At 43.1% G+C, this 284,419-nt stretch overlaps 15 protein-coding genes across 19 annotated transcripts in view; 6 read left to right on the top strand and 9 right to left on the bottom strand.

Annotated features, from left to right (window-relative positions):
- Positions 1-7,533: 7,533 nt before the first annotated feature.
- On the bottom strand, positions 7,534-13,769 carry sqlea (squalene epoxidase a). The gene is made up of 11 exons (XM_036539749.1): positions 13,379-13,769; positions 12,581-12,842; positions 12,025-12,202; positions 11,141-11,237; positions 10,778-10,891; positions 10,115-10,286; positions 9,456-9,551; positions 8,858-9,000; positions 8,488-8,584; positions 8,086-8,173; positions 7,534-7,884 (listed from the first exon to the last, which is right to left on the bottom strand). The coding sequence occupies exons 1-11, from the start codon at positions 13,646-13,648 to the stop codon at positions 7,692-7,694; spliced, it is 1,710 nt and encodes a 569-aa protein (XP_036395642.1). The 5' UTR covers positions 13,649-13,769; the 3' UTR covers positions 7,534-7,691.
- A 3,454-nt stretch (positions 13,770-17,223) lies between these two features.
- On the bottom strand, positions 17,224-24,339 carry LOC118785190 (xylose isomerase-like). The gene is made up of 14 exons (XM_036539761.1): positions 24,275-24,339; positions 23,681-23,757; positions 23,410-23,482; positions 22,785-22,900; positions 22,570-22,595; positions 21,934-22,071; positions 21,521-21,630; positions 21,013-21,108; positions 20,828-20,911; positions 20,487-20,613; positions 20,286-20,391; positions 19,216-19,398; positions 17,686-17,760; positions 17,224-17,307 (listed from the first exon to the last, which is right to left on the bottom strand). The coding sequence occupies exons 1-14, from the start codon at positions 24,300-24,302 to the stop codon at positions 17,224-17,226; spliced, it is 1,323 nt and encodes a 440-aa protein (XP_036395654.1). The 5' UTR covers positions 24,303-24,339.
- Positions 24,340-24,857: 518 nt separating this feature from the next.
- On the bottom strand, positions 24,858-33,888 carry rnf144b (ring finger protein 144B). 4 transcript variants are annotated; one of them, XM_036539137.1, is made up of 9 exons: positions 33,638-33,888; positions 32,017-32,062; positions 30,451-30,660; positions 29,522-29,626; positions 28,861-28,921; positions 27,013-27,220; positions 26,256-26,400; positions 25,766-25,855; positions 24,858-25,419 (listed from the first exon to the last, which is right to left on the bottom strand). In XM_036539137.1, exons 3-9 carry the CDS (start codon positions 30,583-30,585, stop codon positions 25,243-25,245), a joined length of 921 nt encoding a protein of 306 aa, XP_036395030.1. In that variant the 5' UTR covers positions 30,586-30,660; positions 32,017-32,062; positions 33,638-33,888; the 3' UTR covers positions 24,858-25,242. The 4 variants fall into 4 exon arrangements, with proteins under 4 accessions (XP_036395030.1, XP_036395032.1, XP_036395031.1 ...); XM_036539139.1 differs by lacking the exon at positions 32,017-32,062 and having other exon boundaries at positions 33,752-33,888; XM_036539138.1 differs by lacking the exon at positions 32,017-32,062 and having other exon boundaries at positions 30,451-30,656.
- Positions 33,889-40,782: 6,894 nt separating this feature from the next.
- On the top strand, positions 40,783-43,715 carry zmp:0000000930 (telethonin). The gene is made up of 2 exons (XM_036539299.1): positions 40,783-40,994; positions 41,582-43,715. Exons 1-2 carry the CDS (start codon positions 40,858-40,860, stop codon positions 41,988-41,990), a joined length of 546 nt encoding a protein of 181 aa, XP_036395192.1. The 5' UTR covers positions 40,783-40,857; the 3' UTR covers positions 41,991-43,715.
- A 3,023-nt stretch (positions 43,716-46,738) lies between these two features.
- On the bottom strand, positions 46,739-49,192 carry ccdc127a (coiled-coil domain containing 127a). The gene is made up of 3 exons (XM_036539449.1): positions 49,139-49,192; positions 48,451-48,582; positions 46,739-48,293 (listed from the first exon to the last, which is right to left on the bottom strand). Exons 2-3 carry the CDS (start codon positions 48,566-48,568, stop codon positions 47,617-47,619), a joined length of 795 nt encoding a protein of 264 aa, XP_036395342.1. The 5' UTR covers positions 48,569-48,582; positions 49,139-49,192; the 3' UTR covers positions 46,739-47,616.
- A 515-nt stretch (positions 49,193-49,707) lies between these two features.
- On the top strand, positions 49,708-59,622 carry LOC118784521 (succinate dehydrogenase [ubiquinone] flavoprotein subunit, mitochondrial-like). The gene is made up of 15 exons (XM_036538788.1): positions 49,708-49,792; positions 50,322-50,405; positions 50,836-50,997; positions 51,592-51,735; positions 52,170-52,334; positions 52,773-52,921; positions 53,448-53,572; positions 53,693-53,861; positions 54,165-54,360; positions 54,627-54,798; positions 55,179-55,297; positions 55,617-55,728; positions 56,070-56,200; positions 57,944-58,054; positions 58,984-59,622. The coding sequence occupies exons 1-15, from the start codon at positions 49,733-49,735 to the stop codon at positions 59,068-59,070; spliced, it is 1,986 nt and encodes a 661-aa protein (XP_036394681.1). The 5' UTR covers positions 49,708-49,732; the 3' UTR covers positions 59,071-59,622.
- A 7,856-nt stretch (positions 59,623-67,478) lies between these two features.
- On the top strand, positions 67,479-78,881 carry LOC118784021 (collagen alpha-2(VI) chain-like). The gene is made up of 28 exons (XM_036537989.1): positions 67,479-67,631; positions 68,663-69,261; positions 69,747-69,767; positions 69,923-69,988; positions 70,074-70,127; positions 70,353-70,397; positions 70,496-70,522; positions 70,647-70,673; positions 71,054-71,098; positions 71,177-71,230; positions 71,690-71,752; positions 72,079-72,141; positions 72,233-72,286; positions 72,384-72,419; positions 73,295-73,357; positions 73,473-73,535; positions 73,770-73,832; positions 73,969-74,031; positions 74,361-74,411; positions 74,507-74,542; positions 75,376-75,438; positions 75,615-75,677; positions 75,896-75,931; positions 76,025-76,070; positions 76,238-76,390; positions 76,731-77,177; positions 77,275-77,313; positions 78,057-78,881. The coding sequence occupies exons 1-28, from the start codon at positions 67,532-67,534 to the stop codon at positions 78,662-78,664; spliced, it is 3,048 nt and encodes a 1,015-aa protein (XP_036393882.1). The 5' UTR covers positions 67,479-67,531; the 3' UTR covers positions 78,665-78,881.
- A 3,687-nt stretch (positions 78,882-82,568) lies between these two features.
- On the bottom strand, positions 82,569-84,915 carry mrpl32 (mitochondrial ribosomal protein L32). Its single transcript, XM_036537997.1, has 3 exons — positions 84,804-84,915; positions 84,199-84,377; positions 82,569-82,984 (listed from the first exon to the last, which is right to left on the bottom strand). Exons 1-3 carry the CDS (start codon positions 84,898-84,900, stop codon positions 82,730-82,732), a joined length of 531 nt encoding a protein of 176 aa, XP_036393890.1. The 5' UTR covers positions 84,901-84,915; the 3' UTR covers positions 82,569-82,729.
- A 353-nt stretch (positions 84,916-85,268) lies between these two features.
- On the top strand, positions 85,269-89,054 carry LOC118784027 (proteasome subunit alpha type-2-like). The gene is made up of 8 exons (XM_036537996.1): positions 85,269-85,340; positions 86,352-86,428; positions 86,781-86,913; positions 87,000-87,122; positions 87,841-87,922; positions 88,197-88,270; positions 88,607-88,664; positions 88,801-89,054. Exons 1-8 carry the CDS (start codon positions 85,300-85,302, stop codon positions 88,915-88,917), a joined length of 705 nt encoding a protein of 234 aa, XP_036393889.1. The 5' UTR covers positions 85,269-85,299; the 3' UTR covers positions 88,918-89,054.
- Positions 89,055-90,149: 1,095 nt separating this feature from the next.
- On the bottom strand, positions 90,150-104,265 carry LOC118784023 (ectonucleotide pyrophosphatase/phosphodiesterase family member 3-like). The gene is made up of 25 exons (XM_036537991.1): positions 104,123-104,265; positions 102,354-102,441; positions 101,742-101,873; positions 101,196-101,321; positions 100,980-101,040; positions 100,499-100,596; positions 99,716-99,795; positions 99,166-99,285; positions 98,839-98,948; positions 98,379-98,444; positions 97,836-97,908; positions 96,382-96,490; positions 96,106-96,228; positions 95,723-95,754; positions 94,650-94,777; positions 94,095-94,164; positions 93,358-93,445; positions 92,905-93,077; positions 92,438-92,483; positions 92,197-92,351; positions 91,690-91,825; positions 91,355-91,432; positions 90,880-91,012; positions 90,549-90,705; positions 90,150-90,424 (listed from the first exon to the last, which is right to left on the bottom strand). Exons 1-25 carry the CDS (start codon positions 104,165-104,167, stop codon positions 90,251-90,253), a joined length of 2,601 nt encoding a protein of 866 aa, XP_036393884.1. The 5' UTR covers positions 104,168-104,265; the 3' UTR covers positions 90,150-90,250.
- Positions 104,266-105,932: 1,667 nt separating this feature from the next.
- Positions 105,933-128,463, bottom strand: enpp2 (ectonucleotide pyrophosphatase/phosphodiesterase 2). The gene is made up of 25 exons (XM_036537990.1): positions 128,339-128,463; positions 127,932-128,040; positions 126,185-126,340; positions 125,662-125,787; positions 124,787-124,847; positions 124,038-124,135; positions 123,854-123,933; positions 123,389-123,508; positions 121,340-121,395; positions 120,035-120,100; positions 119,028-119,100; positions 118,407-118,515; positions 118,104-118,229; positions 117,509-117,540; positions 116,811-116,938; positions 113,829-113,913; positions 113,423-113,510; positions 113,049-113,218; positions 112,314-112,359; positions 111,872-112,011; positions 111,282-111,417; positions 111,092-111,169; positions 109,509-109,641; positions 108,451-108,604; positions 105,933-106,479 (listed from the first exon to the last, which is right to left on the bottom strand). Exons 1-25 carry the CDS (start codon positions 128,366-128,368, stop codon positions 106,309-106,311), a joined length of 2,571 nt encoding a protein of 856 aa, XP_036393883.1. The 5' UTR covers positions 128,369-128,463; the 3' UTR covers positions 105,933-106,308.
- A 3,442-nt stretch (positions 128,464-131,905) lies between these two features.
- On the bottom strand, positions 131,906-158,871 carry taf2 (TAF2 RNA polymerase II, TATA box binding protein (TBP)-associated factor). The gene is made up of 26 exons (XM_036537988.1): positions 158,311-158,871; positions 157,574-157,628; positions 157,249-157,409; positions 156,643-156,761; positions 155,959-156,100; positions 155,053-155,284; positions 154,419-154,603; positions 152,055-152,168; positions 148,972-149,071; positions 148,790-148,875; positions 147,680-147,815; positions 146,843-146,997; positions 146,440-146,554; positions 146,232-146,341; positions 145,788-145,853; positions 144,872-145,124; positions 142,424-142,564; positions 141,856-141,966; positions 141,375-141,568; positions 140,855-140,994; positions 138,744-138,813; positions 138,076-138,185; positions 136,353-136,585; positions 135,608-135,721; positions 133,972-134,074; positions 131,906-133,276 (listed from the first exon to the last, which is right to left on the bottom strand). The coding sequence occupies exons 1-26, from the start codon at positions 158,358-158,360 to the stop codon at positions 132,990-132,992; spliced, it is 3,582 nt and encodes a 1,193-aa protein (XP_036393881.1). The 5' UTR covers positions 158,361-158,871; the 3' UTR covers positions 131,906-132,989.
- Positions 158,872-159,443: 572 nt separating this feature from the next.
- On the bottom strand, positions 159,444-165,301 carry dscc1 (DNA replication and sister chromatid cohesion 1). The gene is made up of 9 exons (XM_036537994.1): positions 165,132-165,301; positions 164,669-164,837; positions 163,904-164,038; positions 163,153-163,243; positions 162,855-162,993; positions 160,870-160,922; positions 160,297-160,454; positions 159,936-160,084; positions 159,444-159,561 (listed from the first exon to the last, which is right to left on the bottom strand). The coding sequence occupies exons 1-9, from the start codon at positions 165,299-165,301 to the stop codon at positions 159,450-159,452; spliced, it is 1,176 nt and encodes a 391-aa protein (XP_036393887.1). The 3' UTR covers positions 159,444-159,449.
- A 1,840-nt stretch (positions 165,302-167,141) lies between these two features.
- Positions 167,142-211,165, top strand: deptor (DEP domain containing MTOR-interacting protein). Of its 2 annotated transcripts, none has more exons than XM_036537993.1 (10): positions 167,142-167,538; positions 167,680-167,814; positions 178,681-178,859; positions 179,447-179,570; positions 185,211-185,389; positions 192,879-193,061; positions 196,547-196,684; positions 204,948-205,018; positions 205,946-206,050; positions 209,959-211,165. In XM_036537993.1, the coding sequence occupies exons 2-10, from the start codon at positions 167,729-167,731 to the stop codon at positions 210,085-210,087; spliced, it is 1,194 nt and encodes a 397-aa protein (XP_036393886.1). In that variant the 5' UTR covers positions 167,142-167,538; positions 167,680-167,728; the 3' UTR covers positions 210,088-211,165. The 2 variants fall into 2 exon arrangements, with proteins under 2 accessions (XP_036393886.1, XP_036393885.1); XM_036537992.1 differs by having other exon boundaries at positions 167,719-167,814.
- An 8,349-nt stretch (positions 211,166-219,514) lies between these two features.
- Positions 219,515-284,419, top strand: part of col14a1a (collagen, type XIV, alpha 1a) — a 90,004-nt gene continuing 25,099 nt past the window's right edge. The window contains exons 1-35 of the mRNA XM_036537998.1: positions 219,515-219,734; positions 219,982-220,025; positions 221,754-221,866; positions 225,607-225,723; positions 228,892-229,035; positions 229,903-229,986; positions 245,850-246,005; positions 246,530-246,649; positions 247,300-247,464; positions 248,013-248,174; positions 248,541-248,698; positions 249,145-249,274; positions 249,883-250,028; positions 250,430-250,559; positions 251,139-251,278; positions 251,642-251,768; positions 253,507-253,646; positions 254,428-254,560; positions 255,309-255,344; positions 256,279-256,421; positions 259,632-259,761; positions 260,552-260,674; positions 261,288-261,437; positions 264,441-264,554; positions 267,794-267,940; positions 269,251-269,325; positions 270,418-270,557; positions 273,207-273,330; positions 275,552-275,695; positions 276,844-277,008; positions 277,535-277,573; positions 277,855-277,993; positions 278,821-278,963; positions 279,383-279,492; positions 284,262-284,419. The exon at positions 284,262-284,419 is cut by the window's right edge and continues 1 nt beyond it. Of these exons, the coding sequence (XP_036393891.1) occupies positions 221,788-221,866; positions 225,607-225,723; positions 228,892-229,035; positions 229,903-229,986; positions 245,850-246,005; positions 246,530-246,649; positions 247,300-247,464; positions 248,013-248,174; positions 248,541-248,698; positions 249,145-249,274; positions 249,883-250,028; positions 250,430-250,559; positions 251,139-251,278; positions 251,642-251,768; positions 253,507-253,646; positions 254,428-254,560; positions 255,309-255,344; positions 256,279-256,421; positions 259,632-259,761; positions 260,552-260,674; positions 261,288-261,437; positions 264,441-264,554; positions 267,794-267,940; positions 269,251-269,325; positions 270,418-270,557; positions 273,207-273,330; positions 275,552-275,695; positions 276,844-277,008; positions 277,535-277,573; positions 277,855-277,993; positions 278,821-278,963; positions 279,383-279,492; positions 284,262-284,419 (4,211 nt within the window). The 5' untranslated portion in view covers positions 219,515-219,734; positions 219,982-220,025; positions 221,754-221,787. The remainder of the gene's footprint in view (positions 219,735-219,981; positions 220,026-221,753; positions 221,867-225,606; positions 225,724-228,891; positions 229,036-229,902; positions 229,987-245,849; positions 246,006-246,529; positions 246,650-247,299; positions 247,465-248,012; positions 248,175-248,540; positions 248,699-249,144; positions 249,275-249,882; positions 250,029-250,429; positions 250,560-251,138; positions 251,279-251,641; positions 251,769-253,506; positions 253,647-254,427; positions 254,561-255,308; positions 255,345-256,278; positions 256,422-259,631; positions 259,762-260,551; positions 260,675-261,287; positions 261,438-264,440; positions 264,555-267,793; positions 267,941-269,250; positions 269,326-270,417; positions 270,558-273,206; positions 273,331-275,551; positions 275,696-276,843; positions 277,009-277,534; positions 277,574-277,854; positions 277,994-278,820; positions 278,964-279,382; positions 279,493-284,261) is intronic.

A 284,419-nucleotide genomic window follows, 5' to 3' on the forward strand; every position in this document is an offset into this window, starting at 1 on the left:
CTGACATACTCATGTAAAAGTTCCATATTTGTGTAACTCATATTTTATATGTTAATTATTGTATAAATATATAGGCCATTTCTGTCATGATGTTAGGGTCTATAAAGAAATTTCATGTTTTTAAACTGATTTATTTGAAACAACTTCCCTGTATGATGACCTGAGTTGCTGCCCTCTGGTGGTGAATGGGCATGAAGCATCATTTATCTCAATGGGAGACAATGGGGAATCAGACACTTGTGCTCACTGAAGATGTCAGACTGCTTATTTGCATTTTACAGTCTATCACATACTCATTCCTACATATATCCTAGTACATCATATCTGTGTTTAGGTCAGGGTCAGAATTGTGACCTAGGGGTGAGGAGATGAAATCAATACTGTACCAGACATGGTGCAGTGCAATTTGACTAACATCCATAGAGACAACTGACAAGTCACCTTTAATAATGGTGTATTTAAAGTTCTACACAGACAGTCCCTATGCACAGTGTGAAAAAGATATAGCTGTTGCAGTAGACTCAGATGTCAGGGACCAGACACTAATGAAGAAATACAACAGGGCAAGCAGTATTAATATTGGTTATTTGGCAGACACCTGTCTCCAGAGGGATTTACAGAGTAATGCAAAACATTGCAAGACACAAATTGTAAAAGAAGCGTGTAGCACCAACCATGCTGTATAACTGCCTGACAGGCAGCCCTGAGCCATTGCACCCATCTTACACAAATCCCTGAGTGTACCATTGTAAATCACTGCTGTAATAATTGCCCATCTGCAGAGTGTGGAGTGTCTGGGCTGGATGAACCTGTGTGGAGTCTGTAGAGGTGAGTTCTTAAAGGCTAATGGGAAGCAGAGGGGTTCTCCTTTCTGATTCGGGCATGTCTTGGCCTGCCACTGGGGAGCAAAGGCTGAAATGAGTGGGCTGCTGTCAGAACCTTAGAAAGGAGCATTGGATTGGATCAGTGGTGGTAGAATGCAAGGCAAGACCTGGCCTGTAAGGGGAGATGTGGTTGAGGGCCCAGAACACCAAAAGCTGGCTCCTCAAGTGAGTGCAGGTTTGCATTACTAACCAGCGAGGAGAGATTGCAGGATGTGGCCGAGATTGGGTAGAGACAGAGAAGAGCAGATAGGTCACTGAGTTCTAAATGACCTGGAGGAGTAGGGTGCCAGTGGCGGGGAGGTTGACCTGGAGCAGGTGGAAGTGGGTGGATCAGCAGTAATATGAAGCACTGTGTAAGGAGACACACAGGCACATCGCATCCAACAGGAGATGTGTATCCAGATCCAAAACAGTGGAGTTCATGAAGATAAAACGCATGCAGCTCAAACACCCAAAAAGCTATGAGGCAGCAGCAGTCTCCAATGTACCACCCTGCTGCTGTGTACAGTATATACGGCTGTGAGTGTGTCACCTTCACTAACTGACAGACTGAAATGAACATACTGGTATCACACACAGGTTTAAAAAAAGCTAGAAAACATGTAACTAGATCATGTGATTGATGCACATGTATGAGTTGTATGTTGAACATTATGCTTATGAACATAAAGTAATTCTCACTGCTGTGGTTGGTTCAAGCTGTGGAATGCTGGGGATTGCTCTTAACTGATAAGGAGTTACCTTTGTGAATCAGGTAAGGGAAGGCATAGGATGTTGCCATGGTCTGTCTCTCTCTCATCTGTTGTTTGTATTTTGAATATGGAAACAGCTTTTTCATAAAACCATTTTGTTACAATCTATATATTTTGCCTGGATATTATTTTTAAGTTCTTTCATACAAGGAAGTAGCTGGCAACTTTCGTAAAACAACTCTTCATATTCTTATACTAAAAGATACACTTCATAAAATAATTACATAGTTTATCAGAAATACACAACAGCATAATATTATGTAATGACTTCATTTTATATGGAGTTGCACACAAGCGGTTTTGTATTGACACCCCCAGGTCATGAGCCTGTGTGAGGTTGGTCATCACACAACATGCAGGGATGTGTAGCAATGTAATGCATATAAGACAAAGGTTATGCTGAAATGATCCAAATGCTGGATTTAGGGAGTAATGTGTATACTTTAGGTATTTTTGCCTTGTAGTGTATGTTTAGTGTGTAGGTCTAACTTCTGCAAGGCAAACCTTGTAAACATCCCTCTTGGTCTTTTCACTGACTCAGTTCCATTTGCTTTCAATTTGTGTGGTCCTATATTGAAATGTACAATTTTGGGCTGTGAAACATGTCACAGGCAATTAGCTGCTAAACTTCTCAGTGATTAGCACCCACTTAAAAATGCTAGCAGAGCTGCTTAGCAGATTTGGCTGTTCAGCAGAGACAGAATATCAAACGCAGTATTGGTTTACCAATATATTAGCTATATCCAGAGATTTAAAGTTATCACTTGATTGACTGAATTCACCTAATGTAGCCTACGATTTTAAAATCTCTTTTGCAAGCCGTATCTCTTTTTCATCTTTTAAGAACTGTGGGTTTCCTGGGAGCTTAGACTTACATTCTGTAATTGTTAGATTTTGTTCTGTTCCAAGCGTATTCAATTAGAAGAACTAGACAATCGCCTATTTTTTTCAGCTTTTTTCTATTGAAAGCTGAAAAACTACTAATTCAAACTGAAACTGACAAAACTACTTATTCAAAATGTGTTGCTTTGTAACAAATGTACTTCAATATCAGAGTTGGGAATATTTATGCAAATACCACCTAAGATATAATACTTCATTGTCGGTTATGAAGTATTTGACGATCGAAGTGCTACCAATTATTGTTTATACTTCTTATATACTTACGAGTAAATAAATGAATTGTAAGTATGACTCAGCGTGTTCAGGATAGTGAGATTACGTAACATGAAATGATGTATCCACATATGCATGTTCAGTGAAAGGAGGTATGAAAGTTATTCAGATCGACACGAATGTGACAGGCATCAGAATTCGTCGCCCTCCAGATTAAATGTGCGTCAGTGCCGCCACCTTGTGGCAAAAAAAGAAATAATCACGCTTGTTAAACAACTTTAACTCGTCGTCGTTAGATGTAGGCCTACATAAAAAGTAAAAACAATTACTTTGGTTAAAATGCTGATGTACATCTTAAATCTGTTTTTCTCTGGATCACCGCAGACATAAGAGGCGGAAGAGCTATTTGTGAAGTACAAAAATAAGTTCAACTAGCGAGTTCTGACATTGTGTGTATTGGTTTCCGAATCAAAAATCCAGACATGAGGGACCTCATTAGCAAAGAGTGAACAACGATCGTATTTCTGTTTGTTAGCGGAGATAGGAGTCTGTATTGTGCTTTGTTGCGTTGGTTTTGGATGAGCTGAATTTGGTGGGTTGACGTGTTAGTTTCACCTGTGTTGAAAGTGAACACACGTACAGCAAACTAACTGTTGCCAGTGAATATTCTGGAGTGGCTATTTCAGTCATTTCTGCAAGCAGTTAGAATTCCATCAGACTTGTTCAGCCAGTGAATATTAAACGGCTGCTGCTCACCTGATCAGCCTCACTGTTCTCTGTAGTCACTGTACTGTGACTCCGGGCCAGATGAGTCATTTGGACAGAAGCAGTTCTCTTACAAGCTTTGCTTTGTACCAAGACTTTTCAACATTCCATTGCAGAGGCTGGGGAGGGATATTACTCTGTGACTCATGATTTAACACACCATTTTCTGAAATGCTGAAATAAAGTTTACATTTACATTTATTCATTTGGCAGACGCTTTTATCCAAAGTGACTTACATAGGTTACAGTTCTTTACAATGTTATCCATTTATACAGCTGGATATTTACTGAGGCAATTGTGGGTTAAGTACCTTGCCCAAGGGTACAGCAGCATCGAACCGGCAACCTTTCGGTTACGAGTCCTGCTCCTTAACCACTATGCTACACTGCCTCCCTTTGCAGTGTAGCATAGTGCTCTAAGTCGTTTGTGTTGAGTTTATTTGTGCATAAAAAGGACTAATAAAAGTTGACGATTAAAATGACATAATCTCTTCACTTGTGAACCTGTGATTAACAATAAAACATACTGTTGTAAGATTCAAATGAGAATCATAATCAATGAATAGGTAAAGGGCACAAGTATAATTAATGAGAAAATATGTCACAATATAAACAACGTACAACACAACGCTACATCCTACCTGGCACTTAATTGGAGATTCATAAAAAACCATTACACATTTAAATTTATTGCATACTGAATGTGGGTTATTGTATTGTTCTTGTGAGGATTTCTGTGAATCTGTCTGCTCTGTTAAGTGCTGTATGATAAACTTCACAGATTATGGGTCGAGTCAGATGGATTAACAAAAATATTGATGTATTGTGATTAAAAATTAAATTAACCCAGGTTTTACTGAATGATTGCTGTCACAACCAGGATATTGCCATAGGTTGGTGACACAAGACTGTTTCTGTCTCTCAGCTAACAGGGAGTCAAGGAATGACAGTACAGAGGGGAAGATTACAGCATTAACATTCTAAAAAGACCAGCAACAGAATTGCTCCTGGATAGGAACTAATGTCAAAGATTTGGCACTGGGGGCCAGCCATATTGCTGTTTCTTTTGCAAATAGTTTCTTGTTTGATCATCATCATTAGAGTAGCCTAACTGTATTTTTTCCACAGCTCCATCTTAAAATGCTACAGTCCAGCCTGCCAGCATTGTTAACTTTTAAATGAGCACGCTGTATTCTGATTTAGAGGTGCAACGAATAATCGACGTTGTCGACTAAAATCGATGACCAAATTACTGTATTTGCCAACAAATGTAATTGTCGATTAGTTGGTGACGTCATCGCGTGTTTTTCGTGCTGACGCGGAATGCTCGGACATGTAGCCTAAGCTACATTGCTTTACTGGAGTGAACAACAGAGCTGGCAACACCTTCATGACCAAAGACCTCAAAAGTGTGGCAGCATTTCACTCTTAACCCTTTCACATGTAATTTATTTTTTATGCTATGTAGTGGTTTGTTATGTTTTCATTAGCGTTATTAAGCTTCTCATAGTTTTCAGTTAGCATTTGCTATATTTTAATGTTAAATCGCTGTTTCCTCAAAGCTAAAATTAGCTAGAATTTTTCCAATCTAGTTTTCTAGTGGCACCGGTTTTAGCATACGCGCTAAACGGTCACATTGGTGTGACTGTAGGCGCGAAAGGGTTAACTCTGCCAAGAAGGTTGTGAACTGCAACATTTGCAAACCTGACCTTGCCTGGCATGGGAGCACAATGCTTACATGCACAGTGACGTAAGGGGTCAAGGGGCATCACAGAGCGTGATTAATCTGCGTTAATTTTTTTGCCGCGTTACTTTTTGTATAATTAATTATAATCGAAATTAACGCGTTATTTTTGACAACCCTACAGTAATGCAATAAAATAAAATGTAAGAAATAAATCTGAATTCTCTTATGTTTGGTTTTGTAATAAATTCATTTTTGAGCCTTCACATTGAAGACTACATAACATCAAACTGTCCTATCACCTGAGAAGATAGTGGACATATACGCAGAACGCAAACAAGGCGTTTACTTCTACAGTAGGTAGGACACTGGTTATTTAATATGCATATATCATAGTTTTCAATTTAACACGAAATTAGTTCATGTGTACACTAAATGTTTTAAAAGGGTACATGGAAAATGAAAGCCTAACAGTATAATAAACAAATTGATATTTCACTTTTAACAGACTTTAACTTTATGGTTAGTGCGCTTCAGTTGTGTGCGCTCATGTGTGAAATACCCTACATAAGCCTATGTGTGATATAGTACAAAGGGGTCAGAAACTGATTTGATGCGCTGTGTTGTTTGGCTTTATGGCAAGCTTGGCGCTATTGTCTTCTGTTACTGTATGTATGCGTAACACGCCACGCAATAGTTGGACTGTGTACTGACGTCAGTTAAAAAATGTTTGTCCCCCCAGCACAAATGTCAAACTCCGCCTATGCATTCTAAGATCAAAACTGTGCTAAGAATGTTTTATAAATGAGGCGCCAGAAATTTGTCTGAAAAGAGAATCTATGTGATCCATGTCCATTTACAACAGGTGGTGCTCAATATTTGTTCACTCCATAGTTCCAGTGCTGTGAAATTCAAGGTGGTCCCTATTCTTTAATTACATCATAATGGTCTGGAGTAATTTCAGACACTATCTACCACACCAAATCATTTTGTTCAATGTAACCATTTATTGGGTGAAGGACAGCATTTACAAAAGACGTTCATCATGGTAAAATGATGTCACAGTGCCCCCCCCCCCCCCCCCCCCCCCCGCCGCCCCTCCCCACTCCCAACGTTGCATCAACAAACTCCCGTTCGTGAGAAAGCCAAGTAAAGGCCACAAACGACCACCCTGCTGATCAGACGCAGTTGCGTAGCTCCCCTGGGCTTGCCCACGTATGCACCACCAAGTCAGAAAAGTTCTGAGCAATGTGCGAGTTCATTCCCTATGCACCAGGCCATCCAGCTGCCATTACTACAACTCTAAATCCCTGACCCACTTCCTGGTGCGTTTACTGTGCCACGTTTCTGAGCACCCCAGTCCACAGATGGCCAGTCCGCGTCCTCATTTCAGCAGGGTGCTCTGAGCCCAGATCTAGTGGGCTATGCAGCCTTTAATAACTACATAAGGGCATGGGCCAATCAAATTTATCAACAACAGTTCACTCGTAGCTTTGCAGACAGCAGTTGAATGCTATTTAAGGAAGCTCCTAGCTCTGGCTTGCCTGCTAAATGTATCAAATAATCTCCTGATTTTCTAATTTTTTGATGCCTTATTTGACGACAACACATATATATATGCATTTTTCCTGGCATACTTCCTCCAAGATGAGGAGTGGGGATGGAAAATGCATAATATTGAAAGGTTGTTGTCATTTTTATTTTACAAAAATCGAAACCTGAAGAATAGTGGTCCCAGGTACAATGTACACCTAGTTTGGTCATAGAGTCTTCAAATTTAACTAGGACACTAATATTGGCTCCAGGTTCAATACAAAATATGTCTGTGGGCCTTGTGCACGAAAACCAGTAAGGTACATCAGTTTGCAATTCAAACAAATTAGTATTCATTCTCTCATTTTAAACTGCCTACTTTTCATACAAAGGTCCACCTCCATTCAATGAAGATCGTACCAATGAAGTAAGTGCATTAGTTTCAAATAAGACACAAGCACTGATACATCACAACCATACTGGCTAGTATTCTCTCCTTGTACTGTTTTAGTTTAAATCTGCCTCACTTAAAAATGAAATCATTTTTACAAGAATTACAAATTTAGCAGCGTAGTGGTTTGTCAAAAAACAATTTCACAGGTGAACATTTACTGTATTAATTCACAACGATCAGCAAACAAAACCCAAACAAAACAAAAACCAACGTGGAGAATGAATTATTTCAGATCAGATGGAAAAGGCAAAATTAATTAAGGAACTACAAGGCAAATGTACGTTTTTATATTTTAAAAGCATGTATTTCTGCCCAAGGCTTATGCAACTTAAATAGCATCGAGTATTCAAAGTTCAAAAACCCATTTGTCAGTTTCAAGGCGCATCTTTTTCAAATTAAGCCCCCCTCCCAACTATACAGGGAGTTACATAAAAAATCATCAAACTACTGTACAGTAAGACAATAAGGCTGATTTGTTATTTCCTGGCACTTCCCAGCATGCCTCAGTAGACCAGATATTTGATCTCAGAGTAGATTAGAGGGAACATGACAGTGCAGGCTCGGTACAGGATGGCTCCACTTTTGAAGAAAGCTCGCGGCTTCATCAGCCACGACTCTGACTTGAAGCTGAAGTAAATTGCATACAAGGCCACTGCGAAGAAATGCCCAATCAAGGTCATTGGTTTTGGTGTTAGTCTGTCAAAAGATGGGGAAAAAAAGAAATATTTAGCCAATCACATATGGCTATATCAGCGTGTGCAATATTGTCTGTTCAAATCAAAGATTTACTATTAAAAATGTTTTGAAAGGTAAATTGTGCCTATATTGTGAGTAAGAATAATATCTGATGTCTTCTCGTATAAGCTATGCATGTAAAAAAAAAGAAAATAAGCTTACACAGACAACAGTCCAATGGGACCAGCAATGCACTCCCCACCAAGCTTGAAGTAGTGGAAGCAAGCCTTCCTGAGCTCATGTAGTGAATCTGAAAGACACAAAACAGCCGATGGGGTGAGCAGGCCTGCTCTGTGGGTCGCACGTCCGTGAAATTCCCTGGCTTAATGTTAAAAAGGATTGCCACAATGATCTGGTATCCTGGAACCCAATACCCTGACTCCTCCCTCCCTCCACCACCCCCCTACAAACATGCACACATTCACAGTACAGTGCCATAAATTAATCAAGGTCATTGAATATCTCAACAAACAAAATGGGCCAGTATAGTTTTACAGGCACACAAGCAAAGGATATCCCACAGGACATCCAGCAGGACTCCCCTTACACGGAGGCACCACTTACTGTCAGTGGCGGCAAACAGTTCATACAGGGCCTGCGCCAACACATTCACTACAAAGGAGTGCGATGCCTTCCGCTCCCAGTGGAACTTCTTCTTCGCCTGTCAACAAAAACAAGTATAACACTCCTCTTTCTTGTACCTCAGCTTTAAGCCCACTCATAACTGAAAGAACTAACTTTGTGAACAGCACTGATTCATTTGTTTTAGGGACATATTTTTTTCCCAAATATCAGTAAATAGAACTCTTTGCATATGTCTACTAGAGACACAGCCAGATCTGGGTCTACTGGCTAACATTCTACAAGGAACAGGCACACTAGCACTCCAGCTGTTTTGGCAAGTTAGCCTTTATACCTGTGGGCCTGCATTTACCTGGAGCATGGCTTTGTCGTCATAGAGATCTGGGATGTTCTTCAGCAGGCCTCTCCATATCCGGACGTCATTGAGCACCACACTCATGCCTCCTCCTGTCAGGGGGTGCCTCATGTTGTAGGCGTCTCCAAGAAGAAGGACCCCTGGCCAAAATAAATCGACACCTCATTCACCCACTCAGGCCCCATGGGAAATGTAGTACCCGGGAAAATGCTAGAGCCCTCGGCGGCTGAGACAACAACGCCCTTTAAAATTGGATCACTGCAGACTGAATAATCTGGACGTTTCATATCTGATTACAAATATGGAAGAATCCGGAATTATTAGCTGTTTCCTGTTTTGGACGTGACTCCTCCCTCACTAGATTACACAGTGGATTTTTTCCAGGACACAGTTTTCTACAGGTCAGCAAATATTAAGGGCTAACCATAAACCCCTGAGTAATCTACGCATCGGTTCCATTTTAGTAGTCAGCGCAGATTGCAGAAAGATTAACGGCTTATTACTCCTATATTTTGCAGGGGATCATATTTAAGACAGCCGTGCACTTATTCTGACTGAGCGCTGTGGTTTTCATATGCACTCTGTAGCACCGCACCTGGTTTGTTCACAGGGGATGGAGGCAGGAAGCTGGCGGGCATGGACCTCAGGCGATCGTTCTGCAGTGCTACCATGAAGGGCTCTTTGATGTGTTCTGAAGACAGGAAACAGGGTCAGGTCAGTTAGTCCATGCAAAGAGCCTGAGATACATTAGAGTAATAATATAAGGTGGCGTATGTGTGGCCAGGATGGTCCAAATGAGAACTGAATCACCTCTGCAACCCCACAAACACGACTATCTGAATTTAAACATAGTTATCTAATGGGCAAAGAAGACGAAGGGTCCTCCCATGGGGAACTCAATCCCTGTATTGATTCCAGGAGCAGCACATTAACACACACTGAATTCCGCTACGTAGAGTATCGCAGGTGTAAAACATGCTCTCTTTGCATGTTCATCTGTAATATAAGCACCACGCTGCCAGGCAGCTAATTGCTAACATAGCGGGAGGTATGCAGGTTTCATACTATAGCCCTCACCATCCACGCACAATTAGCTCCATGGGCTAAAGACCAAGATCCCCAGTCAACAGAACTAAGAGTATCCTCACCTCACCTGTTGCAGATGTTCCTGTGTTCACTTGTGCCTCTGAGCTCCACTACACATGACTAAACATCAACAGTGCCACTGGTTCTACCTTTGCTCTCCTTCCTTACCTGGCAGCTGTGGGTAGATCATTTCTGACATGTACTCCGTGAGGTTCCTTGGCATCTCCCCTCGGATGTCCACCAGAACTCTGGTGTCTGAAGAGGAGATCTGGTAGATGAGGACAGGGCTGGGGTTGGCCAACACCAGTTCTGCATGGTTTGGCTTAAACTGGGGAGAATCCTGGAAGAAAAAATAAAATATCCCATATGTGTTACCAAATAATCAGTATCAACTGTACAAGACACCAAGAGCTACGCCACTGCCAATCATCCAGACAGACATTGTGATTTGCATGTTTTTCCACGGGACACATGGATGACAACCAATCTGCTTGGTTAAGACTGCAAAGCTGTAGAAACTGTTGCTAAAATCTTCCTTCCTGTTAGTGGAATCTGAAAACAACACTCAAACATACCCACAGTCACAATTTCAACGTCAGAGCCTAATGTGCAAGCACTCTGCCTAATCAAGCGTGTCATTTTTATGACTTCTGGAATTATCCAAGTAAGCGGCCACAGCCAATGGTGAGGGTGGTGATCAGGACCGCTGTACCTTTTTAACATACATGTTGTATCAGATTACATCTAACACTGCCCCACCTATAAAAGTCAGAGCTGCAGACAATCGCAATTTTAAAATAATTTTAAACATTGTAAACCAAAGTTCTTTACCTTCATTATGCATCCGACAAAGTGAGAGGAGATTTTGACTTTCCCAGACACCAGGCTTTTCCTAAACTTGGAGAAGCATCCATCTGCGACCACGGTCAGTGGCGCATGAACTTCCTGTGAGACATAAACTGATTTGTCAGTGTACCAGGAAGATGGAGCATGTAGAGATTACTAAAATAAGGCAAGTTTCACTGTCTGATCCAGGCACACATGCACATCTTGTTGGTGTCACAAGACAGACTTCACTTGAGTAGCACAAGGGCAATTCACATTATTGTCTGTATTGGTTTCCAAGAAAATGTCACATGTCTTACTGTATCACTGTGAGTGAGGTAGGCAGCAAACAATGTCCCAGGATCTCACCTTAGTGTCCCCAGTTTCCTTGTCCCTATACTGAATCCCTACAACACAGCCATCCTCCTCCTCCAGGCTGGTCACGGTCCCTTCTACAAAAGTGACACTGTGGAAACACAAAGTTCACACAAAGTCACATGAAGCAGCCTCCTCTGTTCAAAACCACTGTGATAACCCATTCCTACAGCTACAGAGATATCACATGTATGGGGAAGTGGGTAATTTTGTATTCCAAATTAGCAATATAATAGTAGTTTATATTTTTCCATTATAGTGGCTATTTCAGAATACAAAGCAGTGAGGCACACAAAAATGCTTTAAGATTATATATTGTGAAGGTGCACTCTCAGCTCACCACAACTATGTAGTGGGTCAGTAAATCATTACTTTGTTGTGTAATTAGTGCAATGGCTTCATCCATTTTATACTCCCATGTAGGCACCATCACTGAAGCAACACCTAATACAATGGCTGCTGCTTCACTTTAACCAACTGAGAGAGACACAGAGATATGATCTTAAACCAAAACAATGTGTCAGTGTGCCATCATCAGTTAAGACAATGCCCACTATGTGGGACTACTGTCATGAAAAATCTACAGTGTATTACAGTAGTTTACCCTATAGTTATCATTCCATGTTAAAATCTAACAGGAATATCTAGAGGATTTTTTATCTTTACTGGAAAAATCAATAAGCATAAGCATAATCAATAAGGAAAGTGAAAATTGTTTGGCAGGTCTATCCAATCACATTTCATGTCAATAGTCCTCAAATGGCTCATGTATCAATGCTTGGTATGATCAGCTAAACAGTTTCCCTGGGGTTCATCCCCATGGGGTGTGCTTTTTTAGAGCACCCATAATCCTCCTCGGCTGAGTGGGAGGGTCTTACTTGGGCTCGGCAAGGGCAGCGCGGCGCAGGCCCATGATGAAGCGGCCGTGGTGGAAGGCGCGTCCGCACTGGATGGTGTTGTCCTCACTGGGGTAGGGGATCTCCACCTCAGCGCTGCTCTCCAGGTCGTGGATCACATAGCCATTCACGATGTGGGCGTCCAGCCCCTCCACCGAATCTGAGGGAGGGAGAGTCAGTCACGGCTCGCTCACGGGCAGTCGGCTATTTACGCACATATTTGCATTTTAAGACATGCCATTCATGCACTGTACAAGATATCCCAGAATTTTATCTGTGCCAGGTTTTTGTCATAGTTATCAGAACTTTTGTAGAATTAAGTGTGTTTCATTAACTTTGTTTACCCTTGAACAAACAATGTGGTCACAAATGTTTTTCTTGCTGTGAAAACGTGACACATGACAGAGCCCTTTCCAAAAAGCAATCATATTAAGTTTAATCACTACAATGTACATACATCTAATCCTAAAATATAATTTGCACTTTCTGAAGTAAAGCAGAAGAGGGGTATGCCATTTGGCTATGCTGGCAAACTCACTTTCCAGTCCCAGGTCTTTGAGGGCACGGTATCCTCCTGGCTGGAGCAGCTCTCCTACGATCCTGTCGGGTTCCCGCAGGTCCCTCTCGACCACAGTGACCCTCCGTCCGTCTCGGGCCAGAACCGCGGCCATGGCGGAGCCCAGCACGCCGGCTCCTACGATGATGACGTCGGGTTCCGAGGCGACGGCAGAGCTGCACGCAGAAGCCTTCTCCACGCTGGCCGCGTTTTTCAGGTCCGCCCTCTTCCTCCGACATGATGCCTGGAAAAAGAGTGACAGAGAAACAAGTCAGGGCCACGAAGGTGTACGGGAAGAACTGGTTTATCTAAGATATATTTGCCAATACTGCAACACATTAATAATACAAATTAGTTTAATGCAAACAGAATACAAGTCAATACACATTCTGTTTCTACTCTGTTCTTGCATGATATTGATTTGCAACTATCTTAAACACTGTTAATTGGCCTGGATGGAGACGCAATCCAACTCATACAAATAACAACAATAATCGTAAAATGAAAAAGAAGACAATTGTATGATTTTTCCACCTGTCCATGCATTTCCAACAAAGAATACCATGCGTGTTTGAATCTTTTTTTTTACTGTTGATTGTAAATACTTGTATTTCACTTTCCAAAACGACACAATTTAGCTGTAAACGTTCTTACTTGAATACGACTATCCATGCCATTGATGTGATGTTACGTAGTCCTAAAAGGTGTATTGTTTTAAAATCACATTAAATAATAAATGTATGAATAGATCGCATGAGTATATATATATGGTTTACATACCTTTTTGGACGAGGTGTCTCTACTGCTGGAACAGTTTGGTTTGAAGAACCGTTTTGCGAGCGGCAGGGACGAAAGGAGTTCCAGTGGTACTCGCAGTATCTGCGGTACTTTGTGCGTCTGTCCATAGCGATACCTGGTGTAAGACAGCAACAAGCCGGCGGCGAAGAACACCAGCGCTGCAAGCACGATCTCTTTATGGGCGTAAGTCAAAACGGCATCGCATTTTTTGTAAACGTATGTGAAGCTCGCAATTCCCAGGAACGTCCACATGACTTTGTATTAAATGATATGATAGGGAAAGTACCAAATTAATAATAGAAGTAAAAGAATACAGAAAAGAAAACAATATTCTGTAGCTGTTTTGCTGTCTATCAATATAAAAAGAGATTTAAAAACGTTATAAATACAAGTTTGATTATAATATAAAGTGCATAAAAAGTAGGTTACAGCAAGGAGTTATCACAGTGGAAAAAGCTTGCTAGCTAGCTATAGTATATAGGCTATTTGGCGTTTTGGCACGATATTCTCGCTGCACAGACAAAAAATTCTTAGAAAAAGAAAATTGTTCTATTTTAATATTATAAAGGAAAAAACAAAGATGCGTCAATCCATTTCAAGAATATAACCCAGTTTCCAGACAGCAGTCTCCGAGCTGCATGCCTGCCGGTGCGCTTGTTTCAGATGATGCTGAATAATTTATGTTAATGAGGAGAAGTGGCAACCTAGCGTTTTCAGAGGCTCTATCCCGCCCTCTCTGTATCCGAATCCACCAATCCGACGCTGCTCATCGGTGAGCAGAGCTCACGCTATCTGGCCATTGGCCAATCCTGGACTGCTGAAAGGAGAACTGACTATCAAAACGGTAGTATGATGTGATGTCACTGGAAAGGTAGATCAGCTGGCGAACTTTGGCTCTGTGCCTGTCACGGTGCAACAGCTGTATCATTTCAAACATACGACACTCATCCACCGGACATCCTACAAGTATCGATCGACTTTGATGAACAATTTGTTATTCCAACTTTTACTGCAGTGATCTTGTGGAGGAGCCGGAGACATTCGTTTTTTAAAAAAACGCTGTTTTATTTCGCATTCCATTTTTGAAATAATTTTTCTAATTTTTCTAAGGCCATATTAATTTGGAATGCATTTTATTGAATGCGAGAGAACGCCACGTCATTAAAACTAAATTCTGAGATAATGCACACCGCGCGATGAAGGCCAGCTTACTTAATGATTATATTCACCCTAAAAGTAAAGTTAGCGTCTGTAGACGTAGTCGTTTTGCAGTGTGTAATTCGTTTTTGGACGTACGCGATATTATCACTGCCTGTATATTTGGGGGGGGGGGGGGGGGGGGTTGTTTTGGTTAAAAAAAACAGGTATGTTGGCGGGGCTAGCTGTTTTACCTACCGCAATACACGACAAGGTTCGGAGAACACCAAGGAGAGGATGAGTTTTATAGTGTATGGTATTTGGTTATATTTTGCGCTATGCCATGCCACGCTATACTGTTAGCGCGACGAACAATACGACGACAGACGCATATGTAATATAAAGATATCATTAAATGCTAAATCAATTGAAATAAATAGGTCTTTCACATGCATATGCCGTAGACATCGTAATTTAAGCATAAATCCAACAGGGACAATAAAGAACTGAAACTGAAACTACGCGTAATAAAAATAGAGTAATATCGTCCCGATTTGGACTGTAATCGACCCTGTGCATCAGACAAAGCAAGCCGGGCTGCGTCTCGTTTAGAGCAATTCACGAGTTGCGAAGTCACAGCGCATAGGAACGCATTTCCCTTTTGCGATTTAGTTTTTTAAATAGTAGACATTGTACCATTCGACGAAGTTAAGTTATGCTAGTTAATGCCGTAGACAAACAACAGAAAAGAAGTTGCTGCGTCCATGATTTAAAATTAAATTTGAAAAAAATATTCCAAAAAATAAGTCGTTTGTGGCATTGGCTCATTAAAATAAAGACTGCAAGCCCTTTATTGCACATTCAGCTGTATTTTTGCCAGTTTCCTCTACTGTGTGTGTGTTGGTCGTCAGATTTTCTCGCACCTTTGCTGTTGTCCGTTTCCACGCTCAGCGGTGTAGGTTCAGAGGTGACTGCTTCCACGCTGCCGACGGTGTTGATCCTCGAATTTACACTATTTTACGGTTGCTTTCACTCGGCATTCACAACAGGATCAATGTGTAAAACACGGTATGCAAAAAGCCACAATGACTTGCAAAATCCTTATCTTAGACACAAAATACTGTGCTTAGAAACAAGGAGTAAAACTCTTAAATCGCATCCGGAATTCTCAGAATACAGCCACCTCATATTAGTATATTACATATTAGTACATGTTCAAATGCTCATTACTAGACATGCAGATCACTAAATCATTTCAACACGTGTCGACGTTACTATCAACACCATTGCTCAGGGGAGTAGCACTGCAACACAACTGGTAATCACCACTACATAACTGGTTGTTGGAAAACCTGTATGGCAGTTTCTGACAACATGGAGTAGGCTAATGCAGTTCGTCTTGAAGCACCGGGTCATGGTCGTGGACTCCATTGCATTCATTTGGCTTTATACAATATACACGATTTCCATCCAAAGATCCAACTCTATATGTTATATATTTATAATATTCAATGATTAAATGCAGAATATCACAGGGAATGCTTACTGTACATCATTCCAAATATTTACAACAATTCTAAAGTGTAGAATAATTCAGTACAATTCAATTGAGAAATGAGTAAAATGTTCATTGCTATTTGGATACTTTAAATATGAGGAAAAAACCATTGCATAGTCTGTTTTGATGAATTATTTTTGATTATTTTACAGTGACCATTTTTAAATGCTGCAGTGATCAGTGTTTAAATTTCAGCAATGAAAATATCCAGTGCTCTGATGCCTTGATAAAATTTTTCATGATATAGTACCTCATTCAATACAATTGTTTTTATTTCACAGTCTATATGAGATTTTGAGCCCAAAATTAGAAGTATAGCATTTTACGTTGACTTTTGCAAATTGAAAATCTATTGTGAAAATTGTTTCAGAGCAATAACAAAATACTGTAATCACTTAGAAACATAAAAGCAGCTTTAAAACCTACAGGAACAATTTATGACCTTAAAAGTCCTCTTTTGAGATTAATGAAAAATACAATTTGCAAAGAATTACAAAATATAATTTGCCAACCGAGTATATAATGAACAAACATGGAGAGTTACATTTCATATTACAGTTTAATTGAATATAAATCTTTCAGCCTACAGATTTACACTCAGTTTTATGAAAACTCCCATAATAAGCAATTAGTCAAAAGTTCCTTAAAATATGAAAAATGGTCAGTTTTCAGGGTCATCCTGAAAATGTCTCCACCACTTACTTGATGACAATTGCAACATGAAAATTGCTGTCTACAACAACTGCATGTAGTCTTATGAAATTAATTACTCAAAATACAATGCATCAGACCTTCAAGCTAACACTATGTCAATTATGCTAATACAGGGCAAAACACATACAAGAAAAACATGCTGTGATAATCGGAAAGCACCCCATTGTTGATATAATAACAGCGGCTGCCCATAAAGATGTGGACGCTAATAAGTTCACCTTTTGAACAGTCTGAAATCATGGGACCAAAAGATCATTTTAAACTTCTGAGTAACTGAATGACCAAAAAGTTAACTTCATTAGGATAAAGTGGATGGAGGATATAAATGCAAATTACAAAAACTCAAGACACTTTCTACTTGACTGAAATCTAGACAGAAGGGTTTCCACACTTTTCGATCCTCTTTAAAAGACAAATTTTACAAGTAGTGGTTAAAGATGGTTTCATATTTTTCTTGCTTCCCTGATGTAACTTTCGGCTCTCCATTTTGTTTGATGAACTCCTTTATGTAAACATGAAAAGGAAACATTATTTTTAGCAGAATTTAGACGTTTCTATTGGACTAATGTTACCTGGTATTGAGTTGAGTAGTCGGAAACACTCATTTAAGTGTAAGAAACCTAAATGCACCTAGGTACATATTTTTACAGACAGGTTTAATACATGAAAGATGCTACTGACATAATTTCATTATTTTTAATGGTCCTCTTGCACTGCCAATGAATGAGGCAGTGAGCTAGTGCGCTGCAGTGATGTGAAGACATATTTTAAGCTTTGTAGCCGTACACATTCAGGAACTTTTAGTCAGTGTTTATGAACACACTGCTGAGTCAGCAGTGACACAGAGGTTTGAGTTCTAATTTGGGACATGTGACCTCACCTCCAGCTCTTCCAACGAGGCGCTTCCCTCATCCACTCTCCTGCCAATCCCACTGCTGTAACTCTGGTAACGCTCCTGTGAGACATGCACAGCACACTGAGAACTCAGAACTTTCCCACTGAATAAGACAACAAAACTGAAAGATCACAGACATCAGGCTTAATCTGATCTAATCTAGATCAATCTGTCAGTGTCATTGAGTACGATGTAACTGCAAGACTGGTAACTGTCAGCTGAGAGTCTCCTGAAGCCACAGGACCAGTCCTCTTCTCTGCATGTCTCAAATGTGTGTAGGTTCTGCAGAGAGACTCAAGACACTTAATCTTTTCAATCTAAAAAGGAGGAATCAGGGGAGATTTGAACTTCACACTGATACTAGCAAGTATTTTTTCCTCTCAGAGAGTTATAAATGCATGGAAGAGTATGCCAGGATTTGTAGTGAAGTGAGACACTTTTAAAGAGTTCAAGACAAGGCCTAACCAGTCTTTGACACTCTGTAGACAACTGACAGAATGATAAGCCTACCTTGGGTCAGTTGTGTGGAAATGGTTCGGTTTCTGGAGGGATGACACTCAACAGAGTGCAGTCTTGTGCAAATTATGCCGTAGAAACATCCCAACTAAAGGTAGTAGCACGACACATTTATTTCACCACCTCAAACATCACCACCCAGTGCAATTTGCTGAGTCAGTGAAATACCGGGAAGAGGGACAGACCTCTTCTGCTACGGGTAAAAGCTCTCCATCTATCAGAAAGCAAGTAACACTGGCAGCTTCGTTTTCAAGAGTTGTGCCATATCACAAAAATAGTAAAAGGTGGCAAGAAATAACAGCTGCAGTGGCATACCATTTGGCAAAAGAAATGGTCCCCATCAGCACAACGGAGAAGGAGGGGTTCAAGAGGTTACTTATCCCTTTCGCACATAACTTATTTTTATGCTATATAGCGCACGTTTTACATTACATGATTTGTTATGTTTTCATTAGCATTATTAAGCTTCTCGTAGTTTTCAGTTAGCATTTACTATATTTTTTTAACATTAAGTCGCTGTTTCCTCAAAGCTAAAATTTGCTAGAATTTTTCCACTGTAGTTCTAATCACACCGGTTTTAGCATATTCACTACACGGCTAATCACACCGGTGTGACCGTATGCGTGAAAGGGTTAAAACTATTGACCCCAATTACGAGCTTTTATTTATGTACGGAAACTATTTTTATTTAAGTACAGAATTGTTATGTTGGAAGCAACTGACCTTACTTTCATACTTTACAAGATGCATGCTGTGTGTGCAATTGTCTTAAGTTTTTTATTTTTTAAAACTACTTAGATATACAGTTAGATAATTACTATTTAGATATAAAGTATGCTGTGTATTTTCTGTGTACAAATAAATACTGATACTTTAACATTATACCTTCTTAAGGTTCATGCTTTCATCATATTATGTCATATTGTATATAGCCATTTGTCTTAAGCATATCGAGATATGAGTTTTTTTAGCCATATCGCCCATCCCTACTGTGAGTACCTTCACCATGTCACTGATCACGCCCTCCTCGATGATGCTGACAGCGTTTCTCAGGCCGCGCGCGAAGGCGTCCATGGCGCCGATGTGGGCGATGAACAGGTCCTCCGGGTCCGTGGACTCCCGCCGCACCTTGGCATCGAAGTTCAGGCCACCGGGCTGCAGTCCACCCTGCTCTATGACAGTCTGCAGGGGTGGGAAGGGTGGGGGGGGGAAGAACAAATAGCGAAAGCGCCTCTTCTCTTTCACCTTTCTCCAATATTTCAGTCGCTCACATTGACGATCAGGGCAGGTTTCATTATTCCCCATTTCATGGCAATCCACTTTAGAGCAAATTCTGTTTGCCACAGTTATAAAAATGCTGCCATTAACTGTTCTACAACACAAACCTGATTTACAGTGAGAGGTAGACTAGGGAGCAAAAACAGGAGGGAGAAAAAAAACACAAAGAAAAGGAAGTGAAATAAGGTAAGCTCTAAGAAAAAGTATTTCTTTTATCTTTCAATTGTGTGTGCACTGTCTTGCTCTCCCTGTAGATAAATGCCAATCTGACCATGATTTGTTTCGTTGCTCTGTGCCCTGTTGTTCCCCTAACTTTATTAGTCATGTTGAAAACACCAAGGCAAATTTCATGTGTTTTACATGACTAATAAACCCAACTCACTCTACAGTGCTTGTCACAATACTAACAAATAATACTATACTTCATGTATATTTAAATGTACAAATATTTACACTACATACTAGTATTATTATCTTATGAAGATTTTATATAACCCCATATTTATTTAGTCTTTTTAGGGAAAAAAATGTTCTAACCCACATTCAGGAATCCTGTCCTACTTATGTCTATTGAAAAACTGGATTCAGTCTCTGATAATCTCATATAGGACAGGGTTTCCAGAAACAAATTTAGTAATAAAAGTAGGGCCACCTGTACCCATTTCCATATACAACTAGAATTTTGGTGCATTTTAAAAAAATTTTTGGCAGGCACACTACCTACTAATGTGGTTCAACTGTCAAGGAATAAACAAAAGTCCTCAGACATGCAGGCATGCCTCCTCTCTCACCTTCATCACCATGGTGGTGTTCTTGATGTCCATGGGGAACTGGTCCGTGTCCCAACCGAGATCGGGTGAGCCCGTGTTGGAGTCCACTGAGCCCAGCATGCCAAACCTGCGGACACACATAGACAAAACAGGCTCAGCCGGAAAAGGCCAGCTCTGCAAAGGGGCAAGAAGAAAGAATGCGTGGATGCAAGCTGGGCTTACGCGGAGGCCATCACGATGTCGTGTTCGTAGGAGTGACCTGCCAGAGTTGTGTGGTTCGGCTCGATGTTCAGCTTGAAGTGGCTGTCCAGCCCAAAGTGCTTGAGAAATCCTATCACGCTCATGGCGTCTGACAGCCGCCAACAATAGAGATGACGAAAAGAAGCCACTCCTCAGGATAACTTCACACGCATTAAAAACAACACCACAATGTGCCATGCAAAAGGTAATTTGGTAATCCAAGTACTGTAGAAAGAAAGGAGTTCAGGGCTTCTGTGCTGTGTTTTCATTCGCCCCCGTCCTTGTAGGAAAACTGACTGGCTCTTACTGTAATTGACTCTTACCGTAATCGTACTGATGCTTGCACGGCTCTTTGGGCTTGGGCTCGATGAGGAATTGGCACTGGAGGCCAATCTTTTCTTTGTATGCTGGGATAGAAATGTAATAAAACTGTCAATCCAATGAACGTGACCGGAGGACAACTCTTCCAAAAGCTGGAGGTGAAGTACGGGACAGCTGTGCGACTCACCAACGGCCATTTTGAAAAAGCTGGCCATGTGCCTCAGCTCAGCAGCCACATCCGTGTTGTGCAAAGACATGAAGCCCTCTCTGCCACCCCAGAACACTGCAACAATGATAAATAAGCCTCATGAGGGCCTGCTGTGTGGTGTGAGACACGTGTATGTTTATCTCACCACACTGAAGCCTTGCAGATAGATGAGGGGTGGCCAGCTTGCAGCCCCTCAGAACAAGATGTATGACCCCAAAAGTGTGCACAGAGGAAAACAAGAGCATCCATTATGAGCTGGATTAACGCTACAATTAAAACAGTTATTACTCAGTCCCAGTCAAATTTGTACGGCATGACAGCACAGACAGACAAAGGGTGTTCTTAAGCAAGGAATGTTCATGTTATCCCTGTTGTTTCACCAGAAGCATAAAACCAGTGGAGCTACATTGTAAGATTGACCAAGAGGCCTCAAAGGTCAGGTTGGTGACCCCTTCTCTCAAGCCATCCCTTGAGGAAACATCCTTACCAAAGTTCTGTGCACCCAGCTTCTTGGCTATTTCCAATCCTTTCTTCACCTGGGCTCCAGCGTAGGCCAGCACGTGACAATCAGGGTTTGTGGAAGCCCCATTCATGTACCTGTTAGCAGACACCATGGCTGTTTATTTTCAACAGCTCACAAATCTCACAACAGCTTTCATATGGCAAGAGGCTGTGTCAAGCAGCTAGACCATGACTCATTAAAATGCACAGCAATTTACACAGTGATAGAAGCAGTGTTATGATTCCAGTACCGATTACTACAACTACAAATGATGATGCCTCTGTGAGTTTTCTCAGTAGACTGCAGCACTATCCCTAATACGTGTCCTTAATATAATCTAATGTAGATTTGTGGGGCTCAGCCCTGATATGGATTTATGGGAGATGTAACCGGCTTACCTTGGATGGGCAAAGAGGTTGCAGGTGACCCATAGCACTTTCACCCCAGTCTTGTTCTGGAGCTGTAGGGCCAGATCTGTGATTTTGTCCAGATTCCTGTTTGACTCCTCCAGAGTGGCGCCCTCTGGAGCCATGTCCCTGTCAGTGCAGAGACAAGAAAAACAGCACCTACAAACCCATGTTCATGTAACACCTTTCCCCTGGGCTGTTTATCAGCTGCAGTGGAGGTCAATGCTGCTCTAGGATAACAAACATGCCTCTTAGTTTGTTTCACCCAAACAATAGCTTGCCTAATACCATGATCCATCACAGCATTAAGTAATCCACATTATCATGTTTTAAAAATAGACCCAATGTAAAGGTACAGCAGGACTGTGGCTCTCAAGACATATAGTTCAGGGCTGGTCACTCTGTGACTCACTGTAATGAATAGAGCTGCCTCGGGTAAACAAGTATTAGCTATGCCAATGCTTTCTCATGGTGCACTGCTTCCATTAATCACCATTACCAATTCCACAAAACCCCCACCAGCATCTTATTAATAGTCCCTGCACTGACACAAGAGACAGCAACAGCAGGAAATGACCCAGAACTAACAACGCTACACATACAAGTTCACAAACCACTGGTCCATACCTGTCATGAAAGGTGTAGTATTTCACCTATCAGCGAAAAAGAAACACACAATTACACAAATAAAAAGGAAATTCAAAGCTCTCAATCATTTAATCATTTGATTTGTATGGATGCAGTGATTTCTCTTTTCAGTTATTTGGCAGGAACATATTAGGAATTGACAAAAATTTTTATGAATCAACCAAAAACGGATTCAAACTCATCAGCGTACATACACCTAATTTGGTGAAGAATTCAAAAGCGGCATGGAGTCTCCTCTTTGCTGTTTTCATAGCAGCCCCACCCTCATTCCATGCCCTCTGAAGGGTGGGAAATCCAAAGGGATCAGCACCTGAGAGGCACAGTCATATAAAACTCCAGGAAGCAGACATCAAGGAGCGTCATGTGTGCTCATATGAAATGAACGTGCTCACACTTCTCAAACTGTAACAAAAGAAAGCTTCTGTGTAAAATCTGACTGAATGCATTTCGCAGCAATACTACTGAATGGCTTTGTCACCCAGGAAAGTGCAGCAAATGGCTATTCTGAGCAGCTAGCCCATCTCTGGAAACACACTTCAAAATAATTACTGCCGACTCATAATCAGCCACATTCTCACATACCTGAAGGCATCTCAGAGATGCAAACTGCACACAGAATGCACAGCACTTTCAGCCACTCCAGGTTTCACTAGATGCAGGTTCAAACAGCAAGAAGCAGTCACCAACAGGCAGACTGCACTCAGTACATAGAACTGCTTTTACTAACACGTGGTAATGGATAAAGCTGCTACACATTAGGAGTGCTATTTCCATCTCTTCATCTGCAGTAGAAATGAGTGACAGGGGTCTATGTCTCACCAGTTCCACAGAAAGAATGCCAGTAACACACAGAGAACCTCAGCCAGTCCTCCATCTTCCTTCCCAGCAGCACCTGCAGTCAAAATTTCAACAATAGCTCTGAGTTCTTTCTGCCATTGACAGATACTCAGCATCAGTTTGTCAGCCCATAGTCCTGACCCCAGCCGATCAGATTTGAATTTTTAATATGATCCATTCTCCGTTTTTGCATAATGACTTACTTTAAAGACAGGCATATTGACATGCATGCATTACAGAGTGCCACACCTACTTCGTCAGCATTATAGTGCTTGAAGCACAACAAATCTCGCAGTCCAGCGTCTGGTGTATACGGAATTTTGGGAATCCCTGTGAAAGTATAATTTTCGAAACATTGTTTAGAAAAAGACATCTATACATTACCCCACAACCCTCTGCAACCGAACATTCTGTTGTGCAATAGGCTACTAGTTTGAAAAAGTGTTCCAACTTGCCTGGATTTGGGCCAGTAATGTTATTGTACGACTGACTTAAGTTTGGTAGTCGCTACTGGCAGCGACACAGGAATAACACAAAGACAAGCTAGCTAGTTAGCTTAAAAATCACGGTGGTTGGGACCAAATCTGAAGTATTGCGGTTTACCTTATCGAAACCATAACCTCTAACCGGCCATTTGCAGCCTTTTGCACTAGCACTCTTTTAAAATAAATGAATCTGCTGAACACATTTTGCGAAAGCGGTTTGATACACTTAGTAGTAGCAAGTAGTAGTAGCAAGTTAGTCAAGTTCATTTTCCATTTTGTTTACCACGCTGCCCACGTAAGCATTTCTCTATTGCAAGGAGTTGTGAGCTCGGTGCAATGTAGCAAGAACATCAACATTTTACCATGAAAAAATATCTCGTCTGTCGTCATTTCAGTGTTTTCAAAGGCTTCTCAAGTTTAGTCTTTCAACTACCGTCGGATCAAACTTGAAAGTGCACCCTGTCCACGACAATGGAACATTTCTCCACAAGGTGTCGCTTCACAACAGTTTTGCAAAGCATTTTCCTGCGTCTTTTAATTATGAAACCTTTTTGTCGTCGATTTGCTCCATTAAGTGCAGCCAATGTTAATCGGGATTGTCAGAATCGGTTAATGAATATTTAAGTCTAATTTATTTGATTTTTTTTTTGCTTTGCTGTAAATAGCCATAATTGAAACTAATAATTAATAATAAACACACACACACCACGTTTGCCAGCAGCCCCTGGCCAGGGCAAAATTTTGTTTACCAGCACTTTTGGCCTCATGCCTGTGCCCATTGTTCACCAAATTAAACACAGTTACCAAAATTAATGTTGAATTTCAGCTGTTTATTTGAATTGTGAGGAACTGTTAAAAAATAGTTGATGCATAAACATAAAACAGAATGCTATAAACAAGACACAGCACACATTCATCAATACATATTTACACGTTACAGTCCGCATGGCTCATCACAGCCTTTGGTATTAAATACCCAATGGGAAATCAGGAGAGGTTGCTGCAGGAATGCTTTTAATGTAGAACCGCTAACGTTTGCAGTCTTTCCCAGTATCCAGTACAGTACAGAATGCAAATTTCATAGCACATAACCATGTAAAATAATGTCTTGCATTTATCTAAGATTTTTTTCCTGTTATTGAGTTGTCTTTTTTATTCATATACAACATTTATTTTTGCATAATTGAATGGAAGGCAACATAACCCCTGACCACCGAATGCTAGGCACTGTGCAAATAGGCACCTCTGCACCCAGCGAGACTGGTTCAGTACAGATTACGAAAATTGGCACGTGGAGATGGGAGGTGGGCTGCAGGGAGCGGATATGTTTCTATACAGTAGAATCTGATTGGCCAGCCTCCCTCTTCTTCTTCTTCTTTTTCTTGTTCTTCGTCTTCTTGGCCCTGCAGGGCTTGCACACGCAGCACATGATGCAGGGCGAGGCCAACAGCAGGAGAGGGGATGTCACCAGCACGATGACGCTGACGCCAACCAGGATGCCCACCACCTGTGGGAGAGGGGGGAGAAAACACAGCACAACAGTGAGACCGCACCGGCCACATCATGCTCCAAAATTGTAGGAGGAAACAGGGAACAGCAAACTGAGATATTCTTCAGGGGAAGCATGAGGGAACAGTGAGGGAAAAATTCAAAACAGAGACAACAGCTGAGATGAATCGACTTTATTGCCAGAAAAAAAGTGCGACTGACTGAAAACCGAAAGAAACCAGAACCAAATCTTACAGACAACAGTATAAGTAAAGGTTAGGTGCACCTGTGTGTGTATGTGTGAATGAGTGATAGAGAGCAACAGAGAAAAAGAAAGAGAGAGAGAGCACTGTAGTTCTCCTCACCTGTGTTCTGTTCCACATGACAGATGCTCGGGAGTGACCCAGCTTGTTTCTGCATGGCCCCTTGTCATAGTGTCGTAGGAATATGTCACCCTGTTAGGTACAGGCAAACCAAACACTTACCACACCAGAAATGAATACATCAACATAAATTACAGTGAACTACAGGATAAATATGGTGCAGAGCATGCTGCAACCAAGTGCACTATGCAATAAAGTAACTACAGAGTAAATCACTATCTAGCACTTAAAGTTATGCTGTGGTTCTGTAAACCTGGGAGAATAACACCTGGAGAAACACTCATTATCACATCCCTTCATCCAGTTAAATTCTAGTCTATAAAAAGGTACAATCACAGTTCTTGTCTTTATTCAGTTCTTTTGTCTCTATTTAGTGCACATAAACACTGACTGATTGATTCAGAAACTGCAGCACAGACACGTGTCAGACATTTCATGTTCATGTGGAAGGGAAACGGCATGGCGGCCTTACATCGAGGTTCTGGAGGCAGTACCAGCAGAAAGTGTGCTTGCAGCTTTTGCACAGCATCTGGGCGCAGCCCTGGTTGCGCTCGATGTAGACGCCACACATGGGGCACTGCTTTATGGGGGCGTCCGCCTCGCAGCCAAGCCGAACACTAGTGGGGGATTGAGAGAGAGGGACAGAGGGGGAGAAAGAAAGAGAGACAGAGAGAGAGAAAGATAGAGAGAGAGGATGGGACGTCAGTCGTTAAACCGTGGGCTTTTCCCGGGCACTTTGTGCTTTCGCTCTGCGCATCAAATCGATCCAGTTGCGTAAGTGGAGAAAACAGAGAGGAATTTCCAGATAATGGACTGAGTTTACGGTATTGACTGCAAGCTGATTTGCAAGAGAGATAGATGCAGAATACTGGAATAGCAGAGGTTATCTTTGGCATGGAATCCAAGGAAGGGACCACAACATGGCAATGAGGACGATGAAGCTGACAACAACAACAACAATCATCATTATTATCAGTAGTAAAGCTACTAATGGGAGTAGTAGGAGGGGTAGAAATAACAACAGTACAACAGATCATACAGACTACAAACCGAGATAGTAAAATGATCTCTCTAAAAACATGTACTGTGTTCATCTCTCTAACCACTTCAGCCTCAGAGAACACCCCCAATGACATCAGAGGCTGAGCTAATGGCTGGAGCACAGACGGAAAAGCGACGTTAGGAGGGGAACAGCTGGAGCCCTTCTGGCGTGTTCCACCCAGACTGACCTGTCCTCCAGGGAGGGCGATGTCAGGGGCCGGCTTTCAGCACAGGCGTGCCCGTCCTCCCAGGACCTCCTGCAGAGGGAGCAGAAGATGGCGCGGCAGGCGGGGCAGGGCACAGATGTGGGGCGGCCCTCCGCGTCAGGCCTCACACTGCACACAGCCTGGCACTCCACCACTGGGCACCAGGCCTTGCTGGGGTCAAGCTGCACCCCTGGGAAACCACAATATTACACACACTTAATACACAGTTTACACACAATTTAGCTTACCTGAGTTACACATAGCTCACACACAGTTTATGCATACTTTACACACAGCCTACACCTGGGTTGCACATAGCTCACACACAGTTTGCCCATAGCTCACACACAGCCTACACCTGGGTTGCACATAGCTCACACACAGTTTACACATAGCTCACACACAGCCTACACCTGGGTTACACATAGCTCACAGACAGGTTACACATAGTTTACATACAGTGTGGTTACTAGTATTGTGCAAATGAGCATATTCCCTGCAGATTTCTCAACCTCTACTTTATGTCTCACCAGAGGAGGGTAAATCCAAGGTGTACAAATCAAGAGAACAAATGACGAAATAAGGACATGCCCATGAGGAATGCCCAGCAGTGGCTGCAGCTCAACACTCATCCACATTATTTGGTCCCAATGTATAATGGGACATGCTGTGTATGTTCTTTGTCACTTGGAAACCAAAAGGTGTGCCAAGCACAATTTATGGAAAGCGCCTTCAGCCAGGTGGCCAGATATGCATCAGCCGTAGCAATAGATCATAACCTGTCTTTGAGGTGCACGTTGGATTCCCACTTGAATAATTTCGGCAGATTCTGTGGTTCCTTATCTACTGAGATAGTGTTCCTCAGTGTTTAATCTTTAAAAACATTGATGGCAAATGCCTAAAGGAAGTAGACGTCATATGTTTTGTTTCGTGACAATGAGCATCAAGAACAATTGTAGACGTGAACCCAGACAGCTGGCATGCGTAGCTGGCTTTAACATTGCCTTATTCAATTAGGCAGACTTTAAGAGAGGGCATGCCATTGTTTTCTGTATTGGGTTGTTCTACATGTCTACTCCAGATCCACTGTCTCAAATATTTTTTTTTTTAATCTGACTGTTGAGGAAACTCATCTGTGCAATTTCCCTTCCTCCCTCCCTCTCCGATTCCTCCAACTTCTATTTTCAAGTGCACCAGTTGCCACGCAACATTGCAAAAAAACAAATCCATGAAATGTCACACCTGAAGGGCCATCTACCTCATCCACATTCAAGAACACGCTGCTGCTTAGAATTGATCTAAAAAGTACTTGGGGTGGTTCCGTGAGAAAATATTCAAACACAGAGAAAGTGTCTGATTTCAAGATCAGCCTGGCAGTGCGTTGGGGCAAGACCACTTAAAGGTTTTTACCACAGGGCTTGAATGCTTAACTTTTTATCTTCCTTCCCAGACAACTTTGAATTCCTTTCGCGTTGAGCCACACACACACACACACACACACACACACACGGACACATGCGTGCTAGACAGGATAAACAAACTGCTGTTAAACTGAGTGTGGCCCTGGGGTGTCCTCTAAGCTGACTGCAGACCTTCTGGTCGGAAAACGGGACCGAAAATAAACCGCAGTCAAGACCCAGAGTCAGGGGGTGTCAGTGACAATAGCGATCACACGTTATGTCAGGGCCACGCTGAGATCACCGCCCTCTGCGAGTTCCACGGGTAATGGCACCAGATGGCCAAGGTCCTGGTGAAATGCAATCCCCCTCCACACACACACATACACACTACACACTGTCACACACACATCATCATAGAAATGAAGCATACCTCTTTCAAATTTTAGTCGCTGGTAGAGCTGCACTTTGTCTGCTGGGGCGAAGCAGGCGATCTGTGAGAACAGCAAAAGGAACAGGATTGGAGCAGGGTGACAACCTGTTTGCGATGTCTCAGTGTGTCTGGAAAATTCCATTTCCTTATCATCTAATGTGCTTAGCACTAGGCACTGGAGATGACCTGGCAGAAATCCCTGGAAAAAGGCTTATAAATATAACAGAAAATAAGTTAGAAGGGTACAGCACTATATCATTTCACAAAAAAGCATATGCTTCTAAACTTGATTCGCAAATGAGATGATGCAGTCCTTTAGCACTGGAGGGCTCCAGTTTCCTCAAATGGTTGACAGTGGTTCAGTGAGCCATTGTTTTCATGGTTTTGCAACTCAGGACTTTAGCAATGATGGTTGCATAAGCTTAAGACAAGGATCCAGTGGTGTCATTTTATATGGACTTCTGCAAATAAGGGCATGTTTCTCAGAACACTAATCTTGGAGAAAACCTGCACGGGCTACAGCCACAGACTCATAACTTGCTGCTGCTGTGTTTTTTCTCGAGAAGCTAGGAGCTAAAGAAACATACTGAATGCAGGGAGATGTTCTTGGAGGTGGCAACTTTGCATCATGTGTGTGACCTGCATCACTGTGGAACCATACCTCAGAGTCCAGCAGCGATCCTTTGGTCGGACACCCCATGTCGGGACAAGTGATGGGGGCGCCCCCGCCCTCCCTAATAGCCAGCTGCACATACTGCCGCAAACACTGGACAGGGAGAGAGAGTGAGGCGACAGTCGCCCCACCAACTGTCAGTCTCCAATGACAACGTCACACAACAGACAGAGCATGGGGACTTTGCTGCTATGCAGACACGCCATCACTGCCTTAAAGAAGAGTTAAAAAGCAGTGCCTATCCTTACAAACCGCAAAATTGCATGGCACTGATTTCAATTTTTTTTTTAAAAGGACTTCATCTTTTAAAATGAGAATGTGAAAATAATCACACCCCTTGCACTATATAATAATGGTGCTGCCCACACTCCTGGTACACTGCAGCTAAGCAACCCAAGGGTGGTGTTATTCTGTTCAAAATCAAATCCTCCTTTGTTATGCAGGTGAGATAGCCAGATCTCACCTAGCTACCACAGTGCAACAAACAGGGTTTTTTTTTTGTTTTTTGTTTATTTTTTCCATGGGAGTTAACTGTCACCATTGTGCTTTGTTTGCAGGGTCCTGCTCAGGGCTGCATTTCCTTAGCTGCTGATCTGAGACCTAAGCCCTGAGCTGTCTCATCTCATGAGAGATTACATCTGATGGTTTCGGGAGAGGAAAGCGGTTGAGTCAAGACAAGGCTTCCTTTTTATGCTGTTACGCAACAGATGCTGAGTAAGCTTCAGCGAATCGCTTCAGGTTAGTAAGCCAGCTGTACCAAATCTTTTGCCAGGACTTTCCGACCAGCACATTCTCCTTAACACAGCTCCAGCCAGTGTAGTATCAACAGCACCAGTAAACAGAAACACGGTTCCTCTAACAACAGGGCGAGGAGATTCTGAATAGTGGGACATTATTTTGGAGGGGGTCGCGCTCACCGCAGTGCAGAAGACACAGTCGCAGGCGTGCAGCGAGCTCGCGCCGGCTGGAGGGCAGTCGCTAAGGCAAAGCTTGCAGAAAACGCTGGGCCCCGGGGCCTTGCCCTCCGCCTGCACCTGACCACCGGTCGCCATGGCGGCCCACCCTCTCGGCACTCGTCTCGTCCCGTTACTGCATCCGCTGAGTGATCCTGTCCTCCATTATCCTGCCTGGACGAGAAGAGTGTAAGTGCACCAAGCTCCGGCCAGCGTCCGCAGGGAACACAGAGAGCTCCCGCTAATCTTCTGTGTGTGCTGAAAACAAGAACATTACAGGGGATTAAAAACACCCGACATCAGTGTTTCAGCCAAGAAGGACATAACTGGATCTGTGACGGCCGCTATTTTTACATGCGCTTCCACAGCCACCACCGCCTATGCAAGTCGCCATTTTTTTCACATGCGGGGGGGTGGGGTGGGGGGTTTGCATGAAACACCCATTATGTGTTTTTGAGCAGTAAAGTCGGCAGCATAAGAGTGATTTCATGCTCTAAGTGAAGAGACCGGGTCACCAAGCAACAACACACAGTTTTTATTCAGTTGTCAATGGACAGCAAACAGATCGAGCTGTGCTGTGAGGAAGATATGGCCCTAACTTTTCAGTTGCCTTTTAGAACACAGCATTGCTTCTAAATTGTTTTAACAGCTGTTGAGAGGATGCATGTTTCATTACATTACATTATTATCATTTAGTCAACACTCTTATCCACCAGAGCAACTTACAATGTTATCTTTTATACAGCTGGATATTTATGAGGCAGTTCTGGGCTAAGTACCTTGCCCAAGGGTACAACAGCAATGCCCCAGCGAGGAATTGAACCAGTGACTGCTCCTTCCCAAGCCCTGCTCCTTCACAGCATACCACAATGCACACGTCTCAAGAAACATTTCCTTACAGAATGGGTAGATATTATTACAATGCCAGCAAAGAAACATTTAGATCTTCAGTTCTGACACTGGAGGGCCAAAGATTTAGGGGTTGTATACTGTCACAATGCAGTGCTCCTCAACACCTAATTTAATTAGTCAGTCAGCCTTTAAGAAGTGGACTTAAGGCCTCTTCTTTGGAGGCTAAGGCCACATTAATCAGTACTTATTTGGTGTTGGCAGCTCAATCATTTCTGCATCCTGCAATGCACTCTTACAGAAATTTTCATTCTGTACAAATACAAAATACACTTCCAGCTGACAGGAAGGCAGCACAAAAAGGGACTGATGTACTTCTGATCATCCTGATCGCTCCTGCTTGTAGCAAGCCTCCATAGATGCAGGGTTTGTGGGGGTGGGTCCACCAACAAACTCAGGTGAGAAGTGGACTGCTGCAGGTGATCAGAGGCGTGGCAACACAATGGGTGCGCTGTGTTCCACTCAAGGGAGGGGGGGGGATCCCTGGGCCAATTTCCCTGCAATCCAATCTGAGCCATCGCAAGCGACAAAGCCGTAATCTCGGATCAAGACGGATCAGATTAGAGGGCCACGAGTTTAATAGTAGGTCATGAGAAATCGTGAAAAGAAAAACACGCCCACCTGCTCCACAGCCCAGGACCCATCAGCCGTGCACGTCCACGTCATTCTGTGCCAAGCAAATTCACAGGGAAAATTGATATTCCTACAACACCCTAAATTTACATCCATTCCCCCAGCCTTGATTTATGGCATGTGTGCAGATCATGGATACCTACAAAAATATGTGTACTTTATTTCTATAGTGCCCTTTCAGAAGCAGGTATGAGCGTAGCTCTGCACTGCCTGGTAATATAGGTCATGGATGTCACAGTACCAATAGAGTGCCATTACTTTCTGCTGTGAATATAGGCACAAGAGGCTGTTTGACCAGTGCCGTCCCATTGCTGAACTGCTCACCCGAGACTCCCTTACTAATTCAACCGTTCAACGACATACCACGCTGTGGCACTTAACATCAAAAGAACTTTCCACTAGATTAAAGACACAGAGAAAAGAAAGTGAAACGTTCTGTGTTGAGCTGGGGAATTCCTCTTTTCTAGCAAGAGCAATGTGGACTGAGTCTGAACACTGTTCTCACAGACTGGAGAGGGCAGCAGGTTGGATTGGGTCCAGATTTTAGTCCCATCTGAAAACAGGAACCCATTATTGAAGTCACATTATGGCTGAAATGAGACCAACACCCTTTGTCAAAGTGCTGTGAGAGACTCTTTATTTTTTGCAAGACCTACACAAGCCAGTTTTGATTTAATTCTGGCCTAGACTGGAAGAGCTATTGTCTGGTGCACAACCAGAACCAGGCCATCTGGTTAATTCAAAGAATATTTGTCAAACAGTTGTTTAGCAGATGCTCCTGTCCAGAGCATCATATCTTAAGTAGCAATTTCTACATATTATCAAATTATACAGTTGGATATTTACTGAGGTGATTCAAGTTGAGCACCTTGCCCAAGGGTACAAGAGTCAGGGCACTGGACCAGCAACCTTTGGGTTATAAGTGCTGCTCCTTCCGACAACACAACACTGCTGCCGCAAACGTTGTTCTGTTCCATGAAGCCTGGTGTCTGTAAAACGTGATCAACTTGAGTAGGCGACCCCACAATTCAAGTGTATAACAGATATCTAAATTTCAAACATATTCTACTTATTTAATTCACTGACTCAAATCAAACAATAGAGACAAAAAGGTGTTCTTTTACCAGAAGCAACAGTATTTGTTCAGTGCTGATGGAAGAACACGTTCACATGCTGATTTCACACAAAAATATATTTTTATCCGATCTAACTTTGCACCCAAACAGATTTTACAAGGGCAGTGAGAACACTGAGTGCTAAAGACAGGATCCAGTCGGATCCAGATTAAATGAGTGGCGACTGCCGTTTGCTCTTTTTGTTAGAGCCAAAATCATCCGTCCCCACCCCCTTCCTCACGCCACAACAACATATAAAATAAGTAAATGAAATACTATGTAAGCTGCCTTATTTTTTCTAAACGTTGACTATTTCTTAAAATGTACGGTTCCGAACTGAAGGGATAAAGACACAAGATGCATTCTTCAAGGTTGTAGATAGTCGTGAAATGGTTCCACTCTTCAGAATTCAAACACACGCACACAGGCACAAACGGCATTAGAATAAATTACATAAAGTCGACACCAAAACGTTTACGTGCAGCTAGTATTACCTTTTCTGGGCGACCAGTTCGCGCACTACAGTATCTGCCGTCCCGCCGCAGTGCCTTTACGCTGACACATCGGGCTATCTGTTGATACCACACACGAAGTCACCTACAACGCACCTCAGTTCACCTCCGTATTTGCAAGCACCACCCAGTTGCCACAGGGATGCGCAGATTGTGCCTCCCCGACGTTAAATGAGCGCTGTCACAATTACAAAGGAGCGCCGGAGCTTTGCGGGTGAAACTGTGCAAAGGGCACTTCCTACTTCCTCTTACAGTCTGGCTGAGCGTTTTAACCCGTTGTGCAAGCATCAACTTCGAGTCTAATGTACCATGTAGCACCCTAATGTACGCTTTCACACCTACAGGCACCACGTCGATTTCGCTAATGCTGCGCTTCTTTGCGTTTGGCGATTGTGTGGTATTCAGGATTTCTGGCCTGCCTTTTGTATATTATTAGTTTCCTCAAATGTAAATGTCATTGGGTAGGTGAGGCAATATGTATGCCTAGTATATTAGGTAAATGTGAAAGTGACGCCTTATTGGAATAAGCAACCTAGACATGATAAGGGTATATTACCATTATCATTGTGGGGATTATACGTTTTAACAACTTTTAAATTAAACTTAAATCGAAAATAAAAAGTGAACACATCTGTCATGCCATAAACGGTGACGCAAGTGTTTTACTGAATTGTAAACTCATTGGTCTATTTTTGTAAAAGTGACGTATTTTAAAATCATCCACCATCTTGTTACAATAAAGTGCACGAAACACTTTATTGTTCATTTCTCTTCGTTTTTATGCAGAATAATACGCATGCACCAGATGGCACTTTATGTCCCTGCTTCCCCCTGCTAATCCACGTGTTTGGAAGGCATTAATACAAATTTGGCTATTAGGTGGCACCATTCAACAATGAACTATTATTTGCTTTTGTATAATTTTCGTATACTACTTACACTGGACTGCAAATTTACCTCTAAGAAACCCCCTCTATAAAATGTATTCAATTAACCTTTTTTACTCTTTGAAAAGTATCCAGACGGCATCAAATAGGCTCTAAGGATGCCAGCTCTACCTAAAATGGAGATGTCCTGGAAGTTTTCCAACTCTAATACAAATGCACTGTGGTACAGGTCAGTAACTAATGTACATTACACGATGTCTCCACTAGAGGGCTTCTGGTGTTTGATTCGGGTATACGGCGTGAAAACGAGGCTTGCAGGAGCTGGGTCCAGAGGGTAACATCTGTCGTTACAGCGATGGATCTGCGTTCACATAATAGTGGTTGCAATCCCAATGTGTTCAATATTGCCATTTGAAACCCTCTGAAAGCCTGACCTCTTCAAATAAACATAATCTTCTGCCACATCTCCCTTCTTGCATTGAAGTGTTTATGTGTCCCTTCTATTTTAATGTGTTTGTGTCCATTTTTGTCCTCAGATGTACATGTATATTCCTCCTTGTTCAAGAGCTGTGCTCTAACCCGCTAAAACATTTTAAAACTTCGGTATTCAAATTACATTGTTCTGTCAGATTCAGTATGTGATTCTGCTTAACAGGAATAACAGCAAAAGACCGTTACATTGTGACTGAGCAAATGCGAAACACACACACATTTTTAATTTTTAAATTTGATATCACAATCTAGACCAGAGGGCATTTTGCGTTTTGGTACCACAGTTTAATATTAGTTAATACCCCCGCAGAAAAATAAGCAGTGACTGCTTTTCAACTTCTTGCGGCTGTGGTAACATTTGACTTTTATATCCAGTATGTATCAACAACAGGATACCCCATAATGGTAACGTCGATGCTTGGGAATGCTATTGACATCCAAGCAAAGCTAGCCAGAGCCACATTACTATTGTATACCAAAATCATGACAGCCTCCAAAAGTCAAGGCATATTGATCATCTAAACTTTCTTGTTTCAATGAGAGCCATTTCTGAAGAATATTCATAACCTGTGGAGTCATCAATAAATCATTATCCAAGTTCCATTAAAAATCAGGACAGCAACAACTGACACTATGTGGGGAGTATGGTATGTACTTGGGAAAATGGAAGTTTACAGTTTAATGAACACCACCAGATCCATACAGTAAATGGCACTGATGCAGCGGAACCAGGCTCGGTGCCAGGAGAAAATACAGAGGGGTGCAATCCACGGGGGTGCACAAACAGTCATAAATACTATGTTGACATTGGGATATAAGGAGACAACTGGGGGTGCATTGAAGTCCGTCTGGGGGTGCAATGCATTCCTAAGCACCCCCTAGCACCGGGCCTGACTGTGGAACCATCTAGCTAACACTGAACAGGGTACAGTGGCACAGATCTGCTTAATTATATGCATGAGTAAATTACACACAAAAAATAAAAAAATCTTTTAAATGAGAAAATCTTCAGAGTCTGAAGGAACACATCCATGTTAAAGGACACAGAGATGCCAAATTACATTATGGAACTTAAAGCAGAGCAATCACAGCAAAGATAATCTTGCGATTGCGATTTCTGTACTAAAAAGTCTCCTATCAATTGAAAGTTTATAAAGGTGTAGCCATCAATTTGAGCGATTATTTACCTGCAACAGGTGTGAGCTATGCAGGCCATTTCAGAACTCCTGCACTGCCGTCCACCAGATACCTCCACCTAGTGGTGGCTTCAGAAATTACACATGTCCATTTAGAGTGTGTCCATTACTGTACTGTACTGACAGTACCTTCTAATCCCCTCCAGTTTGCATCAATCCAACAGAAAAAAAAAGAAAACAAGGCAAAGAATTAAAACCGGTTCTATTTCTGGCAGTGAAAACAGAATGGAGGTTTTAGAAGCTCAGCCTGCCAGAGAAAACTGTCCTACTTTCCCTGATCTCATTCCTGCTTTGAATGATTTAAATTTTCATGAATGAAACTGCACAGGACCAAAACAGTCATCCACATTCATTCTGGCCAGCTGCTGCTTTGCAGAAACAGGTACTTCAGACATTTTAGCCTGAGGTCTGGATCAAGTATCGTGATGATAGTCTGTCTGTCTTGGTCTGAACATGGAGTTCCCATGAGGTCCTGTCTTAGAGTAACCTCTCCTTTGCCCGGTCCATCCTCTAGGGCAGGCTGTTATTCTATCTGGGCTTAATTGAGATGTCTGTCCCAGAGACAGGAGATGTGTAGTCTGAGTCCTGATTGGCTGACTCGAGCTCAATACAGTTATTTCCATTTTAGATCTAAATAGCAATATCTAAGATGGTGCACAAAACGGTTCTTCATGAAAATGTTGCCTACATTTCAACCATTACTTTTTATGCCAAATCAAACAGGAGTGCAACTGAATTGTGTTTACAAACAGCAATAGCGCTTCTTTTATGAGAAGAGAGTTACCCATTTTCTTTTGGTTCACATTTTTGCATTGGTTCTGCATCCTTAATCCACTTCTCTGTGCTCTCTCACACATTCAAGTGTCCCACACAATACCACATATCTGGCCAGATACATGGCCGTAAGGACCATCATCAGTTGGATTTCATTTCAATCTGTTGACTAACAAAGGATATTTATGTGTTTGCATATTTGTTGCCTTTGAACATGATCATGATTCTCCATCAAAATAAATCAGACATGGCTGAAGGACCTTTTAAATTAAAGAAATCAGTGGGACAGGCTGTTATTCTGGACATAACTGGGCATATCTCCCATGCTGAATCCTGGCTTACTCAATTTCAGCCACGCTGCCCGAAAACCCCTGGCAAAGAAAGACTGTGGGTAGATGCGCCTTGGGCAAGAAATGAGACGTTCCAAAAATCCAAGAGCGTCAGTGGAGCAGCCTTGCAGGCTTCAGGAAGAGCGTAGGATTAATATCACCTTTCCCGCCATGATTAAAAGTGCCTGTAACTGCACACCAAGGATTTGTCTGCAATCTACACCAAAGGATTCCATGTGTTTCCACCCAAGTGATGGAAGTTCCCACTCTGTTCTTAAAAAAGACTCAATGTCAATGCAGGTGGCTTTATGCTGAACAGTGTGATGGAATCACAATTTTTTAATCTTAAATTTTAAATGCAAAAAGGAACAGGTACCAGCACAGAGTCTACTGTGAAAAAGTGACTTGTCAACATTCTTCTGACGCAATAAGTCAGCAGGTGAAATGTGTGTGTCATGGAATATGGCCTGTGTCACTGTACTTCATGACCTAAGAACCAGATTCCTAAGGCACTGCCCTTCGGACAGAGTAAGAGTCACAGTCAGAGATTAAGAATTTAGCTATATGGAAATGTGGCGAGAGGGGATACCTGGGTTAAATTCCCAAAAGGTGTGGTCTTTCCCCCTTTTCCTCCCCATTCACTTACACTGTTGTTAGGAGTGGGATGCCACCCAAAGGGAGCAATGTAGAAATACACCAGCAGCTACAGATGCTGTCACATGGAGTGATGTTATAGCTGGTTGGGTTATGCAGATCTCTTTAAAATATGATAAAACAGCTGCTTGGGCATGCTCACTGGCAGGCCTAGTCTGATTTGACCTTCCTCTGGTCCAATACAATATGTTCAACAATGTTCTGGAATATAATTCACCATATGGATGTCACTTAACCCAGTGCAATCATTGAGTGATGATTGGGCTTGGTCCTTTTTTGCAGTGATGCAGGTTTGTTTGTTCGTCCTGGCACAAATGTCTCTCTGGTTTAAAAATAGTCCTCTCACCACTTGGAGGTGCGGAGAGGTTTATGAAAGGCCACAGGCAGAGTTTCAGTTTGATGGGGTGTCCTCCGCTGCGCTGCGCTGTCACACTCATGACTCCCCCATCCCCTGTCACCCGTCACGGTGTCCTCTTCCATGGAGGGATGGTCGTTAGGACTCACAGCGGCTGACAGGGTGTCCGTTTCAGAGGCTCTGTTGACTTGGCGCTGATCCTGAAACCTGACCCTGTGGCGTGTGCTGAATGATCCAAAAGAATTCCTCTGATGCCCATCAGCATTCTCTGGCCCTAAAGGGGACATTTACATCATTATGATATCCTGCTCTTTGCACATATTACCTTACTGCCTGAGCAGCGGTACGTCATTACTAATCCTGAGTTTATTACTCCATTAAATAGGCTTCTTATATGTGCTACAGTATGTGTGTGTCTGTTTGTGTGTATGTATATATTCTCAGAGGTGTATGTAATCCGATTATATTTTAATCTTGAGTTGAGTCTCAAGTCCTCAGAGAGCAAAATTAATCATCACTTGGGAGTACAAAATTATATTAGCGATATTGTGGCAAGGTGACCACTATGCCAGGCATTGATTGGGTAAAAACACAACTCCACCTGCATTCTACATCACATGTGACAGAGTGGCAGGGTTGCCCACCACTAGGCCGGATAAACAAAGCTACTTACAGAAAATCAACTTTGGCAAGCAATCATTCTTCTGTCTGAGTCCAATGGCAAAGCTAAAAGAGAAAAAGGTGATCTGCCCCAGCTATGCATGCACATTTGGGTGAGGCTACTGCTGTCCCTGGTCCTGAAAGCATCCCAGGCTGTGGGGATACATTACATTACATTTGTTGTCCAGAGAGACGTACAGATTTTATGTTATCCATTTACACTTATATTTACTGAGGCAATTAGGATAAAGTGCTCTATGTAAAAGCATAACAACTGTGCTCCAAAGAGGAACTGAACCAGCAACCTTTGTGTTACAAGTCCTTTTCTTTACCACTATAGCACACAGCTCCCCCTCTGCTCCCTCCCCAGCCCCCCCCCCCGTGTCACAGACATTAGGGTTCCCTGTATCTGCTGGCCTGGAGTACAACAGTGAACATATCACAGTGTCACACTTTGGAATGACAGGAAGAATTGTGGAGTGGAGTTTGCTTAAATTGTTATGGATAAATTCATCTCATTCAGATAATATACAAAATACAGGCACTTTCAGAGATGAAGACCAATCACAAGGATAGCTCCCAGCGGATACATTCATCCTCTTTTTGATTCCCACGTGGGCCACTGCTGTTGTATTCTATGAGCAAAATACTTAACCTGAATTGTCACAGTAAATATCCATTTGCATGGATGGATAGGATGTAAAATGTGTTTCCTATGTAAGTCACTCTGGATAGGGGCATGCTCCAAGCAAACTCGGATAGCCAAAAGTTCTTTTAACCAATCACCCCCAGCCATACAGTGGGTACAGGCAGACCCTGTAATACAGGACTGTGTGGTTCAATACATTGTTTTACAGTAACGCTGTGGCAGGGGAAAGAGGACATGGGGACCTTCAGCAACCTTGTAAGTCACACTGGCTGAACGCAAGGACGTCCTGTTCCTGCTCGACAACTCAGGGTGGCACGCCTCTTTAAATTCTGGCTCCCCCAGCCAGCCGCCTCCATGCTTCCCGCCACACAGACCCCGAGTGACAGCAGCACTGCTGTGACATGATTTAAGGGACTTGAGCAGAATTTTAATCTCCTGACCCAAACGCTGACAGCTTAGACACTGTACAACTGCACAATGGCTCACGAACACCAGAGTGCAGGAGAAACTGCTCCTTTGCTCTATATTTACACAGACGTCTCTTCTCAGAAGTTCAGGGGCTGGAAATTGTGCTTTCAATACATTCAGATCAAGGTCATTTCTTTGCTGCGGTTATGTTAAGATCAGCTTTTAGAAATAGCATCTAATATTTCCAGTCCCAACCAAAAAAGAAAAAAAAAAACAAGATGAACAGCAGCATTGAGCAGTGCATAAACCAAATTACAAATAATGAACCTTAATCACCGGTGTTGTGGACATGTGTATATGAAATACTGCTTATCAATGCTACCCTCCTTCAAACATATTGACATAATGTCCATAATCAAACTCAAAGCATACTGTGATGTGGATGTGGAAGCATTTTAAGAACACCCTTTCCCAGCATACAGTCACGTGTAATCATAAAGCCTTTGAAGTGTAACGCTGTTACAGGAGCCACATTACATGTACTCTCTTGACGCCTCCTTGCGTCAGGCTGTGTAACGTATTAATCATTATGCCTCCCATCGCTGTTGTAAGCTAACCCGGCGCCCACCCTTATGAACACATTTGCCATGATGCAGTGGAACAAAAATAGAGGCGAGGCATTATTTAAAAGGCACGGGAGGGCCAGGCAGAGGCGAGTGCCATTCAACCGCAAGCCAGAGCTCGTTCTCGCGTAAAACCATTAGCGAATCCAGCTGGGAGCCTCCCGCTTATCTCAACATGCATTGCTTAAGCAGGCAGAGTACTTTTTATCTGGTGAACGCACACTGTGACGTAAAGGAGGACAATGACACAAGGAAGGAGCGCTATGATGCCACCTGGCTGGATCTGGTCATGGAAACAAGACCAGAGGAGAAGTATGTGGTCGTCTGACTGCGCGCCGAAACCTCGCAGCTGTAAAACCGTTACTAATTTTATTGCCTTTGAAGCCATTAACATGGAACATGGTCTCCTAAATTATACCGATTACCAAAGAAAGAGTGACAACGATTTAAAGACAATGGTCAGGAAAATAATTGTTTCGAAAATAGTTTCATTGCTTGAAGAGGTCATCCATAAATCCGCTATAGTTAGCCTACTTTTGGGGGAAAAACTAACCCAGGATGGGGAAACATTTAGAACATGCAATAATTTTATGAGTTACACGTAAATAATCGTCGTTTTCTATAACTATAATCTAAATTTAACTTAATCCGCGTTATATATAAAAAATGTTGGAGTTGCTATCATTCCTACAGTTTTTTTTTACGTCAAATACAAACTCTTTTGAAAACAAAGTAAGACTAAATAATCATACTGTGGTGTGTATGAAATGTTGTACTATCCGGTATTATGAGTAATCACATTTTGAGTTCAATGAATGCACATGGTTAGAAAAATATAGTTCGTTACTGATCGAGAACATATTATTGTGTCTCATACTGTGTCTCATACATATTCCCAGGATAACTCTGTTCGAGAAGGACACCTTGCGCAAGGAGAGCTACGAGAAGAAACAGGTGGCGCATTTTCTGGTGCAAAGATCCCCCAGCCAGAAGCTCCGGCTGGGCAGACATGGGGAGAAGATGACAGAGTATCAGCTGTCCTACAAGAACGTCCTACCCGTGCCCATCTTCGTGCCCAGCAAACCCGTGTCGTCCAAGGACTCAAACCGCGCCCTCACCCCAACGGAGCTCCAGTCTATCATGGAGTACGAGAGGGCACTGTCGAGTGGCATGTGTGCGGAAAAGAGAGAGGTCTCGCATATCACCAAAGACATACCAAAAGTCGTGCAGCCCGCCCGCGTGAGCTTCAGAGCATCTACTCTAATCTCTCCGCCTCGTGGGTCCTCTCAAAGCCCGCTGAGGCGCTAATGCGGATGTAAAATCGGAGATACATACCTAATTAGTGCAGTGACACCAGAATTTGCAGATAGGTTGGTGGATGCAATGCACGGAATGGTGCTACTTTGTTATCGAAATATGTTAAGGTGTATATTTTGTCCGAAGGCAAGGGTCACATTTTTGGATGGTTCTATGTACGTGGTTCAGTGTCTATGAATGAGTTTTAGAACTTGAGAAATTTATTTCTTCCAGGTCTTTGTGTGAGCTGCTAAGGGAAGCTTTGATCACAGAACATGATCCGCTGTCAACACAGTGGAACTCCTGATTAGTGGTGAAAGGAAGGAAGGTGGAATGTATGGAAATGTCAGTGTAACAGCAATGATTCCCAGTCCTGATCCCGGGGACGCATCGTGTATGCTGGTTTTCATTTCAACGCAGCTCTCAACTAATTAGGTTATATTTAGCTGCTAAATGAGTACTGATCTCTATTTGTCGTCCCTTGAATATCTGCTGACAGATCTCTGTTACAGATACACCTTATTGGAAATAGGTTTGCTCTAAAAATATACGTGTGAGATATTTCTATGTGTAAATTCTGAATTAATTCTTTAAACAAATTAGTGCCACAAGTACTACCTTAATTGATTAAGAATAATTAACTGTTTGATAGGGCCTAGAACAAGAAATTGAACAACTAATTATATTTCATTAGGACAGCTGTACTAAATTTGTTGGGCAGATACTCACAAAATAGGTTGAACAAATAACTTTCCTTTTTATATTGGTGCAAACACATCTTTAACAGCACATTTCGCTGACAAATAATTTATTGTACAAAGAAATATACTGATATAAAAACTGTATGTATTTATTGAAATAAAGAGAAATGTTAAGATAACTACTCAAGGGAAGGCTGAGCTGGAATGAACACCAGCAAACACAGGAACACAGTTGGGAAACATTGTTCTAGAGACAGATCAACTGCAAAAAAATCACATCGGTTATGAATGTTACATGCCTGTCTTTACACCCCTTTATGGTTTTAGAAATCAATGTCTTAACATGTGCTGCTAAAAACAGCAATAACAAAAAACATCATTTTGTCATGGTGAAAGGAAACGTACAGTTGATTTGTATACTTTTTAATGTAAACAAATGCTATGTCCCCATTGAAGCGTATTATTTTCCTTTCTTCAGAGTAATTGGTTTTGTAAGAAATAATCTTGAAACAACACAATTCTTGAGGCACTCAGGAATTTTATTTATAAATTTAATCTGTTCTTGTTAAAAAGATTTTTATTGCAGTATCGTAGTATTCTTTACAATTCCATTGCGGTTAATTGCAGTTGTTAATTCAGCAGAGAAAGTTACAGAAACACAAACTGAGCAAAAAGGTATGCAAAGGCAAGGTTTGGGCAGTAAGCTTGATTTACACTTTATCCAGTAAATGAAGCTTGTGAGTAATTATACTAATTAGCCTGTATATATTGGAAATAAAGCAATTTTCTCACTAATATTGATCATTCTTAACAATATATTCACATATCCAGTGAGTTCAAGTCACAAAAAAGTGCTTTTGGACAAACAGAGTATTATCACCTAAGCACTTCCTAATCAACTTATACTAAAATATCTTTTAAGTATTGTCCTCACCGTGAAGAATTTTCCTGCCTGATACCTGACCAGGACTACATTATAAGAAAGTAATGTGATAAGCTCGGTCACCCTTACAAATAAAAATTACACTGCTCCAAATGTGTGAGTCAGTTGCTGTCCTTCCCAGCTCCTCCCTCTGTCGGTTGATGGTGTTTCAATGTTCCTCCAGCTCCTCCTGTCGGTTGATGGTGTTTCAATGTTCCTCCAGCTCCTCCTCCTGATGGTTGATGGTGTTTCAATGTTCCTCCAGCTCCTCCTCCTGTTGGTTGATGGTGTTTCAATGTTCCTCCAGCTCCTCCTCCTGTTGGTTGATGGTGTTTCAATGTTCCTCCAGCTCCTCCTCCTGTTGGTTGATGGTGTTTCAGTGTTCCTCCAGTTCCTCCTTCTGTTGGTTGATGGTGTTTCAGTGTTCTCCTAGCCCTTCCTCCTGATGGTTGACACTCACCTAGTCCTTGCTCTCTCAACATCCGAGTTGTGTGTAGAGTTAACACAAAAATGAAATGTCCTAGCCTTCATATAATTTGGTTGGTGCACAACATCTTGCCCAGCAAAAGCAGGCAGGACTGGACCACAATCATGCTTGAAGAATGGCTAATGTCGTAGTCCACGTAATATAAATATCAAAGTACACTTACACAAATGCCATGGACTGTTACAGTTTTTGAAATAAGAATTAAAAATGATGGATATTATGTTATGTTATTCATAAGCGATATTTTTTCATTCCTGTGTTAGGTTTCAATTCAGCCTTACTGAGAAATCAATGATCGTATTGGTGCATTTGTATGCTGCCCTCTTGTGGGGGAAATTTGAACATTCCAAACATAAGCTCCTCGATTTGATCAGCTAGCCGGTTTCAAAGGGTTGCCCTGTTTGTGATGAGAAAATGTGTCATTGATGGTTGATGTAGTTTAACATTGACTGTACATTCAACATGCATACAGTTCGACATTCACTACATTCACTGTACAGCTGGTATGTCCACTTCTAAAGCTACACAGAACTATGTTCCCTTTCATCACTGCATTCCTCTTTCTGTTGATAATGTGCACACAAACACCTTGTTCCTGTTGTCTATTATCAAATATGATCACCTGTAGGACATCATAAACTGTCTGTTTCAATGAGGAACATACACATGGAATATAGAAATATTCTGAAATGACATCTGAAATAGTTCTGAAATAATATTAGAAATTCTGAAATATTAGAAATAATTCTAAAAATAATTCTGAAAATATTATAATCTGGTTCTGTTTCTTGACCATGGGGAGTACATTGAGCAAAATACATGATTTGAGATGACATAGCACATTATGGGTGTCAAAACAGTTGACAGTTTAACTTTCTTTGAAAAACACCCAAACCGAGGCTGTGACCTTGCTGAACTCCAAACCACAGCGCTAAGCACTATTGCACTAATTACTGCACTGTCTCAATACTTTTACTTTTATATTTGCATTGCTGTACATACAGCCATTTGAACATATCTGTCAATACTGTACATACAACCCTTATATATACACTCCTCTTTCCAACTCTGTCCACTTCACCCCCCATGTGTAACACATTAATATATTATATATATATATTTAATAATCTGTTAACATTGTACATACTGTAAAATATAACATTACTTACACGGGAGTAACTACTCTTACTCTTAATCGCACTTTCTGTAAATAATACTATTCTTTTGCACTTCTGGTTAGATACTAACTGCATTTCATTGGCTTTGTACCTGTACTCTGCACAATGACAATAAAGTTGAATCTAATCTAATCTAACCTGAAAATGTTTGTTTCAATTTGTCAATGATGATGATGATGATGATATCCTTCAATGTTGTCATTTCAGACTCAGGAGAAAACATGGCTTGTAAAAACAAATGTACAGATTTTATAGAACTGTTTGAATTTTTGAATTGCAAATGCCAAAGTGATTTGCCTAATTTAACACATCACCTCAGAAAGAGCAGTATTTAGAGAAAAGAATTCACCATCAGCTTTGTGTTTATGTTTTACATACTTATTTCCATTCTTGTGGGTTATCAGTGTAAGATGCAGTCATTCAGTGTACTGAAGACAGCACGTTTCTTCACAGACAGGTTGTAAATGTTTAAAATGGGTGCTGTTTCCTCGAGACTGACTCCCATTTGAAAATTACCAGTCAACTTTTGCTTTTTCCCCTGTTCCCTCATAACACTCAGTAGGGCAGTGGTCCCATGTACATGTTTGAACACTTTCAGTACATTTACAGTGGAATACTGAAAAATAGCAAATATCCATCCATGCCACCACAGATAAAGAGGACATGCATCACAAAGAGTCACATTAACATTTATTAGATCTTTTAACACACCTTTTTACACGTCTTTTACGTCACATTCCTGATTTCACCAAACAAGAATGAACACAGACACTGTATGTCAGTGATTGAGGGTATACGACATAAAACAATATGTGATAGAAAAAAGAACTATTCCCACTGTGGGATGTGAGGATATCCATTATGTAGCCTTGAAGGCTACAGCAAGCTGTTCCAAAGTTAAATCACCCATTTTTGACATCAACAATCTATTCAATATCTTCATCAGACAAATTCAATCATTTTTACTCAGACATCCATACCTGTAATATTTGATTTACTTGATGTCCGACTAGTTGATATAGTCATCATTTAGTTTAAGAAACTAAGTTGTTTTATTTCAAACTCATTACCATACAATCTGGGTATCATCTTATTATGATTGATATCAATTAAATCAGTACGTATGATATCAAGCCTATGTTACATGGTATTACTGACCATGTGTAAAAGGAGTGTAGGCCGCATGGCTTCAGTTTCAGACCCTCTGTCATATTCCTGATATTTCAGTAAAATGTAAATTATTACCATTCCCACTGTCACCCTCTTTTACTTGCTCATACATTTAACATCATATTCATAATGTTTCTGTAAAATGAAGTTAAACAGAGTCTGAGCATAAGTAACATCAGACAGATATGGACATGTGTCATGTTTTTGTTTTTAAACACAGTACAGTCAGAAACGCCACAACACAGAAGAGATACATTCATTTATGCTTTTATGCAAACAGGAAACACTGAATACACCACTCTTTCAAAAACATATTGTAAAAAACATTGCATAGTCCTCTTAATCAGTGGAAAAACATTTTCTAGACCGGAATCTGTGGCCGCAGGCATGCTTGCATGTGATTGTCAAGTTAAGAGAGACCTGAAACACAAGGTAAACTGATAATATTTGTAAGCCTCTCATAGTATCTTCATAAAGGTATCCTCTATGAAGTGGACTTAAAGAGTGGCAAACTTTCACAAAGCAGTGACATCTAGTGGTCACAATGGCACATGGGTATCCTGGTATCCAAACGCTAAACAATTTTAAAGGATAATGTCATCATAAATTTCAGTTTTTAATGTAATTATTACCCTTTACCATTGTAGGTACTCGTATTAAACTACTATGCTCTACATTTATAAGCACCTTCTAATTTAAACTCCTTCTGTAGGTTCATACCTGACATAAGGCTAACCCTCCTGCAAAGCCCAGAATGCAGTGCTCCACTCCAGTTGCCACAAATTGTATTGTTACTTATTCCCTCATTCCTAAAAAACATTCCTTGTTGACATAACCCTTTAGGGAAATTTTGATCTTCCATTTTGACTAACTGGGCTAACTACACAAAATAAACTACACAAAAAAGTTCATTGTGATGTAGGTTTGTGAGTTCCCCTACAGTCTTAGTGTATAAAGGTTTTAAACCACTACCATTCTCACCAGTGCAAATGACTTTTGTTATCATCAAGTACTGATAACACCAGCTGTTGATAAGAAAATGTAGGCTTATCATTTGTCAGCATCTCAAAAACAGAGTTACAGTTTAAGTTAGTAGGTTTTACCACGCCCACTGTCTCTTTTTCCCATGTACTTGCGCCTGAAGCAGCTTTACATTTTCCACACCGTCTGCCGGTTAAGGTCACTTAAGCTTCGGCTGCAGAGACTCCAGCGCCCTCTTGTGTTTCTGCAGCGCGACCTGCAGCTCCCAGTACCTGAGGTAGAGCCACATCAGGCTGCCGTTCTTGCGCTGGTCCGTGTTCAGAACATCTGCGCAGTGCCGGTCGTTTTTGAAGATGTCCTTGAGGCCGGACTCCATGTTTAGTTCGGCGGCCAGCGGCTCCTTAGCCGCCCGGACTAACAGGTTCTTCTCCATCTCCAGCCGCCGGTCCCGGGGAAGCAGGACACTGCAGAAGACCCTCTGCCTCTCGACGAGCCCCGTCTCGAACTCCCGCAGCACCGCCATGGCCTTCGACTGCCACTCAGTCTCCCTATCCAGCGCGCGACTGAAGAGCGCGCCGGCGGCGCCGTACCGCGCGAGCTCCCCCTTCTCCTCTTCCAGGGCCTCGCGCTCCCGCTGCATTTGCTTGCGCTCCTCCAGGAGCTGCTGGCTCTGCGACTGCAGGGCCTGCCGGTAGCCCTGCACGCGCTGACGCTCCTTTTCCAACTCCAGTTCCACGTGCGCGGCCGTCCTCCGGCTTTCGGCCAGGCTTTCTCGGTACTTCCTCTCCAGGTCTTTGGTGACGGCCTTCAGGTCTTCGTCATACTTGACTTTAGCCTCCCGGATCTCCCGCTGCGACTCTTTGGTCCAGATCGATCCTACGTCAAAAAACATTCAGAGTACATGCCAACATAAACAGGCACCCTGCCATTACAATAAGGATCTAAAATTGTTCTCAAGCAGGTTCGAGATCTTTGAGTCTCCTCTGCCACAATAAGTAAAGACTGAATACCCTGATCGTTATGCAAGACTTACGAAAGGCCGCCAGGAGAAGCATTGGCACGAGAAGGGCATAATTCCACTTGTTACCGTCCCCACCTCCCCTCTCGTCTGGTAGAATGTTCCATCTCGGTGGGTCGTTCAAGTTGTTCATGGGGACGAGACACTCTAGATAGGGGAATATCCCGTGCAATGCGTAAATCGGTTATTATTCAACCCTAAACAAATCTAATTAGCAAATTCGATATTTGCACAAGAGAATAAGTATACTGTTAGATTCACAAAACTGACGGTACAGACAGCCGATAGCAGAGTCTTTTGTCAGTGCTTACATTAACGTTAACGGCATATTTTCACTGGCTAAAAACATGTAAACAACTGCGTTTTGAGGCATTGACTTAAGCAGCGTCTAAACAATGTCATTAGTTGACCAGATTACGGCAAATGTCCGTTTACTTTCCATTGTCTATAACAGCAGCTCTACTGGTTATAAAAGAACTTTATTGTAATATGAAATTATACAGTAGGCTAACATTAAGTAGCAATGGTGCTAGCTGCACAGGGTCTCCCGCCATTTGAAATGGGCTGCAAATCCAAACATGCAGCTATCTGACCAGTTACATGAACGTGTTTAATTTAGCTGTATATGCTTTCGGGATTATATAACTATATCTCAGTGTGGTGAATATTGACACTTAAACATTACTGCAAAGTGCTCACTCACCTTGGATTATCACACTGTTCCTGTCACTCGACTGTCGGTACGTCTCACGTTGCGTGAAATTCATATTACACAACGTGCACGTTAACGAACTTCAGTTTGCCGCTCGTGTTGCGCATATCCACAAATATGTATATTTGTGAACGCTTCAGTGAAGTCATCGTCCTCTGCTGTTAACCTATCTGCATCATATAGGGATCTGCGTATCAGCGCAGCGCACGCTTTGAACTGCTGACGGTGAACAACTACGGTACTTTACGCAATTTTAGTAACGTAAGGAGGGCTACTCATGTAGAATTTTGTGAAGGGGGGCATTGATTAAGAATTCCTGTATTTATGAATCAAATAAACCAGCAGTGAGATAAAAAACAATCTAAATAGCACTTAAAATGAATTTATATTTAACTTTAATTATGTATATACTTATTTAATTGCTTTAATACTCACTGTAGTTTTACTAATTTAACAATGTCATATCATTCTCCCCTCACCCTACAGGCGTAGTAGATGGTACGTTCTCGAAGGAGCAATAATCGAAACCCGCTTCCATCCTCTCACAGTCAATTCGCCGAAGGCGACAGAGCTTGCGGAGTAGCAATGGCATCTTTGTGCAACGTGTCCCGGACTCTTACCAAAAGGGTTTTGTCTTCAAAAACAGTGAGCCCGTTTTTAAAGGTTCTTGTAAAAGGGAAAGATGAATGTTTACGATTTAATACCACGATCAGCCGTGTTGTTAGTATTATATAGCCTTGCTGTGTTAAGGTTGTGTAACCGGCTGTCTTCGCGTTTGCGTAACGCCTGTGCCTAGGTCGGCAACAATGACCAAGATGCTGGGTATTTGACCACCCAGCTATGACTTCTTAATGGTTAGATGACAAATTAGTAGCTTGTCAATTACATGTCTGGCTAGCTCGTTAGCTAATTACGTCTATTTGAGAATTTCCACGAACTTTTGGTGGTGGATTTCATGTCATGAAAATCAACGTGGAAAGTCGTTCCTATACTTTGCTAACGTTTGTCTAGAAGGGAATGGTATCGTAGATTATGTATACCAGGCGAGGTTATTGTATGTCGGAGGTAGGCTTTATCAGATGGTATCAAATGTTATTGGTAATGTTATGTTGGTATGTATGTTATTTGGGAAACGTGGGAAAGCACGAAAGCATGAATATTTCTCCTCCATCAGCTTCCAGCAGTATGCCCCGGGACCGCCAGGGGATTCCACTTTTCCATCTACGGGAATCAGGGCGATGCTAAGGTGTCAGATGCAGTGAGTACACGATCACATAGAAGCATATCACCCCAGTTGTTGTTTTTCCTGTTTTGTCATTTAGAGGGCCAGTGTAACCCTTCAGAAAAGATAGCCTACATCTTGTCAACCTGGCAACGATCCTGACGTTAAACAAAGTGTTCATATGAAGTTATTACGTGAAACATAGTTATTCCTTTGTTTTCTGGGAACAAATAAAGCATGCTTGCAGGTAAATACAATGTATTATATATGTAAACAACAGTAAATATTTCAGTTAGTGGTTATAGTCATTGGTTCTGTAATGTTCATGACTTGCCTGTTTGTTTGGTGTTGCGTTCTCATGTGAGGCCGCGGTTCCGTAACACCCGCAGACCGGTGGTTGCTGCAGCAGAGCATATCTTGTATGCAGGTTTGCTACGGAAAGTGATGGTTTGTCTGTGTGCTTCAGATCTCCACTCAATACCCGGTTGTGGACCACGATTTCGACGCGGTGGTGGTGGGCGCGGGTGGAGCCGGACTGCGCGCCGCTTTCGGTCTGTCCGAGGCCGGCTTCAACACAGCTTGCGTCACGAAGCTGTTCCCCACCAGATCTCACACAGTAGCGGCACAGGTACAGTGAGCAGGTGTCCCGTAGCTATACATGTGACCTCACCCCCTAGAAATCGCGATATTTGCCTTTAGTATGGTATCTCTTGTATATTTCAAACTGGAACGTCCTTTCTTCGCTTCAAAACCTTTAGGTAGCGGTAAGAGACTTCTGAATGCTGCCTCCTACAGATCATGTAGGTTTGAACCAGTAAAAAGAGAAATCATTGGGTGATGTTGACAGATTTGTTCATCCTTATTTTTATCCTTGGACAAAATGAAAGTCTTGGAGCCAGGTATTTATGTAAGCAGTAGAGGCATATTCCATGTTTGGTTTAACTTGAAGAGAATCACGAAAATGAGATGATGTCATTGTTAATAAACTACCATACCTTTATGTAGTAACAAGAGCGGTAAAACGGTAATGTATGATTAACTTTTTACATTGACAGTTAACAGTCACAGTCAATGCAGACAGACAGTTTGTGGAAATGCACCATTTTTAAGTTGCCAATAGTTCAACAAAATGACTCCTACATGCTTGATCAGAAAATGTAAGTAACAGAAGTGGCTTGAATGGTTGCGCTTGAAGGATTTTGACTCATTTTGTCCGGACCAGGGCGGGATCAACGCAGCCCTCGGGAACATGGAGAATGATGATTGGCGATGGCACTTCTATGACACGGTGAAGGGATCTGATTGGCTGGGAGACCAGGACGCCATCCATTACATGACAGAGCAAGCCCCTGCAGCAGTGGTGGAGGTCGGTCCTGACCAGGAGCCGTACGCTTTTAAATGTCTCTCTTTTGCCTATATCTGAAAAGAATCACTTACATCTAATGTTATAATTTTTGTCACCTATCAGATGCTCTGCTCCAGAGTAGCTTACGAAGATTGAGTACAAATAACTAATAAAGCTGGATGAAGGCCTGTACATACAGGATGTAGCTGCAGAATTCAAACATGACAGCTGCCTCTACAGTTAAACTGCTTTGTGCGGACATACAGACCCAGCTATAAATCATTTTCGTAGCAACCAAAGTGTGATGTACAAAGTAGTTACTGTCTGGCGACACAGTAATACCTACACAGATACAGGCTAATTACACATGCATTAGGACCACTTGAGAATATCAGTGTAAAGCTGCATGTGCATCTTGGGGTGCCATATTGTCTGATCCCGCGTATCCTCCCCAGCTGGAGAATTTCGGCATGCCTTTCAGTCGCACAGAGGACGGGAAGATCTACCAGCGTGCCTTTGGGGGTCAGAGCCTGAAGTTTGGGAAGGGAGGCCAGGCACACAGGTGCTGCTGCGTGGCAGACAGGACCGGACACTCCCTCCTTCACACGCTCTATGGCCGGGTACAGATTTTATTTTCCTTCTACAGCTCCCTGCATCACACCCAAGCGTGTACAGTATGCAAAATACAGAAGCTGATGAATGTGGTAGTATCAGCGTAAGCACATGTTGTAAAAATGATAAGGTTTACAAGTACGTATGGTTATTCCACAAGGACATCAAAACCCAGAATTTTTGATTTTGCCTTGTAAGGACCATTTAATTAGGGCACTATATGTGTTAAATAATAATTGTAAGGTATGGTTCTGGGCCCTAGACACTTTTCAGGAGAGGAAACACACTTGAAATCAGCAGTTGCAATGCCTCTCTGGGTTTATGAGAAGCCTCAAGCATTTCAGGAAGCAGCAGTGGCTGAATGTGGAAATACCACTGCACGTTACAGCAGTCTTCTCCTGCCCGAGAGCTTCTCCTGCTCTAAGACGTCACCCTCTCTCTTTCAGTCTTTGAGGTACGACACCAGCTACTTCGTGGAGTACTTTGCCCTGGACCTGCTGATGGAGGGTGGGGAGTGCAGGGGAGTGATAGCACTGTGCATGGAGGATGGCTCCATCCACCGCTTCAGGGCCAAGAACACAGTCATTGCCACGGGGTACGTACCTCATAGCCCGGCCAAAGCCTCATGCTCACTCAGCCATGCAGCAAAGGGAATCCAACGCTGGTAGAAAATATCATTTGCGGCTACACATTAATGTTGCTATTATGTCAAATGTCTGTTGTTCTGTTGTTCAGGTTGATAATGATGGCACTTTACGGTTTGTAAGTACATGGCTGATTCACCACTAACAACAGAGAAAAAAGAATTTTGGGACTCCTCTCTTGGGATTTTATAAAAATAAGTCTGAAAGCTTGAGTGTGAGCGGTCCAGCACAGAGAATTTTGGCCTCCCAGCGAATCCGCAGCTGTTACACTAAAAAAGAGGAGGGTCACCCTCCAGGCATAACATAGTACAGCATACCTAGTGTATGATGAGTGTTTTTTGTTACTGTTTTAGAGACAATGGGGAAAAACATAATACATGATATACGCACACCCTTCAGAGATAGACTGTGCCTGTTGGAACATTGGGCTTTATTTTGTCATTCTTCCTCTCATCACCACCTCCTTCTCTGTCATAGTGGCTATGGCCGCACCTACTTCAGCTGTACGTCGGCACACACCAGCACTGGAGACGGCAATGCCATGGTGACCCGTGCCGGGCTCCCCTGCCAGGACCTGGAGTTTGTGCAGTTCCATCCCACGGGTAAGATCCATCCAGCCCAGTTTGACCGCTGTGCCACAAATGCTGCAGCAGTTTCCGAGTTCACCCTACATACAAAGCAATGCAGGATTTTTGATGTGACCGCGTTGCGTCTTCCGGCAGGGATCTACGGGGCCGGCTGCCTAATCACTGAGGGTTGCCGTGGCGAGGGCGGGATCCTCATCAACAGTGAGGGTGAGAGGTTCATGGAGCGCTATGCCCCCAATGCCAAGGACCTGGCCTCCCGTGACGTGGTGTCCCGCTCCATGACCATCGAGATTCGGGAGGGGAGGTACGATATGCACCTTCCCCAGCACCGTCTCACCCCTCTGTGCTCCTGTTAGCACCTGCTTGCCGAGCATAACTGCACAGTGCAGTCTTTGGCTTGAACACATAGACAGGCCAGAGGTTTTCTGTAGGTGCATGCTGCTCATGTCTTCATCATGATCAGTGAAATCAATAGTACTAGATCAGTCTTAATGGCAGACAAAATGAGACTCTCTCAAGGTGGCAGTATCTTAATTGGACATGGTTTAGAGATGCAGACCAGCCAAGTTAAGACGCACTCTCAAAGCAACGCGCTGTCCATCCACAGGGGTGTCGGCCCAGAGAAGGACCACGTGTACCTGCAGCTGCACCACCTGCCCCCACAGCAGCTGGCCACGCGCCTGCCCGGCATCTCTGAGACTGCCATGATCTTCGCCGGGGTGGACGTCACAAAGGAGCCCATCCCTGTACTGCCAACCGTCCACTACAACATGGGCGGAATTCCCACCAACTTCAAGGGACAGGTAGCCATCTGTTGTTTGTGTAGCACACCAGCTATGTGCATTTGTTCCATTATTTTTGAAGTATCATGTACTGTTACAAGGCATTGTGGGGGATTCTATGGTAATATATTTGTATTTCAAATCACAGAAAAGTACTTTATGTCTCAAATTCAGTTCTTCAGCTTTCTGTGTTTTCCATACAGCCCCATATGGTTGCACAGTTCAGCTAAGATCAGTAGAGATGCAGCTGTGGCTCAGTATGAGTGGACCTTCATGGTTTCCCGCAGGTCATCACACACAAGGATGGTGAGGACAAAGTGGTTCCCGGGCTCTACGCTTGTGGCGAGGCTGCCTGTGCATCGGTCCACGGAGCCAACCGTCTGGGCGCCAACTCCCTGCTGGACCTGGTGGTGTTCGGCCGCGCCTGCGCCCTCACCATCGCTGAAATCTGCACCCCTGGTAAGACATCGTCTCACAGGCCGGTCTGTTAACGGATGGATTCAACACTGGAAGGTCACTTAAGTGTGTCTTATCTGTTCATAAACATTTGCATTTATACCACAAATGGTTCATATGTAGTCTACCCATTTAAAAAATGTTTGCTCAAAATATTAAAGTCAGTATAAATATATTAGAGTTGGTCTAGAAAACAACTTAAGTCCGATCACAACCTGTTTTGCTGGAGGTTAATACAGTGTAATGCCCCTGTAAAAGTCCAGTGAAAGCATTTGTGTTACCATATTTCAGTCATCACAGACTGAGAATAGATACTGTCCCTGTTTGTGATATTGTTTCTCTCCTCGTTTGTGACATTGTTGCTGTCTCCATTTGTGACAAAGGAGAGAAGCTTGCCCCCCTTAAGCCTAATGCTGGAGAGGAGTCTGTGGCTAACCTGGATAAAATAAGATATGCCAATGGGAGCACCCGCACTTCAGAGATCAGGCTGAACATGCAGAAGGTAATATGTCTTAATGTACTGATGATGCTGCCTTTGCTGTGGAAATAGTTCTGCACCATTACATTTATAAATGTGTTTATATTTGTGAGCTCTTAGTGCTTAACATAATTCAGACAGTGGTGAATCTGATGTAGCTCAGTGAAGCCTGCTGTTTGTACATGTTTTGTGAATGGGGAGTATGATGTAACACTGCACGCACAATGGCAAGGCTGCAGACTGAAAAGTTGTTCACATGGTGACCAGTTTGCAGCATGAAACGCTGCAGGTATGTTTCTGCTCTCTCTGACCATGTGATGGACTCCGCCCACTCTGTCCCCAGACCATGCAGAATCATGCTGCCGTGTTCCGCACCGGCTCTGTCCTGAAAGAGGGCTGTGACAAGATGGACGCCATCTACCAGACCCTGGGAGACATCAAGACCTTTGACAGAGGTCAGCATTTTTAACACTCTGCATTCTCGTTCCCCGTTGGTATTAATGTGTACACAGCTGAAACATCCAATAGTCAGTGTATTGTGTGCTTTATGCCTCGTGATATGTTACTCTGAATGGTGGGTGATGTCTGTAAAATGAATGAAGAAAGCCATATTTCGTAGGCCTTCAGCCTTGCTAGGGTGTGTCTAACTACCAGCCATGTGGAAAGTTCAGTGTTCAGGCCGTGTGACGGTTGCGCTGGTGTCCTTAGCCGCCACATGGCATTGAAAGCACTGCTAGGCAACAGGGCCACGGGGCTGAGCGTTCGGTCCATGTGACGGTTTCCCCGGCATCCTCAGGTATCGTGTGGAACACCGACCTGGTGGAGTCCCTGGAGCTGCAGAACTTGATGCTGAACGCAGTGCAGACCATACACTCAGCCGAGGCACGCAAGGAGAGCCGAGGTGCCCACGCCCGGGAGGACTACAAGGTCAGAGCACCCCCTCACAACACCCTCATAGGCCCCCTGTGGAATCTGGCACACAGCTCCCTTTATGTAATTATGTAGTTAATGTCTTGCTAATCTTGGACTGCTTTATCTTTCTCTGATGGGGTGGGCAGGCAAACATCCACATTTGAATCCCAAACATTGCCAGGATTAACTGAAGCTTTTTGATTTTTCCCCCTACCATCACTAAGTCTTCAGGATTTAGTAATCATTGATCCATACGTGACATAGTCTTGGCATTGTATTAGTACATAAGAAGAACATAAGAACATATGATGACGAGAACAGGCCATTCGGCCCAACTAAGCTCGCCATTTCTTAATTAAAGAGTATCCAAAACTGCATCAAGTCTAGACTTGAACACAGCAAGGGTCTCTGCCTCAACTACATGACCTGGCAACCTATTCCATGTATTGATAACTCTTTGTGTAAAATAATATTTCCTTACATCAGTGCGGAACTTACTCTTAACTAGTTTCCATTTATGTCCTCTTGTTTTACAGACTGAACTCACCCTAAAGAATCTATTATAGTTAACCTTATTGATTCCTTTTATAAATTTAAATACCTCAATTAAATCACCCCTAAGCCTCCTCTCGCTTAATCTAAATAGGTTAAGTGACTTGAGTCTTTCCTCATAGCATTTATATTTCATGCCAGGAACTAATTTAGTTGCCCTTCTTTGAACCTTTTCTAAAGCTTCAGTATCTTTTTTATAGTGCGGTGCCCAGAACTGCACACAGTATTCCAGGTGCGGTCTGACTAAGGCATTGTATAATTTCAATATAACCTCTTTAGATTTATACTCAATAGTTTTGGCTATATATCCCAGCATCCTGTTGGCCTTTTTTACTGCTACAGCACACTGCCTAGATCCTGTTAAGCTTGGGTCAACCATTACTCCCAAGTCCTTTTCAAATTGAGCACATTCTAGTTTTTTTCCACCCATGAAGTAGTCTTGTTTAAGGTTCTTATTTCCTACATGCAAGATTTTACATTTATCTAAATTGAAAGTCATCTGCCAGGTATCTGCCCACTTTTGGATGCTGTTTAGGTCTTCCTGTATTATTTTAGTTGATTCTATACTGTTGGCTAGACCCCCTAGTTTTGTGTCATCTGCAAATTTTACTATTTTACTTCTAACCTCTGCATCAAGATCATTTATGTATATAAGAAATAGCAAAGGCCCCAACACCGATCCCTGCGGGACTCCACTTCGTACAGGACCCTGCTCCGATACAGTTCCTCCCACAGTTACAGTCTGCTTTCTATTAGGCAGCCAACTTCGAACCCACTCGGTGATGGCTCCTGTAATTCCCGCAGATGTCATTTTCAATATGAGTCTCTCGTGCGGAACTTTGTCAAATGCCTTTTGAAAGTCCAAATAGATAATATCATAAGCCTGGTTTGAGTCCAGACATGCTGTAGCTTCCTCAAAGAAGTCCAGGAGGTTTGTTAAGCATGACCTCCCTCTGCGAAAACCGTGTTGGCTATCATTTAGAACACCATTTCGTTCCAGGGATATTAATATGCTTTGGAGAGAGGGTCATACCAAGCAGGCATCTGATTTCACACATTACCCCAAAGCTTGTAACAAAACTGAAGGCCAGTCATACAGCTGTTAGTTAAACCTTAACAGTTATGTAATGGCTGCTGTAGGGTCCATGGGGATTTGGGGAGAGTGGTCTTGCAAGGGCGTCGAGTGATATGTTTGTCATCCCTCAGGACCGTGTGGATGAGTACGACTACTCCAAGCCCATCCAGGGACAGCAGAGGAAGCCCTTCGACCAGCACTGGAGGAAGCACACGCTCTCATACGTGGATTCAAACGGAAAGGTACAGTATGAATCAAATTCATATAGTGCGTTGCATCAGATGCCCATCATTTGCTCTAAACATAGGGAGCAACTCACCTCCTGTACCATCAGTGAAGAGCATCTGCCTGGGTGATGCAAGGCAGCCATTTTGTCCCAGAATCCCCAGATGAGGCTAGGATTGTATCACCTAATCACACTGGGAGATAATTTAAGAGTCAGAGGACACAAGAGAGATTTGTGTAAGTAATCTGGCCGGGACACTGGGGTTAATTCCCATCCCCTTGTGATCATGTGATGTGTGCAGTTTAACCTTAGCTGACCCTACTCAGCTTGGACTCTGGTTACCATTTCTTCAGAAATAAGGATTGAAAAGGACGTTAGTTTCATTCTAATGGGGCATCAGGGGCATTCTGACTACACGCTATCTTACCACAGTGATAATGAAATTGGTATTAGACATGGAAGTGCAGAATCAGATGAATATCAGAGGTCTGGTGCAACAAACCCAGGGTCTTGCTTTGATTCGATTTGCCCCACCTGTGTCTTGATACAACAGATAACAGATAACAACAGATACAAGATATAACTATACAACAGTATAGTTGTGTCATTTAGGAGCACGCATCTAGGAATACCCTTTCGATCAGTTGACATTTGACCCACTGGGGTGTCAGGTCAGCGCTCTCCTTAGATCCAGGGATGTCAAGTGTTAATTCTACCTCTGTTCTTAACTGGAGCCACAGAGTGCAGGTGAACTTGAATCACCCATCATTTTATGCAACAGATAAGGAGGTGCTAGTTTAACGATATCTCTAAAACCTTTGGGCCCTTGGATCTCCTATAGGGACAGGGATGCAGGCCACCCTGCATCCACTCACCAAACTGTTTTTTCTCTTGGTTGAGGAACCCCAGGAGTGACCTTCAGTGCCTGGCATGTGTCTTTTGCAGGTGTCTCTGGAATACCGTCCTGTGATTGACAGCTCTCTGAATCAAGAGGACTGTTCAGCCATCCCTCCCGCCATCCGCTCTTATTAAGAGACCTGTTCTGTCTCCTAGTCATCTCTAAGTTATGAACAGAACATGTGCTTTTGCTGTTATCTCAGAAAACAGTCTGTATTTTTAGAGCAATATAAACAAGTACTGCACATGCAATATTTTGTACTGTTAGCATTCGGTGTTAGAGGGGACGTACCATTCTTTCAGCATTTGCTAGAGTTTGTGCAAGCAAACAAATTCTGTAATAAAATTAGTTTAGAATACTGTAGATGGAGCAGAGCAGCATCAGCTTAGATGTATCTCCTGGCAAAGCTTCCATTAGATGTTGATTGGATCCTCACATTCACTCTTGGTGGCCTTCACGATCAAACAAATTGCCACAACACCGAAGGTCCAGATGTCTTGTGTGTGTCATGTAAAATTTTATGTATTTAAGCAAAAAGGTAACTGTTTGAGCTCATCTGGGAATGTCTACAGGATGCTGTATCGACAAGTCCAGGTCTGATGATTACATTGCAGCTACAGGGGCCAGTGTGGTGTAGTGATAAAGAATCTGGGTTTGTAACCAAAAGGTTATTGATTCCACTCCCAGGTGGGGCACTGCTGTTGTACTCTTGAGCAAGGTACTTTGCCTGAATTGCTTCAGTGAATATCCAGCTGTATAAATGGATAATCTGTAAAAAATGTAAACAATGCAAATTGCCCTGGATGAGGGCAACTGCCAAGTAGATAATATTAGAGACAATGTTATTGAAGGCTTACTTGACATACCCGTGTGTATATACTGCTCTTAAACACAGTGCTTAAGTTTCATGACTCATTGCATTTGAGTGGTGGTGGATTTTGCACTTAATGCTGTATCCTGTATGTACTTACTGTACTATGAATCAATGGTATTTAACTTTATGATTTCTTGTGTTTTTATTTTTCATTAAGCAATTGATTGAAGAATTGTTTTAAATATATTGTGGAATTAGTGGCCTTGCATGCCATCACTTGGTTGTCACATTGTTTTTTCATATCTGTATTCATTTTTGATTTTAATAAATGGTTTCTTTCAACACAAGACAAAACTATTTTCTTTAAAATGGGTTTGTTTTGTTGAATCCATATAATTAGAAATGTATACTAAAAGACAAACCCAAGATGGATACTAAGATACAAACTCTAGCATACAAAAAATGCATCTCTACAGCTAAGCTAACCATTTGGAGTCAGTATTTCTGTATGTGAATGAATTCTAGACCATTGCTCTGAAAATGAGTAAGAACCCAGTTCGCACATTTTGTTTACGTAAATGGAGCTGGAACAGTTGATTCTGGGTTTTGTCTGAGGGTTACATATCTGTTTCCAGCTTTGGATACCTGCTGTGTCAGCTAAATCTTCACTGATTTCACATGGAATTTGACTTAAATCACACTAATGCAGGCGATTGTCATGGTGCATAGTGCATGGTTTCTGATTCCAAAAAACATGGTTGCATAAGGGTGGAAAAAGTTTAAATAAATGAAAATACAAACCAATTCTAATAAAATAACTGGAAGGCGTAGAAGCAAAAATGTGCACAGAAGTTCGCAATGGTCTATAGCATTTTTTCTATATCTGGCTGGTTCTGCCTTATTTCATTTTCCACACGGTGGCAAAAATTTTATTTCAAAAAAGCAGAGAAGATGTTCAGAACCAATCACCTATGATTTTGCTGACATCATATTTGGTTGAGTGAGGATTTAGGTGAAGAGCAGGCATGCTGGCTGATGGCACCAGGCACACTAATAATGTTGTTATGGGGGGGGGGGGGGGGTAGAGTAGAAGCCCATGCAGATCAAAAAGGGACTGTTTGAATGAGGGGATGGGACAAGTAGTCTGTAGTCTGTAGTCTGCCTGTGTGACAACAGGAGTCTTCTAGGGATAAGAAGGTGACTCAGGAGGGAAGACCGACTGAGGACTGCTTTGCATTGTGGGTGGTATGCTGTGCAGCCAGGGAGTTAAAGATATTGTGAATGTCATTAGGGGGTGGAGCAGGGAAGTCAAGCATGAATCAGTCACAGGAAATGAGGCCAGGGACACCATCCACTGGTTTCTTCCTGCAGATAAACTCCATTGTCTTTGTCTGATGAGGCTGCTGCTGCTGCAAAAAAAAAATATATGTGTCAATACTCCACACTCCACTGTTGCCTAATTTAGGGGACACAACTAGTGATATTAACTCAAACCATACTACGCAGGTGCTGGGTAGCTGATGTAGACCATACACCAAACAAAACTGCAGAGAAAAATGAATGAACTATCATTACATATCTATGTCAACATGTATCAGATTCAGACCACTTATTTCCAAAAAAACATACTTAGTTGCCTCAGGTATGAATACAGGTGTTCAGATGAACATGGATAATTACTGCCTCAGGCTAAATGTTGAATATCTGCATGGATAAATATCAGCTATTCATTCCTTGGGGCACACATGACTATTTCTGGTAACCCTTTCTGTGGAGGGCCCTACACAAAAACTTCATATCACCTCTGTAAGCAGCACACACGCATTCATGAATATGTATGCATACATGCCTGCAAACATAGACTGTCGCTCTGACTTTGTGTGTAACATGAAACAGATGTTGATGGCACACCCTATGACAGTCTCCATTGGTAGGTGTGTTAATGAAATTCAATTTCTAGAACCCCGTTTTTATTGACCTGTTTTCTTGCATTTACTTCTGACACCAAGAGGTACATACAACCTTTTTTCAAGAGTTATTTGATTGCACCTTCCCAATCATCTAAACTGTTGAATTAATTACCACTAATTAAAAACAAATGATACAAATGAAACAAATGATGTTTAGATCCGACACCGAAAAGTGTTGAATTCAGTCCAGCTAAACAGAGCCACGAGCACTGTGGACTTGCTGTGACGGAGAAAGAATTCTCCGCACAAACTTGCGCATCCGCCTCGCTATGATGAAGCGGGGGAGTGCGGCAATGGGAAAATTTCGCATAATGTTAAAATAATACATGGACTCAGTTTAAAATGCATCTGTTTGTTTCTAGAGGTGCTGTGTTCAGTTCGTTCATGGAAGTCTGTTCATTGTGTTCGGGAAAGAGGCTTGTTACAACAATGTATAGTATTGCTTGGATTGTTTGTGGTCGCTCAGGTTTAATAACGCTATAATAGCGAACGCGAACGCTTGCTTTCGGGTGCACACGAAAACAAGCAATCGCGTTTGCCAATTTAACAGCCAAGCAATTATGATTGTTACTTTAAGACAAAATGTGATAATTGCAATTAGGTTTAAATAACACCTGTGGGTTAGAGCTGCCGCCAGGAACAGGCAAAAGGAGTGCCTACACTGGTCATGGGAATTATATAGCCTTATGGGTAACGTAGTTTCCATCTGTTGGAACGTGGAAGGGGGATGTTGTACTACCAATGTAAATTTTATCTCATAACATGTTTATTTTGAAAGAAATATGTGGGATTGTTAATGGTATGTGTATATTTCATCATGGGATGAATTAGTGTCATAATTGGGTGCTCTATACTTGTTATTGATTTTAATATTTTGACCCAGGTAATGGGTTAGTCCAGGGCGGGACTCACCCTATTTAAGCACCCGAGTACCATCATTTGGGAAAAAAAAGAAAAAGAAAGGCTGCAGGAGAGTATAGACTCTGTGAGCCAGTAAAAGAAGGAGGCACCTGGGAACAATTTCCCGGTGTTATTTATTCACTGTTGTAAATAGTTATTTCTTTGTCTTGTTCGTTGTATAGCATTATTAAACGTCCTGTCCTCGTTCACCCCAATCTCTGTTGTCGTCACCTGTTTGCCGCTCGCCGTCCCGTCACACTTGTGTATGCAGGAACATGTTGGCAACAAGTCTTAGCGGATGACATTATATTCAATATGTACGTCGCATTGTCAGACAGAAAAGCAGTTACATTATTAAAATCGACCTTGAAATCTTTTACTAATTTCTTTATGTCTTTGGTTTCAGACAGATGCTTTGAGGAACCCCTAGCAGCTATTTCTGTTCTGTGACTGTAAATGGTTGCCATGACATAGAAGTTAGCGCTTTCGCGTATTAAGGAGCCGAACACAGATAGCGTTTTCTACACAACACATGTTTTGAGATTTTTGTCTATCAAAAAATGACAAATTGGATAAAAATTTTCCCATGAAAGCTTCTAAAATTCGGTGTATGAGTAGGCTAATAATTATCAGTTAAAGTAAACAGTTCGGAATGTTTGTATTCACGACCGCTGTCAAATAATGACAGCGTAAACTGTTGCACTCTTTCGCTCGAAGATATAATCTTTGTTTTGGACTTCCTTAATGTCCCTTCCATGACGCCTTTCTTTCCTCCTCCCTACAAGCCAAATGATTGTTTTTAAGAACACTATTAATGAGCTGTTTATTGGCCATTAATTGTTTAATTAGCAAGATTTTTATTATTTTAAATAATTGAGTGCCTACACAATTATGGAGGATATTGTAGAATAAATACAGGTTTAAATCCCCGCGGGTCACATAGTCGATAAAAACTGAAGACCGTACTTATGAAGGTGTTATGTACTTCTTACATAAGACCGTTAACAGAGAAGTGCTACCCTATTACTGACACAATGTGGCCCTAAGTGGGTTTATTATTGTAGACGGCTAGCCTATTTCATAACAGAACGACACAACACATCCAGGGGAGTACAAGAATACCAGTTTTGTAAGATTTAATATAACCTTCTGTTTGAGCCTTTAGTGTTATGTATGTTTTCAATAGAGTGAGTCTTAAATAACACACACACATTTACATCTAACCTACTATGTACAAGGTGCCAGGTAATAACCAACTGTAAAATAACATTTACCAAATTTGTATCTACTGTACTTAGAATACTGGAAAAGAATCCATAATGCATTTGAAATTAATATTGTAAGGGAGTGATTATTATTTTTCCATTTTTTAAAATTATTTTTGCTTTTATTCTTATCTGTCATTATACCATTATGCTTTATCTTCTTTATTGACAACCATAATACAAACAGAAATGCAAATAAAAATTCTGTCATGCTAATAAAACTGAATTGAGTACCTGGTTAACCTAATGCCTGCAGAGTACACTGTTTTTTTCTAGAATTCCTGGTGCATAAAAGCATAAATGTGCACTGGAGTGGTGACCAGGCATCCCTGCAGCATGCGCGGGTAGGATTAGCTTGCCAGGCTTGACAACAGTGGCCCATGCTTGTGGAGCTGCTCTTCACTTCTGTCCATGCAAATCTGCCCAGAAGCAGAATGGTTCTAGCCATTTTGGTGCCCTAGGCAAGATTAGGATTTGGTACCTACACCCCCCCCCCCCCCCCACCACCACCACCACATTACCCTACCAGTACTGCCTCATTACCACCCACTCATTCTGTAGTAAAAATATGGACAACAAACATCAGACACCACAATGGCATCAAGACAAAAATATATATTTTTATTTTTATAAATTAAAATTACTTCTCAAATAAATGAATCACGTATCAAAGAATGAACAAATTGTTAAATATTACCAACTACCTTTTCCTGTTAGTAACATCCAAGACACTGGCACTTGGTTATCGTTAGACTACACCCTTTCTCAAACCCAGGCCCTTGGCATATTGCTAATTGGTCCCTGAGATTGTTGGCTTACAAGTGTTTAGTCAGTTTTACTACAATTTACACTATTATTAAGAAATATGTAAACAAAAGTACTATTACAGCTGCACGACATAACTTTTGCGATAAACAAGGAGGATAAGAGAAAACAATAAGAAAAAAATCAATTTCTTCAAACAAGACAACTTTGTGCACTGTTTTTCATTTGTGTCATTCAGATTTATGTCCTAGAAATGATACTGTAACATAGTTCTAATACATAAATCAAAATATTTCCTGTGTGCATCTGGACAGTTATAGAGTAGATATTAGCCTATTACAAGCAAAAACATGTAGCTGTAGAGTAGGACAAACAACTGAAATCTATGTTTTTATAGATATAGTGGTAGCCATTATCACTGATACTGGTCAGCGAAATTTCAGCACAATGCCTTACGTTCTAGGAAGGAGCAGTTATCCAGATAGCTAGCTACACTATATGGACAAAAGTATGGCCACACCTGTTTTTCAGGGTTTGGGCTAGGCCCCTTATCTCCAGTGAAGGGCAATCTTAATGCTTCAGCATACCAAGACATTTTGGACAATGCTATGCTTCCAACTTTGTGGCAACAGTTTGGGGAAGGCCCTTTTCTATTCCAACATGACTGTGCCCCAGTGCACAAAGCAAGGACTATAAAGACATGGTTTGATTCAGTGTGGAAGAACTTGACTGGCCTGCACAGAGCCCTGACCTCAACCTCATCGAGCACCTTTGGGATGAACTGGAACGGAGATTGTGAGCCAGGCCTTCTCGTCCAACATCAGTGCCTGACCTCATAAATGCTCTATAGAATGAATGGGCACAAATTCCCACAGAAATGCTCCAAAATCTTGTGGAAAGCCTTCCAAGAAGAGTGGAAGCTGTTATAGCTGCAAAAGGGGGACCAACTCCATATTAAAGTATATGTATTTGAATACAATATCATTACAATGTAATGGTCAGGTGTCTGAATACTTTTGTCCATATAGTGTACTTGTTTGCCATTGCCATGCCATATTCATATCCTTCAATCTGTATCTGAGTCTAGCAGCTATCATAGCATCATTATCTAGCATTAACTTTATTGCTACATAGCTAGCTAGTGACTACAAATGAAACGTCTACACACAAAACGGCATTTCAATGTTAACAAAAGACGACATACCTCTATATTGGGCTTTCTTTTCCTCCTCCTCTTTTCTCCGTTTTCTTCCTTGCGCACCTGAAAGCTTGCATTGGAGGCTTGGACCTTTTCATTATGAAATAAAATGTGAAAATAGATATCTGCCTCTTGACATCTGTCTAGCAATCTCTGGCACTTCTTTTGTCCCAGCCTTGGGCTGTCTGTGATACGATATCAAACGGTAACCCATCCCCCACTTTCAGTGCGCACAGTACAAGTGTAGGTCAGGGCAGATGAAAAATTGTGAGGAACAGGGGTGCAATGTGTATTTCTTTCTTTCTTTCTTTATTTATTTGTTCGTTTGTCACCTCAAGGCAGAAAATGAGGAAGGGTGCCCACCAACAAATTTTTTATTTATTTATTTTTTATTTTTCCTTTGAGGAGGACCAGTGCCCACCAGAAGTTGGCACTCTAGGCGACTGCTTATATGGCCTATGCCTTTAGCGGGTCCTGTGCACAGTACAAGTGCAGGCCAGGGCAGATGAAAAATTGTGTAAAGTGTATTTCTTTCTTTCTTCCTTTACTTGTTAATTTGTTACCTCAAGGCAGAAAAGAAGAAAGGGTGCCCACCGGCGATTTATTTATTTATTTATTTTTCCTTTAAGGGTGATCAGCACCCACCAGGAGGTGGCGCTCTAGGCGACCGCCTATATTTAGCCGACCCTGCCCAGAAGGATCAAGATGCTTTGCGCTGCCTGGCAAGTCTTAACAGGCGCAGCTAATGTACCACCCCTCTGGAACGGAAAATCAGTAGACTGTCAGTAAATCACTGGTGATCTTCAGCTCCCCTGCAGTAGGTAGGTAAGGCTTTGCTTGCATGTTAACTGTTATCTCCTTGATTTCTCTAAAAATTTTGCCAGTACAAACATAGTGCCGCTGAAACTGTGTGCTTTATGGTGATGCTTTGCATCACTTTTGAGTCGAAAGGGTTGAGTCGAAAGGATGTGGATACAAAAAAATATTGCATGACAGTACTGTTCAACTGTAATACTTTAAAGACGGTTTATACTTGACCAATGATGAGATGAGATCATAGCACAATCCTTTCAAAAAGGTATAATTGGTGCAGGAGAATTTTGGGATCTGAGTTACAGCAGGAATGCTGTTTTCATTAGGGCATTTATAAACTCTGTACAGAGTGTGGATATCTCTGCCTGGGGATAAGAGTTTTTCAGAAAAATTGAGCTGTTGATAAAATGTTTGCTTATACTTGATATGTGATGAGACCCCACATGTATGCCATTTGGTTTTTATCTTCATAGTCTTACCCCACAGACATGACTATCGTGAATTAAACTGTATTAGATAATTCAGCATTGAGAAACAGCAGCCTCAGGTCAGAAATGCCACTGCATTTCACAGGGGTTCTCTTGTTCTCTCTCTCTTCCCTTTTTTCTGTCTCTCTTAGGGTGGCTTTTAAAAGCAAATTTGTTTGAATATATATAGAATATCTATATATCTCGATATATGGTACATGCATGTATGACCAATAATAACTTAATGACAGTTCATCAAAGCACAGGCTTCAGTAGGGACTTCTGCCATGGCTGAGTGTAAGAGTTTGTATGCTAAATGAAATAGTCTTATGTTCCTGTCTCCTTAGCACTGGGGCGCAGTGCAAGCGATTTGATCTCCATCTTTTTGCACCGCTGCATAATCATGGAAATCCTCCTGAGGACTGCTTTCCTGCTGTGGGTACTACAGGCCTCTGCTGAGGACCCAGATTACGAGAACCTCGTTACCCGGCCTGCGATTAACGGTGAGGGCTGTGTAATAACAGCAACAAACTAAAGGTAGTTAAAGGTATAGAAACAAAATAATGGGTATGGGACTCTACATATATGGCAAGGCTACAGCCTGCCCGATCCATGGGGAGGAAAGGGTTAATGCATCTTAAAGTTATTTTACAGCCTTTCAGTCAAGTCTTTCGATTTTTTTTTTGGTGTCTGTTGTGCAGCTGTTTAAGGAGCTGATAATGATGTCCCTGCCAAACTATTTAACTATTTATTTATGTGTTATATAAAGTTCTATATATTTATTTATACATTTTTGATGATAACGATCCTGATTACTGATTAATGATTAAGATCATTAAGATCTTAAAAACTCTTTTTTATTCAGCAGAAAATGCTACACAGAGAAATTCTGAATGATATATGAAAAAATATGTCCACAACATAAAAAAATACCGTGTTACATTTCTCAGCTGATTTCTACACTTGATGAATTCACAACATTTGTATTGTAAATTTTTATCGTAAACAGCACTGAAATTCCTAAGTCAGTGTTTTTTAATGCTTTGTCCCCTTTATGCAACCCCGTTTTTGGAATTGCCAATTGTATAGTAGGGTGGTCTCATAGCAACATCTTCTGCACTTGTACAGAAGCATTGAAGCAAAGTGAACGCAAGACTCCAGCCAGTTTTCGAATTGCCCCACAGGGCTCACCCTTTGTTCAGAGCAACTGCCTTGCTACCTGAGACACTCTGAACCTACAGTAATTGAATGTTCAGGACAAAAACAATCTGATTTAATCAGGGCTCCACATGAAAACCTCTGATAAGCAGCGGTCAATAATCCCCTTGATACATTTACATTTACATTTAGTTATTTAGCAGACTCCTATCCAGAGATAGTTAACAAAAGTGGCAACAAAAAGGTCAGGCTAAGGGCAGAGATGGTACTAAATTGTGCGCCACAGTCTAACAGTAAGAGTTATAACACGCCACATACTGCGGTGCCATAGAGGGTGTACACTGTAAAGGCAACTTGCAATGGATGTGTTACCCAGGAGACGACGATGAGTGCCCCATCAGTGTCTACTTCATGGTGGACACCTCAGAGAGCGTAGCCCTGCGAGAGTACCCCTGGGGCAGCTTGGTGGAGGAGCTCAAGGTCTTTCTCAGGATGTTCGTGCAGAAGCTGGAGGCCACCTCGCTGAGCGTCTCGAGGGTCCAGTGGTCCTACGGCGCCCTGCACTTCTCCGACCACGTGGAGGTTTTCAGCCAGGTCACCAGTGACGCCGCTGAGTTCCTGGCCAGGGCCAAAGCCATCCGCTACATTGGGCGGGGGACCTTCATCGACTGCGCCCTGAGGAACATGACGGTGCAGGTGCGGCAGGCGTCCCTGGCGGGAAGGCCACGGCTGCAGTTTGCCGTGGTCCTGACCGACGGGCACATCACGGGCAGCCCCTGCGGTGGGGTCCAGCAGGCTGCTGAGGCCGCAAAGGCGGCGGGCATGAAGATATTTGTGGTGGCCACCAACGAGGACACGATGGAGAACGAGCTGAAGCAGATAGCCAGCACCCCTGTGGAGCTCTACCGGAAGGACTACCTGGCATACCCGAGCGACAAACGAGATGCGGCTGTCAGGATGATAACTGACACCATGGTAGGTCCATGTGCAGGTGTGTAATGTTACCATTGCCAGGTTGCATTATGCAGTTTGTGGTTCATAGAGGGTTACAGAATTGAGTGTCAAAGACAAAGGTGGCTATGTGGAGTAAGCAGTTACTGATCTGGCTTTGAGACCAGAGGCTTGCAGGCTTGAATCTTGGCTCTGATAATATTGTTATACCTCTGAGCTAGCTGCTAAATTGGTATGCCAAATATTCAGCCTTGTACATGGCTAAACATGTAAGATTTAAGTCCCTCTGGATAATGGCATCTCTTAACAAAATATATGTACAATTATGTGGTGAAGAGAGAACTAGTGAAGTTAGTTCTCTTCACAATGAAATTGAAGAATTATCATTATGCGTGGAGGCTTAAGTCTAATTTCATTTGGTCAAGCTTTTAACATTTGGTACTTTAATTGTTTGATTGTAATTTGATTTGTTTTAATTGTAATCGATTATGACATTTTCTTTCTACCAGGTTAAGGAGGGTGAATTTGTGGTGAGTAAGACAATTTTTCAAAGGAGTCCACTGAAAGAGTGGAAAACAGCATGTCTTGCAAGATATATCACAATCCAGCCCCCTGAGACACAGTCTCATCAGTTAATATCTGTAGAACTCTGTAGAATGTCTCACATAAACATGTTTTCCCCCAGTGCAAAAAGCAACTGTGCGAACAGAGTCAAGGAATGCTAGGACCTAAGGGACACAGAGGAGCAAAGGTGGGAGAGATTGACATGTTATATTCAGGTGTGTACGTTGTCCCAGTGAGCTGTGGGTTTTTTAGGCAAGATTTGTGTTTTGTAGGGTGCCAAGGGGAGTGTTGGTGGCATTGGACAACCAGGAACCTCAGGGCAGACGGTAGGATGCCAGACCACTGAAAGATAAATCACTGGCCAACCCCCAACCGCTAACATAGCACTCAGCAAGTCACTCTGTGTGCATATGATGGGGAATGAGAATAATCCTCTTGATAGGTCTTTTCCTGCTGAATCCTAACTCACCTACCTTGCACAGAAATCTGTCACAATTACAGTCGTGTGGAGGTGAAACTGAAAACGCATTTGAATGTGTCCTTTTTCACAGGGAGATTCTGGGATTGAAGGCCCGATAGGTTTGCCTGGACCAAAGGTCAGTGTGTAAAGTCGGTGTACAGTCAGTACGATGATTTGTACCATCATATTTGCCATGTTGAATAATGTAGTCTCTGTGTCTGTATCTATTTGCAGGGGCAACCTGGACTAAAGGGGGAAAAGGTAGATTTTGTAGAATAACATTAATTTCTTCTGTTTCCACTTGTTATTGTGTTAAATATTTACTATTAATGCTTAATTAATGCTTACATATTAATACTATTACTTTTTGTATTGTATTTCATAGGGTGATATTGGAGCACTTGGCTTGAAGGTATAAACTTATTTTCATGAATTTGCTGCACTATAACCTGTTTTCAAGGAATTAATGTTAGATAGACATAACTGATGTTTACAGAAGATAAGTTTCAGTTGTATTTCATTACATTAATACATTAATTCAATATTAACAGTATTTTACTGTAAACATATAAATGAAGAACTACAGTGAAATTTAGAGAGATCTGGCTCTTTCTGTAGAAATGTGTTTTCAATGATTTCTCATTCAGCATTATCCTGTATGTTGCAATGAACTGACAAGTAAAATGTGCCCTGGGTTACAATCAGAAAAAAAATTTGGAAAATAAGCTTCAATAATGTCTTGATGTGTTATTACTTCCGCCGATGAGAAGCTATTTCATTTGATGTTTTCAGGGGCAAAGTGGAGCTCCCGGGTTCAATGGTATTGATGGTGAAAAGGTAAGTCTTTGCATGCCCATACATATTGAATGTTGCTTTCACTGAGTAATTATTACAGAATGCTGCTCTCTTCTCCAGGGCAAGGCTGGCACTATAGGAGCACCTGGATGCAAAGGAGATCCGGGCATGCCGGTAAGACCTGAGCACATTCATCACTGCCATATCCCTCCACCAACTCTGCCTCCTCCACCTACATTTGGTATAACACTGCGACCACCCAATGTGATAAAGGCCGAAAAGTGGTGAAGAAAGCGGTGTTCATCCTCCTTCTCACAAAAGAGGTTGTCCGTCAACAAAGTGTGCATGTAGATGCTATTTTGTGTCCATAGCCTCTGTTTTGATTGGCATTTGGTTGCTTTCTCTTAATTATGCTTGAAGGTGTATGCACTCCAGTTTCCAATCCTGCCTCCCCTCTGGGCTTTGAGTTTGCTTTACTGAAAATTGAAATACATGAACATCAATGCTTACTGCTTCCTTTCCCCTTCTGGCTTCAATACAGTCATTTCCTTCTGCTCTGTTCTGTTTGTGCTTAGGCTTTGATTTTTAAAGGAATTCAGGTGGGTGCGCAACAAACATTTTCTTTTCCCACAGGGGGAACGGGGCCCTCCAGGTGATTTTGGCATCAAGGGTGATGCAGGAGACCCAGGCGAAAAGGTGTGTGCACAGCATGCCCCCTCAGTGCACTATTAATGAGCCCAAGCCCAGCAAGGAAGTGGAAGTGATTATTCTTTATCACACATACACAGAATTCATTGTCAACTGCAAAGCGCAAGGACATCCTCCATATACTGAGACTGAATGTGTTGTTAATGACCTCATTTTCCTTTATATTTTCAGTCATGCACTTCCTTGATGAGAAAGCTAAGTGGGTGCACTGTTGGTGATCAGGGATGGAGAGCATACCATTTATACCTAATATTGAATACTTGCTCTTGCATACTGAGACTGATAATGCATTTAAATGAGTCTGTCTTTTACAGGGTGTTGCTGGGCAACGAGGCAGGCCTGGCCCCCAGGGGCTTAAGGGTGAACCTGGGGAGAGGGTGAGATGTCTGGACATTGGCCAGCTTTCTGTCAGTCACATGACCAGGGTTCATATGGTTCTCAGACAACAAATGCCTGTCTTCATTTCAGGGTCCTATTGGCTACGTGGGGAACCCGGGCCTTCCTGGACAAAAAGGAGCCAAGGTACGTTTCCTTTCCTAGAAGGCTCCTGTGATGTGTTGTTTCTATTACCGAACACACTTGCCATTTCTTTCCCTCAAATTGTTCCTGTGTGTATTAGGGGAGACCTGGACCCACCGGGGCACCAGGTGATCCTGTAAGTATGAAATGACATTGGGCTTCAGTCGCCTTTTCTTCCATAAAAATACTGTAAGCACAGTCGCACACTCCACGGCTCTCTGATTCATTTTCACTCAGAACCAACATTTAAGCTCAAGCAGTGCACTCATCAGGGCATAGTATTTATTTGTGTACCACTGTGTTCTGCTTTGCATTTTTTGGAGGAGATGTAAGTAATATTATACAAACAAATAAATATGAGAATCCAGTGGTTCAGGCACTCACTTTGGGTGCAAGCTCAGCTCTATAGCATGGGGTTGAACCCAGCTGTGTCATCTGCTGACAATAACCAGGAGCTGAACTGGCTTTGTCCCGCCAGACGTAGGGGTATGGGATAGGGTGAGTAAGATAGCCAGGATCCCCTTGTGTCACTGCTCTCAAGCACCCTGTGGCTCGTCATACTCCTGGGAGTTGTTGACATCAAGCGGAGCGCCTATCCTCCAATGAGTGCCCACTCCACTATAGCACACCCTGTGATACATATTGTGAAAAATACCTGTTGGCTGTGGTCAAGTGAATTGGAGGATTGCATGTATCTTGCCACCAGTGTGGAGGTTGTGGTCATATATAATACTGCCAGAACCAGTTGCCTCAACACTTCACTCACGTGGCTTTTATGATTTTTTCCCAAAGATGCAACAAAGTTATTCAATATTTTTTCTCAGCCATAGTATATTTTATATGATATATGCTATCATAAAAGTAATAGTTTTAGACAGATCATAAAATGTGACCCATGCAGCTTGTAGGATCTTTGATGTTTGTAGGACCCAGACTCATTCATTCTGTAATCTGTAATTCTGTATTAGTCTCTGTAATAGTGTCACTGGCTGTATGAACTTCAATTCCCAGGGTTCTAGAGGAGATGGTGGGATGGTTGGTCTGCGTGGCAAAACCGGGAGCAGAGGAGAAAAAGTAAGTCCTGCCCCCCTCTCTCCCTGGATACTGTTTCCTGAATTTGTCCTGCAAATTCGGATTCAGATCCCTGTGCCGATGGTCCCCGGGTCTTTTCCTATGTCTCGCCCATCAGGGAGAAGTAGGTCCAGAAGGCGAGAGAGGACCCCCTGGGAAAAGAGGTGACACTGGAGCCGCTGTGAGTTCAGTGAATCCTCATTTTGTTTTTTTGTTTTGAGGAAAGGATCATCACAGCCTCACTGTGGGCCATTTTATTTATTTATTTTAAATGCCAATGTTTACCTTTCTCTCCTCTGAAAATATTCTTGCCTTCAGTTGTACTGTAGCTGTTTAAGACATTTGATTGTTTCTTGTATGCATATTTTTGTTGCCCGACATTCTTCTTAATCCCTTAATGCCCCCCCCCCCCCAGGGGCCACCCGGTTTTCCAGGTGTCCGGGGGTCACCAGGTGACAGTGGACCCCCCGGACAGCAAGTGAGTATGTCCCTGCTTGAGGCAGGGTCTCATGACATTTGACCCCAGCTTGCGTTCCACGACAATGCCCCCTATGGTTTACATAAAAATGCCATGCCACCTACCATACCTGTGCCCACATCTGCTCCTGTCCTAGGGCTCTGCTGGCGAGGATGGGGACTTCGGCCCTCGGGGGGACACCGGGGAGTCAGGAGCCAAGGTGATCTGGGAGGGCCTCCAAAAGCGGCAGGGGATGCCGGGCCTACGTGCTGCAACAGGCCTCGCATTTACCACATTCCTGTCATTGTCTCACAGTGGAAGTACTGCAGGTCTCGCTGCTGGAAACTGTGCTCCTTTCACTCGAGGGACCCCATAACAACATCAGCAAGGAGTTTATAAAATCAGAGAAAGCCATGTTTCAAAAGTGGGGATAATTAGTGTAACTATAACTTTTAACAAAATGATAAATGTTTGAGATGTTTGAGATTATAGATTTATGAAACTATCCCAATTTTAATAAAAATGTATCTACTACTGATTATTTTTAAGGGGGATCCAGGGAAGGATGGCTACAACCATGCAGGTGCTAGAGGTGTGCAGGTACTATATATCACAGTACTAGAACAGCTTTGGAAGATCTTGCAATGTTGTTTTATTCAAATAAACCAGTGAATACCACAATTTCTTTTCCTCAGGGGGACAGAGGAGATCCAGGCTTGCCAGGACTGCAGGTGACACATTACATGTTGTGTGAGCCAGCCCAAACAGCACTCAAATGCATATGAATAACCACAAAGGGAATAGCTTCTGCCCCAACCAAGATGGCTGTTGAAACACACTGCTGTTAATGTAGATACAAAGCCATTTTGTTTTACATTCTGTCATTTGTCCTGGCCGCTGGTTCAGGCAAGCTCCTTTGGACCTAAGCCACCTTTGTTAAATGGAACTCCTCCCTTCAAAAGTTTTAGAACACCTTCATTTTTCCAATTTATTGAAATATAAGCAGTTCAAGTCCAGTGAATGACCTGAAATGGAACAAAAGGAAGTGGTAAACTGCCAGAGGCTAAAAAAAAACTGAAAAATAATGTAAATTTCAGAGTTATAAAAAATCCTTTTTCAGGGAACAAGTAATGGGTTAACAACTTACAGCTATTCTGCAGCAATCGAAGTTAATTAAGCTTTGAAAGTTGATGCAAACAATTCCTACAGGTGTCCCGACTTTTGTTGATTACTTACAAACCCTCTGTCTGTATAAAAGCAGTGTTAGAACAGACTGTGTTACTACACCCCCTGAAGCATTATTTGGACAATAGCGCACTGCAGGAAGTAGTATATTGCTTATCATAATGGCAAAAAAGGCAATTAACAAAGGAAGACAGACAGAACATTATAACCCTTAAAAGTGTAGGTCTTTCCTTTTCCTTTATTGGGGGTGTTGTAAAAGTTTTGACCGGTATATATATATATACTGTATATATGTATATTCTTTCAGACCCTCCGCTCCATGTTTTGTAACTGTTAAGTATTTAGTTCCTTGCCTTTTCATTCTGCCACAATGTTTCAGGGTCCAAGAGGTTACTACGGTGATAAAGGAGCAGAAGGACGTAAGGGCGCCATGGGAGAACCAGTGAGTGTTTAATTTTACTCTCACAGTAAACTTTAGCTAATTATCTGAGATAATTTAAATATTTAAGATGAACATGTCAAATTACAGTCATTAAAACAATTAAACTGAGCTGTTTTAACTGGTGGATTTACAGCAGTGTAGTTTCTGTATGTGTTGATGCATGGGTCTGCCTGCAGGGGGAGCCAGGCCCTGAGGGTGTACCAGGAGAAAGAGGGATGCGAGGTCAACCAGGACCACCAGTGAGCCTCAGAATATACATCACACAGCACCATAAGAAAATCCACACAACCAAAGAGTTAATGTAGTTAGGACAAAAATGTTCAAGTTCAGCACATGATATAAAGCGCTAAGATACACTTGCATATTCTTCATTCAAAATATTGTATGCATGTTTTACTTATTCATTCATACTTTCTGCGAATTGTAATGTCTGAATTTTAAATATGGTATCTTTCAGGGTGCACCTGGTTCTCGGGGGGCCTCTGGATTATCTGTGAGTAAAAGGTGGTTTTAATACAACTTCTGTTGTCATGTGAACTCCATTTTTTCCACATATTTGAAAATATGTTCTTCTTTATGCTTTCAGGAATGTGAAATCATGGAATTTGTGAGAGAAACGTGCGGTTGTTGTGGTAATACTTACTAACCATTTATGATATAGATTAGGGTGGCAGGTATGCCAGCCAGCAAAGTTACAAGATGGTGGTAGCATGCTGCTATATCTAGTTCAAAGAGTCAAGCCATTTTCAGGTAGATTTATGATATGCTGACACTAATGGTTTTGTTTTCTTCTATGCAGATTGTGAGAAGGTCTGTCCTCCTCTTGACCTGGTGTTTGTGATTGACAGCTCAGAAAGTATTGGGAAAACCAATTTCAGCCTTGCTAAAAATTTTGTCATCAGTCTTGCAAACAGACTTGGGAAAATGGCCAAGAACATTTCTGATGTCTCAGGTAAGTTCACAACACTACTCACACATCTGTGTACATTCTTGTTTTGTGTTCCCCTTAGCCCTCAGGCAAAATTATATTTGCATTTAAGATCTTTAAAAAAAAGTGACAAGGAGGGCAAACAGTGGCATGTCTTATGGGCACTTGTCCATTAGTAATTACCTATAATTATAAGTAATGTGATTTCCTGTCTGTCAGCTTCAATGAATTAGCCCTTTGATGGAATAAAACCGCTTCTCTGCGCCTCTGAGACAACTCAACTGCCCGTCCCTGATATGAATAGTGCATTTCCTCATGTTGTCATTGTGCATGTGCTCCTTGCCCATCTTCCACTGGTTTCCAGGCTCCCGATTGGGTGTGGTCCAGTACAGCCATCAGGATGAGGTGCAGGCCATCAGGATGGACGACGCCACCATCACCTCGGTGACCTCTTTCAAAGCCAAGGTCAAAGCCATGGAGTGGATTGCAGGGGGCACTTGGACGCCCTCGGCACTGAAGTTCACCTATGAGCAGCTGATTGCTCCAGGCAGGCGGATGGGGACGAAGGTGGTGGCCATCGTCATCACAGACGGACGCTACGACCCCAAAGACCTAGACAACCTGGAGGCCCTCTGCAGTGGCGTGGATGTCTATGCCATCGCCATTGGAGACATGTTCGACACTGGCGCTGAGAGGCAGTCACTGGAGAGGATCGCCTGCAACAATGGCGACCATGTGAAAACGCTCAGCGTGTACGCCGAGCTGACCGCAGAGGAGTTCTTGGAAGAGATCGAACAGATCCTCTGTCCAGGCAAGTTCACGCCTCCGCAACAGAGTTTGAGAATTTTCTGTGAAGGAATCCTGAGTGCCGACAGCTCCTAACACAGACTCTCTATGTCATATTTCAGAGCCAGAAGACATCTGTCCAGACCTGAAGTGTACCTCAGGTGAGAAGTGCATTTTGTTTCAAATAGGGACCAACAAGTGCAGACAGCAATTGTACTCTGATAAGTGAATATGTATGGTAAACATGAATTTGGCTCAGGTTATACCTCCAGATAACCAAGAGGTTTTTGATAAAAGCTATCAAAAACCTCTTGGTTATCTGGAGGTAAAATGCTCCTAAGTCTGTCAATTGTGAAATGATCAGTAGTTTTCCTTTGCTGAATGTGTGTGTTTAATTTGAGCTTGAAAGTAGCTTAACATATATATATTTTTTAATAAACTTTTGAAATTGAACCCAGGTAAAGCAAATCTGATAGTACTGTGTCCTCAAACAGACGTTGCTCTCAGCTGAGAACTGTCTCATTGTGGAACTGTACACATCCTGTCCCCATACTGTCACTATACTTACTGTATGCACTTTTGTACGTCGCTTTGGATAAAAGCCTCTGCTAAATAAATAAATGTAAATGTAAAGCGCACATCAAGGATGTGTTCCAAAACCCATAGTTCCTTCCATACTTCATCAGTCACATCATATATGGGAATGTGTTTTGGAACACAGCTCAAGTCAACGGCTGTTGAAAGCACATTAATAAATGTGCAATAGATCCAGGCCAGGGGTTAATTTCCCTTATAGAGATAAGGCAGGGCAAGCGTTAGTTTAATGTAAGAAATGAGGATTTACTTTTTGTCGAAACAGTGTCGGAGGTTGTGGTTGCTCATTGGCTCGTTCGTCTCGTCTCAGATCTCCATGTGGCTCCGCTGATGCAGCGACCCGTTGACATCCTCTTCTTTGTGGACGGCTCCGAGCGGACCGGGGCGCAAAACTTTGTGAGCGTCCTGCATTTCATCGAACAGCTATCCCGCGAAATCCCCCTGTCTAAGAAAGACAACGACTACAAAGGGGCACGCTTCGGCGTGTTGCAGTTCGGGGGAAAGCAGCAACCCGAAGTGCTTCTGGATTTCTCCAACAACCACAGCAGCATCGCTTCGCTCGTCTCCACGGCGGTGTACCGCGACTCCTCCTCCGCACTCGGGGACGCCATTGTCTTCGCGGCCGACAACCTCGTGGGCAACCGCGGCAGCCGGTACAGGGGGGTGCGCCAGAACGCCGAGCTGTCGTTCGTCTTTATCACGGACGGCGTGACCAGTGACAAGAACTTCGACGAAGGCATCGCAGCTATGAGGAAGGCTAACGTCGTGAGCGCGGCGATCGTGGTGGGCTCAGACATTGACCATGAGCGGTTGCTGAAACTCGTTTTTAAAGATAGAGCTCTCATCTTCCATTTGAAGCGTTACAGGGATCTTGCAGTCCCCCAGGTCATCAGACACATCGCTCACTGCTTGGGATAAACTCGTGTCTGAATATAGTTTAAGTAGAAATTGTTTCACCATTTCATGATTCTCAGATTTGATTCCAGTAGATAGTTTTCATAATGGTTTTGCTCATTCTGATGCATATATGCTCACAATTTCCAGTGCACTTTCTCTGTAGCACATTTTCAGAGTAACTTGTTAATAGTGAACATGAGTACAGGGCTTAAAGCAACAAATTTTTGTTGAGCCTGAAATGTCGGGGCGGGGGGGGGGGGGGGGGGGCGCACATACAGTTAGCGGTACCACAACAGCTTTAATTCAAAATTGTATATATATATACACACACAATTTTGTATTACCGTGCTCAAATTAAAAGTGCTTCATTTTTTCTTTAATGCAATTAAAAATGAAAAGTGCAACTTCAATAAAAGTTGGTCGAGTAGCAAGATGCTGTGTTACAACTTCGTCTAAGTCATCATCATAGAATCTGACCAAGACATTGAAAATTATGTCCATGATGCGGTTTGTGGACTCGTCAACGTTCAGTGAAAACATCTGTTTTAACAGCTTGTGCGCTAAACATTGGCTATTGTGACAGGCAATGTCGTGAGTGGATAAATAGCTGGCCTGTGTATTTGACACGCTAAGTTTGGAGAGTGCAGTTCTGTCCCGTGATGTTTTGCACAGGTCAAGTACTAGCGCTGGCGCTATCCTGAAAGACAGGTCATGTTCCGCAATAAATGCGGATTTTATGATTGCACATGCGGTCTTGGGTGGATGAAGCGGCAGCAGACACAGTGGCCACAGCTCCCGGCAACGTTGGCGTATAACAGCCTGAACAGCTGCTCTGTGTGAGGGATCTGTATCATGCCTGGCAATACCTATTGCCGCTTGTCCCCAGGGGCGGCTCCGGCTACCCCTGGAATCTGATTGGCCACCCTGCCTGGCCACCCCCACCAGAGCTGTCAATCAGTTTGTCCGATTAGAATTTCAAAAATATATTTTCTTACGTTTGTGCAACAAAATACCCAACCGAACGCCAAACAGTTTGTGAATTTTACAGCTAATCCAGACCAATTAGATGACTATATTTCGCTCAACCATTCAGTGAGTCACGCATTCCCATAAAATATGTAAAATACCGGCGAGCACCAGCTTGCTCCCGTCCCTAGGACAACTTCCTGGTTTTGAAAATGAATGTAAGTGAATGGGTGACGTCACAGACATGCTGGTCAAAGCATGGAGGTGGATAGAGAATTTTCAAACGGGATGCACTTGAACCCTCTTGGACTATTAGAAGACCTACTATTTGGGCTATAAAGGAGAAAACAAGGGTAAGTAGACAGTCGTTTGCAATGTGTAGTGTTTAATGTTTTACAAATGTTGAAATTAAGTTGATAAGTTGTATAGAGTTAAGGAGATCGCTAGTTGCTGATTGATTGTAGTTTGTTAGCAACAGCAAGACTGTTTTGCTAGTTGAGATTGAGAACTTTGTGCCGAGTAAAATCGTTCTTTAACTGAATGCAAACATGCCATGCCAGCGGTTCAGTACGTTCTGTGTTTTGTTGGTGTATGGTGTACTGTAACCATACCATTAGTGGATAATACAATTGCATGTAATATCTAGCCTATGTGTTTCAGTTTAAGGAGAATCATTTTCTGATTTGAAGTAGCCTAACCAAACAATATGCATGTCTCTCTCTTAGTATTGAGAGGAGGAGCTTAGATGACTTTGTTGAACGCTTCGCCCAACAACACCAAAACAGGCGTATACAGCTGTCATAATCCTTGATGTTTGTAAATAATTTTAGACCAATTTGCTTTAATGTAATTCTCACATAAAAGGCACAGGCACAGACAAGTTCTTTGATGGTGTACAGTGAGACTGTGATTTATTCAAATGCCTATTTGTGTTCAGGTTGGCTCAGGTTTTGTGTCCATACACATAGTTGTCATAAATGTATAAACACCTTACTTGGAAATGATGCCATCACTTGTCTTGCTTGTCATCTGTTGCTCATGTAGGAAACAAACAACAGCATTCTCTTAATATACAGCCTACTTTGTAGAAGATCATTTGCTTGTAAAAGTTGCAATAAAGTTATTCATATCCAAACTCAACTGGTTGTTTCTGTCTCTGCAAGTTAGCAAAGAGGTAGGCTTAGATACCTAAGAAACACAAGCCTTCATCTTGCTGAAACTACTACTAGGTTAGTACTAGATGCACCAGTATACACTTCCAGAGCACAGATCGACCCAAACAAACAAACAAAAAACATTTTACTCAGTCAAATTGGATGTCTAAACACTGTATGCTACACTGTTCAATGTGTATTATTTGTGTAAATAAATAGTTATGTTATTCATATCTTAGTCTACCATTTATTACAATCTAAAATCTAAGACTGTAGGACATTTAAAAGATTTTTACTGGTCATTTCAGTGTGCCACCCTTCTACAGTCTGTGCCCCTACCTGCACGCCCCTGCTTGTCCCATACTGTATTTTTTTCAAACACATGGTGCAAAGCAGATCCCGGGCTCGTTTAATTTGAGACAACATACCCCAAACGTTTGTCCGTCATTACCGTTTTCATCTAACCAAGCCTATCGCCATTTATTTTTCATCCCCCGTACTATTGTGCTTGTGTCTGTGCCAAGCTTTGCTTCCATGCTCCATCCATTTCAATGCATGCTAGCCTATTGTGCAGTAATCCCACAAATACTTCCTGGCCTCCTACGCCTCACAGAAGGTTGAAACTAGTTGTAGATTGGATAAGAACAGTGCTCTTGCGCCAGTACGTCGCCTAAACAGGCTACCATTGGTTTAAACCAGTGTTTCTCAACCCTCTTCTGGAGGCCCCCCTGCCCTGCATGTTTTAGATCTCTCCCTGCTCCAACACAGCTGATTCAAACGATCAGTTTGTTATTAAGCAGCTTCAGGAGTTCATAAGTTGATCATTTGAATCAGCTGTGTTGGAGCAGGGAGAGAGGGGAGGAACAGGAGAGGGTTGAGAAACACTGGTTTAAACTCATCTGAAAAAACATCAGGAGTGACATACCAGCATGCGTAGATGGCATCTTGACAACTGTAGCAACTGTAGCTGAATTAAGATGAAAATGTCAGGAGTACCCATTATTGATCAACGCATCAGACTGTACTTCAGTCAAGGTCTAACACAGACAGAAATTGCATTGTGTTTTTCTGTTAGAGATAACATTCAGATCCTCCCCAACAGTCATGACAGCGATCTTGAAGGCTGAAATCAGGTGTGATCAAATCAATCACACACTCATTTTCGAGTTCTCCATAATTATCTCGTGATCCCAAGAAAAAAAAAGTCGTTTTCTGGAGATAAATCATCTCGTTATCTCGAGATAATGAAATAATTAACTCGTGATCTTGAGATAACAGCATTAAAAAATAATTGCAAGCACGGGCGTTCCCGGCTTCTGTATATCAGAGCCCGTATACGCTAGTAATAATTCATTGCCTGATCTAAAATCTCAGCATGCCAGATTTCCAGCGTGGGACCGGAGATCTTTAACCCATGTGGAGTAATAAGGTTTGCTTAAACTAAAAGACGACTCCTTTCAAGCTGACCTGTACTCAACTATATACCATCTCTATTCATGAAGAAATATTTTTTTAATTCATGCTTCACATGTAATCCTACTCATGTATTTAGATTAAAGTCACTGTACACAGACTTTCACTTCTCACAAGTACTGTCTCCATTTTTGGTCAGGTAGGTGCAAAATGACTATATCTCTGTAATATCTCACAAGATACACTACTGTTGTTTTTTCAATTATGGTAGTAAATTGCAAAGGCTACAGTGGATGAAAGCTGACAAGCACTGCTGATTTGATTATTATTTGATTAATTTTTCTAACTTTAAATCTAAAGTTAAAATTGAAATTTTTGTTGCTCATTGAGAAACACTGATCCTGGGATACTGCCTGGGATCACAGTGTAAGGGTAAGTCTTCAGTGAGGTTTTCCTCACACAGAATAGACAACTGCACACACGGTTGTACTGACTGAATACACATTTACTTAGCTGTGATATAAAAGATAACAGAACACTTCATTTGACATGGTCAGTACAGCGTGAACCAGGAGGGACGTTTCCTGCCCGTCTCCACGATCCTCTTTCCCTTGTCAGCGTCTTTGGGCATCTCATTTGCGTACAGGACGACTGTCTCCACGGCGGGTGTTTTCAGAGGCCCCCCCTCCATGGCCCGTATCTGACCCCGGATCAGCGCCGTCTCCCGCCGGACCTTCTCATAGCAGAACCCGCACAGAACATGTTTCTGCCTCAGGTGTCCGCACTCTGGGCAGGGAACGATGTTCGTCTGGTGGAAAAATGGGAATTTTCAGCGCCTGTCACCTGACTGGGCATTCTGGGATGCTTCTCCACAATATCTGCAGTGGGTCACTTCATTTTCATTTACAGTGTTCCTGAACCCCCTTCCATCAAATCTCCAACACATACATGTTTTTAAGCTTTTCCCCTTCATACTTCAGTCCTCCTTTGGAACAGGCAGCTGGTTACACTAGGCTCATCTCAGCTTAAGAAACACTCTGCTAATGCAGAAGTGCTGGGGTATAGTAAATGCAATCCTCTAGTACACTCTCATGCCAATTGCAACTATTCACACTATAAGTCACCCAGCACACTACAATGAGCTAAGTGGAGGAAAGTGTGACTTCTCTGATGTCATACCCACACCTATCCCTGACAGACTACAGGACTTGGCTCGTGTCAAAGTTGAAAATCTTCATCACTGAGTCACTTGGGAGCCTTACATTTTAAAATATTAATACATGTGAATTAATACAATCAGCTCTGCTTTCTAACATATGCCACATTCCATTATAATCAAATTGGCATCCTTCTTATTCTAGTCCAGGGATGGCCCTAGGGCAGTGGGCCTCAATATTACACCACAAGCAAAAATTCCACCTCATCAGAATGCAGTGGTCAATAAGATACCAATGATCAAGTGACCTAGTTCCTCCTTTGTAAACTTGATTGATTTACATACAGTTTTAATTTAATTTCCTGTATGTGTAGTGTGTGTGTTTACAGCTGTTCCACTCACAAAATGTCAATGGTTAATACAGTAACTAAGTTGTTAGTCACTTTTCAATGGCCTAGTAGCTAAATTAGGATATACTTTGCAGGCACGATGGACATGCCAAGCGTGAAGTAGCTGTCAAAACATATATGAACACAGGAATGGAAAATAAGTAGGAGAAAAATCAGAATTTCTACTGAACAAATTTATAGCCGCGTTTTAAAGTGTGTCAGTTGCGCCGTTGGAAATGGATGCATGCATACCCTCATCAGATTACGTCATTTGTCCAAACTGCAGTATAAAAACTCGAAATTTCCCCGTAATGGGTCTTCCCTCGTATGCGTTGCAAACAAAATTAGAATGAAAACAGCACGTGCATGTCCAGACTGCTAGCTTCACATTAAATATGTCCTGAAGTACAACACACACAGCCAATGTACGACAGTAAACAGTTAAATCGCCAGCTCTCCTCTGAGGAAATGATATACCTTGACTGGAATGAGTTTGTTCACGTTTCGCCTTCGACAGCGGTTGACTTCTATCGTGCGTCTTTTCTTGGGGGCTGCCATCCAGAAGATGCTGTCCAGGAAACTGGGTTCTTCGATGTGTCCCTTTTCACTCTGGGGGACAGGAAGGAGACCGGGGCCCTGGACCGCCAGAGCCGGCCCTTCAAGATCAAGGAGAGATAGATGGCAGCAAAAATGAGAGGGGTTAGTACAGTAACACTGCACAAACACTATACATAGAACGAAGTGCACTAGAGGCCTCTCCCAGTTGGAGTGATAGTACTCTGCACACATTAATATGTCAAATCCAGTCGCACGATTTGAATAACAAACCAGCTATCTAGCTAGCTGGGTGGCAAATCAAGCTAGCCAGTACGTTTTCAACAAGGAGCAATCACTGGTCTTCACGTTAACCAACTGCCACATGCCCTTACCAATATAATTCTGTATTTTATTTTTAATGTGTAAGCAAAAACTGCGTTACGATTTGATGCGGGACATCAACGTCTCTTTGCTGGGAAGGCAGCTAGCTTGGCTACTTTATCTTAGTAGAACGAACACTGTGAGGGGATCATTGAAAAACTCACCCAAATGTCTGTCAAATCCTGTAATCTGCAAAACTGTAGATTCCAAGCGTAGCAAAGAACGCCTAAGAAAACACAGAAAACCTGACAGACTCGACATTGTGATACTGTTTAGCTAAACTAAAGACAAATTCAAGGTGCGCACGGTCATGCCGACAATGTCAGCGCAACGCGAGTGCGACTGTCCCTTTCACGGATGATGGGAAACCTTTTGGGGAATTGTGGGAAATGTAGTTTATAAAAACAGTTCATTTCTTGCTTCTTTGGCATTGTTGTCCTTATATTTGATTATGATCATAATATCCGTATATATTGATGCTATTTAGTTTGTACAATAAAACGATTTGGGTATATTCGCAGATTACAACTCACAACAATTTCTTTGTGGACGTTGAGGTCCAAGTTTTCTGTTCTGGCGCTCACTGATGATGTCACACGATCTATCCACCAATCATGGTTATCTGTCGTCCTCTTCGAGCTCCCCGGCAAGTAGGCAAACATGGCAGAAAGAGGGTACAGCTTCTCACTGACAACATTCAGGTGATTTGAGCTATTTCCATATGTGTAGTGGATAGACTTATGTGTATCATGTCTTAGGTTAATTTGTAAGTCACAAAGTGATTATGATTGAAATGATATTGTTTTGAGGCACTAAAACGTTGAAAGAAGAGAAGTGCGGAGTCACCAGTGGCCTGCTATTCCGCAACCTGCGCTAAATATATATTAAACATTAGTTAGCGTTAGCTTACCAATTAGCTACCTCAATATGAATGAATGAATGAATGAATGAACACATGTAGTTACTTCAGTTTAATATCGCGTAAAATACCTTGCTTGTTGCTTTTGAGTTGTTATGCTGGATTGCATGCCAGAGCTACCTAGCTAGCGAAGTCGGTTTCGGTTTCAGTTCATAATAACGTTACAGAGCAAGCTAACATAAAGTAACTAGCAAACAACCTGGCGTGCGAACTCCACTCTTTTCTAGTTAGCGAAATACCAAAAAATCCGCCAGTCATTTTTTTCCCGAAATGGACAGGTTACTAATATTTGGAGATCTGTATAAATGCTGGACCAAATTATTTAGCCACCGGTGGCTGGCGAGGTCTGTCATGAAAATGGCATAAGGCTAACTCGGCAGCTAGTATGTAGTGTAACAGTGCGACACGGTCAGTGATAGTGTCGGTTAGTTAGCGAGGTATTATGAGCCCCTACATGTTTATTAATGCCTTTACGACGTTAACTGACGTTAGTCATAGGTGGCTCGCAGGGACATCCAAAAGTTTGTGTTACACGTACCAAGCCACCCTCCCATTTGCACGGAATACGACATATCCTCTGTAATTTCATTTTTGGATGCAAAACATCCAAAAAGTGTATGATATCAACCATTTTTGAAAGATTTTGCAATACACTAGCAGTCATTTCTTGATTTGTGTGAAAATTCATAACCTGCCAGTGTGGTAAAATATGTCCTGTTCCTACAACTGAGAAAGACCCCCCACAGATGTGGTTTATCAAAAGCAGACAAACAAGCAGTATGTTTCTCTACAGCCCGTCTGGCAAGCTGGTCCAGATTGAATACGCCCTTGCAGCTGTAGCCGCAGGTGCCCCATCTGTTGGAATAAAAGGTAAGGAAATATCCCTAAAATGAACTGCTATATGAAATTTGCTGGCATCCTGATGTCATTTTGACATGTGTGTTTTAATTTCAAGCGCAGGTGTATGTGTTTTGCCACAGTAAATTTGTAATTTTGGCTGCCATTGTAATTCTTTTCTACTTTTTCATTTGTGTTAAGGTTTTTAGATCTTATTTAATCCTTATAGGGATTTTAGTTACAAAATCCTATACCCCAGCCTATCTGAAAGTTTGGCCAGCTAGCTGTACGGTTGTCTTTAGGAGGCTTGGCCTCTGTTTAAATTAGAACAACCATGATAATGGCCAAGCTTCATATAATTTCCACATCTGCCTTTGCCGCCCAGCTGCAAATGGAGTTGTGCTAGCAACAGAGAAGAAGCAGAAGTCCATACTTTATGATGAGCAGAGTGTGCACAAGGTGGAGCCCATAACCAAACACATAGGGATGGTCTACAGTGGAATGGGCCCCGACTACAGGTACCCGTCTCTGCTTCAGCATCGTTGCTGTCATGTGAGTGCAGACTCTGATGTTTCACTGAGGCAGCCTGTGTCTGTGTTGGCAGGGTGCTGGTTCGGAGGGCCCGGAAGCTGGCTCAGCAGTATTTCCTGGTGTACCAGGAGCCCATTCCTACAGCGCAGCTGGTGCAGAGGGTGGCCTCAGTCATGCAGGAGTACACACAGTCAGGGTGCGTCCACCCCGCCTCCTTGGTCCTATTTGGAATTAACTCTTACTTACAGTGACTGGTAGCGTAGCCAAAAATATTCTAGATATTGACCAGATAATCAGCTTTATGTGCTTCACATTGGGAGCTCTGACCCTGCTGCTGTTGAAGCTTTAAGCTTTCCAGTTGGTGTGTTGGGGACATTTTTGAAGGGCATGGTCTAAAACATGAGTCCCTAACCCTAACCTGGAAGTACGGAGAACAGAGAGAACACAGGAGTAGAATGTCTGGTCGTAATGTAGAATATCTGGTGCAACTGTTAAGTCAGTACAGTGTGTATTATATCTGAACTGTACCACCTTTATTTCCAAACATCATCTTTGTCATTTCAAATTGTCACTGGTTTGAATGTGTGTAGTGACTTTTGATACAACATGAGACCTAAGGAAAGCATATTGTTTATTTTTTGAGTTACTACCTATAATTTTGTTAAGGTGTTTTAAACAGCTTAAAGAGTTCAAGTAGTGAATTAACATTTGTACATTTTTAGGAGGCTTCATTTTTTCGTTTCTGCTCGAAATGACGCACGATGCAAAGTTGCATGTGGCTTTTACTGGAACATGAAGGGCATTTCAGTCAGGGGGCTGTTCTTGCTAAGCGTCTTTTTCAGTCATCTCAAGTCATAAATGAAATCTAATGTCGCTTTACCTTGAAATGTCATCCCTTTGTGTTGTCCTTGTAGAGGTGTGCGTCCTTTTGGAGTGTCGTTGCTTATCGCCGGCTGGGATGAAGACCGTCCCTACCTCTTCCAGTCAGACCCCTCAGTGAGTACCAGGGAGCCAGCCAATAACCTGGAGCATTGTGGAGGATCTTAGCAACCCTATTCCACACATATTGTGTCACTGCAGTTGTTTCATACTGTATACTAGCTAGATACTAAATAGCAGATATGTATGATTTACAAGTACAGTACTTGAGTTTCCATATGACCAAAAAAACTTGGTTTGTCCATGTTTGTGCTGTGTTTTTGTTGTGTGTCAAATGGATAAACTCGTCCAGTTTGTGCTGAGAAAAATAATTGTCATTGTTCTCACACAGGGTGCGTATTTTGCCTGGAAAGCAACAGCAATGGGAAAGAACTACGTGAATGGAAAGACATTCCTTGAGAAAAGGTAACGCAGTCACAACCCCGACAGTGAAGAACATTTTTGTGCACAGTAATGAGCAGTATTTAAGTGCAGATTGAGATGTCTAGATGTTCCTTTTCAATTTTATATATTTTTTATATACTTTTAGGAAAGGCTTACCATTTGGTATATTCAGTTTATATGCACATTATACACTGAATTTATTGATCATTATCTTTTCAAATCACACTTTTTCACATCCTTAAAGGTGTGAAAAGTATTGTTAACAGGCTTTCAAGTAAGAATGTCTGTCTGTTAGCAGGGTAACTGAAAACATTATGGATGGATTTGGGTAATACCCGTTGCCTTGTCTTTATACAGATACAATGAAGACCTGGAACTTGAGGATGCGATTCACACAGCGATCTTGACACTGAAGGTTAGCTAACCTTTTTTCTGAAAGAGCCGGAGACCCAACCACATTTCCACAACCACTGCCGTATTGTTACTGCCCAGGCCCATAGGTTACAATGAGGCTACCACACGTTTGACAAAGTGTGTTTGATGCGTTCCAGGAAAGCTTCGAGGGACAGATGACAGAGGACAACATCGAGGTGGGCATCTGCAACGAGGCCGGCTTCAGGAGGCTCTCTCCCGCGGAGGTCAAGGATTACCTGGCTGCCATTGCCTAGAAAACGTCCCGCCAGGAAAACAAGTCAGGCTTTTGTTCAGCTGTGGTTTCAGGTTTCTCCGTCTTAAATACTGTATTTTCAATTGAACATTTTTATTTTTTGCATTCTCACAGTCTTCGTAGGAAAAACTACCAATAAATGCCATGAATCAGAAGTACCCTGTGCTTTTGTCTTAATGTGGTTTGTGCCCCGGGTGGTTTTTACCCTTGGTTTTTACTCTTCTAGTCATGAATTTATAAAAGGATTTCTTCTGTGTATTTTTAATACTCCACAATACTTCTGGATCAGCAAAGCACATCTCACAAAGTCCTTACAGATGGAATAAGTTTATTCATCTTTAAAATGGATGTTTTTTTATCATTTGTTCTCATGTTGGTGTGTCCCATACTGTAATAGTGCACATTTACACAATTACATTTTCTGTACATTTTCACATAGTACAATACAAGAGCTGTGAATCAGCGATTCTTGTTGTGTACGGTACCCTTAAGGTTGCCAATAAGTATGAAACCAAAGTTTGCATAAGCAAAAAAAAAACTAAAAATTTAAAATATGCTCCTTATCCCAAAAAAGGAGTTTGAATACACTTTATTGCATAAATCTGTTGAAATTGGCGATGTTTCCATTACAGGATGAACATTAGGTATAGTAAGTATTGTAATTCTGAGTTGGCAGAATTATCAAGGATATTATAGAGAATTCCATTTAAATTACTTGGATTTACTTGCAGTGTTTTTGCTTTGCTATGAAGTCAGTGCAGCTCCTGTTGTGTAATGAGGTTTGAGATGTTGAAACTGAAAGTGCTCGTTGAAGGCAGCTGTAGTCAGCGTTCTCTTCTTGCTGATGCAAAGCAGGTACACAGTCAAAGTAAAACCCTCCTGTCACAGCTGGTAGAGCAACATCATATGCCTGCCCATTCCAAAGAACTGATGGCACATTATCTGGCCCATGTCCCAAAGAGAAAAGAATGAAAAGAAATGAAAATAATGTGAATACATTTAAAGAGTATTTTATTGTCTAATGTTTATAATTTAATGATTTAGCTAAGTAATCAAAAGTACATAATACCCTTAGATCAAATTTAAAAGATTTATTGAGCTTCTTCATGGCTCAGCGTTTATAGTGAGACCTCACTTGAAAAGCAGTGTAGATAAAAAGAAATCCAGCCCAACTTTGGATATAGAATGAGGTAGTGAAAATCCACTTAATTAACCTTAATTAAAATCCCTCTTTCAGTAAAATCTTATATTTACATTCATAAACATTAAGGGCCACGGATGAAATGAAAGAGGTGGTGTAGATGTCGGTGCATGATGACCCATGGCAGCGGGATTTAGGACTTCCTGCGGATGGCTGTCGTGGGCCGAGTCTTGAGCCGGAGGAGCTCCGGGATTGGCTGGCTGCTGTCCTGGTAGAAGTCCAATCCTGTGAGCCACTCTACGTCTCTCACTCTGGATTGGTGGAACCACATCAGATCCTCCACCCACTGGGACTCCCCCTCCTCACTCTGGTGCAGAAAAAGAAGCCGCATGCAAACTTCTGGTTGTACTTCAAGTAGAGCTCTCTTAACATTGCCACCTGTCAGATATACAGTTTAAGAGTGGAACAGAGAGGAAGGTCTGGTGCCTTACATTGCAGGCCTCAGTGTTACTCGGTCTGTGTGGCAACAGGAAGGAGACGGTCTGCAACTGCTCACTGCAGCCACTTAGTGGAAGAGACCCATTCCTGCAGCTGGTGAGGACCACAAAGTAATGGGTGGGCACTGGAATCCGTGTGCCTGGGACAAACCTTCAAGGGGAGTTAAAAAGGGGGGAAATCTGTAATATAAATATCATCTATTAAAATAAAAGATGTCTGTAAAATATCTCCTGCTGTTTCCATTGTGGTGGCCGAGTGGTATATGATTTTACACCACGCTGATTTTAAATACTCTTTTTTCCTAACTGTGCTGGATCGGCTTACTGCTGAATCTGATCAGGGGTGTCAAAGTGTCCATCGTAGTTGTAATCAAATGCAGGTCCCGACACCACATTGATGCCATTGTACTGCCAGGCGTACTTCTTCAGGAGCACTGTGTGGAAGTAGTTCCAGATCTCTGAAACAGATCACAGTGAGCTGTGCTGAGAGAACAATGGAGACAGAATGAATGCAGATAAAGACAAATCAGCACAGTGTGCATCCCTCTAAAAGTGCCTGATAGAGTGAAGCAGTGAATGTTGGAGAAAGTGTTAAAGAGTCAGAGTGACAGAGTGTGAGTGTTTGAGTAAGTGAGTGTGTGGATGAGTGAGAGTGAATGGGTGTTAGTAAGAATGAAGGAACGAGTGAGTGAGTAAACACTGAAGCAAATCTAAATCTAAGCAAGTGAGCAAGTTTTAGAGTGAGTAAAGGAATGGATGAATTCATTCATTAATTAATGAGCCATCCTCGCGGGGCTCACTCTTGAACTCGGGGTACATGGGGACCACATTGCTCATCAGCAGCCCATCATAGTGCTCATCAGCAGTCCTGTTGAGATCTGAAACAGAAACAAGAGCACAGCTTTCATTAGCTTCACCAGTTTACATCATTTCATTCAGTCTGTGTGATGTTGAATAGCCTTCATAAATTTAACCTTTATTTTACCCAGAAGGTCAGGTGAGAACTCGGCTCTCATTTACAGTGACTGGGGAATCAAGGTGGGTACAGGATACTATGGATTGCACAACCAAGTCAATTTAGGGGGAGATGATCAGGGGGCCAGATGAACAGAGCTAGTTTGGAGATTTGACATACTTGGGGGGTAGAGGAAGGCGAAGGTTATGTTTCTGGCCGCAGTGTACTGGTCACAACGGGGGCTGCTGTTGGCTGGGATACGGACGTCAGCTCGCAGGCAATCCTGGATGATGGCAGGCAGGGGGTCCATGTTATCCTGCAGGGGATCATGGGAGTTTTGATTGACAGAGCTGTGGAGTTTAACGTGATACAATTAAGGCATTCTGCTTGAAATCAAAAAGGCACACTAAATAATGAATGGTAGATTAGCACATTCATCTTTTCTAAAACATCTGTTGACGACAGTGATCAGTACTATGTCATTAACAAATACAAGGAAAAATATGAAGAGTAGTTCTATATCATAAAAGAAATGAAAGCATTCAACAATCCTTGCAGTAAGGATGGAACACGATGGCATTGACGTTTGAGATCGTACATTTCCTTCCATTTTACCACCAACAGCCACAAGGTGGTGAAAGTCTACAAAGTCTCCTGTTGAATTACTGAATACAACATGTTTCTCACAGGTTTATCCACAGTGAATGAATTCCATGCAGGCATCAGGTAGCTCTTGCTGTAGGCATTGACATAGCCATGCTGATGTAGTAGACAGTAGTTTTCACTGGAGCGCAGCATTCTGGGTCGTCCAAACAACATGTTCGTTTTCTCAGAAGCTGACACTGAAAGGAGACCACTTTAAATACTCATCTTTTCATTAGCACTTTTCAGACTAGGATTACTGTACCATAGCTTCATAAATATTTACCTTCATTGCTTGTCAGATTCAGCCTGTTATTGACACTAGATCCATTCTGGAAAAATAACATTTGTTGTGGGTTACCAAAGGTTATCTGAAACATGAACGGTAATTGCAAGTTCAACAGGGAGGGTGTATTTCTCTTCAAATGTATCATACAATACTGAATATCTTCTAATATGATAAATAACATGATAATAATCAATGCCATTTTACTTTAATTGGTTTTAATTTTAGCTTAGATTTACTTTGATACTGCACTGTAATAATTCCATGTATGTTGTCCCCTGAATAAGGAAATAAATGAAATGATGATGATGATGATGATAATGATATATAACTACTAATACTACTACTAATAAAATCATATTACTTACAATATATTTACTATTCCTAATACACCAACTTGTGATAGTATTACTTCTACCTATAATATTAGTAATGATAGTATTTTGGTGGGGAGAGGAACTGGTTACCAGGGCGGGGCAGGTGCAGCCCAGGGGGTCTGTGGGTGTGAGGGACAGAAGCGGGCAGCCCCCGGGGGCGGTCTGCTCAGTGGGGAAGGAGGGTGTGTGCCAGGGCTTTCGCAGAATGTGGTTCAGGCTTCCATGGCTGCCATTGTTTGGAGCTGGAGTGATCTCCAGTAAATCTGTGAGAGGAAGAACACATTGCCAGCACCCAGTACAGATTAATGCTGTGTTCCTTCAACAAAACATTGTCCTCATTTTTTCAGTTGAGTTCAGGAACAGATGCCATTTCTTCTTTCAAGCCATTCATGCTTATAGAGTGATAGCTAGCTTGGATGTTTGATTTGTTGTGACAGATCCAAGCGTTGCTACTATGTAGTTTTATAGTCGTAAGGTGCATTGCCTAATACTCAGTGCTGCACATCAATAGCCAAAGACTGAACGTTGATCTCTGCTGCTTACCACACATAAGATTGTAGAGCTCTATGTTTGAGAAGGGATCAACCTGAGTTTTGTGCAGAAACTTTGGTCCAAAGCCTAAAAAAATGGCCTGGAAAAACAGGACAAAACGAAAAATTACTATACTTATTTGCTGAAGATATGCCCCATATTTATCCATCTATTTTAAGGGGCAGGACTTGTGACCAAAAGGTTTCTGGTTCAATGCCCGGGTGGGTTACTGCTGTTGTACTCTTCGGCCAGATACTTAACCTGAAATTCCTCAGTAAATATCCAGCATTGACATGCATAGCTTACAATTTCCATATTGTAACTGATTGTTACAGCTTTCTCATGTAAAAATTGTCAGTTATGCAAGTTGCCCTCAATTAAGTGCCTGCTTTGAAGCATGTAATCCAACTGATGGATACAATTTAATCCATTCAGGTTGATTGCCTTGTTTAAGGATGCACAAGCAGTGTACCACTAAGGACTCAAACCTGCAGCAATCTGTGGTTACCAAAGTGGTTACCAAATCACTTCCCTCAACCTACTGCACATCAATGTACCCCTTCACTGGTCTGTAGCTGCAGTGTGACACTCCTATCCAGAGTAACTTACATAGCTCACACTTTTCACATTATCCATTTATGCAGCTGGATACTTACTGAGGCAATTCAGGTTCAGCATCTGGCCCTACTCCTTACCACTACCCTACACTGTTGTCCAGCACACCACTGTATGTCTGTATGCCAACCCACCTGCATGCTATCAGCATCGTTGTCATAACCATGGGTACCACCAGCACAATATCTGAGTGAACCTTGATCCCTGCAAACAAGGTGAGAACTCAGTATTTGCTGAGAACACAACACAAAAGTTCAATTTATCATTCAGCACAAAGACAGTCTGTCACAGTAGAGACTCCCTGGCCCAGAGACTTTAGTGTACAGGCTGTGAGAAGGGGGGGTGGGGTGGGGGGGGGGGGGGGGGGGTGCTGCTAGTGAGATGGGAAGGTTAAGTCCTGTGTGGATGTGACTGGGAGTCAGTGGGTATTATGGATTATTGTATGCATTTTTTGATAGTGTTAATGTATTACACAGTAATGTTGGAGGGATAAGGACACTCTGTTGAGATGCAGTAGTACACTGTTAATGTGTAATGTGATGGATGAACAGTCCTTCCCTATGATGTTTGTATTTGTAATGGTTTGTTAATACCCAAACAGATCGAGACATACACACACACTGCTGTGAAAAATAATAAAGCTTTTTCTAAACTGGAACAAATATTAGGCGTGAGAATAATTAGTGTACCTGGCGAACAGCCACTGTATGTTGACCAGCACGTTGACGTCCTCTATGCGCCTGTTGTTGGCATAGTGGAACCTCTTGGGAAGGTGGGGCTTGAGGTAGGGTTTAATTTGCTGGCCTGGTTTCCTGCACTAGCAGCCAATCAGAGGACATAGGTGATGCGGCAGATACCTGTCAGTGCTCCCGCCTCCTAGCCCTGCGCTTTTGGTTTTTTTTTCTTTTTTCCCTTGTGTTTCTGCCCGGCCCTTCTCTCCGCCCTGTCTCCGCCTGATTACCTGCGCACCTGCATCTCATCCCCTCGTCGGTCTGTCCCTTTATATGCCCTGCTCGCTGTGCAGTCTTTGCTAGTTCGTAGCAGTAGTTTACTACCTGTTTCGTCCCCGCGTTATCTTTGTTCGCTGTTTTTTGTGATTTGACCTGCCTGTTTTTGACTCCGTTTTTTGCCTGCCGCTTTGCTTTGTTCGCCTGATCGTGCCCTCCCGTTTTCCAACCCTGCCCGTTCTGACTTTCCCGTTTTTGGATTTGCCCTCGGACTGCCTCTCTGGTTTTGACCCTGCCTGTGTACTGGTTTTTGATTCTGCCGTGTGTTTCTCTGCCCTCGCGTTTTTGGGTCTGCGACTGAGTCCTAGCCTGTGCTGCCTGACAATACCAGCATCAGCCACACAAAATGAGAGCTCTCAGTCTTTAATGAGAGCTGATCAAGCTGTTACCCAGAAGAGCTCAAGATATTTCCACATATATAATAATATAATATATATTTATAATATTATGCACATATATTATATACATCATATACATTATATACTTACACAATATAATGTATATTTCCAGATATTGCATTATTCACATACAAAAGAGACATCCTTTTCTGGGCGTACATACCGAGCCTTGAAACAATGTGTCTTGCTAAACATTTAGTCATTTTACGAGTGCAACTTAACAAAAGTACCATGCTAAAATGTACAGAAGTTATGCTACTCCCTGGATTCAAACCCACAACTGCTGAACACAAATGAATCACTCAATCCTAAAAAATGATAAATGTATCATTACCACTCCTGCTCTGTTAAACTTACAGTCATGTTGGCCACAAGTTCAGCTGAGTCCACTGAAAAAGAACCAATAACCAAGATCATTAATGGTTAAACAAGGATGAACAAAATACAATAAAATACTAAGTGTAATTAAAGAACATTAAAAATATTCTAGTGCACTAGTGAAAATGTTACCATTAGTTCACCCGTTCTTAACATTTCATTGCCATATATCCAACTTGATTGTATTTTCAAAGCTCCCAAAAGAAGAACATTAGATAAATACTTGAAAATGAGAAGCCAGATTATGCTGGCTTTGTCCTACCAACCTGGATCAAGCTCCCACTTTTATAAAAGCCTGGCATGTCCAACCAAACGCTTTCCCTGGGTTGCAGAGAATGTACATGGCCTGCTGTTCCACTTACAGGTTTGGTGTTTGTCCGCCGAGCGGATCCTCCCGAATGCACCCTCGTACACATAGAGGCCCGAGACATCACCGATCATGCTCTGAAGATGCTCCACCCTCTCGCAGCTGGTGTCCTCCATGCCTGCAATGGCACGATGAGAAATGACGCAGACAAATGCAGAGAGCAGTGGCCTATGGCTATAGCACCATTGCTACCTTTTCAGAGGCAGTGCAATGCCTGGCAATAGTTTCAGAAACAGAGGGTGCTGTGTGAGAGAAAGGACGCCTAGTTTACCGTGATCGGCTACAACAATGATATTGATGCACTGGTGAAGGTTAAGCTGCTTGAGTCCATTCATCAGCTGCCCGATGATCCTGTCTACCTCCTGAATGGCCATGACCACCTGAGAGTAATGAAAGCAAAAACATCACTAACACATAGCTACCCGCCCACAGTTGGACTCATTAGCAAGATAAGAATAAACCAGAATATAGATCACATGCTTCACAAACAAGGCTCACATTGTAGTCTCCTTAAGAAATAATCACCTGTACTGTGATTTCATTACAGTTAAAAAATGTTTCCAAGATTTCCGCATTTATCACTGTATACAGCCATTATTAACTTGGCAGCTGTGTGTTACGACATACAAGCAGTACTATTCATATACCAAGCATGACACTTCCAAACAAAATACAGTAGCTCATCTTGCTCCAGGGCTGTTAAACAGGACTGTTCTAGGAGGACCTTGTGTGCGCTGGTTTTAAACCAGTCTCTGCTATTAAATGCTTAATTTGCCCTATATCAGCAACTCAGTTTTAATGTTTTATGCCTCTTTTTGGGAAAGGGAAATGACAGCTCAACATTAGGTGTGTCTCCTATACTAAACAAGTCTCATTTGGAAAAACTAGGCAAGCATTAATGCATACAGCTAAATAGATGTTTTCATTTTACCAAATAAGCAAGCAGGACATATCTTATAGACAGCATAAAGCTAGTGCAAACAGAGCGAGTACACCCAAGTGGTGTAGACTCAGGCTCTGATTCAAACTGACAGGAACACACTTTTGTCCACACTAATGCCAATCATTATGAACAACAGCATTGTGAGTTTTGAGTCATGGGAAATTAAGAAAACTTCAGTCAGTCAGATTAGATAGAAACATCCGCGTATTGTATGAAATTGTAATGGGACAGCACGGCAATGTTCAGACTCGCGCTCCTCTTGCGTGAGGCGGCTTGGCTTTGCCCGCTTTCCTGTGATAATTATACTATACTACGCTGTTATGCTACTTTATACCCCTATACTCATGAGAGCTCACCCAGAGGCTGATAGAAAGCTATCATGTGACAGCATTCATGCATAACCTTGGCAAACAAGTGTTTTTGAAAGTCCGAGAGGATAACTTGGTAGAGGCATTACATTACATTACATTCATTTAGCAGACGTTCTTACCCAGAACGACTTCCAGCACAAGAGAACAGAATTGTATCCATCCAATTTAATTGAGCAACAAAGCCAGGCCATGGGAACAGCACTTCCAGTCCAGTGAACATAAGCATAACACTATTCATGCCCTACTGCAAATTAACTTGTCCTTATCTGAGGCATCCCTTGGTATCAGCCTTGTTCCTCGTCCTGTCTCTGGCTCTTTACAGAGATTAGAGATAATACGATGCTCCTGGGTTGACTCTGTGGAGAGTGCGGTGACCGAACAGCAATGTGTGTGTGTTAGTAATACACTTACCCCGCCACTGACCGGCCCGTCATTGTGTCCTGATTTATCAGGCTCCTCCAGGTAGAGAGTGAAGAAGTCAGGCCTGCGAAAACATGCCGAGGGAAAACAGTTTAGCAGCAGGAATCGAAACAGCATTGCCAGTTATTCTAGGTTTTACCAGAAGCCGGTTGGCCTACCAAGTGTGGATACAACACTTGGATACAATTGCTGCACATTTGAAATGTTATTCGCATTCCCATATCAAATGTTAACCCTGTGCATTGTTGAACTCAGTGAAGAAAGTATGAAATTAACTTTTATAATAAAAAGTAATTTGAAAATGAACCCCAAATAAAATGCCTAGTTGGACCTATCAAACACACAGATTCACAAATCCCTCACAAATTCTTAGATACAGACATGAGCCTTGGATTATATTCTCTCACAGAACAACCCTAGATGCATTTCATATATTAAAATGCAGCAAGTAATATATACATTTGAAAAATACAACAGGGAACATTTATTCAATTATTATTGTATTATGATTCTACTATGAAATTATTTCTTTACCTGTCTTTCTCTGGCAAGCTGAGCCACTTCAGGACAGTGAAAACTCTTTCTTCAAATGGTATTTTACTATAAAGAGATAACCAAGGTGATTAAAATTAGAATATCTCAAAGCACTAATATGTGATTAGGTCTGGGGTTCTATTTTTTCCAAATAGTGACAGCTCTTTTGGACACATGCATCACTTCACACATTGTAGTATTATATCCATACAGATGTTGATAATAATAAAGATGCTTTAAATTATGTAGTACACTACCTGGCCCACGGTTTTGATTATTGTTGTTCCCCTTAAATACACTTCAACCCATTTACACAGCAGCATCTTCTAATTTAATGTGAGCAATTTTAGCACTATGTTAATGGTACAAAAGCATATGAGATCAAACCCCACAACCTCCGGGTTCAGAGTCCATTGCTTTGGCCACTTCACCCCATCTGCCTTAACACTGAAAAACGCACCCATTGTAATCTTGATATATGTTTGGAAAGCTTCCATTGATTTTGACATCCGACCCAGGCCAAAAGAAGGTCCCAGCCTTTAGCCCTTGGTACATTGCAGTGAGCCAGATCTATAACCAGAATACAGTACACACATTTCAAAGAGCATCAGAAATAAGTGAGGTCCCACATATAACTCCACAGCACTGAGGAACCACAATGTCCTCTCCAAGGCTTTCCATCTATTCATGATTCCTCTATTCAAAACAGCCAAACACAGCTCCATTTTAATGGCTGATCACACCGAGTGTGGCTAAGGATTCTGGGGAATTTGAAGCCAGGACTTACCGGTTGGCCCTGGTACCATCTGGGATTGGACTTCTCACTGTTTGACAGACTGAAGGACGCATCAAAGACAGGATCATACATGTTGTTGTCCACAAGCCCATGGGACTCTGCATACAAGCCCTGAGGTGGCACAACCAAGGAGCTGATACTCAAACACACACCTTGTACCCACAGTAACTCCAAATAAGCACATTTTTTAGCAAGCTGCAGCTAGTATTATCGCTCCCGCAAAGAAACAGACCCCATATTTGCAGGTACATGATGAGGTGTCAAAAGAGATTCTAGGAACTCCTGAGGAAGAAACGAAGACCTCTTTCATCGCACGTTTCAGCACAGCCTCTTTTAGGTTGGTTTATACAGGTTATATGCAGAAATGCAAGAAGTCAAGTGTATAAACACAGATCAAAAGATGAAAGAGGAGAGGGTATCAGTGAAGATAGGAAGAAGGATCCATAAGGCTCTCAGAGGGAGATAGGAAGGATAACGGCATTGTGTGAGTGATAATGGACCAGTCACAGGCAAGCAGAGCGCGTATCTGCTGTGTGCTTACTGTGGTGATGGTGTAGTGGTTGGGGAACGTAAGGCTGGGGAACACAGCTTGCATGTAAGGAGCATGAGTGCCACAGTTTTCTGAAGGATGACATTACATTACATTATTACATTATTAAATATTATTACATAGCATTGCATGACATTATCTTAGCAGGAGCTCTCATCTAGAACAACTTGTATAGCTTACAATTTTTTATGTTATACATTTATACAGTTGGATGTTGACTGAGGTAATTCAGGTTAAGTACCTTGTGCAACAGTAGTGGCATACTGGGTGATTGAACTCTCATACATTGGGTTGTGAATCCTGTTCCTTACCAGTACACTACACTGCTGCTAAATTCACAATACTAAATGCACTCAGTGATGCCTTTAGAACTCAGTCAGCAGCAAGAGCCATTTTTTTTCAAATCACCAGCACACGCAATTAAGCTGACGAAAAAACATGTTTGTGAGTTTTCATGAGTTAGGAAGAACCACAAGATGCAAGGAAGATCAATTTCTGTTTTAGGGGACTAAGGTGTAAATGATTTATTGTGTGTCATTTTCACCAATATGTCTGACTTCACGTTCAACAATGTCATTAGTTTCACAGAGCATACATGTGGAAATCTCTTTCACGGTGCATCTTTACGATAAGTATATAGGACTGAATAAAACCATGCTGAAACATATATGCTGCCATATCAGCTTTTATGACAGATCAAAGAAAGTATTCTGCTATTGATGATGTCACAGTTTATTTGCAACCCAAGCAGATTTCCCAGGGTGCTGTACTTACTTAGTTTGTCTATGACAGGAATGAGCTTATTCCAGGTGGACAAATATTCAGCACGCAGCCCATCCAGTGATATAAGGAGCAGTGGCTGTCTTGTAAAACTATAAATCAGAAATGGGACCAATGAGTACATAGGATATCAAGCAAAAGAGACTCTTTTAGAAGTGTGACATGAGTAATACAAGATAAAGTCTTTGCCTTTTGACTGTAATCCTATTTCAAATGCTAACCAGCTACCTCCCTAGTTAGTCTGCTCCCCTACCATTTTAGGAATGTGGCTCATACATTAATGGATAGATGTACCAAAGATTGCCCTAAAATGAAGCACTCTGAGTATAATTAGAGAAGTATATCCATGCTGCATTTATATAATTGTTCTTATGTCTGTCTCTTTTTTCTGTTGGTTAAAAGAGAAAGTTAAAGCTGCTTTCAACATCAAAACACAGCTGTCCTTTGCTTTGCCCCTGATCCAGGTTTGCCGTACCTTGCTGGGCATTTAGGGGCAGTCAAATCCTCACAGACGTCCTCCACCCACTCTGTTTCACCTGGAAAAATCCACAGCATAAACATCGTCCCCAAAGTCCTGGGCAACTGCTTTCCCTTAGGAGGCCAGAGACATCACATAGCTGTTTGCACACAACAACGCCAGTGGAAACTGTTTTATCATTGTGACATTATAAGCCAGAAACAAGATGCCCACCTTGACAGACACTTTTGAAGTTGGTGCAGCAGTCCCCCGCTGCCAGACAGTCATCGGAACAGTGGCACTTGCTGTCCGCGATCCTGGTCTCTCCACAGCGCAATTTAGTGCACTCCCACTGCTCAGCTGCAGGGGGCAACATTTCCCATTAAGGTTAGCCCAATACCAGTCCGTGTGACAGAGCCACTCTGCTACAAACCTGAGGAGTCACAGACCACCAGGGTCTTTCCAGCACTCTCTAAACCATTAACACTGTAAACTACGACCATTTTAAATCTCTAAAATTTTAAAGCACTGTCACTTTCAACTTAAGCACTGCTGAAACAGTTGCCCTCCGAGAGAAGGGTTGAGAAGCACTGTTTTATGACACTCAATGTTGAGCGATCTTGAGGGGGAGACCACTGGGTTTGCCTACATTTCCACAGAGAACAAGCAACCCAGTGTCTGTGAATAAAGCATTTACTGTAGCAATGCTGCTGTCCCTAATGTAAGGCATTGCCATGACAGCCAATCCAGTTTAAAAGGAAACAAACACAGAGGCCTCACTGGGCTGGAAGCAGATGTCCTGGAAGTCGTAGCAGCAGTTGTTGCTCTGGACACACAGCTTGTCACAGCGGCAGCCTGGTGCCTCGGTGTCGTAGGGCTCGTAACAGCGGTGCCTACAGGACGTGGGAATGGCTGACATGCCAGAGAGATTGGGGTTAGGGGAATGGAAAGTAAGAGATCAACTTTAGTCATCTTTTTGTTCTTTTTATTTCTGCCTGTTTCTTTTTTGCATTGTTGCCTTTGTATTTTTATCAGCTCACAAATTATTTCCACCATTGTTGTTAATAATATATCACTCACTTCATGTTGGTAAACCTGCTTTGGTAATACTCTACATTGTGAAGTGAACTCGATGTAAACAAAGAGAGAAGAAGGAGAGGGAGAGATGGGAGAGAGATGGAGAGACAGAGAGGGGGATAGAGAAAGAGGGAGAGGGGGATAAAAGAGATATTGAAGGAGAGAGATGGGACAGAGAAGGAGAAACTGAAATCTGGGGAAAGAGTGGAGAGAGGAGAGACTGAGAGAGAAAGAGAGGTCCAGTCATGATGATGATGAAGCCTATGAACATTTCCTGCGAGCTCTGAGGGGGTCGCGGGCGAACGGCAGGGCCACCTTCATTGCGGCAGTCCTCTAGCTGCAGCCCCAGCCCCAGCCCAAGCCCCAGGATGATGGTGACGATGGAGACCGCCAGCACCCCAACCTACATGCGCACACAGTCACACCAATGTAAACGCATACACATGCGCACGGACATATGTAAACACAGGTGCATGCACTCATACACATATGCATGTAGGCATGCATACCCAAATGCGCACATGCATGCAAACCGGTACACAAACACATAGACGCACACATTAATACACAAACAAACACACATACATGCACAACTATGCACGCACAGGGCTGAACCCCAAATCCTTCTGTACCTCAAAATGCTAGTCATTGGATTTGCATTATCATCACTTTCTTCACATAGTTGGTCCAATATTAGTAACAGATTATCTTTACTCCTTTAACATAAACAGATTGTCATGACACCTTTGGCTATGACAGATACATCACTTAAAAATTATCTTTTGAGCAGAAAAATCATCTTGTCTCACAAAATCAGTGTGAGAATGCCATAAACACAAGTACAGTTCTTTTATAGTGTGTGGATTTAGGTGATTAACAACCTGCATTTCCGGAATTAGTTATTGCATTATCACAACATTTGGAGTTACAGTGTAACCTGGATCGGGCTCAACGGTGGCTTCTGCAGAGTCATCGCAATTGAGACAAGAAAGAGGTGTGACAGGGTCACACAATAAATTCCAGCAAGAAGCCACACTAACGTGGATTTAGCACCTGTTATTAAACCTCCACTGAGTAAAAGGTGACTCTGAGCTGAAGAGAACATTTATGATTACACTCAAGGATTAACTCCTTACAGGCAGTTCTTTTAAAGCTTAGCATTCTGCTACAAGGGCACACAGAAGAGAAAATGTATTGAAAAAAACACAAACACAACTTCATTAACTGTAGGATATTGTACTATAAGTAAGTTGTAGTATGCCATAATACATCTCATGCACCTGGAATGGAACCTATTTAAAATAAACATTTACTTATTTGCTCATTAATTGTACTGTATTGAACTGTACTGTATGTGACCTGTTTCCATTGTTTGATACATATGTATTACATATTTGCAAATTCCAACTATAAATTAATCTTAAATAGTGTGCATAAGAAAAATCTGTATTAAAAGCATTTAAATCAAAGCGGCCCCAGGCTAAATTTGGTAGGGACCCACTAAAGCTCATCGCTAGCATCATTACCAGGCGCCATAAAAAGCATCCAGGAAACACCTCTTGGCATTAAACGCTATTGCTTGGGTGGGTCTCTGAACTCTCAAATGCTTTTAATGTGGCACTATATATAACAACAGAATCACTATTACAATTACTGTTCCTCCTCAGTCCTCTGTGCTCTTAGCAGGGTGACATCTAATTGTCATGATTGTTTTGGTAAGGAGGTTCATAAAGCCTAGAAACTAAGACTGTAACCTGAAACTCATAAACCTTTTTAAATGTACAAAAGTAATACAATTAGTATGTAGTCTTTATGCAGGTTTATATGTATAAAACCACATGCATTCATTACTTCACCTCTGCTTCTGGTGGAAAGCTAATGCCTCTCTGAGATTATTTTACTGTATTGCATTCTATTCTGAACAACATGTAGAATCAAAATATCTTTTTAATACATCAAGAACATAAAAAGACACAAATTGAAATACAAGTTTAAAAATAATGGGGAAACTTAATGTCCAGATTTACCGATTCAAGCCAATTACCTATTGAAGCCAATATTAAGATAAATAAATTAATACGTACAATGATCATTTTTTTCCTGTCTGAGATATTCTTTCCGATCCCCATATTTTTGTTAGTTGTACGTCGTTGTTCACTGCCGGGAAACGCTGTCGAAACGAGGAGACGTGAAGTGCTGCGAGTTCAAATGCAAACAGCTGCAAACAGCAAACCTGTGGATAACAGGAGATAAACAGACCAAACACATAAAAGAAACTTGCCGCGTGAAAATGTGCACTTTTTACCTCTGTAAATATGAGAACAGGTTCACATGTCTATGGACCTGTCAAAAAGAGCATATCATCGTAGAAACACGTCGCTCGAGATAAACATTAACATGGGGTGATAATACTTCACTTTATTACACTGATCTGAGTCCATGGGAGAGGATTGCGGAGACCGTATCAGTTTTAAGAAGAATTCTATCAAAAGGCATTGATTCTGATGGTAATGAACACTTATAAACGCTTTGTCCGAGATAACACACGATAACATAAAAACCATCACTTGAAACAATCATGCTAACAATGCTAATGCTTCACACCGTCAGATCACCACAGACCTAAAAGTGACATCACAATAAAGTTTGAACGTTTGAATCGTCGGCAACCCAATATCGACCTGTCACTGAAATACAGTATCTTAAGTGTATCCACATATAAATGGATATGGTTGTAAATCCCTTCAGCTGGCAAGCAAGGAAAATTCATTGAGACCTAGCCTTAAAATAATTTTGAACAATGAATTGAGCTTCCTTGCTCGCTGGCTAATTTTATCTTTTAATGATTAATTATGTTTTATGTCTCACCTTTTATATGGCAAGCCATAACTAGAATAACACTTTACTGTCGCTAAATTGTGAGTCCTTGTCATGATATAGAAAGATTCACTATTTGATGATGGCATCATAACCCTCATATACTGTACACTAAATAATCACTGACAAACAATACTGCCATCATTCTTCTACCTTACACAACACGTCAGTTCATATACCTGGTATTCCTAACCCATTACATACTAGAGAAAAAGAAATACTTTCACAGAAAGTAGGGCAGCATTAACTCAAACAAATATGAAAAGCCCACATTCTGTTAATGTTGTAAGTTCAAAAAACACAGGACCAAGTTACATGGAAGACCTGAGGAAGGACTGAGTGGCATTGCTTTGGAATAGCTTTTGTTCAGTCTATGTGAGGGAATTTGTTTGAAATTATAAACTGTAACTTAAAATATTGTAATTTTAATGACATATATCTTCAAGTTTGACTTGAACAGAACATCTGCCTTGTACACTAGGGAGTTGTTGAATTGTTGCGTAACTACTACAGACAAAACTGTATGCTTCTGGACAGAAAATGCCAGGTCTGTCCAATGTTAAAAAGGCGGCAGTGTAGCACAGTGGTTAAGAAGCAGGACTTGTAACCAAAAAGTTGCCAGTTCAGTTCCCTACTTGGGCAAGGTACTTAATGCACGCTCGCCTCAGTAAATATCCAGCTGTATAAGCTGGATAAGGGCGTCTGCTAAATGCCAATAATGTAGTGTTTCCACCAGTGTAATATGATGGCTGGAGGCTCTGTGAATGTGAAAATAATCAGCTGACTACTGTGGAAAATCACTAGTAAAATCCAAATATGAACAGGAGAAAATTCACTAACACCCTGATCTGATCAACATCAAAGTGTGTGCATGCTGCAATGAGATCAGGAACATGTGGGTTCTTTATGTGAGTGTGATACCCACTGCCAAGCCAAACACCTACAAAAACAGTTCCATGAGCAATTGCCTTCATCCAGAACAAAGGAGGTACTCAAATATAGAAACATGTCCTTTATTTTGATTCATTTTCATAGAGGTTAAAGCATAAGGCATCAATTACCCATTTGGTGGTACATGACAGCTGATATTACATATTCATTTTCATACACAGAAAAAAACACATCACTCAAAGCTTCCAGCCACCACAGCCACATCTGGTACACTCCTCTCATAAACACTACACTCAGTAGTGTTCAGAACACAGACATATTATACAATTATTTAAAAGAATACAAAAGTCCATTCATGCTTGCTTTTCAAAAAACAGAATCAGAAACAGAAGGAAATTTAGTTACATAGGGTTAGAGTACTAAAGGGCATAAAACAATGGAAGGAATAATAAATATGAGGATTGGTATAAAATGTACACCTAATGATTGGAGACGTAGTGGTTTAGATCTCGCTCTCATACGTGTGGAGGTAAGTCTTTAGGGAGAGGATCTCAGTGTAGCTCCTGCTGGTTCGGCGGTAGAAGTCCAGGCCTGTGAGGATCTCAACATCGCGCACTCGCGCCGTGTGCATCTTCATCAGCTCCTCCACCCACTTAGACTCATCCTCAGAGCTCTGCGGGGTGTTCACAATGTACAGGGTCAACACATGCACACGTCCACACAGGTACGCACACGCGCACATGCACATGCACATACATACACACACACACACAAACAGGCAGATGTGCATATATGCACACACATATGCACGCATACACATACATATACTGTATAAACATGCGCATATATGCATATACACACACGTACACACATGATCATACAAAAACACATGTGTAGGCAGAATTACACACACGTACACATTTACACACATTAACACACATAAACAGACCAATGGCAGCACAAATCTTTCTCCAATAAAAAGACGATGCGAGGTAACAGCTGTAGTTTGTGGCAACAATAACAAGCAAGGCTCCAGGTGTTGCTGATCATGGTTCATGGCTGATCGTTATGGTTGTGGTCAACATCAATGTAAACAACAACCAAAATGCACATTTTTCTCCAGTGAAATCCAAGCAACCATGACCAGGCATTTCAATAAAGAGACTTCTCAGTGACAGAAGCTGTGCAACTCAATACAAAAGGCCGTCCAACCCATTCTGAATGTTACAGAAGAACCACAGCCTCAAGCATGCAAACATTTCCTACTAAAAACAATAAATCGGGGATATATTGAAACTGAAATATAGCTACCTAAAGAGTGTGGCAGTGCTGTGAAATTCTGTATGTGCTTTACTGCACTGTTTTCAGCTTTGAAAGGAAAGAAGCCAAATGATAGGCAGTATAAATGCTTATTGTGCAATGGTTGTGTGAGACTGATTTGCAGCACATCCACAGACCATAATGATGTTCCTGCCACCCTACTCAGCACTCTTAAACATTGTCCAACTGGAGCATACAGGTGCCAGGTCAGCTCCCATAGGAGTGGGAATGGACGCAGCATTTTGCACTAGAGCAGTGCAAGCCACTGATAGATTCACCATGCAGTACAGTTTTTACCCTCCAGCTTTTACCCTCCACATCAGATGCACCTGTGGCTACAAGCAGAGATGTCATCTGTATTCATTTGTTCACTAGGATCTATAGTAAATACTGTTTATGATGAAAATGGTACATTTCAAACCTAACACGTTTTGGGGTAGCTGAATATATGCAAGTGAACAGATCTGCAGTTTTTTCCCCAATTCCTGTAACTGATTCAAATATGTAAAAGTGGCATTAAGAGGCCAGCGGAAATGAGACTGCCAAGAAATCTGATGTCACAGAAACACAGGGTGTTGGCATTCTTCTGAAGGTAAGAAAAGAACACCCCTTGTGGTGAGAGCATAGCCCCTATTTGAACCGTGCAGGAACTGGGCAGCATGACAATGTGCTTCACACCTTCTTCCAAAAAACATGTTAGCTTTGGCTGCTCTGAGACTCTTGTGGTTGCATGTGCAAGGCAGACTTAACAAGAGGCTGCTTCTTTATCAGCTGTCTTTATCTGATTCTGTTCGGAACTGCGGTTCAAAGATTCAGTGCAGCTTATCAGTTTCATTTAGTCATGAAAGCATTGACACCAACGGGAATCACCAGTCGGCCTAGCTTTTATTGTAAAATTGAAAGTCAGTAATAGTATATCTTCCATCGTTTGGACTTTAGTTACCAGCACACTGGCTTAAGACCCCTCACAGAAAAAAAGTCTGTGTCGAGCAACACTTGTTAAACCAATGCCAGATAAATGAGCAGATAGGTAAAATAAGCACTTTTCACAAGCCACTCCTTTGGTGGCTTAGGTGGGAAACCAGGAGGGACAAAAATCATGGTGAGGGGGCTGGCATTTATTTTGGAAATGAGTGAGCATACTGTCTAAATCAAAAGGAATAAAATCTTCACCGATCCCTCCTTACTGGTTCCCCCCACAAAACAACAAACTAAAGTACTAAAGAGAAAACAAGAAAGGGACCAGAAGACCCACAGTGAGGCAAATACTCAAACTTCAGTGGTTTGTGTCTGCCCTTCTGGGGGAGAGGGGGTAGGAACTCACATTGCAGCTCTCATCGTTGTCTGGTCGGTGCGGCAGGATGAAGGAGAAGACGCTGAGGGGACCGTCACAGGAGTCCACAGTCTGGGTGTAGTCCAGGCAGCTGGTGATCACGATGTAGTAGTGTGTGGGGATGGGGACTGTACCACTCACGTACCTGCAGCAAAGTCAGACATACTGAGCTACTGACATGGTCCTCACAGGCAGAGGCATGCTCACAATGCGGTCCAGTCAGGGCTGGAGTTTACATATGTTCTGAGACTGTTAGTGATTTACAAAGAGCTGGGAAAACATCTACTGTATTCCTCCAGGACCATAACAGGGTTACCCTAGACCTAGACCATAATGTGGCAGTCCAACACATGTACACATGTATAGCATTTTAAAGAAGGAGACCATAGTAAAGCAACACAAGGGAAAATATTTATGAATGCACATTAAGAACTGGTCCACTGAGAGTGCTAAATCAAAAAAAAAAATCATCTTAATAATCAGATAATCAATCAAGAGCCTGTGCTTTAAACAAGGCTTGATTAATTCATATACTCCAATCATTAACCTTTACTGCTGTCAGAAATGTCTCCTTCCAGCTCTGACATGGTCTTGGTTTATTAAAGAAAGAGAGACAGGGTTGCAGCAGGTTTACCAGAGCTGTAGTTCAGACCTGAGCCTGGCACTGCAGTATCACCCTCAATACATTACATGCATATCACATATTCTTTCATTTATGCACAAGAAGGCCAATAGCCAAATACTATATATTTCAAGGGCATTTTATACCTATTTCAACACATAAAAAGGGACTGTGAGGGTTGTTTATGGAATAAGTCAACATCAATAACTGAAGGCACTTCCTCAGTTCCATGTCCCACCAACACATCACACAAGCTAAGCATGACCTCTGGACCACAGCACTGGCAGCCCCACCCGGCTGTGGAGAACTATTAGTTACCCCTGAAGAAAAGGAGAAGCCAAAGTCATACACTGTTTGGAAGCACCACATTGCTCTCTGCAGGAGCGGCCGTATGATGTGTGACTGCAGGTTTTTTGCAAGCCCTTACTGTTTCCTCTTCTCTGCCGTGTCCCGGAGGCCATCATAGTCATAGTCAAAGATGGGGCCGCTGACCACGTTGACCCCGTTTCTCTCGCTGGCGTAGCGTTTTACCAGCGTCCTCTGGAAGAAGGTCCACACCCCTGAGAGGATGAGAGATGGGACAGTAAAGGTTCTGTCCTCACCTAGAGCATCCTGGGGAGGTTTTCAGTGCGGCTGGGTCATGCTAACAGCTAATCACCTTAGAAGGAGGTGAGGGGCTAATACATAAACCACGGAATTGAGGAGTAACAACAAAAGGATGTTAACACTAAGTAGGCTGTCTGTTCCTGCCTGTGTCTGAACTTGTGAGTTGGGCTAGAGGAAATAATCAATAACAGGTGGACCACAAGAGCTACGCCCTTTTTAAATGACTGGGACATGCTTTTCAATACTGCACATGTACGTTAACGTGAGTGAGTGTGCCTGTGTGTGTCTGGCAACTGGGGCTTCACTGTGAATGGGGCTTTATGCCTGGGAGGCTGTAACTGTCCCTTTATGTGATGTTCCTCAGTATGACGCAGTTGGTGTGAAACAGGGTGGCAGCTGTAAGGGAAACTCAAGTAAAAAATCTGCTTTCATTTGGAGCCCAGCTCAAACAGAGCACACAGAATATGTTAGAGGTAATGCCACTGATTAAACCTCTACCACCCACAGAGAAATGCATGGTACAATAAATCCTATAGCACCATTAAAAACTCTCAAATATATCTGTAAATGTGTCTATGTGTGTGGGAGTGTGTGTGTGTGTGTGTTTGTGTAAGTGTGAATGTGTGTGCATATATGTGTGTATTCATGTGCCTGTGCATACACATGCAAGTGTAGGCGTGTGCATGAGCGCACGCACGAGCACATGTAGCTGTGTGTGTGTCATTGTCTGTCACAATGTGTAATAGCTGACTCATATCCACTGCAGGGACAGTTGGTGTCAGTCTCTCTGAGGAACAGAAGCAGCACTCACACGCTGGTCCCGTCTCAGACCTGAGCTCACCAAGCACAATGCCCACTCAGCACACCCTCACTGTCTGCAGGTTTGCAGCTTTGCCATTGTGTAGCTTTTACTTACAGCCCAGGAAAACCATTCACTTCCTTATGGCACATGCACATTACTGCAGAGATCAAAAGCAAGCAAGAGAAAGGCCAGAACTCAGCTGCTTAAATCTCAATTAAATATGCACATACAAATGTCAAGTTAGGTCAAAGTTCAGTGCTGTAAAAACAAACACTGCAGGGTGGGCCAATGGATTCATCCAAAAAGTGACTGCTTGCACCCAGAAACCATGTTCCATCCCTGCCACTAAAATCACTTCTCATAGCCCTCCCACCTCTCTTTAGAGCTGCTCATTGATTAAGAATTTTCCAGTTCACAAGTTCAGACATACTGTCAGACACTGTCTCCTCCAACATTGTGGTTTTAGCACACAGCAGCACTTAAAAACACAGATTCATCTCTCTCAGTTGCCACAAAGCCTGCCTTCTCAGCCCTGCGGTTCACGGCAAAGCGATCACTTGGATTTATAGTGTGTGTTTTCTGGTGTGCCTAAGGGCACTTACTCTTGAACGCGGGGTACATGGGGACGGTGTTCGTGATCAGGACTGCGTCGTACCTCCCCTCAGGGGTCGAGGCCAGTTCTGTGAAAGGAGAGGGAACACAGTCATCGGGCTTCTTTCGGATGACCCTGGACCCTAAATCAGATGGTTGCCAGCATACAGTTCTCTCCCACAAAAGGCAGGGAGCACTCACGGGGGGGGTAGAGGAAGCCGTAGGAGATCTGCTTGTCTGCTTTGTAGCCTGAGCAGGACTGACTGTAGGCTGGGGGAACGTGAATATCTGGCCTCACACAATTGCTCAGAGACTCAGGGAGAGGGGTGACGTCCACCTGAAGAGATAGTGACAAGTTTAAGACGACTAATCCAACACACGTGTCATCTGCGCAGTGATGTCACATAGCCATCCCAATTACTTTCACAGACAGTTTTGACCAAGGGTACCAAAAGAGTAGGCATACTGTATCTTCCAAGTTAATTTATGGCTGTTCATATTACTCAAGAGTGGTGAAATTAGCATTACCAGTATCATTCATTTGTGGATACCAACCTAATTCCACAAACACATTTGAAAAATAAATTTGTCCCCTCTGCAGCCGAAAGTAAGTCATGTATGATCTCATTACTTTGAAGCTGAACGTGAGTACAGTTAGAGTTCAGACTGTGTGTGGTGCATGTGGCTTCTGCATGACAGAAAGCAGCCATGCTAAGTAAACACACACTGACCATAGGGCTGTATAATGTGGCTGGGGTGGTTCAATAACACAGGCCGTCTGTGTCATTTACCAGCTTAGGGACAGTGTATGACGTCCAAAGGGGCATAGAGAGAGTCTCACTGTAGCCGCTGATATAGTCACTGTGGTGAAGAATGCTGTATTTTGTTTTGAACATAACTGCCGGTCGACCATAAGGAAGGTTCTTGCTGTCTGGAAAAAAAAGAGGACAACAGAAACTATATAAGGAAAGTTATGACCAGCAGAAATTCAGCCTCTGTGATGAATTGCAAACGAGCTTGGTAAAATCAATAAGATTGTATTTACTTATTCTACTCTCTGTGATATTCTGTCAAATGGGCCTACAACATGGATGTAATGCTAAAGCTAGCGCACCTACCTGGTTGATCAACCAACACATAAACTGAGTGTCTGGTCCCTGTCAGCATGCTGATGTGAACTGCAAGTCAATGTGAGCTGAAATAATTCATTGCTGGCCCAGATAGCAGCCTTACCGTCCAGAGCTTGCCTCAGTCTCTGATTGAGCTCTTCCATTTTGTTCTGTAACAGACAGAGCCACAGTGACTCCAGGTTATAGCCTCTTATAAGGGTGATTTTCAAAGCTCTCTGCCCCCTATTTTTTGAACGCAACTGCAAAAGATTAGAGGTGAAAATCTCTTGCAAGAGAGCTTGAACACATCCCTGCGGAGGCAAGATTACTGTGCAATCAGGAAGGACAGCTTCAGTTGCAAATACAGGCACAGAAGTCACAGCATTTAAGAGCCTGACCCAAAGACCAGGAGCAAATCATCATAATAAATATTCAAATTAATCAAAATATTTCAGATTATTTTACAGAAAGATACAACAACTGTTAAATATATCACAATGACCAATCACAACTCCAGAAGTACTTCTGACACCTACCCTGAAAAAAATGAATACAAGTTTGATCACTTTAGATACAGACATACAGACAGATATTAGACACAGTGCTCACATTCTCGTTTGAGAATATTTCATTAAAAACAACAAAAAAATAAACTTTGGGTTGCTTTTCATCCAAGCATCAAATCAAAAAGCTAAAGCGACATGCTGGAAAAAGATAATCAGATGAAAGGTTTATACACATCTACTACATTTATGCTTTCTGCTTTAGCTTTCCGCTTGCTGCTTCAGTGGAACGAACCCTGGGCTCTACCGAGCCATCCAATCACAGGAAGGCTGGGAAAGTTGCCCTCGGTGCTGACCTTGTCCTCGCAGCTGCACCCCAAGTCGTCGGTGATGGCAGAGGTGGGGACAGAGGGGGTGGGCTTGGACACCTCGTCAGGCATTGTGGGTTTGTAGAAGGGGTTTTTCAGCAGATGGTTCAAACTGCCATGCGTCCCGTTGTTAGGGACAGGCTTCAAGCCCAGTAGGTCTGTGACAAAGTGTTAAAAATTTAAACAAATGACAGTGAATGGCAAATTTAAAAAGAAAAAAGAAGTGAAATAGCAAGCTCCCATGATCCAAAGAGAGTGGACACATTCATATTGCTGAGAGGAAGAGAAGTAAAGACTATTTACACATGTTTCAAACAGTAGATAAATAAACAGACATTAAAATTGTATAATAGCTCTCTTACCACACATGACATTGTAAAGTTCAATGTTCTCAAAAGCTGGCACTTTGGTCTTGAATTTGAATGAAGGCCCATAACCCAAAAATATGGTCTGCAGACAACAAATAACAAATAAATATATACTTAGTAACTAGTATGTATATACATATATTGTACATTTATATAGTGTATATAAATAATTATAAATAATTATTGATTTATACTAGTTATACTAGTATACTATACTAGTCATTTATATAACTAGTATGTATATACATATACTGTATATTTATATAATATGTATATAAATAATTATAAATAACATAAAAAATCTGAAATCAGTATAGTTTAACAGCAACAATGACAATGACTTTGTGAAATTCTAGAAAAAAATTACAATTTTGATTGATCTAACAAGCACAGCATTTACCTGCATGCTGTTGATCTTGTTATCGTAACCATGGTCACCAGAAAAGCCACACTTCCCAGGATGTTTTTTACCTTCTGGAGCTTTCCTATAATGTAAAAACTTATTTAAAAAAAATTCTGGAGGGTTCTTGGAGTGCTTTGCTATCCTGATGTGACTGCCTTTTGTTCTCTCAAGGCTAACGTTGATCATCTTACTGCCAACAAGTGAACCAGAGAAATGTACTTGCTTTGTAAATGAGCTTAGTCACCAGTCTGGGGCTAACCCTGTTGCAGCCAGAATGAACCTGCCGCTTCCCCCCTGATCTGTCACAAGAGAGGATGGATGATGATTAAATGTTATTGTTAGTGAAGTGCATGATCAAGATTTTTCTCTGCATCTAACCAGCGTGCTAGCCTGAGGCCACATCATGAGGTGGCTTGGCACAAGATCAGATGAGTGCGGTGGAAGGCCTAGGGCTGTATGCTTTTGCTTTGGAACTTGTAAACCGGGCTAAGGAGGATGAGTCTGGTGTTTGCTGCCACTGTGCATACCGCTTTTTCCAGCAGCCCCACAGAATAGACCAGATACCTGAGCCTCTGGTACATAAAAGGTAGCTGCATCAGCAAAAACATTGCTCACCCTCAAGCGCAAATTCAAACATAACCTGTTCTCCTCATCTGGAAACACCTGCAGCAAGACACATCCAAATGTGCTGATTGATACAGATGGGAATTCACTAACAACGAGGCCCAACCTGTAATTTCTCCAAAATCAAATGAGACTTTTTGGCACCTTAACTTAGTTACTTCCTCTTCTGCTAAAATGCTGGGACTTCTATGCTCTTTCACGCCTGCTTCTTAGCACATTACTTAGACACATTGTCTACATTATATTCTATATTCAGAGTTAATAATGTCCAAATAACATTCTGCATAACTGAATATTCAGGCTTTGGTCATTCCTTGCCATGATCACAGTCATTCGCTCTCCATTAACATTCTGAGCTCTAAACTCAAATAACACACAGCTCTGCTGTTGGCATGGTTTTCTCTCTCTGTCTCACATCTGTCAGCCTGTTTGTTAGTAAGTTCCCTCCACTGGAAGCCTATTGCTCCTTATATGCACTTCAACCCCTCTCCTCTTTGTCTACAGGTTCTATATGCTCTTGGGTTGTCAAACCATGTTCCATTTCCCAGTTGCAAAATGAAATGGCCACAAACCAGAGACCTAGAATGGCTTCTTTCATTATCATCATCATCATCATTGTCACCATCATCATCATAATCATCATCATCATCATCATTATGGTCTAAAACACAATACTAACAGACTCAACCATTATACAGTTCACCTGAGATAACACCAAATATGTTCTTTAAGGCAGATGCACCTTTTTAAAAATGTTGAGTGACTTCTAAAAGGCATTAAAAATCCATCCAATGCTGCAATGCTGCGCATCCTTTGTCTAATTGTCTAACAGGGCCCATTCCTGACCCGGCACAGATGTCAAGAGAAGTGTTACTTCGCATATGTGCAGTAATGCAGAAATGCAAGCTGATCTAGAATGTTCAGGCATGAACCTGTTTGCTCTGATAGCTTATGTGTGAGTGCCAAATGGTTGCCCAGAGCACCAACTTATACATTTCACAGACACATGTTTGTCTGGGTGTCACCAGTTAATGCTTTCTCCAGACTTTATGCATGTTATCCATGGTACATAGCCTGAGGTGAAAGCAGGTTAACGTCTAAGAGGTCTAACTCTCAGCAGGAGAAAACAAGGTGCTTAAATGAGCAGTCAGGGTGAGAAAAGAGGGGAAAAAAGAGCAACTGTCTGATATTCAAAAGTGCACCATTTTATCTGCAGAGACAGAGTGTGCACCGCTACAAAGTGGGCAGCAAAGCAAGGAGCATTGTACTACATAAAGTGACAAAGGTGTTTCACATTAACGTAATGAATGAAACACTGAAGGATGACGGGTAAAGACCATCTAGCACTGCTCACTTGAAAATACTTGAAATGTTTTGTGCAAAAACCATGGTGGTGCATCTTTAATGCCTTGCTGTATAAAAATGGTTAGGAACATAATATAAAATCAGTCTGGATGAAGTTACGTGGATGGTTTGATGCAACATTGCAGGCAGACACCACTGTTGTTTTTCTTTTTTTTTTTCTTTACAAATACAGCCTTTTCCCAATGATTGTGAGGATGAAACCTAGGATCTATTAAAGCAGTACTCACTAAGACCTTTATGAAACAGACTTGATTAATATTTTTGGGCTGGTGCAGTTCATGAGCCCCTTTCTGCAGCTAGGAATTATGGATTTGCTCTCTCACTGAACCAGTGCTGCCAACTTTTTGAAAATTCCACAAACTTCTACATCTGAATCATTCGTCAGGCACTTTTTTTTCTTTAATTAAAAGTGTTGCAAATTCGGTATTTAGTGCCCTCACACATAAAATGTCATTTTTATTCTAAACCCACAAGCACGTAGCCCATGAAAATTAGGTATTGCCTGGAGTACAGTAAACAAATATTCTGCTTCATTCATGTTTGAATGCACACTTCTCCTTCATACCTACAGGAGGGTGAGGGTCCCCCCTCAAACAGCGTTCAGTTCACAGCCCCACTACCAGGGATTAGGTTGTCTATATCTCTGAAGCCAAATGTGAAAGATCTCTTTCATTTTCTCTCTGCTTCGTGCCAAGGCAAACAGAATGACCTCTCTGTGGCAGGGGCTCATTCTCGACTTGTCCCTGTGTCCCCCCCCCCACCTTCCCCCTTGGCCTTGTTTTTGGTTCGCTCCCGCGACAGGCATTACCTCACGGGTTTACTTTAAGAGCGAGAAATTTCCACTCGGTCTGGCCACTGACGACAAAGCGTGAAAGAAAACGAGGCTGGTCAGAATGAATGGCAGCCGTCTCCGCCTCCCCCCGGGCGGGGGGGGGAGGGTGGGGGATAGGGGGTGGGGATTCTTTTTAGTCAGACGGGGGCGAGTGTTACCTGGCAACATGCCACTTTCGCTCCACCAGCAGATGGATGTCTTCAATTCGCCGGTTGTTGGCGTAGTGCAGCCGCTTGGGGAGGTGCTGCTTGAGGTACGGCTTAAAGTGCTGCTCAGACTTCTTACACTGTGGGAACAGCGTGAGGAGGGAACTCAGATGGCCAAGGACCCCTGCTACTATTACCACAAACTCCCTTACCACATAAAGGTATACAGACCTTCCAATTCTTAGCATACCCTCATTAGTGAGTGAACCAATTAATGAATGGATGAATGCTTTATTGATATCATGCTCCTTTCAATGCCCAGCCTTACAGGAGACAATCAAGCTTAAAGGGACAGTGGTAGGGTGTAGTGGTTGGGGAAGAGAGATTGTAACCCAAAGGTTCATTACATTACATTACATTCACTGAGCAGATGCTCTTATCCAGAGTGATTTCCAGCAAGTTCCTGGTTCAGTTCCCTGGTGGGGCACTGCTGTTCGACCCTGGGGCAAGCCCAGCTGCCTCAGTAAATATTGAGCTGTACAAATGGAAGATTCAGATGGCTTCACATAAAAGTATCTGTGAAGCAAACTGTAACATTAAATGGAACAAACTGGCTTTGTTCAGCAGGGTATAGGAGCAGGGAAGGGTATCCATAAATGTATGTACATGAACATATGTATTCAATAGGTAAGCAAATATTGTATACTCACTGTAAGATTTGCAACAACTGCTTTTGGATCATCTGTAAAAAACAAACAAGAAACCCACAAAAATATTAGTAAAACACAACCATGACTGATTAAAATAGTGAGTGAACATTTCCTATTGCCAGCATTTCATATTGCCAGCTTTTTCATACATTTTTCTCTTAATAATCCATAAATATGAAAAAACTACTGCTGTATTAGAAAGACCATAATAACAATGATCATCATTTTAAATAAATTGATCTTATCCTAGTCTTGCCCTCTGAATGGATGCAAAACATCACGATAATCAAACTCCTCTGAATGTACAAATATACTCATTATAGTAATTATTATAGCACTTATACTACTGTATTTGTAAGCTCTAGGACCAACTCGTGTTCTACTTGTGTTCAATAGTTAAAGAGTACTTTATCAAAACTGATGTCACATCATATCCTTATGAACAAATGCTTTGGTGGAAGGACAGAACCATACATGTTACACATTTTACATTTTTTATCTGACATAATGATCGCTATATGAACTTGTTCAAGACCACTGCTGGTCAAGGCATCTGGCCATTTTCTTCACGGCACTCCTGCTTTTCGTCACTCACATTTAGGGTTGTTGGGTGATCTGGAGCGAATTCTCCCCAAAGACCCAGGTATCAGAATGATATCGTCCACATTAGACATGTAGGAGCTCAAGAACTCTGTCCTATCACAGTGAGCCTCTTCCATGCCTGTGCGGGAAAAAAAACACAAATGAGACCAAATTTTCCATTCCATCCCTAGGAAGCTTACATATAGACAGAGATGTTGGACCAAAGCTTTTGTGAACCACATCAGTATAATGAGCACACACATTCAGACATAGCACCCACAGTGGCATGGAGGAGTAAGGGGGGGTTCATGACTACCGTGATCTCCCACTAGGATGATGTTGACACAGCGGTGCAGGTCCATCTGCTTTAGGCCGTCCATCAGCTGCCCAACGATCTTATCAATCTCCTTCAGGGGGCCATTCAGCTGCATCACAAAAGCACGGGTGTGAAATACTGGCATAAAGTTCAGACCCTTAACACTGCCACTGCTATGCCTCTAACAACGTGCAAATTGACCCTCACAGGCACTGATGTGCTCTTATAGCTGCATGCTAAAATGGAGACTACAGTAGAAACTTTTATTTCTACTGTGTGCTTTATGCTTCAGCCAAGGAGATTTAAAAGCGGTTACAGAAAGACTGCCACTGTTTCACTCCAGACTTCCTAAATTTTAAAGAGCGTGTAAAAGAGGACCAAAGGTTTTGACTAACTGGGCTTATTACCGAAGCTAAAATGCGTGTAATATTTCATTCGTCATGCTAACAGTGTGAGGCCAGTTCTTTTGGCCCTTTCTGCCCTGACTTGGAACTCTTATTACCAGGAGACTGCCTGGGGCCTTAAGCACAGCTCAGCGTCCAGACACGTGTTTCTTACATGCCTATAGCAGGTGCTCTGCACAAAAGCCCTGAAACGTGACCTCTGACCCCATGGGCTCACCTCAGCGGTCAGGGGCCCCATCTTGTGCCCAAACGTGTCTGGCTGCTCTGAGTGCATGGCGTAGACGTAAGGCCTGAAAGGTCACAGTGACAAACAGGGGGATCAGCTCAGCAGGTCTCTCCTCCCTCCTTGTAAAGTCAAGGCACGTCCAATCAAATTCCACGGGGTTTGTTAGCATGAGGAACACACGAAGAGCATAATTGCTACAGTGCAGTATATGTTTCGCTAACTGTGGCTGAATGAGAGGATGAGATGTACTGCACTATATGATAATATGGCTGCAGTGTGGTGTAGTGCTAAGAAGCAGGGCTTATAACTAACAGGTTGCTGGTTTGATTCCCCACTGGGACACTGTTCTGCAATTGTTTCACTAAATATCCAGAAGGTTGAGATTGTATACACTGCTCTGGATAAGAGCATCTGGTAAATGACAATAATGTAGCAATGTAATGTAATGCAACCACCATGGCATGGTTCAAGCAGGTCATTTGATGGAAACATACAATCTTACAGGCTCTGTGTCATAATGAATAAGTGTTCAGCTGTGCGGTATAGTTGTATGGGGCAGGGCTTGTAAACAAAAGGTTGCCGGTTCAATTCCTGCTAGGGCACTACTGTTGGACCCTTGGGCAAGGTACTAAACCCAGAACTGCCTCAGTAATTATCCAGCTGTATGAATGGGTTAAATTGTAACCTATCTTAGTTTGCTAAAAGACAATAATATAATGAATCACAGGGAGGTAGAAATGCTTTCCCCCTTACACACTCGTAATGTTTTTCTGCAACCATATTTCATTCACATTTACTTTTGTGCTTTTTATTTTTTTGCAAATTCACGGTAAAAAGGACACTGGAAAGTGGGTGCGGATGAGAGAATCCCAATTTGGACACTTTGAATGTATGACTGCACAGTCTTTACCATTGCTGCTATACTAACTCCCCTGCAGCGGCACAGGAAGGCATTCCAAACAGCAATAGAGGAGAAAGGAAGCAGGCAAAGGGCAGACCTCTCTCCATCTGGCAGGTGGAGCCACTGAAGCATGGTCAGCACTCTTCTCTCCAGGGGGATCACCCTGTTGGGAAAACACACCATCAGATATCTCACCTGAACACACACGTGCCCACCCTACTTCTCACCTAGAAAAAAAGACAATTAACAGCAGATTTTGTAAAACTGTGTATGGACATCCCTTTTTTGAAAAATGACTGTGATGGCATTACATTTTCACACATACATGTGAAGGTTTTGTTACTGGTTTTCTCACCTGTGTTAAAACATGCAGAAATATGAATGACTAACAATAACCATGACTATATAAATTCAGTAATTCGGCTTAAAATGAAAACAAAACAGCAAAATGAGCTTATAACTTCTCCAACTATTAATTTGTGTGTTGAGGCCTTCAAAATATAATGTGATGTATTTATATTAAATGTATTCATGATTGCGCTTTCATATCCTCAAGCATGCAGACATACCTGAACTTCGGAAGCCAAGTGCATGATTTACTAAACAGAACAGATTTTGCCACCATTACTTCGAAACTATGGGCTGAATGCTCTACGAGGAGCAGCTGCTGTTCCCCCTTCACAGCTGCAATCAATCAATGTATGGTTGGTGTGTGTCTGTGTGTGTGTGTGTGTGTGTGTGTGTGTGTGTGTGTGTGTAGGGGGGTGATCCCTCTAAATCTCCACAGGAACCTCCCCCTCCCCCCTCCCTCCCTGTCATTGAGAGGGACCTCCCTGAAGTCAGCACCCTGGTCACAATCTCAGGTCCCGGAACCTCTTAGCCAGATAAGATCAGCGCATAAATCACCCCACGAGCAGGACCGCGACAGGAAGCAGGCCTTGAAGCGCACTTCAGCCCCTGTTTTTGGAAGCGGGTCACGCGGCCTGCTCGGGGTTCAGAGACGCCCCGGCTTAATGTAAATACGTTCATTCCAACAAATTGCTAGCAAAACAAGTCAAGTTCTCTGCTCCGCGTGCTCCAGAGAAAGTTGATCTCAAAGGTCTCTGTGTCTGCATATGTAGGAGGCTTTGTTCAGAGGCCTGGCCTAATGGAGCAGCTTGCGCGAGCCCGTGTTCCCAACCGGGAGAGAACATGCACCTCATTTCAACCTGCATGAAAACAGCATGACTGAGATCTAATTGCAGCATGACATGCATATGGGTTGTGTTGCTTTGCTTGAATGCTGCACTCTCATAGGGTGATTTGCAGGACTGTTTTTCTTTTTGCATATACAGAAAACAATAAAAGTTAATGTTAAATGATTTTCAGTACCATGGCAGACCTGAGCAGAGGGGGGACTTACACAGGCCAGAAGAACGTTCCTGCCTTTACTCCTTGCTTCGGAGCTGTAATCCAGATCTGGGGAGAGTGAAGCACCAAAAAAGAACTCTCAGCTCATCCAAAAATATTGCAAACACCATACGGTGTCTTCAAGACAATACCATGCATCACTACACAATGAGAACAGGACCTAGAAAAGCTTTGCATTGACTGGGACAGTTTTGTAAGGAAAAATAAGCATACTTTTACTATGTTCTGCAATATATACAAAAGTTTCTTTGTTAAAAATGGATGTGTAAGAATTTAGTGCCTAGGCCAACATTCGTAAAAGAGCCGCACTCAATGACAAAGCTAAAGATTCATCACTAACGCTACAGCTACGATACAACTGTTTCGGCATACTGCCTTCATCACTGCAACGGCCTTTCAATAATGCAAACTGGGAAAAGTTTTGCCATTTTTCCACCAAGGCAGTTCGAGGGCCGGTTTGGAGCCGGTGCCTAATTTCGAACCAGTTCTTCGCGTTTTGAAGGCAAAGGACCGGCTCTCAGCCAGGAAAACTGGTTCGAGAGCAGCACCAACACTTTGCTGGTCTAGAACAAAGAACCGCTACGTCAGAGGCTGGAGCGGGATTATTGTGACCAATAAGACCAACTAAAACTTTGTGACCACCGTTTTTTTTTTTTTTTTTAAATCAGAGCTAGTGTAGCACTTGGTCTGCCTAAAAAGAAGAAAAACCAGAGTTTTATTTTTCAAATATTTTGCCTTGTTGCCAGCCAGCTATGTATTTCTTAGTTGTTTAGTGAGCTACTAATTTCTCACATCAATGTTATGTTCGCTAGCTAGCTGGCTAGCTGTTGGTCACCTAGCGCTACCCAAGCAAGCATAGCTACTAATTTCTCACATCAATGTTACGTTTGACATTCGTATCATTGATGTGAGAAATTAGTAGCTATGCTTGCTTGGGTAATGTTAGCTGACCAACAGCTAGCTAGCCAGCTACCTTAACCTTGGTACCTTTCTAACATTGCCATTGACTCACCTACCGATGTCACTTAACATTTGGCTTCACAAAAGGCTAACACTGTACAAAGTGTAGTGGACAAATCTGTTTTTAAAGCACTATTCTCTTGTTTCTGTTGTTGTTTGTTCCTGCTAGCTTGCAGAAACACTACGCTCGCGAAACACAGCAGATTGTCTGAAATTTGTGTGCTATTGTGAAAGCTACAGCATGAGGTTGTTTAATTAACAAGGATGGCAGTTTGAATAATTAAGTGGCAAGTAATCCCAAAGCTTTCTCTTAAATGTGTCACACTATAGCTTTCTTGTGTTACAAAGTTGAAAATTACAGAACGGAGTTAAATTTGGTTAAATCGATTATTGAGAACAAAGTTTTAGGTTAGGTTGAGTGCAATGAACAATAACGTTTAGAACAAACCTTCACAAAAGCAGTGATGTGTCATGAGCATTTAACGTAATTTAAATCGATAAATGCCATCCTTGTTAATTAAACAATCTCACGTTGTAGCTTTCGCAAGCACACACTATAAACAATCTGTGCTGTTTCGCAAGCATAATCATATTTATGCGATTGGTGTCGATTATTCTGTGAATTATTTGTTTTATTGTTAATCAAGGGGGATAAGGGGGAAAAGGTTGAAAGAAATAGAGATAGATTTAAAGGCAGTGTTTTGGCTTCCCCTGTTTCCAGGTCACCACCCACCACTGCTAGCTTGGCACTAGCGGGAAAGCGGAGACATATACAATGACGTAATGACGTGGCTCTATGGTGGCTCTCTAGCCTGTGGAAAAGCAAACCCTTTCTTAGAAGGTTTGCAAGTTGAACCAACGAACTGGCACTAGCAACAGCCCAGAACTAGCAACTAGTTCGCGCTGGTGGAAAAGAGGCCTTTGTCACGCTATTAGTTAAGTTCAAGTAAAGCATTCTTTTTCTTTGGACAGGGAGTAGTTCATGCCTCAGCAACTCATGCTGATGTCTCATTTACAATCTCTTGGCTAAGGGATGTCTGCTGCTGTGTCACGGTGAGAGAGGGACCAGAGAAGAACTCACAGGCTGTCCCCCCCACCAGCGATGGTTGAGCTTCTCTCGCCCCCTGCGGCTGAAGATTGCGTCAAACACGGGGTCGTGCATGGAGTTGCCCACAATTCCATGCGATTCGGGATACAGGCCCTGCAGGTGATGGAAACAGGGTGTGGGTGTGTGTGTGGGTGGGGGGGTGTTCACTACATGCTTGAAAAGAATGATACACAATGATACACAATCATAACAATGGTGCTGTACGAAATTTGAGAGCTAACACACCCACGTTTCAGCCTCTGATAACGACTTCTATGAATTTCACTTATAATGTCATCAATTAATAATTCCAGCTCTGAAAATGCTACCAAATAATAATTCCGGCTTTGTGAAATATTCAGACATATGGATTGAATGGGAAAAAATACGGAAATGCAAATGCAGAAAAAACAAATACAGCTGATAACTGGAAATGAAAAGATGGATATGCATACGCACCGTTGCCAGAGTGTACAGATTGGGGAAGGTCTTTGTAGGGTACATGGGTCTCATGTAAGGGGCGTGCGTGCCACAGGTTCCTGAAAGTCAGATACAGACACAGTGGCCACAGACAGCAGAAACAGACTGCTTCCCACAGGAAAAAGGTGCAAAACAGGCAGACACATATGTTGCAACGCCTTACTCAGTTTATCAATATTGGGGATCACGGCGCTCCCTCTCTTCATGTATGAGGCACGGAACCCGTCCACTGACAGCATGATGAGCGGAGGACGCACGAAGCTGGAGTCACCGAGCGTGCCGGGAGAGAGAAACACAAAACCCGTCACACACCCTTGGCACAGCAGCCCCCCTCAACAAGTCTGAAAAACCACCACGGCCTCTCAGGAGTTGAGCCTTGCTTAATTAAAAAGCTGAACTCCCACTAGCTTTCTCCTTGGGAAAGGAGTGTGATGCTAAGAGTCTTTGAAACATTCTTTCTCAATTGTTTTATTTTCCAGGCACTGGATTTGCTAGTGCTTCCCCACTTGGGCCTGTTGGATCTATAAAAGCTGAATTTCCACACTAAGCTTTTGAACGATCATCAGTGGACCGTGACAACAGTTCAAACTGTTCTTTGACAGTACTTTCTGCTCTATTTTTGTGCCATAGGGAGGGGTGACTGCATTTGTGAGGTCTTCTGGGAGACATTAGTGTATATAATCTAAATCAGCAGTGTCTGTACTAAGGCCTTGTGGGCAGATGAGGCCCACTGCCTGCTTTGATCCAGATCCTTGGACAGTAAAGTCAACCAGGGTTTTATGCATGGCTGGTTATTGAAAAGTAAAATAAACACAGTCCCTTCTTCAAACACTAGAGTGCAGGACCCGCGGCTCTACACTATTAACGGAGATCTTGAGTGGCTCCTAATAATGTGTGTGTATGGAGGCTCACCCTGTGGGACATTCTTGGGTCTTGATCTCCTCACACTCATCCTGCACCCATGGAGTGTTACCTGCCAGTGCAAGACAGAAGGGCTCAGAGCTAGCCAATCTACCAGTGTCACACTAACACACACACACACCCACACTGTAACACACTCACACACACCCACATACACAAACCCACACTGCAACAGACACACACATCCAGACATACACACACGCACCCACATTGCAACATGCACATCCATACACTCAAACACACACCCACACAGCAACACACATGTCCATACACACACACACACACAAATACACAGACTGCAACACACACATACATACCCTCACACACTTACACACAGACACAGACAGCAACACATGCACGCATGCACTCATACACCCATGCACGCATGCTTACACACACTGCAATGCACACACACACCCATACACTCACATGTGCATGCAATCACTCACACATGCACAGATGCACCCCCACACCGCAACACACCTATACACACACTGACTAACATATTCATGCATGTGAGCACAACCACACCTACACACAAGCACCTACACACACAGAACCACACACCCATACTGCAGGACATACGCATGAACGCATACACATGGACATACATGCAGAAACATATGCATTGATGCACAAACGCATACACTTTCTCAATGACAACTATACACCAGTTGTTTTCAGACTTCAGAATAAAAAATATTCATGAATGTTCAATATCACCTGGTAGCCCTGAGTTCCAGCTTCAGTTATTTCAAACCGTTTCAGCACTACTACCATCCACGACCACTAAACCAACTCCCTGAGCTGTACTTGGAGAATGAGCGACCCTGCAGTCAACCAGGTCAGACTGCCCCACACCTTACCTTTGCAGAGAGTCTTGTAGTTGGTGCAGCAGTCCCCCTTGGCCAGGCAGTCCTCTGAGCAGTGACAGGCATGCTCCTCATTTCGGACTTCCCCACAGCGTTCCTTACTGCACTCGAAGCCCCCCTCTGATAACAACGAAGAACGTTACACCACGACACCCCACCACCCCAACAACCGGCCATGACACAGGAACCATTCACCGCACAATGATCACTGACATGCAGTGGAACTAACACTGCAGTTTGGTGAGAACATGAACAATTGTTCAAGAACAACATAGGACAGAAATGATTTAAAGAAGTTAGACCTCTCGGTGTCATGCATTACTTAAAAGTAAATTACTAAGGGTGGGGATCTAACTTGAAAGAAAGCTTAACCAACACAGAAATGTCCTCTTTAATTCTGAATGATGTGTAAAACCCTGGTGGAAGTTGGGTGTCGGTTGAGGGGGGGGACAACGAAAATCTGATAAGGCCCTACTAAAAGCACATCAGAAAGGACCACTGGCAGCGGGTACCCTACCCGTTTTCAAGCAGTGCTCGTCGAAATCGGAGCAGCAGCTGTCGTAGGTTTTGCATAGGTTGTCGCAGCGGCAGTTGGGCGGCTCAACCTCCGTCAGCTCAAAGCACCGGCCCTTGCATGATCCCGAGGTGCTTATCCACGGCGAGTCCGAGAGAACTGTCATCCACGGGGACAAAACTGTTAGCGTCTGCCACGGGTATGCCTGAAGCCACCGGCGATGACTCCCTAACCGCTAACTCGCAGGCTATAAGCAGGGGAAGCAGGTAGGTTCTGCATGACCCTGCCCACTTACATTTAAGCAGAGGCTGTCTGCATATTGGGGCAAAGATCATGAGAACCTGCCCAGGTGCATAAGTAGGATAATCAGGTGGCCGAACATCGTGTCGTTTTACCATGACCTTCTGCCTCTATGTTTCATTGAACAACTGGTGGTTAACACCTTGGGTTATTTATTGAGAAAACAGAAAATGGTGGAAGTCAGGCTGGATGTACCAACAATTCATAAATCTGTCTCCTAAGAGCCACTTTCTGGTAGGTTCTTGTGTATGCTTGGTGTATTCAGTAACTTTTTTCCTCACAAAATTTAAGCTGAGATAGAAATACATCCAGAGGGAAGTTCAGCAACTTTCTGAAAAACACTTTCTGAGAAACTTCCCAAACTCATATACATCTGATATGACAGTATGATTTCTATTGATGTGATTCCCGTTTGAATACAAAGACAAGAGCTAGGCAAAATGTTACACTTTATTCCATGCCTGCTGCACCCGTTGCAGATCTTTGCAGCTTTTGTTTTTTACATGTTAAATCAGACAAACTGAAGCAGAAAATACTGAAAATCATTTTGCATTCCTTAATATTGACTCAAGAGACGAATGAGTAAACATAAAAAACACCCACATTTACAGGCCAATCAGATCTCAACAACCAACAGTAACAGATTTCTTCATTTAAACACATTTCTTGGCGCCGACAAGCATACCTGATACACAGAGGATATGAAAATAATTTCGAATTCGCGTTATATTAATAAACAAAAAATAAAAAAATTGTTTTGATCCTTCTTCAGGATCTATGAGTGCAGAAGCATATGAAAGGCGACAGCATCTTTCGATGCATAGAACACTGGGTGCGTTACTGCTGGATACACGCGGTGCCAATAGCAGCGAGTTTATACTTTATCCATCAAGAGTCGCATGTCATTTACAGAAATCCTAAGTGATGTACATTTTCTCTATACTTGTTTAATCCAGTTTTCTTAAAGTCTGGGTTTATGCACACAAACGGCCAATATACATAAACGCTTTCCAAAGTACACTGCCGCTGCCTTTTTGTAAACTGGAAAAAACAGAAGGCTTATTTAGTCCTTTCCACATCACTAATTAAGTACAAGGTTACTATAGAACAGATTTATCTTCACAACTTACTTTCTTAATGCAGCCTGCCACACGTTTCTTTAGACTGTCTCCTATTCATAATCATGTTTCCAAGATATTCAATGAAAAACTAGTGCACTGAAGAAGTTACAGCACTACAAACACAAATAGAACCCGTCGTTTTACCATCACTTCTGCCAAATTACTACATGACATATGTGCAAAGAGAATATTTAAACCTATTTTATTTGTAATTTTATCGAGACAAATGCATAATCCGTGCAAATGCCAATTTCACAATTATATATGTAGTTATCACTATATATGTGTAATCACTTCAATCGCTTAAAAATAACATACTAATTACTTACATTCTGAATGTGATGAAGTTTCGTCCCATTCTCCGGAACGTCTCGGTCGATTGAAGACATATCCCAAAGAAACATTGGAACCGGAGAGGAGGGAGAAGACATATAGCACCTTTGAAAAGACAAGACAGTTAAAAATGCCAGATTATTATTAAATAACTTGAAAAACGATCAAACACGGTATATCTATCATATGCATCAATATGTATCATATCGATCATATCCGTCAATAACGGCACCATTAGCAAAAATGAACAAATGGTGACAGGGTCAGAAAAAATACCAGAAAATGTGAATTATGAGCTCCAATTCCACTGAAAAATCTTCCATAAATCTTACAAAATACATGGGACGCACAGCGTTTAGTTTCATCCTTAATATTAAGCATGATTTATATGCATAAGTTTTACCTGATTGATAGTTATGCTCTGTTTTCGCATTTTCACAGGTTCTGCGCTTGTTGCTGGATTCTCAACAACAACTGGAACTGCATGCCTAGCTGTTAACTTTTGTAATTGTACCAGATCCCACCTGGTCAGAGTATCAGGGAGCTGTGATTCGAGCACGCGTTCATCGGAGCTATTGCAAAGGGGAAACGTTTGTTTTCTGATTGGATAACAGTCCCGGGATGTGGGTTGACTATAAAACCCACAGCCGGCGGTATATGATTTATAGTTGGAAACGAGTAAAGAGCTAGCGGTGAACGCGAGCTAAGTCTGCAACTTTGCATTACGTGGAGATGTGCATGTGGTAGAAGATATCCGTGCGTAAAACGTATACAGACTGTAACAACTCATTCATTTGTTTTAAAGGAAATATACCGTCGTGTCTTTCAACAACGACAATAAAATTAATAACAATGAACGCGAACATTCTCTTACAGCGCATAACAATGGTCAAGTCAATTTATTCAGACAAGCTGTACTTTCAAAAGTGACTGAGGTTGACGGTGCTTGTAGTGTAAATCGACACCGCAGGTAACGCTAAAAAAGAGACTCCTTTGCAAATCAAAGCGCCACGTTGTGAACTTATAATTCTTTGTAACTGCTCTATTTACCAAGTCGTAATGTCAACGCGTTTTCAATCCCAAAATAAATAAATAAAATAAAATACCCTTAGCTTCTGGGACATGAAAGCACAGCATCGCTACAAGCCCACGTTCACTGACTGCTCATAATACCGCAAAAGTAAATATATATATATGAAGGGGGATATTGGCGGCTGGTTGGAAGGAAAGGGTATAGACCGTTACGTGTTCTAATCTTAACCTGTCTGAACGATTCCCATTTTGATCGCGCACTACACAGTAACACACGCATTGGTTGCTATAGGCAGTTTTAGATTTTTTATTAGATACGGCTGAGGTCTACTTGCCATCTATTAATTCTGAAATGTGCTGCGTCTGTGGACAACGCTACCAAAGACTGACTTCATTTTGTGGCTTCCTAACAGAAAACTCTCTTAAAACAAGTACCCAGCAATATTAAAACTGCTTCGCTGCTGCACCCAGCCATGAAGCCAATTTTTAATCTTACCATACAAATTAGTAACATGATCCAAAACGCTGGCGATTGCTCGCGAGACGATCCCGTGCCCAACCTTTTTGTATGCACTTTCAAATCTGTTTGGGTAAGAGCGTCGGCGAAATGACAATGTAAATGTGCTTTTGACCCGTTATCTCTCGGGACTGAATTGAATAGATGGCACGTAGACTTGAGCTGTTCTGGTTTGTTGATAACACTCCGTTCACTTTTGACGGTTAACCATTGCTGATGCAGTAGTGGTGACAGCTGTTCCTGTGGTCCCTCTGGAATATGCCAGCGCGAGACAGCTAAAACTCCAGCGGGCGAATTCGCCCCAGCGCACGATGAAAACGGCACAAAATTTAACAGTAATGAGAGCAGAAAAATAAAGGTTGTGCAACATATACGTCCTACGCCCTTTAACGAACTTAAAATACATCAGGTTTTGTCTTCCTGGTGTTTTGTGAATTGAGAAGGACAATGTAGGCTAACATTTATTAATGAGTAGGCTAAACACCATTGACGGGATCAAGGTTGGCCATCTTTTCCAAATATTTGTGCTTAGGTAGGTAAATTGACACTCCAAATAAAGAATTTCAGGACAATGCCTCAAAAGGACTGAAAAAAGTGTTCAGGTGTACGATAATGCAGTGGGTTTTCTTCATTCTAGGGTCACAACACAACCTCAACAGGAATAACAAAAGTTATTCCTGGCAGACCACAATGAAACATAACCACAAGAAGGGCGTTTTAGCTCCACATCTCAATGTGCTGATCATCGCTTGTGCTATGACATCCTTTACAGGCTATACAGTGAAAAAAAAGTATGGTGGAGTGAAAAAATCAGTGACTGCCAAGGACGGCCATAAATTGCAAGTCACTCACTCAGTTTGTTGGTTCAGAAAGTGATCCCAACATCCCACTGGATGCACAAACAAGACTACTGTGGCGCAGTCAGTGTAAAATGCTCTTAACGCACGTATGCTCACCTAATCACGTCTACCCCAGAATGGCCCCGTTTATGAAGAGAGCAAGGGGCTAATGCTGGACACAACTTGGCAAAGGTGCTGAAGGAAGGTGAAGTCCTGCGCTGGATGCTGTGGCCCTCCGGGTGTTTGCCTCTCCTTGTCAGCCGATCCAAGATCAGTTGCTTACCGCCAGTCCGAACTACAAACACTTGGAGTAGAATTTACATTCTGACCTAAGACCAAGTCCTAAGGGCAGAGGGCATCTACTTGGTGAACATGTTTAAGCCACCTCTGCATACATTGCACATTTATCATTATTGTCCAACCTGGCTTTGAAAGTACAAATGCAAATTAGATGAGTTAACTGTTCTATGAAACTGAATAGAGAAATAGGCAAAGGATGATGGCATCTGATTAAATGCAGCTCAAGTTATTCCTGGCATTAGAATAATACAGATCAGACCTGGCTAATTCATAGCAGCCCTGCAGTTCCTTTTGACCTCCTGCAATTCAGCGCGACAAATTAGCACCTGCTATTTCATCTGGGCAGGTCACATCTGCTTCTTTTAATCATTAACCCCTTAACAAGTCTAATTACGGATACGCTAAGGTTCTAATTATCAATGATATTCTACGCTGCAATGATTGCCAAGGACAAATTGTATCAAGGCCAGAAAACATGTACTAACACACATACACGGTATGGCACGAAGCGCGCAATCAACTTGTTTCTTTTTGAATTCATGAGAAATTTGCAATGGAAGAGAACATCGGCCCAAACAATTTAGCTGGACTCTTAAAAGGAGTCATTCAGCTGCACGGCCGAGCGAGTTACGGGAAGTGCACCGAGTCCATCTCGAGACCCTATCAGCGCCTCTCGCTTCTATCAACGCGGTGGTTTCCCGGAACTGTGCTGCAAGCCTGACAGTCTCCGCTAGCGTTAATGTGGAAGCTAAAACGAACCTGCCGCCTCAACGGGCGCCTGTAAAAGCGGAGTTCCGCGAAAGAAGAGCTGGCACGCTGGCGGTGTCCGCAGCTCTGGAACCGGCGTCGCTCCCCCTGCGATAGAGCCTAGAGCCAGACGGATGGCTGTCTGCCCGTGATGCGCGCCGCTGATCCAGGACCCGCTGATGTGATGTTTTGGTTAGTTACCCTAGTTTCAGATGTTCCCTCACGAGCCAGCAGTTTTCGCGAGGAGGCACAAGAGGCTCTTTGTAGCTTACTCCGGCGAGGGGAACACAACCCGACACGAGCAAACTGATCGAGTGTTCGTAGTTTTTCCATCTTCACGTCTTGATATTTCCCCCCACGTCGATTTATCAACATAGCATAATTCTGCTATGCTGACAGGGCAACTAACGCATATCTTTTAAACCATAAAACGTCACACAGACTAATGTAGAAAATGCTTTATTTTCGGAAGTACATCAAAGTTCTATTCATAGCAGTAATGCACAAAGGTGTTTTAATAAATGCCTTGGTTAATGAGGATCTTTTATGTTATTTTATGACTACAATATAATAGAAAATACAAAGAGGAGGTCAAAAAAGTGCCCTACACAATAAAGGGATAACAGCAACCGATCGAATCAGCTAGAAACACTAAAAGAACACATTAAGGAAACAGAAAAAAATACTTACAAGACAGTAAAACCATGCATGGTTGGAAGCTCACAGAATAAAAAAATCCATGGAACACAATGTGGCTGAGGTGTAAATTATACAGTGAGTTCATGGATTATGGAAATCAGGACAGGATGTGACCCAGATTCTTTTTGGAATTATCTTGAAAAGAAGAAGAGCTAGGGAAAGCAATATATTCCTTGTTTCAAGCCTTGAATGTAAAACACATACTGAATGCACCATTTGCAATTAAGTCCATTATGTTTGCAAATTTAAAACCACAAATAAAATAAATGTATGTAGCACATGGACATTTTAATGAATGATGTGGGTGACAGATTAGGGCTTCTGATGGTGATGTGTGTTCGCCTAAAGCACAGAGGAAACATTTCTAAATAAGTAAAGCTCACCATTCCTTCAGTTTCTACAGTTCCAAAACACAGGGGGCAGCATCTTCAAAAGTTAAAAAAAAAAAAAAAACAGTTTGGATTCAACCAAAGAAGAAATGTGAAGAGCTGTCACTTATATGAAATGGGGTTCCAAGATGAACATTAGTGGTTCAAGTAGTAAGCATGATGGAGGGTTGCAGTCACCCTACAAAAGCGGGGAGTCCTGGCAGAAGAAGACCATTTCTGAGAGGCTGATGGGGACATTAGAGAGAACAGGTTTTTCACCTTGACTGCAGAAGGTGTGTCTTAGAGGGAACTAAGAATACATTTCCTAGAGGGCACTGAGAAACCGGCTATTAGAACACATTTCCCAGACGGCACCAAGAAACAGTCTGAATGGGTTTGCCAGAGGGCACTTAGAAACCATTTCCAGGAGGGCAATGGGAATGCAGTTCCCAGAGGGCACCGAGAAGGTGGCCAGTGATTGGCTGAGGTGTTCACGGACAGACCAGCAGAGACTAGCAGACCCTGCGCTGCATGGCACTGCCCCAGCTCCGTCTAGTCGGAGAGGGAAGGGGAGCGCAGGGAGCGACCGCTGGCCGGGCTGTTGGTAGCACCATGGCCGTCCCTGTCCTTGTCCTTGTCCTTGTCCTTGCTGTCATGCTTGTGCTTGTGCTTGTGTTTGTGCTTATGCTTCTTCTTCTTTTTCTTGTGCTCGTGATGGTGGTGGTGGTGGTGGTGGTGCTCGCTGTGCTTCGAGGAGGAATTGGTCTCTTTGCTGAATACTGGGAGGGGCGTGGCCGGCATGGACAGAATGGCCTGCTCCATGGATGGTGGCTCTTTACCTGAGCGAGGTTACAGAGAGGGGGTGAGGTTGGTACTCAAAATTCCATTGAGAAAACGCCACTCATATTGGATGGGCAGACAGACTATTTAGACAATTAAGCTACATATATATTTTTTTTTTGCATAATGCTTGACTGTGTTTCATTATAAAAACACATTTTGACTTGCCACATTTGTTACTGGATCTTGATTTTGTCACTTAAAGTTAGGAAGGTGAAAAAAACAACTTCATACAAACTACATTATGCACTGCATTCATGGCTAATCAGCACATCTAATGAACAAGGTTCAAACTCAAGTCAAACATACACTTTCCATGGGTTTTTAAATACATTTTAAGGATAACTGTAAGACGTTTGGGCAAGGATTACTTTCAGTGCTGCAATGGACAGTTGGATAAATGCAAGCGCCAGTGAATTTGCCAGTATGTTAGCAATTTCAGTGCACTGTCATTTCACAGTAAATAACAACACGTTCATGAATTGACAAATGGGTCCATTTTGCTTGTGGTAAATGGAAAACAAACTACATTTCTTTTGTGTTTGACCACTTATCCATGACATTTAAATGATGGAAGCATATGTGACGACTTTCTGTGTCTCTTCCATGAACTCCCAGGCTGAAAATAATATCAAGGACTTTGCAGTAGTGGGTAACCCACAGATATTAAGGTCAATATTGGTCTCCTTCCCACCTGGTGTGGACGGCCTCTCTAGCATGTTGAGGTGATGATATATGAAGGCCTGGCTGTCATGCACAGTGTCCATGTCGATATCCTCCTCCTCTTGGGGATTGAACTGCAAACAGAGATAACAACCAGCAGCTCAATTTCACAGGAACATTAGCTGAAAGCATGCAAAATATTTCACTGACCATAACATCTTGACCACAGTTGACACAGGAGTGCCACGAATGATTTCAAACAAAGCTCACTGCTGAGTACTGGGGATGGTAAGATTCACTGATTCGCATCAGTGCACCGGCATAAAAGTTCACTATGTGATTGCCCCGATTAAAAAAGTGTGCACCGGATACAATTTGGGATGAACTCGGGATGCATCGTTTCTAACATCTTTGCATCGGTAAAATTTGATTTATTTTTATATTATTATTAGTAGAAGCCCTATGCCTTTATGAGAAATGTGACCAATAATTTTATATTTAGATTGATTCCTCCTCTCTCTGTTTCTCAAGCATGCTCTCATCTCCACTGCTGTCAGTGGCCAATTCTCATCAAGTCTCTTGGCCAAGTCTTGCGCGAGTTGGAGGTGTGTCCGGGCGAGTCACAGATTATCATGGAGTAGGAAGAGCTACATGTGCCACCTAATTGCTACAAATCAAATGTTTGATTCTTCGGATTTTTCAAGAGAGACGGACAATTTGACAAGACGCATGCAATTTGCAAAATATGTCGTGCCACTATAAAGTACAACAGGCAACACGACTCGATCAAAAAGAAACAGCATAAATTGGATTCTTACTGAGTTGCAGTACTAGAGAAACAAATATGTGAAGTAAAAATATCACTTTTTTAGTTTATTTATTATTTGCTGTCTACAAAAAAATCAAACTATCTGTACCATACTGAATTGCATAGCATCATATTCTTTTGCATTGCATCGTGTTGAAATCATGTGGAATCACACTGCATCACAACAGGGGTGAATCATATTTTATCGCATTAGTACTTCCTTCATATGTATCTTTAATGTATCAGATTGTTGGCAATGCATGGAGATGTGTATCACATCGACCTCAGTGATGGAGATGCACATCCCTACTGAGTACGCTAGAAACTTGCTTTTGGCCACTGAGTCATGTTGTCGAAATGCAAACGCATCAGATGACAGACAAATGTCGCCATCAGAAATCACTGGTGGTGCGTGTCCTTGCTGCCTACTTGGGCTCCTTCGTAAAATCACTCACATTATGACTTATGAGCCAGACCCTGAAAACCAACAGGAACTGGAAGTTCATCACCTGGCATTTTGCTTATTTTTCTTCACAAAAACTATTCCCAATCCATCATTCCCACTTAGAACTGCCAGCGCCATTCCATCAGACTGACTAGCTTACATCTTTCTGTTTAAAAATGGATGAGGTTCCATACTGAAGAGAAGAAGGACTACCAGCACTAACTGGTAACATGCCTTCATTCATATGGCATCAGCTAAACCACAACATACATGAGACTGCTGACTTAGTCCTGAGGTGTGCATCTACAGCTGGACCTTAAAGCTGTATGTGCTTTTGGGTGAGTCAATCCAGCAGGGGCAGCCTTACTTTGATTGCTCTCTCCTGGCCCCTCCATTCCCCCCACCCAGCACTACCTGTCCCGGCTCTGGTGGTGACCCCAGGGGCGTCTCTGCCTTCCTCTTCAGGCCCTGTGGGGGCAGAGCTGCAGCACTTGTAGGCGGTTCCATGGCCATGTGCTCCTCCTCCATCTGCAAAGTACAAGCTCCCTTTTCAGAACAATGCCCCTTGACCCACCTCCTGCTTGCTGCCCTACGTAATTTGAGCTCCGGGGTTATGCAACGTCTCTAAATGTACAGCCCCATTGGCATTTTCTGTTGTTCCTTATGAGTAATTTCTGGCTCGTACCTTTTACGGCCACTAATGGCACCATCATTTTTAATTGATTCAGGCCAGAGCAGTGTGGAGTCGTGGTTTAGGTTAGGAACAGAATGTACCAGCTTAATGCGCCACTCTTCGCAAAGATATGTGCTCTCCAACACTGTTCCAGCAACACCCCTACAGCCTCAAAGAGTCCCTGCAAAGACTTTACATGTGGGCACCGTCAGCAGCACTGCCGAAGCGTGCCAGACTCAAAGGCACCTCGGGTGACTCGGAGAAACTGAACACAAGGGATGGCGTTTGCACAAAGTGCGTAAGAAACAACACAGGGGCCATTCTCTTGGTGTGTTATTAGCGGGTCCTACTAAATTTCACTGGGGCTCATTTTCGAACGTTACCCTAACATGAACTTGAAGTGCTAACGCACACATGCACATTAGCCTGAGGCCTGCCATGGCTTTTGGAGGCTCTGCTGTGCATCCCCAGGATCGGGCTACTCACGCTGCTGGGGAAGGCGGCAGCTGGGGCATGGAAGTTTGTGCCGGCACCCGGCTCCGTGGCCCCAGAGCCTGCCATCTCGGGCTTGATGGTGGGGTTGAGCACGGCCTTCTTCTCCTTGAGGTTGAGCACCAGGCCCAGCTCGGGCAGCGGCAGGCAGGAAGGCCGTGTCAGGCCAAACAGCGTGTAGTACAGGTTGACTGCGTCGCACCGCAGCCGCCAGTCATGGGATGTGCCTGCACGATTGTACACAGTGAGCTCCATCAGGACGGTCACATGGGGAATTTGGATCATTTACCTTACCTTGGTTTTACAGAGGAGCTTGTCCTGTGCGCGTGTAGTTATGGCATGGCAAATGAAGGTTATCCACAAATTAATGATTGTTATCCTGGAATGGACGTACACCCACCAGGTAAGTGAGAGCAGTGTAGTATGGAAGTAGCTTTTACAGCACTTTACCCTCACCATGACAGAGAGGGCATCTTCTGTTCAAATAATGTCATTTGCATATTATTTAAAAGTACAACTTTTCAAATCTCTCATATATCTTCCTATATATCCTATTTATATCTTTATATATCATTCTTAATCCTTCATATGCTTCAAATATCATTCTTCATGAGTTGAGTCTATAGCTATAACGTTCCATCAGAATCATAACATGATAACATGTAAGGGAAGGAAACAGAGATACGTCTGTGAAACATTTTCTCTGTAACCCACTCCCCATAATTTCGACAGGGAAGGACTGAACAAAGGGTTAATAAGAGTGAGCACACAGCAATGACAAGTGCAATGGACAGGCATGTGCCTCCCTGCCCTGGCATGTGGCTCCTGCCTTCCCAAACCCTCACTTACCTATTGTTTAAAAAGGCTTCGTTGGAGGTATGCCGCTAACGCAACATAACCGCCATAAAACAGCAGTAAGTTTTATTAACATGAAGCTGAAAAATAGACACTGCCCAGGTTTAGCTTATTACAAGGAGCTGCGCTGCTTGCTTCAAATACATGAATTTCAAAGCTTGAGGACTTGTGTAAGGAAAAGAAACAACAGAGCATTATCTTTGGGCTTTAAACCTGGACTGCTGCGAGATGAATTGAATTTTTCTGGCAGGGTGAGGTGCAATGAGGCTGCCACAGAAGTCTAAAGGAACACATATTAAAATTTACACTGCAGTGAGAAAGAAAACAGCCACCACTGTGGAGAGGCCTGTGGCGGTCCCTCGTGGGAATCTTTCAAACCGTGCTAACCACTGTGAAAGAAAGGGCCTTCTCGCTCAAGACATGCGTGTCGCATAATCAGAAGCAGGCCGTGAGCTGCCGTTGCTCCCTCACCCCTGTACAGGGTAATGTTTACAGGTTTTCCCTCATCGCAGAGGATATTGAGGGCAGCTGGAGGAGGCCAGAAAGAAATGAAAACAAGAGGGCAGACGCGCTACTATGAGCGAAAATCAACTTTCCAGCCTCAGGCGTACATATCAGTTCAGTTTGCTTCCACAGGGGATTGGGGGGGTGAATAAAGCACATGAATAAGATTCTGTCAACAGTTTAGTAAAAGATAAGTTTCACCATATGAGGGTAGTCTCACTGCAGCTGCTTGCTTTGGTTAGCCTTAAATATTAGCTGTGTTTATTACAACAAGCCTCTTTCTTAGGCTTCCGCTTCACACCATCTTGTGTGCGTGTGAAGTAGGTAGGGTGTGACTCTGCAGGCTTCTGCAACGCACCTGAATTCATCAGCTTCCACAGCTGGTCCACCAAAGCTTCATTGCAGAGGGATGACTCGGCGGCTTTGGTGAAAGGCGGATTCTTGCTCAGCATGCTTAGGATCTTGTGTCTGAAAAAGAAAATGCAAATATTTAGGATTTAAGAAGCAGGCTTAAAAAAACCAAAACCACTTTTGTCTTTTGCCATAAATTTTCAACACGCACACAAAACACATATTAACTGAAGTAACATGTTTTCACACTTAAGATGCAAAATGAAATAGACATTTAACAGTATTATTTGGGACTTTATGTGTCAGTTTTACCTGACAAAAAGCAGAAGACTTGGCCGTAACTGGAATTAATCAGCAATGTTTTGCTTGTTAACTCTGTTCTCCATAGCATCAGAGCATGTAAAACCTGAAACCGTGGCCTTAACAGCACTCTTTAGACATATACAGTAAGTCAGTTTTTGTTATGTTTCATACAACCAAGTGCATTTCAATGTTAATGTTAATGGCTTGGCCATAAAGAGTGGCGTTTAAGCCAGAGGCTTTTCTGCGCCGGACATACAGGAACACAGGGCTCTTCCTTGGCCCAAGCCATTCTGGAGGTTACCTCTCCCCTCCCCAGTGAGCGGTTTTAACGATATTTCCCTGCGAGCTGGCAGCACTGACGTGGAGACTGACCTGATGTAGTGCGCTGGGTCGTTCTGGACCATGTTGAGGAGCCACTGCAGCTCTCCGGAACTCCTGTCAACTGCCAATAAACAGCACGTTAAAGACCCCGCGGCAGGGCACAAAGGCTCCTTTCACACCTCCGGCCCGGCACGAGCGCCGTGGGCACCGCTAACGAGGACCGAGCCAGCTACGCAGTGGAGGTGCTTAAAAAGCCTGACCCTGAGGCGTACAGGGACTCTGCATTCTGGGATAGGAGAAAACGCTCATCTTCATGTGAAAGGTACAGTTCAGATTGAGGGAAGTGTGAAATAAACAGTGTGGAGCATGCTGCTTTGGTCTGGAGTGTGCTATCCCAGTCATGGCCTCCTTTGTGTCCCTTATGGAGTGAATCCCAGTGTTCTGAATCAAGGACAGTACATTATGAATTACTTTCCTATTCACAAACCTTTTCACTCAATGGTGTTTGCACAGAGCTCAAGAAATGATGGTAGGCAGTTTACACGAGCTCTAAGGTCAGCCTTAAGTGCAGTCTGAGAGCACTACCATTCAGCCCCTGTCTGTATTACCAGGCTCCCAAACCAACATTTACCTGCAATGGTTAATTTTTGCTGGATGCTGTGCTATCACATCTGAATACCATAGATGGGCAACAGTGTTGTGTAGTGATAAAGATAAAGCCTCATAACCCAAAGGCTGTCGGTTCATCATCTTCAGATGTGGGCTGAAGACACACCTCTTCAGGCTCTACCTGGACTGACACCCTTGCCATTTTGACCTGGTAAATCTAAGATTCTTGGCTTGTACTTGTAGCTCTCTCTCTTACCTTGTATTTGCAGCACGTTTTTGCCTAGGTCGTATAGCAGCACTTTATTGTCCCAGTGACTGTATTTGATATTAGATTAATTTTTGGAGTGGGCCTGTAGGTCTAACCATGAATGGATCTGCACCAAGCTGAATGAGTGAACACACTGACACACTATCTGTCATGTGATGACAGATAGTGTGGGACAGTAGACACCGGTGCCTAAAATGGAGCGCAGCTGTATTTTAGAGGTAAATTAAAAACTGAAACATCAAGAGCTCTCTGAAAGACTGACCTCACATCGGCTGGCCTCTGATCCAACCCTCCAAATAAATTAAAAAGCACAACTTAACAAGCGGCTCTAATTAAAGATTCAAGTTAAATACTTCTCAGAATTTTTTTAGTAAGGCACCGTGACTCACTCCTATAATGTGTTTTTGTTGCTATTGTTTATTGTAAAAGAAATGGAGTAAACGTGATTCGTTAGGTCAGGACTGACAACACCGAGTTACCTGTGTGACTTATGTTTTCCACATAAAATGCAATTAGCATTTCTTTCTCTCCAACCCAGGAACTAGTCCCAGTCAAGCATCCTTGGAGGTCTGCAATAAAACCCCTTAATTTCACGTTGACAGTCTGCTTTATAAATGAGCCCAGCAAACATGAAGTCATTGAACAGAATGAATGTTCTCATTTGAATATGGAGTTACGCACCTGTGGGTTTGTGCTAAAGAAGTTAAGAGTCCACACAGACCCTTATTCTTCCACATTCAGTTACATCACATTTCTGTTCCTATTTAATCAGGTGTATGAATAAATTCTGAGGGCACTGTGTGTGTGTGTGTTTATACGAATGTGCTGAAATACATTAATATGTTTGTCCTCCCGTTTCAAAAAGGCATCTTTTTAAAATCATTTTATCATTTTTACAATTAAGTACTTACTGCTGTTCTGACTCAGTCTTGTACTGCAACTAGAACAGTTTGGACTATTCAATACCACACTTGTCAACAACCATTGCTTACAAAGAAAATGGAGAACTGCTTTAATTTCTTTGATTCAATACCGAATGAACTGATTACTACATTGCAATGCTTCTTTACAAAATGTAAGTCCAAATATAGAAATGCAAAACATTAAAACTGACAAGTTTCCTGAAAGGAAGGGGTCTTTCTAGTTATCCTTTCAACACCTGTACATGTGGGTATTAGCTAGCTGGTAAGACAACAAGACAATTTCAGATCCTGGATGAGCCTTTCAGCCACACAAAACAGGCACCAGGACACAAGCAGAAAACAGGAGTGTAGTGGGTCTGTACCTCGTGTGTAGTCCACCACGGCCTCCAGTGCGGCGATGCGCACGTCCACGAAGTGGCCGTATTCTGCGTAGGACTTGAACAGCGATGGGTCGCTGGGGATGTGGCCATTCTTCTGAAGCATGCGAATGGCCCTCAAACAACTGGGTGTGGTAAGTGAAATGTGCGCGCACACACAGACAAAACAGGCCCAACGGACATTAAATGAAGGTCATTTGTCATAGGTGCATCTGCCTCCTATCAAACTTTTGTTGGAAACAAAAATGGTAAATATGTCAAACTTCAGGCCACTCATAATTGGGATATTATATACAGACATTTCACGGACATGGATGAACACTGTCATTTGCTCTGTGCTAAAACTGAGCTGTGGGCTGCGTGTGCAAGTCTTCTTCGTGGCACATTTTCTCATTTCAAAGAGGATTTAAAACGATGGATGATCTTCCAAAATACTGAACCAACCTCAGTTGCGACATGAGTTGCCATTTCGCTCACGCGCTGCACAGAGACCCGCGCCCCTCACCTGACGGTGATGGTGTTCCTGTAGCTGGGCAGCAGCTTCTCCATGTTGAGGAAGCGCGTAATCTCCTCCAGGATGAGCCGCACATCGGCGCTCAGGTTGTCCACTGTGCGCACCTCGTTGCTGATGTTAATGGCTGGGGTCAGCGAGTTGGTGAGCGCGTCGATCAGCTCAGCGCGGTAGTAATTGTCTGAGAACTTCCAGGGGGGACGCGGTAGGAGGGGATTAGAGGAATTAGCACATACTTCGGCTCTTCTTCACTATTTTCCCTCCCTCTGCACCCCCACCACTGCTACCTTTATGGCATGCTGGCTGTGAACACCAGCGACAGTTACAGAACCTGTTACACAAGACCCCGCAGAAAAGAGAGATCAGGTGCGACTCCTGGCCGCCTCACACAGGACTGATTACCAAGAGCTCGCCAAGCGATTCATGGCAGCTGTTGCTGCCGTGGCCTCGCACTCATGACCCCCGACCTCCTTACCTTGTTCTTCCTGTTGTCATTGTACTTGATGAGGTCCAGGATGAAGTTCAGGACCTCTTTGGGGCACAGGTTCTGCACATCACGAAGCAAGGCCATAGCAACAGGCATGGTCTACAGAGACAAAAAAAGGTCCATCAAAGGTGTGTCATGATCAGAACACAATCGCTTTTAAAATGCCAAACTGGCATTGATTTACTTAGCTCAGAAAGCACAAAGTTACATGAAGCTGTAGTTCTTAGTCATGATTTTCGTGTAGTTCACACTTCAGATTTATCACATAATATTGTAATAAATATTAACATTGGTGTATCTGCAAACCCTAAAACAGTTAACATATTGTTAATCTTCATTTACTACTGTCCCAGTGAATATGGACAATTATGTTAATCCCAAATCATTTTTGCATACGTGACTTAATTGTGTCTATTGTGTTAAACACTGCAGAAACATTTTCACTGAGGCCTGTGAGCAAAAATATGAACGAGTTAAGCTGTGGAGCCTCTGAAGCTGAAAAACACACATCCCCTGAGCGTGCCTTTTAAACGTTGGTCTGACGGGGATCACCTACCTTCTGCAGGAAGTAGCTCTGGAAGTTGATGAAGTTGTTGGTCTTGACGATGTTGGGGCAGCTCTTGCAGCAGAACATGCGGGTGAACAGGGACTTCATGGCAGGGGGCCCCGTCCAAGTGCTCACCATGGAGTTTGCAATCTGCAGCACGGTAAATAATAACAATTAGAAACTTGACTAAAAACAAAACGCCTTGAAAGGGAATAGGGCAGCAGTATACCACAGTGGTAAGTACCATCTCTAAGGAATACAGAACCTAAAATTAACCAACTTGGTTCTGCAGTAGGCCACCACTGTATCCTTGGGCAAAGTTCTTAACCTAAATGGCCCCAGAAAGTGTTTATAAATTAGCTGCTCAAGGGCAATGGATATAGGGTTCAGCTAACCCTTTTCCTTGGGATATACTTTTAAATAATGCTTATGTTTTAGAAAAAAGATGTGTAAAAAATTTTAATTAAATCAAAATTTAATTTAATTTAAAAAATAATTTCAGGTTACAACCATGACAAAGGGTGCAAACTACAGCATAACACACTCACAACAGCCTGAGGGGGCTTCATTTAAATTACATTATTCTCATTTTAGCAGATGCTCTTATCCAGAGCAACCTATATAGGAAACAATTTTTTACATGTTAACCATTTATACAGCTGGATATTTGCTGAGGTAATTGTGGGTTAAGTACCTTGCCCAAGAGTACAGCAGCAGTGCCCCAGGGGGCATTTGAACTGGCAACCTTTTAGTTATGAGTCCTACTCATTACCACTATGCTACATGCTGCCCTTAAGAAACGTTAAGTAACGTGATTAAGAAACATTTTCACTTCCAGGTCACTGCACAATCCAGTCTGTACCCTCTGTGCCATCACCCTGCACCACTGCAGGATTTCACAGTGCCAGCGACTGCTGCATCTCATTGGTCTTGCAGAGAGCTGCCTCTGTGCCATTGGTTCTTTACAGGGGGGAGGAGCCCAGCTGCTAAATGCAGCCTGGGGCTCATGGGAATAAAGTCTGAAAACAGTATGTATCTGAAAGCATCGAATTTAGATACCGTCCCTGGGCGTCCACCTATGCGGCTTGAGGTCAGAACGAAACAGGATACGTTGTTTGATGCTGGCTGAAACATCAGCAACCCTCCTCAAAGCATGGTGAAATTAAAACCCCAGGCCTGCCGGCGTCCAGCATGGCACTTTTACCGGCTCCATGTGATTTCATCATGCGGCGGACGATGGGGGGGGCCTGGCTGCCTCGTTCATCACACAGAGGGGTGGAGGTCGCTCATTAGCGGGCCGGCAGTCCCCTGCGCGCTCGTTAGGGGAGGCAGCCTATGCTCCAGCAGGAAATTGGGGGATTTGTGGTAATCAGGCTGCAAGCATGGCAGGCAGGATGTTGTTGTTGGGAGGGTAAGTGGAGGGCTGAACGGTGCAGGCTGTTCGCCCCCTGCCCTCAGGCCTTTCCAGCTGTTCTCCTTCCATACCCACAGTAAAGACTGTGTTCGCTGAGCTGCCTGACCCCACATCCACTACATCCACTCCATAACTACAGTAAAGGCTGATCGCTGAACTGCCTGTTCCCAGGACAGCTGTAACCATTCCATAACCACACTGCAGATTGTGTTTACTGAACCAACTGACCCTAGAACAGCCACATCAATCAGGTGCCACATGTTATATGCTAAAAACAAATGGTTTGCAAAAGATGAGGTTGTACGATCTAACCATTTTCACTATAAACTCACACAGCCTCCAACTGTAGTTAACAATAGCATTAGAAATATGCATAACCTTGTGGCATACATGCCCTCTAACACACAAACACACCCTTAATAACAGTAAAAAATGCCACCATTAGTTTCTCAACTGTAGTTTTTTTTTCAGAAGGTCAAATTCAAACAGGAGTTTGAACAGAATGTTCTCCAGCTTGTTCAAAACGTAGTTCACTGGATTGTAAATGTTCGGCCACCTAGGATCAGTGTAATCTGCTAAAAAACTGTTGTGAACCTGAGAGCATCACGGTATGCTCCTAAGGACTCCTAAGGCATCTAAACACACAAAATGAAAGAAACAGCCTGAAAGGCAGTGGGCTACTATAACTCACTCACTCTCTTCTCATTTGAACCTGTTTTTTTGTTAGTAGAGTATCTTTCCTTCAAGCTTTTGGGACTAATTAGTTAATGAAATCTATGCGATTAAACTGAAAATACTTTGACATACTTCGATCAAAAAACACACATCCCCTGAGTATCCATATAAGCAAACTCTGAGAGGATAGGTTAGAGTTGGGGTAGGGATGGGGATGAGGGCTGAGGGGTGGTCGTGGATAGAATTCTGGAGTGGAGGTTAGATTTAGGGTTAGGGTTCAGGAAGCAGATTAGATTTAGGATTGGGGGGGTAGCATTCAGGAATGGAGTTAGGGTTAGGGTTCGGGATGGAGCGTTGCTATTCCTGACCTTAGCCAGACAGAAGCAGGCCTGCATGCGCACTTTGTAGAAGCACTGCTCCTGCTCCAGAATGTCGGTGAGAGCCAGGCGTGAGGCGGGCGTGGGGAATTTCTCCAGGGCAGAAATGGCCTCCTCCTGGGCCACCACGTCCCTCTCATAGCGCAGCTGGTACTGCCACATGAAGTCCGCCTGCTCGAACTCCACCTTCCGCAGGATGGACATGTCTGGGTCAATCCGGATCCACAGCAGTGGGGAGTCAGCACTGGCCACACAGAGAAACCTCAGTGTCAGTTTATTTAATCAGGCCCACTTGGTGCTTAATCCTTTTAAAATACAGAATTGAGATGCAGACGGGGGATTGTTTTCATACAAATCCACTGGGTGCTCAATCCATTTAGGATATTACTGAGATATAAACCTGTAACTGCTTTATTATAGATGTCAGCCCTACTGGGTACTAAATCCCTTTAAGATACATTATTGAGATGCAGACTTGGCATTGCTTTAAAACATACATCAATTCCACTGGGCACTTAATCCCTTTAGGATACATTACTTAGATGTACACTTAGGATTGCTTTGTCAAACTAAATCCAAGTGTGCCCTGCGCACACTGAATAAGGACAGTACAAAGACTGCACTGATACGAACAGGAATGACGTACTGAAAGTGGCTGTTTAAACAGCGGTAAACTGCAGGGCGAGGAGGTGTCTGGGGAGCTGTGCTTGATTCTCACCGTACAATCCGCGTTGCTCGCCCTATCTTAGCCTGACCACACCTGGCCCTGTTCCTGCCTCTACTGCCCTGTGCTCTGTGAAAAAACAAGCCTTTAACATCAGCCTATCAGCCTCTGCGTCACACAGCCTCACTCGGAGCGGCAGGTCTATGCCGGCCCGAATGGTGTGCGAACTGCAGTAACTCTTACTCCATGGCGGAGAGGTCCATGTCCACCTCCTCTCCGTTCATCAAGGGGATCTTCTTCTTCTTGTTTCTGAAGAAGGAAACAAAAAATTGTTAACTACAGCCCAATTATGTCAATAGTAATGTAATGAAAACCCAGAGACATTAAAGAAATTAAAGAAATTATTAAATTATTAAGAAATTAAAATTGAAATCAAACAAATGCAACTGAATAATCCGCGTTTAATCTGCTGTGATGGCAGAAGCAAGGTAACTGTGAACACTGAGAAAATGTGTAATAATTTGTGGGGGCCCAGTGCACTCCTTGGCTTTATTCATTTCCACTCAAAAAAGTCACAGATACAGGTTAACAGTTAAGGCCTCCAGGGAAATGTCTGACAATTCGAGCATAAAACTGATATTGAAGACACCACAAAAGGCATCCTATTTAAAACAGGAAGTAAGTTACCGTCTGCTCTTTGAGTGACATGGGATGTCATGCTTGAGGCTGTTCTCCTCAATCTGTAAAGTGTGGTTGAAGGATCCATCAAGCTCCTGGACTGTAACTTTAATGGGGCCCTACGAACGCAGACACAGACAGAGTTTAGCAATTCAGCATTTGGACACTCCACACACCACAGGCCTTGTTCTGGCTCGTGGAGGCACACGAGACTCACCACGTATTTCTGAGTCCCGGACGATGTGTAATCCTGTCGGATTTCCAGCTCTAGGACATTTCGTTTCCTGTTGAATGCAAAGCTGCCAAAAAACTTGACCACCCCGCTCTGGTCTCTGAGGTCTAGGAGTCAAGGCAAAACAGTGGCACCTGCAACACCCAGCGCTGGCTCGTTCCAAGGGCTCGCTTGGCAAGCGCACAGGCATAGCAATATGAGGCATGTGCAATACAACAACACTGACTAAAACAATCTCATTTTATTTTGACTAAGGACGCTTGGATCAGGCTGAGAAAACCCTTATGGCTCAAACCGCCGCTGGAAACAGAATGAAGCAGTGAAAGCCTGTTTTGGCTACAAGGACCCCAGGCTGATGCTGCAGCCTGATTGGCTGGTGAGAGGATACACCCACTGCTTGATCAGAGGCCCGATGTCCTTGCCCGACACGTTGGAGATGGACTTGAGAAAGCCGGAGGTGGACACCAGCATCTGGCTCCACATGTGGGACTGGTACTTCTGAGAGGAGGCTGTGCTGGCCAGGCTTAGCAGCTTGTTGAACACCTTCGGGATAAGCACAGGCATTTTACAGTCTGTACAGTCTAAACCAGTTGGTTTACAGTCTGTGACATCTTACAGCTTGCAGTCTAAACCAGGCAGTTAACAGTAGCTACAGTTAATAGTCTAAATCAGGTGGTCAACAGTCTGTACAGTCTTATAGGCTACATTCTCAACCAGACAGTTTACAGTCCATACAGTCTAAACGTTTTCAGATTAGAAATTCATTTCTGTTAGCTGAAATTTCACTAGAAGTCCAGTTGAGCACTAATGATTCACTCAAAAATCTGCTTGTATAATTTTCATCTAAAAATCCTCTGTTGGTTCAAAGGAGCCACCAGGACTTCTTACATGCATGTGTGTATTCTAACCAGTACACTCCAATTACAAACAGTACTAATATGTCAAACTGAGCAGCTGTAGAATTGTTCACTCATGTGCTTGGGCCATGGCTCTATGCAAATTAATGCACATTCCTTTAACATGGAAGAGACAGTCACTGCACCCATTTAACTGTCATTTTGCTGGGCGGACGCATTCATCCCAGCAACAAATGGAGAGCAGTAACAGCAGTAACAGCAATCCCTAAACAGGAATCCGCACCCAGGTCTAGAGATCGCTGCCCTACATTTTGATCCGCAATGCTGCAGCGTCAAACCCGCATGGCCCCAGGCTCTGAATCACTCACCTGTAACATGAACTCCATGCTGATCCTGTTCTCAATCAGCCTCATGACCAGGTGAGCCTTGCACTGGAACATCTTGTAGTACTCCCAGGAGAGCGTGTGGGGGTGCTTGATGGAGAAGTGTAGATGGGGGGTGGGGCTGAAACAGAAAGAGAGAGCCTGTACCTCGACCTCACCCTACAACCGCACTACCACCAGACCAACAGATTCAGCCCAAACGCGCAACCAGCCCAGCTGATGACAGCCAACGTCCAGATATGAATGCAAATAAGTACATTTGGTAAATAACTCTCAGAAACCACTACAGGAGGGGTGTGATTTAAATGACAAACGCTGTAAATATTGCCAGCTGTACTAGGGTAGCATGAATCGCTCAATTCAGTTCCCCCCCACAACTGCACAAGTTGGAAACTTTCTCAAAAATGTACTTAATTAAACTAGAAACATGTTCTTCAATATAACTATTCAAACTAAAATTTGAACATGATGTCAAAGCTTGTACGATTTTTTTACTGTATGTTTTTGGATGGATCAGTGCCAGCACAGACTAATCAGAGCACTTAATACTTTATGTAAGCTTAAAATGCTAAGTCGTACATATTCATAAAATTGAACATAGGTGAGCATCTATGCTTTAACCCTGTGTTCGCTGCTTTCATGTCACAGTGGATCAGATGGTGTGTGGGGAACACACAATCATTCTTGTAGTTTCTGTGGTGTGAATTATAATTATATTATATATACTACACTATTATATTATATTACATCTGTGTGAACTGCACAATGCTAGGCTTACCAAATAGGATAAGGCATTTGGTCAAGAATAAGAAACCTACTGGAAAGTTCTGTAAGGAGAAATATACTTTGTCTATTCATATAATGTGCAACTGGGCCTGAAAGGTCCAGATGCTTCACTTTAGTGTCAAGCCTTTCTACATGCACAATTTTCCCTTCTTCTATATCATACAACACTGTAATCTGCTTTGTTGAGACCCATCTGACTTGGATGATGTGATATATTTTTTTAAATTTTTAACTCAAGGGCCTGACATATTGTTCCACAGCACAGGAGATGTGGGATATTCTCCAGAAATGGACATGCAGAGCACTTACTTGTCCTTCTCTTTGCCGCCACAGAAGGTGGGATGTAGCAGAACACCCCCTGTCTTCAGCTCATACTCGACTATCTTGTCCAGTTCCTGCAGACCAATCAGATTGCAGATGGAAGGTAACGTCTCCCCCTCATTTTTACTAAATAAACAGCCTGATGCTGATATATTCCTGTGGCGACGTACCTCTTTGATCCAGTGGCGGTACTCGTTCACGCCAAACGTCTTCTTCAGGTACAGGCCATAAATGTACCCCGATATCCCCTTCAGCACCCACTCATCTGACCTAAGGCACAAGGAGAGGGCAGGACTGATGTCTATCAAGCACGACCACTAACACAGGCAAGGAACTTGAAGCATAAAGATGTCAGCATTTAAGAGAACAATACATTAACAATACATCTGCCTAGGCAAAATGGACTTCACATCCAGGTGTTCCAAGCAATTGTGAATCACCATCTCTTTAAATTAATCTAGTATGCCACCATATCAAATGCTTAAGTTAAGATATATGAAGTGCACCCTGAACATTCAGCTCATAAACACAGAATATCAACTTAAGACATCGCTCCGAGCTTTTGATGTTACCACCATGACATCACGAACTTGCTGTATAATGACTAATTTCGTGTCATTAATTCTACGTGTTTCTAGAACACAAAGAATTGTATGTGATAAATGTAGCCTGCCAAATAAACTGACAAATGAAACCAGGCAGACTGACTAATCTGGAGCAGCCTGAATGGTAATTGTAGAATCATCACAAATCCCCAATGAAATCACTAGTTATGACAAATTTATAACGCATAGCATCTTGCAAACAGGTGAAATAACAAGGAATCAAATGGAACTGCTGCACAGTTCTAGTGAAGGGCAACATGTTGCCACACAAAAGGATTTCATCCAAGGATCTGAAAGCACTTGTTCACCACAAACGAGCAATAGCCATCTGGGTGGCCGACATTTAGCACCAGCATTACACACATCAAATAAACTGAGGAGATGAGCAGAAGTCAGATGTTGGGTACGATTATGTAACCATACTGACATCACTTGACTGAAAACCCCAGTGGTACTGGCTGAGTTATCTGCCTACCCTTTAGAGTTTCTCCAGATTCTCTCTCTTTACCATAAGGAGTCCATAAAACAGTTGTAAAATCCTGTCTGAAAGACAGCACCTCTTGCAACACAGTGTCCCTGTCACAGTACTTTTAAGATTAGGTCTGAAGGGAAGAGCACTCCAGTTAGGACCAGTCATGCTTGGCTGCTGTGGTTTAGCAGAGAACAGCTGTAGCATGCTAGGCTGCAAGAACGTCTTTAAAGATGCTCACTTTCTATGCACCAAAGCATGTGGCAAAGAACCAGCCCAGGTGAGCGCTTCTCTAACGCTGAATCAATGTGACATTTATGCAATAAAAGGAGCAAGGGCACAAATGTCTGGCACAGTGCTTTAAGGGGGGGGGTTAAAAAAAAGCACAAAGTCCATTGTTCATTTTTCCTTTCAAGTCTTCCTGCTCGCTGGCCACCAGCATGCCTGCTGAACACTTTACACACAAAGAAAGTGCTCACATGAGTTTTGCACTTTGGCTGTAATAAACAGGGGTAATACAGACTCATAAAAGTGCTTTTACTAGCTGAACATGAGCTCAGCTTCTCGAGGCTGTCTTCAATTACAGGCTTGAACAGAATTAAGCCACACAATTAATTGTAAACAGGTGACCAGTTTCCATATCAAAGAGGAAGCTGTTCAGTTTTCCAACTGAGGCTTATACAACACAAATAAATGAGTAATTCAAGCTTCCACATCTGATTTAGTTTTAAACACTCAAAAGACAGGGGGTCTATTGTTTGCTGCGATCAAACATTTGGACATCTCTTGTGAAATTTCAGCATCTCACACCAGTGATAGCCAAAGGGGCCCCACACTCCTAGAGACTAGATGCCAGGAACTAATGCAAATCCATCATGCCCATAGGTATAGACCCAGTGTCTGCTCCTCTTATTTACACAGAGTTCTGTATTATAGTAACTAGACAGGCAAAGTCTGATGGGAAATCTGAATCCAACTTTCATGCTCCAAAATGACATTTGAAATGTACTTCAATGTTTTTAAGTTGTACTTCATTGAAGTACATTTGAAATGTACTTCAATGTTTTTAAGTTTTAAGTTTTACAGTCCACTGTAATGTTGGTGTGGGTGAATAAGAAAAAAGTTATGTTAAGTTTTAACGGGGTATGAGTAGTGTTGTTTGTCAGGGTAATAGTCTAAACAGTGAAGATATGATAGCTAATGGTTATTGGGTTTTGGAGCATAATCAGCATGTTACTATACTAGTGCTGAATGTGACAGCAGCAGTACCAGATAGTGCTAGACAAGCATCTGATACAAGTTACCCTCATTTTATATTGCTATATCCAAGGACAGCATCATTATCTGACACACACTATATTAACATAAATACATAATAATATAAATATAAATACTGACCTAAGAACTGAGTGGCAGTTCATCAAATAATAATGGAAGATGTCTCTGTGTGCCTGAGTGCGTAAAAAATGTGACAAACCCAAAGCAAATTCCACAAATTCGTTCAACTGATTAACCAACTAGCTGGCAACTTTTTCAATCCAAATCAGGATTGTACACAAGTTAAATATTGTAATACTGTGAATTTAGTGCGAGTATATCTGCTCCAATGACAAAAATGGAAGCATTTGCCCACTGTGCCCAATGTGTTTTTCCATTTGATTTGCATAAAAGCATAAGACAATACAAATGATATTACATATTCCTGACCATTCAGAAATCTGCACAAAGCATATGACAAAATAGCACATCCATCTGTAAAGCGGGAGGAGTATAAAGTTATTTATATTTTTGAGAGAAAACAGATTAGAAATGAAGATATGTAAATGGTGGATGTATTTAAATATATAAACTCAATACATATCCTTAACAGATCCTTTTAATCAGGGCAACTCACAGTATATTACACTTCCAGTACTAAAGCATTGCACCGTGTAAAATTTCAAACTTGGACCTTTAATTTCAGGGGCCTAACAAACACCGCATACTGCTAGCCCAAACACATCACTGCTAAATTTCATATAACGCTGAGGGCAAAACACATTAACACCATGCAAAAAAAGAGCGAGAATCTGGAAAACTGCCCAAACTCTCCAACCTCTATGGCTGCACCGTGATTCCTCTCGTCTGAGGTCCCAAAATCTTGCTCAAGCTGGTTCAGACTACGGCTAAAATTACTCACCAGGACATTCGGGATATGAAGCAGCCAAAAAACTGCTGGGCCAAGGCTTGAGCTAAGCAGCGTCGAGTCAGGGGAGTCTGGTCTATAATCATGGCACTGTGCAGGAGATTTGTGCTGCAAGTGGGGGAGGAGGAGAAAAAAAAAACAAGCATTGAGTTTCACAGGTTTGAAAACAGGGTCATGATAATTAAGAGAGAAAGCAGCAAAAAAACAGGTCTGAAATGGGTGAGGACACATGGTCCAGGCTCCCTGGCGGGGCTGCTCCTCATCTCAAAAGGGCATTGGACATTTAGTGCTGCTACAGCTGGCTTGAGAACTCCCATAATGCATTGGTTCCTGCATGGCATTCTGTGGACTCTTGTGCTGTGGAGTGAACTGTGGCAAACTTTTTGTGCTCTTTTTTAACTGAAATTCATAAACTGCATGGGTCATAGCACTAGTTGTCAATTATTCAAACTTGGTTGTGATGTCCCATTATTTTTGGATTCTGTCTGAAAGAAGTCTTCCCTTTCCATGCTGGAATCACGTGACTTCTAGCCAGAGTGCTGGTCCTACAGTAGAACGTTCTGTTCATTTTCATTTAGGCCAATGTTTCAAAATGCTTTGTCTTCTCTAAGCTCCATTAAGAGAAGTATCCACTAAGATATAAATAAATTCTGGATCTTCCATGCTTTTATCCACATGCTTGCTTTGCAAGGACCTTTAAATTATGACCAACGCTGCAATTAGGGCTGCAACTAATGACTACTTTAATAGTCGAATAATCTATCGATTATTGAAACGAATAATCGACTATTCGGATTATGAACTGCACAATTACTCACTGGCTTTTTTTTTAAATCAGCTTTTAAATTTAGCTTGAGGTTGTTTTAGGCATACGCTAACTAACAATGAAGACAATAAAGATGAGAACTTCTTTCAAAAATACATCTTTTAATGAATGGTTACTAGGACTAATTCTACTAAGTGAGGGCAGTTGCTTGCTGGGGAGTACAAGTCTTCTTCCTTTGAAGAAAGCCATCCATGGTAGCATTACAAGATCCAACAAACCTATAACTCGTTCGAATTAATGCTCGGTTGGGGATACAGGTTGGTAGGTTGGCTAGAGGTGTGTTTGTCCCATAGCTCATCAGTGACCCCTGCTGACCCCTCAATCAGGACTCCGTGGTCTGCCTGTATAAAGCTGCGTACAAAGCGTTCTCCTCCATCTCATGTCTACTCCAGCTTAGCATGGGGACTGCAGTATGAAAAGAAGCAGCAGTTGACATCACATGTTTCAGAGGAGGGCAGGTGTTTGTGTGCACTATCCCAGATTGCCTGGTGGGGGTTGGAGCTGTACGGTGGCTCCTATGAGACTGTGGAGCTTTGCAAAATGAAAGAATTATCAAAAATCATTGGGCATTCCAAATTCCATTTCAAAGATCCTTCTAAGGGTTTATTTTAAGCTTCTTAAAGCACAAAAGCCACTCACTATACTTGAATTTACACACACGTTTTGAGGTTTCTAAGAGAAGAGAAAGACCCCTGAAACCTATTTAATTTATCCAAAGTTGTCTTCAAAACCTAAATTAAGATGTAACATACCTGAATGCAAATTGTGAAATGTTATCGAGGATTTGTGATCATATATCAGTAGTGGCATATCAAGAACAGTTTAAAATTCATATACACAAAATGAAGGCAAATAAAAACAGCACTCATATTCAGCTGAATGGCATATTTCACTCAAACAGAATAAGAGTCCTAACTGCTGGGTTGTCATTGCTCTTTCAAGAGAGCATTGGGAGAAATTAAGAAGCTCAAGATAAATGCTGCTCCCAGCTGTGTTCTTTATAAGGATCAACATCTGAAGCGCACATAAAAAAAAAATACCGTGACCACCACAAAACGCAAGAAAACTGCCAAATACCAGCAATTAGCTTTACAAAGACATGGCAGCTGCCAGTGTTCTTTCAAGCGAATTGCCAATTTGCCATTGGCCACAAGGACTAAGAACAGTATTGATGTTCACAAACATTTGGCAATAATTTCCCACTGAACATCAATGCTTGCTGACCTGAAATCCCTCATACATAAAACTGCAACAGTCCATACCAAAATGAAAATGCCAAAATGAATAAAACATGGCAAGCGTGAATGAATCAGCTCCATTGGGTCCTTCTAAAGGTCTCTACTGCTTTAGTTATCCTTTATTGTGGTGGGATGCAATTATGCAATAATTCTCTATTGTAACAATCCCCCATGACTATTAACAGTGAACTTTTAAAATTAAAGCTTATTAAAAATTAAATACTGTGTTCTTACTCTGTATTCCACATTATGGGAAACATCAGTGAAAACGGGTCAGAAAGAGGAGTTAAGTACCTGAAAATGCTCATGGAGGCGTAGGAGGACACCTGCACATAGGCCTCGTCCACAAACACGGTCTTGAAGCAGGAGTACGGGTAGCGGCAGGTAAGGATCTCCTCGTAGAACTCAAAGATCTCATGGAGGTAGGACATGGAGTGCTTCAGCAAGGGCAGGAGCTGAGGCAAACAGAAGTGTGTGACCTGGGGAAAGAAAAACATACCGTCAGGATACCTGAGAACCAGCCGCAAGAAAAACTTTACATACACAGAAATCTTAACAAAACTAGCTCTGAAAGACACTGAATTTGTTTCATTCAGAAAACGCCATGTTAATAACTGAAATTTTAAAAACACCTCGAGGCACTAATAGGTTTCTTTTCATATGTGAAAGGGATGCCAGGTGTGGGTTGAGCTGCATCCCTATGCAGTGCATGTCTCCCTCTGCTGGTCAGAACTGAATAGGAATATGCTTTGTATGCCATGACCTTTTGATGACCTGTACTGCATTGTAAGAGTTGTGTTTCACCAAAAAGCAAATGCTCTATTTCCCCTATCACTGTAAAGCCTGTTCTTCATTTCATGCTGTAACACCACGCAAACCAAGCCCATGTGAAACAAATCCTTCTTTTATTCATGCTCACATACAGTACCTCGTGCATGTAGGGGTCCACCAGGATCTCAAAGGGCCCCACAGCCAGGGAGATGTTGGGGGCCGCAGTGGGGATAGGCAGCACGTAGTGGAAGGTCTTCTTCCGCATGTCATGCGTGTAGACGGTCTCCACCAGGTCGCCACAGGACACGGCCACCATAGCGGCATCCACTGTGAACTCCAGCTTCCAGGTGCACAGCTCCGAGTATGAGTCCACACAGGGGAACCAGAACCTGCGATGGGACAGGGTTGTCATCATCTTCATCATCATCATTACTGCCGCAGTCATCTTCACTACTGTTATCCCTATCATCCTTGAGGGTCTCTCCGTAAATTTTGAGCATGATGGTGCCCCACATATGTGTCATCTATACATCCAGTTCTTATTATGACCAGACAAGGATGACATTTTGGATTCTAGATGACGCCCTGAGAGCATCCTGCCCAATGATGAGCCTCATTTGGCTGCTTTATCGAACACATTTTAGTTAAAAACATCTGAAGGGCTACTCGGGTACCGCTCCATAGTTATTTACAGAGTTGCCATTTATGCATTCAAGCTCGTCACCACTGCAATGACAATCGCTGACCATTGGAGCAGTTAAATGGTGTGCTCAAGCAGTCAAAGCAAAGGAATGCATCACTATGGTTTCATGCCCGAATCTGTTCACAAGTATCATAACTGCCCCCTTTGATTCACTGTAGACAGCTTGTTATAAACAAAACTGGCTTGTAAGCACTTTGGATAGAAGGCATTTAAAGTGAAAGCAGGAATCAACAAAGAATGTGAGCAGCCTCCACTTCCACAACAGCACTGTACGTTTCCGAAGGGGCTCATACTATCAGGAAGTGACTTTGCGCTCCGGGGAAAAGAGCGTGCGGTCACTGCTGTCGGACACCCGTGTACCGTGTGGAGTTCTGGTATCCAAATGAAAAGACGTGGGCCCCTCTCTCCGCCATGCTGCCCTCCTCATCAGGCACCACGAAGTGGAGGCCTCCTTTGGGCTGGTCCAGTGAGAACTCGATGTATACCTTTAGTACCTTCATTTCTGAGGACAGAGGCCTTAAGGTCAGATAAAGTGCTCCTCTGCTTTGGAGACATTTCCTGAGAATGGCACGCTTTACATTTAGGCAAGCAGAACAGAACAGAACCAAGCCAAGCAGAAGTGGCTTGAGTACCATTCTGGCTCCTGACAGCCCACTCCCACCTCAGTTAAAATAAAGGCAAAAACACTTTTTCAAGCACTGAGAGTGGGGTCCGTTTACCCCTGTATATCAGACGGACAATAATTAAATGCAACATGGAGAAGCAACAGGTTGTCCATGGAGGGAACTGTCTGCAGCATCTATCCAGTGTAACATGAGAGAGGTCTGCCCCTCATCACACAACTAAATTCTAATGACCAACGTTGTTACCAGTTGAGCTAAAGGTAATTTGTCTCCAGCTGCACAGGCAACAATGCTAGCTAACTACGTCTCAAGGAGTAATGTCACAGGTTCTGCTACCTGCTACATGACCGGCTTTACGCGGGACTCACACAAGCTACTGATTTCAGCTCTGCTACACAAGCATGACCTATATGATCCTTACCGTCTCCTTGCTTCCATAGCTCTGATGGAACTTTGATGCACAGCTCTCCGTTCCCGGAGTCTGGGTCCACGGCACTCACCGCTGCAGTGTAGGCGCTGGAAAAGTAGTTCAGGTTCCTCCTGGAGAGGAGGAGACAAATATACCACATGGTCAGCCAAACAGTGCCCAGTGCTCACTCAAAGTAATCGCTTATTTTCTTCTCTCACTGCAATCCAGATAGGACCCAGTGGTGTTTACTTGAAGAATGTCACTTGAAAATATTAAAATAACATTTTAACATAATATGAGTGCTGGAATTATGGAACTCACCTTCAAGCAACAGGGAGCATATTACTTTTTCAAAGCTAGGCACATAAAATGATTACTCTAAGATGCAACAAACTTCATTAAAATACAACAAGGCCTTGTCTTCCACTGTGATATCTATGTATTTTAGCCACTGATGTTCAATCATTTTTGACAGCAATTAAAAGACTTGCTGTGAGAGAGACTGAGGTCTATGGATCAAGTTCAGTTGGTACATTCAGACCCTAAGGAATATGGTATGTTAGCAGTAGTTAGATATGTAAGGAATAACCCAGTGTCAGCGTGTGAAAGAACACTCACTGTTTGGACTCATGGTGGCAGACTTCTAGGGTTGGGTCATTGTAAATGAAGGGGGCCTCCAGGTCGTTCACTCGAACCCTGTATATTCTGCATTGCTTGCTGTTGAGCTTGATGCGATTTAGGTTCACAACCGTCGGGAAAATAGTCAACTCCACATATCCCTGTCAAGCAAGAGAAAACGGTCATATGCCTTATGGAATCGTGTATTTCAAACAATGAACAGACAACGCTCACAAAATCAATCTGCTTTAAGAAACCACCAACGCCAAGACATTTGCGAAATGGAAAAAAGAAATAGTTGAATAGGTATGTCTACAGTACTTACAATCACAGATTTTCTCTGAAAGTTTATGTTGTTGATGCAGACCACCTGATGGGTTGTAAATAAAAAAGTGAGAGATTTGTTGTTAAACTAACAGATACGTCGAAAGGTGAACACTTCACTTCGAATGCCCGAGCACAAAAATTCTATTACTACCTATCTTTATCTGCAAGTAGAACAGCCCCCTGTGCTCAGTGGTCAAAAAGCACGATGTGTTATAATGCAGGCACCAAGCTGGCAAAACATTAAATCATCATAATACAGCAGTCGTTATGACACACGCCAGCCCGTAGCTTGACGTTACATGCTTATTAGCTATCTGGCTAACTTGTCTACAGATGGAACAGACCGCGCCGGGTTATCAATGAAAGCATAACCAGATGCACTAGCTAGGTAGCTCGTAAGTCAACTAGACTTGTCTTGTCAACTTGAGTACCCCCTGCCCTGCATGTTTTAGATCTCTCCATGCTCAGCGCACACAGCTGATTCAGCTGTGTTGGAGCAGGGAGAGATGTACATGCAGGGCAGAGGTACTCCAGGAGAGGGTTGAGAAACAGTGAACTAGACTACAGGAGTAACGTTAGCTCACTATACTTATTGTAGCTAGCTGCTTAAATGGAAGTAATTAGCTCGTTAGCAAGCAAGTTGATAACAGCAACAGATAGCACAATTAGCTATTAACACAGAATAATCTCGAAGAATCAACAGGGGATATTAAAAGAAGTTGAATGGATACTTATAATTTGTACGGTCGAGGGCTTTCAAATCCCTTGTCCTTCTTCCTATTCATCTTGACATTCCCATACGCGCACCGATATCCTGCGGAATTCGCACTTTCTCCACCGACTTCTGCGGTTTCGGGGTATTTAAATACGACGATGCTTTTAATGACCCGATTTCTACATTCCACAGATTCTATCTAAATATCTAACCGGCTAGCTACTTCATGTTAACTAATGCGATCGCTGGCTACCACGCATCTAGCTGCCGTTTGCTAGGTAGCTTGCTGTTCCCGACAAGCTTCGCATTTCATCAAACTTAAATTCCAAATGAGTATTATTGTTGGTTAGCTACAGTACTAGCCAGCGCTCACAATCTACTAGGTCGTCATATCAGCTAGAAGTCAACCTTAGCCACTTTCTCAAAGCAAATAACTAACAATGCATGTGCAATCAGCACTGCAGCCATACATTATAAAACTGCCTTGTGCATAGTCAAACGTGTACTGTGAGTAGGTTTCCACTGTATTTGTGCCTCTCCTTTCCCTTCAATTGCTCACAGCAAGATGCTCCATCCGCCATAATGATCAGCCATTTTGTATCTAACCTTCGACCTCCCGCGCAAACGGAAGTTAAGGTGGGCGAACTAATAAAAACGTCTCTTTACGTCAATATAAATGTTTTCCTCGTATTGTCGAGTTTCATTCAAAACTAAATTCTCAAGAATTTCCGAAAAACGATTTTAATATTGTCAAAATGAATCCATAATTTCGTTTTAGTTGTCCTTTGACGGAACAAAAGTAGTGATTTAGCGCTCACCAGTTTATAATTGAATACAATGCCATAACTGAGTCTTCTTAAACCTTGACTTGATAATCCTGTTGTTATCGCTATTCATTAAACTTTTGATCACGCAGCTATCAGTGTTATCATCGTTATAGCCCCCACTGACACTAGGTGGCAGTATACAACTTATGTATACAAGAGTAGACAGCGACGTACATGTTATGAAACGCAGGTGCTGGAGGTCAGGATGGTCGTCACTGTGTAGAATAATTTTAAAAAGAGACATACTCACATACAAATATTACATTTATTTTTCAGATTCAAAACAAAACACAGAACTCTAGCTTATTGTCAGAATAGGGTGCAGAAGTTGATCAGGTTGCCACAGGTCTTCTTGAATTGTAGACTTTCACCCCGTGTTGCATGGATGAACGAGCATATTTAGTTAGAAGAGCTCCAGTCGTTTGCTTTTCACCACACAGGTCCCTGTTGAAGAAGAAAGGAAAATGGAAACAAATTAGCATATACTTTCAATGGGACAGTATGCATGATTGTCACAGAATTGTGCTCATTTTGTGTAAAGGCTTGGACTTTTGATTTAAGATGAACTGCAATATATTGTCAGGAAAACATTATAAATGTAATGGCATTATATAATGACAGTATATAGCTCCTTAAATTACAAAATTCATTTACAGGACATGTTTCTTAATGTAAGTGTAATGTAAATGACAAATGAAAATAATTATGTAATATTTAATCAAATATTGTTACGTTTGTTGTCTGATAACCTCAGGAAGATATAACACAAAAGTGTGCACTTGTTCAGTGCAAAGATATGAAGACGCTATTTCACTTACTGTATGTAGGGGGCAATGTCGTCCTCAGTCCACTTCTCCCTCATGCTAAACAAACAGTTGAAGCGCTCTAGTGTGTCCTCAGGAAGGTCCTCCACTCTCAGCAGGGATATGGTCTCTGGTCTGGAGCTGCGGTCCACCAATGCCACACCCTGATTGGCCCACACATTGTCATGTTACCTTACTGTAAATCACCTGCACAGCAAAACACTGACAGAGACAGGACAAATAACAGCACACTGATGACATACTGCACGCGGAGCTGCTCTTGGTGTGCTGAGAAGGCGTTATTTAACCAGAGCAGTGCCAGCAGTCCAAAGCTGCAGTGGTTTCCCTCAGGCTCTGGCATTTTGCGCTTCCTCACCCTGAGCTGGTCCAGCCTGGTGCTCATTCCCTCAGGGACGCTCTGCTGCCACACCTCCTGGAACTCCGACAGGTTAAACTTGACGGCGTTCTGCAGCAGCATGCACGCGGTGACCTGGCACACCTTGTCCTCATTTAGCGCGAAGCACACCTCGCCGTCTGAAGGAGAGGGACAACACGCTCTCTTAGAACTGGGGACTTGACATGCAAGTTATGTTGTAGTCATTCAGGGTGTACAAAGAAGAAGTGAACAAAGTGACAGAAGAAACCGTGTAAAAAGTGGAAAACAACAGAATAATAGAAAGGTACATTTTTCATTATTTAATCTGATACATTAAATGGATCAGTGCATTGGAGGGAAAACACACAATGTAAAAATTCTTAACACTTTCAGCAAAATATTAAGCAGCTGTGCATCTAAACCCAATTAAAAGAAACCTTTAAGAATATATTTAAAACAGTCAACCTCTGCAAAACTCAAAAGGATATCTAAAGGAAAGGATATCACACAGCAATGTGAATTTTACTAATTTTACTGGTGTAAAATGGACAAAAACGTTTTGAAAGCTTTTACCTTTGTCAGTGTAACGTCTCCCATAGCAGTTCAAGCAGTGCTCAATCATCTCTCTGAAAAAGACAAGTTTTGGTTTCTGGTGGAGATGCATTCAGCAGACTGGGGAATCTTTAAATGAATTACTGAAAGCTGTTGTACACTACCACTGCAAACTGTTTCTCAGTAATGTCCCAGTATTAGGTTTCCAAAGGGTTTGTGATAAAATCCTTAAATGAGTGGCGGGTTGTCTTTCAATCCTCTTAAATCAACTAATTTTATTATATTAACTAATGCTTAATATAACTAATTGACTCCTTATGGTTTTTTGTGTTGTACTCTACCTCACTTGTAAGTCGCTTTGGATAAAAGTGTCTGCCAAATGAATAAATGTACATGTAAATGAGCTGAGTCGCACCTGGTTAATCTCACTTGCATATGACCTGTGCCTAGCACCCTGTACCTGATCACTACAGTCACTATGTGAAATCTAATTGAGTGTTGTAGTCAGTATAGGCACTATGGACACATTACTTTGATGCAAGGTAACGTTACTTTTATGGGACAGATTAATAAGGTTGGTATTATAGATCATTAATATGACAAAGTGTGTTGCTCTTCAGGTTAAAACAACAGCTGTATTTTTGTATTTTAGTTTTTTCATTTAAAGGCTAATGCTAATTCTTGTTTATTAAGTGTTCAGTGCCAATGCTCTTGTTCATCTTGGTCCTGTGATATACTTTAAATGTACACAATATGGCCAAAAGTATGTGGACAGCCCTCCTAATTATTGAGTTCAGGTGTTTCAGTCACACCAGTTGTTAACAGGTGCATAAAATCAAGCACATAGCCATGCAATCTCCATAGACAAACCTTGGAAGTAGAATGGGTGGTACTGGAGAGCTCAGTGACTTTAAACGTGGCACTGTCATAGGATGCCATGTTCGCCACAAGTCAGTTCACGAAATTTCTGCCCTGGTCAACTGTAAGTTATATTATGGTCAAGTGGAAGCGTCTAGGAGCAACAACAGCTCAGCCATGAAGCGGTAGAACTTACAGAACGGGGCTGCCAAGTGCTGAAGTGTGTAGCACGTAAAAACCACTTATCCTCTGTTGACTCACTTACTACAGAATTCAAAACTGTCTCTGGCTGTAACATCAGCACAAGAACTGTGCATCGGGAGCTTCATGAAATGGGTTTCCATGCCCGAGCAGCTGCACACAAGCCCAACATTACTATGTGCAATGCCAAGCGATGGCTGGAGTGGTGCAAAACCTGCCGCCACTGGACTCTGGAGCAGTGGAAACGCGTTCTCTGGAGTGATGAATCGCACTTCACTATCTGGCAGTCTGATGGACGAATCTGGGTTTGGCGGATGCCAGGAGAGCGCTATCTACTGGAATGCACAGTGCCTACTGTAAAGTTTGGTGGAGGGTGGATAATGGTCTGGGGCTGTTTTTCAGGGTTTGGGCTAGGCCCCTTAGTTCCAGTGAAGGGTAACATTAATGCTACAGCATACAAAGACATTGTAGACACTTGTATGCTTCCAACTTTGTGGCAACAGTTTGGGGAAGGCCCTTTCCTGTTCTAGCATGACTGTGCCCCTGTGCACAAAGCAAGGCCCATAAAGACATGGTTTGACGAGTTTGGTGTGGAAGAACTTGAGTGGCCTGCACAGAGCCCTGACCTCAACCCCACTGAACACCTTTGGGATGAATTAGAACGCTGACTGCCAGCCAGGCCTTCTCATCCAACATCAGTGCCTGACCTCACAAATGCTCTTTTGGCTGAATGGGCACAAATTCCCACAGACACACTCCAAACAACTCCATATTAATGCCCATGGTTTTGGAATGGGATGTCCAATAAGCTCACATAGGTGCGATGGTCAGGTGTCCACATACTTATGGCCATATAATGTATGTTGCCATGCTTTTTTGCTGATTGTACTGCTACTACTACTGACAATAGTATGATAATAATAAATACAATAAAAATGAGACATTACTTGGGCTCAAGAGGCCCCAGTTCTTCCAGGCTGGTGCTCAGGGGCACCTTGCTGAAGGACCAGGACTCTGAGTCCACCAGCTGTGTCACATGACCCAGAAGCTTCATCTCATAATCAAAATCCAGGACCCTCCAGTAACCTGCAAGGAACCAAGAGTCAGCAGGACTGTAATTCACATGGTTGAAATAGCAAAAGGCCCACAACTAGGCAATGGTGCTCACCTGCTGTGAAAACAGTCTTGCAGTTTATATATCTGTTATAAATATCTGTAAATAACTGTATTGCAAATCATACTCACCATCAATTTTACAGGCATGGATGTTCTGAAGCTGGGCCACTATTTCTGCCTCACTTGCTTGAATTCTATCAAGCAAGTCCTCCATTGTATACTAACACAAAGGGGAAATATTTGTTGATCAGGGTTATTGTGCAACAGAAGAACAAAACTTGAATGAACTCCAAATACGTACTTGTTTCTGGAAAAACAACTGTTTCTAAAACAACAAATGAAGTCAAGTTGGACTGCGCTAACATGACTGCTTGAAATGACACCCACATATCATCTACTTTTTGTAGGCTGCCGAGTAATGTCCTTGAGTGACCTGGGGCCTTACCGTTTCGGTTCCTCTTCTTAATGGAAAGAATGGTTTTGCTATTCTGTTTAAAAATAGAAACTAGGAGACGTCTCTGCCTTAGCTTAGCTAGGAGCCTCAGTGGCTTGCTCGGCCTGTTACATTGCTTCTGCATGGAGCTCCTGTCCACCCAGAGCTCCATGTGGCACACATTAACTCTTTCAAAAGTCAACAGCAGACACACCAGCCTTGTCCTCTCAATCAATCTAGCGATAGGGCACAAGTCCCTCTGGAACAGGATAAGCCAAACAACATACTCACCGTCCAACCACTGTCTTAAGTAAGTTACTAACCATTGTCTTTCATTTGCCTGAAGAGCTCACACAGCAAGCAACATCAGACGCACTTGGCGCACTGCTGGATGGTAATGTGGTGGTAACATGGCCCTTGCATGTGGTGGCATTCTATTAGCAGTACCTTCTGCCCCGAGTCCTCCTCCGCCTGGCCGAATGACGGCCCCTCATAAGGACTCTCCATCAGCAGCTTCTTCACTTTCTTTAGCTTAGGCCGCTGTCGCCTCAGCTCCCAGTAGCTATTGGAGAAACCCCAAATCTAACCACAAAACAGGCTGAGTCATTATTTACATTAAATGTTAAACAGCACAACTGTGAATATGCACTTGTGACCTAAGCTGTTGGAAGGCATTGGTTGTAATTCAATTAATTTAATGTATAAGAAATCCTGAAAATAAACTAACTGAAAATGAATACTGTAATACTTCTTATACTTCTCAACCTGTACTGGAAAAGCCTGAGTGCTCAAAATTGCAATATTCTCAACTGATGTGGTCACAACAGCTGTTTTTTCTGCCTTAACTAATGCTCCATTCCTCAGAATAAGCATCTCATGTAACTCCTAATGTTCCATTTTAGTCATCCACTTCAACACAAATTCTATACATGTATTACATTACATTGTGCATCAAAATGCACAGATAAATGGATGATCCAAATCCAAACCAAGATGGAGCTGCACGCTGTTGCTTTTCTAAATCATTCTGTGGGAACTGCACATAATACTTGCACAGGGCAGCACCCAGTATTTGAGGTAAATTAACAAGTGATGTACTACTTCTCAGTGTGTACACACGGATATGTCATAAACAGTGACATCCAAATACACGTTACAAGCTACAAGTTAAAGCACGACCAGAATGGGACAAGGGTGGAACAGGTCACATACCTGGGTATGGACGAGCTTAGGGCTGCCCTGATCTCCGGAGAGCTGATCTGGGGTCTTGCAGCCGGGAACGAGGAGGAGTAAGTTAGATGTGTCAGCTATCTTAAGGTCGTACGTCTTGTCTTCACTGCACAGAGCTGCGTGTTCATCCTTGTCTCCCCTGATTACAAGACTGGGGCATGAAAGCAGAGTACTGTGAGATATCACCTCCTTATGTATCTCTCGTAGACAAAACCTATCTAGTTCGTTACCTAGCTCACCAATTATCTCTAATCCAGCTAACGATAGTTTTAACTAATGAGACTATTAAGCGCTATAATTCCATTTATGTTGACTGGCGAAGGACACTGCCATTACTTGCAAACAAATTAGATTATGTGCTCTTTGCATGTCATTAAGAATACATTACAATAAGGAAGTTACCTAGAAAGCTTCCTACATGTATTACTACTAGCTAGCTAATTACCTTTTACCACATTCGATGTGTTTGCAAAGGCTTTCGTCCAGTTCCATAAGACAATAGTCCCCGGAATCGACATTTTCGCCGAAAGACAAGCAGTGAACGGTAGGTTGTAAGTCCTCCTCTTTCAGTTTAGCGATTTGAATTGTAGCGTGTACTTCCTCTAAAGTTCGCATTTTTAACGGGTAACCTAAAGCATGAAACGCGATTTTTAAGACTGCTCGCAAATGATCAGGGTAAATTTTGCTCTACTATCTTCTTCCGCGTTTAACTTTCCCGCAATATTTACCGGAAGAATAGCTGCACATGATGGACCACATCGCAGGCCAATCAGGGAAAAGCTATCGCACACGCGCTCGTTTGAAGAACCCAGCACGTTGTGGTAGTAGGATACTTTTGCGAATTTCGTTTGCAGGAATGTAAGTCAACTGTTGAGAGCAGCTGTTGCGTTGAAATTTCCATATGCTTTAGGATTAACATTATTTGTAAAATCCAAGCTAGCGTCCTAGCAGTCTATGCGATTGTAAACTTTGTAACAGGTAATTTCATTTAGTGTACGGTTAAACATGACGTGACGTCTTACATCAGGAATGAAATTACAATGCCATGTTTTCCCGCTATGGTTCTCCTATAGCAAATCAAAGAAACACACAAACAGTAGTCCCAGCACAAATTTCAGACAAATCCCATTACGACACACTCAGAATGTGGTTCCTTTAGAATTCTAATTGTCCTAATGTAAATCAGTGATCAAAGTTCATTTAAAATGAAAGATTAGCATGCAGCATTTTAGGATTTATATGGTATGCAAACCTCCTTGGTCCAGCGCACGGGGGGGAGGGGGGGGGGGGGGGGGGGGGGGCGTAATTTGCATTGCACTGAAGTCGTTTTAGGTCACGCCGCAATTATTACACAATTCTGAGGTGTACTGTTAAGGCAGTAGAACTAACATCGAAAATTTGATCTTGGCCTTGATAGATCAAGCTGTGAAGCAAAATCAGTGAAGCCGAGTGGTCACAAGTGGAGTGTATATATATATATATATGTATATATAAAATTTTATGTATGTACGTGTGTGTGTGATTAAAAATGGGCCATTTCCCCCCAAAATTGCCTGAATGCCTTTATTTAAAATGGCTGCACTATACATGTTTTCATGTGTGCTTGTAAAACTTGGAAATGTCTTGGAAAAAACGCCAACAATCGCCAGCAAAGGATAAGAAATCTTGACAATGCCGCCTGTAGATTGCTGCTATGAAAATGCTTTGTGATGTGGCTTTATACTTGTCTATATTAGAATGTATTGTATTAGTTACAAATCAGCACATGTTTTCTCCGCTATTGCAAGACTAACGTGAATATCCTCTATACTCTGTGTTAGCATCATATATGATATACACGTAGAGCAGTTTTTAGTAATTGGAACAATGGATGTACCAGTAGTTATAAGTTCCTGACTGCAACCTTTTTTTACCCGTCAACAAGTTATGAAATTAAGGGTTCTTTTGTATTATTTTGTCTATATAGCTGAATAAATGAATTTGTATCGTTATATAACATTTCGAAATATATTCATAACCTCTCAATATAACCTTCTGGGTTTTTCCCCCTTGTCACAGGTTGTGGTTAATAGAAAAAAAAGACATTTACTCGTCTTTTAAGCTGACGTCCACGTTTCATACTAATTGTTTACCGAGAAAAATATCTACATACGCCCCGCCTCACTGGTCAACTCCCCCAATGACGGCAAAAGGCACCATTACTGCCTCGCGCTGTGCCGTGCTGTAAAGCGTGCTTTGAGCTGTTGGTTGGTAAATAAATGCAGACAGGACGTGAGCGGCGTTAAACGGGACTCGCTTGTCCGATTGTACGAAAAACTAATTGGGGATTACTGGCTGTGGAATGCTTTATTGTAATTCAGAAGGAACACTTCCATGCAGTTGTGCACAATATGGGTTGGTAGCCATTCACAACAATTGTTCAGGGTTTGCTGCGAGAGAAGATTCAGGGAAATACTTCGTCACTGTTAGTGTATTTTTATAGTTTGGTTTTTGGTCGAAATCGTGTTGCTTTCAAAATGCACGTGGAAGCTAAACCAGCGTGACCGAATATATTGGGCTGACAGCTCGTCCTTTGCATGGTTGCAATGTGATTCATTCATTTCTTCCGAAACAGAGTGAATGCCAACTTAAATTAAAAATTTAACTTTACAGTTCACTGAAGTCTAGTATATGAGGTTGCATGATCACAGTCTCTAAGAGTATTTACGTTTGCACAAAATATCAGGGATCAAATGTGCTTCAGTAGCTAGCAGCCTAGCCACAGCATTAACCGTTGACTTCACGAAATCTCACGTAAGGAAATACTCTACGACTCAGTGGCTACAGTTCAAACGAACTGCATTCAAAATCAGGTAAGTTGTGTTAGGCTGAAGAATACAGCCAACGTTAGCTGTATTTTCATTAGCGACATATCACTTTGTTTCTGAATGTATCTTCAACATCGATAATGGGGCGGGGGCTTACGACAAATACTGAAAATCCATATATTGCAGTTTCGTCCAAATCAAGCACACATTGTTTTTGGAAAACAGCTGAACGCAAATGGACGGAATCGGAAACACTATGCAGAAAAAGGCAGCGGAGTTGGAGCGCATGGCTGAAGTCCTAGTCACCGGGGAGCAGTTAAGGTAGGATCGGTTATTGTTCCCCGATGCATTTGCACTGTAACAATGCGGGCTACTCGCGCAAGTGGCGAGGCAATTACAGGACATGTGCACATTCATGCTTAACGCACAATACGCTCAGATATATGCTGTGTATAAAATGATTTAATAGCCGCGTCAGAGTGCCACTGCATGATAAGTGGTTGTCATACTTCTATTCAGGTGGCTAGAAAGGAATACACACATATAACAATGTGCAGGAATCTGGGGACAAAGGGTTGTTTTTTTAAAAACACCTGCTCGCTGGAAACCAACACATATCTTTCACCCATGTATGTAATGCAGCCAAAAAAAGCCGTATTAAAATACCAACGAGGTCAGCGTGTCACTGCTGCCTGCGAATATGGGTAAGTCAAAATCTGTCACTGGCATTGATGTGTGTTCTCAGCAAAGGCCCTTTAAGGGGGTAGCTGAGCAGGCACAAACTATGCAAGGTATGTGTGTGTGCACTTTCCAGATTTCAACCTATCAATGAATCAGTAAAGAATAAACTCTGTTTAGTATAGCAAACCTTGGGACAGCATTGCCATCTGATGCCATGGAAACAATAGCTATAGCAATAGCTATCATTCTCATCTTTCTCTGTCATGTTGAATGCCAGGTCATGAGCTGTTGGCTTCAATGGGCAGTTATGGATGACTGTAAAAAAGGGAGTCTGTGGTTGTTCCACGAAATATTGCTAGTAGTATCCCTTACAGTTTTCTTTTGACACATGAATGTAATGGTAGCTTGCAGCTTGCTTGTTTTTTAGTTTTCTGGGAATATCAATGTCAATGTCAAGCAGGTATTTGAAAACGAACCCAAGGGAACGTTTTTAGGATGTACGGAGTGGACGCCAAGTTAAAGACTGAAATGAAATGGCAGGCGCATTCAACCAAATGTTTTCCCAGGGTATAATTTTCTCATAATACCACTTTTTACACTGATGCTTTTAAGCTAGTGAAAACATGGTAGAGTTTTTCATACATAACTTGCATTATGTAGACAATCGGCTTTAAAGAATACAGCATTTTTTAGGGTTCCAAGTCCTGGTCACTCAGGGGTGACTTTTCAAGCAGACAAGCTGTGAACAGTTCTTCCACTTTTTTTGGATGGCTCCATCTTTCCACTCAGGAGCAGTGAGTCGGCAGTCCGTGGTGCACGTTATTGCGAAAAGGAAATCATGTTTCAACAAGCGCTCTGTTCTTTTTGACACAGTTCCCAAGAAAATAGAGGATGGGCCACAGCTTCTGCAAGAGGGGAAATGGGGTGAGAGAGGGAGAGAAACTGCAGAGGGAGAGACACAGGTGATGAAGGTGTGAAGCAGATGCTTCGGCTGTGAAGCTGGTTAGTCAACAGCCAGCACTGCCAAAAGTAGCAGTCACAGAACACCTGCTCCCTTATCTAGCTGTGGATATTACATTATTGACATTTAGCAGATGCTCTTATCCAGAGAGATTTACATAGGTTACAATTTTATCTATTTATACAGCTAGAAATTTACTGAGGCAATTGTGGGATAAGTACCTTGTCTGGGGCTACAACAGCACCGCCCCAGTGGGGAATCAAACCAGCACCCTTTTGGGTAGGAGCCCTCCTCCTCACCACTATGCCATACTGCTGCCCATCTCTCCCATTGATAGAACTGGCTTGTCTTGACCGTCTGCCTCAAATATCATCAAATATTTAGCCACAGTGGCGGTCAGACTTGAAACAAAGGTTTGTGGTCAAGACTGTCATCTTGTGCTGTCGTTGCACTCTGCGTTCCTGGAGGTCATCTTATATCAGAGCGATTCCATGTCATGTGATTGTCACAGACAGAAGCAATGCATAAAAAGGGGTTGCTAGGGTGGAATGCACTGACACAAATAACACAGACTCAACACGTGTCCTGAGGGAGGGGTATTGCATCATGGGTTGGTGTGTGGTGGGACTGTACAGTCATTTTCTGAGCGTAGTCTGGGGTGGAGAAACTTTGAAGAGCACAGCTTCTCTTCTGAAATCATATCATGTCCCTGAGGTCAAAGTTATTTGAAGGCACAATGCAGGAGTCCCACCCTCTCCCGCCCCATGACCAATTGCTGAATTAATTACTGTTATGTATTTATTTTATCCAGACCAGCTAACGCCTGCCTTATCTGTGCATGTGGTGTTCTAATGTGACCGGATATCAGTATTTGTATTTCAACTAATGAGTCACACTTATACTGAAATGCAGCTGAATACAAAACATCTGTAGAGTTGAAGTTTTCTTTGTTTTGGTAACACCTACACCACCATGTAAGTGATTCATTTGTATATAAATCATCTGATTGCTCTCCAGATTTGCAGGTTTGCCCGCCAGCTCACGGTGGAAATAATGACGGTTTTGGCTTTGTTCTTCCTGTTTCAGAGAAACCGCAGACTTGTGGGGAATGATACTGTTTATTTGTGGATCTGGTATTGGCTAGAGCACGGGAGGTGAATGATCATTATCTAGTTTGACCTCTCAAGGATATATGAACAAGACAGCGCCACACATTAAGGAGTACGCATGGTTAAAGACAGGTATTTTATATAGGATAAGCTGGCCTATTCCTGCTTCACATACCTGGGACTGGCCAAAGCCTCTGTATCTTTAACCTACAGCTAAAAGGGGTCTGTGGAAACACTTTGCTTATAGCTGACCTACTGCTGCGATGGATCAGTGGAAATGCCCTAGGTACAGTTGACCTACAGCTGAGGTGGGTCAGTGGAAATGCCTCAGGTATAGCTGACCTACAGCTGAGGGAGGTCAATGGAAATGGTTCAGGTATAGCTAACCTACAGCTAAGGTGGGTGAGTGGGAATGCTTTAGGTGTAGCAAACCTACAGCTATGCTGGGTCAGTGGAAACATGGTGTTACATAACCTATATTTTACTTGTCAACCATTCATACATTCATGGGGGGGGGGGGTGGTTTGCTGAAGCCACTCATATGAGACATCTTGCCCAAGGCTTGAACCTGTGATCTCCTGATTACTTGTCCAGCACCTTAACGACCACACTACACTGGTGGCGAATGCACCCTTTTGGCAATTGAAACTGGAAAACTTGTGCAGTATGAAACCCAGAGATAATGCGTAGTCATCCCAAACCAGCACTGCTGCCTCTGAGTCTTTCATGACCTCGGTTCAGGTTGGAGTGTTTTTAGCATGGGGAGGCCTCCTCAGATCTCAGAACAGAACTTCTCTGGGGTTGCCTCTAAGGCATGCCCAGCCAGAAACTGATGTCTGGCACTCCAGGTGATTTCAAGAAAGAAATAACTGTCCCAGGAAAAGTGATTGGTTGGACGTACCGTGCATGCTCATTCAGCCTTGTGTAGGCTGTTGACTTGGTATGTGGAAATGTTTCCTTGGGGGATGATTTTCCTAAATCAAATTAGCTTTGTCCAAAAAAATGAAACAAATGATCAGAAATGCAATTAATTTAAAATGTATATATGGAAGGAGAGAGAGAGAGAGAGAGAGACAGACATAGGGAAATACAGTTGAATGACTAAGGTAAAATCTTTTAACAGACCAGCCTTATGTGTCCCTTAACTTGAAATGTAAATGTCACAGCACATGTGGGTCTAAAAGACATATGGTGTAAGTGCACAGAACTATATTCTATAGGGCTGGACCTGAATATTCGGCTATTCGGATATTTGTTTGGTGGGTAGGTATTCGGTTTTCAGTTTTGGGATTCGGATATTTGTTTTTTTTTTTTTTGCTAAATGTAGGCTATCAATAAAGGCGAACTGCAAAATACATGTTGTCAGCACATTCTTGTACTATATTTATAATTTTTAATTGCACTGTTAAAATGTGGAAATATATACCATCAGCTTGGGCGCCTGACATCCCCTTCACTCACAGCAGTGAACGTCACGGTGATGGGAAAGTAGCTGGCGATCGCCTAGTTCCTACTTTGAGACTCGAACAGAGGGTGTAATGGTTTCGACCGACCTCTAGCTAAGTTTGTCACCCTGGGAGGATGCTAGCTGCAGCGAAGCCACGCTTCTCTCTGCTTCCAGTGGGGCGTGAGACCATTTTTAAATATTGTGACTCCATCAGCAGAGATGGCGATGGAAAATGAAAAGTAGCTGGCGATCGCCTAGTTCCTACTTTGGGACTCGAACAGAGGGCGTAATGGTTTCGACCGACCCCTAGCTAAGTTTGTCATCCTGGGAGGATGCTAGCTGCAGCGATGCCATGCTTCTCTCTGCTTCCAGTGGGGCGTGAGACCATTTTTAAATACCGCGGCTCCGTAAGCAGTGACGGCGATGAGTGTATAGGATGGGTTAATTGGAAAAAAGTGCATAGATAGGACCTCATTCAACCAAACCCCCCGGGATTACAAACGTGCATCAAACCATGCATCAAACGCACCAAACCTTTTGGAAAATGTTTTTTTTAAACAGATAACAATACAAACAACAATACTGTAGAATAACAGAATCCTTAAAAATTAATGCCTTTAATTGAAAGACACATGTTGCAGTGCTATGCTGTCCATCTCAGCCGAGCTGAGTCCTTCCCAAGTCGTGCTCAGCGCACCCCCCCCCAGTCGAAGCTTCGAATATTTGCTGCTGATAACTACCGAAGCCCAAAAAATGGTATTTGTTCATCCCCGCTGAACCCGGAGACTTCATGCGATGTGTAGATAAACCACCCTTAATTAATTTCATCAACATACTGTGCATAATGTATGCTGATGCTGTCTGTTATTGTAACAATGCATCCGGTCTTGCATCTGGATCAACAGCAATTGCAGGAGTCGTGCTGCATCTGAGTAGAAATGGAAGAGGTTAGTGGAAGGGGTTAAACCCCTGGAGACCTCAGCCTCAGAGACATAGACTGAATTACACTGGAAAAGCAAACAATTTGGTGAAGCGGCAACATGAGCTTGGTCAGAACGGTTCCTTGTCACGTCCCAGTGAGAGTGGTACAAAAGCTAAGCATAATACCATTGAGTTTGTTTTATTTGCAGTCCCTTATTCCAGATTCCTGGTAACGAGGGGGGTTGAATCCCAAGGGAATATAAATGCTTCTCTCGCTTTCGATCGGGAAGTGCGAACCGCCCCATTTCCAAACATACTAATGATTATGGTGGGAAGTTAAATGGGCTGATGCACGGTGGATTTGCTGCAGGTTGCTCTGTGTGCTGGCATTGCTGGTGGAAGAGAGAGGGGTTTATCATGGCGTCTGCGTTGGGTATGGTTTGAATTTAACTTGAGAGGCATGGACTAATCTGCCATGTGCCCCCCAGCTCAGAGCTGCTGTGATTCTGACCTGCCAGTCAGTGCCTGTATTCCAAAAAGCAGGTAACCTGGAAAATAGGATACTGAAGCGGTGGGCTCCCTTCCCTTGGTGCTCTACCAAAACGTGTCACCCATATACATGACTTTATGCAGATGCCTTTATTGTCCTATATTGCTGAAAGGACAGCACAGGCACTCCCTGTATGACAATATTTGTCAGCAGTCCACAATGTCCAGCACTAAACACAAAGTGTGAAAAAGTAGAGATAGCAGTTGACTGTACTGTACTGTATAAGTAAGGTGTAGCATGTTTTATGTGAACTCTGGAGTCACTGATCTCTTGTATCAGTTGGTTGCCTATGATAAAGTTCTTCAAACTATGTGAATCAATCATCAACAGGGTTTAGCTCTACAAGTAGACGTTGCCCTGAGGAAACGCCCAATATTACAGCATGCATCTTCATATTGTCCTTCTTGAAGTGACTCACGGGTATTTTTCCCTTTTCAGAAATTATATAAAGCCTCTTGTTTAAGATGAAAACCGGAGACCAAAGAATGAGGTTTTTTCTAGCTGGACAATATGTTGGAAGTGGTGAGTTGTAGGATGACCTCTGTGGCCAGGAGAGGTGTCACTGATGCCTTCAGTAGGTCAAGTGCCGCAAAACCTTCCTGTCTGGGGCAGATGGGAGAGGTCCCGAACTTGTTAAACAGTGTTCCACAGCCTCAGACTTTGGACTTCACCTTCTGGCATCATCCTTGTGACATATTTTCTTTGTACTCTGCCTGTTTAAAAACAGTTCAGAGGTTCCTGTATGGGCCTTGCTTCTAAGAAACATCATTGTAAGATGAGTTAATGCTAGGCTAGCCACTGAGTTAGCTAGTTAGCTTGGAGAACTAGTAATCAGTATAATGGTAAGGTACTAGCCTGCTAACACTGTGCACTGTGCGCTGTGTCTACCTAGTGGTGTTTGTTTGCGTATTTAAAGGTACAGCCAAATAGGTTAACCATCTTGCTGCTTTAGAAATGGTAGTATTTCTACCACAACTCAGATTAACCAAAAGGAGGAGTGAAAACATGTAGAGATACCAACTCCTTCATGGAAGGGGAATTCTGAACTCAGATGGTCTGAAAACGCGTACTGAGGCGTCCTGTGATTGGATCTTTTTAAGGTTTATCCTCCCTGTCTGGGCCCTGTGTGGATGCAGTCCCTGGGTAGGGCTGCTCGATTGTGGCAAAAATCATAATCACGATTATTTTGGTCAATATTGAGATCACGATTATTTAATACGATTACTCACTGACTGTGGAAACATCATGCATGTATTGAACTTTAAAAAAAAAAAAAAACTTGTCTTTTTAACCCTTTCACGTGTATGGTCACACCAGTGTGATTTGCCGTTTAGCGCATATGCTAAAACCGGTGCAATTAGAACACTAGATTGGAAAAACTCTAGCTAATTTATGAGAAATTTAATAACGCTAATGAAAACAAAATGAGCCATGTAACATAACACGCATGCTACATAGCATAAAAATAAGTTACATACAAAGGGTTAACAGTGGATTTTCTTGAACTTTAAATATAATTCAACTGAAAAACAAATTAACACATTTAAAAAAAGATGTAAAAAATGAGATATATAAATAAAATAAAATAAATAATAAATTATATATGTGCATATATATAATATGCATTTCAATAAATAATGCGGCACAATAATCGTTTTATCTCGATTATCTTGTTTTCATAATCGTTGGAAGCCAAAATCGTAATTGAAAATAAAATTTTATTAATCGCCCAGGCGTATCCTTGGGGCGTTCCCTCGGGGCAATTAAGAACCATTAGTTCATCCTGGTGTTTGCATCCTGGTGTTTGCAAGGGTTGGACACGCTCAGGAGCGGGCGAAGTAGGGCAGAAACAAGCCCTCTGTCCCTCCTTCTTTTCCCAGGGAAGCGAAAGGCGGGTGACATGTCTGAGCAGATTCCCTGGAGGCGGTAATGATAGCTCTCAATCCAAATCAGGCAGGGTTTTGAAAGTACAATTTTTACTGTTATATTAGCCAAGATACGATGAAGGCAGTGGTGTAGAGCTGTAGGAGGGAGTGCACGTCTAGGGTTTGAGCAAGGTGGGGTTTTTTTTTTTTTTTATAAGATTCACCTCAAGCTAACCTCTCTGTGCACAAGAGACAAAAAAACATAAGGGGAAAACATGGGGAAACATAAGCATGACCACTGTACCATATCACATGTTAAAACCACATATGTGAAAGGTACAACTCCCCCGCCCCCCGCCCCCCGCCCCCCCCGCCGGTACCATTAATGTGTTGTCATGTAGCGTTACTGCACAAGATTTCTATGTTCACGTTGAGCCTGTCTGAGATATCACACTCTTGCAATTTTACAGTGCGTTTGAGACTGGCAATTCATACATACCCCATTTGTACATGTAACAGTCTCTCTCACGGCACTGAGATTTATGTGACTTTGACGTGCGGGTTGCGGAAACGCGGTGTACCATCCAGGGATCCTTAACATGTCTGCAGTGTACAGATGCCCTCGTATGTCAGGCAGGCCTCCTGCCCATGTCAATTCTCTCTCATGGTAGCCAGAAAAGTACAAACATAGTAAGTTCACGGTGGTTGAACCCATATGCTTCCTTCTGCCTTGGGAATTTCACAGGAGGAGTGAACTTTCTTGTTTTCCCATTGTGCTGAGCTTTGAAAAACTGCAGTTCAAAGTTTTGTTGAGCCCAATACAACATTGGATGACAGCCTGTTCAGAGTGTGGGAATATGACAGCGTACTGTATCTTTGTCTTTCAAACTCTAGTGTCTACGCGTCTGCAGCTGAAAGGGTTAAAGTGGTTGCATATGGAATATGCACCAGATGTACACAACATCTGCCAGCAATTCAGAAACGTTGTGGAATTCTAAACGTTCACCTCACCTACAGTACAGGGACAGTTGCCCCGCTGTGTGCTCACAGTTGTGTGCTTTCACTTTAACCAGAACACATGGAAGTGATTGTAATCACAGAGATCTCGTATCACGTCCTTGTCTTCCAAAAATAGACAGCCACATAGTTTTGCATCGTTAACTGCGCGCTGTTAACTGTGCATCTTTTGTTGTGCTTAACTCATTTTGTTCTTAAGTAGCATTAAGGCAGTAGGAGGATGTGGGATTTCTTCCTGGTAAATATCAGGGACATCATTTATGACATGCATAACTGTGCTTGTAATGTTTGTGACGTTCATGCACTTGCATCTTGTCACAGAGTGTTACAGCAGGACGGTAAACGGCAAACGGTATGGCAGTGTGAAGGTTGTAGCCATTTTGCCAAGGGGCCAGAGCAGGGAGACAGCGTTATCTTTGTGTTACAGTATGGGCTTGAAGCCTGGGCAAGGGTTCTATCAGGTGAAGGTCTTTTAGGATACGTTAGCTGATAAAAGTCTTCAGATTCAGAAGTTAGCACCAAGGTGCAGATTCTCACATTTGCTGTGTGTAGGTGCTGTTTATAATCATAACCATAAAGCAAAACCTAATACACAGTTGCTTACAATGCCAAAAGTCTCTACTTTGTGCCGAGACACCAATTCCTTGCTTATGTTCTCTGATAGCAGAGACAGGCAATTAAATTAAGGCATCCGTACATAAGGTAAAGTAGTGGAAGTGGTACAGGCACAGGGCAACTTACTTAGGGAGTCTATTTACTGGAGTTATTGATCTCAAGCACAATTAAGAGGAAACACTTCCTGCCCAGCATGCTGGGAGCCAAAACCCAAACCCTGCTTTCAGTCAAAGTTGCCTTCTACATTTCAGGCTGCATTGAGCCACATTTGATGATCTGATGTGTCACCAGATTTGAAGTGGGGAAAGTAATCACCCCTCTATTGAAATTCTAGGTGCACAGCATCATTCTTTGTCTTGACGGTGAAGGGCTTGTGCAGCTGGTCTATTTTGATGGCTTCCTGATTAGCTTTGAGTATAATGAAATGGATTACTTCCTGTCTGGAACCATAGCTCAACCTGTCCCACTGTCTGTCTCTCCGAATCCGTACCTCATTTAGACTCACCCTCCAGAGGTACACCCCAGCTCTGCTGTGACAGCCTTAGAGGTCTGGCCTAAATGGGCACAGCTCACAGTGTAAATGGTGCAAACTGTCCCTATTCAGGAAGCACAACAATTTTACAGCTTTAAGGGAGTTAAGGCCTGTATCTGTCATACAAAAATATATTTTTGTGTTGAGTAATGTACAGTACAACTCCCCCAGATGATCTTTAATCTACACAACTAAAAGCACTGTGGATGCAAGTTATATAACATTTTCTTTATGTACTTCAGCTAGTTCGGTGCTGCTGTGGAAGGTGTACATGTTTTATAACATATGCCCAGTTATAGATGCACAGAGCTTTCTGTAACTTATGCTCGGTGTAATTCAGTGATGATATCAGTGACATTTATTACATTTTGGGAATATAAACGGTGCCTGTTTTTGCTAATTCCCTCTAGTGCTGCAGTTTGTCACACTGTTCTAAGGCCTTGAGAGGGATCATAAACTGATGACTAAGCTAACCAACCTTGGACTTTTGGTTGGTCAGCCCTCCCTGGTTGATTTGGAGGCATATTTTTTAGCCCCACAGTAAGATATGAACCAGAACAATTTCTAGTCCATTTGGCAAAAGGTTCCTGCACTGTTTGACTCCTGGGATGTATAAGGACCTACTTAACTCACTGAATTTCCTCAGACACACAGGAGCACATAGCAGAGACTTAACCCTTGAGTGGAAATTTCTCTCTTTCTCTCTCTTTCTCTTTCTCTCTCGATCTCTCTCTCTCTGTCTCTGCCTGTGTGTATACTATACTGTGACCTCCACTTTTATTTATTCATTCATGTAAAACATTAAATGGTTTTTCTGTTGTATGTATTGGATATTTTTTCAACTTAAAACTTAAAAAATATGTCATATTTTAATATTGACATAATTTCACAGAGCAGTGTATGTTGTTGAATTTCCTTCCAGAAAATATAACTATATAGAGGCCTTCAAAGGTTTCCTGTTTCCCTGGGGTATAAAAATCACAAGCACATAGCATGCATCATCAGGGTTAAGGTCAGAGACATAGCTAAATGGTGATTAACCCCCACAAGTTGAGAGATGGCTGTAAAAGAAAGTATGATATTTTTTTAAGATGAAGAAATTCCAATATTTATTTTATCTGTTTAATAATTTTGTTATTTTCCATGGGGTTTGACTTGCATGCATTCATACAGGTCAGTTGAGCATAGTACATAATAATAATTATCAAGCTGTGAATTAATTGCTCATGATGGTACCTAACATAAAATGACATAAATGTTTGATTTATGTGAAATCCTGATGTAAGATAAAATCACATTGAATTAAGTCCTTTTGTTTAGGCCACTGAAAATAGCTGACCGTAAACGTCTGGTACTCTGGAATCAGTAAAACACTGGCTGTTGTATCAGGTAAAGGCAAGTGGGCATTTTAGTCACGCATATGAGTATTGGACAGCCCGGCTCTGCTGGTCCTGTAACACGTGTTGAGGTGCTCATTGTTCGTCTGCAGGCTCCGGCTACATGAGGCGAAGGTGATCAAAGACCGCAGGCATCACCTGAGGACGTACCCCAACTGCTTTGTGGCCAAGGAGCTGATCGACTGGCTGATTGAGCACAAGGAGGCATCTGACCGAGAGACAGCCATCAGGATCATGCAGAGGCTGCTCGACCAGAGCATCATTCATCACGGTAAGCCCTCCCGCGGGGTTCTCAGACTGACATTTTCCTTAGGCCCCCAGCAACATAGATGTTCTTTATATCGACCAGATAGTCAGGTGGTGCGCTCAACAGTGAAAGTTCTGTCTCTGCCACCAGTGAAGCTGTAAGTGTTCCGATTTGCTGGCCCATTATGTACATTCCCAAATGGATAAATGGCATAAAACAAGACGTCAGTGGCTAGCATAGGGACTCAGATGGCACTGGAACCTTCCATCACCAATCCAGAATCTTTTTGTTGGAGGGCAGAAGAAGCACAGGAGCTGAATATGTGGTTGTAAAAAACAGAGCTGCTTCCCTTCTCAAGTACGTTCCTACTTGTTCTCTGCCGATTTGGCTCCTGTCCATGTTCAGCATATAGCCTATAAATCAATATATTGGTATGCATTGGTTGTGCACACAGGCACCTTGCAAAGGTACTTGTGTGAGGAAATGGTTGGTTTGGGGGTTGGGGGCTTCAGGGTACAGCCACACCGGTGACTGGCTCTGGTCAGGAGCCATTTTCCCACAGCGTGTACAGCCTAAAGCAGACACATGACGGTTCTCTCTCTCTCTTGCAGTCTGCGATGAGCACAAGGAGTTCAAAGACATGAAGCTCTTCTACCGTTTCCGGAAGGATGACGGCACCTTCCCCCTGGACAATGAAGCCAAAGTTTTCATGAGAGGCCAGAGGATATATGAAAAGTATGGTTGTGTTTTGTTGTTAATTTTTAATTAACAACAAAAAATGCCAACTAATGTTGAATATTCTGATTTTTTCTTCTGAAGTGACCAAAAAATGCTCCAATGCTTCAGTTGGTTTATTCTCTAAAGAAATTAGCTGTTTTTTTTTTTTGTTCTGTTTCCATTAAAGGAGCATTACCAGGTTGATATATAACAGACATCCATCATCATTTACATTCAACTAAAAAGTATACCTGTTTTGCATTTTCTCACAACTACCTTGGCTTTAAAAAGCAAACATTGGTATGAAAACAAGTTAGCAGTCAATGTGGCATTAAAGGCATGAGGATGCAGTCAATGCCAAACAAGCATTTGATTGCATCTCACTGACAATAAGGGTATTGTGGCTTTGAACCATAACAGACACACATCTCATATGTCCAAACAGGAATACTTAAATGCTATTTCCACCAAGCCTGTTTCTGGGGAAATGCAAACTTTTGTTTGTGTTTAGGGCAAGTTTGCACGCTGCAGTTTTTGTACAACTTTTTCAGATGAATGGTTTCTATAGAAACCATGGCCTGCTTGCCGATTTGAGATAGGTGATGAGTAACTCTGCCAGGAAGGGCCATGTAGCCATCGATATCCCACCTGCCGAAAGAGGCCCCACATCCATATGCCGAGTTAATTCTAGGAGTGATTCATTTTTAATTTTGTTTCAATTTTCAGCCTTTTCTCTGTAGACGAATCAATGAACCATATTGGTATTATATAATTAATATGATAATTAATACATTTTGTCAGCTTTAGATGCTTTGTCTTTTTGGAACTATATGTCTGGTCACCAGTGATCACAAACAGGCAATTCCATGTGTATATTTTCAGATGTATAAATAGTTGATTACAATCTGGTATAAAATGTTCTGTTTTTACAGTGCAGTTTGTCAGTCCGTCAACTAGCTGCCACGCTAGCCAGCATTTAGTTACCCAAATGCATGAGGTGCTGGATTGAGATGAATAGCCATATATAGTAGTGATTCTGAGTTTAGATTTTTTATCCTGTCTGAGTTACTATCATTACATTTTGGTCTTTATGAATGGTCTTTTGATTACAGTGTAATCCTACGGCTCATTTCTGACTAACTGTCAGGGTACAAATGACTGTGTAGGTATTAATGTATGAATGACTGAATAGGTGTTTTGGTCAGGACTAGGCAATATTCTACCATGGGCAATGCTGGTCAGCTAGTTGTGTTTGTGCTGTAACTCTCAGAGACCTTTTAGCTAAATGTGTCAAGACCTGCTTAATGTAATTTCAAAAGTTTTGTTTGTTTAGCAGCACATGCAAAACAGTTAGCATTTTGATTGTAGCTGGAAGTAACTTGAGTTACTCTTTAAAATTCTAATTACAGTGAATGAAACGAATACATTTCCACTTCAAACACAAACTTTTTAAAACTCTGAGAAAAGCATGATTTAGATTACAGTTAACAAAACAGTATTGCTTCTGTGAACGTACTTTAAATGCAAGTTTGGGCTTGTGCCAGCGCAGTGTGTATTTGAATGCTACTCACTTCGCAACTTTGAGTTCTGTCAGTAACTTGTCTGTGTAAACTGTTTATTGTTTTGACCCTCAAGCTTTCCATGAAGAGAAATGTTACTTCTCACTGCCCACAATGCATTGCCAGTCACCCCTGTTGTTGCTCATTGATTGGCAGTAGGTATAACAGCGGGTTCAGCAGTTGCAATGTTGACATGTTTTTGGGGGTGGCTGCACATTTATGAGGGGCAGCAGTGGTTGCTGGGAAAGGTGAGCTACTAATACGCAGAGTTACCCAGTTGTTTTGAAGCTGTTGATCAAGTGCTGTATCATCAAGTCATTGTCAGTATGAAAGAATCAGAACCTCAAAATGACACTTTGGAAAGGATACTACAAAATCAGATTAGGGTTCATTCATGACAGTTTGATGATGTTTTTAACATATCAATAATACACTAAAATAAACTGAAAGGCAGAGGGCCTACAAGACAAATAATGAGACAAATTAATATGATTAATATGAAATAATGTTTGAAAAGGCATCTGAAAAGCGAGTCAAAATTCTTTCCATTTTCAGAGTCAAAACTTAAAAATTATGAGTCCAAATCCCACAAAAAGGCGGAAAAGGCCACTGCTGGCATTTCTGAACTGAGCTTTTGGCCAGGTATGCTTTAGAAGGGGCTTAGCTAAAGCCCCAACTAGCTATCTTTGGCTGCATTTGAGGAAATCATTTATTCTGAAATTAAAGCTGCTCAATTTGCAGTCCTGCTTCTCAGGCTTTGAGGCACGGATTTGCCGTTCAGTATAAAAAGTTCCTCAGAAAGGATTTGAGCTCAGAAATGGAAATGGCAACAGATGGTGTGATGTGATTGAAATCGGGTTGTAAAACGGTCACCAGAGATGGTTAGGGGCACCCTTGAAAGTACATGGTTGTGCCTGTGCAGGCACTCACGCAGGTTGTAATGCGACGGATAGGTGTAATTGAGGTAACCACTGCAGTGCTCTTGCTTGCCCTGGGCAGGGGGTAGAAACAGCCCAGGCCTTCTCAGGAGTCATCTTGCTCGTGCCCTTGTGCCCTCCTGTCTGAGCTCAGCGAGGCCTTGCGTAACAGCCAGGTGTGGTCCGCAGAGAGACGTCTGTCGTCCGAGCTCAGGAGGGGCGAGTTTGCATAACAGCCGCAGATGCATTTGCACCATGGCATTGCGTGCCTTCTCCACTGTTGCCAGGATCAGAACAGTCTCTCTGGCTCACTAAGAATAGAGATTTACGCCCTGGAAAACCTGTGACATTTGAAACTAGGAAGCGCGGTCGGTGCATGGCTCTCTCCCAGCGCAACCCGGCAAAAGGAAGCGAGGTGGTCTTGTTTCTGTGACAGTCTCTAAGCAACCCGCATTAGGCAACGCGAACAATCGGCAGGCAGTGTTTTACTGACTCTGCTGCGAAACCATTGTTTCATAGGACAGGCTGATGGAAGGCCTGTTTACCACAGTGTACGTTTTTACCCCAGCTGTATTTACAGAAAGTCACAGGGCTTCTGCAACAATGAACACACTGCAGAAACAACAAAAAGGTTTGTTGCTGTTTTTGACTGAAAAGGTGGCTGCTTTATCCACTGTATTTACAGGCTGCATTCACAACTGGAATTACTGAACTAGGACTGGTTCCTGTTATTTCCACCCATTTTAGCTGTAACTTTTGGTTTTGTCCTTGATTTACATTCCTTTTAGTGTGACTCATGGAGCTTCGTTGGCTATGAAACACACTTTGGTGTGTGTGTGTGTCTAGGCTTTTCTCTGTTATGTAAACTTACATAAGTGAGGCTGTGATTTGTCACTAAAAAACTTCAAAGACAGGGTGATATAAATTTAATATTCAAAGCTTTCCAGTGACACACTTACTCTGAAGCCAAAATCTTGGCCTATTTTAAGCCCAGCTACACTCTACATTACTGTTTTTTTTTACCAGAGGTTTACAAGTATTCTATATGTACAATGCAAAAGATTAAAAGCGTTTAGTTGAAAGGCTTAATGCACAACTATTGTGAATGGTGCATTTTTGTGAATCGAGTCACCTGCTCTCAGCCTTTTTCTACAGAAACCTGTGGTTAGAGGAACCAAATGTCCACTTTCTTTGCCCAGGTTGCAATATTCACAACGCAGTGCCTGTGTCCATCTTTCCAAGTCAGTTTAATTTATGAATTAATCAGTGACTCTTCTCTCCAGTTGGAGAAGAGTCCCAGCACGTCATACAGTTCTCACTTGGGCCCACTGGTCTGATCTGGGTAGGAGCCATATTAGTGGTCAAGTAACCAGATTCATAAATAACCTACAATCAGGCAACTGAAGTAGGTCAGAGCCGCCTGACTGCCACAAGCTGCCAAGATTAGATGGCTTTTTCTGCTGTTAATTTTCACTTTGTGGAAAGGGAGAAAGATTCTGGTGTCAAGTGCACTTCCAATGAGTGGTGATGAGACAGCTGGTACGGCAGGTTGACTCAGTGTAACTGCAGACCAGGGAGCTGGCTGATAAGATAGACAAGGGTTACAGAAACAACAAACTCTGGTGGTGACTAAGGGAGGGAGAAGAAATTAAAAGAAAGGCATGCAACAGCAGTTGCTCAAGTGTGTGTCGATGGTTTACGAATAGTACAACAAGTGATTCACTTTGTGAATATTTGCATCTTGTGCTACTCCTAATTAATGACCTACGGCAGAGAAAGTAGTCATAGTGGCTAAAATGAAATATGAGCTATTAATGTCCTCAAGAGGAGTCGGTATCATCCTGAGTAAAAACAAAATTATAGGTGTGGATTCTGCATAGTTACTGTATAACTTAGGGAACTGCTGTGACACAGAGCAATAGGTCTTTCAGGCAGATTTATAAGGCCCAGCCTACTTCTTTAGCTATATGGGCTATAATATTGACATACATCTCTGTAGTTCTGTCATTAGTTTAGTAAATGGCAGGGAGGTAAAATCAAGCTGTGTCAAGGCAAATGGGACATGTTAACATTTCTGAAACAAAAACGTGATGATTTAAACTCAGCTACGATATTTTGTTGGTTGGATTGGGAGGATTGTGTGAGTGGCTTCTAGCTCATTTGGATATGCAGGGTCACATCGTTTCACCACAGCAAAGTTTATTATTGGTTATTGAGAGTGCTGGTAATCTCACCCCTCATTCATATCTACCCATCATAATGTCTTGACGAGGTCTTGACATGGGCTTTTGTGGGCCAGCGGCAGGGTTGTTTTCATTTGAGGAATTTCGCATAGGTTGAGATATATGCATACCTGGAGATTTCTAGCAGAGGGAAAGCTCAGTCTTAACTGTTTTGGATGTGTTTACTGTAAATGGTATACCTTTTTTGACCCACTGGCCAGCAGGGTCTCACATCGGTCCACAGACCATCTGCCTGACAGCCAACTCCACTGAGATCCTTGAGGACAGACATTTGTTATATGGCTTAGCTCACAGATGCATATCAGTATTGCGGTGACATCATTTTGTTTGTAGTCCATGGGTATCCTCCATTTGCAGTGTCCACTGGGACAGCAAAGATTGCTCCACAATAGTCCTTTACCCATTGTCAGAACCAAAACTGAGAAGAACAGGGGTAATTGCTTACCTACTTTTTCAGTGGACTTTTTCAGGGGCTAGCGAGGACTTACAAGGCAAACTTAAATCTCGCAAGGCCATGTTCAAGCCTCTGAGTCAAGAGGGGACGGTGGAGTTAAGGCAAGGGATATCAGACTGTGTAAATACTATTGTCATTTGTGTTGTTGAGTCTTGAAGCTATGGTTGCTGCTTTCTTTTTAAGCTGGAAAAGTTGTGACGCGAAGTAGTGCATACTACCAAAAACAAAGAAGCTAAAACATGCAGCTCACTCCAGCTCGACCAAGTTAGCGTGCTCCTACGCTTTGTCACTCATTGGGCAGGAACAGACAGGGGATCTGCTGTGACATCAGGGGTGACTAAAAAACACTGGCATTTCTTGACTTTGTGTTCGCGTTGCTGGGTATTGCTCCTGGTCCCTAGCTCCTGGCTCCTGAGGCTGTGGTGAGCTGCGGTTGTGCGCTGTCAGCATCTGACCTCCCATTCTGTACTCCTCCTCCCAAACAGGCTGATGAACACGGAGAGCAGCCTCTTGCAGACCCGGGAGGAGGAGGGCGTGACGTTTGAGCGGACGTTGGTGGCCTCCGAGTTTGTGGACTGGCTGCTGCAGGAGGGGGAGACGGCCACCAGGGAAGAGGCAGAGCAGCTGGGGCGGAGGCTGCTGGAGCATGGAATCATCCAGCATGGTGAGGAGGAGGAGGAGGAGGAGGGAGAATGACCGCTACCCTAACAACCATTAGCACTACCCTGGCTAATCCATATGCAACTGACTGGCTAGCTGTATCAATAAGTAGCCAAACAGAGGGCTTTCTCCTTTTTTCACTACTCTGCTATGCTTTGCACTGTGGGCATGGTATCTCAGTCTGGGAAGTGCCCTCATCCACTCACAGGACAGTTAGCTAGTTCCTTATGGGGTTAAAATACGGGGCTAAAGCAGGGTGGGAGTTGGAAGGAAGGTTGCATATTTGGACAGAGACATCCTGGATGAATTCATTTGTGATTGCTGTCGGCTGGTTGAACGCCTGGAGAGCAAGATTCTTGATCTTGAGGTTCAACTGGCAGACCTCCACTGCAATAATGAGTTGGCAGAGTTCCAGAAACTGGTTAGCACTCCCTTTGGGGGAAGGTGGGTGGGGGGGGGGTCTTTCAGTCTGTCGGGGAGAGATAGAGCTGGCTAACTCAATGCTCGTAACCGTAGGAAAGGGCATGCACATCTCCCGCAGTGGGGACGGCCAGGGCAGGGGTGGATCCAGTGCTAATGGTTCACTTTAAAAACAGTGACTGTTATTTTAAGGGTGAGTTGGAGGTTCTCATGGACATATTTATTGATTTAAGAAACTAAGATTAAGAATAAAACCACCACGGCTGTCTTTCCTGGAAACTTGCCTGTGCCACCTGTTAGCCAGGGAAGGGTTTATATGGAGATTCGTCATTGCCACCAAACTGGTTTGGGAAAGAGGGGTTTAGGTTTATGGGGTGCTGGATCTCCATTTTGAACAGGTAGAACCTGAACAATTGTGGCTGGGGAGGCAGTTTTAGCAGGGTCAAAGGTAGAGGAATACGCACTACACAGGTGGCAGGTACTAATATTATATAGGTACCAATGAAATCACAATCCCAACAATAACAGTGAAGGCATATCAAATACAAACCAACCCCTGCCAATTTTTGATAGAGGCAGCACAGTGCAATCAATGTGCAATGAATAGGAAATATTTTGAAATGTCTTTAGTTGAATGCTAAAGGTATATTAACATTTTTTACATTAACACTTGGCATCACAAAGACTTGGCTAAATATTCGCAGTGGGGATGGTAACAATATTGTTAGGCACAAACTGATCAGAAAGGACAGATCTGCCAAAAGAGGATGGGTAGGGGGCAGGCCTGCATGTCATAGAAAACAATTTTAAATTTCAAGGACTGACTCTCTAGGATCCATCGAGTGTATCTGAAATAAATGAGTGGAGCGAATAGTAGGGCTTGAATGTAGGAGCATGGTATAGGTCAGCGCTATAAGATTGTAACAGTACTTTAACACTATGTCACCATCACAATGGTCTGCCAATAAAGGATACATTAATAAGACATGACTACTGGAGAAATTTGTCAGGATATGAAAAGGTTGAACAGAAGCTCAATGATGTTGCAAATGACTGTGTGTGTTTTTTTAACAAAGCAATTTGTTACCTCCCCTGCTAGAGGCAGTTCCTGTCAGGACTGTTTTTTTAATAATCATGAATTTGCAGGAGCAGACATAGATGAGTCAGTGAGATCAATTACTGTGTCCTGTTCTGGCACCACACTGTAAGAAAGACATAGAGACGCTTGAAAGAGCACAGAGAAGGACAGTAATACTGGTTCCAGGTAGCAAACATATAGGCTAAGTTATGAAGAGAGACTTATGTGTTTATTGAGAACATAACATTTACGTGACAGTCAAAGTTCAGCACGAATGTTGTTTGAAACCAAGGGTTAATCTCTTTAGTCTCAGCAATATGAGTCTCAGGGGGTTTAAATGAGGTTTTTACATTTTTAAAAGAGGTTGATACAGTCGAATATAGAAGCCATTTCAAGCTCTGTCAGCAGAACAAGAGAGCATTGGTGGAAATTAGCTGAAGTGACACAAGGAAGTGGGAAAATTATTACTGCATGGAATAGCTCACCGGAATTTAAAGTAGGGAAATTGTAAATGCATAGAACAGTTTACTGTAATTTGTATTGGAAGCCGAGACTTTGAATTATCAAGCCGAGACTTTGAATTGTAAAGACTTGAGACAGTGCTAGATGCAGAATGATAAGCTTAGCTGGGCTGAGCTCACTGTTAAACTCCTTATGCACTGGGCCTGGAGCGGTGGCGTTTTGTAGAGGAGAGGAATGATAAAATGGGGCTTGTTAAATTAGTTTCTCTGTAAGTATGTGTGGCATGTTGTCGGCTTCAGCGTGGCATGCCTGCTCGGCCCCCTCAGCCCACCACAGCTGCAGCCCAGGCATAACTGATGGTGAGCAGAGGCTGGCACCCAGCCAGAAACCCAGTGTTTGCCGTTGTCTGGCTGAATCCGCAATACCCCTGTCCCCAAGGGCCCTGATGTTGCAAGGGGATTTGTGGAGCCCTGCATGAGTGCAACCCCTCCTGTCCCCCCTCCCCCTTCCTCCCGCCCCTATTGTGTTACAGGCCATCTACAGCCAAGATTCCACCGCTACACCACTGGGAGGTCAACCTCAGAGGAAGGCGAGGCTTTGCATAATAGCTGTTATTTTCAGCTGTTATCTTCAGCAAAATGAATTTGCACGCCCATGACACAACCACCCTCTTCACTTGTAGCTAGTGTGTCTGAGATCAAGAGTGGAATTCAGTTTACAGATAAAAAAGAAAACACATTTCAGCAAGTTTGTTTTTCTGCATTTGAACAACCTTCCTCAGAATGTGGGGGGCACCAGATTTACAACTTTGTGTAAGAGTTGTAATTACATTTGTTAAAAAAAAAAAAAAAAAAGCAACCTCTTTGCTGTCAGAATGGAGTCAGGCTTCAAGTTGGACAAAAAGGAGGAAATGTGGTTTCCTTGACAATGAAAAGTAAACAACCCCTGCTTCCTTATGTGTATTCCAGTGTATTGCCCTTAACTTCGTTTCATGAACTGTAGTTGAACATGAAGTAGGTTTTACTTTGGTGCTTGGTTACTGAGCAAAGCAGAATACGTTACAATGAGAAAATTGGACATTTGCTTAAATTTGAAAGTCAGACTTGAGGAGAGAATGCATTGTGGTTCTGCTGAATCCACAGTCTTGGCCTTGTATGGTGAAGCAGAGTAATCTCTTTCATTTACATCCCCTTTTCCTTATAGAAGGATTAGCATAACGTAAGCAAGTAACATAATACTGTTGTTTATGTCTTGCTTGTATGCTGTGGTAGCCTGGCTAGCTACTTTCAAGCTTATGGTATGGTGTAGTGTAGTTTTTATGGTATGAAGATGAAGATGGATATACTGCCAATGCATTTTGCTGCTGAATTCTGACACAGCCCAGCACTTTCATGAAGGAATTATTTGATTCATTTGATTTGCTCCCTTTCTGTCTGTCTGGGATACATGCTGCGATGTTGAACAAGGGAAATATGCTCTTTCTGTACAAGCAGCTTGGGTGGTTGGAGAGACTACAGTCACTGCATACCACCTTCAAGTATACACAGTTGTCAATTTTTCATTTTGTTTATAGGAGGGGAGGCACTGTAGCAGCCAGTGTGTCATGTTGGACTACCTCTGACGTTTGATTTAGGAGTCTATCTTTTGTAGGACAGATAAAGAGAGTTAGTTCCCTCAAGAAGGAGGCTCCCTGGAAGCACAAATGTTCCCCTCAGTTGTTCTGAGAATGTTCTGGCCCTATTGTTGAGAGTTTCCACGAAAAGGAGTTGCAGCACGTTCCTCCTCCAGCAAAGCATGCAGCAGTGTGAGCATGCCAGAGTAGCATGCTCGTCTTCTTCAGGGAAACATGAGTGCACGTGGTGCTCACACGACTGGGCCAAATGGCGCAGCAACTCAGTGCATCATGGGGTTTTTCTCTGTCTGAACCTTGTGTACTCTGTGTAAAATGTCATCTTTTTCTGAGGGGAAATCACTGTGGACGTGACAGATCCCTTTCCAGACATCTGTAGCCGGCACATATCACGATATGTCACTGGTGTGTGTGTGCAGTTTCTGTAAAAATAACTGATTTCTGAATGGATATATTTCTGCTGTATAGAGAATATAACTACCATTTGATATCTTTATTATGAACTAATATTTTTTATTTAGGTATTTAGATGATTTTCTTTTTTACATTATCCATTTATAGTGCTCCCTTTGCACCCATTAAAGAGGCTAAAAATACAACAGCAGTTATTTCTGGGATGCCGGGAGTGCCGGGTGGTGGAGATACCTAGCCAGTGTGATTTCCCATCCTCATGAACACATACAGAGACTAAATACAGACAGACCCAACTAATGCCTGCTTCCCAAATGTCCTCATCAGGCATTGTTTCCCAGCATCCTCTGCACGTTTGCCCTTGTGAAATAAAGGGTGCTAATATATACAGGCAGTTTGAGTCGCAGGCTGATTTATGTTGCAACACATTGAAATGAGAAACAAAATTGCTCAACCACAACATTGACTGCGTAACTCTGTTACTGACACTGAGAATCGTGCTGTCTGATTCCAGTTTCCAGTAACTGGTAAGAGTAAGAGTAAGAGGCCCCACCTCTTATCTATCTTGAGTGTTTCTGATTAAGAATTTGTCTTGTACTCCTGTGTGTCATTACAGGACGCAGTGTGTTCCAGTGCAGTACTAAAAATAATTCTCTGAGAGAATATTATTTCTTGTTTTATCAAAAGATCTGTATAGGATCTGTAAATGCTACATTTTTTGGTCTTTTGTCATAAAGTACCATTTTGCCACTTGACTCCATTGTTTTCAAGAATCAGATAGTTGTTTCTTTATGTTATACGAAAGGCATCTTTTTAGATTAAGAAACTGTCAGAGCAAAATGGGAGCCACATATGAATTTCTTCTCTCAATAAAATAAAACCTTGTCTAAGAAACATCACAATGTTATTTTAAGATAAATAATCTTGAAGTGAAGAAAAAAAACTGGACCATCATTTTTGCAGTGTGGAGACAGTGTGTTCTGCCAGGTGAATCTTGTTACATTGGACAGAGTTCCCACAGACCAGGCTCCATTTCAAATGTCAGCAACGCGTCAAAGCAATGAAATGAATGCTTGGTGTTTGCCTTCAAGTGGGACGGGTGCAGCAGAAAACTGAGCAAACACTATGAAGTGCTGACCATCAGTATGCATCAGTCTGAATGCCAAGCCAGCTGAAATTATTTAATAGCTTCACCCCTCGTCTGTATAAACCGTGTTTCCCCTCATGTCTTGGAGTCTTGCTGTAGCTTGGTCTGAGGCCATTGATGATGAAGTGTAAAGACCTCAGTCTTAAAAATCGACATGTGTTCATGTAAAAATGCACAGAAAATATATTTTTTTCAAATCACATGGGGCTTTCTGGATAATTGTTCTTTTGCTTTGATGGACTCGGAGAAATTGCTTTGTATATGACATTCATAACAATGCAATAAATCAAATAACACAATACCATTAATTAGCCTGACTGAAAAATGACTACAGACTCATTTTGCATGAATTCCCCTTTCCTCTCGGCCCAATTTGTTGATATTTGTCCCAGGTAGGTTGTAGTTGTGAGTTTAAAACTTTAAAGTGAGGTATAACTGAATGGCTGATTTAGAGTGGGCTTCGACCAGGCCTGTACCATGCTCCTATATCCCCTAGGGCGAGCAGCAACATTTGGTCAGCCGGCCTGCATGGAGACCAACGGACAGCGGGCCTGCCTTCAAACAGGCTGTGCGCCAGACATCCTCACAGGGAGAGGTGGACGCAGCTGGAGTGCATTGGCCCCCCTTCTCCCACCCACATCGCAACCGCTCACATTCCTTTGCCGGAGGATGCGACCAAGGCAAAACGTCTCACAGTCTCTGTTTGTTTGTCAAAACGCTTTTGATCTGTAAAGCAGCGTGTTGGTAATGTCCTCTTGGCCCTACACCAGATGGTAGCAGTTTTTTTGTTTTGTTTTGTATTGCCTTCTTTTGGAAAGAGAAGCAGAGTCCTGGAAAGTGGCCTCGTTATGATAGAGATTCTGTAATTGCACTAATTGGATACTAGCAGTGAATGGTCCTAATAAGGTGCCTAATACGTTTGGACACCGATTTTGGTTAATCGCTGTGATGATTTGGGTTCCCTGAAGCATAGACCTTTGAATAACGATTGGAACAGTCTTAACAGAATTTGTATTGCGCTTTTGTCGCTGCGGAAACGCATGAGTAATCGCATTAAGGGCAGAACAGGGTCACTAAGTTACATTAGCTCCACTTCTCCTTGAAAATGAACATTCCAAACATCTGAATGCAGTTTTCCTTCCAGTGTTTTGTGTGAGAGAAAGCCCTCCCATGTTCTCTGCTGCAGTGAATAGAGCAAACTTCCCTCCCCCCAGCATGTTGTTCCCTCATTCACAAAGATTTCTTTTTTGCAGCATTCTGCTGCAAAGGCAGGAAAAGCAGGAACCGGAAGTAAACTGGGGAACTGTTTTAGTCATCCTTCCCCTCTTTAAGCCCAAGTGCTCTTTAAATGTGCAATGCTTCTAATCCTCAGTGGTACATGGTGGAATTTGAGAGAGATCCTGTTCTGGAACCTATCATGCATTGCAATCACCAGTAAATTGGGTTGCAAGCCTGTATAAAATGCAACATTGCCAACTTGTAGCATTTGATGGGAGTTCACCCTTAAACCCACCTGATCAAACAACTAATGGGGTTGACTTGTCAGGATGAGGGAGGAGGTGAAATGAACTGCAATCAGCTGGACACCCTGTTTCCCCCCTCCACTTAGATATTTTCTCTGATATTGAAATCTTTTGAGCTGACTTATTGAATCTTACATCATTCCTTATTTCCAGAGTAGAGACATTAATAATGGATTAAGACAGGAATTTTCCATTGCAGCGTACCTCATTGACCACATTCTGCCTCCTACCCACAACTGTGCCGTTTCAAACATCAGCACTGCGGTCAAGTACTCGCGGTCAAGTACTCGCAGCACATAGTTGCGGCCAGGACCGTTCATGCATCTGAGCTTAAGTCATCGATCGATACATGAGTCAAACATGTCGATAGAGTTTATAGCAGCATGGGGATTAGGAGCTTTCGGACTCTTGCAGTGAAATTTTTGGCTAAGTGTGGCGCCATCCAAAGCGGATTAGCTGATCGCTGGCACCGTGGTGTCAGTCGGGGGATTTTAATGGCAGCGATTGGAATTACTTAGCAGCTGTTTAGGATTTTGCTGATCTGCTGCTGCTGCCAAAAAACAGTCTGGCCCCTCCCCGCTTGTGTTTCTCAAGGTTTGGGTGACCGGTCAACCAAACTGCAGTCTGCAAGTAATGAACATTAAATGTGTTAACAGATGACCAGGAATGAATATTAAGTAAAGTGTAAAGTATATTCTAAATGCATCCTTCAAACAGGGGCAGTGTTTGAGTTCATCCAGATTCATGAGGAGGGAGTGGAAACATATCCACGGAAAGGGCAGATGGTTAAAGTTGTCCTGTCTGCATGTCCTCTCCCCGTAGTGACCAACAAGCACCACTTTGTGGACGGGGGTCTCCTGTACCAGTTCCGGATGAACTTCCGGCGGAGGCGACGGCTGATGGAGCTGCTGAACGAGAGGGGGCGCACAATTCCGGAGAGCCAGGACAGCCCCTTCTGTCTGCGCAAACAGAACTCAGACGGGGGCAACACCAGCTTCCTGTCAGGTAAACCGGCTCAGCCTACACCATCCTTTCTGTCTGTTTGTCTGTTTGTCAGCCAGAAACATGCTTGGTTAGGGCTGGGAACATGTGCACAATGTTTCTTGGGGTTTGTTTTGATTCTTTTTGTACTGTTAACAGAACATCCCTCTCGTAATTTGTCTGGGATTTCAGTTCATTCTGAGAGGTGGCTCTCCAGTCTTCGGTTTGATCCACTTGGTTTCAACCTTGAGAAAGCAGTGGTGCTTGTCAGGGGTAGACTGAGTCCAGCTGAAGCACCAAGCCTTTTCTTTCTCTTTCTTTGGCCTTTCTTGCACAGATACTCTCATCAGTATCCCATCTTAAGCTCATTAAACGCTGTCTGAGGCCTCCAGGAGTCTATGCATGTGGAACCAAGGTGAGGCTTTCAGAAACAGGGGCTCTGCAGGTGGGACAGGTAATCTGGAACCGGAAATCTAAAATAGTTCTAATATAGTTCGATAGCCCCCCACACCTGCAGAGGCGTCTGACATTTCCCCGAGTCTCTGGAAGTAACACTTCAGAAGGGCTGCAGTTAACCTAAAAACTTCACCTCTTTCCAAGGTCAAAGCAAAATGTTATGTAACCAGCAAATGGTTCGCCCTGCTCTGCTTATCTTTCTGTGTGGGTGTGTGTATGTGTGTGTGCACTCTCTGAGAGATTCAACTTTGTTCTCTCTGCTTTGGCTCTTATCAGTCAGACTGGAGGCATGAGGGAACATGCCCATGGAAAGTTAGGTCACCTTCCCTCAGCTTGAGTGAAATGACCCTCCTGTGGAAGTGCTGTGCTGAAAGTGTATACAGCCTGAGGACTAATAATGAAGCTCATTTCAGCCGCTCAGTTTGTGTAGTTGGGATGAATAGGTCCAAAAACTCTTTGTTCTTGGGTGAATCAATGTTTGAAGGTTTAAGGTTTTTGGGTCTGTTTGCATAATATTGCACCAGTGCAGGCTAGGCTAATGGTACCCAGTGTATGGGAAATTTGAGCATATAAGATCACAGTGATCACCCTTGACATTTGTAAAAAGCACAAATGATGTGCATTTGTGCAGCAGTTAGGGGATGTTTTCTGCCTCTCACAAAATGCTTCTGTAAATGGCTGTAATACTCTCATCCCTTGCAGCTCTCAAACCATGTGGCCTTACACATTGGCCCACAGGCATTTCAGGAGCTATTTTTGGTAATTGTTCTTTTGTTCATGTAGACTAGAGTATCCATTTTAAACAGATAAGCACATTTTGTTTTGCTCCTAAAAGTGACAAGAGTGGAAAACCACAAATGGTATCATATCACTGAATACTTTGGACACTAGGACTTATTTGCAGTACTGTAATAAACCACTTGAAAGATTGTGTAAAATGTGTACTGGTCAGGTTTAATGGTTTATCACATATGATATCGCTGATGATGGTTAAATTGTTCTATTTCAGCTAACTGGACAGTGTCATAGTTTCAAGATGAAAAACACTTTAATTGCTAATTGTGTTTGGTTTATGTTTTCTGTCTTTTGGCTCACATTCATAAACTATCATGTTCATAAACATATATGTGATTCTAATATATTTTAATATGAAATTGTAAAAAGACTTAAGACTTAAGCAAATATAATCATATTTATTCTCATAAAGAAGAGTGATACAGTGCGTAATTCTTCCTGGTTGGTAGCTGATTTTTCCGGCAGTGTGTCCTACCTTCTATCTAGTGCCTTGTGAAGTGTGGGCGCCAAGACAGCCAGACCTCCCACTCTCTCGGTGCAGTCCACAGTGTTCGCTTTTTGGTTTAACATTTATTCTGGATTACCACAAAGATAACCGTGTACCATCTGTGGGCACAGCGAGTCTCTCCACATCATTCCCAGTGATCTTCAGTGGAGGTATCAAAGTAGGCACGGGGCCCAGTATGGTCTCTAAGTCTCCTTCCTGTTTGAACATTTTTCTGTTCATTGTTAATAAACATTGTTCCTAATGATATCTAGAGGGTTTTTTGGTTGAGGGTTTGTATGCTGGAAAAATCATTTCCACAGAGGAGTGATGCTGGTTATGCAGCTCTGAGAGAGTAACCCAAATAAAGGGGGTGAAAGGTGCCTAGTTCACAACTTGAAAAATTGGTTTTGAAGTGCTTTTGCCTCCGCGTGGCTCAGACACCAACCTTTTCCATCACTTGAAAGAGATGGTGTTTGATTGGCTAAATGCGAACATGCAATACTCCAGATATTAATATCATAATCCCAGGACAAACTACAATGAGTTGTGAAGTGCAGAGGGAGGTGGCATGCTCATTACAGATGTGTCTGAAGAGTTCATGGGTTTGGGTGGGAGTGTGTTTTTTTTTTTTGATCCACATGTTCTTGAGGTCCTCTTTTCTCTGTGGCAGGGTAGCTCTGATCCATTCCTAGAACATTGTTTGTAGTTTTCTGCTCACTTCTGAATAGTGGGATGGTGCTCGTATTGATCTGATATCATGGGCACCTTAAAGCTGTGTCCCCTGTAGGAGGTCATTTCAGGGAAGAGCTTTGTCAATGTCTGCTTTTACTTGGCTGAGTTGACTTCCTCTGTATTACTTAGCCACAGTTGTATTGAGATGGAGAAGCTGTGGAGGATTAGGGAGTCTGCAGACTGGACTGGGTCAGTGTTGCGCAATACACAGTGTTTGTTATTTTTGGCTGGGTGGGACTGATCTGCACTCCTCCATGGCCCATATGGAGGAGAAAGGGAAGAAAGCTGATGTGAGTAAAACTCAAATGTGGTCACGAGGTTCTTTCGGCCATTATAAACAAACTGGAGCTGCTGCTTTTTAGCTAGACTGTTAGAGGCAATGAATTCAGATGGCCAAAGTGGCACTAGGGATTGAAGAACTTTCAAGCATCACTTTTAAGACCCAATAAGGAGATAAAGGTGCTCTCTCTCTCTCTCTCTCTCTCTCAGTCAGCCCCAGTAAAGAGATTAAGGTGGTCTCTCTCTCTCTGTCTCTGTCTCTCAGTCAGCCCCAGTAAAGAGATTAAGGTGGTCTCTCTCTCTCTCTCTCTCTCTCTCTCTCTCTCCCCCTCTGCCTCTCTCTCTCTCCCCCTCTGCCTCTCTCTCTCTCTCCCTCCCTCTCTCTCTCTCTCTCTCTCTCTCTCTCTCTCTCTGTCAGCCCCAGTAAAGAGATTATGGTGGTCTCTCTCTCTCTCTCTCTCTCAGTCAGCCCCAGTAAATAGATTATGGTGGTCTCTCTCTCTCTCTCTCTCTCTCTCTCTGTCTCTCAGTCAGACCCAGTAAAGAGATTATGGTGGTCTCTCTCTCTCTCTCTCTCTCTCTCCCTCCCTGTCTCTCAGTCAGCCCCAGTAAAGAGATTAAGGTGATGTCTCTCTCTCTCTGTCTCTCAGTCAGCCCCAGTAAAGAGATTAAGGTTATGTCTCTCTCTCTCTGTCTCTCAGTCAGCCCCAGTAAAGAGATTAAGGTGGTCTCTCTCTCTCTCTCGCTCTCTGTCTCTCAGTCAGCCCCAGTAAGGAGATTAAGGTGGTGTCGGCGGTTCGTCGTAGCAGCATGAGCAGCAGCTGTGGCAGCAGTGGTTACTACAGCAGCAGCCCCACCCTGAGTAGTAGTCCGCCCGTTCTCTGCAACCCCAAATCAGGTAAGATCTTCCACTGCACTGCCCTCCATCACTGACCCGGCTCCCATTACAGACACACCGGCTGTGTGGAGTAGCCACCAGCAGAGTTGCTAAATGTGTGCAGTTTAAATGTTGATAATGCAGTAAACATCTGTGCAAGCAGCAAAACAGTTTATTCAAAGGTGCATTCTTTGACTGTTTCCGGGAAAAGCTGACACAGAGATGGACCACTGACCCCCTGCAAAATACAGAGCCCAGCATTTCACCGAAGCAATGGTCACAAATACGAGCCATTATTTGTCCAAAATTTTTATGTTACAACCCCGCTGCACATTTTTGGCCTGGTTAGTCCTTATTATTGCCCAAACACATTGAAAACCATTCTATTCTGAGTCCATTCAGCTGTAAAATGTTTCAACAGTATATTTCTTATGAAATTTGTTCAGATTAACACCCTAACTCACTTACTACTTTACCAAAGTTCATATATGATAGCTTCAGTTGTCATGTTGTGCTAAAAGACCAGAATGGCACTGCTGGCATGATCCTGGGGCAGGCGCATGGGCTTGTCACTGAGTGGAGACCTACCGTGGAAGGATGGAGGTCAGCAAGTAAATGGAGTCAAAAACATAAAGACTATTGAGTTTATGATCTCTTGAGTCTCCATAAATGTTCTTGTAAATTAAACTTGTTTCCAGACAATGAAGCCTGATGTCTCTTGTAGGTTCATTAACACATCTGCTGAATGTTCTGTCCACAGGCAACCGTTTGTTCTAAGAATTAGCATAACCTCCCTACTGTTCTGGTATCACAAGAGTGGTCTAGTTTATCAGCCTCTTTGTTCTTGAACTGTGGGTAGTCCATCATTGGAGGGTCCTGTGAAGCATAAAGACAGTTTTTGGTATTTTTCCTGCCTTGCACAACATTATCATCTTTTACTGTCTTCAGTAGACCAGTACAGAGAAGAAGCATGGTTCAGACAGCTAATACTCAGAAGAGGCATATGGATCTATCCTGTGTTTCTAAAAGCCTGGAAAAGACTGGGTTAACATCGAGGGCCCGGCAGAGCAGACACACCTCATAATGCCCCTTTTCCACCAAGGCAGTTTGAGGTCTGGCTCGGAGACGGTGCCTAATCTTGAACCAGTTCTTCGCGTTTCGACAGCCAAAGAACCGGCTCTCGGCCACGAAAACTGGTTCGAGAGCGGCACCAACACTTTGTTGGTCTAGAAAAAAATAACCGCTACGTCAGGGGCTGAGGGCGGGATTATCGTGACCAACTAAAACATTAAAAAAGCAGAGCTAGTGTAGCGTCTAGTCTGCCTAAAAAGAAGAAAAACCAGAGTTTTATTTTTCAAATGTTTCGCTTTGTTGCTAGCCAGCTATGTATTTCTTAGCTGTTTAGCGAGCTGCTAATTTCTCACATCAATCTTACGAACGTAACATTGATGTGAGAAATTAGTAGCTATGCTTGCTTGGGTAATGTTAGCTAACCAACAGCTAGCTAGCCAGTTTACAGTAGCTAACGTTAGCATGCTACTTTCTAACATTGCCATTGACTCACCTACCAATGTCCCTTAACATTTGGGTTCATAAAAGGCTAACTATGTATAAAATGTAGTGAACAAGTTTGTTTTTTAAAGCGCGGTTCTCTTGTTTGTTCCCGCTGGCTATCTTGCAGTGGCGGCTGCAAGCTAGCGAAACACTATGGTCGCGAAACACCGCAGATTGTATGAAATGTGTGTGCTATTGTGAAAGCTATAGCATGAGATTGTTGGATAATTAAGTGGCAACTAATTCCAAAGCTTTATCTTAAATGTGTCACGTAGCTTTCTTGTGTTACAAAATTCAAATTACAGAACAGAGCTAAATTTAGTTAAATCGATTTAAATTACTAAGAATAAACTTTTAGGTTAGGTTGAGTGCAATGAACAATAATGGTTAGAACACAGACCTCACAAAAGCTGTGTGTCATGAGCATTTAACATAATTTAAATCGATAAATGCCATCCTTGTTAATTAAACAATCTCACGTTGTAGTTTTCGCAAGCACACAAACTACAGACAGTCTGCGGTGTTTCGCGAGCATAATCATTTACTCTCGAGCATACTTCGCGAGCATAATCATTTACGCGATCGGTGTCAATTATTCTTTGAATTATTTGTTTTATTCTTAATCAATGAGGATAAAGGGGAACAGGTTGAAAGTAATGATCGATTTAAAGGTAGTGTTTGGGCTTCCCCTGTTTCCAGCTCACCAGCCACCACTGCTAGCTTGGCGCTAGCGGAAAAGCGGAGACATATACAGTGACGTAATGACGTGGCTCTGTAGCCTGTGGAAAAGCAAACCGGTTCTTAGAAGGTCAGTTGAAGCAACTCCGAACTGGCGCTGGCACCAGCCCAGAACTAGCACCTAGTTTGCGTTGGTAGAAAAGGGGTCGTCTTTCAGTCTACTTTACTTGGGCACTAAGTACTCTGATACTCTGGAATGTGCACCAACAACAGGAACACTACTATGGCTGTTGTGGATACATGGCCTGGCCTTTTGCCTTCTGTCGTGTGGCTTGAGTTGTGGTTGTGGAGCATAAGTAGAAGGTTGCTGAGTTTACTGTCATCTGGGACAAAGCTTGAGCAATGTCAATGATCTGAATTGATTTAGTAATTGTTCAGCTGTGGAAATGTGTACATTAATAACATTTAAAACTAACCACCTTAGTTTCCCTGGGAAGAGTGTTAGCTAAAATAATGTTTGTAACATCAGTACCCCTCTTCAGTATACAGGACTATACAGTAACTGTCCTGATATGGCAGTGCATTTTCTGCTGCTGGTATGTTTTAACAATGAAAACACAAAGGCAAAAAGGATTTGATTTTGTTGCTCTGGGGTGCCACCGTGAGAAACAAGGAAGTAAGCAGCTGTTGTTCCCCTGCCACTGAGGCCCTGATGTCTGTACCACCCATCTGAACTGGAAGGTCCGCTGGCTTTAGTGGCTTGTTTGTTTTCTCTCAGGCCATAAAGTGCTCATTAGTACAGAACGGCAGCCCTTTGTGCCACTTGGCAATGCTCTGTCATAATTGCGCCGTTAAAATGTCCGAGGTGAGCCAAATAGAGTTATGTATGGGAGAGTCATACGCTATTTACTTCCCATAAACTTGCCATTATTCCTGAAGCACTGCCAAGGAGCTTTTTTCTCTCAATCTTCATTGAGCAAGTTCCCTTTTTTGTCAATATTGTACTTCCCCTCCCCTTGCCTGGTCCTTGGATGCTCCCTGAATGTTCCAAAAAAAGGGACAGTTGGTCAAAGGTCAGTGGTCTCCAGTTCCCCTTCTTGACTGCACGGCAGTAATGAACTTTAACATTGCAATACTCTTGTGCCTTTGAACTAAAAAGATGCATGTATCATGGTGTGTAGTCATTATTGATGCATCCCTTCACTGTAATGATTGGACTTAATCACAATTACAAATAAAATTGCTAAATGGGCAAAATGGTTTACACACATTTTATTCACGAGGTGGCAAGGAAGCAGTACATACATATAAACATTTTGTTTCTATTTAAAGTAGAAGCTGGTGAAGCTCATGGGTAATCCTGTTTAAATGGCTCAGTCTCTAATGGGAAACTTTAAATACTGAGTTACGGCCGCACCCTAACCGAAACCATAGGGTGAGCATGGAGGAAGCCGGAGAGAGAGAGAGCTGGCACAATAAACCCTTTGACCCTATAGTCACTTGAGAAGTTCCTCTGCCCAGAGTGGAGGGGACTGGGGGAAGGGAGGGGTTGTTGTCATGAGCTGGCAACTTCACAGAGGCCCAGAGGGCTTCCGAATTGAATGGGTGGGAAGTCAGGGCCGGCAGCCAGAGGGGGATGGCTCCATTCTTCAGGGGGGAACAGAGGAACGTTTCATACGGCTGGATGCACCCCTCCACCGTGCCGAATTGGAGGGAGCGGCTGCCATGGCGATCAAACATGTGCCCCAAGCATGGTGGCAGTGAGGGGCTGGTAATGGAATACCTGCAAATGTGAGGGTCTCTCTCCTTGTAGGTCAGAGGGATTCATGGTTCTCTGTGTACTGGAGCTTGGAGGGCATGTCCACCTGAACAGCTGAGAGGTTTGTGTTCAGACTGCGGTCGATCACAGGCAGTAGCACAGCAGTTGTGATACTGACCACATCCCAGAACATGCTTTTAAGCAATGGGAGATGCTTGACGCGCTCACTTTCTGAGGATTATGCGGTCACAAACATGCAGCACTCTGATTGTGGAAGTGAGAGACACACAACATACTCTTTGTGAGGAACCTGAGGTATACAACGGCACACTTTCTCCCTTGACTGTGTGAATTATGAAAGGACAATACCCATTCTGTTAGGAAAGTGTGTTAAGAAACACACAGTATTCCCTCTCCTTGAAGACTGTACCCACCATGCACACTATGAGCAAAGTGCAGCACAGTATGACCACACAGCTTTCACTTTCCACATACAGGCCTGTTAGTTAATGAAAAGACTACTGATGTACCGCAGTTTGGAACTGACAATTGTATCACTTGTTCCTTGTCAAACGGGAAACAAATCGGCCTATATTCGGAAGATCATACAACTGAGATCGTAATTTCTGCTAAAACAACACAAGATTTTCTTTCGGGGGGGTCTTGACATTATTTTACTTATAAATTAACTTTTAAAACTTTTTAACTAAGAAATTAATTGAGCATGCTACTCTTGCCTAATTAGTTCAAGGAAAGCAATGACCTCACTGTTATGTTGATGACCTAATAGTCATGTTATTTTAATGTCATTTTGCTGACATTGGTGTTATAAAGCTGTTTCATTAAATACAGATGGGACTGGTGGAGATATAATGTCCCACTTAAACTGTGACTGTGACTTGACCCATCGTCACTCATTTTCCTGGAAAATCCTCTGTGGAATGCAGATGATGCAGGCCATTCTAGAATAAGAATAAAAGGCTCCATATTAAATCATTGCAATGGGAATGAATGGCAGGGAAAAAAAGAAAGCCAATTAAGAGTAATACATAGCAAAAAAAGATTTAATGGCTTTGCTGGTTAACACAAATATCTGGCCATTCCATGGGAGACCTACAGTAGCGGGAGGGATCGCGTGATTCTGGTAACCAGCGCAAGTGCCCCATTGCAACAGCAGCTGGCTTTCCCTGTTTAGAAAGTAGGTCCAGACAGCTTGTGAGGAATGCACTGTGTATTGGTCAATATTGTTGCATTGACTTTTGCTCTTTGTGGCAGCTTTTAAAGGTAAACTGAGCAAGGACACTTTCCCCTGCTGTGAACCCTCAACCAGATTTGACCCATGGCCTAGTGGGTATTTTTTTCACATCTGACCCCCTCTGTCCCACACGGAGGGGTCGGAGGGCACACTGCCCAGTGCCATGATCTCTTTGGTCTCGCGCTGCGCTGTCACATGGGGTGGGCGTGTCACATTAATCAGCCTAAGGATTGCAGCACGATGCTGCGGGGCAGAGTTATGATGGCTGCTCTTCCCTTTGGGGTGGGGGGTGGGGGGCGGGGGGGGTTGCAGTGCTTCTCCGCCTGGGCTATAGAGCTCATTCATCATGGCCTAGGTCTGCCAGTCATCCAGAGGCATGTCTGGATTCAGAGGTCACCTCTGCATTCTCTTTTCAATTCAATTTAGTTCAATTCAGCTCCAGGTCAACTACATTTAGGTCAGTTTGCCTCAGTGTGGTTCACCTCAGTTCAGCCTAATTCATTTCAATTCCATTCCATTCCATCACCGCCCACCCTAATGCAATTCAGTTCAAACAACAAAAACAACTGTTATATTGTTACTATTACAAAAACTAGTAACAACAGCACAGAATAATCTCCATGGAGAGACCTCTAGAGTATCCCCTAGTCATTCCTCTGTCTGACAGATCACTGTCAAACAAGGCAGTTCAGTTGCATGCAGTTTAACTGTTTATTTAAGCTCAGTTCAGCTCCCTTTCTTTCTTGGCACAACATGTCTCTCTCTTACTCTCTCTCTTTTTATGTCTTTTCCCCCCTGATTCTGTGTCTTTCAGCTGTTTTGTCTTTCTCTCTTTGTCTTACTCAGTAATTTCTGCATATGTCTATACACCTTTTTCACTCCCTGTCATCTTTTCTGTCTCTCTTTCTGCCTTCTCTCTCTCTCTCTCTCTCTCTCTCTCTCTCTCTCTCTCTCTCTCTCTCCCCTTCTCTCTCTCTCTCTCTCTCTCTCTCTCTCCCTGTCCCTCTGTGAGAAGGAATGTGTCTGGTGTTCTCCTTCATTAACCATCTGTACATCAAAGGTGCAGGAAACATTAGAAAGTGGGAGGAGAAGTGGAGAGGCGGTGACTCCTCGTGAGTTGGGAGCGAGAGGGCACGCCGGTGCCGTTTTCAGCCAAGGTTTTTACTTTTACCGATAGAGAGAGATTCTATCGCAAATAGTAGAGGACAGCTACAGTGAGGAGCCAGACACGCCGGTGGTTCACACGGGATCTCTGTGTGACTGCGGCTTGAGCAACTCTGCGGCAACATTTAAAAAAAATTTTTTTTTAAGAAGTGGTTCTTCCAGTGCAGTACGTTTGACCTCACTACTAGTACTACTACTAGTACTAGTCATATTCCCATTCCAAAGTATACGGAAACGGCTGTAAATCCTCTCTGTGGTGCAGTCACACAGCAAGCCTGAAGATTACAAATTAAACCTTGTAGTGATTTTAAAATGAGCGCCGCACAGAAAGCACACTAAGGGAAAAGCCGGTTTATGCCCTTGTCCCTCTAATCACCGCGGTCGTAATCCTCCTCCGGAGCGGCTCTGTCCTTTCGGAGGCCGTGGTGGAGGGTTGAGATGCAGCCAGAGGGAGCCGACGGTTTTTAGCTTCTACGGACATGCATGGCCGCGATTTAGAGCAGCGAAACGGGACGGCCCTAAAAATAACACTGTGGCACACTGCAACGTTGATAGGTCTCCTGCTCCGGGGGGGTGGGGGGGGGGGTGATGCCGGGGAAAAGGAAATTATTATTAAAGGAAATTATGAGGCTGGTACATTTTCCTCTGTGTCTCAATCATTTAACATTTAACAAAATGATGTCTATCAACTTTGACATCTGTTGCAGTAATGTTGTGATTAATGTCATGATGTCATATGTTTCCATGTTATTTATAAGTACATCATTATATATATATTTATATATACACATAATTCCATGAGACCTATTTGTTGTGACCTTTTGTTTGTTGTGTGGTACCCCAATCATATGAGTACGATACCTAGTACCTAGTTATTACATGTCATGTAGTTTTGACCAGACTAGTTTAAGTCTATTAGATTAGGAAACTGTGATATTCCGTTGTACTTCTGGTTTTTATGAGTGCAGAAAACATTGTATGTTACATTTTGGAGCCATTTCAGTTATTTTTTTTACTGTGTGAATGAGTGCTGTGTTCTCCTCCAGCTGTTTCTATATGGATGATGCTTATGGGTTTTTTTGAGGATGACCGGGAGATGAGACTTGATAACTCTGTCTCTGTCTGAGTCCTGTCTGTAATTTGAAGTGGGAGATAATTCCTTATCCGTGATGATCTTAGCCTGTAGATTGCATTAGAGAAGCCGGACCCTTGAGGTGAATATTTCTACTCCAGATTAGATTAGTCTTGCATCCTGAAGAGGTCATTGTCCTGATACCATATGACTTGAGTGTCCAGTTAGGGTGTGATTGTAATTGTATCTCTGTCCAGCAGACTTCTGGACTCTTGAACGCACACGCAACATCTTGGTTTTGGGTCTTGTCTTTTGTGAATAAATGTAGATAGGGATTGGTGAGCACCTGTTGTAGGCGGCCATGACTTTCAACTGATGTTGTGCTAGCATTGGTTGGGTCCTGTTGTCAGACGTCTTTAATCACGGTGCATCTGGTAAATGGTGCACAGATGTGACACAGGGCATTCATGTCTGTTTATCATATCTCTGACCGTGATCCCAGAGTTCAGATGAGTTTATTGTTATGTAATTGTTGCAGTGACCCACTGATTGGGTGTAGGAATCCGCTAGCCCTAAATGTGTTGCCACGACAAATCCCTTACTGACTCTCATTCTTCAGGCACTGGCATGTGACCTTGTTCTTCCAACAAGATTGTGGCTTCTGTCCTCCTCCTACTGCACTATATGAACAGAACTGCAGAACCGTTTACTTTCCTCCTTCTGTTCTTCCTTTGTCTTCTTCTTTCCAAAATGCCCTTAGCGCCAAGAGAATGACAGTGTGAATCTTTTTTTCCCCTCACAGTCCTGAAGAGACAAGTCAGCCCTGAGGAGCTGCAGACGCCGGGGGGGCCGTACATAAAGAAGACTTTCACGGTACGTCCGCAACCCAACCCCCCCTTCCCTCCCGCCCCCCCGCCCCCCCGCCTCCCCCGCCTCCACCCCAGGTTAGGAAGACAAAGAGCCCTTTAAGGGCACCAAACAGCAGCAGCCCTCTAAGCATAGTGGCCACAGACTCTGTCTTTGGGGAGTGAGTGGCAAATTAGAATTTGATAAACAGGGTCATTTTCACAGATTACCGTCCCCTAACTTCATTATCAACTGGGCTCAGGGGACGCATTACCAGTGAGGGACAGAGTCGTGGGCAGGAATCACCGCATGATGTCGCCACTGGGGGAATCTGGAGAAATGCGCCCTCGCCTTTCTTTTTTTTTTTTTTTTTATTACAAACAACAACTAATACAAAGAAATGATTTTGTTTTTACTAGCATTTGACAAAGCTATGAACAGGTTATTCAGAAAAAAGGAAAGACTATTAAAGGTTTTCCACAATCTACATCTGTACCAATCAGAAACTGCTATGGTTATATAGCCTCGCCTTTCCTTAGGATTGGAGCGAGCGCTTGGTTTAGCTTGTACTGTACGCCATGAAGTGGAACACTATGAGAGTCACTGGAGCACTAAGGAATCCATTTAATTTGTGGGATGACTAGAATAGCTGGTCATTTTGACATAGGTAAATTTCCACTGGTAATTTCATGGGGTCTTTTTTGGCATCTTTTGGGACAACTTTTTAGCATTGAAAATCAGTAATTTAAATCAGTGGTCAGCTGCCAAGCTCATGCTGTGAATCCTAATGCATCCTTACAAAGTAAACAGCAGCTAACAGCACACAGAGTGTCACGTTCATTTGCACCACAGGAGCTTCTAAAATCGGTATACATGTCTGCTGTCACAGTCCCCTGTCCTGATTCTGACACAAGATGCTCCTGGCTCCGCTAACCCCTGACTTTGGTTCCTCAGATCGTGGGTGATGCTGTGGGCTGGGGCTTCGTCGTTAGGGGGGGCAAGCCCTGCCACATCCAGGCCGTGGACCCCAGCGGCCCAGCCGCCGCTGCCGGCATGAAGGTACGCAGTGCATCGTGGGAGGGCTGACCACCAACTCCGGCCAATGCAGCGAGTCTCGGCGATGAACACATTCGGTGGCTAACATCCAGCGGCAATGTGTGATGGATTACTGTTGCATTGCCGTGTTGCCTCACAGACTCCTTTTGTCCTCCCTGTAACCATTGTGTAGTAAGACAATATCCTGTCTATCTCTGCGGCTTTGGTTTGGAGCGTGGGCTAGGAAAACATGCTTGACATTTAGCACATTTCACATTTATCCACCCCAAAGATGACTGATGAACGGTCACAGCACTGGAAAAATTTCTCTTGATTGGTTGCAATCCAAGAGAGAATCCTGATTGGTTGCAATGCAAGAGGAAGTTACTGGCCTATATGAAAGGTGTATGCTGCTGGGTTTGAGTTTCTCACATTAAGGCTTTGAAAATTTCCACTCTGTTTGTCAGGTGGGTGATGGACATACACGGTCTACCTTATCCGTCTGTCTATTTGCTGATCCTAATGCCATTGACCGCTAAACATATGACTGGATGTTAAAATAATATTTCTTTCCTGTTGTGCAGCTGTGCTTCCCTCAGCTTCATTTTAATGCCTGTCACCGAAATATAGTCAAGAAAATTGTGTTATTGAGCTCCCCTACCAAAGTTTGCAAATTCTCTGGCAGAACAGTTTCAAGCTTATAGTAAATATTTTTACCATCAAGGTCCCTCCCAGGTGATCACTGGTGCGGAAGTATTGTAACAATGTGCTTGTTTTTTTCTCGTCAAACCCAGCACTTATACAATTCTTAAGATGACCACATGGTTCCTCTGCTTATGTTTCCTGAACGCATTCATGTCAAACAGAAGAGGTTCCACCTCTGTGCTGGAACAGCTTGAAACTTCAGGCATTTCTGTGGATGTTATTGCCTTCCTCCTTCCGGCTCAATTGTCCTTTTCCTAAAAGTGGAAGGACTTTGAGATGGTTCTGTTTTCATAAGAATTACAGAGGTACTCCTTGTTTGTTTTGCATCAAAATTTCAGGCGCATTAACGGAACCAAAATTTTTGTGGGGGATCCCCACACATTACACACACATTAAAAAGGCGAAATATTGGCAGCCTGTTTTCATGAGATCACAAGCTCATGAATCAGACGTCTCTCTTTGTTATTTATAATTCATTCACGCATTTGATAATGGTGATTTTTGCCTTTCCTGACTGCTAATGAGGGCTAAAAGCCTTGCCATTGAACTGAAGCACTCGTCTAAGCATTCAGCCACTGTATGTCCTCTACCCTATGTGGCAATGAGTGGCAGAAGTGGTATCAGCACAGAACGCACCACACAAGCATGTCAGCGTGAGCGTTTGTATGCTAGGGTCCTCCTTCAAATCTGGAATCAGCTGAAACTTACCGGGTGTAGGATGGTCAGTGATGGAGGCTGTTTCAGAGGCTCTCTGGAGCAGCTGTAGGTTGAGCTTTGATCAGGGCCTGGAAACTTTCCCTGTATGATTCTGCCTTAGCCTCAAATATCTCACCACTTCCTGCTCAGCTGTGGCATAGTCATTTTCTCATTCTGCTTGATATGATGCAGCTGTTATAAAGATTACCTCAGGTTGCCCATATTTGTTTGTATTTATTTATCCTGTTTATCAGGAACCAGTGATATTAAAGGGGACACCTGAGGTATTACACCACAGTTAGGGGCAAGTTACAGTGTCTTGGTGCAACAAGAGGTGAATGAAAATCACATTACAAATACAAGGACAAATGAAAGAACTGAGGCAATAACAACAGCTTTTAAAAGCTGTGGATGAATAACTACCTAATAGATTAGGTAATAGAAAATGACCATAACAAGACAGAGGGCAAAGAAGGATCATTTGGACATTTAAATTACAACACATTTATATTTACACTGTCATTTAGTAGAGGCTATTATCCATCTGGATAACATCCTCTAATAAATGACAGGGTAGCTATAAATTGCAGCATTCAATAAAGTCACAGTAACAGCAAAACATACTAGTGTGCCTGTCGCAGTAGAGCAAGTATTGCAATGATACATGCGTATGGCAGTGTAATTTAAGAGTTAATCGCAAAGCCTTGCTGATTAGCAGTGACAAACATAGACTTGTGAATATTGGTATTTACTGGCTTTACAAACAAATCCCTAACAATCTTTAAGAGTCTCTCTAAATCAGTTGCATCAATGTGACTACATGTATCACGATTGATACTAACAGAAATGAGGGGGTGACGGAATGTTAGCTTGAATGATGTAGCCCACATGAAGAGTCAATGAATTGGGTCATAGTTCATCTCTCAGAGGAGCTAAGGACCTCTAAAGGGTGATCTGACTTATAATATAAATGGGACAGGCAGTGTAATCAAGGAGTCATGCCACGGCTGCCATGTTGAATATCTGACCAAACAAACCTGGCTCCTCAGGAATACAAATCTACATCTGTAGTCCACATTTTTTAATCCACACATGTGGGAAGGTGGTCTGCAAATTTAAGCAGTATACATGTCAAGCCCTCAAATACTTACAATAGACCTGCTTCTCTAATCAAATTTGACATGTCGTTTTCAGTACTGGGTTGTCCTGTCAATTATGGAATGCACTGTCTGTGATATTAGTTTCTCTAATTTTCTGCTGTACACCAGCATATGTGTAACAGTAATACTATAACACACCTGGTCTGAGGTAAATATATCATTTTATCTCTTGACATTTGTCTTTGTCTATAATATATGAGTGGATGTCTGTGATGATATTCTTGTCATTTAACTTCAAATACACTCAATTCTAAAATCAAACAATGAACACAACTCCCAGCTTTTACAGAGTAGGAACCGAACAACAATTTGCTGGCTTGAAGTTATAAAGAAATCTGTTTGAAGTGAATCTCCATAGAAATGAGCTTTGTGTCAGTTGTGTCAGCTTTTTTTGAGGGTCCTCTTGCTAATCGTATACACAGTGTGATTAGCAGCTGCCCGCAGGGCATCGCTGAGTAGCCTGGATCAATTTGCTGATTGTCAGCGTCTCTCTCTATATGTGATGATTCATAATAAATCATAAAAGCCTCCCACTCTAGTTTGCTGATTCTGTGTCAGTATAAATTAGCATTTTCATGAGGACTTATGAGAACTTTGAGAGAGGTATCAGGCCACTCCTACTCCTTACTTTGAGTGGTGGGGTGGGGGTGATGGGGTGTATGGTTTTGGGGGGAGGGTGGCATGTGGTCTAAGGTTGCAGCACACCACTGCCAAAATCTGTCCTTTACATGTTTCCCCAAAGCAAAGTACTGACAGGTTCATCTCACAGCATTGCAATGATGTAAAAACCTGTTTGCCCACTTATTAAAGGGAGTCAGACATTATGGGCCTTTGGTTAGTGTCATTTAGTGTCATTATACTCAGCTCCTCAAGTTCACTGCTTCTATACTGATTAGCATTTTTATTTTTCTGTGTTAGTACAACATTCAGCAAATCTTGAAACGTAGTGTCATTGCTGTGGCATTTAAGGGTTAAAAATAGTTTTAGCAAGTGCCCACACCTACCTCTTTTTTTTCTCAAGAAATATTGAGTCTCTCATTGATTGAGGTCTGCTGTAAACATTGGACACGAGCCAAGAAAAACACGCTCGAAAATTTGGAGGTTATTGCAGTAGGCGTGGAGTTTTTTTTAAAGAGCTAAGTTTACAAAGTGTGGCTGCATGCTCGGGCGCAAGCTCAGGGGTAAGGGAAGGTATGCTAGCTTTTAACAACAGCTGTGTTGCAATGAAACAGCACAGAAGAAAAGAAACTAGGATAACCCTGCCACAGTAGGAAAGAGTGCCCCATTTAATCATCCGTGACAGGACAGGCACTTTTGTATGTGTGTGTGTGTATAATGAGGAGCTTGTTCTCTTTTTTGTTCCTTGTCTAGGTTTGCCAGTTTGTGGTTTCCGTCAATGGCCTGAACGTTCTCTCCATGGACTACAGGGCAGTGAGCAACCTCATCCTGACCGGACCGCGAACTGTTGTCATGGAGGTCATGGAAGAGATAGACTACTGAGATCCGGGGGAGGGATCCAGGCTCCAGGCTCCTCCTCTGACTCGACGGGGCCGAGGAGCCACAGACACACCCCCTCACCCTGTGAGCCCAGCATTTGTCCGGGCTTTTGGGTAGTCGCCGAGGCCCAGGTGGTGCTCTCATTGCAAAGTAATAGAGAGACTTTTCTCCTTGACATCCATTCATTGCCATGTAGTTTAGCACACTCCGGTCCATGCCCAACAGAAAGGGGATTCAGCAAGGGCGGCGGTGTGGCTTAGTGGTAAATGTGAGGGCTTGCGACCCAAAGGTTTCCAGCTGGATTCCCAAGGTGCCACTCGAGTTGTACCCAAGGGCAAGGTGCCTAACTCCAGTTGCCTCAGTGAATATCCAGCCATGTAAACGGATAACGTAAAAATTGCAAGCTAAGTGCATCACTCTAAATGAGGGTGTCTGTATTGTAAAGTATCAATGTGCCAAGGTAACAGAGACTAGACTGTTGTACTTTTTTGCCTCTGAAGACAGAACCAAATCACGGAGAACGGCTCGCTGAAGTGAAAGTCCATCACACTGTAGCCTTTTGTGATGTGACAGACAATGTGCACGTAGGAACACTGTAAAGTCTGTCCCTTCATAGAGAGAACAGGAGTAGGAGTCCTTTTCCAGAGAGAACAGGAGTAGGAGTGGCCTGATACCTCTCACTGGAGCAGAGGTTGGAGTACCTCACAGAGGTACAACAGCTGCTGTGGAGAGTTCATCCTTTTACTTTTAGCTATTGGACAAATGTTTTTTTTTTTTATGGCAGAGGTGTTTCTGCTGGTAAAACCTTGATTTACATATATATTTATAAATCTTGATGGACTGTCACTTCAGCAAATCATTCTTGGTAATAATTCTCAGGATAGTTGTTTAACTGTATGCCAACAATCATTGGAATGACACACGTAATAAGCTGTTAGGTTAGTCTTGAGTTTAGCTGTTAAAACAAGACAAATGGCCCAATGACACTCCTAATGAAGGCCTGGAAGGTCCAGTGGATCCCCTGACTATAAGCTCTGTCGAATACATGAACCATCCACTTCCATGGTCCAACCATGACAAACAGCAGGTAGCGGAATGTCACACTAATGTGATAGTGGTGTTCTTCATGTGTAAAGTTTAAGCTGAATGGCTAAACTGGAGTGAAGGGATCTGTATACAGAGAGTTTTTGGATTTCACAAGACTTTGATGAACAATGAGTGTTTTATTCTGGTAACGTGACTTATTTTGCAGAAAGGAATGTCATGAATAGGTCATAAACACGTTTGCTTCAATGTTAACCAGTGATGTAGATTCTGATATTATCATACACATGTGCTTGTCAAACTGCTTGATTTGAATTTAAACAGCATTGTTAACCGTAGTTAAAGAGGAATCTCATATATGCAAACTGTCAAGTAGAATATGTGTATATGTTAATACATACATAGATTATATGGTACTACATATAGTACATAGATGCTTATGAGCAGATAAAGGATAAAAGTAACTAAAGCACTTAAAACAATCACTATTTATATTGACTAGTGATGCGTTCTTTTATGTCCTTGTAAAAAATTAAAATGATTGGATTAGTTGCCATAAGTAAGATATAACATACTTCATTGTCCTTCTGGCTAAAAGTTTGTACCACTGTCAGTTTATTGTATTACAAGGTTTTAGAGAGAATCTTTGCCAATAACAAGGGTGTTCTGTGGATGGCTGTTCTGGAGTAACATGGTGTATAACTCTTGCTAGAAGAACAATCAAATGGTTTAGGCCTTGTAGAATACAACAGTGATTTAAAATCAATCAGGTACCAGTGTATTAGTGTCAAGTATTTCATAGCATTTAAATTGCCAATAAAACATGCCACTTCAAAAGTGAATTGTTACACATTTTGTTTATAAGAAGAATTATAGCTGAAGCTTATACATGGAAAAGAAGAATGAAATAAAAAGAAATGTTCTTGCTGTTCAGAATTAATGCTGACATGCAACTTTTTGTGTATTATTTAGCACGTCTAGGATATGGATAAACTGCGTAAGAAAAATGGAATGCTCATCTACCATTCTAGAGTTAACTCTTTGTATTGTTGATCTTTTGTTGAATGATCAAAAATGATGTCATTCACCTTTTTTGGGAAAAACGTTTCTCATTTCAAGGTTGCCTACGAAAGGTAGTGTTTTGTTACTATGTTGCTAGGTTCTCAGCAGAGGAGCCTCAGAAAAATGAGGCTCAGTTTTGAACAATGACAAAGTATAGGAAATTAATCAAATTGGACATTCTCTTTTAAATCAGTCTTACAATGAGAAATATTGTTGTTACTTCATTGCACCAAGAAATCTTTCATATTGAATGATATTGTGCATGATAAATTGTGACTTGTTTGCAGCCCATTTGCTGTGTGTTCATCAGTTTATAGTCGGACATGCGGTTTTGTGTGCTTCAAGATGTTTCATGCTTTTTAATCTGCAAAAATTAAAAAGCAACTGCAGCCTTGTATAGTGGTAAATCACTGCTGATTTCATAGATGTTACTTGATTTATACAGTTATAAGCTAGAATCATTTGCCTTAATAACTTATTCTTTGCTTATTGTTGCAAACTGTGGTACTGTATACCTGGAGACTTTCCACAATGTCTTCTTGAACTTGAATTTACAGAAATGTAATTTAACTCACCGTGACTCTTCTTGACAGTTGGCATTTCCTTTTCTGTTCTGTTGCAATCCGCAAATTCTTGTTTTCTTGTAATGCAATTGTAATAATAACAATATCAACTGTGTATGATACAGGAGAGACTACAGTCACCTTGCATCAGTCTCTCATGAGCAGTTAATATGTGTTTAGCACTTAAACAGTCAAAATACCTTCAGTGTGAGAGTGTTTGTGATTTATATAACAGTTGGAGAAAAATGAATCCCTAAAATACCAAATTCAAACTTTACAAAGCAGCTTACAGTGCAAGTTACAATAGTTGATGTTTTATTTAATATAGCTATTTGATTTAAAGATTGATATTCTGAAAATATGAAAACTGAAAACAAAGCCACTAATGATTGAGATTAATGATTATTAAAAGTTTTTTATTATTATTTTGTAGTACTGTGTAAATCCCTGACAAAAGGGATATCATTTTTAAGTGGTCTTGGTTGAAGACAACATCATCATGAAATGAAGAGCTGCATTTGAGACAATATGTGACATAGTCCTTTAAAGGCCTCAAGCATTCAGATTCTTTACTTTATTAACACATTTGTATTAAATGTATTATTGAAGGACTAAACTGAGCAATGAAAGAATAAACTGCAAATATCAACTTGTGAGCTTCCTTTCTTGTGAAATGTTCAATTGCAATGGTATACAAGACCCACACAGCCATCTACTGGTTAGGCAAAAATACTACAACTTTGTGCTAGTATTCTGTAAATAAATAGTGACATCATAAAAAATAACATTTATAAAAAACATAGATGCTGGCTGGAATAAATTTGGTCATGTAATTAGTGTCAGTGCCAGTGGAAATGAACTGTGTTTTTGATTGATGTAATTTTTACAAGCAATCTCACAACATTATTTCAAATCATAGCCCATTTGTAAAAGTGAAGTACAAAACAGACATTGTTTGAGAATAGATTTTAATGGTTTTAGCTTCCTCTTCAATTAAAAGCGAAAACTATGATCAACAAAATCTCCCTTGATGGCCTGTATCATGTATCACCAGTAGGTGGCAATGTTAGACAATTTTCAAACTTGGTGTCCTCCACGTGTTCATCCTTACTGTTCCACATTATGCAGTAGGTGTGAACTCCTGTGCAGTTATTTTGGCTTTAATGTAATTAAAGTGGTTAGCAATCTTTAGAGGGGTACTTTTTCAGCAAATATAGCATTTACTTAATTATATTTACCAGCATAAATCTAAAACCAAAGCACAAGAATATACCTGTATGTTATAAAAGAACCCAAGAACCCCAACAGAAAAATATGATTCTAAAATCATTTCAACCATATGCTACTGCAGCTATAACACCAAATGTTTGTCTCTGCAACTAGAGTAATTGCTATAAAATCTGACACTAATCGTTCCCCCTGAACTTCTGACGAGTAATACATTTATGAGGGGGTTTTGTGAGCCTCTCTTGAAGGCACTGGGAGTGGGTGTTGCTTGGGGCGGATGGGGGGGGTCGGGGGGTTTCCGGGGCAGGCATTCCAGACTGGGCCTTGCAAGCTGTCAGAATGCCTTGGATTGGACTGGAATCCAGACTCTGCCGTGAAACAGTGGGTTCCAGACCTCTGGGGCCAATGGCAGGTGATGTACAACGTCCGGCCAACGAAAGCATCCCGTCCCCTGGCAGACTCGACGTCTCGCCCATCAGAACAGACAGCACGAACAACATTATAAAGGAAACCGATACGAGAAGCAGCACAGTTAAGGGAAAAAGGGTGTGTGACATTGTGTGTAGCAGTCAGTGAGAAAAACGAAAGGGGTTTAACTCTAGACATGGATCACAGAGACGAAACAGAGCAAACCTTTGTCTCACAAAAGTAAATATTCATTCGAAATTGAAGGCGCCAAACCAGCAGTACTCAGGAAAGCCAGCAATGCATTTTGATCTTTGTCGTGATTAGGCACCAGACTTCCCTCATATGACATAAACATTTATCATTAAAAGTTCCCTTTTGCAGAGGCCTTTTCCCATTATCGCAGCATTACAGCCTTGATCATGCAAAGATCTGTCGCAGAGCCATGACTAACGGCTAAACGTTTTTGGGAGGCTGTGAGGTTTTTGAATTGGGTTTAAAAGCAATTGAGGTTTTTGAACTGGTCTTAGAAGCATTTCTGTAAGGATGGTGACTTCAGTTCTGGCTGTTGCTGAGTGGCTGCAACCATGTCTGAGAGCTGCCTTCTTTACAAATGAATGCTATTGCAGGAACACACTCTCTCATTGGAACCCGACTCTTGAGGCAGTGCATTTTAACCTTGAGTGCAGTTCACCTACAGATGCTGAGACAGCTATGCAACACAGCACACTACTGATGCAATGCAACCAGCCCGAACGACATTGTCTTTTAAGTCATACCTTGCATCACAGCTATGCTCAGAAAAAGTAAACATTTCCACATAAACGGGTAGTAGTTTGGTTTGGAGGTTGGGGGCGTCCCAACCCAAAGGTTGCTGGTTCAATTCCCAGGTGGGGCATTGCAGTTGCAGCCTTGAGCAAGGCGATTATCTTGAAATGCTTCTGTAAATGCATAACTGTATAATCAGATGGCATGCAAACTATGTAACCTGCTCTGGATGAGAGTGTCTGCTCAGTAGCTATATAACAAATTTTATTTCTGTTTAGCAGTTTAAAGCTGTCTTAACCATGTAAATCACTTCAATTGGTGGTCACATCACAACACAACTTTAACCTTGCTGCTAATTACAAACCATTGATAATATCGGGTTTCCCTCTGAAAAGAGCAGCCGGATCTCTCTTTAGCTGGAAATCCGTTATTAGTTGCAGCTTTGTTATTTGGGAAAAGAGCTGCTTGGTCAGTGTGAGAATGCCAGCACAGTTCAAAGCCTGTGAGGACAAAGCACACACGCAGACACACAGACATGACGTACATACACAAGGCCACAATAGGCGACAAATGGAATGCAAACAGGAACGCGAAATTCCACCAGCATTTCAGGAGGAAGGTAAGGAGAGCATTGAGAGAAATCCAGCAGCAGAACAATGGCCCGGTACGGTTTTTGTTTGATTCTGCTGTTCCATAGGAAAAAGGCTTTATGCCCAATGTTTCAGTGCTGCACACAGCCGTTCACGCAACCACTTGTGAAATATAAACAGGGTGAGAAATGCATGATTACAGAAAAACAATGGTGCAAAAAAAAAGAAAGAGAAAAACATTCTCATGCCTTCACACATTTGTTGCTGTTTGAATTTAGACGGCACTCCAGGGGGGTCCTGAGAAATAGGAATCCAGGGAAAGGTTTTGTTCAGACGTTCTATGCAATATTGAAGAAGCCTTCAAAGGGCCCTGGGCTTGGTGCATCTGATATATCCAACCACACTCCTTTGCAAAGTGCAGTTTTAAAAATACAAATGCTATTTATTTCCCAAAAGCTACACTCCACTTGGATGTGTGTGTTAGATGGTGATGAGGAAAACTTGCAATAATGGTCCCAGAGGGTGACCTTCAGGTGCACTTTAACACTGTGCTTCAGGTTTTGAAGTTTCAGTGGCACCCCATCGCAAATCCTAAAGCTTTTCTCAGAAAGGTAATTTGAGATTTTCCATGTCAGGCTTGTGGATGACATACAACAGAGAACACAAAACAGACGCATGACAGGAACGTCCCTATTATGATGGGTGCCCGCTACAGAGCGCTACCACCTTTGAGCCCCAGAGGTCACAAAACACAACAGCTGCTTTCAAATCAGGGCACACAGACTGGCCATTGCAACCCCCCTGGTGCCCTGACAAGCAAATACATTCATGGTTTCTTCCAAATCTCTGAAATTTCCTGTCTGTCTCACTTGTCTCCGTTTATATTCACGTACTGTTGGTGAGCATATGTAATGTATAATACTTTTGTGTCGAAAGAAACGCAAAACCGCCCTAAACCCACAGACACACAGTTAAACCTTACATATATGCTCTTCCCCACATGCAGTACAGCTGTGAAATGTTTAAGCATAAGGCTTTTGTATACCTGGTTCCAATGCCTCTGTCATATGATAAATTCACGCAGTGTGTGCTTTCCAGCATGCCAAAAAGATGCCACCAAAGGCTGTCTTGAACCGAAGACAAAAGTGTCCTCTGGTAAGCAGGCTCATGGATTATGGTGACCTTAAATTCTTTATGAAACACTGCAGAGAGACCATATGGCTGCACCCACTGAACTCTGGATCAACTCTGCGACACTAATGCATATATTCATCACGCGTATTGGGCTCTGGTGGGGTGGTTCATCCTGCAGGCAGATCTGGGATCAGTGAGATGTGGGAGGACGTGTCACCCGGAGGTATTGGGAGGGGGCTGTTGCAGAGGGGGATTTTACTGCCCGTTTGCGAATCGCTGACTGCTGCTGCTCTTCCTCGGATATGACATGGCAAAACATGATCAACGCTCCACAATAGCCTTTGCATTATCCCCACTGCAGAAATTCCATACTTAACTTTCAGGCGCTCACAGAAATCACATTCACTCATATGTGTGAAGTTCACATGGTAAAAATGTTGGTTTCTAAATCATCTCCTGCTAGGTGTGATTTTCAGATCCGGAATGAAGTTTGATCTTGTGGTGCGGTACCACTGGAGAGTTGGTTTCAAACAGTTTCAAAGTTTTTAGAAAAAATGTAATCTAACCCAATCTAACCCACAGAGTGGTAAACCTCCAAAGCACAGGCAAGGTATTTATTGAACTGTCAGCATACAGCAGACCACTGCATGCACCAACCCTAACTATGCAGTAAGCGCACAAAGCCATGGGAAATAAATGGAGCTTGTCTTATTGAAAGTCCTTATTGTAACAGATCCCTTTGCGTGGGTCATATCTCAGATGAGAGGGCTGTGGCTGGTGAACACGTAGTTTCTGGCACAGGCTCATCCTCTAAACCTGCTCTTTGTTTAGGCAGCAAAGGGATTTGGATGAGGGTCAATGTTTTTGCTTCAGTGCTAGCCAAGGCAAACATACCCAAAATCTTTCCTCTCAACTCAGCTGGTTGTGAAGATTTTTTTTTCCATCAAAAGGGTCAGTCATGTTTACACAGCGTTGTATCAGGTGAAGTGATCCCTGCCTCATGTATCACACAATGAGCCAAAGAAGATGATGGGTACAGCACCACAATGACTACCCAATCGCCAATTGAAGGTGAACTGCAAAGTAAAAAATTACTCTGGTGGAATGATGCTAAAGGAAGAAATGGAACAGAGTCAGTACTATTCAAAATTTAAAAAAAAAAATCTCAGGAAAACAGGTGTCTTTAACTAGGCTTGGCAATGTTATGGCCCGTAAACTTAATGTAGACCTGTTGCCTGTCTGTTTAAAATCTATGTGCTGGAATGACCTGGATCTGCAAACGTGTAATTTTTCAATTATATTTCACTACTTACAAGCTACCAGTCATCTCTTCATGTATTTCAATTTGATATACTGCAGCCAGATAAGCCCAAACTTGTCATACACTTCTAAGTGCCACGCCCCAGGGGTGAAACACAGATGCATTTGTCTTTTGCCGGGATGGGGTGTTTCCTCTGGTGTACTGTTAGGACATCTGGCTCTTCTCTTCCTGAACTGGGAGGGTGAAGCTATCAGGGGGAGGCTGCTGTCTGCCAGCACTGATTACCCCCTGATGCCCATGCTGAGGTTTTAAGGAAGCACCCCCCCCCCCCCCAACATCTATATTTAACAAGAAGGAGCTATATATACAAGGAGGATGAGCAGATTGAGAGGTGCTCTGTCTCTCTTATGGTTATTCTCAAGAGAGACTACCCTGTTCTCAAACTTGTAAGCAATGACAAATAATACCAATAATGAGAAGTAATAACAATCCAGCATAATTGATATAATAATCCAGTACAAGTGTTAAACCAGTTAAGGCTATGGTGTGTGTGTGTGTGTGTGTGTGTGTGTGTGTGTGTGTGTGTGTGTGTGTGTGTGTGTGTGTATATATATATATATATATATATATATATATCTCCAGAGATATCCAGGTATATCTACGAAATTAGCCACTAACAGTAATTAATCTAAACGTAATCCCTATATATTAGATGAGGTCTCATTTTCTAACAGTTTTCTCAATTATGCAACTCTTTCCGTGGACCGCTTGACTATAAATCCATGAAGTGCATTTTGACAAAAAATCATAATACTTTGAGCGAGAACCCTTGTGAGGGGAACATAGTTCTAGAGTGAATTCACGTGACCTTAGAAAACCCATCTGAGGAAGCATTCGACCCCTTCATTAAAGAACCGGAATAGTTAAGACCAGTTGGCAAGCTGCTCCTATAATAATGAAACGCAGGCAAATAGTGCAGAACTGGTATTTTTTTTTTCGGTTGGAGCAATGCGACACTTGAGCATCACCGTCTCTACAGCATAACAGCAAGCACGTGCGCGCGGGGACGTGAAATCAAAATAATCTCCGGGAAGGGATGAAAAACCGTCACACCGACAGCATAAACCCATTTCAGAGAAACTGAATATACTGTAGATGCAGGAGTGAAGTCTGTCGATGAAAATGGCATTTTTCCACAGAAAAATCATTCAAAATTTAACCCTTTCAATTGCACACAATACGAAAAACAGACAAGCTATTCACAGCAACCTGTGCAGATGAGCGCACCTACGGAAGCAAACCGGTAGCCCCCGGGAGTTCAGATTGCACCCTTTGGTTCGCAGCTCGTCCCATCATTCGCAATTGGTTGCCTGTGATTTTCCTCCCCTCTCCTAGGATTAAACGAGGTGAAGGATTGTATAGCTGGAGGGATGGGTGAATAACGACGAGAGGAACACCCACATTCAAATCAAGTCTGGACTGACGGAGAGAGGGAGCTGGGGAGAGTTGAAGGCTAGCCGGGAAGGCGGTAACACTCAAGGGCATTGCGAGGATCCGCTGGGAGAAAATATAACTTTTCAGTTCATGATCTGAAAGGTATTGTAATGCCTTGCATTAAATACGGTAGCCTGAGCCATTCACTGCCATTGATTTTGGCAACGGGAGGCGGTCAGTTAGCCTGCGGGTAATTTACTGAAAAAGTGGCGTAATTGAAAAGCGCAATATTTCATTAGCTAGTTAAGAGAAATATTTACTGCATCTGAAATCATAAAATACATCTGCATTGCGAAAGTGAAATTGGTCAAATATAATTACTGTTTTACGTTTTCATTCTTTCCTTTAGCCATTGCACTGAAGCAGCCCAGTCCAGCTGAAGTTAACATTCAGGTAAGTTTTCAGTTTTGTTTTTGTTTAGTGTACCGTCAATATTGTGGATGTGTCTAAAATGTAGAGACTATCAACATAAAGGGACACATATGTACGTACCTTTTCTTCATTAAAGCCAAGCCTGTACTTGGCTAAATAATAGAAAAAATATTTTAAATGTTTCTTTTGAGAAAATAATATCTTATGCCTAACTATCTTCTTGATTGTTAAAGCAAGCAGTCTATCCATTAATTATAGTAGTGGTCTTCACTGAACATAATTGAAAGCAGAATGACTCGTGTAATATCACTATGGCGACAGGTTGGCTTGAAATTAATGTTTATTCTTGATCTGAGCAACAAGGTGTTTTTCAGCGCTATTGATGTATAAATATTTAAGACTTAAGATGTCTTTTGATCGCATTCCGCTCGGAACAAGAGTTCCCATTTCAAGCAGAAATTTCCCAAAAGGCTGAAAACCATATGTGCTGTGTCAACAGCTTAGACACTACTCATCTCTTTTGATTTACAGTCCTGCAGGGGTTAAAACATAGTACTAGGCTATTGCTGACAAGTGAACAAGTTCGTGAGGTGTAACGTCTTTATGGATACATCTGAAGACGACAGGAATAAATCTGAAAACTAATTTACTAACTTGATCATGCCAACATTTTTTTTAAAGCGCGTGCTTGGATAACCACGGAAACGAAGTTTAGCTGATTGTAACTCCAGTGATAAATCCATAAACGTTATACTCATGTCTCAAAAGATTCATCTAAGCGATTATTCTTGAAGACTTTTGTGATGATGATGATGATGATAATAATAATAATAATAATAATAATAATAATAATAACTGACTAATTGTATTTTGACATGTTTTTGAGATACTAGATATTTATTTATTTTATACTGACATAAATGTTCCTTTTGCCTAAAGTTATTCGCGTGGATGGTATTGCTCTTTTTTCCATCACTTGTTTGACCAGAAACAGAAGAGAAATATTTTATCTTTATTACATTTATTTATTTAATTACAACAAGGGGATTTTACTATTACATCGAGAATTATTAGAGAATGTCTGTTGTGAGCTGGGTTTCATTCATGCATAATTGTCAGTTAGATGAGAAACCTTTGATTGTCCAGATTACTTGCTGTAACCGTCAAAAAGACTCTGAAAGGCACGGGAATGCAGATGCAGTAAACACGTTTTATTTGGTCTGAAGCCAGTCTTCTGAAGTAAATCTTCCTAATTATTCAGTGTTACCGTGCTGCACATAGAAAAGATCTCACATTATTCTCCTAAGGGGATCAAAATGGCACACAGAGGGCCCTGACTCCCCCATTAATCTCTATCTAATTGCCACTGAGGCTGCATACTCGCATATTACAAAGGTCGAGAAGCCGCAGCGCTGCTAGAGGAATGTGGTGAAGCTCGTGCAGTATCAGAACGTGATGCTGGCACAGCAGTGACTTTAGTAGGTTTCTTCAGTGTGTCTCTGAATGGGCTATGGGGGCTGTATTGGTCTGGTTGTCCTCACTCTTGACAATGACACTCAGAGACAGTCCTCTGGACCCTGTCAGTCAAACTATAACAAAGTCAGCACTGTTCTCGGTGGGGAATTTCTTCTTGTCTCCACCCCCTGAGCTAACCCCTCCCCCACCATCTTCTTTCAGAGACACTTGTTCCACTTTGAGATGTCTTTTTAAAATGTCCTTTTGAGTGGTCTTTCTGCCCTGTCTCTCCAGGTGCCCAGAGAGCCTCACCCCTTCAGTCATCAGGATGCAGGTTTTGGGTCTGGGGTGTCCGCTGGTCTTTCTGGCTCTTGTGACCATTTTTACCCCCCCAGCCCAGGGGCAAGGTAAATACCATCATGGAACCTCAATCACCCGTGTTACTCAGTGTATTTTAAATTGTTTTTTTTTTTCTGATGAGCAGGTTTGGTCAAAACGTTCCACCACCATGTCACTGTTTTCATTTTACCTGTGCTTCTTGTGTTTTTCTTTCCTTTTTAATATCTAGTTAATACCTTTCCTTGCTGTTTAAAGTACATCAGATGTTGTGATGCTGTGCATTTTCAAATTATAACACACAAGTTGGTACAATGGTGCAACCAATTTGCGTTTGGAGGAGAGAGTGTGAGATGTTGATTGACACCAGCTTGGAATGTGGGATGTTGATTGACATTGGTTTGGCATCCTCCATGGTGAGTGGTTAATAAACCCTAGAGAGGTGGGCCACGGCATGCCTCTAGCTAAAAGGGCAAATGCTCCCGAGTGTGAAATCTGAAGGACTCATATGATAACATCCCCCAGGGAGTCTTTACAATGTATAATTGGCCCGTCTGGGGTGCTGGATGCGGTGGGGGGGGCGGGAAACTTGCATTCCTTCCAGACCCTCCACTGAAGTGAACTCGACAGCATGTGCAGGCTCTAATGCCTGGCCTGGGAGGTTTTTTGGGAAATGACAAGCTGGCGGATTAGAGGAGCTGCTCTGTGAGGGGCAGGTGGCTACATGCTGGTGTCCTGTCTCCTCCTCAACAGCGCCCTTCTACTCCTCCTCTCTGGGCGAGGCAGACCTCGTCCACACCGTCTGTACTGTCCGCCCATCCAGTGTCCCGTACGGCAAATGTTGTGTGCCGAATTTGCCCAGGTCCTGGGCACTGCCCAGCTGCATGCATGTTTTCTGTTGCATTCAGTGGTTTGCACACGCAGCTTGCTGAACCCATGGCCCTGAATCCCCCCGCCGCTCTGTGCTCCGGTTGCACGGCGTGCTTCGCATTAGGGCCTGATTCATCAAATTGCAGTCATTGTCTCGCCGAAAATGAACCGCACATGTGCGTTGCAGGGTCGACGTCGAGCCGTACACAGCATACGGAAAATTACTCTGTTATCTGTCTGATCGCGAGCCCTCGATGTGCAGGACGCATTCATCAGAGCGGGCCGGCTCGGTGCGTGCCTAAAATTGGGATCGCTGAGTTTGGGTGACCGCACAGGAAGCTGACGAAATGCATTTTCCGATGATGCTCTGCAGTGGAGACAGCTTTGGTGGTTCCAAAAAAAGAAAACAGATTTTCTTTCAAAATGACATGGCTAAAATCGAAATAAACTGATGACTGATCCTGTAATCCCAGAGTAGAAATGTGGCAATTCAAGTGATTATTTTACTTTGAGGGAGGCCATTTTGCTCTTGAATAAACAAGCTAGTAAATATATCTGGTGCAAAATACACAATCACCATGTTGATGAAAGACCCAATAGAATTTATTACAGAAATGCAGTGTTTATGATTATAACTGAGGATGTGTAAGGCTGTCTCTCCATATATCCCTTGGGGGTGAACATAGACACATTTTTTGCATGTTTTCCTCACTTTGAGCATGCTTCAGATCTCTCACGTGACTGATTTCACTCCGGTGAATGCTCTTTTAATGGCGCACAGAATCCCTGCTTCAATCCTACTAAAGATTGATTCAGAGGGGCCTTAATATTTTAATACCCGCAGCAGGGATTTCCATGTTGGTTAAAGATAAATATTAAAAAGACACAGAGATGTAGGCCCGAGTCAGGTAAGTAAGCGGAAGAAAGGTGATTAAAAAAAAGACTCTGGAGGATTTGGGGTAAGTGGAATCTGCCAATTTAGAGGTGTCTTCAAGTGGCTGGAAGGATAACCACATCAAAGCCTGCCAGAGATTTGTGGCATTTTTGTAACTGATACATAACACAGGACCTCCTGCTGATATCCTCTGAGCGACGTGTCAGCACACGATGCTGTTGTGACGGGAACATTACCCTAAACCGATGTCCGTGTGCATCTGGTTACAGAATAAGCTGAGTAGGAAGGCACAGGAAAGTGTAAAGAAGAATCAAATGCGACATGATCCACAGCCATCCTTAAAGCCGTTGGCCACGGTGAGCGCAGTTCCAATGTGTTCACAGGGGTCCTTTCTGCGCGCCGAGCAAATGGATGCGCCGTGTTCCTCTTCATTATTCACGACTTGCGGCCAGCCTCGCCGGCATCTCCCAAACAGCTCTGTGTGTCCCGGGGGGGGCTGTAGAGCAATTTTACATTACACGCACGGCGTTTAGCAAGTGGGCCGATATTACTACCCCTGCCTGTCAACTCAATTCATGTGCAGCCAGTCTGAAATGAAAAAAGTGCTCAAGGATGGGACTTGTACCTACCTGTGGGCTCACTCTAACCTTAGATTTCCATCTTCCTTCCTAAATGAATTCATCGTTTTTGTTTCCCGGGGAGTGTTTTCTTCAGCGCACTGTTGCCTTAGTAGATCTGTCGAGGTGTCTGTCGCCGGTGGTGATCTCATGTACACAAGTTTGTGTGCAGAGAGAGGCGCCAGCGCTTTGCAGATCTGAAACACAGGCAGGTACAGAGCTCACAGGACCCAATTTGGATTTCAGTTTCCCCTCGAGTAGGGAGATCTCTCGTCACAGAGAATAGAGTCCTACGGGGTTCCCATCCCCCATTTCAGGTTGGTGAGCTTGCTGCCCTTTGGTAGCTTTCATAAAATACTTATTTTCATCTACCTATGTATATAAATATTTCATTTCCAAATTAGTTTCCAGCTATCACTCCGTATCTTTAATATTTCTTATATTGCTTGTGCCAAACTGTAGGATTTTTACATACCTACACATTAACCAGGAGCCCTTCTACCCATACCTCCTCTAATACATGTTTATTTAATTGATTACAAAAAAAAGTATAGGTATGTAAAAATGTGTTGGCACCTTTCCGCATATCTAGTGGCAGCACATGAGGACACAAACCTTTGCGTTTGTGGGACTGTTCGTAGCACTCCAGAGTACATTTTTATTTCTTTTTACCAATCTGCTGGAATGCGTTAGTGATGGGTTTGGTGAAGAGTAACTGAACTAATGTAGAGACAAAGAGGAATGGTGACTGTGGTTTGCTCCTGCTGTAGATGCTGTAGATTTCTGTTTCCTCTGACAGGAGGAATAGATGCTGGCAGCTCTATTGCTGAATCTTTCTTCTGTTGGATTTGTTGGGGGGAAAAAGTCACATTCTCTTTTCAAATGCTTTCCCCGATACTGAATGATAAACACTTCACTTTGTAGAGCTAAACTATCTGCCTTGTCCTGAAAGTCTACTGTACTTTCAGTCACAGCAAATGATTCATTCCAGCCCCTCTGTCACCAATACTTTTCCCATGATCCTAAAGACACGAAACATCAAAGGCAGGCCAAAAGTGAAGACGCGGCTCAGGGCACTCAAAGGAAATGGGGCTGTTGATAGTGACCCACATGCCCCCCCACCCCCATATATCACATAACTCTAAAGAGCAGAAAGAGAATATGACTTAGCTTTCTGTGTAACAGCTGTGGCATCCCCTCTGTCTTTACCTTTTTTTCTCCTGTGAAGAGTCTTCAGCATGTAGTGGGAGAAGCACCTACTGTGGAGCTCTGTCTCTGTGTTTGTGTCATTAACCTTGGCAGTGCCTTGTAGTCTCTCTAACACCTGGGGAATGGTCTCTGACATATTCATCAATTTACCAACCTTCATACACCCATCTAGGTATTAAGGAAAAAAAAATCTTGTTTTATCCTTTTCTTTTCCCCACAGTTTCAAGCCCGCGCAGACTGCGTTTTAAAGTGCTAAGCTCAGGCAAATTGGTTGTGGCCTGGAAAGAGCCAAGGGGAGAGTTTGAAAGCTACAGATTTATCTACAGCACAAAACCAGGTAAGACAAACTACTCACTTTCTCACTTAATTAATGCCACCCACCGAATGTGAACATTTACCATTCCAGACTTTGGTGGGAGAATCAGTGTTTTCAGACAAACCCCCACCGCCGAGCGAAGAGAGAGGGAGACATTGGGGACAGATCTGGTGACTGATAACGCTTGAGGCAGACTAAACTCTTTGTGAGGTGCTCTCTGTGTGAAAGGCTTTGTGCAGTTCAAGTGTGTGTTTGCCATCGGGGTCTGGGAGCGCATCCTTTTGTTTCGCGCTCAAATCAGATTTGATGGAGAATAGTGGGCGCTGACAGATGTGGAGCAGCGTTCAGAGGGCATGTCCCTCCCAGAATTCCCAGAAATAGCTCCAGCTGGGTACACCTGACCTGCGTGGCATGCAACGCAGAAAGAAAAAAGGGGAACAGGGCAAGTTCACACTACAGCAATTTGTGCATGTCTTTACTCTACTCTTAACTACAGCTCTCTCCTCAATCTAGTCCATATGTTGATTTTTCACTTAAAATGTAAAACTGTCCACACTTAGAGATACCAGCCTTCTCCACAGGCACAGGGTGCATCAGGCATTATGTGCAAGGAGGGCCTCATGAGTGCAGATGTTTGTTTTCTCTGTATTGTTTTTTGTGATTGGGTCCCTACCTGACAGGAGTCACAGGTGTGCCTGCTCTAGTTTTCCTGTAGCAGACAAGGTCAACATTTTGCTGTAGTTAGAAGCCACAGTAGGTATGGCGTGTTGGCTTTAGGGAACGAGCACACTGGGGTGTTCTGATGGAAAAACCCACCACCCGTGCTTATGTTCTGATGAGGGCTTTTCCCATGCCAGGCATGTCTGATGCCCTGGGCTGCCCCACTGCATTGTGAGTATAGGGGATGATAGGTCTGCCAAGCTCTATCCAATCCAGTACCTTAGGACTAAACCTCGTTAAGTCCTGTTGCATGCCAGACACTGTGTCACTCAGTCCACATTACTGTCTCACACTTTATATCCATTCCTTTTAAAGTAAAATGTGGTAATCTTCATTAACTTCAGGGTTGGGGAAAGTGTTTTTTCCATGCTTCAAAGATTTCAGTGTGTACCAGTCAAGCAAACAATCAAGAACAAAACTGTATACTTTGGGTTTTGATGCTCAAGCCAACTTTTATAAAATGCAGAAAATGGCTAGTGATCACTGTTTTTAATTGCATTTCTTCACTGGTTTCAGTGGGTGCTCAAATTCACCCCGTTGCTTCTTAGACATGTTTTGCATTGCCTGAAAGTTTCCATTGGAAGGAAGCTTAAATTGTTCTCTGGCTCTCACGCAGTGGGGTCAAACCATTTACCCAACTCTTAATGACTAATCACAAAACCGATGCTGCTCCATTGATTTTCCTCACATTTTAGTTGCTAAATGCTAATGCTGACCCAAAAAAGAACACAGATTTTCTTAAATTAGCGTGTGGGTCAAAGACTTTTTTCCCAGCTCAATAACTCATTTGGCAAGTGCTTTTTTCACACTTGCAGTCTGCATTGTTGCTGAGCTAACAACTTGCACAGTCATCACCCAAAACCTGCCCTTTCGTGAAGTAGGTCTGTGCTCCTTTGAGGCTTGGCTCCCATGCCTCAGGGCTACAGACACCACGCTGAAGATTCTCGGCCTTCTCCCCTGCCAAACAGCGCTGCAGCCGTGGGATTTAAATCACACTAATTGGTCAATAATCTGAGCGAGTTTAGCATTTTTACTGCTGAGGGTTTGAAAATGAATCCCTCTTTGTGACGTAACCCCCTCCCCCCAGGAGAAGAAGTGCAAGTGAGGTTGTCTTCCGTAGATGGGCAGTAAAAGTTCTGGCAGCGTGTGTGAGCTTGGTGCCGATTTGTGGGTTATTTGGCCCCTGTGTCATCCATTCAAGTCCCGGGATTCAAGAGGCGGGAGGGTCAGTGATTTCCGCTAGCAGAGATGAGAAAACGGTAATTTCGATATTGGAAGCTCCTCTAATGCCGTCGCCGGCGTGGGTTCTGGCCCGTCCCTCGGCCCGCTCGGAAGACAAAGGCAGAATTTATGTTCTCAACACCAGGCTTCAACCCCTGTGAAGGGAAAAAGAGGAAGCATTAATAATCCCTCTGTTCTGCACTTTCCTTAATGCGGCAAAAGCTTTTTTTAAGGCAGCAAATTTAGAAATGTAATACATCTGAAAAAGCATGACTGCTCAATATTTAAACCGCACTGACACAAGAATGTTTGCTGCGTGTTGCCTGTAGGGTATACTTAGCAGTAATATTCTGTAAATGATCTGCCGTAATAACTTGCCATGTCAGAGCGTCAGATTCTAGAGTGTCTAGAATGACTGGATTAGTTGGAGGCTGCAATCCAAGAACTGCTGATCCGCAGAGTTGCCATGAAACACTGAAGCATGATAATGCTCAGCCTTTTAAATAAGTCAGACATCAAAAAAGGCAGGAAGGGAGGAACATTTTGGTAATGGTTCTCTGGTCCGTGCAGTGTTTAATTTTGAATGCCACACGCCGTCTGCTAGCACACACCGGCAGTCTTTGGTTGTGTGCTGTTAATGGGCTGGCGGTCTCTAGTAAAGATGAAAACTGAAATATTCAAAAGGTGTCCTTGTCCCTGTATGCACACCGTTGCTTGAATTGCTACATTTCTATCTCTCTTCACACAAATGAGAAAATGCTTTTTTTTGTTAGTTTTTGTTAGAGATAAGGAACCAAAAATGCTAAAAGAAGCTCTTCCACTTTTCCATACACAAGGTCTGTATGGTCTTTTCAGAAGCCTTCTTTCGTGTTTAACTCTTTATGAAAGTGAACAAACTCACTGGTATTTGACTTTAAAGCATGGCTGTCCTCCTGGGAAATACTAGAAAGGAGAAGCAGGTGCGAGGTCTGTTTGAGCAGGGAGACACCTTGACCTGTCCCCTGCAGCAGACACAATGTTGATGTGTGCACTTTGTGTGAAAAGACATCTTTAATTGCTTCACCCCCCCTTCCCCTCTCCTTCCCTTCCCTTCCCTCTCCCTTCCCCCAGCCCACCTTCACCAGTCCTGACCAGTGCTGGATACACTAAAGCTTCAGGGCCTTGAGTAGGAAAATGAGCTTTGAGGACATTGAATGAAATGAATGGAGCGCGCTGGCCATGCGCTTTCTGACTGGTCTCCCGTTTCAGGTGGCGAGGAAACCGAGGTGCAGATCTCAAAGGGAGAGAACAGAGCGGTAATAAGCGACTTCGATGCCAGTCAGGAGTATGCGTTCAAGGTGTTTGCCGTGAGGGGAAACGAGGAGAGCAAGCCTCTACAAGGGAGGTACGCAGGTAAGAGAAGCAGGTGCCATGTTGTGGTCTCCTCACTGTGCATGTGGAGGCCCAGCCCCACCTGCACGAGCTGCTCTGCTGCTTTAGCTTTTATGTGGCACAAACTTTTTTTCTTTGCTTAAGTTCAGGCTTAGCATTTGAACCATGCTGCTTTGCCACATAAATGTATAGCCAACATATACAAAAACTTGCACATTCACAGAAATAAACACTATGGGGATACGAATACACAGAACAGTAATATATCACATATATATGATATATATATGTCACTGGATGTGTGCCGGACGGTGCAGTTGTGACCCTCAAATTTCCTTCGGGATTAATAAAGTATTTCTTATTCTTATTCTTATTCTTATTCTCATATTGAAAGAGGAAATTCCACAAAATAAAGGAAATTTGTTAAATTAGGTTATACTAGTAATTTTTGATAATGGCCAATGAATGCCCCATGAATGTACTGAGACTGGCCAATGTGCTGTACTATTAGGCCAATCTACTGTTAAGTCAGGCTAGTTTGCCTTAAGATTTTTATCAATGATGCTTGACTACTAAAAAATAAAAAATAGTCCTAACCACTGAAGGCTAGCATGAAAAGGCTGGATTTTTCTCATCAGCAGTCTGGCCACAGGCCACTGGCCTATGAGGATGGAAGGTGTGGATAGGTGACAATGTCCCAGCACACAGTGATGTCACTGAGTTGGGGGTGTAGTGATGCAGTCGAACTGGGGCCTCAATCTCGTCACATTGCTAGGGGCGCAGTGATGTCACTGAGCTATGGGCTGTGATGTGAGTTGGAGATTGGTTATGTTCAGTGGTGTCATAGGTGGGGTGTTAGACCTCATGTACATATGTTCAATGTTTCAGTGCCAGACCTGGAGCCTGATGAGGGTGTGCAGCCGCAGAAGCTGGACACCACTGCGACTGAGGATGTGAATGAAATAACGGGAGGTAGGACGTTACTAGCACTGCTGCTACTGCTGAGGAGGAACACAGTCACTGCCTTTATGATATTTAAATAGAGCAGCTTTCAACAACCAGCCTGACTTTGGCAAAAAGGTCTATATTTTACTTTTAATACTTTCTATGTTATGAGATGAAACATTAGAAGAGGAAAAATTGCATTTATAGGAGTCCGTTTAAGGCTTCTTTCAGCTCAGTGCTGTTATATGCTTCAGGTATTTCACATAATAAGCACGTTGGTAAAAAGTCAGGGATGAGGTCGTAATCTGAATATTTCGATATGAATCTTTACAAAGTCAGACATACTGAATTATATGTGAAGGTAATTGTTTTTCTTGTATCGAAAATCATTCATAGGAACGTTTTTACCATTTGCTCTGACCATGATGTATACAAAAAAAATTTATTCCTGGCAGCTTGTGATATACTTTTACAGGGCACTGTAAAATGGAACACTTTATTACTGGCTTCTGGTAAGCAGTGTGCGCATTCAAGTGTGGTCTGGCCCTCTCTGAGGTTTTAATACGACACACAGCTGAGGGGCCAGACTAGATAGTTTGTTATGTCTTAGTCTGAAATGAAAAAAGGCCACATTTCATCACTGCCGCTCTTGTATCTCCTGTTCTATCCCTGTGATTAATTATGCAGTTTTACGATTAAATACAGTAACAAAGGGCGTATGATAACCGCTTATTTAGCCACGCTAAGTAATGCAGTATTATGGCTCCTAAACAGCTGCAGGAAGCATCCCTACCGGATAGGCCCTCAGTCTTAAGGCAGGGTCTGGTTTTCAGTCGTTCAGTCTGGTTTTATCTTGGGGTTGGGGGTGGAGGGGGGTGGCACACGCGCCTGTGAGTCAGAAGGGAGAGATTCCCTAAAACAGCGGCTGGTCTCAGATGTGCTCGCCCTCTTTAATTTGCGTCCCCGCTGTGTCATTGTGCCAGCTCATGGTGCTCTGGGGGGGTCTTCCTTCCAGGAAGCCAAAGTAGCTTACTCTGTATTTTCCTCTTCTTATTTTTGCTTTTGAACAAAATAACGAAGCAGAGCTCACGCACCCCGGCCCTCACCACTGCTCTGAGAGGGGCGGAACATGGAGAGGCAGGCTTCCTCAGAAGGGACGGTTCAACAGGCTGCAGTGCCAATCAGTTGTTGATGTGATCCAAGAGGGTCTCCTTTCAACTGTGGTTTTTTTTTTAGGTTTTTTTGAAACTCAAACAGGAACCATCCCTGTCGTTTCTGAGTTGCAGGTGATTTACAAAGCCTAGAAGCACAATTTACTTCAGTGTCCATTCAGCACGCTGAGCCTTAAACATCAGGTAAAAAGTGGCCCTCCCTTTGATCTGCTTTGATGTTTGGGAGTGAGACTTCTTCCCAGGGTCGTCTGCATAGTGTGTTGCAGTGGGAGGGACCGCATGGCCAGATTTGTCCTTGAGGCAAAATGGCTGTAGTGCAAATGCCACTTAGATTCTCACAGTTCCTCATACATGTGTAAATACAGGGCTTCTCGCCTCCTTACTGGAGCTGGACTTGTCTTGGCTCTCCCATCCTGGAGGGAGACTCTGAAGCAAGCTTGTCCTCTAGCTATGTCCAAACAGGCCACGTGAGCCCAGCAGCCCTCTGGCTGATGATTGGATATGTCTGTGTACAGTGTGTGACAATGGGTGGAGCACCACCAAGGTAAGCAGTCATTCCTTTTGTTCTGTCTTCACTGCATGAAAGAGGGCGCTGAGATTGAGAGCAAGGGATTCACTTGGTGATCCGGGAGGCCTTATCGCAAATACCAAAGTTCACGTGGCCCTTTAGTCTTAAATGTTGAGTTTTATTGGATTAAAACCTTTGCGGACACCCCTGAAGGCCATCAGACAGGGGTCGCCAGATGTGGCTGTGTAGAACGGAGGGGTGGCAGGGGGGAGTTTCCCCCCCATCCTAGTTCTCCCACTTCATGGGAAGGCAGGACTTGATCTGAAAGAGAGAGGGACTGAGAAGGGGGGGACACCATGCCAGAAAGCAATTTGTTTGAAACCTGAAGCTAGTTAAAGCTGCTCCCCCGAGCCGGCTTTGTCCAGACCTGCGGTAGAAGCTGCTGAAGGTCAGAGGTCATGTCCGTCATGCGCGTAACCTTCCATAATAGCAGAGGAAAAGGGGCAGATAATGGGCTTAGCCGACCTCTTTTGTTAAAGGTCAGGACACTTGAGGGGGAAGTGGGACGAAGTTATTACTGAGGAATTCCCGCACCTGCAGCCACTAATCTGGTAAACAGTGAGAAGAAGGGGCGAGATGCAATCCCTCAGCCCTGCCGGTAGAGAAACACCATTAACAAACCACATCTCCATGTTTGATGTGATTTATGCCTGCAGATTTTCCTATTCTGTTTGGTTTTGTTGCTCTGTGAAATATTAGGAGGAGGTTCAGCTGTTGCATCTTGCTGAGCTTTTAAGCTGGCAGAAATGTCTGTCTTTTGGCAGCTGAAAACTGGCAAAAAAAATGTCTGCTCTAGCAGTTGAGAGCTGGCAGAAGAGGCTGTCCTCTGGCGGTTGGAGGCGGGTGAAAGTGATCTCGGCGTTCCGTGCCGGAAAAGCTCGCTCATGCATGGGGGACGCCACAAGGCGGGGAGAACCCGATGGAACCGAATCGGACGGGCGGACCTCTCCATCAGGTCCCGACAGGCGTGGCAAGGGCCGACGCAGCTATAAGAAACATCGAGGTCTCTCTCCGAATTCAAAGTCTCTCCCTCTGAGGTGTCGCTAGCCAGCCATGCGAGGCTGGATTGGATCTTATCACACATTATGTACAGGGCATGCTCGGCTGATGAGAGCAGATAGAAAGGATAGCAACCAGGGTGAAGGCTCGCATCTCTGCTGTCAAACATGAGATGGAGCACAAATGAGCACAATGCGTCTTCTCGAAGCTGAACCATTGTAAACATATCTTCCGGCTATACCCTATTTGACAGCTAATATGAATTAATCCAGAGCCAGTACTGATTCCAGTGGTAGGAGCCATTGTCACTAAGCTGTGGATGCAAAGGGATTAGTTTGTTTCCTATTTTAAACCTGGCTAGATATCCAAATCAAAGTAAAACACAAGATAATGCTGCTCTTACAGATGCTTATTAAGCTCTGTCTGCTTGTTAGTATGATGTGGGTATAGTGCTATTAAGGATAGCTGTTAGGCACGTTGTGTGCTGAAACCAGTTACTGCTGAATTATTATATTTTAATAGCTTTTCAGCTCAGTTCTCACTCACTCTTAACAGGTATTCACTGCCAATGTTCTTTCTCTTGCTGTAGCATCCAACAGCACATGTTTAATGTATCTTGCATTGGTGGCCTTATAAATCACTTTGGACAAAAGCCTCTGCCAAATAACTAAAGGGTAAACATTTCATGAAATATTTACACCTCTGCAAATGTCTGTGTTTCACCAGGGCGTGCAGTTGTGCAGTTGTGTTTATCGTGACTCTCTTCCCCATTATATTTTTAGTGCTTCACAGATTCCACTGTCGAAGCACTGTGTGCATAATTCCTTAATTTCGTTTTTCAGTTTGAGCTGATTCTTTGACGCTCTGGTTCTTGTGGCCAGAGCAAAAAGAGGACAAGTGTCCAGACGGTCCCCCTTAATCTCGCACAGATTGAATCTGTTGTGACCTGACTGCGTCCGGAATGTTCCCTCTGATTCATTTTGTGGCCCTGGCAAGCTCCAGACTAATCCCTCTAATCGTATGGCACACAGAGGCCTGTTCTCAGACCTGCTGGGTCTACTGCAAAGTGTGGCCCACACACAAACTGGACCGCCACTGCTGCAGGCTTCACAGACCCAGCGTGAAGTTGTCTCCAGGTGAATCTTACACATTCTTCCCCTACTCAGACACATAAAGTAATCACTGTTACAGGCACACCATTTCACCACTTGTGGTGCTGAGATCTCCAGCAGCATTTTTGATCCCCTCTACCCATCCCACGCCTGGGTGTGTTGAGCTGATGACGCTCAAAGAAAAATAAAAGGAACTTGATGACAAGAAACAGTTTGCAGGACAAATTGCAGCAGAACCACCTGAAGACACTTGCCCATTCGATGAGTGGAGTCTGTGTTGACTCGCTATGCTGGACTTTAATTCGCTTTGATGGCAGCTGTGCATCTGAAAGGCCTGCCTCCCAGATCAGCCACCGGGAGGCGAGAGCCGCTTGTCTGCCTACATCAATGAAAGCGTCCAGGTGGGCATCCCTTTTTAGACACTGCGGTCTCAGCATTCAGCCGCGGCTGCGGCTTCCGAAACGTGTCATTTAGCGCCTGCTCCGCCTATTAATTGGGGCGGGTGCAACCGCCCAGGAAGATGTGTTATGGTTGTGGTGGCTTTGTTGCTTGAGCCACGTGATGTGTTTGTAAACATGTGCATGAATCATGATCAAAAATCTTTTTGCCCACCTGTTCCCTGAGACCAACCAGTGTGGTCTTGTGATGTGTGTTTAAGGGAAGAAACGCTTATGTCACGGCGTTGTTCTGAGTTTGTTGATTTGAATGATCTCACCTGGCAACTGTATATTTATCGGGACAACTTGTGTGAGAAATAAAAATGTCACCATTTCATACATCCTGTTCATTCAGAGGCAGTTCTTTCTGGGATTTTACACTGCTTAAATGAATAAAGCACTGTTGGCTTTGCTTTATCTGATTTGATGTTAGAAAAGGCCACATTTTCCTCCACAAAAGGTAAAGCACTCAGCCTTCAGCCAGTGGGACCTGCTGGCAGCAATGTGTGGGTACATAATAGATTGGTTTCTCTTAATTGGATATGACCCCATGACCATAAGACAGTCAGTGATTTTATTGTTTTCCTGGTTGCAAAGCAGAAGTCTAGAGAGGAGACAAATGTTTTTTGTTACTTTACTTTACTTGGCCTTTTCAGTGTTTCATTATCTTCTCTTTTAAATACTAAGATCTGCTGCTCTGCAATGATAATGCTGTGGCTGATTTGGAGTGCTACAGCATGTGTGTAATTGTCCTTGATCGTGTTTGTGATGGGGAGAACAAGGTTAGTGCACAGTTAAAGTCATTTGGCTTACTGACTTGGCTGCCTCTCAGTACTTGTACCATGGCCCTGTGCTTTCTCTCTTTGTCTTTCACCCTTTCGCCCTCTTCTCCTCCTCTCTTTCTCTCACAGCTCTCCCTCTTTCTTTCTCCATCGTGCTTGTTTTCTTTATCCTTGTGTCTCTCTCTCACCCATCACTCTCCCTCTCCCTCTCCCTCACCCATCACTCTCCCTCTCCCTCTCCCTCACCCATCACTCTCCTTCTCCCTCTCCCACAGTCTCTCTCTCTCTCTCTCTCTCTCTCTCTCTCTCTCTCTCACCCATTACTCTCCCTCTCCCTCTCCTACAGTCTCTCTCTCTCTCTCTCACCCATCACTCTCCCTCTCCCTCTCCCACGCTCTCTCTCTCACCCATCGCTCTCCCTCTCTCTCTCACCCATTGCTCTCCCTCCCTCCCTCTCAAAGTCTCTATACCTTCCACCCTCTCTCTTTCACTCCTTCTGTATGTGTCTTTCAAATTCAAATTTCTGTTTCAATGGGAACAATATTGCCAAAGCAGTCATTCTTATAATCATGTTATAACATGTAAGCAGGTCAGTTTCTGTTTCTGTGTGTCTTTCACTCCCCCATCACTCTCCCTCCTCTATCTCTCTCTCTCCCAGTCTTCCCCTACTCTCTTCCCCTCTCTCACCCTTTTCTCTCTCTGTCTCTCCTCTTTTTCTCTGTGTTGCTGTAGTGCACTCCAGACTGTCTGACAGAGCTCCTTGCCTTCATTTACAGGGTGCTTGTTAAATCTCCTCAGCCTCTGCAGCAGTCCGCTCTCTGTCTGCCTCTGCTCTGAAGCAGGAAGGGGTGGATGCCAGGTCTGCTCCTTCTAAACCGGGATCAGGAGGATATCCGACTGTAGCATTAGGGCTTAAGTCAAGCAAATGCTATACCTGGCTCTCTACTTTGTGCCTCTCCATGGCATGCTCCCATGGCGATGGTGATTATGCCGTGCGGGGGAACGGGAAACCGCAGGCTCACTGAAGGGCGCATTGCATCACGCTCTCTTGCTCAGCTAAGCGACGGCGTCTGGGGCGTGAAAGTTTGGCATGTGGTGACAGGGCGGTTAAACAGTGCGCTTAGTGCTGACAGCCAGGCCTGGCCGGGAGCCGCCTGGGCGCTGGAATTCCTGGCTCGCACAGGAAACAGCGTACCTTTGTCAGGTGAGCCTGCCGCAGCGGGATTGCGTTCGTGTAGTGTATGCAAGGAGACAGGACAAACACCAACCGCAGCATTCCAGCTGGTCACGTAACTGAGGCAAAATCCACATGGGTGCTTAACTCCATGTGGTGAGAGAGGCCATTTGTCATTATGTTTGACGTTAGCTTAGTGAAGTTAGCGAATCTGGCTGCAGTTCAAAACTGTGACAGAACAATAAAGTGATTGCACAAACTTTGCACCAGTAGATGTGTCTTGACTTGTCAATGGGCTTTTGGCTTTTTGAAGGAACTGGGTCCGTGATTATAGTTGATTTCCAGCTTGTGATAGCTTAATCAGTTTGACCCTTTAACCTTTAAAACAGGAGCCAACATATCAATGCTGAAAAATCTCAGTTAAACTGTCAGTGTTAACAATTTCCAAAATGAATGAACCATGCAGCCTCATACAACCTTATTTATTTTATTTTTGCAGCTGTAGAGCTGACAGTGTGCGCGCCTCAATACAAATCGTTCTCATCTGGTAATCTGGCCATCAAGGTCTAATGAATGACTCAATAATTGCTCTTTTCCTCATGCTCCACACATTAAACCTGCCCCATGGGATTGTGGGTATTTGAGATAGAGGGTAGCTCTGTTTTCCTTACCTCCATCTGTACTCCTAGAAAATACTGAGGGAGGCAGTTATATTTGTTGGCACGTTTGTGTTCTCATTCTCATTAATTCATTCTTTGCCTCCCTGACCCCGAATAGCCAGAGTTGGTTTAAAGTGGCCCTCGGTGGGTTTGAGCAATATCAAAATGAAATGGCAAGGAGCCTCTTGAGACAGGAAGTGTGAAAAGTGGAGTAGAGAATGAAACTGAGGAAAGATGTGGCATTTGCATAGGCGTCGTTAGCTATGGCCTTGTAAGGTTGGAGCTGGTAACCGGAGACTCCTGAAGAGCAAAAGGCCTCTACTTGACCCTGGCTGTTGAGGCTGACGCCTTATGACTCTGGAACACAGGAGCACAGGGCTCACTCGCTGACCTGGGTCAGTAAATTAACACGCCCACTGTCACCTGTTTGTGATGTGGCTGCATGGTGGTTGTCTTCTCTGTCCTCCCTGTTTGGACAACAGCAGACAAATGCTAATAAGCCCAGTGAACGGAGCTCAGACAATATGGTGGCCCATTATGATGTCAGCGTTCACCATGGTAACTCAGCCCTGGACTGACCGGAATGGATGAGGGGGGAGCAGGGAGGGGAGAATGGAGAAGGCAAAAGGAGCGCCAGTAGCTACTAATGTGAGTCTGCTTCAGAGGTCTTTTTCCATGTGCCACTCTGGTACTTTATGGGAAATGGAGGGCACAGACGGTGTGTTATTTCACTGGATAAAACTTCATTATGTGGTGACCACTGCACATGAAAATCATTACCAGGGGAACCAGCAAGTCCTTACTGGAAAGCACTCTCCTAAATGTTGCCGTGTCGTAAGGTGACATCCAGCTAAAACCAGAGGTGGGAGGAGTTCATACACCACACTACATTCCACTCTTGAAGCATGTGTATTATCCCAGATATTGCAGAGGAGTTGTTTTTCTCTGCAAATGTATTTATGGATAATGGATGGTGGCATTCCAAGAAAAAATACTGAAAAACCTGTCATCAAACATGATGTAATTGCCTTAATTTCTGAATCTGAGATTGTAATTTATACAAAGTCATGCATGTAATATTAAACAAAGATAACTTTTTGGTAAACTACAGGTATGAACATCAAATGAACCTCGCCTTTGAATGGTTAAAAAAATCTGTAAAGGCGCCAATCATTGACCAGCACAAGTAGAATGTCAAATAGATGCCATCAACCTGTTTTAATGGAGAAACACTTGATGAAACCCCTTCTCTGCCCTGGAGAAAAACTTGCATTTTCTTTCCCAGTTCTAGCAGTTATGTCTTACATTTTGAAATATAGGCCTACTGTGCAACAAAAAAACACATTTTATACTTTGAGCAAATGTGGAAGCTACTTTTGCAGTGCAGACTGGGATTGAACAAATGCTGGTGACTTCTTTTTGCTGAGTAAATTGGTCATCTGCAGGGTAGATTAGCATGGGGGTCGACAGTGACAGTCACAGGCTAGCAGCACGTGTGGCCGCCATTGGAGCTCATACAGGCCATGCATCTGTGGCAAGCTTCGTGCCAGGCTACAGATGCCAGCTTATGGGATTCTGGCCCATGCCTCTCACAGGGCCTGGTCACACATGTCCATTCACTGGTCTCTGAACCTTGCCATGCTGTTCTTCCCATAGATGTCTGGCGAGGGTCGAATGTCACATTGCAGTAAAGTCATGGTTATGTTAGCAGAGAGGTGCTGTCACCTCTGGAAGCACTGATGGGATGCAGTAAATGACGTCCTTAGCGCTGAGTGGTTTGCCTCTTGCCAGCCATGGCAAGCGGAGTCCAGCAAGACATTCCTGTCCAGATCACCACACATGGAACTCAGCTGGCCTGTTTCACACAGCATTTAGCATATCACTCTGCACTTACGTATCAAACTGGCCCACATCCATCTGGGTGGCCCTCATAAGATCTTTATTCATCGCTAGTGAGGACTTGGCTCCGCCGGAGTCCGCTGGAGGTGTTGCCGACAGCATCTCTCTCTCTCTTTTGCTCGTTGGAGAGCACCAGGCCTCCATGTGGCTGTCTGGGAAATGATGGCTATGTAGCCGTCTCTCTGCTATTAAAGGGAACTGGCAGCATTGAGGCGATGGTGAAGATAGGGAATTATGATGTCTTGATCTTGGCGAGGCGGTGAGGCTCGTGGTCTCCCTAAACGCAGCCCGTCACTGGCTGGAACAGCTTGGCAGGTTAGCTGCTGCTGGCTGTGGGCACTCCAGAGTCCAGCCAAAGGTGTCATTCTCTTCATAAGAGCAGCGTGTTGGTTATGTTTTCCTTTTCTTTCTTTTCTTTCTTGGTTTTCACCAAGTCTGACAGACAGCAGGAAGAAACATTGCGTCACCTGTGCCCTGTCACCTCTCTGGCTAATGTAGCGATGTCTCTTTTGCTGCTCAGTATGTCAGAGAAGTTATTTCTCTCTTGATGTAAATGGTGTTAAACATGTAAGATGTCACCCAGCTGGAATCGTGTTTTGATTCGCTTGAGGGGCTCTCCTGGTTTCACTCAGCGTTTGTCATTAACATTGACTCAAAGCTACATGCAAGTATTACTTTTAGGTGACAAGAATACAGTGCAGGTGTAAATACTCAATGAAACATTTAAAAATAATTATGCATCATCAAAATATATTGTTACTATGTATGTGTGCCTGTCTCAATGGTGCACATCATAACCCTGTGTGGAGTTCTCTCAGTCTGGCAGATTTGAAGAGCTCAGTAGCACTTAACAGTAATTATTGTCAGACAAAACATCAACAGATTTTTTTTTTACATAGCAGCTGTTATTACTTTATTAAGCATCTGTAATTTCATCATATCCTGAATTGTTACACATTTTCAAATTTTCTGAATTCCACCAACCCACTCAGCCATCTCCAAAATGAAATAAAAAGTTTGTTTTTTCCATTGACAAAGAGCAATACTTGGATATATTTAGCGATTCAAAGCCAAGGATGATTGTTGTTTGGATTTATGCGGGGTATCAAAGAGGAGCTCTCTTGAATTAAATGTGGCTCAGGTGCTTGTTGATGACCTCACATTTATTTCAGGTTTGGTTCTCATAGGTGTTTCATTCTCATGAATCCCATTCTCATTTGCTTAAAACAGAATGTTCAGAGAGCAGAGCTTCTCTTTTAGTGCTTCCATTGACTGTGCATGAAAAACGTTTGCAGTCGAATGTACAAGATGAAGCATTTATTTGTCACTGTGAAAATACAAGGGGTGGATCTGAGTCTATGTGTGTTTGCGTATGTGTGTGTGTGCATGTGTGTGTGTATGTGTATTTACGTATGTGTGCATGTATGTGTGTGTGTGTGCGCGCACGCGCGCAGTGTAAGTATATTTCTAAATCTGTATCTCCATGCATACAATCACTCATGTGTCCTCAGTCATATCTGTGTACATGTTAAAAAAAACAAATTATACAGTCAGTGAAGCATGAACACTTGGGAAAAGGTGGGTGATCAGTCAGTCCAGATCAATAGAAAAGCATTTGGTATAGCATGCTGGGGCTTCTTCATCATCACAAAGTGCCTGGATTGAGTATGTTGTTCAGGGAGAATTAAAAAAGCCAGAAAACTCAGTCCCATTTAGGGAAAAACTGGACAAAGATTCCTCGACCCCTGGAGACAGCGGTCAAATGAAACTCGTGGAATATAAAACAAATAGAAGAAGAGAGACAAATGAATGCAGCTGTAGGTTAGACAGAATCCAGAGGCTGCATGCTGGCTGTGTTGGGTGTTGTCACTGAAGACTGGTTTGACCTGGTCAACTGCTTGTCTGACCTACCTGTTCAACTGGTGACCTGAGAGTGATTGCTCATGCCTTTGGTCTGCCATAGATCTCAGATACTCAGCCAAATAGGCATAAATGAATAAAAGTGCACATTACAATGTACTCCAAGATAGATGTTCCTCCACAAATCAAACTTTCCTGTGTGAGATGCTTAAAAAATTGTGAAAGAAAGAAAAAAAAGAAAATGCAGTGCAACGGCCTGGAATGTATTATCCATTAGCGGCTCCTTGCTTTGAATGATTATGTAGTGCAAATGCACCATCGATGAATTTCAAAATGTGACAGCGTCGTTTAGAAGCAAAGGGGGGGAATTCAAGGGGCAGGAAGAGAACGGCTGATGGATTTTCCTTAAGGGCAGATGGATCTGGAAGCCAGGGATTCATCAGTGGCTGTTTAGCCCCGGAGAGAAGGATTAGACTGTAATCAGCGCTGCGTTCAATTACCCTCAGCTAGAGGGAGGAATCCGACGACAGGAGCCCCAGTTCCTCTGGATGCTCGACTCTCAGTAAAATTCGAGCTGCCTGTCATTCTCTGTCAGTGCGTAAAAATCCACATGGCAGCTTAGAAGTCTAGCCTTGTGCCGCAGTAGGGAGAGGAATCCGGGTCGAGAGAAAGGCACCGATTGGACGGGGAGACAGACCGCTGACACATTCCTGGTCTCTTTTTTTGCCGGCTGGTGTGATTCTTAGCTGCTTTCCAAATCTGACTCTCAGTTGTTTTCGAGGCAGAAGGATACCAAACACAGTGCTCTGGGGATACAAAAGTGAACCTTGACGTGTCCTGATACTGATGTGCCAACAGCTGGTCAAATGAACCATTAGGGTAATTTTGCCCTGTTCCTTACCACTACACCGCATTGCTGCCTACAACACCACACTGCTGCCCACACTGCTTTGGATGCAGTGGACCAGTTTACATGAAGTGGTCATGTGCTCCCTACAAAGGTGGGGCGCCACGCTGCATGGAAGATGATAATGTCATTCACAGAGTCATAAGGTGGTGGTATCGTGTGTGGCCCCCAGAGGCCCCGAGGCCAGCCAGCGCCCGTTGAGCCTCTGGTATTCTGGTATGAAGAGACATGCCGGGCTAGTAAAACGCTTTCAAGAGTGAAGATGTATGTTCCCTCTCTTATTTCAATAACCCAATCCCCACATTCTTTTGGAAAAATAAAAAGAAAGAAATAAAAGAAATATCTTCAACTGGCACTATTTTCTCAAACAGCATGGACATGGAACCGTATTTTTTGGCAGCACTGGGGCATGTATCTCAGAATCAAATAAAAACCATAATACACACTCTCTGGGGCCTCTCTCATTATACTACACATTAATATTCCAGAACTGACATAATCGCCGGATTGTTCTGTCACAAAAAGCCTACATGTCTCTTGCATAATCTCGGATTCCATTCCAACGTGACTGCAAAAATATTTGATCCGTCTCCAGATTTACATATTTGTATCATAGCTGTTATCCCTCAACCTCCATGTTGTTTTTTTCTCCATTACTTTATAGCTCATTTCATTTGGCTGTTGCTTAAACATATTGCTGCATGGAATTGTATTATGTATTTACGCAGTTGCCCCTGCAGATTGCTGCAGTGATGTCCTCTTTGATTTTGAGCTGCAGTACGCCGTTCATTTCCGTGTCCTAGGAGGCCGATGGATCAGATTCTGCTCAAGAATATTAATCCTTGAGGTGCTGTGCCCTGATTACATTTCATGGGCTGGACTTGTCGGCATCGTTTCTAAGCACGCATTATCACTAAGTGAATGGCTGTCGGCTTGTGGAAGTGCATAAGATGCCCTCACTCTGGTTTGGTCAGTCGAGTCTCCCCGGACAAGAGGCACAATTCTTCAGCTTTGCAGAGGGAAATATCTTAGTCATCCTCTTCACTTCATTTTATATTCCTTGCACTCTCCCTGTCTCCTCCACTTGAATTCTCATCTTGAGGCAAAAGCAGTAAAAAGAGCAATTTATGAATGCGCTGTCACACGTCCTAAAAAAAACATTCTGAGCTGCCACGTTAAACAGTTATGTTTTTGGATCGGTAGATGAATAAACAAAAAGGGGCCAGCTTTATCTGAGGTCTCACGCCAAACAGGCAACAGTCGCGATGAAGACTCCACGACCCCACTGTCAGTTGACAGGGCTGATGGGAAATTTGCAGTGAATGTGAAGAAACCCAAACTGCTAGATACCTCCGTCCCTCCGTTCAAGGCCATGGACAGAGGGGCGAATGGCAAATCCTCGGAAAGGGAGGTGCTACATGTATAGGTGGAGGGAGCCTGCTGTGCAAATAGGAAACGTAATCAGAGTGCTTGGATCCACCATAGCAGGGCTGGGTGAACACAGCTTACCCAGACACATAGCTTAGGGTGCTTACTTGACACGTGACGTCAGTGAGGCCAGGCTGAGAGAACAGAGATCTGCAGACCAGGTGGGAGGCCTTTCTGAATTAAAGGAGCCAGGGATGCTGTGTTTTGACTACCCCCAGATTCGACTGTGGTGACCTCCATCCCGAATAGGCCAATGCCCCAAGCAGCCCCACGCTGCAGTATTCTAAGTACCAGGGTTGCCCACTAATCTCTGCTCTCCTGACTTGCTGGAATTTCTCCCACTGAAGGCTCTTGTCCACCCAGTTGCGTTTGATGTGTTGACTGGCCCTGCTATTAGGAGCACTAAAGCCATAAGCTGTTCTTTCATTCGAGACTCAAATGGCATGCTGGCTTTCAATTGAGAGCTGAGCAAAAAGCCAAGAGTAAACTTGGGGGGCTTTCATCTGGCGCTCCTGAAATGAGGCATTTCGGACTTCTTTAGGTTTTATGTCCATAATAGCACTAAGTGCTTTATTTGGCTGCTGCTTTTCCCCTTCTTTTGTTGATCATGCTTCCGAGTACTTTTTTGGGGGGGTGAGGTGGGGTGGGGGTGGGGGGGGGGGTTCTCTTTTTACTGGAGTCTGAAAGGAGGGACCCTTGCCCTGCTGAGGCTTGTCAGAATCGGTGGACTCCTGCTGCACTGTGGGTAGCACCTTCAACATGTTTTTGAGTAGCTGAAATTAGAGAGAGGAAGCTCTGTAGGTTCTACCTCCAAGTTCCCAGATTCATAGCCGACATCAAAAGACAAATACAAACTGGAAGTGTCTACAGGGAAGGGTACACTGGCATGCCAGTCAACAAAAGAGCATTGATGTATTCATCTTAGGTAATTACTTTTCCCCTCACAGCAAATCACAGCGCATGTGTGACGATGTGAATGTAATGCATGATTTAGAGGCAAATGTGATCTGTTTTTTTTAGCAGTTGATTGTTTCGATGCCTCAGGGGAAAAAGCATTTGCACGTGAGAAATGCCCTCACTGGATGAACAGGTATAATAATTGTAATATACCATGCGGGTGTAATTATTCAATGTGTTCCACTCACTTCCTCTGCAAGAATGTGGTGGATTAATTATATTGTCACTCCCTTGTCATGTGAAGCTTGCCACCATCTCATTTACTCCTCTCTTGTTTTTTTTTTTTGTTTTCCAGCGATGCGTTAGAGGGTAACTCCCTGAAGATTTATAACCTGGACGCACAGTGGTGGAGCGTGCTGAAACCCCCCACAGCCTCTGCAATGCAGCAGATGTGTGGTGTCCGACGGCGCCTGCCCTCTGTTGCTCAAGCCCGGCCGTAGCGCCGTGCTGTCAAACGAAGAGCACTGTAGGAAAACGCAGTTCTCCGCAACCGTCTATCGAAGCCCTTAGGCACCATAAATAAGGGGATTACTGGAGAGCCGGACCCTGACGAGCCCTGATCCTCACTGGCATTATGTCTGAATTGGTCCCTTTATTGCGATACCCCTGTGTACATCAGCATAAAACTAATATGCTTTCAGATTAACTATCAAAGAGCCGTTTCTGCAAGGTGGCCATTACCCAAGCTCCTCTGAGAAAGTATTGCTTTTTTTTGCCCACAGATTAAACATAATGTGATAGCCTTCGTTCTGGACATGTGGGTTTTATATTGCAGCCAATTTGTGCCATCCAGAGGTGTGCAATTCGAGCTGTGTTTGCAGATTTAAATGGAAAGCAGAGAGTTGGAAATTGCCTCTAATAATTAAGCAAACTTTCCTAGCACTGAAACGTGCCGCTGTTGAACAGTCTTTTAAAAGGATCCAATTAAAGTTGTTCTTCTCCGATGCTGGTCTAACGTGAGACTGCATTCATTGCAATCCGGCCGCGCCAGATAGGACATGGCTCTTGCGAACTGCATATCGTGTGGTGCTATGTAAAGCGTGAAGCACATTTCCCTCATTTCCAGCTAAATGGTCCATTTTCCCACAGAAGAAGCACGGCCCACTTACTTTCCCCCCCAAATGCAATCAGTTTCTCTGCAGCACTTTACTATCTCATCATCAACTTTCAAAATGTACCTGCTCTGTTTGAGATACAAGAGTAAAAATGTATGACCAGATAAGAGTTGGTGAGCATGCAACGTGTCCACTCCAGCTGGAGCTGCTCGGTCGATTGCAGGCGGATATAGTTTAGCTTGAATTAAACAAACGACAGGAGCTGAGATGAAATAGACCTCTCTGTATTACGGAGGTTTTTGTTCCAAGCCAGTGCCTTAGCGTGTGCTCTGAAATCCATCAATCACTCTCTGAGCTCCACCGTGTGTTTACCCAAACTCCCGGTTCTTATCAGCACCAGTGCTGGCCTTAAAGAAGGTCGCTTTCCCACACACTTTCAGTGGATCTGTTGGATCTGGATAGTGTCCAGAGCATTAGAGTCACTGTCTGATGTTTTATGGTGCGCAAGGAGAATAGATCTCCCTCCTGCTCCCAGTGACAAATTAGCACAAACACTGGACAAGTGACATTGTAATGAGGCTTTGTTTGAAGCCAGTGATGTTGTCTGTCAATTGCTCTTGGATTTTTTTTGCTTTTTGTTTTGCTGTTGTTGCTGTAAAAATTGATGCGGCAGATAATCCAATAAAGAAATGTGTCAAATGTGGTCTGAAAGATGTCTGATTTTTGCCTTTGAAGAACACCGCAATGCCTATACGGATATATGGATATACGCCTTGCACTGAATCTGCACATCCAAGTTTTAAGACGTTTGGCCTGTGTTTCGGTAGCTCTGTTTGTGAGTGTGGATGTCCTTATGAATATCTGTCTCTGGCTTTCCGCAGGGGACCAGTTCGTCTGCACCACTCCAGCCATCGCGGACATAGTTATCCTGGTGGACGGCTCCTGGAGTATTGGCCGGCTAAACTTCCGGTTGGTGCGCATGTTCCTGGAGAACCTAGTGAACGCATTCACTGTGGGCATCGACAAGACCCGGATAGGTGAGTGCCTCTGCATCCTGTCCCCACCGCTTGTCTGTAACAGCTCCCAGTTATAAGTTCATGGGGATCAGTACCTCTGGTTTATCTTCAAATTCAAAACATTCACTTCTCCATATTTTAAGAAGGACCTTAAAACTCTCGAGAAAGTACAGAGAAGAACAAAAAAACTGGTCCCAGGTATCAAACATATAAACTGAGAGATTTAAGTATCTCACTATTCTTTGCAAAAGAAGACTTGGGGGATTTGACTGGAAACAGCAGAACAAGAGGACCAAAACTGAGATTAGCTGAAAGTAAATTTCTCTGGGGGAAACACTGGGAGGCATTTCTTTTTTTTCCTTTTTATTCTTTTTCATTTCTTAGTATTTTGTACATGTGTAATATGTATATATTAACATATGTATATATATATATTATGTATATTTTATGGCTTGAAGGTATCAGTGATACCTTATGTTAAGGTAGTAGTGTAAAAAAAGGTATGGCTTTTTGAGTGTGTTCCTTTGATTGTCTCCTGACTGCAGGTTTGGCACAGTATAGTGGGGACCCCCGGATAGAGTGGCACCTCAACGCCTTCAACACTAAGGATTCTGTGATTGATGCAGTGAAGAACCTGCCCTATAAAGGAGGAAACACGCTGACGGGTAAAGTGATGGTGATCGTAAGCCTAGAGCAGGGCAATTTATACAATTTTACAACCGATTTGACTCTTTCAGGTAGCCCCTGTACAGTCTTAAAAGACACACAGCTAAAGCACAATATGTGGAGAGATCTAGCGAAACAGCTTGGTATACATAGTTTGTGACTTTATGTGTCCTTAAGTCATGGTAAATGATTTATAACCCTATAAGACAGCATTACCATATTGGCTACTGTTTAGCGTTAGCACCATTAGCACTGTTTGGCTGTGAAATCATTTCTGAGTCCTCAGGTGGTAACACACAGTAGGATTTCAAAGCTCATGTGATGTGCCAGCCCAGACTCCTGATTGGTTCTTATTGCCCGCTCTCACTGTGTGTCAGGTTCATTTGCAGTATGCAGAGCACCCGCTTGTGGATTTCAAAAATCATAATCTGCGAACAAGGCTATTATCATCCACAAAGCTCAAGTCAGAAGAGTGGTGACGGAATCGTCCCATGTTCATATGGAGGCAGTGGAAAAGGTCCTCACTGTAGCCCAGGGAGGGCACCGGCACTGGCATCAGTCATCATTAAATGTACCCCCTGCTCTCCCTTCAGTTTCGGTGAAGAAGTACCTGTCATTTTCCTTTCTTTCCCTGTGCGTGTCCTTGAAGGCCTGGCGCTGACCTACATCCTGAAGAACAGCTTCAAGCCTGAGTCTGGTGCCAGATCCGGCGTTCCTAAAATTGGGATCCTGATCACAGATGGCAAGTCCCAAGATGATGTCCTCCCCCCAGCACAAAGCCTTCGTGACGCCGGCGTCGAGCTGTTCGCCATTGGTATGTGAAAGCGGCCTGTTCTACTTTGGAAATATATGAGTCTGTGTGTTCTCAGCCTCCTGTGCAAGACCTCATGTTCAACATCCTTAGGAGGTTGTGAAACCGTACTTTCTAGTAAACCCATGTCAGAGGCAAACTACCCAGCTCCTCAGATTTCCACTGTGTGCATGGTCCAGTCAGTAGATACATTCCAGAAACTTATTGGATTGAAACACATCCGTGACACATTTGTCATTGATATCAATGACCAGTATCATGACTGTTCTTGACACATGAAGAGAGATTTTGAGGCTGAGGAGTGTCATGCCAAAAAGCATGAGAAGTACAGTAGTGCAGAGGGATAGTCTTTAAATGCATTAAAAATGCATTAAAATGCCTTACATAATATACATTTCAGTCATGTATGTGATGTTTTTCTACTCATAATTATGTACTTGTGCAGTGATGTACTGTTTAATATAGTGTTGTACTATACAATAGCATTGTTATGTTTAAAATCAATCAGTCGGCTAGTGCTGCTGTCATGGCCTGGCTCTCCCTCCCTAAAGGTGTGAAGAACGCGGATGAGAACGAGCTGAAGGCCATCGCCTCAGATCCCGATGACACACACGTCTACAATGTGGCCGACTTCAGCATCATGAGCACCATTGTGGAGGGCCTGACCAGGACTGTGTGTGACCGCGTCGAGCAGCAGGACAAGGAGATCAAAGGTGGGCCCCTCTGAGTCACTCTGCACGAGGCCGAACCGCCACTGGCTCCAGTAACTGAGAAGCATTTAGGGGAACATTGAATTTTTAATGCTAGGTCTACTTACTGTGCCTTCATTTCAGCCTATACTAGCATATCAGATCACTTTGAGTTGTGACCACATTTGGTGGTTATATGTAGGGGAAAATGAAGTTTGAGAAGATGTGTGAGAAGACACGTAAAAATGAGACTTTTGTGAAATGTTCACTAAATTGAGTGCTGTCTCTGTCCTGAGTAGGTGTGGATTGTGTACGTATTGTGTACTAGACCTATATTTACTAACTTCCTTTTAATTGTGCCATCTAAAAAACGAATATGTGTCTTCTCAGGAGAGGCTGGCCCCGAGCCAACTCAGGGCCCTCCTCAGGACCTGGTGACGTCAGAGGTGACAGCAAGGAGCTTCCGTGTCACGTGGAGCAAAGCCCCGGGGGCTGTGGAGAAGTACCGCGTGGTCTACTATCCCACCCAGGGGGGGCTGCCCGACGAGGTAGTCCAACTCAAAAGAGGAGCCCCCGCCTCCTCCCCCTGTCTCTTGTTCCTCAAGTGTGTCACCATGGTGATTACAGAGTTTGGAAAGATGGACAACAGCGTTGCCAGGACAGTGTTGTCCCCCCACCCCCAGTAGCACGGTTATAGACTATATTACTCAAGATGTGTACAGAGAAAGGGGAGGGGACAGTGTTTCAGGGGGTTTGTCTGTATCAGTCAGTTCTGTAGTGGAGCTGATCTCAGTCCAGTTAGTTCCACTGACAATCTGCTTTTTGTTCTGAGACCTGTAGTTCAGTACTAATGAACTGCGTGCAATGTGAAATGCCAGTATGGAGCCAACACAAAGGAAAGTAAAGCATGTGTTGGCAGCTGGGGTTTGGATTCTGGGTTTTAGTCTCACGCTCCGGTTGTGGCTGTTTTGTCCCCCCCCCCCAACCTCCCTAGGCGGTGGTAGACGGCACGGAGAACTCAGTGGTGTTGCGAAACCTCAACTCTCTGACGGAGTACCAGATTGCCGTGTTTGCTGTGTACACCAGCGCTGCCAGCGAAGCTCTCCGAGGCACTGAGACCACTCGTGAGTGCTTTGGACTTCCCCTTCCTCCCTTTCACTTCTTGTTCCGGTTGCCACATTCCAGTATTACCCTGTGCTAATCACCTCTTTTCAGTCACAGCATTTTTACTGTTCTCACCCTCGTTCATGTTTACTGGTAAACAGCGTTACAGTAATAGTAAAACAAATCAGTAGAACATGTGACCCGATGGAACAATAGTATTTGAATGGAGCTGTAACTCAGTGGAGTGTATGAGCTATGTGATAAGTGCAGATGATGATCTGACCCAGTTTATATTTGAGGGTGATAAAGTGACATATGAGAAAGACCATCCCCTCTCAAAAGAACACACTCGCTATTGTTCTGCTTGGCGTGCGATTTTCCTACGATCTGTCTCGTTCACCTCTGACCCGTCAGCCATTTCCCGGGACGGGAGCCGGTGCCGCACCTCATCAGTCAAACATCCCCCCCCCCCCCCAGTCCTCACTTAAAAAAGAAACAGCTGGCCCTCTGCCACACACACGCCCCCACGTCTAGAACCGCAGTGCTTCAAGCCACCGGGCAGGCAGCAGCCGCAGCAGCAGGGTGCTGGGGCCAGACAGGAACGTGACCCTCTCCCCCTCTGTTGCAGTGGCGCTGCCCATGGTGAACGACCTGGAGCTGTCCGACGTCACCCACAGCACCATGCACGCCCGCTGGAGGCCCGTCGAAGGGGCTTCTGGGTACATGATCCTGTACGCGCCGCTGAGCGACGGCGAGGCCACGGATGAGAAGGAGGTAAGAAGGGGATGGAGTGGCGGCAGGGGCGGGACTGACATAATCTTCCTCGGACCTGCCAGAGTCACGGCATCTGGCTTTGGCCCAGAGCAGGGAGCCTCACTGAAGGGAATCAATCCTTCCGCAGGAGCCAGCTGTGTAACACTAACCACTCTGAGCCAGCCCCACAGGCAGTCTGTTCTTCCAATCACGCATGCTGTGATTTGTGCCTCTCCACCTCCAGTACTATGATACTTTAACGAGCATTTATAGGTAGAGTTTCCTTGTGAAGCAAATGAGAGTTGGGAAGGGGTGTAGCATCACTGCCAGGGCACCTGCTCTGGAAATCCCATTCCATTTGAATTTTGGGTAGTTTCATCACCCACTGCATGATCCAACCGTGGTCACGTGTTCCTGAGCAGATCAAAGTGGCGGCGACGGAAACGGACGTGGAGCTGGAGGGGCTGTCACCCAAAACGGAGTACACGGTGACGGTGTACGCCATGTATGGCGAAGAGGCCAGCGATCCGCTGACAAGCCAGGAGACCACGCGTGAGTACCCCACCCCCCCCCCCCCCCGAGCCCCCCGTGTACCCCATGCTCCAATGGCGACCAATTCGCCTCTGATCTCGTTCCAACTTGATGGAGGAAGAAGGTGACATTCTGCATGTTAAGCCCAGTTCCACGGCTGTGTTTAAATGCTGCCTTCACAACTTCGCTGCATGCATCTCACTCAGCCTTGTCAATCTTTTCTCCATCTTTGGATGAGGCTACAAGCTTGACCTCTGTTAAATTGGGATGAACCTGCTTTTTGACTAGAACAGAAGAAAATCTCAATCATGGCCTTTATCGCAAAAGGTGACTCACCATTTTTAACAGACTTTCCCTATTAAAACCCAAGGTGATAATGAAAGTTTTTTGTCCTCTACAGAAGATGTCAAAGAGGAAAAGATTAGTTGAGACATATGTTAAATGAAGTAAATGAAAGTTTTCAAGGACACAGAGACATGTTTTTTTCAGCGACCTTGCAGAATGAATGAATTAAAGTGTACTGCTGCTATCAGAGTTCTGCAGAGCGCAGCGGATTCACAATGACCTGAACCTTTGACCGTTATGTTGTCATGTGCGCAGTTGCTATGGAACCGCCTGGAAACCTGCAGGTTTCGGACATTGACCACAGCTCTGCCAGGGTGACCTGGGATCCCGCGCCTGGGAAGGTCAAGGGGTATCGCATCTTGTACGCCCCATTTGGGGACGAGCAACCCAGCGAGGTGAGCCACTCTGCAGTAACCCAACAAGGTTAGCTGGCACAGAGAGACAGTGCATAGTAAACCCAGAAGGTGAGTGTCCAGGACACTCACACTCAGCAACACAGAAAAATCTCTTTGTAAGCACAACAAATTGCTGGATCTTCATTTCTTTACATTTTTGCTGCACAAAAAAGTTTGATATTCACTAACAGAATATATATATCCCTTTATAGGACATTACTTTAATATGTGCTTACAGAGAATCTGCAGAAAAGCTTTCTGCCTTGGTATGCAGTGCTGATAGTCACAGAGGGTTGATGAACACCGCGGTGTTTGCTTGTGAGAGAGTTTATAACAATACTGTGTCCCTGTTGTGTGGTCCAGGTGGAGATGGGTCCTGCCACGTCCCTGATCCTTAGGAACTTGACATCCTTGACCGAGTACAATGTGGCTGTCCTAGCGCTATACGATGAGGGCCAATCCGATCCCATCACCGACGGATTCACCACCAGTAAGAGCTGCTTCTCATGCTGCAGTAACTGTGATGCTCACCATCTAATCTAGTAAACATGTGACTCTGACAAGGTGTGGCTCATACGTAGCGTCAACATCACCTTGCAAGTTTCTAGGGCTGGACACCAATATTCGACTATTCGGATATTCGTTCGTTGCATAGGTATTTGGTTTTCAATTTTGGGATTCAGATATTCCTTTTTTTGTTTGCTAAATGTAGGCAATTAATAAAGGCGAACTGCAAAATACATTTTGTCAGCACATTATTGTACTATATTTATACTTCTAATTGCGCTGTTAAAATGTGGAAATATATACCACTTCAGCTTGGGTGCCTGACATCCCTCTCACTCACAGCAGTGAACGTCACGGTGATGGGAAAGTAGCTGGCGATCATCGAGCTTGTGCTTTGGGACTCGAACGGAGGGTCTAATTGTTTCGACCGACCCCTAGCTAAGTTTGTCACCCTGGAGGGATGCTAGCTGCAGTGATACCATGCTTATCTCTGCTTCCAGTGGGGTGTGAGACCATTTTTAAATACCGCAGCTCCGTAAGCAGTGACGGCGATGAGTGTATAGGATGGGTTAAATGCAGAGGACAAATTTCGTTTCAGTGTATGCGAGTACTGAGAAATGACAATAAAGAAATTATAAATAAATATAAATCTTATAAATATAAATCTCAAATCTTAAATTTGTTGGAGCTAGTATGCTGTTTCTGCGCTTCTGTTTCACAACGCTTTGTCAGGCGCTGTCTCGGATTCAGAGCCTATTATTATGAGCATTTATGCAGGTCTATAATTTATCCATGATAAGAAAAATTGTCACAAGCTGTTATTATGTCACTAAAAGTGCATAGATAGGACCTTGTTCCACCAAACCCCTCGGGATTACAAACATGCAAAAAACACTACCAAACCTTTTGGAAAATGTTTTTTTTTAAATAACAATTAACACAACACTACTGTAGAATAACAGAATCCTTAAAAATGAATTCCTTTAATGAAACAGAAACACACGTGTTGCAGCGCTATGCTGTCCATCTCAGCTGAGAATGGAGAAATGTCTGGCTGAGTCCTTCCCGAGTCATGCTCAGCGCACACAGCTGCTTCAAATGATCAACTCATTATGAACTCCTGAAGCTGCTGAGTAACAAACTGATCATTTGAATCAGCTGTGTTGGAGCAGGGAGAGATCTAAAACATGCAGGACATGTGGCTCTCCAGGAGAGGGTTGGCCACCCCTGCCCCAGAGCCCTAAAAATTGTATTCGGTACAGCCCTAAAAGTTTCCAAAAAAAACCAAATTAAAACTACACAAAAAAGGTTTGCTTGAGAGCCAGACAGAGGAGCACGTCTAGCCATCTTTACTGTGTTCTTGGACTGTATTCAAACCTGGGCATCTTGGGATTGATGTCTTTCCTCTTGGGTATTGTGTATTTTTAGCCATGAGTCACACAGCACATGAAGGTTTTTGGTGTCTAATGAACATCCTTACAGAAGCCACTGCAGTTCTGTAAAGCTGTTCAGGGGCAGGGCTGAGGGATGGCTGTGCTAATTCATGCCCCCAGATCCATTGCCTCACTTCCATTGAGGTGATGTGGCATGGCAACACTGTTAAATTAGCAAAGCATTCTGGAGAGCCAAAGGACGCTCTTTTAACACCTCCCCTTGATGAATGTGCTTCCCTGTCACCCCTGTTCACGGCTTGGAGCTGAGGTCATGTGTGTCTCACTTAGGACTGGTGCCCGAGCCTCTGGACCTCAGAACCAGTGAGGTCACGCCCAGCAGCTTCCAGGTCAGCTGGCAGCACCCTGCTGATGACATTGCCCTTTACAGACTGTCCTGGACCCCCGTCAGCGGCGGTGACACTAAAGAGGTCAGTGGATGTATGCTTCATCTGGGGGGGACGGGTACACCAATAGCCATGGCAGTGACCCCTCAGAGTAGTTTCAGGGTCTATTACTGAGCCACAGTTAGGCAATGCTCAAGCATTCTGGTGTTTAAGCTCTGCTGAGTCTGTGGTAAGAGGAAGCCTTGCTTTACTCTTGTTTTAATGCTGGACTGGAACCTATAATTTAGTTTCCTCTGGCCCCCTCTGTGTAATTGATGAGGTCTTGAGGATTTGTGACTCAGGGGAAACTTTCCCTGGGACTATGGGGAAAAAAAACTTTTGTGCATTCATCTTTGCTCATAAATAAATAAATGAATAAACAGGAGCAGCTTTGTGGTTTGTTATTGACAGTGGGGTCGAGCCAGGTGGTGATATATGCGCAGAGAATTCCGAGCAGCATATCAGCCGGCACTCCATTCTGTGTGGAATGTGTAGGTGGTAAAATGCATCATGGGAGTTTATGACAGTATAGGTTTTGGTGCAGCTGTGCTTTATAGATAGCGCTCCAGGTCGATATGTTTACTGAGAGCAAGCGGTGCAGAAAATAAGCAGGGGTGGACTATCTGGCCACCGTGACCTGGACCGCTTAGACGAGCTCAGGCAAAGGTTCTCCCATCAAATAAAGATTAGCTCACCTGGCCTGTGATTGTAGCGCCCTGCTCAGTCACCAGATTATGGTGGAAGCACCCCTAATTTAATTACTGTGGGTGTAACCATGGCCTGAGGAGCCAACCAATCCCTGCCACTTTCCCACCTCCCGTTGCAGACTGTTCTGAATGGCAACGCGGATGCTTTCCTGCTGACCGACTTGCAGCCATTCACCGAGTATGAGGTGACGCTGTCCGCCATCTACAATGACGAAGCGGAGAGCGACGCTGCAACCATTTCAGAGACAACATGTAAGAGAGTCATGCCCTTGTTTGTTAAGTAGCACTCAGCTTCCAGGCTGACTTCACCTGATCAGAGCTAGGAAATGCAGTGCTGGAACCAAGATTCTAACATTCTAACATTGCAACATTTAAATGTAACATCCTAGTGTTCTAACAGCATTTAAATATAACATTCTAACATTCTAACAGCATTTCAATGTAACATTCTAACAGCATTTCAATATAACATTCTAACAACAATTCAGTGTAACATTCTAACAACATTTCTATACTTCAAATGTTTCGACATTTCTAATATTTCTGTCTACACTAGAATTTTCTGTTTCCTGTTTGCTCTTGTGACTCCAGTTGGCCCTCCCACTTTGACCTCTTACTGAGGAATGGAAGCATTTGATAATGGATTCAATGTAGGTTGAAAGGTTGTGTGAGAATTAAAACAAAAACAACTGCTTGTTTAAACTGCCAAGTTTGGGGATTGAATTCCAGCCTTAGTTCCAGTTCCATGTTTTCAGATTTTCTCACAGTGTTTTTGTTGTTTCGTCTGTTTTCTTTTAGAGTTTTTCTTTAAATTACCATCAACACAGCTGGTTGTTGGTGGTTAGTGCCTACCTGCACCATCAGTGTGCAATAGCCATTATACCCTTGGAACTATGTCTTTTACTTCACGTGTTTTGCTTATTTATATGTGTTTGGGAACCGTTGGCCTAAGAACAAATGCCAGAATTATCATGATCATTATGTCATCCTCTGATTGCAGTGGAAAGGACCACAACTGTTGCCACGACAACAGCAGGTGAGGGACATTCTCCCCATTCTCATACAAGCTTCTCATCCATTCATAAATTCATACGTTTCCAGGTTTACTCATAAATTTTAGAGAAAACCCTTTTGTGTGGGAGGCCTGCTTTGGTTTCTTCTTTTTTCCTGGTGCACCTGATTTTGGCAGCGGTTTACAAGCTCTCACCTTGTGGTGCCAGATGGTGTCCGGTATTCAGGCTACCTCCGGCCGTGCTGAAATTACCTAAATAAACTGTGTTTAATTGGGCAGATTTAATGGCAGCCATTCAACCTGACTTCCTGTATTTTATTGGCCTGTGGACTCTTGGAATCCAGACATGTTTTGCGTTGCATGTGTTGCCTGTGCGTGGTGAGACATAATGCTGTCGCCTTTGTGAGACTGTGGGTTATATGATTTCATGCGTGGCAGCATATGATTTTCAGATACATGTGTGTGTGCACATACACATAAGCTGTTACCTGTGATACCTGTGTGTGAATGCATGTGAATTTGTGATACTACAATTTGAAAATGGAGAGGGTGCACAAAGATGTGTTGAGGCTTGATTAATGCTGTATTACCTGTTTGTGTTGGTATTTGGTGATGTATTAGCTGTTGGTCATGGTACATAATGTTGTATTCATTGCTTGTGATAGTATAGGTTAGCTGTCTGGGATGGTACATGATGTATTTCTTGCTCATGATGATGTACTTTAAGTTTCAAGGGAGGTATATAATGTATTCGTTGGTTATAATGGTGTAGGATACCTGCTTGTGATGGTACTGTCATGGTAATGGTGTATCCTTTGTGGATAATGGTATAGATTAGCTGTTCGGTATATAATGTTGTGTTACCTGTTTGTAATAGTATAGGTCAGCTGATTTGGTTGGTGAGTAACATTGAGTTACCTTTGTGTGACAGTATATGATCTTGCCTCATCTCCCTTAGTGGTACGCCAGGGAGTCAATAACCTACTCATCGATGATGAGACCACCTACAGCATGCAGGTGTCCTGGGAACTCCAGGACCCCAACGTGCTGCAGTATCGGGTGTCCTATGTCAGCCTGAGGGGGGACCGTGCAGAGGAAGCGGTAAGCATGGCTACAGACATCCCCCATCTGATCTCCCAGCCAGGGGACGGGGCTTCATATGCGCTGATCAGGGGGCGGGGCTTCACATGCTCAGACCAGAGGGTGGGGTCTCACATGCCCACAGCAGGTGGCTGGGCTTCATATGCCCAGACTGGGGGGTAGGGCTTAACACTCCCAGATCAGGGGCAGGGCTAAACATGCTCAGAGCCTGAGGACTGGGCTTCACCTCAAGGTAATGGACCAGAGGAAATGGTGATTATTGTAGACCGTCCTGTAGCTGATTCCCTACAGGCCAATGCAGCTAATGGAAACAAACCTATATTCTGTTTGTAGTAATCTGTCTACTCTGCTTATTAAAGCTTCAGCTGACAAAAAGATTGAGCAAAATACAATTCTTAATTTAGAAACAATGAGGCAAATTTAACCATAGAAATGTTTAGATATAAAGTCTGTGCTAGTTTTGAAAAAAAAATCTGAGGAAACCTAACATGGATAAAATGTAGAAATAAAGTCACTGAGCTTTGCTACTTCTTTGACCTCCCAGGGATCACTTCAGTGAAAAAGAACGTCATCTGAACAGGGGGCTTGGTCTCTACACTAATCCTGGGAAATGATTTCAGGGGTGCCATGGAAACTTTGTCATGGTAACGTGCCGATTCCCTGCCAGGCGTGATTGCGCTCTGCATGTTTCAAGGACAGCCCCGGCAGCACAGCAGTGGAGCTGCATTCGAATGCGTTTCCCCTAGCGCAAAGACGTTCGTGTACCCCAGTGTCACATTCACCAGCTTTGCATTCGCCGCAGACCGCAACGAAGAGGAGCAGCACGCCTGTCAACCACAGTGACGTGCTTGAAGTGTAAATACAACGTTTAGATACTGCCTTAACTCTCTCCCCATTAAGCCTCTGCTGAGATAAACACTAGACGGTGCTGCTGATAAGCCCTTCATCAGCAACAGCTGTGGAGAGTGAAGCTTTGCCAAGTCTAATATACATCTGAGACTTATTCTCAGTTCTCTTCATTACCGTCACAGCTGCCGCATGGCTGGGGTCAGTTTCATGATGGGAGAAAAAAGTAAAACCTCACAGTTGGTTTTCCCTCTCTGAGGCAGTTGTGCTACAGTGTAGTGGAGTGCCGGTGACTGGTTCTGGTGGTTGGGCCTGCCCATCTCACCGGTGTTTTAAATTCTCTCCGAGCTCCCGCAGTACGTCCCACATCAAAGATGGAGGAGATGGTGGCAGGCAGAAGACATTTCATTATCTTTATCAACAGCATTTAGGTCACTGAGGCTGATCTCGAAAAGCCCCTGTTGCCTTTGGTGAAGAGTCGTACGAGGACACGTTTGGGATGGGGGAGGGGGTAGGAAAGTTTGTTCTGCAGCACGCTAGCAGATTTCAGCACTGTGTGTTTGGCGGACAGCTCCGCCAACAGGAGCTCTTTGTAGGACGGTCCACCTCCAGGCAGGAGCTGCCAGTTCAGGAGATTGGGGGGGAGTTTAATTTGGTGGTTTTTAATACTCAGGCATCTGGCATAGATTGATTGCAGACATTATAAATAGATCATGAGGGCCACATACATTATAAAAATCTCATTTGGAGTCATTACTTTGGACTGGGACAAATTCGGTTCAGTGTACCCTCTAAACGACACCTCTTGCTTTGACCTGTAGTGCCACACAGTTGTCCCCAAAGCAACTTTGTCAGGCTTGATTCCAGCTGCTGGTTTTGATTCTGGAGAGAAAATGCTAGACAGTACATGACTGAAATTTAAACAAGCACAAAGTCCAGCAATGCAGACAAAGCAGCAAGTCTGCTTTATTCCACAAACAATACTGCGACGGCGTGGAGTGAAACGCTTCTGTGATGTGATTTAGGATATACACATAAAGCGATTGTTAAAAATGCCTGTAGATCACTTCCTCAGCTCACTTCCTCCATAAACGCTGGAGCTGAGAGAACTGTGGACTGTGAGCAGTCAATTCTGTACTGCTGTGCTCCTCATCTTAATGTTCCCGCCTTTGACTTGACTCGCTAGACTCCAAGAAGTGTGTGCGCCGAGTTGGCAGTGACAGAGGCCGCTCCTCTGATGGAGCTATCCCCCTGTTATCTTTTTGTCTGTGGCCTCGGGTTTTTCTTTTGTAATTGGACGCTGCTTCAGGGTAACAAAACATTTGCTTAAAAAAAACAGTCGTTAAGAGTACATAAAATGAAAAGAATTGCATGCTCTTTCAACACTTTTTTAACATCATTTTTTTTCCTGCACAGACATCAAATGCCCCTGATATATTTAGGGAGACATAATAAATAAACTGTCATCTGGGAGCAATAATTGCTCATATTGCACACAGAAGTGATATACATGTTCCCCCTACATAGGCCATTTATTTACTGCATGAGGGTACAGGTCTCTGCCATAATCATTTCATTATGGATGTTCCTCTACAATCAGTCAAGTCATGAAAGGAAATGCTTCTGCTGCATTACATTCTGCAATTGATCCTTCCACAGTAGAACAATGGAAATGTCCTGCGCACTATAGCTAATTATTTATCTTTTGTTAGATGTAGTTCCTTGTCAGCAAATGCAGCTCATTAACTGCTCTTTTAATTGGGTAATAAACCATGGTGTGGCCCAGCCGATGTCATACATGATATGTTGTTTAATTGGTTGGCCTGACTGGTTGAATTTTTGGCCTCTTTCTCCATGGTGAGGAGCAGTAGGGCTACTCTCAGAATGGAGGAAAGAAAAACCCTGTTGCTTGGGAAAACTTTATCATTGGCAGTTCAAAAGCTGTGCAATAGGGGGTGTGCAGGAGCTCAGCCATTGACTGCCTGGGGGCTGCTCGATTGACACTTCAGACGGGATTGCGGTTCTGTTCGATTGACAACACCCCAGCAGGGAGAACATGAACAGAACAAAGGCGGCCTCCTGTTTCCAGTTACCCCCCTCCCCCCACCTGCAGCGAAGCAAGCTCCAGGAGATCAACTCTCTCCATTAGTGAAACCCGTGCTGAATCCAAACCAGGAGGTTTGAAGTTTGAATGTTTGCAAACAGTGCCAGTTTACCCTTGAGGGAAACACTCAGCCTGAATTGATAGTATGTGGCTATATAAGTGGTTGACATCTATAATGGAGCTCATGCAAACTGCTCTGCAGAGGGAAACTTCTCATTGCTGCAGTGCAATGTGTCTCACTGTCAGTTGTTCCCATTCAGGTGCTGGTGCCCAGCAGCCAGAACAGCCTCCTCCTGCAGCCTCTGCTGTCAGACACCGAGTACAAGGTGACAGTCACCCCAGTCTACGATGAAGGCCATGGCGTCAGCATGTCCTCTGTGGGCCACACCTGTAAGTGTGTCCCCCTTTCCGCCTGCGTGGTACCACCGCACTCCTGAAAAGCGTCCCCTGCAGAGTTCCCCTGATATGTGCAGTATGTTCACTCGAAACAGCTCATTTATAGTTATAGGACCTTAATGTCTCCTTGCAATGACACTAGTTTCCCCTCATGACCTGTATGGTTAACCCTCAAGGTCCCCTCTCCCCTGTCCATGACCTTAAAGCATGGGTGTGATTTTGTGGTTGCAGCATGCAGCATTGAATCTCCCCTGCACGTCATCTGTACCAGACGACCGCTGAATCTGGTGTAAATGGGCAGGACAAATATTGATTTTCTCCATTAATAAGCTTAATGAAAGCTATTCATAATACCAGCCTCTCTCCTCCCAGTAATGAGCCTCTAAAACGGCTTTTATTTCCGCTGCTGCAATTGATTATGTACACCATTCTCTAAATTATTACCCCTGAAGGCCAATTTGGGATAGTTTCCTCTTTAGATTAAAAATTGAAATGTCACTGTGGATATATTTCAGATTGGAGGGGAAAGCAGCAGGCCAAAGGCAGGCCTGCTGTTCAGGCAAAACTCAATAAGAAGTGAATCATCTCCGTAAGGATCACACTCAGGAATTAACTCCAGAAATTAATATCGAGCCTGCTTAACGAATGAAGTGTGCCTGCATGTATTGGGAAAGGGCTTGGATATATTTCTCCTCAGGGCGCTGTGCCCGGCAACACGCATTAAATCTGGGGGGCATGGTTTCTTCAAATGTGACTTGACTGCTATTTTCTATTTTTTTGGCAGTGCCGCTCACCGCCCCCCGGAACCTGAGGGTGTCAGAGGAGTGGTACAACCGTTTCAGGATAACCTGGGACACCCCTCCATCACCCACCATGGGCTACAGGATTGTTTACCAGCCCATCTCAGGTACATACCAGCCAGCTAAGGTTCCACACTGACGCTCTCTATTGAGAGACTACCGTCCAAGAAACATCATTTATGAGGAAATGAAAGCTTTTATAAGGGACAAAAATTTCCGAGACTGTTGGAGAGGCGTTCAAGAGGGCTAGTATTCCATCTGCAATTGTAGTCAGGCAGCGAACAGACCCCTTTATTTGGATGGGACAGCATTTGGGAAAAATATCACTCCATCCTGTTTTCTGTAGAAAATCCCCACAAACTTGGAAACAAAAAAACCCCACAAGTCTCTGTTTTCCATTATGGGCTCATAAAAAAAAAGTTGGCGGGCATAAAAGAGAAATTGGTCCTCCACCTAGATTTAAAACTCTCTAAATCAAGTTAAGTGAGGACTGGAGACTGGAGGCTGGAGAAACTGAAACCAGAGATGGGACGGGTCTGGCAGTGAAGTCACCGTGATTTCTGGGCTTCTTTTTAGCCCCACCCCTGTCCGTGCTGTCTGAGGTGTTTCCCCCCCCAAAACTGGTGGGCCTTAAGGTTGGACCCTTGGAGGCGGTAGCTGGGGTTGGTGCGCTAACGGCCGTAGGAGGTTCTAAGATCTGCCCGTCTCCTCTCCCCGCAGCTCCGGGACCTGCCCTGGAGACCTTTGTGGGAGACGATGTCAACACCTTGCTGATCGTGAACCTGATGAGCGGCACAGAGTACAGTGTCAAAGTCATCGCCTCCTACACCACTGGCTCCAGTGAGGCCCTCGCCGGCAAGGCCAAGACATGTAAGGCAGCCGCTAGCCCTAACGGGGCCTCCGCACGGTGTCCACAAACATTACTATCATATTAACAAACATTACATTCTAGCAACGTTACCATGTTGGGACGGCTGCACGCCCCTACAGTAGTGTGCCACAGCATGCCGACTGTGTCAGCTGAGGATATTTGATTTTTCTGTAAAGTTTCTTGTTGCGTTAGCCTTACATCTCGGTGATCTACTGTGTGATACTGGTCTGGGCCCATGTTTCAGTAGCCTAACCCAAAAACCTGGTCTTGACTAATAAAAAACCCCTGAACACTCCTGTGACCGTATTCCAACAGCGACCCATTTGTCCATCCGTCATCCTGACTGTAGGTCAAGTTGTGGCAAGACTACCGGGGGAAAAAAAAACAGGCTGTTGGAGCTTTGCACCAGTCAGACGTTTTTGGCATATAAATGAGGACCACAGTTGCATAGTGGTGCAATTCATCATCGCAGGGCAGATGTTTTTAAACAATTATTGATCAGAAGTATGACACATTTATCCTTAAGCTAAAGCAGATGTATAAATAATATAAAATATATATCTAAATATTATGTAATTATTTTATATAATATAAAAATGTAATTGATAAAAATGTAAAATAGTCATAAAAATAAAGACACTGGAAACAAGTGAGAAGTAGCCTCAGCCCTGGAAGTTGGCACTGAAATGTTAGGCCATCCCTTCAGATCAGGCATGTTTCATTCATGCTCAAAGCTACAGCATCTCAAACAGTGGGATAACCCACATTCTTTCAAATGAACTTTTTTACTGACTTATCTATTCTTATTTCCATCACATATTTCCATTCTGCCACAGTTTTTTCTTAGGATTAAGACACTGCGATGTCACCATGAGCTTTAAATATTGCCTCTGTCACTCGGATATTTGAGGTGCTGTTCTAAGGGACGTCACTTATTTAATATTCCGACAGAATGTTTGAGCAATAACATTCCTTTGCATATAAATATGATATCGCTGGGCGCGTTGTAAAGTAATATGTGCTTGAGGTAAGCTTGCTGAAAGCGAATAGATTAGCCTTTCTTACAAATTCCCTTGGCCGTAGATCAGAAAAGCGCTGTCACCTCCGAAAACAAGTGTAGCATTTTCACTTGAACCGAGGCGCGAGCCCGGTGACTTGTAAGTGGTTTTGTTGAAGATACGGGTCTAAGTTTATCAGATCTCAGTTGTGCGACATTTCCTCAGTTAAACAGACCGCTCTCCCTCACATTCCTTACAGCCCCGTGCTTAATTCATTATTGCATTAATAGACATTATATATTAACATTTCTGTGCAGGTCTGAGGAGTAGTGTAAATATTGGATGTACTTTTCAAACTGAAATTTGAATAATTCAAGGAAATGCATTCGTTTTTCAACTTTGTTCAACAGCACCTGCGATATTAATTTAGAATCTGTCTATCCGTGTGCAGTGTCTTACAATTGGTTGTATTAGGAAGCAAGAAGCACCTGTATGCATTATTCAAATGTGTCACCTCTGTAAAGACGATCTACTGCATTCTGCTATAAGCCTTTTTTCCAATCTCAAGGAACTTGTTGACTTATTTTGCAAATTTTTAACGAAAAATAAATGTGGATTTGCCTCCTTGCTAAATAGACATTTTTGGCCCTAAGTGTATAGCTGTTGTTCTTTCTGAAGCTGAGACCAAAATGAAGATTATTCACGTCACAAACTTTCTTTGCATGGAATCTTGTGAGCCCTACTGGCTCCAAGAGAATCAGTGTCAGACTACTGAAAACGTCTGTCCAAATTCATCAAAGAGCTTTATGTCCCGGCCCGAGCCAAGAAAACTGACTGGCTCTCATTTGTTTATGATTTCTTGAAGTGATCCGACATTGAGCGGATTGTGAAAAATTATAATGTTGATTCCATTGTGCGTGCCATACCAGAAAACAGAACAGGGAAAGCAGATCCCACAGTTGCCTTTGTTTGTGATGGAGTTGAGAAGTACTTTGGCAATGCTGAGGCCAGTGAACCCTGTGAGTTTTGCTACCGATAGGAAACATGTGCTGTGGTTTAGTGCTGCTGCTAGATATGTGCTCACCAAGAGAATGCTAATTCGGAAAAATTGTTTATTTTGCTTTATGTGTATTTGCTGACTTCTGCTTTTCAAGCTGAACCACTGCATTCCTGTTACTCAAGACAACACAGCTTGCTTAGCTTTTAGAAGAATGGTTCAAGTCTAGTGTTGCTTGATCTTAGTGCAGCTTTTGACACTATCGACCATACAATACTGTTAGACAGACTGGAGAACTGGGTTGGACTTTCCGGCTCAGCCCTTAATTGGGTTAAGTCCTATCTGCAGAACAGGGACTACATTGTCTCCATCGACAACTATGCATCAGAGCGAATCAACATGATGCGTGGAGTCCCCCAAGGTTCAATCCTTGGGCCTCTGTTATTTACCCTTTACATGCTGCCATTAAGCAAAATTATGATGTTTTATATGCCTTGTGTGAAGCACGTTGAATGGCCTTGTGTACAAAATGTGCTATATAAATAAACTTGCCTTGCCTTGCCTTCAAAGAAGTAGCTCCTATGTGATGCATATGACCAGTTTTTCAAAAGTATTTTGTTTTATTTCAGTGTAAATAAACTTCTTCAGTTTAAAGATGAACTCCACATAGGTTTTTCTGCTGTGAACCAGGTTTGAACTCTGCTGTGTGCCAAATGCTAGTCTTCTAAAAACTGTTGTTTGCTCGTGTTGCACTGGCTGTCTCTTCATGTCGAATATATATATATTTGTTTGCCAACTGACAGCAGGAATGAGCACTGCTAATGCAGAAACACAGTCTTGTCTTAATGTGTTTTTTCCATTTGCTGTTAGCGCTGTCTTCTCTGCTCTGCCTCTCTGAATGGAATGTTTAGGTTGACAGGTGGTCGTGTTCGGTCTTGGCTCCTGCACCGTATTGAGATTAACGCTCCTTTCTCTCTCTCTTTCTCTCCCCCCTCCCTTCTCCTCAGTGAAGCTGGGTGTGACCAACCTGAACACGTACCAGGTGCGCATGACCACCATGTGCGCCCAGTGGCAGCCGACTACTGCATCCATCTACAGGGTAGTCATCGAGTCGCTGCTCAGTGAGTACCCCACATGCAACATCCTCACAACGTTTGTGACATGTTACCATGACCATCCCGGTGCACAGGGCCAGCGTTTGTGTCCTCAGAGAGAAAACAGAACTCATGATTCAGAGCACTCATGACTGGGTTCCCGCTCACCATCTGGCTGTCTGAATGTTGGGAAAAACAATAAGCACACATTTCTGCTGAATTCTGGGAGAAACAGACTAATTGGATTGCTTGATTATCACTTTCTCTGTTTTTTTTTTTTTTATCCAGGATTCAGAAATAGAATTCAGTCTTAGTGTGTTTTCGTACAGTGCAAGTACAGACTTACTGCGGTTTGCCCTAGATATCCCTCACTCTGTTGGACATTTTGTTTTTAGGTATAGGTATATCCATTATATTCTAATGTTTACTGTTTTAATGTAATGAAGATGAGTGATACTGTTAGTGGTTGTATACAGCACTTGTATGGTATATATCACAGGCATGAGGGGTAGGCATTGTGATTTTTTAAATCTGTCTCTGCAATGCAGAGAAAAAAGATTTTCATTTTTTTTCTTCCCTTGTGTAACAGTGACTTACCTATACCTTGCAGCTTGATGTGCCAATGTATATCGCTGGCATACGCTGACAGTGTTACTGTTCAGCTTTGGAGATGGAGATGAGATTTCATTGCTTTTCTCACTGGTGCCTTCAGAAGAGCACGCTGTTTATCTCCAAATCCTCCAAGCCCCCTGCTTCCTCTCTTTGTATGTGTATGTAAAGACAGCTCTGAGCATGGGAGACGGGACATATTAAATGTAGATCCTGTCCTCCAGGCTTTCCGGGTGGCCATATCCTGCTGGTGTGGTATGCGCCTGGCTAGCATTACTGAAGCTAAAGCTCATATACACAGGCTTGGGGGGGTGCTATAGAGGGATATGGGAATGTGCACTGTTGGGGTGCGTGGTTGTTTAGAAGCTTCTGTGTGTGTGTGTGTGTGTGTGTGGATGTGTGTGTGTGAATGTGGGTGCATGCATGCCTGTCTTGCATACTTGTCTCTCCCAGGACAAGACCCACACCAATGATTTACATGCTTCGTCAGTGCTAGCAAGCAAAAATATAAAAGGATCTGTGAGTCCAGAAGGGATGTGCATGGAAATTACAGTAATAAGACTGGATTCAGTTTAAAAATGTGAAATCTGAAAGCAGAGGCAACTTCTGAAACTCCTTTGTTTTAGGTGTGTGTTCCTTTGAGCTTTTCCATCCAATCTTCTGATCGAGCCACAGCCAGCATACCATGGCACAGAGCATCCCACAGAATGTTAGAGGAAAAGGATTTATAAGGGAAAGAATTCTCACAGCTGTCTTTATGTAGCAGTGTTACCAGCTCTTTGAAATGCCATTATCATTATTAGACAGATTACCGCTAATGGCTTCAAGTTAATAGTTCAATGTAAAATTTCATAGGAAAGATCTGTAGGGCTCCACTTATCCTAGCAAACTGCTTTATTCAGCATGGGAGATGTTTATGGTTTCCAAATGTTTGATGGGACCACACTGTGCCATTTGTGTAAACAAATACTTTTCTTTGTGAATTTCTTAAATAACCTCTTGCTGAGCTGGTCTGAAAATCTGGTCTGTAACGGTGTTGCTCAATAGTAGTGGGCCATTTATACAAAAATCCTAACACAATTGGTTTAAAAATGATCAGACATATAACTCTGGGTAATTTTGGATGCTTCCCGCTCTTGGATCAGGAGCTTTGCGGCTTGTGTTATGATGTAAATTGGATTGAAAGTGTGTGAGCGTCCTTGCCGAATCTTTTTAAATGACTTCCAGACTCGGGATAAGTCTGTAGCGGGTCTAGGAAGAAAACTGTTGTCATGCTTCTGGAAATTTCTGACTTGAGACAAAAAAAAGACCCACTTCATTTTATATTGTCTCAGCTTTGCTTTGTCCTGGCCCTCCATGTCTCCGAAACAGGAGTTGCTCATACTCTCTCTGCTCACCGTTGTTAAATTACAGGGAAATGAAGATGTATGAAAGAAATCCTGCTTTTGAAAGTGAACACACACTGTGGATAGGAAATATAATTCCTTCATGGCAGATGAATAAAATCCCTTGAAGGAGATTTTAAAAATTACAGTTCCAGGATAAAGGAAATGAGGGAGCTGGCCTTGTAGGAGGCCTCATAATCCGATTGGTCAAGGCCGTCTCTGCAAATTTGAATAATCACACGGGTCTTGTAGGATCCACAGAGCATAGTGCATGTCTAAGATACTCCTGCTAAGCCTTCTCCAGTAGGTGGTTATATTTAACATGCTATGGCTTTTGTCCTTTATTGTGGCTGAGGGATACCTATTTAAAATAATTGTGGTTGAGAAGTTGATGAATTACTGCCATTAGTCTTTGTGTCGCCATGCGTTGTTTCACCGGCCTCCGCTGGTCTGGAACTTTCCTCAGGCATTCCAGCTCTTCACCTTCCGTTGTTCCAACATGCTGATGTTGTGGTTCATCTAGGTACCCGGAATGGATCTCTACAACGTACAGCACCTAGTATGTAAAGAAACAAAGCAGTGATCAAGCACTCTTTTAAGAGCTGTTGACTTGGTGCATCAACCAACCTCCTTATATTTATTTCAGTTTATTTACTATTAATGTGAAGCTCCAGTTAGATCTATATAAACTAAGGTAGTCATGTATCAATATTGACTGCTTTTCAAAGACAAACTGAGGTGGCCTGCAATGATTGATATTGTTTACGTTATAAGAACGTAAGAACATAAGAACATATTATGACAAGAACAGGCCATTCTGCCCAACTAAGCTCGCCATTTCAATTAAAGAGAATCCAAAACTGCATCAAGTCTGGACTTGAATACAGCAATGGTCTTTCTTATGTTGCATTATTGTCATTTAGTTACCCTTACTGAGGCAAAGCAGCAGTGCCCCAGAGGGGAATCGAACCAGCAACCTTTTGGTTACAAGCCTTGCTCCTTACTACTACACCACTGGACTCTACTGTCTGTTTATGGTCAGGAGTCACCTAAGAACTTTGGCATGGACTGAAATGGGGCCTTTACAGAGATCTCATTTTGCATAGCGTTCTGTGCCAGTCAGCAGCTAGTAGTGAATCTCTTTGACACTGCAAAAGAGAGTAAACCACTGGGTGTTACATTCATGTGTACACCGTGATTAACAGCCAGCACGACTCAGTTGGCATCACCTGACCACTTGAAAATGCTCAACAGAGTTGTCCTTCCTTCCAGATGGACAGAGGCAGGAGGTGAACTTAGGGGGCGGGGCCTCCCGGCACTGCTTCTATGACCTCACTCCCAACACCCAATACAAGATCAGCGTCTACACCCAGTACCAGGACATGGAGGGCCCTGCAGTCACCACCATGGACAAAACACGTATGTATCTTTGGGGTGGGGTGGGGGGTTGGAGCTCCGTGCATCTGTTTAGCTTAATACATTACCTCCTGGAGATGTCCTCACTCTGTGATATGTGCTTGTCTTGAGATGCTGAGTGCCTTTGTAGACCCCAAGTGCATTGCATTGTTATGACACAAATTAAAAACCGCAGCCTTTCAAAATTGTTATGCCTCCCCTGTGGGAGAACTGAGCCTTTGCTACGGAAAGTAATTATTTTAGCGGCTGTACAGTAGGTGTGCACTGCAGCAGCGGAGCTGAATGTGTGTTTGGGGAAGCAGGGAAAAGGCACAGCAGTACCCTGCACTTAAAACAAACTGGCAGATTCGCTCAGGTAATTATGATACAGCACCGCAGGTGGAATAAAGTTCTGTTCTTTCGTGTTTACCGCTTACAAGTCCTGCTGTGCGCTAACTACCTTTAATGTGAGAAGCAGTTGCTTTGTGTTTTTGTGTGTATCTTGGATAATGAATGCCTCTGATGTCTTAATGTTGCAATGTGTTTGGAAACAGTACCTTCTGTGTACAAGCCTATTTGTAGAAGAGCGTGGCTTAGAAACTTTAAGATAAAAAAATTACGAACATCTCCGTCTCTTGGCCTGGTGTCGTCGCTCCAGAGACAAGCATATTGAATGCATGCATTTACTTTGTGTCTGCTGCTAAGCTTCCTCTTGATGGCCTGTTTCTACCCATGGTTCATTTCCCCCCTAAAGTATAAAAGTCACTTAGTTACAACAATAACCAGGCAATGATGCAGCCCATTGGCAAGGCAATGAGCTGGGGAGAGCAGCATGTTCTCCTGTATGGGGTCACATTAATTTTCCGGGATATAGGCTGTGTTCTCCCAAGGGTCCATGGTGCTCTCTCGCTGAGGATAGCAACCGGGAGCTAGCCCAGTCCTGACCACAATTTGTTGGTCTGGTTTCTTTTGCTTTCCTACCGATTTGTCACATCAGTGGGGGGTGGACTCTAGTCCAGCGCAGATGGGAAGAAAAGCATTAAACATTAAGAGTGGTTGTTAGTACGCTTAGCATGTGTGCGTGTTCACGCTTTTCTGCTGGGCCAGACTGGCTTGCTTGCTCGCTCCCAGCTCGTTGGGCCACATCAGTGCGGTTCGACACCTGGAGCAGTGTGCTTTTAGGGCGAACAGGAGTGGGGTGGATGAGACCTGTGTCTGCTTGCAAGCGTAAAGAGCTCCTTACTCCAGCACTGTTAAATGATGTTTTGTGCAGATGAAAAAGGGAATGTGTCATGCTGTGGTCTTGATTTATGTGCATGTTGTGTCTTGTTCAGTTCCCGCTCCTACCGAGCCGCCAACCATGCCCCCCACGACGACCCCCGCCCCCACCATCCCACCCGCCAAGGAAGGTGAGAAAGTGTCCGAGTGTCTGCGCCCTGCGCCCACTGTGACCGACACAGGACAGCGGGCGCCATGACCTTTATCATGAGCACATTGCTTGTGACAGGTGGCCTTTGCCTGCCTGAGTGAAACAGATTCACATCCTCAGTTGTTCAGATGCCCGGCTCCTCTGGAATGTATATTCCAGAGCTCATATTTTTCACTGGATTTCATTATGCAGATCAAAGCTCCCTTTGTAACTCATGAGGTCTGAACCATGTTGCAGAAGATATTTTCCCTGGGACATATCTAACATGAGGAACAATATGAGTTTAATTTAGCCAATAAACATCTTAGGCAATGAGTCAGCAAATGGTTTCAGAAGTTTGCATCTTTTTTGTGAACATTGTACATCCAGCTGCTACACCAGGATGTCTACTATGAAAACAAATGGTAATCATGACATAGAATAATACAGTTCATATGCCACTCTCGAGGAGTGGGTATTCAAGTGCAAGCATAATGCTTTGGCTTGTATTGGCGATCAGGTTCAAAGCATGTTTTAAGTGATGGGCATCACATGCAATGTTGCAAAGCCAAACCTATTAATGCTGGCTGTCTGTCAGTCTCTCAGAAGTAATAAGCAGATGGGCTTAGTGTCCACCAAATTTGCCTGTCATTAGCACAGGCATGCAGTGGTCTTGCTAATTAGCATTTGCTGTTAGGAAGGAGCCTTCGGCTTCCACAAACATGGGTCCTTTGATTACCTTTCCTGTGGAGTTCTACTATGATTCTTAGTACTTAAAGCTAATTGAAAAGTACTCCCCACTTGGAATCCATACAAGCCAATGTAAGAGCCCATAAATCTAATGTTATGGAATATTTACCCAAGAAACATCAAGCTATACTTTTATTTCCCTCCATGGAAGTCCAGCAATGGCCAAATGCAGATTCCCCCAAAGAGCAGCAGTCTGTCTCTTCATAAAGAGCCACTGCAGATGGATTGGTGTTGAGGTTCTAAATCACATTCTGAGACGCAGGGAAAAGCAGGGATCATTCCCAGCCAATGGACAATGGATTACTAATCAGGCTGTGATGGCGATGTGGTTTCTCTCCTCCAGTCTGCAAGGCCGTGAAGGCTGATCTGGCCTTCTTAGTGGATGGGTCCTGGAGCATCGGTTCCGAAAACTTCCAGAAGATCATCGGCTTCCTGTACAGCACCACTGGGGCCCTGGACAAGATCGGGCCTGACGGCACACAGGTCAGTCACCCAGTTTAATCACCCTGTATGTTATTATTTTTATAATGTCTATATGTTTCTGTTTCATACTGTAACGTGTTTCAACAGTTGTAAAACACATGCTTTCTAAGTGCAGGGGTGTGGACAAGTCATTGGGGTTGTGTGGGCGCTGAGACTTTGCCACTGTACTCTTGAGCAAAGTATTTTATCCAAATACAGTTGTGAAAAGCTCAATTGTACATTCCATGGCGTATAGATTTTAAAACTGAACGTGCTTTTCATCTTTTTCCTATGGCTCTTCGTCTGGGATCTGCTGTGGTGGAAGGTCCAACATAATTATTGATTTCCTGCTTTTTTAGTCTTTCAAGAATTTTCCACTAAGGAGAGAGATTTCACAGAGGAGTCTTACTGAGACGGTCCGCAGGTGTCCTGGTTTATGTTGCTACTCTCTGAGAGATCATTAAGACACACAAAAGGTGGAGAGAGACTGGCCAGTGGAAGTAAAAAAAGATGGTAGCAAGCCCAGAGGGACGTGAAGAAAACAAGGAGATGGGGTTTGAATTTGAGAATTTGAGAAGAAGCGCAGGGAGCACTCTGAATGGACGCAACTCAAGTCAGTGACGCTCCTGATGATTCACTTAAAACACAGAGGTGCAATCAGTGTGTACAGCTGTGTCAGACCCATACCACCAGCTGATAAAGGTATAGGTGGAGGAGGAGGATGAGGGAGGGGAGTGTCCCTGTTGTGCTTGTCACAACTGCAAAAAACAGTGACATACATCCATGCTTCCTATGTAACCCATCTCTCTGAATGAGCTGTCATTTGTTGTGATGAGTCTAGCCAAATTTTAAGATTGAGTGTTATTTGATATGGAAGATGGGCATGCATTGTTATTATGTGAGTTGTTTTTTTCTCTCAGATGTTTGAAATGGCTTGACCTCTTTGTGATTCAAGCCCTCTCCCCTCACCACCTCCTGATGCCATGAAGAACAGAGAGGGGGTTCTGGAAGGGTGATTGGGCCTAATTCATTCCCCTCCAACCACAGTGCTATAGCGTTATCAGAGGGGGGGCCCAGACTGGGGCTAATGCACTCACACACACACAGGTGATTGAGGTGTGGTCATCACAAATGCACCCTTCAACTTCAGTGTTTCTGTTTTTTTTTATACCTCTGTTTGATATTCTGGTAAGCAACATTGCTAAATCCAAGTCGTTCCATTTAGAATGTCCACCTGATCAGACATGTTTCTGCTCATAGGTTTTTGTTATTTTTGGATGTCCCTGGCTCATAATTTTCTTAATGTTTCCATGCACTCTGTCCAGTCTTTTTTTTTAAACTTCCACTTGGATCCAGCCACTGCCTTTGCCATTCTGTGACATTTTTATGATCTTTCAGAGAGGGATTAAACAGACAAGGACGTCTTTGTACCCCATCAATCAAAAGCCTTTGCAACATCTTCTTCCTCTGTAGAAAAACCTGGTGAACCTTTAAAAATTTGCATCTGATCTGATTAAACTGTGTTAGATCGCAGATGGACCAATCGGAGCCATTAGAAAAGCCACAAGCCTGGCCTGTGACCTCATGGGCCCCATTTGGCCATTGGCCAAAGTGCAAGCAGCCAAATATGGCAGAAAATGGGCAGCAGGTGGGACTGGTTGTTTTTTGATCCCTCTGCCAGGGATAGAGAACATTAGTGTCAGCAAGGGAGCCTCGGCTAGTGTTGTGGAGCACCACCAGATCAAACCCCCCCACCCCCACCCCCGTCCCGTGAGAGCCCATTAGGTGAAAGCGGCCCGTGTCTAGACACAGTGAGGAGAGCCCATTGATCATCATCAACCCCCCCCCCCCAAACACCCCCTGCCCCCCTTCTGCTGTGCGCGATGCAGTGACGTGGAGGGGTGGGGGGGTGGGGACCCTCGCACCGCGGCTGAGTGTGGAGGAAAACAAACCTCTTCACTTGTTCCTCTGCGTCGGGGCGTCAGAGCTGCAGAGCCACAGAGCTGCGGGACTGGAGTAGAGGAGAGATTAAGCCTAATGGGTTCAGGCTGAAATAGCCTGTGTTTCAGACAATCAAGCCTTCAAAGGCAAATGCCGCATTCCGCCACGGTCTGGCGAAAGAGGGCGTTCAAGAGAGTGCTTGGGAGTGGGAAGGACCCTGCAGGGGAGGGCAGCAGGCCTTCATTTCCGCTGGCACAGGACTAGAAAAACAGAGAGCGCTCCAGGTATTACAAAACCTCAATCTGCAGGGCAGCAGAATGGTGTAGTGGTAAGGGCCGGTGCTTGTAACCCAAAGGTTGCTGGTGACACACTGTTGCTATACCCTTTGGCAAGGAGGCCTGAACTGCCTCAGTAAATATCCAGCTTGCAAAGTGTCTATGCAAGTTGCTGTGGATAAGAGTGTCTGCGAAGCAAGTGAAATAATAATAAGAGCACTTCTTATAATAAGAAGGGTTCTTGTGATGTGTCGTACTAATATTAATAATAACAGTGCTTCTTATAATAAGAGCATTTTTTATAATAAGAGCAGTTCTTGTGATGAGTGTAATAATAATATTAATAATAGTAACAGTGGGTTCTTATAATAAGAGCAGTTCTTATAATAAGTGGGGTGTTGTAATAAGCACAAGAGTTATATTAATAATAAAACTGGTTCTTCTGCTCTGGCAGGTTGCGATTGTGCAGTTCAGCGACGACGCCCGCACAGAGTTCAAGCTCAGCGCCTACGATGACAAGGAGGCGCTGCTGGACGCCGTGCAACGCATCTCATACAAGGGGGGAAACACCATGACAGGCATGTATCGCGCTCCCCTTCGTGGGGGCTATGAGGGACAGAGAAGGGGCAGGGCCCTCTGTCGAAGGGTCTGCTCTCTGTCTCTGTCTGTCTGTCTGTTTCTCTCACTCTCTTTTGTCTATCTCTTTCTTTCTGTCTCTCTCTTTCTCCCTTTCTCTCTCGTCTGTCTCTCTGTCTTTCTCTTTCTCTCTGTGCTAACTATGATTTAGGAGGAGGAAACAGGCGCCTTAGCGCAAACAAGACAGAAGGCTTGCTGGCAGGCCGTTCTACTCGGCGAGGAAAGGTTTTATTTCACGTCTGAGCATTTTTACAGCTAAAGCTGTCTTTTCGAGGATTCTCCTGTCAGGATGCGTTTCGCATACTCCGTCATTAGTCATTACCACAAGTGAAAATGTACCAAATCAATCCTGACAACTTGAGTCGAGCGATAGAAATAGCACGTGTTTATATATAAATACATAGAGATATTTTTCCCATTTAAAAACCTTGCTGTCTGATATTACAGATATTTTTGTTCTTATTTCCTTGCCTGTGCCTCCATCCCTGTGGTGAATTGGAGCCTCGGCTGAGGGGCTGCCAAAAATGTGCGAATATTTACAGTCGTTAAATGAAACACCTTGCATGCTCATAGCGGTTTTGAGATTAGTGTGCACGATCGTGGTGGGTGGGGGAGAAAGAGAGATCTCTATCCTCGCTAACCAGGGATAGCCTCTACCCTTAGCGCCAGCCAGCTGTGGAGATGTTTTTCCAGGCTGTTTTCACTGGCAGTGGCTGCAGTCTCTGCGGATGGAACGCAGTGGCTTTCTAGAGGCTTCCGCGTGAGCCCCGGTGTAACAGCACTCTGGGCCCTCTGTGCGGAGCCGCTGCTGTCCACCGCGTGTAACCAAACATGATTTGGCCATTATTCCTGGCAGGCATTTGTTCATTAAGGCTTTTGTGGCTTCTCACTCGAAGCTGAAAATGATTGATTCACAGGAGCCAGGGCATTAGGGCTTAATCCCTTTATTTTCACAAATTCATATTTAAAGGATAAAACCCAGGGATTGAAATGATTGGCTCCAGCCTTCGGTTGCCACCTTGTATTTATCTGGGTGGGAGACCGACACCTGATTAACTGCCAGCCTCTCCCGGGCAGCACACTTCGGGCGGCAACCTGAGCCCTCACAGGGACCAGCCAAAATGAGCCCTGTGTTCTGTGTGTGATATGGGGATGGCACGAGTGTTATAAACTGGTCTGTTCAGAAAGGATTGCGATTTGTCCAGTGAACCCACTGACATTAGCAAAGCAAAGTGTGGTGTCAGAAAAAACATGCCCCTGGATGATTTATGTAAGAAATAACTCCCTGTCCATTCTTCGAGGTTCTGCGTGCGCCCCTGAATGCTTTTGATTGATGACTCGGCAGCCGGCCCTCGTTCTGTGCGTCCCTGGGATCGCCCCCCTGCACACAGACACAGGCCTCCTCTTCTTGCTCCAGTGCCGTTGCATTTTCAATCCGGCCCATTTGTTTTAATGAGATTTTAAAACAGATATAGCTTATGAATTCAAAGAGCGGTGTTTACTCCGTCGCTCCGTCGTTTGTCTTTTTCGACAGGCGGCCTAATAAAAGCGTGAAGGGACAGTAGGGGGATCAGGCGAGGCCCGGCCGTGGCTCAGATTCAATTTGCAGCAATCCACTCCCGTGATTTTCTCGTCCCGCACCTCCATGCGGCCACATATTTTATTCAGAGGCCCGGGGAAGATGTTCCCTGCGTGCTAACCTTAGACGTTATGGGAAGATTAGAAATGGAAATTGGAACGGGGGAAACTTGGAGTGATTTCTGTCTGTTTGACTTCTTCGTGCTGGTGCCACTGCTCATTAGAATCTCTGTGTGACATTGTATTTCATTTAACCGAAGCAGCCGAGTAAAGGGGGGGCCTGCGCAGCGAGGAGCCAGTCACTCTTTCTTGCGCCTCGATCGACTGCATTCTCGCCCAAGTCCAACAGCCGCATTTGGTTGGGCTCTGGACTCCAGGGCCACATACCAACTTGTGAACTGGAGTACTCAAAACTTTTCAAAACAGAAAACATTCAGAAAATGTCCCAAGTGGCCATGCTAAAGTGTTCATCGTCGAGTTTTGCTGCTTTGATCTGCGTGTCTGGTGCTTGTGAGGGTGTGTGAGTGATCTGCAGTGGATGGTCCCTGTGATCAAAACAGTGATCCTATCTCCCACCCCCCCCAGGGCGGGCCATCAAGCATGTGAGGGACGGCATCTTTACCGTGGCGGGAGGTGCGAGGAGGGGCATACCTAAAGTCCTGGTGGTGCTGACCGATGGCCGGTCCCAGGACGATGTCAACAAGGTCTCCAAGGAGATGCAGATGGATGGTGAGTGGTGCGGCGGATCCACACTTACATGAATCAGGACCCTTCAGTGTTAGTCCTGGAGCACTGTGGCCCACCGAGAGCTGGGAACCCCACAGGAGTGCCTGGCTCCAGGAACAGGGCTGATTGGCTGCTAATGTAAAGCAGCAGCATAGACCAGGTGGGGAGGGAAGCTGCATGTCCAGGTCCTAACCAAAGATATATCTCAGGAATCAGGAGTGATATTTTTTGGGTTGTTAATAATATATGGACATTAAATAAATGAACGATATATTTATTTTACTTTAAATATGTATTCATAGTAATGAATGATATATTGAATGTAACTTTATGTTTATATAGTTTATATAGATTCAGTATATTAATGTATTATTATCACTATGTTCATTTCTGTATATTTAAATTTGAAGTACTTTAAGTATATGTTTAATGTACTGGAGCCTTAGAGCTCCAGAGGTTTTAGTGGGTAGAAGTCTCATCTACTCATCTACTCTTGCAAATCTTATTAGTTACAGCCTAGAACGCCAATGGTATGGTTCTGCTCCAGACACATCCCCTCACTTATCAACCATGGCTGACAGAAGTAAGAGCCTTGTATATGATGGAAAGAATAACTTATTAATTCTGGAAACTTTGTGAAAGAGTGGGCTCTGGTTATGAGTGTATGTCATACATAATACATATGAAAAAATGTATCCCCCATTTTTCTTTTCCCTGCTTTCTTCAGCCCTTGACACCATATTTTAATTTCTATTTGGACTGCCTCTGGAGTGTGGGTGTACAAACATTGGTTTGCAGTGCACTGTTCTAGTTATATAAGCTAACTGGCATTAAGCCATACTGGTCTGAGAAGGCTTTGATTTCTTTACACAAGCGTGCATCTCATAATAGAAAAAAGAGAGAGGACATGTTGGCTGTTCAGATCTTGGGACACTACTGGGGTTCCCACTATTGGGGAGTTGAGGGAGGGGCTAAACATGAATAAAGGTGTAATAAAGCATCTAGGGGTAATATGTAATGTACAGGCTTGGTGGGAAGCCTGGCACGAGGCTGTCAGCTGTGCAAACACAGAGCTGATATGATGCAGTGGGTTATTCTACATACCCGGCCAGGCCTCATTCTCCTCCTCTCCTTCTCCCCCATCTCCACAGGTTACATTATCTTTGCCATTGGTTTCGCCGATGCCGACTATGGGGAGCTGGTGAACATCGCTAGCAAGCCCAGTGAGAGGCATGTCTTCTTTGTGGATGATTTGGACGCCTTCAAGAAGATCGAGGAGCAGCTGATAACGTTTGTGTGCGAGGCAGCCTCGGCCAGTGAGTGCCGCGTGGTTAGCAGGAACCGACTCCAAATCTGTCAGCGTGATCCCAGGCCTGGGAGACATGCACCATTATGTAGATATGCTCTTATTATCTAGTGCATTATGTAGTGCAGAGGAAGATTATGGATTCTCTGACAGAGGGGATACAGCAGCTAAACAGCCCATAAATATGTATTACAATCTTTGTTTTTGTAACTGCTATTGTTATTATTGTTATTATAATTTTGTGATGACATCCATAAATAATAACAATGCTTTCAGTCAATACATATGAAAGCACAAGGCTAAATGAGAGTCCATAGGTAGAAGACTGGGGCATCAGAGGGGTAGAAGGATTTGGGAGGTGGAGGCATTGCTGCTGCTCTGGGACCAATAAGCCAGGATTGGGGTAATTAGGAACATATTAATAGGTTGAGGATTCTGAATGGCAAGTTGTGAAAGATTGAAGTTGATTGATATTGACATTGACATTGATCCATGTTTGTACTGTGTTGTTCTTGTTTAAATTTGTGTCCGTTCAGCCTGTCCAGCTGTTATGATGAGCGGGAAGACCCTGGCAGGTAAGAGGTGGGGTCATGGTGGGGTCATTGACGTCCAATGGGACACAGTGCACAGTGGCTGCTCTATAGCGATGTACAGCATAATCTGAGCCAGCTACATAGCTGGGTGTACAGTGATGCTCACATTGGCAGAACACCACAGCATCCAGTCACCTACTTACAAAGCTGCCATGTGATAGTCAGTATGAAAAGGTCTTTTGCATTTGTTTCGCGCCTTCCTCCTGTTACACCCTCTCTTTTCTAGTTCTATATTAACTTCATTATGTCCCTCCCTATCCTAGGGTTCAGGATGATGGAGATGTTTGGGCTGGTGGAGAACCAGTATGGCAGCGTGGAGGGTGTCTCCTTGGAGCCCGGCACGTTCAACAGCTTCCCCTGCTACAGGCTGCACAAGGACGCGCTGCTCTCCCAGCCCACCAAGTGCGTGTCCCGCAGTGCCTCTTCAAACAAGTCTCCCCATTACAGAGCCGAGGGCTGAAAGCAAGGGGGCAAGGGTGTCCCGGCCAGCTGAGCAGGAGACGAAGACCAGACCGCTTTAACTCTGCAGTTAACATTGCGCTGAAGGCTCCTCAAAGAGTGCAGATTTACTGGCAGACAGAGAAGCCACGAATGGGACTCTGAATACACATGAAGCAGAGTCTGGCTCGTGTGTGTTTGGGGTGTCCCTCGCCTGTGTCGGATACTCTGCTGCCTGTGCTCAGGATAATATTTAGATTAGGCTTGCTTTCACGTCTTCCAGGGGAGAGATATTATTGCAGGGAAGAATTTTAGCACCTTGAAATTGTATAATTTCTTCTCTTTGACCTGCAAAGGCCTCGCTTCCCCCTCCCAAACCCACGTCAGTTAGATGTATTGTATTTTTGTTGGGTCCTTATCACGTTTCCCCCCTGTGTGAAACCAGCCAAGCATAATTAAGTTTTTTGAAAATTTGTATACTAAATCTTCAGGTACCCTTTAAAATTAGGTTGCAAATGTCAACCTGAACTAAGCTGTTTATAAGTAGGAGTCACAGGGAAAGGAAAAGACACACACTGCATGGCTGTTTGCAGTGATTGACACATTGCTTGTTTATTTAGCAGACCTCCTTGCCCCGGATGGGTTACATGGTATATACCTTCACCCATTTCCCATTTATACAGCTGGAAGAGGTTGAGTGCCTCATCAGGGGTTTGAATCTGCAACCTACCGGTTACATATGTGCTTCCCTAATCAGTTCCCTAATCAATGTTCCCTTCACTGTATACCAGGTATCTCCACCCCGAAGGCCTTCCCTCAGACTACACCATCACGGTGCTGTTCCGCCTGCTGCCAGACACTCCCCAGGAGCCCTTCGCATTGTGGGAGATTCTGAACAAGGAAAACGATCCCCTGGTGGGCGTAATTCTGGACAGTAAGTATGGCGTCTGTTTTTGCACCCCTGCTGGTTTCAGGAAAGCTCAGGAGCTGGCAGAGGAAGGTTGATTGCACAGTGAAATCCTCAGATTTAACAATCTGTGGATGGAATGTTTTCTTCTTCACATTATTTCTGTGCAGTGGCACAGTTGAGCAGCGTGTCTATGTTGAAGATTAAGGAGGACAGATGCTGAATTATCATGGTAATATAATCTGGGACATGCCCCCTCTATTCTTGTAATGTAACCTGAAGCTTCAAAACCTTGGGTAAAATAAGTGTCTGGGCATGTTGCAGAATCCATTCATGTTAGACTTATACCAGCACTCACTCGTCTCACACTGCAATCATGTATACAGAAAATACTGTTTGAGTGACCTGTAGTCAACGACTGACGAGCAACCTGTGTCCAACATTAGATGGCGGGAAAACCCTAACCTTCTTCAACTACGACTACAAGGGTGAATTCCAGACTGTGACATTTGAGGGGCCTGAGATAAAGAAGATCTTTCATGGCAGCTTTCATAAGGTTAGTGCCTCTCCTCTGAGCAGCAGTGAGTCCACAGCCCCCAGCCCATCGAGGCATCACCTCACACTTCATCAAACAACAGTTCTGTCACACGGTTTACCAAAAAGCTGTTTGGCCTCTGAAACAGAAAGGGTCTGAGCATCTACGGAAATGTCCAGAGAAAACCATTCCAGCTAATGGATGTGTAAGCCCATCCCTCTCCTCACAGCAGTCCATACGAGCTTCTTAGGTAGCTCTCCATCATGCCTCTCTCTCACTGCTGCTAACAGAGGAGTTAGAGGAGGCTGAGCGCATGCTGATGTATTCATGCCGTGCTGTGTTTGGTGGTGTGAGACTGGGCGTTGGAGGAGGCCAGCCCCATCGAAGAGGGGAGGCATTGTGCACTCCAACACTCCAACGCCCTGCCATCCGCAGTCACATTGCACAACTGTGCCTCCGCATTTTAACCCGTCTTCAGCAGGCCGCTCGACGAACAACAGCCTTTTCTGGCTCCCATGCTTCAAAGCTGTGTGCTGTAATCATGAAAGCTGTAATGGTTAGTGGCTGGGAACATAACATTCTGATGATATTTCACCTCCAGCTGTTTTATTGAGGAAAGGGAAAGTTAATGTATATACCACATATAAACTGAATATTCCAGTTTATTCATATTGCAGACTATTCATTGATTGGTTAGATGTTTTGTAAGCAGGTATCATAGACTGCAGGAAACACGGCTCCCGTGTAGCCCAAGAAAAGACTCACACCTAGCCCAAGAAAAGGTGAATGTCATTACTAATAGTAGTATTAGTGTTGCTCGGGACACTCACTGACTCAGAGTGGCTTATGTTGCATCAGATAACAGCACAATAGAAAACTTACTCCAGAATAAAAGATGATATTTCAGTACACCTATAGCATATTACACATACTCAAATGAGCAAAAAGCAACGTATATGTTAGGAATTTAACACTGTTCAGGTTTAAATAGGCTGATCAGTCCATGCAAATGGGAAACTGTCGTGTTGAAAAAACATGTTAAATTTTAGTTTCACAGAAGTGTTTATGAAACAAATTATATGGGCCTTTTAATTTGCTGTGCGAAAAATTAGATGAGTTACAGCACATGAAAAGTTCTTCTCATCTCCACCGCAATAACTGAAGCCGAGACGCACAAGCACGTTTGATTCTGCGAACCCAGTAATAAGAAACACATTTCAATCACTCCTACTGTGGCAAGAAGGGCTTTAGAGTTTATCTGCGCCCAGCTGAAACTTATTTTCAAAATGTAAACCCCGTGTAGTGAAATTGGCATCCCGAATATCGCTGACCCAGGAATAAAGCTCTGGCGTTTGAATTGTTATGACAGCTTTTAAACAAACCCTGGCTGGAAGGCATCCCGATAACGTGCGCCTGAGAGGAGTAGGTCGCCCGTACTTCTGTGTGGAGCCTTTCGCCACCGTTTCTTATTGAAGAATTGTTGAACCCATTGAAACCTGTTCCATTTGCAGCGCGCGATGGTATCTGGATGTGTGTAATGGGATAGCGCCGGGGCCGAAATGAAGTGAAAACGCTGACGTTGTGCCGTTGTGCTCGTACATACGCGCCCCGTGCTGCTCGCCCTGCACACCACTCTTCCAGCAAATTCTGTCTCAGTGTTTATAATTCAGCAGATAATACGCTGATTTCATCTTTTTTATATCAACAATCTAATATGTTGAAGTTTGGATGAGAGTAGCCTTGTCTTTGAGCCTAGTGTAGGTACTTTAAAATTAAAATACCATTCAGTTGCATTTTCCACAGAAGAATGACTGAAGCGTGTAAGATGATTGTGCCTGACTGTATCTGTGTTTTTAAATAAATTAGGATAAAAGGCAGTATTTCTTATTCTTATTTTTATCACCACATTTTTGTTCCCAGAGGCAAGGAATGCTTTTCTTGTACATGTTCCCAGAAAAAAACTATCAAAAGGCAAATCTGTTTAATGGTAATTTGCTGAAAAGATGTTTTCTCGAAGTCCTCAATAAATCCTCAGTTTCAGGGCTGACTCTCAGGTACTAGTTGATGGCAGCAGCTTCTGTCCATACCGGTGAGAATGTGGCCTAGGAAATGAAGTCTGTCAGACTGCCATACCCTGAAACTGAGTCAACGGTGGGCACATCATTCACCGAAAAACAACATTTACAATCAGAGGCCTTAAATCGAAAAAGTAAACAAACAAACTTGCTGCTTTCCACAGTGGCCAGTGCATTAAGCATACAACGCACGTGGTGAAATCATGCCAGCTATGGAGTTATACCAGGATTGATCAGGGGAGCGATCTGACCCATGGGGCTCGGTGGGAAAAGGCCGCTTTGACTTTTCATTCTTCTCTGCCCAGCCTCTCTGAACCTCCTCATCAGAACCGCTAATTCTTTATGCCATCGTCTGTATTCACAGTGATGGGCAAAAACCCGCAGCAAAAAGCCCTACTAAATGGATCTGCTGTTCTTACTATTACAGCAGCTCAGCTTTTCATCAGATGCAAACCGTTTAATTAACCCGGCCATGTAGGCATTTATTTCTGAGGAGTGCATTTGTTTATTTCTCCTGAGGGCAAGAGAGCGTTTGAAAAACAGCTCGGCGCTGTGTTTCTCAGTAACTGAGTGGAGCTGAACAGGCTACAGCGTGATTACTGTAAAGTCTGGCTGTCTCGTCTACATGCTTGGATCCGGAACAGACTCTCTGCGGTGAATGTCTGACACCTCTGATATGAACACGGAAAGAAGGGGCCCACTCAGCTATTGAAAATTGAGTTCCCGTCCAAAACTCCATTAAGGAACTCAGCAGAAGACATGGTTCAAATTGATTTTGACGTTCAAATATGGACTTTACCTACCATGAGTTTAGGTTCATCATTTTCTGTACTGTACGGGAAATGATGTCTTCAAATCTTTCACCTGACAGCACTATAGTGTTACAAAGCTGTCCCCTGAGCTCCAGATGACCCTGTCTGTGATACTATCAATGTACTGTGAGTTTTGCAAGCAGTTATGTCATCCAGATAAAAAAGAAGACAGAGATACTATTGTTGGGAAACAGATATCATCTGCAAGGTGGGCTTGTTTGAACAGGCTGTCATCAGTTCAAATTGGTGCTATCAGTTATCTGGTGGTAATGCTAAACTACCAAATGGAGATGAAATAGGTTACAATAAAGACAATTTAAAACAGGAAATCTGAGTGATTCACTACAGCATGGGGTTTTAACATTGCTGTAGATTACATATGTAATTAAAGGTAGATACAGTGTCTGTGGTATATAATGCATTAATATATGTCTTTGTTTTGTATTGGATTTTCTCCTGTTTTTACTGACTTTGGATGTGTAAATTGACCAGGCCCTGCTTGATTCAACACCACAGGAGGGAATTGCTGTAGTGAGACATGTGCAATACCCACTGCTATTTTTAACTCTAAGCTGTACAGTGCAGTGCAGGATAGTTTGCATGGTTCTCGCTGGCGACAGCTTAGTAACTTAGAGAGGCCTGGTGAGTCACTAGGGGGTGCTGATAAAACAGTACCCCAAGGAATCCAGGCCAATGTAAGTCACTCAACCCCAGCAGGATGAAACCAATTATATCACACCACTGCAGACATGCTCAGCTGGTGACTCAACCCAGACATCTAGGTTAAATGACTCATTGTGGGCAATCAGACTCATGATGCAGGATATTGTCTATGGCTGTGTCTCAAATCACGCACTAGCATACTGCTTACTAATTGCCTGCATAATACATATCAATAAGTATGGTAAAACACAGAATACATCAATTTTGAACATATTTCTGTCAGAATTCTAAATGAATGAATTTTGACATTAGCTACAGTGAAGGCTAGTAAGCTAGGTACATTGTTTTGCTAGCATAATAAATACTACAACTGGTATGTATTACAAGACAGTATATCAAATGATTGATGTTAGCATAATACCGATAATAAATGTGATGTTTTTAATTAGATTTAGTTGTTTGCTATCTAGCTGCTTGTATACTGACTATGCACACCTGTTCGAATCGTTTACCATTACTTACATTTTTAAACTCCTCCATAAGCTCTACCCCTTTAGTTTTGTAATGAATTTTGGGATATTTCAAGCATAGTACACTATCCATAGTATCAGGTGAGAACATACTAGATGGCCAAGCATACTTGGTGAGGGTGCTACATAGTATGCTAGTGTGCGATTTGGGACACAGCCCATGTGACCATGTGGATAAAATTGCAAGCTGCACACTGTGTCATAAAATACATATTCAACAAGTTGACCATAACATCTAGTTTTACTTTTATTACTTTTTTCTGATAGCTCTGACAGCCCCCTGGTGTTGTTGAAGGACTTAAATGTCTCTCTTTGGCCCACAGGGACTCACTTTGTACATATTTGGGGTAACTGGATAAACACCCCAACATCCCAACCCTCTCAAAACTATTAGTGCACTTTTGGAAGAGTGTGCTGTAAAGACCATCACTGATGGTGGTAGTGTGGTGCAGTTTTCATGCTAGTCAATGGTCAGTCAATTTTTACTTAACAAATAGCTATGAGGCAACTTCCACATTGTATTACAGAAAAGGAAAGCAAAATTCTAAGATTACACCATATGAAATGGAATAAAAAAAGATGGAGAGAATCATATGTAAAACCAACTGATTTAATGCTGCCACTGGTAAACCCAGGGTAAACAGTTATACACATAGACACGTGCACCTGTGTAGAGTACCTTCAAAGCCTTGTAAAACCCTTCCCCACAGCTCCACATAGCAATCAGCAAGACCACTGCCAAGGCTGTGATCGACTGCAAGGTGGTCGGGGAGAAGCCCATCAGTGCCGCAGGCAACATCACCATGGATGGGGTGGAGGTGCTGGGGAGGATGGTGCGCTCCCGTGGAAAGAGGGATAACTCTGCCCC

This window comes from Megalops cyprinoides, chromosome 10, assembly GCF_013368585.1.
Source record: "Megalops cyprinoides isolate fMegCyp1 chromosome 10, fMegCyp1.pri, whole genome shotgun sequence".
NCBI classification, from domain to species: domain Eukaryota; kingdom Metazoa; phylum Chordata; class Actinopteri; order Elopiformes; family Megalopidae; genus Megalops; species Megalops cyprinoides.

What these genes read in the sequence shown, in the direction of transcription:
- sqlea (XM_036539749.1), bottom strand. Translation starts at nt 13,648, where the DNA reads ATGTGGACGTTCCTGGGAATTGCGAGCTTCACATACGTTTACAAAAAA. An exon ending in TTGTCGGATGCATAATGAAG is followed by an intron (nt 10,287 to 10,777) that starts GTAAAGAACTTT and finishes TTTTTCTTCCAG; the next exon opens with GATTCTCCCCAGTTTAAGCC. An exon ending in CCCATTGGACTGTTGTCTGT is followed by an intron (nt 7,885 to 8,085) that starts GTAAGCTTATTT and finishes ATCTTTTGACAG; the next exon opens with ACTAACACCAAAACCAATGA.
- mrpl32 (XM_036537997.1), bottom strand. Translation starts at nt 84,900, where the DNA reads ATGTCGAGTCTGTCAGGTTTTCTGTGTTTTCTTAGGCGTTCTTTGCTA. An exon ending in AGGATTTGACAGACATTTGG is followed by an intron (nt 84,378 to 84,803) that starts GTGAGTTTTTCA and finishes TTGATCTTGAAG; the next exon opens with GGCCGGCTCTGGCGGTCCAG. An exon ending in ACAAACTCATTCCAGTCAAG is followed by an intron (nt 82,985 to 84,198) that starts GTATATCATTTC and finishes TTTTTCCACCAG; the next exon opens with ACGAACATCGTTCCCTGCCC.
- LOC118784023 (XM_036537991.1), bottom strand. Translation starts at nt 104,167, where the DNA reads ATGGGGATCGGAAAGAATATCTCAGACAGGAAAAAAATGATCATT. An exon ending in CATTCACTGTGGATAAACCT is followed by an intron (nt 91,826 to 92,196) that starts GTGAGAAACATG and finishes GATCCCCTGCAG; the next exon opens with GATAACATGGACCCCCTGCC. An exon ending in ACCCCTGATCAGATTCAGCA is followed by an intron (nt 90,706 to 90,879) that starts GTAAGCCGATCC and finishes CTCCCCTTGAAG; the next exon opens with GTTTGTCCCAGGCACACGGA.
- dscc1 (XM_036537994.1), bottom strand. Translation starts at nt 165,301, where the DNA reads ATGCGAACTTTAGAGGAAGTACACGCTACAATTCAAATCGCTAAACTG. An exon ending in CTGGGGCCTCTTGAGCCCAA is followed by an intron (nt 160,923 to 162,854) that starts GTAATGTCTCAT and finishes TGTCTTTTTCAG; the next exon opens with AGAGATGATTGAGCACTGCT. An exon ending in GAGACGTTACACTGACAAAG is followed by an intron (nt 160,455 to 160,869) that starts GTAAAAGCTTTC and finishes CCTCTCCTTCAG; the next exon opens with ACGGCGAGGTGTGCTTCGCG.
- zmp:0000000930 (XM_036539299.1), top strand. Translation starts at nt 40,858, where the DNA reads ATGCATTGCTTAAGCAGGCAGAGTACTTTTTATCTGGTGAACGCACAC. An exon ending in GAAACAAGACCAGAGGAGAA is followed by an intron (nt 40,995 to 41,581) that starts GTATGTGGTCGT and finishes ACATATTCCCAG; the next exon opens with GATAACTCTGTTCGAGAAGG.
- taf2 (XM_036537988.1), bottom strand. Translation starts at nt 158,360, where the DNA reads ATGAATAGGAAGAAGGACAAGGGATTTGAAAGCCCTCGACCGTACAAA. An exon ending in GCCTCCATGAGCATTTTCAG is followed by an intron (nt 152,169 to 154,418) that starts GTACTTAACTCC and finishes CCCCACTTGCAG; the next exon opens with CACAAATCTCCTGCACAGTG. An exon ending in ATGACAACAGGAAGAACAAG is followed by an intron (nt 141,569 to 141,855) that starts GTAAGGAGGTCG and finishes CCCCCCTGGAAG; the next exon opens with TTCTCAGACAATTACTACCG.
- enpp2 (XM_036537990.1), bottom strand. Translation starts at nt 128,368, where the DNA reads ATGCGAAAACAGAGCATAACTATCAATCAG. An exon ending in GGTGCAGCTGCGAGGACAAG is followed by an intron (nt 112,360 to 113,048) that starts GTCAGCACCGAG and finishes TGTCTGTTACAG; the next exon opens with AACAAAATGGAAGAGCTCAA. An exon ending in CATGTACCCCGCGTTCAAGA is followed by an intron (nt 109,642 to 111,091) that starts GTAAGTGCCCTT and finishes TCATCCTCTCAG; the next exon opens with GGGTGTGGACCTTCTTCCAG.
- LOC118784521 (XM_036538788.1), top strand. Translation starts at nt 49,733, where the DNA reads ATGGCATCTTTGTGCAACGTGTCCCGGACTCTTACCAAAAGGGTTTTG. An exon ending in CTCACACAGTAGCGGCACAG is followed by an intron (nt 50,998 to 51,591) that starts GTACAGTGAGCA and finishes TGTCCGGACCAG; the next exon opens with GGCGGGATCAACGCAGCCCT. An exon ending in ACGCCCGGGAGGACTACAAG is followed by an intron (nt 56,201 to 57,943) that starts GTCAGAGCACCC and finishes GTCATCCCTCAG; the next exon opens with GACCGTGTGGATGAGTACGA.
- LOC118784027 (XM_036537996.1), top strand. Translation starts at nt 85,300, where the DNA reads ATGGCAGAAAGAGGGTACAGCTTCTCACTGACAACATTCAG. An exon ending in TTCTCACTGACAACATTCAG is followed by an intron (nt 85,341 to 86,351) that starts GTGATTTGAGCT and finishes GTTTCTCTACAG; the next exon opens with CCCGTCTGGCAAGCTGGTCC. An exon ending in GGAATGGGCCCCGACTACAG is followed by an intron (nt 86,914 to 86,999) that starts GTACCCGTCTCT and finishes CTGTGTTGGCAG; the next exon opens with GGTGCTGGTTCGGAGGGCCC.
- LOC118785190 (XM_036539761.1), bottom strand. Translation starts at nt 24,302, where the DNA reads ATGACGACAGACGAGATATTTTTTCATG. An exon ending in GCTGGGTGCACAGAACTTTG is followed by an intron (nt 21,109 to 21,520) that starts GTAAGGATGTTT and finishes TCATTGTTGCAG; the next exon opens with TGTTCTGGGGTGGCAGAGAG. An exon ending in ACACCACCATGGTGATGAAG is followed by an intron (nt 19,399 to 20,285) that starts GTGAGAGAGGAG and finishes CCACCCCTGCAG; the next exon opens with ACTGTCATAGAGCAGGGTGG.
- rnf144b (XM_036539139.1), bottom strand. Translation starts at nt 30,585, where the DNA reads ATGGCGACCGGTGGTCAGGTGCAGGCGGAGGGCAAGGCCCCGGGGCCC. An exon ending in TCGCCCTCCCTGGAGGACAG is followed by an intron (nt 26,401 to 27,012) that starts GTCAGTCTGGGT and finishes ATCCCCCACTAG; the next exon opens with TGTTCGGCTTGGCTGCGAGG. An exon ending in TCATGTGGAACAGAACACAG is followed by an intron (nt 25,420 to 25,765) that starts GTGAGGAGAACT and finishes CCTCTCCCACAG; the next exon opens with GTGGTGGGCATCCTGGTTGG.
- LOC118784021 (XM_036537989.1), top strand. Translation starts at nt 67,532, where the DNA reads ATGGAAATCCTCCTGAGGACTGCTTTCCTGCTGTGGGTACTACAGGCC. An exon ending in GAGGTCAACCAGGACCACCA is followed by an intron (nt 75,678 to 75,895) that starts GTGAGCCTCAGA and finishes GGTATCTTTCAG; the next exon opens with GGTGCACCTGGTTCTCGGGG. An exon ending in CGAACAGATCCTCTGTCCAG is followed by an intron (nt 77,178 to 77,274) that starts GCAAGTTCACGC and finishes GTCATATTTCAG; the next exon opens with AGCCAGAAGACATCTGTCCA.
- deptor (XM_036537993.1), top strand. Translation starts at nt 167,729, where the DNA reads ATGGACGGAATCGGAAACACTATGCAGAAAAAGGCAGCGGAGTTGGAG. An exon ending in CCAGAGCATCATTCATCACG is followed by an intron (nt 178,860 to 179,446) that starts GTAAGCCCTCCC and finishes TCTCTCTTGCAG; the next exon opens with TCTGCGATGAGCACAAGGAG. An exon ending in GGCCAGAGGATATATGAAAA is followed by an intron (nt 179,571 to 185,210) that starts GTATGGTTGTGT and finishes CCTCCCAAACAG; the next exon opens with GCTGATGAACACGGAGAGCA.
- ccdc127a (XM_036539449.1), bottom strand. Translation starts at nt 48,568, where the DNA reads ATGAACAACTTGAACGACCCACCGAGATGGAACATTCTACCAGACGAG. An exon ending in GCTTCTCCTGGCGGCCTTTC is followed by an intron (nt 48,294 to 48,450) that starts GTAAGTCTTGCA and finishes TTTTTGACGTAG; the next exon opens with GATCGATCTGGACCAAAGAG.